The following is a 275534-nucleotide window of genomic DNA, read 5'->3' as shown; positions in this document are numbered from 1 at the left end:
TGCGTTGTAAACCCCCCTGTGGCCTTTGGATGAAGGGCGGTATACAAATTTAGCAAAATAAAAGCAAACGAAGAAGCATTTCCTAAGAGCTTGTAGACTGAATTACCGTAAATGACAGTTGGACAGCGTTGGAAAAACAAGCTTGCATTTACTCACCATTGCCGTGATATATGTGTCAACGCTGCTTTTTTATAATAATTTTCATTAATTTTCAATTTCAATCCAATAATAGCCTCATTATAACAGTACCAAATTAGAATACAATTGTTGTTGTTGTTTAGTCGTTTAGTCGTGTCCGACTCTTTGTGACCCCATGGACCAGAGCACGCCAGGCACTTCTGTCCTCCACTGCCTCCCGCAGTTTGGTCAAACTCATGCTGGTAGCTTCAAGAACGCTATCCAACCATCTCGTCCTCTGTCGTCCCCTTCTCCTTGTGCCCTCCATCTTTCCCAACATCAGGGTCTTTTCCAGGGAGTCTTCTCTTCTCATGAGGTGGCCAAAGTATTGGAGCCTCAGCTTCAGGATCTGTCCTTCCAATGAGCACTCAGGGCTGATTTCCTTAAGAATGAATCGGTTTGATCTTCTTGCAGTCCATGGGACTCTCAAGAGTCTCCTCCACCACCATAATTCAAAAGCATCAATTCTTCGGCGATCAGCCTTCTTTATGGTCCAGCTCTCACTTCCATACATCAATTACTAACACAATTACTACAATACAATTACTAACACCAATTGTTCAAAATCAAATTCTGTATATAATTTAGGTGGCCTCCCGCATGCTAGAATTGATGGTTTGATTATTTTCTTTATTTCTGCGTTCCAAACTCTTACTAATTTCAATTGCATTCCAGTCAAAATAATAATTCCTTATACAACAACTGCAATATTAATAACTTCTATTCGTGTTGACACATTAAATGATTTATAGAATACAAGTGAGGCAGTCAAACTATATCCTTGCTCTTCCTGTGTGTGGCAATTATTCTGACCATGGTGTTCCTGTCCTTGTAAAATGTTACGTCTATCTTTCCCCCGTTGTTGCTGTTCATCATGCCTTGAGTGACATGTCAGTGCTGCTTTGTGAATGGTTGCTGTCCTTATTTCAGATGCAGGGTTGTGTGTTGAGTGTTTTTTTGTCTCCCTCTAACCTCACTGCTTTCTTTTTTTATTTTTCTCTCTATATATACCCTGAAGATAATTTTTACTAGCTTGCGATAAGGCCTAGTTGCTTGCATTTTTCCTGCCGGTCAAGGAAGAGGGGAAACCCCATTTTCTGGAGCCCTATGCAACCACAAGCTTCCTGCCTTTCGTTGACCTATTTCTTTTTAAGCCTCCTGTTTGAGGAGGATACTGTTCTGCCTCTGTTCTGTGTTTCCATGGTAGCTGCTGAGAAAGAGGCTTTCCTCCCTCTATTCAGCGCAGAAACCAACAGGCGCCTCCAGTCCATCTCTGGCAAATTCAGGTTGCACGATTATAGTTGATGGGGAGGTCTAACACAAGAAACACGCTTCCTCAAAAGACTGGAGGGAGAAATGGACTGGAAAGTATGTGATAACACTGGTTTGGTGGGACATCACCTAATTTCACACACACACAAATAAAAATGAATGCTCCTTAAATAGCCAACTTCCATCTTACCAGCCTGCAAACCAATCAGGATGAAGCGCCCCAAATATTTTTCTGACCTTATTTTCCATACATTTCAGATGTAACGGTAAGTTGCACAAAGGTCTGCGGAAGGACTTGCTGGGAGGCATCCCACCACAAACCAAAATGGAAAAAGGTGTCTTTGGAAAGTCAGCTGTTCTAGTTGGTAGACTCGTTTGTGAGTAGGAGTGCAGGGTTGGCCCTAAGTTCAAATTTCACCTCAGCCATGAACTCAAATCTCATTTCCCAAATCTCATTTCCAGAATTCCAGTATTAAAATAAGCACACATTCCTACATTTGCAAAGGATTTTATTGATATCTCTGGACTTCCCTTCTCTTTCCTGTCCTTTACAAAAAAAAATCCCGCATTCTGATTGCTTCAATCCAAGGAATATACGCAGATGTCCTAGTAAAGACAGTAGGCTTGTTCTGCACCTGGCACCCAACTGGCCCGAAGCTCACGACCCCATGGACTTCCCATGTCTCTCTCCCAGTTTGGCAAAGCAGTGGGCCACCCGAGTCTCCCTGAAAATAAAATATCATCCAAGAGTTGAAACATGTTCTTATGCCGGTGAGGGTTCAGTAGTAGACTTGAGTGTCGATTTAGATGGGATGCTAAATATCCAGGAGTAAAATCTTCCAGTTTTTCAAGGTTATTAGCAATGTTATTAGCATTTCAAGATCACAGTGTTGGCTGCATGAGGTTAACTCTTCCTCTGTGCTATCCTCCCAGTTAAAAACATCCACCCGAAATGTATTTGCCCCACATGACAAAACATAAAGGTATCCATTTGATACCTGTATGTATTGACCAACGCAACAAATAGCAATAGGAGGTACAGGAGGAGAGTTAGGCCACAGTGTCCCAGTGCCATAGTTCTGAAACACTCCCCAGCCCCTAGTATTCACCCTCTAAGAAACTATTGGAGATCCTATTCACAGATCTCCTTTGTCATACATACCTGGCTTGATCTTGAAACAGTCGTATTCTAAGTAGTGACATAATAGGGTTGCCATACTTCCAAAATGAAAATCTGGACACAACAGTACAGTGGTTCCTCAGGTTACACACGCTTCAGGTTACAGGCACTTCAGGTTACAGACTCCGCTAACCCAGAAATATTACCTCAGGTTAAGAACTTTGCTTCAGGATGAGAACAGAAATCGTGCAGCAGCGGCGCGGCAGCATCGGGAGGCCCCATTGGCTAAAGTGGTACCTCAGGTTAAGAACAGTTTCATGTTAAGAACGGACCTCTGGAATGAATTAAGTTCTTAACCCGAGGTACCACTGTAGTGGCATTATAAGCTCTTAAATTTTTGGCTATTGAAGTTGCAAATTTTTCAAATTGACAGTGACAGGGAGATTTGTCTACTGATAGCACCTAAAAACAGATTTGTGTGGAAAGGCTCTGCATGAATAGCCCATTTCTGTACCTGGCAGGCAGCTGAAGACCTTGCTGTATCTTTCAGTCCAGCACAGAGCATTGATGTTTGGATTTTGCTTCCCCAGAACTTCTTGAGGTGGCATGTGTTGAAATCTATGACTGGCAACTTGGCCTGATTCAAAACCTCGGAGAGAGAGAAGTTTTCATCTTGTCCACCTTCAGTGCATAAAACAGAAGAAGAGTAAGAACCAGAACATTTTTGGAACCTTGAAGATTAGCATTTTGTGACTTTGCATTACACTGGAAATGGTAAATACTTCAAATTTTCCATCTTCTACAAGTCCTTAAATTCTAAAGAAAATGATCATGTCAGGCCTCAAACCTGTCTCAGAATAACGACACTTGTGTTAGAAGGCCTGGTTTTTAGTCCTAAGCATGTGTGGCTGATTTGGACTTCTTGGTTGTCAAGGAAATGCACTCTGCACATGTTTAGAAACTCTTTAACATATTCCAAGACTCAACTCAGCTACCAAAAACGGATTCCAGGGCCAAATTCTTCTAACTTTGCACAAATTAAGGCTGCAAAGCTATAGACACTTATTGAAAACAATGTAATTTTTATTGGTGGCACACGACACTCTGAAATACCTCTCGTGCCCCCCCAGCCAGTCACCCAGCAGGAATGTCCCGGACGGAGAAAACTGCCTCTTTTTGGCAGGCAGGCATAATGGATAAACCTGTTGGCGGTAATCTCTTCCACTGGCTTGACCAAAGCAATGTCATACTCCAGCTCATTTAGCTGAGGGTACTGAAAACGTTCGTGCCGATAAATTCGCTTCACCCGGTAGCTTCTTTCTGTGGATTCCGGGTAGTTAAGGTGATGCTTGCCGAGAAGAATTCGCCAGTTGGTGACATCTTCTTCCTGTCCCCTGAAAATTATGCACCGTAGGGTTGGGTGTGTTGTCTCACATGCCCCCCACCCCGATCTGCTTTTACCTGCCTTCATACATAATAATAATAATAATAATAATAATAATAATAATAATATATTATTTGTACCCCGCCCATCTGGCTGGGTTTCCCCAGCCACTCTGGGCAACTTCCACAGAGACCAAAAATACACTAAAATGTCACACATTAAAAACTTCCCTTAAGATGTCTTCTGAATGTCAGGTAGTTGTTTATCGCTTTGACATCTGATGGGAGGGCGTTCCATAGGGCGGGTGCCACTACCGAGAAGGCCCTCTGCCTGGTTCCCTGTAGCTTTGCTTCTCGCAATGAGGGAACCGCCAGAAGGCCCTCGGCGCTGGACCTCAGCGTCCGGGCAGAACAATGGGGGTGGAGACACTCCTTCAGGTATACTGGGCCGAGGGCCAGAATTAAGTCTAATTCTCCACCCAGACTAGTATCGCTACCATCAATGAGCAAAACCGCATGGGCACTCAGAAGAAATTGTTCCCACAAGAAGCTCCAAGTATAGTTAATAAAACCATTCTGTTTTCCACATGTAGAAAAAATTATATATGAACAATTATACTGGCCAATGCAGGTTCCCAACCCTTTTGCCACATGTGGAGGTGGACATTATACTTAAGGGATAAACAACAGGCAGGAGGAAAGCTGTTTAAGTCTTTCCTCTGCCCACAGCTTCCCACTCCTTCATCTCCTCTCCTCCAATGGCTTTCCCACAAGACAGGCTCAATGACCAGAAAGAAGCTTAGCCAGACAGAAAATAGGGGGAGAAAAAGTGATGGAGAAGAGAAAAGTTAGTGTCATTATATAGTTTAGCCAGCAGGTGGCACTGTACTTAATTGTCTTTGGGTGGGGTTAGGGGTTTCCTGTTGGTGTTCTTTACTTGTTTAAGAAAGTCAATAACGTTCTTCCTGACTGGTGAGTCCTCTAAGCATTGCATGATAGTAGGTATGCCCCACCTGCTTTATCGATGCCAAAAGGCATACCATTTTGCATGAGCCACCCGCATTGTTTTGATCTGCCTCCACAAATTCACACCCAGTAGATAACTTACTTCTGAAAGCAGTGGGCAGCAGTGAGAACCCAGTTTTTGTGAATGAGGGTGCCACCACAGACATGGACGAATTTATCGCTTGGTTTAGAACGGACCTGGGAAGGAAAATGGAGGGAGAAAATGCAGAGCTGAATCACAGGAAGGGATTGGAAGTAGGGCAAAAGTGACCTCTGCAACAGCGGTTCCCAAACTTTCCCTTCCACAGACCACTGGAAAACTGCTGGGGATATTGGGGAAACCCTTAATAATTTTTAGAAGCAATTGTAAATGGTCACAGGCCAGAGTTTGAGAAGCACAATATATCACATGTGAAATTGATTTTTAAAACAAGGCATTCTTTTTTCCTACTGGGTACATAAAGCAAGTTGGATATGTGAAGTCGTCCTGCATGGCAGTCTAGCCATGGAGCCAGGCCTTTTTTCAGGATACTCCATTCCATTGCCCCTTCTTTCCTTTCCAACTTCAACATTCAACCAAAATGTTGAGATAGCTGAGCATGCTCAATTTGCATTGGGCTGTTTTGGGTTCTCACCCCTAACCCCACCTTAGTTTTTGTTTTTTAAAAACACTTTTCTTTTCTTTTGCAAACTTTGGCATTCCCCTGCTGATAGGTCCCTGTGGTGCAAAGATGATGCAGTTTTCCCTACATGACAACTGGCACTTGGAGAATTTGGAGCACTCTTAGTACATAGGGCAAGTGTGACCTGCAACAAAATATTGCAGTGTGAAGTACAATTTGCTGTGGTGGAGATTAAAGAAGGAAGAAACAGACACAGTGGTACCTCAGGTTACATACGCTTCAGGTTACATACGCTTCAGGTTACAGACTCCGCTAACCCAGAAATAGTACCTCTGGTTAAGAACTTTGCTTCAGGATGAGAACAGAAATCGTGCTCTGGTGGCGCAGCAGCAGCAGGAGGCCCCATTAGCCAAAGTGGTGCTTCAGGTTAAGAATAGTTTCAGGTTAAGAACAGACCTCCGGAACGAATTAAGTACTTAACCTGAGGTACCACTGTACATTAGTACCTTGGAAATCAAACAGCTTAGTTCCCAAACGTTTTGTCTCCCAAACGTCGCAAACCCGGAAGTGACTGTTCCGGTTTGCGAACTGTTTTTGGAAGCCAAACATCTGACGGGGCTTCCGCAGCTTCATTGGCTGCAGGAGTTTTCTGCAGCCAAGCAGAAGCTGCACTTTGGTTTTTGAATTTGGAAGTCGAATGGACTTCCGGAACTAATTCCATTTGACTTCCAAGGTACAACTGGACTGCACAAAGAAACCAGTAATTCATGACCACGCCACCCTGGGAGCAAAACAATGGGCAGCTAGCCACTCATCTCCCAGCCATGTTGAACAGGGAAGTAATAAAATTAGCTGAACCTAGAAACAGGAAAGTGTCAAACAAATTTAGAAAGGGCCTTTGCTGATTTGAACTTAGTTTCTGGTTGGAACTACTTTTGGTTGGACCTAGCTTCTGAACAGACAGGTTGGAGATCTCTCTTGGAGACTCCAAGCCCTCCTCCAAATTTTGTACATGCCCAAGGTTTGAGAATCACTTAAACATTTCGTACCTGTAAGGAGACTTGCCACGGCCAAGAATGAGGCCTCGCTTCATTGCCGGCAATAATCTTAGCAAATATGTTTGGTTGGAAATACGCAACACCGCAGTTTTTAGGCCAGTCTGAAATGCGAAAGAAAAATAATGGGGTCATACAGAAAAGCAAGGGGGATATTTAAACCAGTGATAGATTTATGATAGATAGATGATAGATAGAGATAGATAGATGATAGATTGATAGATGATAGATATTCATGGTTCCCAACTGCATAGAGAAGAGTCCTTTGTGTGCACAGAGGGGTCTTTTCAGTACAGTACAATGAATGGGTGTGTGTGCAGGGATAATAATATTTGTATACCACTCATATTTCCCCAACCACTCTGGGCGGCTCCCGACAGAATATTAAAAACATAATAAAACAAGTCTGATCATGGTCCTTTCCACATGCATTAAATGGTGTGAAAAGTGCTGCAAGTCCTTTTGAGATCACCCCTCCATGTATCTAATAAATGTAGTGCCCCAATCTGCCCCTCCATACATTTAGCAGAAGCGTGAGAGAGGCTTCTACATAAGCCACATGTGCCAAGACCCTCCAAGTGTCCCTATTTTCCAGGGACAGTCACAGTTTTGCATAAGCCATCACAGTTTCTGATTTGGTCCCAGAATGTCCCGCTTTTCCTTAGGACATCCCTATTTTCATCAGAGAAATGTCGGAGGGTGTGTGTCAACCCACGGTATTTGCAAACCTCTTTTGATCCACCTCCAAAAATTCACGCCCAGGGGTGGGTCTGAAGTTGCTTGTTCACATATTGCACTAAAGTAATGACCACAATGTTTTATTGCCCATGAAATAAAGGACTTGCGATACACCTTTTCTCATTTATGATAACAAAGCAATATGCCAATATGCACACGACACATAACAAATCCAATAAAAACCACCACCAAAAAATCATCGCAAAAAAAATATTTGTGAATGATTTGTTTCTGAAAGGGATGAAATCTTTTGTCATGCTCAGTTTGGGGTTACCCGTTGCTGAAGCAGCATTTGATGGTGGTGAGAATTGTTAGCAGACCCCTATTCCCCTCACAGTTAACTGTTTTCAAAGTGCCCTGGGAATACAGATTGATTGTTAAACCATTCCTTATGCATATCCCAACCTTGTTCTGTGTCTATCTGCGGAAAGAAATTGAGTATGTGTTGGAGGTGTGAAATCTCCCATCTTTTCCCGTTGAATTCCATGCATGTCTACTTCAAAGTAAGCCCTGGTAAGTATTATAGGATAGCATCCTTTACCTTAATGTCACCAAAAGCTCCTCTTGCTTCATTGCTCTGTTCTGCGAAAGCTTTCTGTTAAAGGTACAAGAGCAAGACTAGGAACAAAACATGGCAATCTTGTTCATAATTTGCACAATGGTAAGAATAAACTGAACTATATGATGCAACGTTCTGACTCCGTATAAGCAAGTTTCCTGTGCTCCTAACCGCCACTAAGAAATGACAATCCCATCTTACCTAAATCCAGGCGTCTGGGAAGAAATACCGCCTGTGTCAAAGACACCTTGGCCAAGGAAAGTACAGAAAGCCAAGCAAAGAATCTGTCCAAAATCATTGCCAAAAGAAAAGAAAAAAAGACTTGATCCAGGAATTGTGCAAAGGAAAGGGAAACTGAGTTTGCATGTGATATCGTGAACAGGATGGCTGGGTCCAGCGTGAGAGAAGAGGGGACTGCTGCTCGTTGTTGCTGTCACTGTTAATGCACTCAGACAAAGCACAGAGGATCAAAACAATGAGGTCTAGATGCTTCTGCATGGACGCGACACTCCTTTCTATGGCTGGCCGCAAGAGAGCTGTTCTCATCAGCAATTTTACACCAAAAGGCCCAAACATGTCAGGTAGCAGCTGCTGCAAGATATGAAGTATGCACAGAAGGATTGCCAACTGACCAGGAAAAGAAATTAGTCAAGTGTTGACTGTAACTCCCACAAGTGGAGGTGAACGCAGAGATAATGTTGCTACTTTCTTTATTGGCTCGGCTCTTGCGCTTTTAAGAGCGGATTAATCTGCCCTCCTTAGCAGGAGGAAGCCGTTCACTGACTCCAGATAATGCTCATCTTCCTGCAGTGAAAAGCTCCAGCTTGCTACTACCTGGGCATTGGGTTGCAGTTAAAGGCAGAAGAGCCAAAGCTGAGTTTAAAGTTGGCAACCCTAAGTGTATGCAGTCAGTCATACGCAGAGGAGAAAATGATAGGATTTCTTGCAGGGATTTTGGAATTAGAGGGGGAGGATGATCAAGAAAATGCCATTGATGCTTTCCCTGTTAAGAGAGGGGACAAGCTTTTTTCATACATTAAAATGGGTGTGCTGAGGGAGGAGGGGGATCACGCCCACTAGTTCTGCCCCTAATCTCCATACCTTTATCTGAATGTCAGAACATGCCTCTGTATATGCAATTACATGTGCATAGGCTCTGCATCAGCATCCATGCCTGCAGTCAGGAACCCTGCAAAATTCAACACCCTAATTGCAGGGGGCGGATCTAAACACAGGAAAAACACACGCTATAAATAAGTCAGAAATTAGATTGTTTTAACAAAAGGAAAAAATTCCTATGGGAAATGTTGTTTTAAACCATTCCTGCTCTCTGGCGCCATCTGGTGTTGAATGTTTAAAGTGCATTCAATCTGTCGTTTCTTTACTAATGTAGCTGAGAGCCTGTGTGCATACAACTTATGTGCGTATTCAGGATCTGTTCCCCCTCTCATGGGATTGGGATGAGGACAGCTGGGTACAATTCCATGCCCCTTTGCACCATGGGCATAACCAGAATTTATGTTGGGGGGGCAGGCTTCATGTTAGGTATATTTCAAAAAGTAAAAACCAGGGCACCCTGAAAGTTGCTGAGCTGTTTTTAGACAAACACCAAAAAGACACAGAACCTCCATTTGTTATTTCTTATTCATTTAGGGGGCAACTACCCCCATGCCCCTCCTTGGCTATGTCCATGCTTTGCACACATTGATTCTCCTGCACACTGTTCTTGAAGGAATAAAAAGGGACTGTGTCTAATTTCCTACACCCACATTCAGTGAATATGGGAGGCAGGAGCACAGTCTCCAAACTGTTCAGTTGACGGTGCTTAAAGGCTTTCTTCAAACCTTTCTGCTGAATGTGGGAAGGTCAGGAGTAGCAAAGAGGGGCTGGGTCAGTCAGGGCAGAGCTGCTGTACTCAGACTGGGGAAAGCTCTTTGTGTAACTCAAAAGCTTGCACACTGCATTTTCAACAATGCTTGGCTCAAGGTGTATTCTTTTTTACTCACCGTTTGACTCTTGCTCCAGTGAAGCAAAACAACTACAGTGGTACCTTGGTTTAAGAACAGCTCAGTTTATGAACAAACATGGATTAAGAACGCTCCAAACCCGGAAGTAGGTGTTTTGCTTTGTGAACTTTGCCTTGGAAGCAGAACATGTTCCGCTTCCTGTTGAGTGTGTTCCATTTGTAAACTGAGTCCCCCGTTGCTATGGGAAAGCACGCTTTGGTTTAAGGATAGACTTCTGGAACAGATTAAGTTCGTAAACCAAGGTACCACTGTATTTGGAACTATGGAACATTATAGGTCACTTGCTAGAAATTCATGGCTGTTCACCAGGTGAACACTAGGTGGCATGAAGAAGCTTCTTCATATTTCTATGAAGGCGGTAAAGCCAATTTAACGCACTGGCAGCTCTTGACCCAGATTCGTTAAATTACACTGCCTCTAACTGCATCAAGTGTTCGTGTGTAGAGGGAAGGAGGAGGGCTGGTTGCTGGGTGGGGAAGAGCCAGCCTGATTATGCAGCTGAAGAGGCTGCCGTGAAATTGTTGGCAAGCTACACAAAGGGTAGCTTCATTTTCTTATTGCCTATGATTTGCACAGGGACAGTTTTTCCTCATTTCTGTCTCGAAATGCTACAGTTATTTCAAACATTGTTGAAGGCGGAGCATGCTCTGTGATTTATTAGGAGTCCGATAAGCAGACAGGTGACATCTGCTTACCTCACATATTAGACATGGGATTAATGCATCTAAGACTCAGAAGCTGCAGCTCAGGATTCTGCAATCTCCATCCATCGTTTTTCTGCGTGTGAGTTTTGAAAGGTTGGGAAATAATGACAAAGTGCAGCATATAGTCGTCTTCTAATGGGTTGAGCCGGGCCTACGATGGGACATGGTATCTTAAGGGTGACACAACACCCCATCAGTAAAAATGGGTGGAGATACAGTGGTACCTCGGGTTAAGAACTTAATTTGTTCTGGAGGTCCGTTCTTAACCTGAAACTGTTCTTAACCTGAGGCACCACTTTAGCTAATGGGGCCTCCTGCTGCTGCCCCGCCGCCGTTGTGCGATTTCCGTTCTCATTCTGAAGCAAAGTTCTTAACCCAAGGTACTATTTCTGGGTTAGCGGAGTCTGTAACCTGAAGCGTCTGTAACCTGAGGTACCACTGTATGCGGTGGGATCAAGTTATTCAGCAGTGCTCTGATGTGGTGAAGGCCTCACATCTCTATGTATATAAAAGCCAGTTCCTAATATTTTCGGGTGACTAAGAAAGAGAATCCTGGGTCAGGATTCACACAGATGAACATTCCCGAAAAGTTTCTATAGTTCAAAGTAAATGGGCTGGATGGGAAGACTCTGCCACACACACTCACAAACTCACATGCCTAGAAGGAAAACTAAAGCTTTGTTCTCAGGTACAGCATTGCAGTCAGAGCACAATCTTCCACAACAACCATGAGGCTCAGAATCAACTCTCAGGGGCCTCGCTGAGGATGTCTGCAAAGTGTCAGCATGCGCAAGTTCCAAATCCCTATAATATGCCCAGCTCCTTTGTACACACCCGTCACAATATTGAAAGCGATCAAACTTGTACAGTGGTACCTCGGGTTACATACGCTTCAGGTTACAGACTCCACTAACCCAGAAATAGTACCTCAGGTTAAGAACTTTGCCTCAGGATGAGAACAGAAATCGTGCTCCGGCGGGGCAGCAGCAGCAGGAGGCCCCATTAGCTAAAGTGCTGCTTCAGGTTAAGAACAGTTTCAGGTTAAGAACGGACCTCCGGAACAAATTAAGTACTTAACCCGAGGTACCACTGTATCCACTGCGGGAGGCAGTGGAAGACAGAAGTGCCTGGCGTGCTCTGGTCCATGGGGTCATGAAGAGTCGGACACGACTAAACAACTAAACAACAACAACCACTGTATCCTGCCTTTTCCTCCGAGGTCAGGTTATGTGAGGGAGTTATCCTAATTTTACCCTAAAACAAGCCTGTGAGATAGGTTTGGCAGAGAGAGAATGTCAAGCCTAATAGAGCAACTCAGTGACTTTCAAAAAAAGTGAGCAGGGAGTTGAATGTTTTCTCCACAGCACAAATATGATACTTTAACAACTGCATCACATTAGCAGTGGCAGTGGCAGCTGATGGGATTTATGCTTTAGATCCCCAGATAGGACTTCCCGCCAATGCGGCAGCTCCTCCGCACGGACCTGGCTGTGCCTCTGCATAGGCCCACCATGACAGGCGATGCAGAAGGAAACCCGCTATAGTGCCAGAGGATCAGTATCAGCTGATCCACATGGCTTCTGAGATCTGCCCTACTGGGCAGGTGACAAGATTATGGGTGTTATGATCATATGATGCCTGGGCTAAAGCCCTTAATGGCTTAGGATCATGGAAGGCAAGCTGTCTCCATATCGACCTGCTTGCACAGAAAGATACTTGGGGGTGGGGGGTGGACACCACTTTCACAGGTGGCTGCTAGAGAGAGTGGTGCCCCCAAAAGACCTGTGGAATACTCTCCCATGAGGGGTAGCCCCAGAGCTTATGTTATTGTCCTTTCAGTTGCACCTTTAAATAATTGGCTGGTCTGCCCTAGCTCACTACGAAGGTCTATGGCATAGCTAGGCTAGCATGTGAATCATAAACCGAGAAACCAGAACGCAGAAAGAATAATTACAAAAAAGTAACAGCAGGATAGCAAAGCAACTTCCCATCCAAGTAGAATCGGAGGATTCTGGGAAAAGGTGGATCTACTCATCGAGAACTACTTGTTTATCATATAATTTCACACATCAGCGGAGACTGAAAAAGACAATATTAATCCAGCAAGCATCCCAATTCAGAACATTTTTTCTAAAAGGCCATCCTTAGGCTTCAGATATGCATAAACAAAGCCATGTTTTTATGGGACGGGGCTTTAAAAAGTATCTGCTATTTTCAACATTTAGGTAGCCATGGCTCAGTGAGCCTGTGAAAACTTCAGGCTCGGGTACGCCCTCCTTCTGGGAGGGTCATGAAGAGATGGAAAGATTCCAATTTAACCATAGTTTAGGGTTATGTCTGAACCCTAAATTGTGATTAATCTTAACTTTGGCCAGCTTTATAAACTACAGTTTGGTGTTAGTGCTTTGTAGTAAACCATGGTTATGACTAAACCACAGTTTGTCTAGGTTCAGACATAACTTTATGTTGCGGTTAGTCAAAAATGGAGGTAACGTTCTCCCCACCCCCATTCTTCCCCACTGCCATACTTAGGCCGGGACGTGTGTTATGGAAGCATGCATGTCTGAGGCTCACCCTCATAAACCATGGTTTAGCGTTATGTACAAATGCAGCCAGCACATAGATGAGTGTCTGGGTGGGTTTTTTGACTTCCTAAATCCCCCCTTGAAAATCCTTTATGCTTTAATGCTTTTCAAAAAGCAGCAGGAACACCCCTGGAGAAAATCTGCTGTACACGCAAGAGCAACACAATTAATAACCAAATGACCTGCAATATGCAAAATAAGGAAACATCTGTTTTATTTACTTTTCCCAATTAGCAGACACTGAGCTCATTGCCTTGCTGGCTTTCCTCATCAACTGCCACCTGTTTCAGTCTGGTGGACATCAGCTCAAGAGGACAATTACATTTAATGCCAGGAAAACAAAAGTAGCCATGTTGCATAATGATAGGTTAACCTGAGATTAAAATTCATAGCAAACCAGCCATTTGTGACTCTTCTCTGGTAACACTGGTACAGTTGTGCCTTGGTAACAGTGTAAGCACCGACTCCCTCGTGTATTTAGGATGCAATTCCTCATGGCTGAAGAAACTGGATGTGATGTTCTGCAAAGAGCTGTGCCAACTGCACAATGATCTGCAATGCATCCGGTCTAGAGGAAAGACTAATTGCACTGAAGTCACAGGTTTTATTGTACACAGCATTGTAATTCAATAAGCTATCTAGTAACAAGGAGTGTACTCAATTATGTGCTTTCATAAATTACTACATGCCATCTGTGTAAAAAGTATAAAATGGAATTCTAGTATTTAAAACTACCTGCACAATGTTGCAGTAAGACAAATGCAGGGACCAAAGTTTAACACTAATTCAGTATTTTCTCTCTATACATGGTTTTTAAAAGGTTCTTACAATTCATACATGTACAGGGAAATACAATGATGTGCTTCAAGCCGTCGTTCGGAAAAACATAGTATTTGCTTGAAGTATTATTCAGAGCTAGATCACCTGGATAAAGCAATACCATATATAAAATGCAGGTATTTGGGCTTTCTTCTTTTAATACATCTACACATTACTCAAAATAAGGTGGTACAATTCTGGACCACTTCAAGCTGAGGGTAGAGGAAGAGAATAATATATTTTAACAATTTATATAATTTTGTAGCACTTTAGGCTACAGGTTGAGGAATAATAGTATTTTATTTGTTTATTTCACTTAAAGCATATTTAAACTATGCAGCAAGGAAGGGGTCAGGAAGACATGAGTCCATAGCTCCAAGACAACTGATTAAACTGAGTGCCCTCCCCCTAAAAACAATACACACATCCTCAAAAACACTCTTTAAGTGTAGCAAACTAGCACAACGGGGAGGAAGATTTAACACAGTTCTCTCTCATGTGCTAGTTCAATGCATGTTGTTAGGGTTTATTCATGTGGGAGAGCATTCAAAAACAAGAGCCCAACCCCACCTGTAATCTGAAACGAAACAGTCCAAAATTCTACTACTTCATTCTGAGTAACATGTAGATCAGGGATATATGTACTAAAAACTGTCCCTGGAGCCTCTGCCTTGCAGAGTTCTATTTTAGACCAGCTCACAGTTTCCAGTTTGATTCCAAAGGGACTCCATATTGTGTACCCGTGTTTATTTGCAACTATTAAAAAAAAATGGTCTTGCAGTCTGCTAGGAAAGTTTATTCCACTGCTGTGCTGGAACGGGCACAGCAGCCTGGATTTCTTAGGCAATGCATCATTGTTCTGAAAGAGGTTTTCTTTTCCTGTTTAGCTGGCAGCTCCTCAGTACTTTTCCTAGAGATCTCTTCCGGTTCAGTCTGAAACTGTTCTATCTGAATTTCAAGGTGCTTCTGGATGGCCAAGCCAAGGACCTCGGGGTCTACAGCTGCACCGTAAACTTCCCATGTCATGCCTTCATCGTCCCACCTCACCTCCCGGACCGGAGACTTCTCCCCCTCTGCCTCGGGCTCCAGATTAACCTCTGGGAACACATGAGGGTGGCCTTCTGCTGCGACCGAGGGGCTCGTTGCTGCAGATTTACATTCCTTCGTTGGGATGGTTTGTACCTCTGCATCTCTGCACTCGAGAAGGGGCTGCAATCCCCGGGTGAGGTCATTCATGGAGGTCATCGTCCCTGTGTCCTTGGTCTTCAGGACAGCGTTGACGCCGTCCTGGCGGCTATTCAACACCACGTACGTCGTCTTCATTTCCTCTTGGGCCCTGCTCGGTTGCACGCAAGGCTGCATGTGCATCATGTGCTCCCCACGCACACTGCAGCAGCGCAGGATGCGCTTTGCATCCAGGCCCGACTCACTCACGGACGACACGAGCTTCGGAAGTGTTGCCGTTTCAGTAGCGGGCAAGGACTGGCAATACCCGGGGGTCACTTGTCCTTTCCCCGATTCACTAACTGAGCAGACCAACCTTGGGATGAACTGAACGGAAGGGATGGGCAAGGAATGGCAATAGGCTGGGACGGTCCCCTCCATCTTCATCGAAGACTCCGGCCTCATGCCATAAGGAAGAGCAGTACTATTATGGATGGCCACCATGCCAGGTGGGTACATGCCAGCTGCAAAGTTGCTATACACAATTCCACCCTGGGCGTACATAGCCCTGTTTGAGAAGTGGTCACCAGGCATATGCGGCCCAAGAACAGCTGAGTGATACGCTCCAGGGTCCGCAAAAACGTTCACGTTTTGCGATACAGCACCATTGTCAAAGACGCTAGTGGGCACATCTTGGTCTCTAGGCAAACTTGGGGCCCGGCTCATGTGACTTTGAAAACTGGGGGCATTTTCACATGTGTCTGATCCATATCTCGGCCTTGGGAATGCTACGCTGCCTGCCGCAGCCCCGTAACTGCTGCTGGAGCGCATAGCAGAGTATGTGGCACTTGTCTCCATGTGGGGAGTGGAGCTCTGCTGCTTACAGCTGCACGTTAGGTCAGAAAGGCTTCTCTGGACAGCAGCTCCCAGTGCTTCCATCATGCTCACCTGCTGCAGATTTGCATCACAGGTTGCGGACACACCCTCAGCGGTACTGCTCTTGGTGTGTGTCCTAGGGCCAACCCCTCCTGCAGAAGCTTGGGGTTGCTCAACACCCAGGAAGTGGTTTGTGCTTTTGGTGGTGCTCTGCACGCTGTCGCTTGGAGACAGGCTGCTCACAGTTCGGAGAGTGGATGCAATTTCCGAGCGGGTTGAAGACCATGCAGAGCTAGGTGTGCTTCCCAGGTCGTTCTCCCTCGCCTGGGCTTGGCAGGCAGAGCTGCTGAGGCTCTTTCGCAGCTCCTGCCTGCTGTTGTGTCCCTCCTCAGAACCTACTCGCCCAACGCCGGCCAAATTTGTGGAGCTCTTTGAGAGAGGGTGATAGTTCAGGTTCAGAGTGCTGTGGCAAACAGAGTTCAAGGTTTCCTGATGGGGGTGGAGTTGGTGGCTGTTTGTTTCCATGGCACAGGAGAGTTCTAGGGCAAGAAAGGGAAAAAAGAGACAATTAAAAGCAGCTCACATGTTAAAACAGCTTTGCGCAGGTTCTAAAATAAAGTCATACCCAAGGCCGTGCATATACTCACATCCCCCGTCCAAATAGTCCTGGGAACTGTAGTTCATTGAGGATGATATGAGAGGGGCAAACCACTGTTCCTAGGATTTTGTGGGAGGTGTGGAAAATGTAATGTATAGTGCATATGCAACCATATATGTATAGTGTATATGCAACCATATATGTATAGTGTATTTAAATGTATAGTGTATATGCAACCATACTACAGCTCACATATGTCGTAATCCCTGCTACTTATTTGGCATTTTAACAAGTCAAAAGCTTCTATTCTGCAAGAGACTTTTCTTTTTAGATGCTAGGAAAAACCCACCTGTTTTTTCAGGTTTTTAATTATATTTTAATGTTCAGCTGTTTTTAATTTTGTTGTTTATTTTCAGCTGCTTTTTTGATGGTTACAAATTAGTCTGAAAGCCACCCTGACAGCTTTCTAAGTCAAAAGGTAGGATATAATCCCTTAAATTTATTAAGGTGGAACTTTCCTGCCATGGAGGCAACATGATAGGAGAATATTCATTTAGGAGTAAGATTAAACGTGTGTGTGTGTGTGTGTGTGTGTGTGCACCTGTGTGGCGACTACATTTAGTTCCACGGCTGACAGGTTCACAACCAATCGCAGTGTTATGAAACCAGTTTCCAAGCAAAAAATTATAATATAAACATTGAATTCACTCTTAATATGGTACTTATGTTTGGAAATCTGCAACAAATCTGTATTTGGGCACAGCAAACAGGAAGACATGCAATTTGAAGTGGACATGTTATGACTTATGAGTACCAAAACATTAGACAAGCAGAAGAAGGATTAGGATAGAAATGGAATTAACATCCACTATTTTTGGCTTAGCTTCAGAAGCGGATCTGAAATGCGTTTGCTAATTGCACTGAACTGCTTTGCTTGAAACCAACAAATGCATGTGTGCGTGTGTGTCTCCTCTATGAGTTATGATTAAAGCAGTGACCTATTTAATGTACTAGTAAATATAGAATCTGAATTATTATTAGATTTTCTGTTTTGATTGCTGATGTTGATCTGGTGGCAAATTACTGAAATCCCTGGACAATCTTGTAAAAAAAATTGTTGTTGTTTTTTAAAGGAACTCTGAATAACCTGCAGGGTCTGAATAGCAATTTGGAAAATGGAAAGTAGGCAGATGAAATACATAAGGATTTAATTAAATTATGGAGAATTGGGAGGAGATTTTTTAGAGCACGTGTTGCTGTCGACAAAGAGCTTAGGAAAGCCTAGCAATGCACCAGTGCTAATCTTTTATTCAAGAGTAAGCACTGGCAAAGTTCATCTTTAAAGTATTAAACTAAAAGTTGTATTTGACTGACACTTCAGATAAAGAGCCAAGTTTTCCATCTTGACAAAAAAGATTAAACACACTGGAACAAAAACAATATCCAGACAGCAGAAACCAACAAAAACCCCATTTTTATTTTTAAGAAATAAATTTGCGTATACTTTATAAAGTGTATAGCAGGGATTGGAACCTGCTGGTCTGGCTTCCAGGTGTTCAACTCCAACTCCAGTATCAACTTCATTCCAGCATGGCCAATAGAGAGGGATGGGGAGAACTGTAGACCAGCAACACCTGACAGGCCACCATCTATTCTTCGCCCCTGTTGTATAAAGGCTTAGGAAATTTCATAGATAGGCTAAAGTGTTGGGTGGTGATGCCAGAAGGGGTAATAGACACCCATCTTCTCCTTGCCTTCTCTTCCTCCCAACCTGCCTTCCTTGCTTCAGCTTCTCCTCTACTCAGCATGCCCCTCCATGCTTAATAATAATAATAATAATAATAATATGCTGCCAATCTGGCTGGCATAATAATATGCTACTAATCTGCCCCAGCCACTCTGCGCGGCTTCCAACACATACAAAAACAAACATTCAAAACTTCCCATACAGGGCTGCCTTCAGATGCCTTCTAAAAGTTGTATAGTTATTTATCTCCTTGACATCTGGTGGGACAGCATTCCACAGGGAGGGCGCCGCTGCCGAGAAGGCCCTTGTTATGTACTGAAGTTCTCATCCTGGGCCAGCAGGGGGATACTGTAGATAGTTTTCACTCAGGTCCACATATGCAAATAAGGCCCTCTTCCCTGGTTCCCTATCCTATTCACTAGGACAGTTCATCCATCCTGATGCATTTCACACCCAGCTTAGAAGCTGGCTTTGGTAGAGGCGGCTTTGGGCTTGCCCACATCTGAGTGTTAATCCACTTTCCCTGCATTCAAACAAGACCTGAATACGCCACACCTGTACATATTTGAATTCATATGTGATTTTTTAAAAAATGAACAGCCTGTTTTATTTTTGAAACAGAATGTATGTACAACAATAAATACAAACAACAACAACACATGGCTAATCTTTTGAGGTTCAGCCTGTAAAAACAGCAGATTGATCAAACTGCAAAGTCGTTGCTTTTTGAATATGTGCAAAGTAAGGCCAACAGGCTACAGATGATGGAGAGCTGTTTGCACAAAGGGAGAGTTAGTTTGTTCTCTATGTTCCCTAGTCTTACCTCCCAAGCAGATAGACTGGCCTTTGTGCAGAATCTCCATGGCCATCCCTATAGGATAGTACTTCCCTCTGTATATTGCATGGCACCACAGAAGTAAAATAGACAAGAGGTCAGATGCTGGTGCAGATATTTAGGACAGAGCTTGGCAGGTCTCAAGAGTTCCCCCTCGTCCCAAGTTCAAGTAACTTATTGCAAGTGTTGTTGCTTTATTCTGGAAAGGTAGAAGGGTTTACTATTCCCACCCCACAAATGGCTTCTCTAAAGTTATTTTTCTCTAAGCACGAGTTTCTTTTAGTCTTGGGAGCCCCACTGGCAGGGACTGGCAGGAGGACACTGACACGTGTGCCATGGGGGGAAAGGGGGACGGAGTCTGACTCACTAGAGGGAGGCAATGGTTTGTGGGGAGTCTATACCAGCCAAGAGGCAAGAATCAGAAGCATGGGACATGTCAGGACTGGAGGAAGAAGAGACAGGCACACAAGTGAAGGGCTGGGTGCTTCCTCACCCTCTCCTGAACCACTGCCTCCCAGAGCCAGGAGAGAACTGAAGGGGGAAGAGCAGAGGCAGCTTCCATGTAGGTTTAGTCTCCAGCTACATGCGTGCAGCCCATTGGGGGAAGGTATATAAACCAGAGGAGGGGGAGTGGTCCCCAGTTCATAGCTGTCAACTTATGAAGATTTGAAAATAGGGGACCAGCAGCCTCGAAAATAAGGGATCAGCAGCCAAAATAAGGGATTTTAGTCAACCAGCTGAAATACAAAGTTAAAAGGGACCAGATAATTTGGGAGAGCAGCGCTGGTTTTTAGCCCTTCGTTTCCAGAGGTTGCTGCTCAAGACACCAGCTGATGAAACACTGCAATTAAATAACTACCAGCAGCAACCACTTTTCACACAAAACGAAGTCCAAGCTACAAAGACACTGCTGCAGTTCTGTATCTTTTCTCTCGTGCTCCATCTGCAGCTCTCAGTTCCATGAGGCGGGGCGGGAGGAAGGGGGGGGGAAATAGCGCCCGAAGTAAACCCGCGAATCAGACCATCTATGCTAGTCTACCACTACAAATCTATGGGAGAAGCGCTTGCGGTCCTTCCCTTGTAGCCCTTGGAACACCTGCCTGCGCCTCCGCCTCCTCCTCTCTCTGAACTGCTTTCTCTATGGTTGCCCTTGCTCTCCTCTCAAGGATCCTCAGCAATTCATAGGCCGCACAAGGCCACCCATCTCATCCAGGTCCTTCGGCGGCACAGCCGCAGTACGGCCTAGCAGGAGCAGCGGCGATGGGCAGAGGGGAGGCCCCAGGCAGAGACACTCAGTTGGGCAGCCACGAGGAGGATGGCGGCGGAAGGGCCCGAGGCTCCCGCCAGTCCCAGTGGGGAGGGGCTCCCGGGGGCCGAGGCTGGTGAGAGGAGGGGGGCAGGCCAGGCAGCCAAGCAACACAGTTGGAGCCTCCCTCCTCCGTGGCCAGCAGGGAGGGAGGGAGAGGAGCTGCTTCCTTTGAAACCCGGGAAATGTAAGGAACATCATCAATAAGAGACATCAGCGGGACATGGCACTGGGATAAGGGAGTTTCCTGCCAAATAAGGGACGGTTGACAGTTATGCCCCAGTTGCTGCAACTGCTCCATAGAGCATGGACCTGGGAATAGCTGCCTAGCCATTAAGCTACATACCCTCCAACATTCATCGGATGAGAATGTCTTTTGGCGCCACATTTGTGTGAGAGCACAGCACCACTGCAAGCACTGGCTCATCCTCCTCTCCAAGCTTGGTGGTGGCAGCGCCGGAGGGGGGAAATGGGACATTACGGGATCAAATCAGAAGCTGGGATGGCTTCTGTAATTCCGGGATGTCCCAGGAAAATTGGGATTGAGATTGAGACTGGTGTGTGTAGATATCCAAAGCTGCAGAAGCGACTGCAAGTGTTATCTTTGACAATAAATTGTTAACTATCTGCTATGTGCATTGCTTTTGCTGAGAAGCACCACTGACACCCACAAGCAGAAACACTTGAGCTCTGAAATCTGGTTTCCCATCAAACTCTATGCCAAAGCTTCTGGGCTCCATCCAACAAAATGATCCCATTAGCTCGAGTTCTCCTGTGGGGTTTGGGAGTGAGCATCACCTAGCCGCCCCATGCAACTGGTAGAAGATTGTGGCTTTAAATGCTGGAAAGCCCTCCAAATTTCAACCAATTGGAAATAAAATTTCCCCATTCCATATGAACCGAAAAAGTGTGGGAAACTCAGGTAAACAAAATGGTGGGCAAAGCCTGCTAGAAGTCAAGAAACCAATACAGTGGTACCTTGGGTTACATACGCTTCAGGTTACATACGCTTCAGGTTACAGACTCCGCTAACCCAGAAATAGTCCTTCAGGTTAAGAACTTTGCTTCAGGATGAGAACAGAAATTGTGCTCCGGCAGCACGGCGGCATCAGGAGGCCCCATTAGCTAAAGTGGTGCTTCAGGTTAAAAACAGTTTCAGGTTAAGAACGGACCTCCGGAACGAATTAAGTACTTTAAAGCCCTAAACGGTCTCAGTCCAGTATATCTGAAGGAGCGTCTCCACCCCCATCGTTTTACCCGGACACTGAGGTCCAGCACCGAGGGCCTTCTGGCGGTTCCCTCACTGCCAAGTTACAGGGAACCAGGCAGAGGGCCTTCTCGGTAGTGACGCCCTCCCTGTGGAACGCCCTCCCACCAGATGTCAAAGAGAACAACAACTACCAGACTTTTAGAAGACATCTGAAGGCAGCCCTGTTTAGGGAAGCTTTTAATGTTTGATGTATTACAGTATTTTAATATTTTTTTGGAAGCCGCCCAGAGTGGCTGGGTAAGCCCAGCCAGATGGGCGGGGTATAAATAATAAATTATTATTATTATTATTATTATTATTATTATTATTATTATTATCATCATCATCATCATCATCATCATCATCATCATTTAACCTGAGGTACCACTGTAGTACCATTTTCAGCATCCACAGAGGATTCACAGGAACCTATTTGCCTGCCACATCTAAGGAGACTACTGAGACCTCCTTCCAGAAACCATTACTGACTTTATAACAGCAGCGTCCATGAGACAGAAGCCTGTGCAGAAATAATAGAGGGCAAGGAGCTCTACTTTTAACACCAAGGCAACCACATGCCTTGTTTTACACCAAGAAGGGCAGTGTGATTTTAATTTACTTATAAGATTGACTCTCGTAGAAGGCTGCTGTATCTAGGTTCTTATCTGTTCGTAAGCTCATTACGGACACCCTGATTACAACCAGCAACTTCTGGGAAGCATTGCTTGTGAAGAAAGAAGTGTGCAAAAGAATCCACAATTTGTGAACTGCACCAAAATCTCTCGATTATGCAAAACATCAGTTTCACCACTACTTAAATAATACATGGCGGTAGCAAACCATCTCTTCCAACACAAGTATCGGGGGGGGGGGGCGGACAAATATTTCTTGTGCTCTGGACCTGAAAATAAGAAAAGTCCGCTCGACATGTATGGAGTTCTAAAAACTTTCTAGAAACTACAAAGGGGGTGGGGAGGGAGAGAAGAGCCATGAAGTCCATTGGGTGGTGATTCTGTTCAGTTTCTGTAGGTCACAAATTGTACATGCAGGGAATAGGGGTAAGTCACACCCCAGTGCTGTCAAAAGCCAATTACCTACCAGGCTAGGCCTTGTAATTTAATAACTTGTCCAGACTTCTATGCAGCATATTTACAGTCTGGACAAACTACTGAGAAGGGATAAACCATCAACAATATCATTTCAAGCCCTCAGTTTAAAAATTATGAAACATGCCTCCTTCCCCACAAAAATCTGAATAATAAAACAGGAATTTAGTCTATTTTAAAACTGATCAGTACTTCACTACAGGTAACTTGCACCTTGTGGGCATTTAGCTTGTGCACATTCAGCTTTTTGCACTTGGCAAAAGAAATTGGAAAGGGGGAAGGTACCTGGAGGAAAAAACTTTGGCAATCCAATATAATAATAATAATAATAATAATAATAATAATAATAATAATAATAATAATAATAATAATTTATTATTTATACCCCGCCCATCTGGCTGAGTTTCCCCAGCCACTCTGGGTGGCTCCCAATCAAGTGCTAAAAACAATAAAGCATTAAATATGAAATACTTCCCTAGACAGGGCTGCCTTCAGATGTCTTTTAAAAATAGAATAGCTGCTTACTTCCTTGACATCTGATGGGAGGGCGTTCCACAAGGCGGGCCCCACTACTGAGAAGGCCCTCTGCTTGTTTCCCTGTAACCTCACTTCTCGCAATGAGGGAACTGTGAGAAGGCCCTCGGCGCTGGGTCTCAGTGTCCGGGCTGCCATTGAACCCAATGCACTTTGTACACAATTTTGGCTCCAGGTGCCATCTCCGGAAGGTAACCCCAGTATAAGTTGGAGAGCCACCTGTGTACGACTTTGAAGGCTCCTTAATCTAATTGTGATTCTGTTTACTTAATCACAACAAGGGAATAAGATTTCCCACCCATCCACCCCAAGGTTTAATTTGTGTTTGCTAAGCATTCTCAATATCTTTCATGGAATGTTATGCATATACAGCACATTAAGACAAGGCTGCAGGGTGGGGAGGGGTGATCTCTGACTAAAATCAAAGATAAATTCCCCTCCTGCTCCTGCCACAAGCTAATACAATAATTTCATCCTTCCGTGTTCATAATGAGATTTGGGCGACACGACACGCACAAAAAACTATTTGAGTTTTTGTTTTGTTTCATCAGCCATTGCCAGCTGCATATCAGCATTTGGGAATCAGCCATCTTTTCTCCTTCCCTGCTCCTGATGTGTCAGGTGGGGTGGCTAATCCTGAGGATTTCGTACACGTAACCGAAAGGATTACGCAAGTGTTTTGTTTTTCTGACAGGTAATATAGTTTCTCTAATTTAAAAACAAAAAACAAAAATGACCTGCAATTTTGTCTCCAAATGCAGCTGCCTTTAAAATGTCCTTCCTTCCAGATGGTAAATTGCTACTAATCAAATCACTGCGCTAGGTTTTATTTAATGCTCAGACTGACCTTCCTCTTACTTCTAGCTGCGCTTGAAATAATCTTGTTCGAGCAAATAAACCAAAGGCAATGTGTGTTTAAATGTAGGTCAGCAAGAATATTTGCCCGTATTCTATTTCAGAGCTTGCAGACTTGTTTTTTTAAAACAGAAAAACAAGCTTTAAACTGGAGGTTCCCAAATTGTGGTCCACAAGCTCCATTCAGGTGGGCTGCTGAAAGGCTGGAGAGCAGCTGAGAACATTTGCACTTGGTTAATTTTTCCCCATGGACAGATATTGAGGCCGTTTTGGGCAGGGCTGGGGTATCGGACAGGTCATCAAGGGCCCAGACTTGGTCCCGTAATTGTCATAACACAGCACACTGATTCTGCCCCCCCCCAAAAAAAAACGCCAGTTAAAGGTGACTGATGAACCTGACCCGACTTTCACCTCAAAAAACCCAGCCACATCCATCACACTAGACAGGTATAAAGGCTGTAATTCAGAACTTTCCAAATGGTGTGTCGTGACACGTTAGTGTTTCAACTGCAATGTGTAGGTGTGTCGCACGAACGCTCCCTGTGCTCCCCCCGAGGCTGGAAAGGGAGCGGGCAGCCCCCCCCAGTTTGCTAGTAAAACTGAATTACTGTGTCGCGAAATGATGCATGTCTAAAAAGTGTGTCCTCAACATAAAAAATTTGAAAAGCTCTGCTATAATTGTTAAAATATGGGTTATGTGTTCGATTTCTTAAACAAAACTGTTAACCAAGACCTCTAGTAACTACTCCATGAAAAATGGGAAGAGAGACTTTGGCCTAAAGTTTTTGTTACACCTGGGCATCTCTGTTAGAATCCTTACCAATTTGATTTAACACATGCTTTCTTCTTGTCCCTGCATATCATACTCTGTGAGAGACTGTAAACTGGGTATAACATGCATATAAGAGTTTCCTTCGGTAGAGCATGAGATTTAATCTCAGGGTCAGTGGCGTAGTGTGGGTTGTCAGCACCCGGGGCAAGGCAAGTAATTTGCACCCCCTAACCCGTGGATTTGCACCCCCTAACCCGTGGATTTGCACCCCCTAACCCGTGGATTTGCGCCCCCTAACCCGTGGATTTGCACCCCCTAACCCTAACCCCCAGATGTTGCGCCCGGTGCGGCCGGCCCCCCCTGCACCCCCCACGCTACGCCACTGCTCAGGGTTGTGGGTTCGAGCCCCACGTTGGGCAAAAGATTGCCTGCATTCTCTTCCAACGCTACAATTCTGTAAACATAATGTGACTGTTTTATATCACACCACATGCAGCTGTTAAAATACATGAATTAGCTAATCTTGCCATATTATGCAAAGCGAGAAGGAAGTTTTGGACAAAGTTGATTATGCAATGAGGGTCATTGTAAATAAACATAACAAAACAAAACATGAAAGGGTTTCAACCATTATGGTTTGAACTAGAATTCCAACAGTTTCCCAAATCATGGGCATGACTAATGGAGATTCCCCTCCTTTTAAATATATGTCGTATTACTTAAATCCTCTGAAGAGCTCTTTATTTTATTTATTATTTACTGAATTTATATACCATTCTATACCCAGAGGTCTCAGGGCAGTTCACAGAACAAAATCAAAATATAAAACCACAATATAGATGATCAAAATAAACAACAACAACCCAATAACACTCCCCCCCACCAAAAAAAATCCCCAAATCAAACATATTTTATTTTATTTATTAAATTTATATACCGCTCTTTCTGCTCACAAACCGAGGAATGGAGCATTCAGAATGAGAATGCAGGCCATTTTTTCTAGCCTAAACAAGCATTATTGTGGGAATACAGGATGAACAGCCGGGGTGGAGGGTGCAAAGTCCCATTTAAAAACACAAATCTACCATGCTTGGCAAATTCTACTTTTAGAGGAGTTATTGGTGCATGTTAGAGGATATCTACACTTTGCTGACTGGGAAGGCTGTGGGAAAGTTGTTAATTAAAGAACAGACAGCGAGCAGACGCTTACAAATGTCAAACCTCAGTTTCCATTTATCAGAAGCTTTGGGGATTCTGAATAACCTAATAAAAATACTGTATTCACTCAAGTCTAATGTGCCATCAAATTTAATGTGCACCTCAATTTTCAGAACCTTGAAACCAAAGGAAGCATTTGCTGGCAGATGTAAATGTGCCATTGAATCTAATGCGGTAAATGGCTCCTCAATCTGTGATAGCCCTCTTTTATGTTCGGACACTTCGTTGCATAAATTTAGCACCTGTACTAAAAAAGAAAAAGGAAAAAGCTGTTTACTTGTGGTGAGATTCTGCAATATTTTGAAGATGTGTATTATGAGTCAATTATTGGTTTATTTTTTTCGAAAGACAAAATGTCTTGTTTTGATTTTATGTAACCCACTCTGGGATACTTTTTGGATGAAGAATGAGGTACAAATGCTATAAATAAATAAAATAAGACTAAAGCTACCCTAGTAATTACTAGGCTGTAATGGTTCTAGGGGTTGCTCGTGCGTAAGCCGGTGCAAACACCTGGCTGGGTTGCCTGAGTGAACCTTTTCTGTCCGGACAGCCACTCACCCGTGGCTGTCTCAATCGCTGGCAGAATCCGTAAGTGGGCGTTTCTTAAACTTCTTCCAGCAAAGAAGCTCTTTGACGCCTAGTCTCCTCCTACTCTCTCTGCGCGAAAGCCTTCTGCGCAAGGAGGGCGTAGGCAGCGGAGGACCCCTACTCTCCCCGCTGGTCCCCGGCAAGGAGTCATGGGACCGCCTCGCTGCTTCCCCCATCTGCCCCCCTTCTCCACTGGTGCTACGCTAATTCTCTTCCCCAGACGATGGGCTGCCTCTCCCAATCCTGGGACGCTCTCTGGAATCCCTCTGGATTTTGCTCTCTCTCTCCGGCACTGATGGCAGTTCCCTGACATCGGCCAATAAGTTTTCTTGGAGGTTCTTTCGAAACTTTACCTGGGCATCTTGATGAATAATCTGGAAGTTTGGATCAAGTTTAATATACTGTAATTTCAGAAGTACAGATAAATTTAGGATGTGGGGAAAGGTTGACTGACATTATATTCTCAGTTGCCATATGATTAAATATTCTGAGAGCAAAGGGAGCTTTTTATACAGCACTTGCTGAGCTTGAGGCAACTTCTGATAGGATTAATCTTCACAGATTATGCTGAAAGCTTTGGAACACAAATATTGACAGGTGGTTATTTATTCTTTTGGAAGCCATGAGAGTGAGAAAGAAACAAAAGTTAACTGAGTTAATCCCCTCTTCAAGGTGTTGATGCCAGGGTTTTGCTTATTTTTAGATCTATATCTAAAGGGTGCTTTTCCTTTTTTTAAAGAATGCAATCCTATACAAGCCTGCGTCCAATTGCCATTTGCTCTGGTTGCAATGTGCTCCCACTGCTGGTTTTTGGATCTGTGTACACACATTACCCAGAATGCAGAGTTAGCCTGTGGTTTCTCATGAAATACTGCCGTTTGATGCATTTTCCCGAAGCCAGCTTTGATCCAATTTGAGAACTGCAGCAAAAAACTAACTAGGCAATTCACACTAGGGAGGCAGTGTGAGATGAGGGCTGCATGGGCTCCATCTCACCAGATTGGCCGCTACCGATTCATGTTTCTTTCAAGAAGGGTCATAACTGCAGATGACTGGTACTAAATGGCTGCAATTAAAGGAGGGGGGAGGGGCTTCATGCTGAAGCACCTGCAATGCTTGCATAGGGTTGTGTGTATGGTCTAATTGTGTGAGCCTACAGTCTCCAACGTGGCATCCACAGGTCCCATACTGCCCTCAAACATACACCTTGGTGCCCACCAAGGCCCCTGCCCAATTTTTTTATTTTTCATGGGGGCTTTTTGGGTGGCGGGGGGGGGGTGTCATTGTTGGGTGTTGCCTGGTTTTTTTTTAATGTTTCATTTGTTCTGAGATACGCGTGTTTTGCTTGGTTTCTCTTTTTTTATGACTGAGCTTCACTAGCTTTTCTTCTGTGAAATGGGTATATTCTGGTGTCCACATCAGTTTCTTAGATTTGTGTATGTGTCCCCTGGGCCCCCAAAAGTTAGGGACCCTGGGGTAAGCAGTATAAACATCCAACCAGGATACTCATGCAATAATCATTGCCTGTGGAGCATAATGTGCTTTGGACACCCTAACGCAACTTCAATGACAATTGTAACAGTCAACACAAGCTAGGGGACAAACTGCTTCTGTGGATGATGCTCCATCCAACTGTGGTCTTACATTTCCCTCCAAGTCAAACAAATTTGGGCATATTGTTCCCCTTAGCCCTGATGTTTTCAAATCCCCACCCCACCCTTGTCACCCCATTGTGAAATATTAGACTGCAGATATTTCAGTGCCCCTCCCTTCTGCTTACGCTACTCTGTAAAACACATTGTAGACTGCTGAAGGAAGTAAACAATTGGTGATGCCAGGTGAGGGGGAAGTCTGCTAACAAGAAGCCCTTTGAATGGGGTATATATCTATATAAACCCTGCTCCTTGCCACCCTAAGGAAGTCCACTGCACAAGAGAGAAATGACATTTAAGGGCTATAACTGACTGCTGATGCTGCCTCAGTAGAAAGGGAAAAGCCAACTGACAGAACCAACTTCTAGCGTCAGAGCAAAACAAAAAACAAAACACTGCCAACTTTCACTAGCCCTGTAAGAGTGGGACACAGCAGCGGACCACAGGCATGGGATCTTAAGAGATATTTCAAGCAGCCTATACCTCCAGAAAGTCAGTTGCACCGATATAGAATGTTAAGCGTCATGACCCAACAGCAATAATGAAAAAGACTCTGCTATCCATTGTTTGTAATCATGCAGGGAGGTAGAAGCGAAGCTGTGGGCCCTGGCTTGCTGTAGACAGCTAAGAATTAAATCAAAGTGCCAGCTATGCAGGGAGAACTGAGTAGCATTGGTTGGATAGAGGTGGTGGCTGTGGTAGTGAGAAATGTCATTTCCCCCACATCTATTCACCTAGCACTACTACTGCTTGTGAACATTAAAATTGCCGATTGAAAAAGAGTTTAGGTAGGAAGGGAAACTGTAGATAAAGAAGAGCTTTGGTGTTGCTTAGCACTGAGATCAATAAAGTCTGAATGTGCACGCACTTGGGTTGTTGTTGTTTCAAAAAAGAGAGACCTGCTAGTGTGCCGATGAAGAGGAACACCTGCAGCCACATGAAAGACCTCTTCATCAAACTGTAATCTTTTTGTGAAGTTGTCTAGTTAATCCCTTGTGCAATTAGAAAAGTGGAACAGGAGCAGGCTGAGTGTAAATTAAATTGACACCAGCTGCTGTCCAAGGAATATGAAGTGGTGTTCCATAGCTACAATGAAAAGGGGCTGTGACTACAACTGTACAAAAGGTCTCTTCTCACATTCTTAAATTGGATTAACAACTGTGCCAGTACTGGTGAAGTAGAATTAAGTTATATGATATATCTGATTTTTTACTACTTGTGTTAAATCTATACTTTTGTACGACAAGGCTAAAGCTGCAGCCTAAACCCTGGCCAGAGAGCAGGGAGGGCACCACTGCATCCATAGCCCTGCCAATCATGCTGGTTGGGGTGGAGGGTGCCAGTGGGTGGGGTGGAGCATGGAGTTGGTGCAATGACCAGACTCAGATCAGGCCCAATGACATCTCACAATGCCAGTGGGGCCAGCTCAGGATCCAGCACACTCTGGGCTGCTGCAACCCCCTCCTGCACCTGTTTGGGGGTTTTCTATGGGCTGCTGCCAGTAGTGGTCCCACTGGGAACTCCAGGCCAGCAGAGTGACACTGGCGTCACTTTGCAGGTAGAAACTCTGAGGACACCTCTGCCCAATCCACACACACACCCCAACCTGCACAAAGGGGTTTTGGCATGCACTGCCCAGCCATTTTGCTCTGCTAACATGAATTGGCAAGAATAGGTACCATCTATTAAGGAGGAGGGAACTGACAGAGACTTAATGGAAAGGCTAATAAATCTACACTGGAGACTTAAAACTGGTTTATCATTAACCCTTCTTCAAACGAACCTGTGGAAATTGTACTTCTAAGGGATATCTGTCAGAATTCAACAACAATTCTTAGGATTCTTTGAGGGGAGGGGGCAGCATGTGTTCAACTTATATAAAACCAATCCAATTTTATTGTGTAGCCTTTGTTCTCAAAATAATAAGTGAGACAGGACCTCCAACTGGAGAACTGGTTCAACCTCAGCCTTCTTTCAAATTTCAGTGGCACCCTGTGTGAGGATAAAATTCGATGCCCTCCCCGCCTATTGCCTTATGCTCGGCACATGCACAACATCCTGGTTGCAGTGCCCCCTTCAGCTCAGTGCCCAGTGCCCAGTGTGAGGGAACCATTCATGATGTTCTATATCCGCCCCTGCTTCCTGACTTTTCCTAAACTCTTCCCCATTTTCCCATCATTTATACCAAATAAATAAAGTTTAACAGATGCCCTTGTCTGAAATGCATGTGATAACTGAGTTTAAGCTCTGTGGATCACTGGTTTCAATATCCATGTGACATGCCGGTGTTGGCATTGCTTAAGGAAGCTGGTTTAGAGCAAAGGTGGGCGACCTTTTTCAGACTGTGGGCTGCGTTTCCTTGTGGGCTTCTTTTCTGGGCACCACATGCCAATGGTGGGTGTGGCAGCCAGAGGCAAATGTGGATGGAACAGTGGAGGCAACTGTTACTTTTACTTCCATAACAGGCCACTAACCAGCTATGCAGGCACCAGTAGTTTCTACACACTTAAACTCTCCATCTTCCACTTGGGCAAAAGCACTTGAGGGGTGTGTGCAGCAGGGCTTGTGAAACTTGAATTATGAAACCTGATTAAGTATTCAAGTACAAATCTCTTATACTTGAATGCAGATGATATTGTCCAGTGCTTAGAATGAAAAGGAGGAATGGTGAAAGTAACCCAGTGGGGAACCCCCAAGGGAAGAAGGCTTGGGGATTGGTGGTGGGGCAACAATGAGAGGTCAGAGGGAGAAGAGAGAGAAGACTGGGAGGAGGAGGTATCAGAAGTTGAAGGGGTAACCTGGCTTAGTGAGCTGGGAGAGTCTGTGGCAGAGAGAAGTCCAGAATCAGGGGCAGAAGCTGAAGCAGGAGCGTGGAATGAGGGAGGCCAAGATGCAGACACGAGTCAGGCTGGTGAAGAGTCACAGGTGTTCCTTTTTGGACAAGGTTAACTAGAACTATAACATTCTCCTGTTTAAAACTAACTTTTCAAGCACCGGTACTGTCAGATGAAGTGTGACTTTTTAGCAAAAGGGGTTTGACACTTGATTTACACATGCAACAGAATCACGTGGTGAATGGACTGTGCTATTCAAAGTGCAGGTAGCAATTGCATATTTAAGTGCTTCCCCACAAAAAACGAACCACCAACATCCAACATTCTGAACATAGAAAACTAGCATATCGTGGAGCATAGTTCTAGGCTGGCCTTCTCCCTGGTGCCCTAGCTTTCTATATACAGATATTCCCACCATAATAGTATAGTTAGGTGGGTGGAAACTATGTGACCTGGGACTCTGCTACATTAGTCAACCAACAACGTTTTGAATGTGTTATAAACATGCAACACCAGATGGCGGTGGAGAGCAAAAAAAAATTCGATGTGATTTTTACATAGCGTTTTTTTATTTTGTTATAACAATTTAATTTCTGAATTTTTAATAGTGTCCCCCCCCGCCCCCAGTGTGTAGATTCATCCCTGATCCTGCTGCATGCACAGATCAGCTTTTAGCTGGTATCCAGACACACCGATTCTACTTAAACAATAGCTGTGCCCATATTAATTCCCACTAGTCCAGCACAGCAGTTGATGGGACCAATGTCAATGTGGAAAACCCCACACAATTTGCAAACATTACTTCACTGTATTTCTGGATTACCACTAATTTACTGAACCAGTGAAGTTAGAAACTCTTGTATGGGCATGGCTACAGTATGAAATTAGTAAGTTAAATGCTGTACTTATTAAACTTGGCAGGTAGGGCATTTAGGGCTTTGTAGTATGTTGTGTGGCATATGTCTTCCCACACACCTGATCCCTGCAGTCCACATAGTTTAGAAACAATGTCCACACAGGTGACTGCAGGACCCTCATAGGCTCCACAGCCTAGCTTCATAGTGTTAGCATTGGGAAATCTTTTAAATTCCTTCTCCTGCACTGCTAGGAAGGATGTGCACTAAAGCACTGCATTGCTTAGCCTTACTTTTAGACTTGGTGCAGGTGTGCACTTGAGTACCATATGCGTGATGACTGGAAGTTGGATGTGTGCACTGACTACGCTACCAAGTGTTATCTGAGACGATACGAAGGCTCAGTCTGCCGTGTTAGTGGCCTATTGACAGATCCAAGCCAATGAGTATAGCTGTCAAGAGTTGAGCGTGTATGTACTACCCCTTACTAAGGTGAGTCCAATACATTTTGGCACCTGAGGCAAACCACAAAATGGTGCTTTCCCCCTGCCAGGGAAGAAGGAGTAAACGAAAAAGGGGAAGAATAAAGATCTACATCGGGAACAAGAGGGTGAGTGAAGAAACAAGGGGAAGGGGAATCACGTCAGCCTTACCCAATGGTTGAAGTGGGAATCAAAGGCCATTGTGGTGGGAAAGGGGCCTGCTCTGAATCATGCCAGGCGGATGCAGAGCCCAGAAGACCCCAAAGGGCAGCCTTCCACCATTTCTTCTCTAGGGGTGGGAGACCAGCAGAGCCTCCTATTTGCCAAGAAACTGCTATAGAGGTGGCATGGGGGGGGAGGGCTGCCAAAGATGTGACAGATCCAACCTCCAAGGAGCACACCAAAGCTATTGCAGTGGTGGCAGCAGCAGGCAATTCATTTATTGGAGGCTGGATCTGCTGGCCCTCTGGATCTCTGGCCTGAGGGGGCTGCCTCACCTTGACTCATGCGTGAGCTGGCCCTGTCTCTTAACCACCATTATGGAGAAGATAGAGATATACCATTGTTAAAATTAAAAGCAAGCCTCTTGTTTAAATTGACATTAGGTACAGCATCTTAAAAAGAAGAGACATCACCTTGCCGACAAAGGTCAGTATAGTTAAAGCTATGGTTTTCCCAGTAGTGATGTATGGAAGTGAGAGGTGGACCATAAAGAAGGCTGATCGCCAAAGAATTGATGCTTTTGAATTATGGTGCTGGAGGAGACTCTTGAGAGTCCCATGGACTGCAAGAAGATCAAACCTATCCATTCTTAAGGAAATCAGCCCTGAGTGCTCACTGGAAGGACAGATCCTGAAGCTGAGGCTCCAATACTTTGGCTACCTCATGAGAAGAGAAGACTCCCTGGAAAAGACCCTGATGTTGGGAAAGATTGAGAGGACAAGGGAAAGGGGACGACAGAGGACGAGATGGTTGGACAGTGTTCTTGAAGCTACCAACATGAGTTTGACCAAACTGCGGGAGGCAGTGGAAGACAGGAGTGCCTGGCGTGCTCTGGTCCATGGGGTCACGAAGAGTTGGACATTACTAAACAACAACAACATCTATCTATCTATCTATCTATCTATCTATCTATCTATCTATCATCTATCATCTATCTATCTATCTATCTATCTATCTATCATCTATCTCTATCTATCTATATCTATCTATCATCTATCTATCTATCTCTATCATCTATCTATCTATCTATCTATCATCTATCTATCTATCTATCTATCTATCTATCTATCTATCTATCATCTATCTCTATCTATCTATATCTATCTATCTATCTATCTATCTATCTCTATCATCTATCTATCTATCTATCTATCTATCTATCTATCATCTATCTATCTATCTATATCTATCTATCTATCTATCTATCTATCTATCTATCTATCTATCTATCTATCTATCTTATATTAGCCAGAATGATATTCCAGCAAAGTTATAATGGAAGCATTGGAAAATAAAAAAGTTACTTCTTCCAAGCTGCTGTCAGATTAATCTAGAAACCACATAACCACCACAATCCTCACTAGGATGCAAAAAAGGAAGCCTCCTGTACCTTTAATAGTTGTATAGAGAGGAGAAATTTTGGTAGCACAGCTCTTCTCACCTCTGAGCATTAAGCTGCATCTGCTGGAATTCTGCTATTAAAGGTGGCATGGAGAGTCCTGTCTTTCTTTGCATCTGGCCTCTCTAATCCCCAGTGGAATACTAATTGCCACCATCTTCTTAAAAATAATATATATTTCCTGGAAATAAGAAAAATGTGTAGAATATATGTATTAAAAGTAGCATTTTTAAAAAATATGAAAAAATGATAATTGTGGTGGGGGGAGCATGATATTGCTTCAATCTTGACTTATTACAGGATTTTGAATACTGGCAACTAATGTTGCAGTTCTGGATGCAATAATTTATAAGTATGTTCCATCAGTGCAAGCTGAGTAAATATGCATATAATTTTGTTGTAATGGTAGCCTTCTTTCCACTTTTATGTATGGCTTTCACTTCCAAGATGCCTCCTTAACTATCTGTTAAAGTACAGTTTGGGTGTCTTTATTATGGACTCAGTTATACAGCTGCAAATATAACGTTTTAAGTGTGTTTTAAGTGCATTATACAAATGTGACACTAGATGGAGCTGATAAGCTAATGGCAGATTCCATATATACTTTACGTTTTTTTAAAAAGGCATTTTCACAGCGTTTTAAAAAATATCTGTGTAGATTCAGATCCTATTTGTGCCTATTAGGCACAAAACAGCTGTAAGATTTGACTTAAAAATTCATTGGTTACTAATGCAGGTATCTTTTGGAAAGTTGTCCTGTATGTTTTCCTAACGCACAAGCCTGTTGCATTCAGCAATGACTCTTTCCTATAATTTAACATTTCAAAGGTGCAATTTTCCTAAAGAAAACGTGTTTGACTTTTCTCCTGCAGTTCTCTAGTTCAGTGAGCACAACACAAACTGCCAAATCTTGCAGTATTGCACCTTTTGGAGCAACGAGTGTGTGGGCATGCAGTGTATTCAAGAGCAAGCTGCATGTAGGGTTGCCAACATTTTTACCAGCTCTGTGCTTGCAGCCAGATTAAACAGATATGCTCTCTCCCACCATATGTTTTCTATGCTGGGAAAGCTCTGCTTGCTAAATCTCTGCAAACCACACTGCCCTTAAAAGCAGAGGAGCCAATGCTGGGACCCAGAGGGTTCTCCTCCTGCTCCCAGATAACCAGTTCACACCCCCAACCCCCATTGTTGGACCCATGTATTTAAAAGGAAAAGCATTTCACACATATTCACGCATCATGCATGCTGCTCTTTCTGAGCCCTCCCAATATTGTTTTTTTCCTGGTTCCAGCAATTAAGCAAAAGCTAGTTAAAGAAACACACAGGGCAGTAACTGAATGCACACCTCCTGCCAGTGCACAATCAATACATTTTCCCAGCTATAGTATCTGCCGTCATAGTCTACATTTACCCACCAGCAAAAAAACTTTGTCTCATTTAAAGTCAACAATACAAAGATCTCAGAAATCCATCTCCAGATTGCCGTTTTTAAAAAGCACCAAAACTTTAGTGAATTCCATCTAAGGAAGAAACAATGTGGAAGTGTCAATTTTTATTCCAGAAGGGGGCGTAACAAAATGTACAGCACTAATATTTGCACAGTGCATAGGTGCCAAGTCCCTGAGGCCGCGGGTGCCCGAGCACCCACAAATTTCTCCAAGGGGCCGGGCACCCACAAATTCCAGTGCCAGGGCCATGCATGCTGCACAGCACCCACAGCCCCGGGCACCCATGATCGTGGGGCCATGTTGGCACTCCTAGCACAGCATATCTCTTGATTATAATTCTGGGGCAATTCAAAGGTTATTGGTTGCGACCTCATAGCAAAAAAGGGGAGTGCTTGTTCCCTCCCATTTCACACAGACCACACTCAACAGCAATAATTCAACATCCTATGCCCTTTTAAAATGTGCTTTTTGTGGTGGGGGCCTAGTGGGTTGTTATTTTTATTTTTATCATGTATTTTGTGGTTTTATATCTTGATCTTATTCTATGAACCACCCTGAGACCCTGGGGTACAGAGTGGTATATAAAGTCAATCAATAATAATAATAATAATAATAATAAATAGAACAGGTAGAGCATATAACCTCCAGCGCCCCAGCTGAGCATCCCTAAAACATTAAAGAATGGAAACAAAATCACTATACAACACAAGCACAGCAGAGACTTGACTCGGGCCACATGGCCCAGCCCCAGAAGGGTGTTAACTCAGTCCCACAACCTGTGTTTTCTGGAACCCTCAAAAGTAGACGTGGGTGCCCCTGAGCATGTGCAAATTACATCCCCCCCCCCCCGCCACAGTGGCCTAAGCTGGGACGAAGATGAGGACAAGAGGCGGACAACCTGAAACGCACAAATCAAACTTTGGAAATCCTCCACGGGACGAAAGGGATAGTTAAGCAAAAGCTGGCACACATCTGGCAAGGGGGGGGGGGTCGAGAAAAGACACTTGTGAATCCGCGTTGAATCTGGCGAGTTTCCTTACTGGCGTCTTAAGGGGCTCTTTTTTCCCGCCACCGCTGGGAAAAGGAAGCCCATCATGGCTAACGCAGTCGCTGCTAGGTTTCCCTGGGAAAACCTCGACAGCCCCTTTTCAAGCGCACGCTTTGTGTGATTCGTAAAAAAAGAAGAGAGGTTTCTCCGACGAGGTTTCTCCCTCTTTGATAGAGGGCAGAGGGAAACAAGCGCCGGCCTCCGCAGACCTTACCTTTCCCTCCAAGTCACGGAGGTTTCACATCCAGGCCGCAGACGCCTCCAGCTCTTGGGGGATTCCCACGAAGGATGAGGATGCTTGATAGGCGAAGAGAGAGAGGACCGGAATGGCGCGCGATCTCTTGCTCGAAGTCTCCCTTTGGGAACGGCCACCAGGGGATGAGGCTGAGGGAAGGCGGCAAAACAGCCCTCGAAGCGAGAAGGGAAGAGGGCGCGCGGGAGGGGGGGGGAATAAAATAATAATAATAAATAGCCCGAGGTGTTGTGTGTGTTTTCCCCCCTCTTCACATCTCCAGGTGAGCCACTTTGGGAGTGCCTGCCACCCCAAAGGCTGTGAGGAAACAAAATGGAGACTGGCAGCAGAGGGACTAGAGATAATCCGGTTGCCTCATCTGATTACTGGGCCTGTGCAAGCCGAGGGGAGGAGAGAGGGAGGAAGGCAGGGAGGAAGAAAAGGGTCAGGGAAAGGATAAAGGGGCACATATTTGTATGTATATATGCATATATATAAAAGAAGAAATTGGGTGTGTTTGTGTGTACGGAGGAAGCGGCACAGACAGGGCCGGCTCTACCGTTAAGCAGAGGGAAAGGGCCACCTCAGGGAGCTGATTTGGGGCCTCACCCAAGGACAAGGACCTGCTTCATTCTTTTATGTATTATCACCTTTTACCGCCACCGAAGGGGAAGCCTCGTGCAGGAAAAATGTTCGATGCCGGCTCTGGGGATAATGAGAAGTGTTCCTTGAGAGACAGCCTGGTCCATATTCTCAGGAGGTCGCTGTGTTTTGCAGGAGAGCTCTTCCTTCACGTCCCTAAAATACGGAAGCCCGCTCCGTGGCAGGGCTTTCAGTTGCTCACAGAGTGGCAGCATCTCTGTCAAAAGACGATGGGCACCCACAATCTGTATTTTCTGGAAGCAGTCAAATACATTTTTTTGTTTTGACTAGCTTTTCCAGCCGGGTGGAAAGGTCTCTGCCATATGCAGTGCTTTTTCTGGGGGGATGCAGGGGTACACATACCCCTAAACATTTTGTGAATCTGACCTCAGTGAGGGGCAGTATTTCAATATGAATAGGAAAATGAGAGTACCCCTAAACATTTTTTAAGGAAAAAAGCACTAGCTTTAGGTTTAAAAACAGCACAAAATGAGCAGCTGTCTTTAGCTGGTTTTTTGCACCCTTTTAAAAACTATTATTAGCCTTAGATATATTTGTAAATTGACTTGAGGTGCATGTAAAAGGCAATTCAAAATAATAATAATCATCGGGTCAGTTCAGAGTATATTCGGGTAGCTGGCTGCAAAGGACGTTGGCATTCCTGTCCATTTCATATTTGTGCAGAAGAGGCAGTTTGAAGCGCTGAGAGAAAAAGCAGGCTTCTCCTGAAGTTCCCTCTCCCATGCAATGCTGAAAGTTACACCTTCTTGTCCTCCTCCTTGTCTTGTCAGCCTCAGGGGATAGGTGGGAGGAAAGAAAATATTACAGTAGAGCAGAACTGAATTTTAAGGTGGAGGTAATTTATTTTATTGCATCGTACTCTTCTGCACACAGAGCAGCTAACGTTTGTAAAACCACGTTAAAAGCAAATTTTCCCACACCACAGTTCACCATAAAATATGACAACTGCATGTCATGGGGACACTCCTGCCATGCTCCAAAGGAAAGCACAAAAGCCTCAGTTAAGATAAAGTGAAGGACAGTTGGATCTGTAATATCATATTCTCTTAATCTGAATCCTTCTCTTCATTCCCAGCCATAGGTGCTGTTGGAGTGAGGCATTTGTTAGTCTAAAACGCATGCCATAAAAGCAGGACTCTGTTATTTAGTTAAGACTATGGTGAAAATTCCCTAAAAATAAGGAACTGGGAGGAAAGAATATATAAATGAATAAATAGGCATTTTTAACTGGAAAAACCAGAATAATCAGGAATGGTAAAATGAATGAAAAGAGTTCACATGGTTATAGGGACGAAGGAGTCCAGTGAGAAATATTTTAAAAACATGATTAAATTTTGGATTAGCTGCAGCCTTAATAGATGTGAGAGCATACCCACAGTTAGTTTCCCTAATCTAGTCATGCCATCCTTGTATGGTAGGTGGCTTTTCACTTTATCCCTCATTATTGGAGTAGCTTTGGGAGCTGCTGTTTCACTAGGGAGCACTGCCACGCTGCTCCTGTAACCTAGGAAATGACTTTAGAGCTGAGCTACCTGATCCGCAGATTCACATGATGCATCTTGATGCTGGACAGTAAGTACCACTTCTGAATGTGAATGGGGGATGAAATGTTTGAAAGTTCGTTTGTGCAATGTACAGATACATGCAAAACCAGCACGATGTGGAAAAGGCTAGCCTGCATCCTCTTTCTGAACATGCTGGTTTTGAGTGTGCACATTAGACAGAAGCATTTTGACATGAGGCTTCAACCCCCCCACCCCCCGATAAAAAATTCCCCTCCAGTCTGAATAGTACATTCCAGGAATAATTTCACCATGTGATTCTTCTGCATGTGCAGATTGTTTTATTGTGATGGTTTAGTTCTTGGCCTCACTTTGAAAAGGGACTACTTTCACCCCATTGATTGCCACCTGATCTTTGAATTTAATGGCCTTTGTACTCCAGCATCTTCCCCTTGCATGCACTCTGGGTAAGCAGAAAACTTACCACCCAGTTGTCTCTTGCGAAGGTCACAGCAGTCATGGCCCTGCTTGTGTGCTGGCTCATGATGGCCCCAGGCTCTGTGATCTGAAGAGCATGGGAAAGCTTCTACCATTCACATTAGAGCCCAAACCCATTTAAGCTGGTAGAATTGCACTTGCACCACTTAACGTTCGCCTTGAGGCAGGCTTGGTGTGTTTTTAAAAAGTCTGATTTATAAAGTGAAAATAATGTAGGCTTCCAGAAAAGAAAAAAAAGAGATGCCATTTTGTGGGCAACATTGCTTGTTTGCTTGAATTCCACCTGCCACGATTAATTTTAATCAAGTCCTGGAGGGAGGCATATTGAAAGTGTTTTAATGTTATTGTCAAAAGGCTATGTTGCTAATTTTAACTTTATACAGTTTGGAACATCTAGGTCCATTAATGTTGCCTTGAGAACATCAGCCACACTGAACCACCACCACCCTATAGCCACCATCCAAATGGGGACCCTGCTGGTTCTCATGCTAAATTTTGCACTGATAAGTCTGGGCTCTAATTGCAAGTGGTTAGGGCTGCCATACATCCTGGACATAGCCATGATTTGACCATTGCAAACTGTCCGGATGAAAATTGCTGAAATGTCTGGGAAAATCTGGACGTATGACAGCCCATGTCAGGAGTGTAGATTTTGGTGAATTTCCTTTAAAATACCTGAAAAGCTTCATGAGCCATAGCCCAGCGGGTCTGCATTGCATTCAGGAGGTCCCATATTCAATTCCCAGCATCTCCAGGTTAGAATCGTAGAATGGTAGAGTTGGAAGGGATCCCGAGGGTCATCAATAGGAGTATAGCATCTAGATCAAGGGAAGTAATAGTGCCACTGTATTCTGCTCTGGTCAGACCTCACCTGGAGTACTGTGTCCAGTTCTGGGCACCACAGTTCAAGAAGGACACTGACAAACTGGAACGTGTCCAGAGGAGGGCAACCAAAATGGTCAAAGGCCTGGAAACGATGCCTTATGAGGAACGGCTAAGAGAGCTGGGCATGTTTAGCCTGGAGAAGAGGAGGTTAAGGGGTGATATGATAGCCATGTTCAAATATATAAAAGGATGTCACATAGAGGAGGGAGAAAGGTTGTTTTCTGCTGCTCCAGAGAAGCGGACACGGAGCAATGGATCCAAACTACAAGAAAGAAGATTCCACCTAAACGTTAGGAAGAACTTCCTGAGAGTAAGAGCTGTTCGACAATGGAATTTGCTGCCAAGGAGTGTGGTGGAGTCTCCTTCTTTGGAGGTCTTTAAGCAGAGGCTTGACAGCCATATGTCAGGAGTGCTCTGATGGTGTTTCCTGCTTGGCAGGGGGTTGGACTCGATGGCCCTTGTGGTCTCTTCCAACTCTATGATTCTATGATTCTATGATCTAGTCCAACCCCCTGCAATGCAGGAATCTCAATTAAAGCTTCCATGATCTATGACCATCACAACCTCTGCTTAAAAACCTGCAAGGAAGGAGTGTCCATCACCTTCTGAGGGAGTCCGTTCAACTGTCAAACAGCTCTTACTCTTAGGCTGTAAAATACTCCTGCCCCCAAACCCTCGAGAGCCACAGCCAGGCGGTGGAGGTAATACTGAGCTACATGAAATATTGGTCTCATTCTGTACAAGGCAGGTGTAGTTGAATAGAAATCCTGTGCTACTTGGTGCCTTAAGGTTGCCAGGTCACACCAGGGAAGAGCAGACAGAATTACTGGGGGTGGGGAGAGGAGACGCATAAAAACTGTAGCTGCCCCATCTTCTGATTCAGTAAGAGGCTGAAAGGTACAGGGGGGGTTGGAGGTTGCAATTTGGCAATCGTAAATCCGTATGCTGCATCTGTGTTAGTGCTCCTGCACAAAAACCAGGCTGCTATCTGGACACACCCTAATGCACAAAGGGTCACACACGCCGCAGCAAATCAGATTCGAATGTTATTCCATGTAACCGAGTCATTCTCTTCCACGGTCAAGTCTGCCACGTGTAAAATGGGACTACTCATTCAATAACTCCTAGAGACACTGTGAGGATGAAGCTGGTGACTTTTTTAAAATAAAAGCACATTGTGCTAAATAATAATAACAAAACAAATACAGTAGTTGTAAAAAAACCAAAAAACATTGTCTTAAATGATTAGCACAGCACTGCCACCCTGTGGATATGCAGAGCACAATCCAGCCAGACTTAGTCACAAAAAAAGGCTCGCAAGGGGGAGGGGGGAAGCAATAGGGTTTCATTGTGAATCAGGACCAAACTATGCATTAAAAGTGCAATTGCAATTACATATCTTTTTTTTAAAAAAACCCACAACCTAGCATATTGGGGAGCGCAGTGCATAGGGAGGAGCAGGGAATTAACACACACACACACGTTATGGCCCCCTGGAAACTGCTATTTCCTCCAGAAGGGAGGAAAAATAATCAGCGCAAATAGCAAGGCAAACAGTAGCTTCTGGAGAGGAATTTCCACTGGGACCATGGCACAGAGGAACAGGTTAATTTCAGCTTTACTCCTGATACGATATTGATGTAGATCTGTGTACATGCCTGTTTTTCATAGGAACCAATTTAAGTTCAGCATTTATTTGCCTTATTATACCTTTATATTTAATCATAATAAATAAATAGGTACCATAATACTCACCTTCAATTTTTGCAGAATCTTACCACAAGTAAATTGCCTTTTTTTCTCTAGTACAGGTGCAAAATTTGTGCAACGAAGTGCCTGAAGCAACATTTGAGGGCTATTGTAGATCCTTACATTTCAGGAATTGTAATTTTGGAATCGATTTATTTAACTGAAACCTTAAGTCCCATTGATTTCAATGGGATGTGTTCATACATTATATTTTCTTGATGAGCAATTACGATTAGTTCTTTTAAAAAATATATTCACTTAATGTGTGTCTTTATTTATTTACAGTATTTAAAAGTCCTGCCTGTCTTTGAAGAGCGGAGGAATGAACATGTCACCCCTCTTAGTCCCACAACAACCCTGGAAGGTGGGTCAGTCAAGAGAGAATGGCTGACATCAATATTTTCCAGTGAGTTTTGTGGCTTTGTTGTTGTTTAGTCGTGTCCGACTCTTCGTGACCCCATGGACCAGAGCACGCCAGGCACTCCTGTCTTCCACTGCCTCCCGCAGTTTGGTCAGACTCATGTTTGTAGCTTCGAGAACACTGTCCAACCATCTCGTCCTCTGTCGTCCCCTTCTCCTTGTGCCCTCCATCTTTCCCAACATCAGGGTCTTTTCCAGGGAGTCTTCTCTTCTCATGAGGTAGCCAAAGTATTGGAGTCTCAGCTTCAGGATCTGTCCTTCCAGTGAGCACTCAGGGCTGATTTCCTTAAGATTTCCTTTGTGGCTTATTGGAGATTTATTCAATATACATTACTTCAATTAACCACACCTCTCTATGCAGCAGGGGTGAGAAACCTCAGGCCCCAGGAGCTGAATATGCCCTTCTGTGCCTTTCCTATCTGTGGCCTGGGGAGAGGAGCAATGGCCTGGAGAAACTTCCAAGGGTCAGACAGAGACGAAATTGTCAGTTTGCATTTCTTAGTACAGAAAGTATTGATCTGGTGTGTAGAGGTCTTTCCTGTTCTGCTTAGTTCAAGAGGGTTCTGGAAGGTTTCTTTCTATGTGAAAGAAGCAAGCAGAAGGCTCTTGTTTGGGTTATTCCTTCTGGGAAGCTAAGTACAGCTGGTTTAAACTGGTTCTGTTATACTTTGTGTCAAGGTCATGCTGACTATAATAGTCAGGCCAGGAGGAGCCTGGGTTTCGCACTTTCTCTTTCTAACTCTTTGTTCTGGTGTGGTGTTCTGTTCTGTATGCTATACTACTGTATAATGTTAAGGTTTAGTCTTATTATAAGTTTTTGTTAAGTTTAAGATAAGTCTGATGCAACTGGATTTCTTATGGACAGTAGCAATCCTGAATGTATTTGGATTTGTGACCGTTATGCTCATTTGCCTTCAGTGGCAGTAAAGCTCTGCCAGATGAAATACAATTGCCTCTGGTCTATCTTTTGGGAATCCTGCAATGTGTTTAAGCTTTCCTCTGCACAACAGAAATGACCTCTCAGGGTAAAGCATCTTCAATGAGGCACAGGTTGGTGCTAAATATTTAGAAGCATAACCTGCCTGTATCCCCAATAATACCAGTTCCAGGATGGTATTATGCCACAACCGCCAATGTGCCGCATCTTGACCATACATTTGCTGGTCAGTCATTTAGAGGTAACAATGTTTCATGGATAGGGTAGCATTACAATGTGATCTGGGACTGCAAGCTGACCCCGGCCTGTGATAATCTGCAGGGTTGCCTCTGTAGCAGATTGAAGCGCAGTTAACTGCATTTATGCAAGCAAATCTTGCTTTAATCTATCAGTTTTATATAACCTCCCCTTACAATCATAACAGAGATTAATACATGATTATTATTTTTTAAAACATGTCTCTGTTCTCCTTTTGTAAGCAACGTCCCTCAGCTGAGAACTGAAATTCTTTGGCATGGGTGGAAGAAGAATAAAAATGAAAGTTATTGTGTTAAGGAGTGGACATCTCATCTTATCTCTGATGAAAAGGAAACTGGACACATGTGGACTAAAATTCAATTGGGGCATTATAAACCGTCATGACCTAGATTCCACCTACTAAAGGAACTCAGAATTTGTCTATTATTTGACAACTTTAGGTTTATTTGTATTTATTTTTAAAGGTATTTCTGGAAACAAGGCAATTTCCTTAATAAATACCTTATTATTGTTTAAGATAGATGATTTATGTCAGTGGCCCTTTGTGGTTTACTGTGACTGCACTCTCCTCTCACCATGCAACCTGACGAGGACATTTTCCACGTCCGTACAGCACCAAGCACTCTCCAGCTGGCCAGTGGTCAGGATTGACATGGCACTGAAGAGCCAGTTTGGTGTGGTGGTTAGAGGGTTGTACTAGGGCCAGGGAGACCAGAGTTCAAATCCCTGTTCAGCCACAAAGCTCACTGGATGACTTTGGGCCAGTCTTTCTCTTCTGTTCTCTCCCTGTCACTCTCCCTACACCTACCTCACCTTGAGCTCCTGGAATAAAAAGGTGGACCATAAATGCAATAATAAATTATAGTAATAATTTATTATCACCTTATAGTAAAGGTGACACCTGGCCATTAGGTCCAGTGGTGACCGACTCTGGGGTTGCGGCGCTCATCTTGCTTTATTGGCCAAGGGAGCCGGCGTACAGCTTCCGGGTCATGTGGCCAGCATGACTAAGCTGCTTCTGGCAAACCAGAGCAGTGCACGGAAATGCCGTTTACGTTCCTTGCACTTTGACGTGCTTTTGAACTGCTAGGTTGGCAGGAGCAGGGACCGAGCAACGGGAGCTCACCCCGTCGCGGGGATTCGAACCCCCGACCTTCTGATCAGCAAGTCCTAGGCTCTGTGGTTTAACCCACAGCGCCACCCGCATCCCTTATAGTCTAGCAACATTTAAAAGATAAACTCCCCACCACCAACTCTCTCTCTCTCTCTCTGTTTCCCTTGCTGCCTCCTTCCTTTTTAACCAGGGAGTCTCTGTTCTTGCTCCCATCACAGATTCTCCAAGCTCACAGCACTTTTGGAAGAACAGGAACATATATGCAAGCAGAGGAGGCAACTGAGGCAACCATCAAGGGAATAGGCAGGGAAAGGTCCCAGAAGAAAATCAGGCACAAACTTGAGCCTGGAAGAAGCTCACAAAATAATTGTTCGGCCCAGTGTTTCAAGAATGCCTTTTCTTAAATAATTGTTTTATTGACAGTAGCAATATCCTGATGCAGATTCCTAGCTGGCTATTTGTTAGGCTCTGGCATAGGAAAAACTGCCTGCTCCGTATTTGTTTGTTTGCTTGTTTTAACCCTCATTTTTGGGTGGGTGCAATATTTCAGAACGACACGAGGTGGTGCTGTTGGTACGTCTTCTGTACAAATGTCACTGTAAGGAGATGACTGTCAAGCTTTAAAACTTTACGAGGCTCTCCCAACGCTGGATGCCTGATGTAAAAGACTCAGAGGAATTGCTCTTCCGTGGCCCTAGTCAGCAAGCCTTTTTAATAGAGGGCCGCTTTGAGAAGGGAGTGGGGGCAGCGGCAGGCCAAGGCGACAACTTTTGCCCAACTCCTTTTGGAGCAGGTGCTTCTCATTGGCCACACATCTCTTTTGCCTCAAAGTTTGGCAGTGGAGAACACAGTTTGGCCCAAGCGCCACCAGCTGCCAATTTATAGGGTTAACAGCAGCAGGAGCCAGCCATGGAAGCCAAGCCATGCTCAGCTCCACACTTGGCCTCCACTATCTCTTGATTGTTTGAAACATTTGGGGGGGCTGCCCCCCCAAAAAAATATTGGAGGGGAGCAACGTAGCCCCTGGTGTGGTGTATATGACCTGCACCTGCTGCCCTTAGGAAAGCCCAGCTGGGTCAAGCCAAAGGCCCATCTAGTCCAGTATCCTGTTCTTGTAGTAACTAACAAGAAGGCTTCAGACAGGACTTGATTGCAACAGTGCTCTCTCTCCAGTTTCAGTTCCCAGGAACTGGCATTCAAAGGCACACTGTCTCCAACAGTGGAGGTAGAACATAGCCTCTATGGTGCAGTGGAAGATGCTGTCCTTTCATCAGCGGATGCGATTGGCTTCTGCATGTAGAAGGTGGTGGAGTCAGATCAGAAGGTTGGCGGTTTGAATCCCTGCGACGGAGTGAGCTCCCATTCCTCTGTCCCAGCTCCTGCCAACCTAGCAGTTTGAAAGCACATCAGTGCAAGTAGATAAATAAGAACCGCTGCAGTGGGGAGGTAAACAGTGTTTGCGTGCGCTCTGGTTTCCGTCACGGTGTCCTGTTGCACCAGAAGTGGTTTAGTCATGCTGGCCACATGACACGGAATCTGTCTGCGGACAAACACCGGCTCCCTCAGTCTGAAAGCAAGATGAGTGCCGCAACCCCTAGTCGTCTTTGACTGGACTTAACTGTCCACGGGTCCTTTACTATGGAGAAAGGGCATGGGAGGAAATCCTGCTTCCATTCTGCTTAGCCTTTAATTGGATCAAGGTTACGTCAAACTATCAAAGAAATCTCTTATTTTTCCACTTACTTGAGAAAAACCAAACAGCATATCCCAAAAAGGCCTCGGGGGCTTTGTTTCAAAATACAAGGCAAGGCAAGTTATGCTTCTGGCAGTTGGCCCCTCCATGCCAATGTTTTTTGTCAGGATGCTTTGAGGACGCCAACCCTGCGCTTTCCAGGAAGGAAGGGGTGGCTGCTGGCAGAGCACCACTTACATTGTCGCTCTCTTGGATTCCTTAGACTTGCCAGGTCTCAGCAGCCTTTGAAATCTCAAGGAGCAACTTGGTGACCAGGAGGAGGAGCTGTTTATTTATTCAACATCCACAGGGAGACTAGGAGGAGAAGTAAGGAGCTGTGCAGTGCAGCCAGTCCTTGCTGCCTCCCTCCTAATCTCAGGTGATCCAGATCCATGTGGGAAAAAGTTATCAGCTGGCACCTGAGGCTGTCAGGGAAGGAGAGACGTTGAGGGTTTGCTTGGGCTTTTATTTATTTTTTTATTTGCTGCTACTGCCGGCCCCAGCCCAGATGCAACTGCCCCAGAGAAGAGGGAGAAAAGAACAGCTGCTAGGATCAAAGGACTCCGAGAGTTGAAACCTCCGTTGGGTAGATGGGAATGATGAAGCTCTAGGCTGCACAGCTGGAACATCCGTGAGAGAGAAAGTATCGCTTCTGTATTCCTAGGACCCATGTCTGGTAAGTAGCAGCACGTGGAGCTGTGGTGCGCAACTGGGGCAATTTTGCGATTGGAGAAGGGGGTGAAGGAAGAGGAGACTGCAGTGCAACTTTCATAGAATTGTGGAGCTGTAAGGGACCCCAAGGTTCCTTTATTTGGAGTCATGAAGCTCCTGTCTTTGAAAGTGTCACTGGCTTGGGCAATGCTGTTGAAAGAGGTGTTGCAGGGGGAGCAGGTGAGATCTGTACTTGCCTGTGCTTGGGAAATGCCTGGAATTTCAGCCAAGACAACCTCTTTGGAGGTGCCGATGTCTCCCTGGTGGAATGCCAGCAGCCAGGTTTAATTTCCCTGTGCAACGATTAAGCTGCCGATCCGCTATAATATGGTCTGATATTGTTTCATTAAAGCAGGCACTTCTTGGTTGTCAGATGCTTTGAGAGCTCTTTGGCAGAAAACCATTGCAATAACGAATACTAAAAGTTGCACACCGTGCACTTTTCATCTTGTGGCCAGGCGCAACTTGCAAGGGAGGTGAGGGTTCCTATATCACAGAGAGGTATGCAGAAGCAGGAAACTGATCAGAAGTAGCTCCCCCCCCCCAAAAAAAAACATGACAAGCTGAACCTGCTGAAATTCCTGCTTCTCTACACCTACTGGAGATAGAGGCAATGGACCACTGGGCTTTGTGCTTTGGAATTTTGTAACCCAGCTGTTACAGCCACAGTATTTCAGAGCAGCCTTGACAGATACATTCCAAACCCTCCCTCTTCACCTGCCTAGGGTCTGGAGCATCCTATTTCAAGAAACCTTAGATTAGAACAGGGTTAGCTTTGTAGACATTTGTTGGACTCCAGTCCCCATCCGCCTCAGTCATTGTGGCCAATGGGCAGGGGTGATAGGAACTGTGGTGTAATGCCTTCTGGAAAGCCACAGGTCACCTACCCTTGGGTTAGAAGGAGAGAATCCCAGAACCTTTGCTGTCATTTTTGTCTAAGAGGATGTTGCATCTGTATTTGAATTCTTGCATTGCTTTTACGTACACTGTCCTGGGAACATGCCTGAAGGGTGGACTAAAACACCCCTTTGATAACGTAGAACAAATAAAGCCTGTGCAGCTGCTGTAGTTTTCAATGCTACCTGTTTCTCCCCCTTGCATCATGGGCTGCCAGTGCTTTTTTTTTCCTAGAAGAAAAGGTGCCAGAACTCACCTCAAATAGACCTTTAAACTACTAGTATAGGTGACTCCCCATTTACATGGGGGTTCCGTTCTGGGCCCCTGGGTGCATACACGAAATAACTTATAATGGGGAGCCCCCTGGAGAGTCCTAGTGGCTCACAAGGAGACCCCCTCCCCTGAGCCCAAAGAGGAGGAGAGGAGGGTCTCCTTGCCAGCCAGAGGCTTGTTGAGGCTAGAGATGCTTTTCTTGGGGATGGGGAAGTGGGAAGAAAATCGTTTTTGGGTGGGGGAACTCTGCAGGATCCCACCCTTCATTCTGTAGGGAACCCATGTTTCACTCATTTCAATGCTAAGACAATGATTTGTTTGTTAAGTTAAAGATATGCTTTAAAATGTCCTTGTCTTCTAACCCGTTAGCAACGGCTTCAAAGCAGCCGGCCATACCGTTAGGCAGAGTGAGATGGTTGCTCAGGCAGCTGATTTCAGGTGTCATGACGAGGCAGCAAATTGTCAATGAGCTTGAGAATATGCAGACTTCAGCTTACAGGAGTTTGGGATGAGAGGCCAAAGCAGATAAATGAATACACAATAGATATAAAATTGTGGTGTGGATCATCCCAAAGTCCATGGAAAGGGTATTGCCGCAGGGCAAGAAACTGTGTGAACAAAATGGACCCTTTTAAATTAAAACAACAACAACACATATTACCTAACTATTGCCTGGAACGGAGCAGAAACAGAAATACAGTATGTGTGCAAATTCATCCATAAAACTGCTAGCACCTTTGCAAAGCTAAGCAGGGTCTGGTATGGCTGCAGATTGGATGAGGGACCGTGTGTTGAAATTCCTGCATTGCAGGGGGTTGGATGACCCTCGGGGTCCCTTCCAACTCTACAATTCTATGAAGTAACACACTACACGCTAACAGTACAACCCTATATATGTCAACACAGACGTAGCCAACATCATGTTCAAGGGGATTTATTACCAGGAAAGCGGGCATAGGGTTTCAGCCTAAATCAAGTGTGAAGGACCACTAGGGACCACCCCTCTATACCTTACATTTCCTACCTACTCGGATTCAAAATCAGCTCTGGCTTCCACTGGATTGCTGGCAGAGACTCCGGTAGAGTAAGATGCAGCTGCACAAATTGGCATTAAAATGTCTTGCATCCATTGATAAAACGATCTTTTGATGAAGGGAAAAGAGGTGGCAACAGAGGGGCAAGTTGGAGCTCCTATCAAGCCAGAGATGGATGGAGAGGACTCCTGGAGGAGGAACCTGGATGCCTAGTGACATCAAGCCTTTGTGTGAAGGAAAGAGGCATCCTGAGCCCATGAAGGGGGTAAGGACAAGCAGGGAAGCAGATCTCAACCCCTTTACCTAAATGTTTGCTTACCTGCAAGCATGGGACGGTCCAGGAAGGGAACATCAAGAGGCTTTCCACCTTCTTCATGCCTCCCTGAGAAAACGGCTGAGTCAGAGCTGCTAGAAAAGGGATGGCCGTGCCTGAACAAGTGAAGAAAGGACTGCACTTACTATTTGCAGGAGAGCTTTTGAGTGGGTTCCCTGGCATGGACTGGGGTATTTAAAGTGTGCTTCAACACCTAATGCCCGATAAAAGCTGTTGAGTTGAGCATTCCCAATTATTGTGTCCATTTGTATAGAGGAAGAGGAGAGCAGCGGGAACGGAAGAAGTCCCTTTGACATGCCCTGCCGCTGGATGCCCAACATTAACCATTAAGACTTTTCGAACAACTAGCATCCTGGATCATGAAGCGAGATGTTACGAACAGCTATTAAGTGATCATATTTTATTTAAGCGAATTGCTTGCTGGTGCTTAATGATGTTTTCTCAATATCTGGAAGACAGCCCATTGTTCTTAATAACTCATTAAGGTTGAAAACTGCTATCCGCCAGGAAACATCTCCCATGCATGGTGGCATTGAAGCTAGAATTCAGCAGGATGTGAAAGGATAAAGTGGCAGTTTGGAGTTGAAAAGTGGTTTTTGACAGAATGGTTGTGCAGGTGAGCATTGCTTGAGGCATGAGCCTTGGTCAGGGATTCAGCCTTCCTCTGAGATTTAGGAGGAACACATTCTTCCCATGGACAGCATAAGACAGTTGTAGTCAGATTTGCCTATGCTCCCCCATCTATGAAGACTTCTGATTGGTTGCTTGCCTTGTGACAGGTACAAAGCTACTTCCCCTCTCTTGGCTGGAACAATGCTGGAGGAGAAATTGGCACCAAATAAAGCACATTTTTTAAAATCCAAACATTTAAACAGGACATGCCAGGGGCCTGAAAACCCAGATATGATTTGAAACCAGATATGAGTGTTATTAGAAGAGTGGAAGCGTTGGCTTTGATTGTTCGGTCAATCAGTATGCACACTTCTGACTTTTGTAGTTGGTTTGGGAGGATTTGTGATCTGTGGTTTAGTGGAGCAGGAAGGGCAGGTGCAGAATTATTATTATTATTATCGCAGATGATACCATTGCAAGACTGGTAATTGCCAGTGCTGTGACTTTGGGGCAGGGGAAAGGAATGGAAAGGCAGGCCTGGCCTGGTTTGGCACACGGTCCCTTTGTTAGGCAGGCTTAGACCAGTGGTTCTCAAAAAGTGTGGCAGGAGAGAATGGCAAGTGTGGCAAGAAGATTCCAGGACAATCAATATTATATTTTAGGAAAGAGTCATGTTCTTATGTAGCTGCATTGTTTCATACTTTCCAAATGTCCCGTGATCATATTATAAAGCAGTTGTGTGCTATGTTATAAATAACGGGTAGGCAAACTAAGGCCTGGGGCCCGGATCCAGCCCAATCGCCTTCTAAATCCAGCCTGCGGACGGTCCAGGAATCAGCGTGTTTTTACATGTAGATTGTGTCCTTTTATTTAAAATGCATCTCTGGGTTATTTATGGGGCATAGGAATTGGTTCATTATTATCTTTTTCAAAATATTGCCCGACCCCCCCACCAGTTCTGAGGGACAGTGGACTGGCCCCCTGCTGAAAAAGTTTGCTGACCCTTGTTATAAATCAAGCACTTCTATGAATTGCTTCTTTTCGTTCTGCAATGTATTTCTATTCAATAAAAAGTTTGGTGTGGCGCAAGCAAATCTTTATTCTGAAAGCGTAGCCCAGAGAAAAACGATCAGCTTAGACGGTGAGCGGGCCAAGCTCAGCCAGTGAAATTGATGGTTGATTTGGACTGTGACCCCCGACCAAAGTCCAACATACTAAACACTATATCCCAGCTCATGCATATTTTTACTCTCCTTTGGGGTATAGCAATGGACTCTCACAGGGTCATGAGAAGCTATACCAAGTCTGTTATGTACTGAGTTGAATAGGATCCAAAATGCAGCAGTCTGATTGGTCCTAGAACAATAGGATCCAAAATGCAGCAGTCTGATTGGTCCTAGAACAATAGGATTCAGAATGCAGCAGTCTGATTGGTCCTAGAACAATGCAGCAGTATGATTGGTCCGCAGGAGCCACCCAATCCAGCTCCAGGTGGAAGTGAATCCACAACCTGATTGACCTACAGGAGAATCCTGGAATTAGCCAATCATGTGCAGCTCATTGTGTAAATAATGTATATAAAGCAGATATTGTGGGGGAACTTCCATTCCTCCTCACCACTATGAGCTGAATAAAGAGCATGAAATCCACTCTTGACTCCGAGTATATTTCATAGTCCATTGGTTCATTGAGCTCAGAACTGTCCATACTGCCTGGCAGAGGCTCTCCAGGGTTTTAGACAGGGCATGTTTCCAGCCCCCTTGAATATTCCAGGGATTGAACCTAGGACCTTCTCCGTGCAAAGCAGATGAGCTATGATGCCCTCCAGGTGTTGTTGGACTGCAACTCCCATCATCCCTGACGATTGGTGGTGCTTGCTGGGGCAGATGGGAAATGTAGTCCCACAAACATCCGGAAACTGATGTTCTGCTGAAGGCTGCTGCTGCCTGTCTCCTCCTCCATGCCCAGTGCGCATATTTGCAAATAAACGGATGTTGCCAAATACTGCAGAATTCCCATCCAGAAGGAAAACGCAGGGAAATTTTGGAACAAGAAGGAGACAAATTGAAATTGCAGAGCTTTGAGAAATTAAAAGATAAAGTGCGAGACTGGCTTCACTATTATCAAATAAGGGAGGCTTATAATTTGGACAAAAAAATTGGCTTCCAGGTGGAAAAATCAAAATTGGAAACAGAACTGTTAGATCCCAAAACAAAGATACTTTCAAGAATGTATAACTTGCTGTTGAAATGGAATACTCAGGATGAAACGGTTAAATCTGCTATGATTAAATGGGCACAAGATGTTGGACATAACATTATGTTTGCTGACTGGGAACAGTTGTGGACCACAGGTATGAAATTTACGGCATGTAATGCCTTAAGAGAGAATATTATGAAAATGATATACAGGTGGTACATGACACCAGTCAAGCTTGCAAAAATCTATCATTTGCCCGATAATAAATGTTGGAAATGTAAAGAAAATGAAGGTATATTCTTTCACCTTTGGTGGACGTGCCCAAAGATTAAGGCTTTCTGGGAGATGATCTATAATGAAATGAAAAAGGTATTTAAATATACCTTCCTGAAGAAACCAGAGGCCTTCCTCCTGGGCATAGTCGGCCAATTGGTGCCAAAGAAGGATAGAACTTTCTTTATGTATGCTACAACAGCAGCAAAAATACTCATTGCAAAGTATTGGAAGACACAAGATCTACCCACCCTGGAAGAGTGGCAGATGAAGGTGATGGACTATATGGAACTGGTGGAAATGACTGGCAGAATCCGAGACCAGGGAGAAGAGTTGGTGGAAGAAGACTGGAAGAAATTTAAAGACTATTTGCAGAAACATTGTAAAATTAATGAATGTTAAAATGATGTTTGATTGAAATTAAGTGGCCTTAGCAACAAGGTTAATAAGAATATGTAAAAATGGATTGATAACGGATGAAAATATAAAGTTATAATATGTTAAGATATAGAGTTAAGATAAATGAAAGAGGGTAAGGATTTGCTGAACTAACCATGTGAACGGGAATACAAAAAAGGGAGGTGTGAGGAGGTCAGGGAAATAAGCAAACGAAATTTAAGATATGAAAGAATTGACTTGTTTTTAATTATTTTCTGTTTACTTTTTATGTATTTTGTAACTTTTTTCTTTGTATTTTTTGTATTTTTTCTTGTTGTTTTTTTTTGCTTTTTTAAATTCTGTAATTCTCTTCTTTTTGTAAAACTTCAATAAATATCTTTTTTTTTAAAAAAAGGAAAATGCAGCAATGCTCTTGGAACGTCACTTTGCTTGGGGAAATATGCAGTGAATAACAAAACAATGCCCTGTTTCTCAACAACATGCGTGTTTTAAAAAGAAGTCATGCCCATTTCCCCCTTTGCACAGAAGTTCCCACATTATTTTTTAGTGCTAGCTGCCTTCCTGATTTATTTCCTGATTTGTATTGCCTCATTCTTGGATCAGATAGGGCAAACTTGCTCTTAAAAACCAGTGAGCCAAATGCTGCTTCCATTGCCAGTGGCGTAAATCCTAAGCACTTCTGCTTGGACTCTGCAAATTTACTCCGGAATTGCGGCACCGTGAATGAAAGTGCAGCTTGGCCTTGAGCCACATGGGTGGGTCAGATATGTTTAAGGATATGATTAAGCTGTGGGCAAAGAATTGGTCACGTCACACTTGCGTAAATGTCAAGTTCTGCACCTCTTCAAGCGCACACAGTGCAGGCTGTATTATGCTGCACTGTCACAGATATTGTAGCTAATGGTACAGGCAGAGGGATTATTCCACTGATCATTCTGTCTACCAGACACCTTATTACTGCTGTGTGGACTCTGATTTATGTTTGGGCCCTCGCCTCCACCTGGAAAAGAAGACACAGTACACATTTGCACGTGGCACAAAGTGTATGCAAATCTTACGTGAATTTGTGTCTTCATTTGCAAGTGGCTAAAAAAATATTATGCAAAACTTGAAATTTAGCCATTGAGAGGCCTAAACATTATCTTATTATTGTACAGTGGTACCTCGGGTTAAGTACTTAATTCATTCTAGAGGTCCGTACTTAACCTGAAACTGTTCTTAACCTGAAGCACCACTTTAGCTAATGGGGCCTCCTGCTGCTGCCACGCCGCCGGAGCACGATTTCTGTTCTCATCCTGAAGCAAAGTTCTTAACCTGAAGCACTATTTCTGGGTTAGCGGAGTCTGTAACCTGAAGCGTATGTAACCTGAAGCGTATGTAACCCGAGGTACCACTGGACATTAATCTATGCTCCCTGCTGGCATCTCTGGGTGGAAGTATACATGACAAAGTTCTCTTATGCTCTTCCTTGATCACCAAGATCTTCAGATGGGGCATTTCTGGTGGCTCCCCATGGCCCTGAGGTTCAGCTGGCTTTTGTGAGGGACTGAGCCTTTAGTGTGGCAGGCTGTGCCTTATGGGAACGCTCTGCAAGTAGATGTCCATCATTAAACCACCTAGACGTTTGTACTATGCGTGGAAGGTGAACTGATTCTGCTACTGCACTGTTGCAGCTGGGGTTGGGGCCTTGCATACAAGAGAACGACCCAATTCCTGTGACTCTACTGCCATGCACCAGCCTGCTGCTCATTCACATTAAACCATAATTTGGTACTCTCACTGCACAAGAAACATGAACCAACTTTAATTATGCAGCCTGAATCTCCTGGCTTGTGAATGAGTCCCACCTGAAAATAGTGACAGTCTGGAAGTTCCATGTTCTAAATGTAAGCTTCCATTGTAAAATGAACATCTGAAATCTTTTGCTCACTGAAGTGTTGGTGTGTGTGTGTTTTTTGCTCAATCAGAACAAGTAGCTGCTGTTGCTGGAGGTGTGGTCGGAGGCATTCTTCTATTGCTCCTTCTTGGGATAGCAGTATACCTCTTTTGGAAGAATGTGTACTTCAAGGCTTCTTATGAAGAACTTACTAATCCCGCTTCCCCAGTCCAGGCACCAGTTCGTCTGCAGGAGCCAAGTGTTGCAAGGTAAATAGTGTATTTTATTTTACAGTGGAACCTCTGGTTACGAACTTAATTTGTTCTGGAGGTCCATTCTTAAGCTGAAACCATTCTTATCCTGAGGCGCGCCTCTGGCGTGTGATTTCCGTTTGCATCCTGGGGCAAAGTTTGCAACCAGGAGCAGCTACTTCAGGTTAGCAGAGCTCATAACCTGAAGTGTTCGTAACCAGAAGCGTTCATAACCAGAGGTACCGCTGTACTTTATTTTTACGTCTACTGTCGGTTATCAGATTCTAAACCATGGGGCAGAACATGCAACAAGAGACCCAGATTGTCAGTGGCGAACCCATTCCAGTGATCCACTGTTTATAGATCCCATGAACCAATGATCTTTGCCACTGGTTGTGTAGAACCAAATGGTGAAAATGTGTACCTTTTGATGTGCTTTATTTATTGTTTATGACTTTTGTTAAGTTGGTAATTATGTAAATCTTGTCATTCTGTAAGCCCCCTTGAACATTGTTTTCACTATGGAAAATGGTGATGATGATGATGAAAATGTTCCGGAAGGCCTGCAAACGCCATCTTGGCTGTCAAGATAACCCCGAAACTACCATAATTGATATCAAAGCAAGTGAATAAATATATGTAAGCTCATTCTTACATATATTTGAAAGAATATTTGAAATATTTGAAAGAATGAGCTTAGATATATTTATTTATTCACTTGCTTTGATATGTGCTTTGGCTTGCTTTGATGCCCTGCTTATCTGTGGATTTGGGAAGCTTGGTGATTGGACTAGGGACAGGAGCTAGTCGTGAGATTTGGATACATGCCACCTATGCCCTCATCAGCAGGTGAACTGATAGGAGGTTCTGGCCAAATTGACATAGGCTGTTTTTGTGCAAGGTAATGATGCATAGATGCTTTCTTGGGCAAGTCATTACAACCTCTTGCTACTTTGGTGTCTATCCTGAGTCTGTGCTATAAGTGCACTCCTTCTTCTAATAAAGCACTGGAATTGAAAACTCTGACATTTTATTTTATTTTATTTATTTATTTTATATACCACCCTACCCACAGGTCTCAGGGCAGTTCACAGAATAAATCAAAATGTAAAACCACAAAATGCATAATCAAAATAAGAGTAACAACCACCCAATAACACACACACACACCCATCATTCCACTGCTCTTGGCATGACAATCCTGCTTTCAATAAAACAGCAACATACACTTTTTAATGTGCTAAATTGCATCTCAAGTGTTTCACATTTGCCCATATAAGATGACAGAATTTATTAACTGACTAATTCTTCTACTTGGGGTGGGGGGAAATACTACACTGACAGAACACGTGGATGTGTTTCCTATTATTGCTAGTAGAAAAACAAACTAATACAAGAAACATCTTTTTTTAAAATGTGAACACAAAATTAACAGGAAACTAACCAAAATATGTTTTATATAGAATTAAGACTAGAAGAGAAATAGGGATATGTAAAGACATATTTTGTTTGAAACTAAACTGCCACGAGAGTTTATGAGGTGTCTCAAATGTAACTAAATGCTGTTATTAGTTGCTCATAAAGGCTGCTATGAGTTGACATCCTGTAGCCTTATGAGGCTTTGCCCTCGGGTGGGAAAAATATTGCTCCCGGGAAAGGGAGATGGGAGTCAACAGACACTCAAGGAATAGTTTCAGAGAAAAAGCTTTATTTCTACCATCCATGAACTGGTAGAAGGAGCAAGTGTGATAGTTCACAAAAGCATGCACGGGTTCACAGTCATGTGCACAGAGTTTATATACCTTTCCAGTTCCCTCCCCTTTTCTCCTCCTTCTTGAAGAGTCCTGCCCATGAGTTCCTCTGAGCATGAACAGAAAGCTGTCTTGGGAAAGGGGGGGTGAGAAGCCGAGGGGGTTCAGAGTGTTCAGATATGTTTCAATCTCTTGTTCTGGCATAGGTCCCGGAAAGAAAGTTGCAAGTCAAATGTACTGTTTGGCAAGGTCAACTATAGCCTGAGAAGCGACCTTTGCTACAGCAGAGCGAAATGTTTCTGATGCTTAGCTAATGCCTTTTAGCTGCTGAGAAAAATGATTTTGAAAAGCTTTGAGAAGCTTTGAGCCTGCTTTGGGGGGGGGGGTGACTTCGGGCCTAGGTGGGGCACCTGTCCTCACCTCCTACAATCCTTTATGACATCCTTCTTTGGTATCCCTGCACCTCACTCACACAGGACCTCCTTTGGGCCTATGGATCAGGACATTAGTCCCACCTCTGTTCCAGCATCACTCGGGTAACAATAAGTGGATTGTTGCAGTATGGTATGCCTCCATCCATTCCCCCCTCCCCTCAGTTTTCCATTCTTCCTTCCAACAGTCGGTTAGCATCTTGTCCGAAGCATGCTCAGTCTTCATCAGGCTCAGTCTTCTTGGGGTGGGGTGGGGTCTTCCCCCCCCTTTGGTCCCCCCCCGAATAAAACCACTTTTGATACTTCTGTACACATCAGACTTTCTCCAAGTATTCTCTTTTTTATGGGGGTGCTGTTTTTGCTGCACAAGAACTAACACTTGAAGATCTAAGATGATAGATAGATAGATAGATAGATAGATAGATAGATAGATGATAGATAGACAGACAGAGTTCAAATTCTAAATGAAAGGTATTGTTTATGTGTGGAAATACCTGGTTGTCTCCCACTCCCTTTAAAAATTATTCTGATTTAGGGTAGAAGAGTTGCACTTATTGTCTTAACTGTTTTTCTTTTTAATAATAAAAAAATAGTTCCTCAAAACCAAGGAACTATTTTTGTATTTTAAAAAAAAAATAATTTGTTTACCATATTCTTTGCATTTCCACTAGATGCGTGCATGTGTATAAATGATAATGCAGCCGTAGAAAATGTCTAGAAAACAATGGTCACGTTCCATCTGAAACCAAGATCGTCTACTGATTTCAGCGGAGGAATTTAAGCGCACGTTTAAATCGAACAATGGGTTTATTTTACACCTTTTTTGCTAGCTTGATATGACTGACTCTGGTAGTTGTCTTTTCTACAGGACGAAAAGCGTCCCCTTCATCGTCCCACCAAAATTTCACAGGCAAGCTTGGATTGATATGATAAATGGAGAACAAATTCAGGAGGATAGTGACCTCTATGTCACCCCTGACTCTGGGCCTCGATCTTCTTTCCATTCCTTAGGTAGGTTGATACTATTTGAATGAGTAAACTGGAATACAGAGTGTTAGAAATCTGGAAGCAGAATTGGAATTTGTCTGAACTACAGATGGGGTCTGTTGTGGGACCAGTGCAGGTTGTGGAGGCTGTATACTGTTGGTGGAAGGAATAATGCATAAAAGGCATCATGTTTCCCCCCAGATGAACCTAGTGTTGTTACAGTTTGAATCTAAACCGTTGTGCCAAAAGGTCAACACATAGTCTTACTCGTGTAATAATAATAATAATAATAATAATAATAATAATAATAATAATAATAACAACAACATAAAAATACATTCACTGTAGTTTCACAGTTTGCAGAGGTATGCAGGTTCGTACAGGAACATTCCATTTTGTAGATCTGATATTCTTAACTCAAAGGATCTGGGTTGTTTCTTCCTCTCTGTGAAGCTGGCGCATACCTTGTCGGAGCCATCAACCCAGAGCTGTACAGATTTCCCGAAGACAAGAGCGAAACAGACTTCCCAGAGGGTAACATTGGTCGGCTTTGGTTCTCAGTGGAATACGAACAAGAATCGGAAAGGCTCCTCGTCTCCCTGATCAAAGCCCGGAAGTTGCAGTCTCCTTCCAGCTCCTGCAACCCCTTGGTGAAAATCTACCTGCTGCCTGACGAGAGGCGCTATCTGCAGTCTAAGACCAAGCGCAAAAATCTCAACCCCCAGTTTGATGAGAATTTTGTTTTCCAAGTAAGCTTTCATGTCAGTGGAATATTACATTGATGCCGGCCCGGCCCTCCGTGAGGCAAAGTGTGGCAACTGCCTCAGGTGGCAAATTCTGAGGGGCAGAGCATGGCTAGAACTGTGTGTCATGTGGTCTGTCCTATAACCCCCAAGCTAGCTTTCTGTCCTACAGTGTGGTGGAGGACTCTGTTCCTTCAACCAGTGCTGAAGTAAAATGCAGCTACCAGTCTTGTCAGATTTTGTGCACAGAATGGGGAATGCACCATCTTGTCCTTTGCCTCAGGCAGCAAAATAGCCTGCGCTGCTCCTGTTTTGATGTGATGTTGTAGATTCTTGCCTCCCATACTCCTGATAACTGAGATCCAAACTATACATTACACACACGCTTCTCTCGAAGTGGTCAACTGGGAGATTATTTACTGGGGGAAATGAGACAGTTTAACCTCATTTGCAATGTTCTGTTTGCTACTATCCAGATTTCCAGTAGCGCCTTATACCAAAGGACACTGAAGTTTTGTGTCTACCATGTTGACAAACAGAAGAAACACATTCTCTTAGGCCAAGTAATATTCCCTTTGAAAAATGAATCCTTTACTGGTGATAGCAAAGTCATCGTCTGGAGAGATCTGGAAGCCGATACCCTTGAGGTAGGTGATTCATTAAAGCTTAAATCATTATCCTACCTTGAGTGTAGATAGGGGTGTTCTAGAAAACTCAGCACACACTAAAGTGTCAGATGGGATGAGCTAAGAAAATGTAAAAACACAGGGCAATCCTACACATATGTACTTCCCATTGAATTCAGTGGTACTTTCTCCCATGTAAGGAAGATTGCCACCTTGTGATTCTTGTATAGCCTGATTTGTGTATCTTAAGGGTACAGTTCAAAATGCAGATATTGCAATTGTCATTTGGCATGATCTGGCCAAGAAAGGATAAGCATTTTATGGTCCCACCCAAGGTTCAGTTCCATCGAAGTCAACAGGATGGAACTGTTTCCTGGCTCACCCCTAGATAACCAGCCCTCACCTGAATTCACATGGTAACTAAGCCCTTTCTGTGCTGCAAATTTAATCTGTCAGAATTAAAGTGAGAGCAGCCCCCTCCCCATAAATGAAAGCAGTAACCTGAGAATAAGCTTTCAGGAAGCCAGAGATCCTGGTAGAAATATTTTTTCTTGTGCTTTTGAGGTAGAACAGCTCTATTATGAGTGGAGAGATTGTTCCTTAATAAATTTGAAATGGCAGTAGAGAGTGGGAGAAAAGGCTAGAATAAATGCACATTGTACAGTTTTGGAGCAGAGGGAAATAAAAACACACCCTCTAAGGGAAAGAGATCTGCACAGATTTCCTTCCTGGATTGGGAGCTGTGTGCACAGTTTTCTGGAGCAATATTCAGATGCCCATCCAAAGCTGATACAGATCTGGTGCGAATCCATTTGCACTAACTACCTGATGTTATGAGTCCTCAGGGGCTGTAGGGGCTAGAACCCCAGACTTTTCTTTAAAAGCTCCAGATCAGGTGTGGGCAACTTTTGGCTCTCCAGATGTTGCTCAACTCCAATTCCCATTAGTCTTAGCAAGCATGGCCCGTGGCTAGGGGTGGTTGAAATAGTTCAGCAACATCTGGAAGGCCAAAGGTTCCCCACACACCTGTTCCAGATCAACTAGTATCCTTAATGCCCTTTCCTACTGGGAGCGCATCAGACTTTTCCTTTCCGCACGTGATCAGTCTATGCATGAACCTGCCCCTTAACAGGGAAAGCAAGGTGAGGAAAGGAACCAAACTCCTCATGCCAATGACAAGTATACATATTCCTTCTGCATTTGTAAATGGGCAGGCATGGATGGCAAACCTCTTTGCCTTTTCCTAAGTTATCTCTAATATCTATTGGGCACTGTTGCACATCACTGCTCACATCCACAACATACATTTAAAGTGCATGGCTTCCCTCAAAGAATCCTGGGAACTGTAGTGTGTTAAGGGTTCTGGGAATTGAATCCTGTGAGCAGTAAGCTACAGTTCACAAAGACAATACCATATTTTTCGCCCTATAAGATGCACCGATCCCTCTTGCTCTCCTGGCTTCAGCGATAGCTGCTCAGCCTGCATTCGCTCCATAAGACACACACACATTTCCTCTTACTTTTTAGGAGGGGAAAAGTGTGTCTTATAGAGCGGAAAATACGGTATATGGTGTCAATATCCATGGTGTGGGAGAATAACCCTGCTCTTAAACTTAGTGGAGTAAGGAAAAGATTTGCTTCTTAATACTAAATTCTTGATAAAGTGCAGTTTTTACAATGCAGCTGACCAATATTCTTCTCCACCCCAAAGCTGCCTTCTGAACATGGCGACCTCCAGTTTTCTCTCAGCTACAACGACTATCTGGGCCGTCTCACGGTGGTAGTCCTGAGAGCTAAGGGCTTGAAGCTCCAGAATGAAAGACATGCTGTCGGTAAGAAACACAAAGCTTAATTGGGTTTTGTAGGAAATTAACCCTATTTACAGCACATTACTTGGGTCTCCAGCTGTTTTTGGACTACAATTCCCATCATCCCTGACCACTGGCCCTGCTGGCTACGGGTGATGGGAGTTGTAGTCCAAAAACGCCTGGAGACCCAAGTTTTGGAAACCCAAGACTGAATATTTCTGATATCAAAACAGTCCACTGTCAGGGACTGTGCAGAGGAGGAATGGTGGAGACCGCCTCCCCAGCCTGACCCTTCCAGAGAAGAAGAAGACAGTTCAGAATTACAACAGGGGTTTGAGGGAGGTCAAGCTCAGAGGCAGATGAGGGGAAAAGCTGGGAAATAATGGGAGAGGAGGAACAAGAAGCACCAGCTGACAGACACAGTGTCTTTAGAAAGCATTCCAGACCTGCCCCCTCTCCCAGAACCCAGCAAGCACTGAAAGCAGGAGAGCAAAGAGCTCAAAGGCAGAGGGCACTTTTCAGCACTTTTCAGTGATGACGCATGGAGAGAGGGAAGGGGTGGAGACTCATTTGGGGCAACGCCATTGTTCCACGAGGCTGCATTTCCAAGCTTCTCTCTGTGAATATTGAATAAAAATAAGTTGGTAAGAACTTTTCCTTGTCTCATCCGTTCCTGGCAACCTGCTGTGGGGGTTGGCTCCTCTGCCGCCTGACATCCACTTAGATAACAGAGGCTGCATTCCAAACTGTAGTTCTTTGAGGTGCAACACTTGGAGAAGGGGGTGTGGGTTGTGGATTTGTGTTCCTCTGAATACTTCCAACCTATATCGAGTGGTTTATAGCCTCATCCCCTCATTCCAGGTGTATTTGTCAAAGTGTCACTAATGAAGCATAATCAATTCATCAAAAGCAAAAAGACCACGGTTGTTCCTGCATCCTCGGATCCATTGTACAATGAGACTTTCAGCTTCAAGGTGGACCAGCAGGAGCTGGATACAGCAAGCCTGAGCCTGTCTGTGCTCCAGGATTCAGAGGGAGAAGGTAAGGAGCTGTTTTCCACTACTGCCATCTGGTTAACTGCATACTATTCTTGCATAGCATCTGATGACTTTTCTCCTTTCTCCTTCCTGTTTTAGAAACTTCGCTGGGCCGTGTGGTTGTTGGGCCTTTCATGTACACCAGGGGCAAGGAACTGGAGCACTGGAATGAAATGATCAGTAAGCCCAAGGAGTTGGTGAAGAGGTGGCATGCTCTGTCTCTTAGCACCTGAAAGGTGGTGAGCACTCTTGCAAGGGATACCTGTAGCAAAGAGCTTTCTGCTGTGCTGTCTCCAGAACAGGTTCTTCAGATGTATCCTCAGCTTATGCCCATCACAGATGTTGGGTGACGTAGTGATCAAGACAGTTGACAAGGATGCTAAAAGCGCCAGATTTCAAGGCAGCGTGGCACCTCAGATCTGCTCGTTTGCAAAGTGGAATTTGATCCTTAAAATTAGGCGAGCCCCCAAATTAGCGTGAGAGTGTTGGCCACATATACCATAGACCACTGAAATTTCATAGAATTGCAGAGTTGGAAACGACCCAAGGGTCATGTAGTCCAACCCCCTGCACTGCAGGAATCTCAACTAGATTCTACATGACAGATGACTATCCAGCCTCTGCTTAAAAACCTCCAAGGAAGGAGAATCCACCACCTCTTGTGGAAGTCTATGCCACTGTTAAACAGCTGTTACTGTCCGAAAGCTCTTCCTGATGCTTAGTCAGAATCTCCTTCCTTGTAAATTGAATCCATTGGTTCAGATCCAAGCCTCTGGAGCAGGAGAAAACAAGCTGCATCCTATGTGACAGCCCTTTAAATGTTTGAAGATGGCTATCCTATCTCCTCTCAGGCTCCCCTTTACCAAGCTAAACATACCCAATTCCCTCATCCGTTCCTCATAAGGCTTGGTTTCCAGACCCTTTATCATCTTGGTCCCCCTCCTCTGTACACACATTCCAGCTTCTCAATATCCTTCTTAAATTGTGGTGTCCAGAAATGGACACAGTACTCCAGATCTGACCAAGACAGAATAGGGCAAGAACATAAGATTCTACTGGCTTGATCCCTGTATTTTAAACCCTTCGTTAGGAAGCACTGTGCCATTAAGAGTTTCCTTAGCAATATCAATTAATCAAATGTATTAGGAGGTAAGTGCATTAAGGATATAATTGAGCACAGAAGGCATGTTATGAAAGCTAGTTGGAGGCACCACATCTGCAGCGTTCTGGCTTTGGAATCTCTGGCCTCATTTATTAGAGCCATTTCCATTATCTCACTGGTCTGAGGCAGGTGGACAAAGCTTCTGCACTGTTCCGTCTCTCTGAGAAGATGGATTCTGCTTCAGGTTGGCTAAAGGATTGTTTCATCAGTCACAAGCAGAATGATCATGGATTATACTAGTGCAGGCTTGCTAAATCACCAGGCTGTGTGCATGTGTTGTGCTAATGCAAAATAGTGAAAAGGAAAAAAAAGGGAAGCATTATCCAAAGTTCCTGTTTGAGTCTAGTCTTTCTGTTTAGGTCAGAAAAAAAAAATTCAAGCTGTGACCATTTGTTATGTTCTCCTAAAGTCGTGCGCAAGCCACTTTTTAAAAAATCAGAAAAGGTAATTTAATTTCAGTAACTCACTCGAGAGTTCAGCTCGTGATATTTTCTAATCATTAAATTATTCTTCAGTGAAGGAAAAAAAGAAAATGAGGAAATGAAACAGGCTTCCCTTTGAAGCAGGATGCAGTGTTAATTAATGTGAAGCATGAAAGCACCAGACTTCAATCTTGGTTTCCATTGTAATTCTGAGTTGTATCTGCCAAAGTCATACTTGGGATGTGTGCACATTGCAGCCAGACAATTTATTTTTTCACTTTGTTTTGAAGCTGGTTTTGGGGGGGAAACACATCACACACATATATATTGTTGATTAAAACAGTGAACTAACAAAAACAATTAAAGAGGAGAGAAAATGAATAATAAAACTTTTTTTTTCTAATTACAGACTCCATATGGGAATGTGACCTCCACTGTTGGCAGCAAAATGCCTCAGAATACCAGTTCCTGGGAATCAAAGGTGGAAAGTGGGGAGTTGTGCTCAGGTCCTACTTTTGGGCATCTGGGTTGGCTGTTGTGAGAACAGAATGCTGGACTAGATGGGTCATTTGCCTGATTCAACAGAGCTCTTACATTCTTACAAAGGAAGTGAAAATCAAGTTTATTTATGTGCTGTTCTTACCGTCAGAGCAAGCTGAGAGCAGTTACTTGGTTTTTGCTTGAAATGAAGCACCGGTCATGTCTTGGGGTCAGTTATGCTTTGGTTATTAGTCTGTAATGTCTTGCATTATGTTAAAACAAGTGCTGTGAAGCCTTAGAAACAATGCATTTCCCTTGTCCCTTTCCTGTGTCTGTTATTATATATAAAAATACATTTTATGTGATTAAAAACAATTTGAACCAGTGTGTTATTCTGGTAACTGTAGTCTGCTTCTCGTAAGATGCTAGGCTCTGTTTAGTGAGTTGGTGTCAGTTTAGGGTTGCTTCCTGCTGGTTCCTTATCATAGGACTGAGTTTGCCCTTAAGCATTGGCCTGTTGCAACACAATTAATTGTGAGACCCACACCCACCCCTTTGAGCGTTTTGAAAGCTGCCTCATGATGGATAGGAAAAATCCAATCAGAGACGTTTAAAGGAAAGTCCTTGTATATTCAGGGAAGCCACTCAGATGGCAAAAATTGCACGCCAAGTGGTTAACGGCAGCCAAGTAATTGCTTCTGATTGTGGTGATAAAGCTTCTCAGAATCTCGCTCTGCATTTTTCCTCAAGTTACAACACACACTCAAGGGAGTCATGAGACAGAGCCATTCAGTGTGTGAGAAAAGGTCTCTAGCTTAGCCCATGCTGACTTCTTGTTGCTTCAGTTGTGGGCATTTGTTCTCATGTGACTGAAATGTCGGTGGGCCATTACAAACCATCCAAAGTTCACAACAACTAGAGGTTCAAGGATACACTGGGGGGAGGAAATGATTGTTAAAGCAATTTAAGGCTCACTGGGTAGAGGAAGTTACAGATAGGTAGCCGTGTTGGTCTGCCATAGTCAAAACAAAAATTTTTTTTCCCTTCCAGTAGCACCTTAAAGACCAACTAAGTTAGTTCTTGGTATGAGCTTTCGTGTGCATGCACACTTCTTCAGATACACAATGACTGTTAAATGATTGTTAAAGCAATTTAAGGCTGTAGTTTAGACATTGATCCCCCTGCCCCACAAAGAACAAGCCTAATAAATGGATCTGCTTTTGTGGCGGTGGTTAGATTTCTATTAAATGAAATATAATTTAAATTGTTTTCTTTCTTTCTCTGAATGTTACTATAGAAACAAGTGTTTGCTTTGGAACACGTCTGCAATTCTGTAGTGACATTTAACTTCAATCCAGGAAATGAGAGATTTCTGGTATGAATGCGTGTTAGTCAACAGTTTTATTTGATTTGTTAAAAAATAGCTGAAGTCACAATCTGCAAGTCCATGAAAGGCTCTTCAGAGGAATAAAGAAAGATCAGACTCTGAAGTGCACATCTACTTTCAAAAGTGAATTTTATTATAAATATCACTGTGCAGTGGTAAAAAATGGTAAGAAAATTGGGGTTCATATGGAAGGGTGGAGTAGGGAAAAGTAGTTTCTTAGGTAAGACATTTAAAATGTTGACTGGATGTTTTCAAAATACCCCAATAATTAATCTTGCTTCTAGAAGAAAAATAATGGCAAGAGCAATATTAGTCACAAAAGCTAGTTTCATAATAATTACCAGAAGGATCTTGCACAGAAATAATTGCTGCTCATAAATAATACAAAGGGTATCTATAAAAATACAAAGCCTGGGATATTTTATAAATCATTAAAAATAAATATTTCATTTCAGTATATATATTCAGAGATCAAGATGAAAATCCAGCAAATTGAAAGTCTTCTCCAAAGGGTAGCTATTTTCATCCAGTACAAAATGGCTCCTGATTTCCAAAATATAGGATGCTTGTGTGTCTGTGAGCAGCGAATGACACAGATCTGCTACTATCATGCCATATGTGGTCTCTAAAGAAGGCACTGCAAGAAACAATGAATGGTTCAAACATTATTATCACATGACACCTTTCCAGTTTACACTGAAGATAAGCTATTCAACCTGGACAAGCCTCCTCATACAAGAACAGGAAAAATAGGCCCTAACAGGGCTCCCCAATAATCTTTCCTTTAGAACAATATGAAGCATTTTGTGACTTTCCGTAAAGCAGGGTAATCCATTCACAACTATCTAAAATTTAAAAATATATGTGTTCAAAAAGAGTGACATTGGATTCTTGGTCAATACTGAGGAAACCCCATGACTGTACGAGGGGGCACAGTGGATGCCTGCAGAATACTCACAGAAGCACCACCCCTCTCTCCTGTGGTTCTCTAAAGTAGAAGGGCTGATACACTGTTCAATGGCATTCAGAAGATGCAAAACTGTAGTTAATAATTCACTTAGCGAAGTAATCTACAGCCTGGTTAACACATAACATCAAACCATTGCTTGGACTATGGTTTGGTGCTCGTAAGTGCTTTACTCCTTCCTCATTTGTGACCACACCTCAAGGCCAAAGCTGGTTTGTGTGCTTTTGTTATAAAAGCAAGCCAAAGTAAAACAAGATAGCAGGGGTGCAAAGGGGCAAAAGGCAAATGTTGTTTTATACCATTTTTTTCTCATGCTAGAGCCAATATCTGCCTACCAAGATATTGTGAAAAGCAAAGGAAAGAGGCCTGAGACAGGGATAAGCACAAGATAAGGGCTCTAAGATTGTCAGGCTGCAATATATTTAGAAAACGGAGTAACATTCCCATTGACCCAGTTTACCCTCCCAGACCACATAACCCTCAACTTACCTACCCATGAAACCTGTGTTTGCATGTTGCAACAAGCCAGGCTGGTTTGTTTCCCCCCACACATGGCAGAGCCAGGAGCAGCAAACTACGGTTTAATGGAGCGTGCAAACCAGGCCTCTGCCCCCAGGGTGGAAAAAGTTCCCAGAACAGTTGGTATGTCTCTGTCGGAAAAACACCTGAATAAACCTCTCCCAGTTTAAGTTTAATGAGGATTTTTTTTAAAGGACTGGCATTAGGGAGAACTCCCACTTCACATAAGTAGAAGTTGAATAGCTGCAAACATTTGACCACTAAGTTTTGTCTGCTTTTTTTATTCAGTTACACAAATACAGTGGTACCTCAGGTTAAGTACTTAATTCGTTCCGGAGGTCCGTTCTTAACCTGAAACTATTCTTAACCTGAAGCACCACTTTAGCTAATGGGGCCTCCTGCTGCCGCCGTAGCACGATTTCTGTTCTCATCCTGAAGCAAAGTTCTGAACCCGAGGTACTATTTCTGGGTTAGGGGAGTCTGTAATCTGAAGCGTATGTAACCTGAAGCATATGTAATCCAAGGTACCACTGTAATTCATAGTGCATTACCTATAGCCTTGTTCAGCCACTCTGCTGGAATATTGAGGAACATTTTCTCCATTAGTTCTGACGCCACTTGAACGGACACATCACATTTCCCATCCTCTATAGTCATTAGTGCAGGTCTAAAGGAGGAAACAGGAAAAGTGCTGTCAGTACTAAGTCAAGTCAAGTCAATGTTTATTACAGCAAACAGTCAGCATATTAAACCAGATTTTCTGCATAATTCTCTACCTAAACAATAAGAAATATCAATATGGGGTTTAACAATCAATATACTTAAAATATGTGTCCTGTCAGTGCTTGTGTTTAATGGCTTAATTTTTCATTAAACCTGAGGATAAGATAATTAAGAGTATTATCACATTCAGTCGCATACTGTTATCCATGACAAGTTCTTTTTTCTTGCATTATCTTGATTTAACGACTCGGTAAGGTACCTTGATTGAACAAGCAGGCAAAATTTGCTTCTACACAATATGCTAGTGTATTGTTTCAGTAGCCTTTCCTTGTATTTTTAAGTGGTAATATATTTATAAGACACTTTAGAAGCTGAATACTTACAGCCAGAGTGACTGCAACACTATTCGGATATTCCAGACATGAGCAAGAGGGGAAACTATGATTAAGTGAAGAATTTCTAATTCCTTCTAGAACTCATGTACTTGAATATCAGGGATTTGGGCATTTTAAATAATAAAATATGTATTAAGAAGAACAGTGTTTAATTTCTAAAAAGAAAAGCCTCTGTTCAAAAGGTTGCCACGAAATTATATGCTCATATTTTCAAGCCCCTGTAATTCCAGATGAACAAGCATCCGTAGGCACAAGCACAACTGCATTGTTGCTTAGAGAGAAGATCTCTATATTGGAAGGATCTTTGGGGAAATGCAATCAAGACCTTTGTTCTTTTGACTCAGCCTCTTGTATAGGGAGGGGAGTACATATATCTGGTTATTCTGAGGTATTATAATAAGTTAACCACAATAAAATACAGTTTGGGGAGCTTATTGATTGCAACTCCCTTGCTCTAGAGCAGGCTTCCTCAACCTCGGCCTTCCAGATGTTTTGAGACTACAATTCCCATCATCCCTGACCACTGGTCCTGCTATCTAGGGATCATGGGAGTTGTAGGCCAAAAACATCTGGAGGGCCGAGGTTGAGGAAGCCTGCTCTTGAGAATCCCCCAACCATACAGTTGAGTGCTTATTGGGGGCTGCAGGGGGGAGAAGTTATGGTGCAGTTATACTGTTAGTTTTTAAGCTGTATTTAAATGAAACAAGTTTAACCGTAGTGCAGTTAAAATCTTGAAACAGGACAGGCCTCTGAAACATGCTATGAATCTTGTTCTCTATCCTATAACTGAAAACTGAAATGATGATCTTGGAGACCCATCCAGTGTCAAAGAGGGCTGTGCCTAAAGACAACATCTTATAATTTCCCAAAGAAAATAGTACCACTCATTTATTTTAGTAATAAATGGCATGAAGCTCTATACTTATGAACACCTCCACTTGTTGTTCAAATACACAAAAGTAGAGCCCGGGGGGGGGGGGGGGAGAAGTAGAGCAATAAGACTAAGCTTTTTAAAATAAATAAAAAATAAATACATGTTTGCAGCTGACCCTTCAAACAGGTCATGTGATTCAGAATAAATTCAAGGGGGGAAAGTATACTCAAGCATATCTAACTTTTGGCTTCTTGAGTCAAGGACGTTCTCGGCTTTGAAGTTCCAAACACTTGACTAATGGTGGTGCTTAATCAGTTCGCTCTCTGTATGCAAGCAATTAAGGTGAACCAAATCGGTTGGCAGCTGAGCAGCTATTTCAGTCCCCCACTAATACTTTTAATCAACTACAAATAAATTGCAATTTCAAAGAGAAGCAGGTTGAGATGCTTAATTTCGAAATATACTAAATAATTAACACAGGACACTGGCTTCTAACTACAGCATTATCAGTTCCTGATAAGGTCACTGGGAAAGATTTCACCAAACGTCATGCTCTTATAAAGTCAAAACTACTACAGGAAATTAAAGGCTTGTAGATGTAACTATTGGGACGCAGGTGGCGCTGTGGATTAAACCACAGAGCCTAGGACTTGCCGATCGGAAGGTCGGCGGTTCAAATCCCGGCAACGGGGTGAGCTCCTGTTGCTCGGTCCCTGCTCCTGCCAACCTAGCAGTTCGAAAGCACGTCGAAGTGCAAGTAGATAATAGGTATCGCTCTGGCGGAAAGGTAAACGGAGTTTCCATGCGCTGCTCTGGTTCGCCAGAAGCGGCTTAGTCATGCTGGCCACATGACCCGGAAGCTGTACGCCGGCTCCCTCGGCCAATAAAGCGAGATGAGCACCGCAACCCCAGAATCGGTCAGGGGTCCCTTTACCTTTAGATGTAACTATTATTTGGTTTTACTACAACAATCAGATTTTAACTTTTATAGTATTTCAAATTCCATTTTTGGGAGGAGGGAGGCGGAAGGCAGGATGTAAATTCACATACCCACACCTGAAATAGAAACTTGACATTAATATACATACAGGGAGAGAAAGAGAGATGCAAAGCACACTTTCACATTCTGAACTGCCCGCCATGCCATTATTTTCAATCCTTGCTGCAGAGTTAAAAATAAGCTGTAGAAACCCAAGGAGCAATTAAGGGGACCAGGAAAGAGAAATGTCATGTTAATTTAATTGTTGCATGCAGTTCCTTAAACCAGACAAGAATCCATAATCATAAATGCAAATCTGATCCAGTATTTGCCTTTCAACAAATCTAACAGGCAAAAGAAATATCGGTAGGTGATAAATTCATTTAAGAAACCCTTTCAAATAGGATTTTCACAATAGGCTTTCTATACTTCTCTTGCAGACAAGTACAAAATTATGTTGTACAAAATTCAGTGTATAAGACTATGGGCAAACCTGCCATTTGCCTCTCTCTACAGTAAATTGTCTCCATGTGAAGGCTAACTGCAGAGTTGCTACAAAGCCCTTAACATTTCTGAAAGAGACCACCTCAAATATCAGCTATTGCTATACACAATAAAGTCAGATGCACCTGTGAGTTTTGTGGGGCGGGGGTTTCCCACCTGCATAAACTATCCACTACTGCCACCTAGTGTTTGTTGTGAGGTTTCTCTTCCAACAGAAGTTGCTGAATTATTTCAGCAAGGTAATTGGCTTCTTAAAACATGATGCTGTTTCTAGATTTTAATGAATTGCTGCTCCAACAGTTTTCCAGGGGTTTCTGTGTTACATTGGTACCCATAAACCTTTTGGACTTCAGCCTCAAGCTCTGTCAGCAACTTTTATTACCATGGGAATCACCAAAACAGATAGATAAAAATAGAGATTTCTATCCAATGAAATCATCCTGTTTCTATATCCTGTTTCTGCCTGTGCAATGGAACTTCCCAACTCCTCCCCCTGCATGTACACCAAAGCTGTTCTTGGGGGTTCCCTTTGGAAGAGAGGAGTGGAAGGGGAAGTTCTGTTGCACAAGCTGAAGTCCTTGTGTGACTGGGATGGACTTTGGCTGATACAACCCAAAGATCACACTTTGTAATGAAGTAATAGTAATTTATACAAATATATGCATTAACACTTAGTTCTGTAACACTGACCAAACACAGTTTCTGTTAGACTGAGGTGTTTGTATCCTGTTGCACCACAACATTGTTTGCTTGGTATATGGAAGGACATAAAAACTAAACTAATACTTTAAATGGGAACTTGATGGTCTTTCGGGTTTATACACCATAAACGCGTTCAATATTTAAATGGTGTAAACAATGCTTATATTAAAAGGTTGCATTTATAACCTGGCCTGCTAATCTCGTAATTCCTAGAAAGGAGTGTGAGACACTTGGCTCCTCCGCAAGGTGCCCATTGCTATGGGCTGCAACAGGATAGGGATGCCAAGGCACACAGCTGTACATTTGCCCTTCCGTAGGATTTGTCTTCATCTACCAGAAGAATCTACTTACCCTTCAACCCTCTGTGAAAAACCCACACAAAGTATTATCAGTTTTTCTACTACCCATTCATACCAAAGCAGTAAGAGTAGGGTGACAGAAAACCACAAGCCCAGTGAATGTAATTGACTCAATCTGACCCTGGGAGCATTTCACCAGACTGGATTGATTCCCTTTAAAACAATGTTATGGAGAGAATGTAGAAGTATAAATAAAATGTATCCCCTTTCACAATAATACACCTGCGGGCCAGATTAATATATTAACATGGCAGCTACCGTCAACTGATTCTCATTCACTCACTCACACATTCATTCATTCATTCATTCATTCATTTATACATTCATTATACACACACTTTTTTACCTGTAGAATATCTTCACTTTATTAGAGGGTAAGCAGCCAACACACTGTTTGTAGATCTTGTTATCATCTATCTGTAGTTCAAGTCTACATTTTGCACAGCCCGCATAGGTGATCTGAGTAAGAGAAGCAAATATCTGCTGCAGTGATGTTTTATAATCAAAGACAAGTTGTCCATGTGGAGAAGAGGCAACAGCAAACTTCAACTCTGAGATGCAGGCTTTCACTTGGATCATTCCTATGGAAACATAAAGGAGTTGTCTAGTTTCTTCTGCCGCCAAGAAAACAGGTAAATCATTATTGCCAACTGAATAATGGTAGCTACTTGCACTATCATGTAAACTAATTTTAATCTTATTCTAATCTTAATCTTAGTCTACAGTAATCCCCAGTGAGTTCAATTGGATTGTCTTTAAGGTATGTTAGATTGCAGCCTAAACAGCTCTTCTTCACTGAACCAAATTAGATCAACAAGGACATAGGGAGTGACACATGGACCTCTCTTCTCCTAATGGTCCATATACTTCTTGAAAGAGCATTAAACATATTTCCCTTTGGGTTGGCATTCAATCACCAGGATTGCACAGATGTGGGACAACTCTAATTTAATTAGATACTTGGTATTGTGTGCTCCTTGTTTTATTTTTAATTGCTGCGATTTGCCCCCTCAAAGCCCTTCAGTACAATTTAATAAAGGAGCAAGAGAATCCCACTCGTTTAAAAAGAGGGAGGAAAAAAGAATGAAAATCTCACCAGAACATTTCTCCTCCAAAAGTGCAGCAAGAGTAGTTATACCCATCAGTGATCTGACATCCTTCTGAAACTTCTCTTTGAACTCAATAGCTCTTCTATCATCATCGAAGAGGCACTCCAAAGATGTCCATGGTGTTGTATGCAATTCAAGTTCACCAGAGATAGGACTGTGTTTTACAAATAGGTATTTGAATTCCCATATGTGGTCTAAGAAGAAAATAATAACTCCACTTAGAATTTTAGATTCTAATTCCTTGTTAATAGCCACAGAAAACTTTGGATGGAATAGTGCACTTTCAGAGATGATGAAAAAGAGGAATACCTTCAATGCTGTATGCAAAAAATAAATACACAGCATTTCGAGTGTTTACAAACCAGATAAATTTGCCTAGTTTACACAAACATCTTGCTTGGGAGATGCTATGAGTGGTGGAGGAAGTCACATCAGGACCAACCCATCCTACTCACCAAATGCATCTGTCCCATGTATGAATGTAAAGCAGGGGTGGAGAACCTGGGGCCCTCCAGATGCTGCTAGACCCCAACTTTCATCAGTCCCAGCCAGCACGGCCAATGACAGGGATGCTAGGAGCTGTAGTCAAGCAACATCTGCAGGGCCACAGGTTCCTCAGCCAATGAAAGTTTGCACAGGGCCAATGCCTTTAGAATCCAAATCACATAGACCAGGGGTCAGCAAACTTTTTCAGCAGGGGGCCGGAATATATTTGGAAAAAAACAATAATGAACGAATTCCTATTCCCCAAAAATAACCCAGAGATACAATTTAAATAGCACACATTCTACTCATGTAAAAACACCAGGCAGGCCCCACAAATAACCCAGAGATGCATTTTAAATAAAAGGACACATTCTACTCATGTAAAAACATGCTGATTCCCAGACCGTCCGCGGGCTGGATTTAGAAGGTGATTGGGCCGGTTCCGGGCCTTAGTTTGCCTACCCATGACCATAGCTTTCCCCTTTTCTTGAGAGGAATCCTATTTGGAATAAGGGAATTTCTCTTAAAAAAAGGAAAAAGTTGACAGCTATGCCAATGACATAGACACATATCATATGGTCAATTCCCACACAGGTCATGTATTGCATGGTTTGGGCTTGCTCCTATTGGATGAATATTTCATTACAATCAAGCTGAGAGAAGGCAACCGCTAAAGGTCTCCTAGTGTACTCATAGCTGGGAAGAGATTTCAATTTCCTGGCTTACAGATCATGACCAAAACTGCTGCCCAACATCTCTTTACAATCCTTGCAACAAAAGATAGTGGTATTTCAATTTCAATACGTATGAACACTTCTTTATATGCAGAATAAATGTTATTATATCTTCTGAGGAACGTGCTCAAGATTACACTCTCACATAATTAATGTATTTATAATGAAATAATGGCTTGTAAATATTTTGATTTCCAACAGAAATGACCTCTGTATGCTGATCTATTTTCCTATGCTCAGTAGTACTATGAATGACCACCACATGCTGCTCTATGGTGAGTCAATCATAATGCTCAGTGGTCATGACCTACAGCCCTGGTTGGCATGAAGTGAACTCCTGATCCTGGTAGTCTTGATAGGAACATTTAGGATTTTTCAACAGAGATAGATATTTGGACAGTTAAGAACACAAGTCTTATCTTACCTTCCAGATATAGTCCTTTAATGATTAAACACAAATTGTTTGAAATTTCAAATTACTCACAAAACTAACTGTAGACTAAATTGCAAGGTAGAATGACAAAGAAGGGCACAATGCTAGATTTCTTTGCCTTAATTTAACAAAGCAGAGCTTGAAATAAATGCTATAAAAAGCAGTGAGCTACCTGCAGTTGTTTAAAGAGCAGAAATCTTAATATTTTTGCACAGGGACACACAGGAGAACACACAAGATGACCCTGCAATATACATGGAAATATATCACATAACGATAGGCAGTTTGCTAGTTCTAACATAAATCAAGACTACTGTGTGAATTTGTGTTGCTTAACACAAAAGCCTTTAACTAGTTAGTAACTATCTGGAAACAAACTGAAGCAGTTGCAAAAATGATTGCTATTGCTATGTCAGAAGTAAGAAATCAGCCATATATTTGACAAGCATTTGTATTATACAGTATGAGATAGCCATTTCAAACAAAAAGGAGATTAGGGTCAAATGATAACATACTGTTTGCTCCCTTCTGTTGCCCTATGTCAATGGATTACACAAAGAATTCCACAAATATTGCATTAAAACAAGTAGTGACTTTTTACCTCTTTTCCTTTGAAGCTGAGGACAGTGAGCCGATAGAGCACCCCATAACACCAAGACATAATGCTGGTCCTTGATTTGTTCCACTGTTAAAATAATTTTTCTTTTTGTTTCTCCTTTGTAACTGTATGTAGATTCTAAAGATAAAATATTGCAAACGCAAACGTGATTTATATAGAAGTTGAAGGGGGAGTAGTTGAGGGTACTGATGTTAGGTAAAGCAGAATTTTGACACATAAAATTATATGCAAGAGGGGAAAACTAACAATTCAGCTAAACATGCATCAGGTGGAACCTGGTTAACTACACCATATTAAACAATCATATTTTCAGAAACTATTATGAACCACAATTAGGAAATGGTACAAGTTAATGGATGATCAACATTTCCTGAAAATCTTTTCCCAAACATTGAGTGACCTGGCCCCATCAAATATATTGTATTTATATGCTGTTTTAGACTACAACACAATGAACTACTTTTGGTTTGACCTTCCCCCTTTGAACAGCAGATCTCCATGCCAGATCACAATGTACTTTGAAAGTCCCCTTGGTTTTGAAAAGGGGTTACTATGTGGAACATGAAGGGATGTTTTAAAAAAATAAGTCTTTGGGCACATGGAATAAGCCATATAGTACTCTGCATCCTGGACATAAAAGCTTCCTTTCAAACAGGATGAAAATTCATTAACAAGCAGCAACTCTTTTATGTATGATGCTACATATATAAATGCAATCAATCCATGAATCAATCAATAACCTGTTTCCAAAATGAACAAAATTGAAAACAGGTATTACAGTGAATACTTTGAGTTAACCCTTAATCAGTTTCAGAAGGCATTTCTTTCAGAATGTCAGAAATATCTGTGCATTCTGAGGATCTCACTTTTGGAACAAGGAAGGTGCTACATAGATTAAAAAGATGAACTGGTGAAAGGAACATGCCATTATTTTTGCTCTCTGAGAATGCCAAGTAATAGCTCTCCCATCATACACTCATTTTAGGAAATCTAGACCTATCGTCAATTCTTATCTATGTTATTAATCATTAATACTGAAGAATCTGGGACAGAGCACACGGCTCTGTCGTTAGCCATGTGAGCCACCTCACCGAAATCACTGGCTTAGCTTCACTAGTAAGGTATGTTGTTAAATCAGATGAGCCCTCAATACCTAGCAAATGGAAACATTATTTATAAGAAGCGAAACTTCAGGTAGCCTCATAAATCAAACAATGACCATTTTCTTATCTAGTATTCTTATCTAGTATTTCAGGTACCATGCTCCACCCTTCTCCTTGAGAGGGTTCTGCAAAGTCTTTTTAAGTATTTAGTGAGGACAGAAAGATGTCACAGAAGAAATAGTTGTATTAACACTCTTAGTGGCTGTTTTTGCTCAGACAGGTAAGTCAGAGGGAGGTATCTTTTCAAGGTCTACTCTTAGGTTTTTAAAATCTGTAGCCAGGGAACTATCATGTCCACCTTATTCTTTTCAATCTCAAGATACAGCCCCAGTGAAATATAGGATTAAAAAGTCAACTGACCTGATAGCACAGTGATGTTGATAATTTTCACTATTGCGTGCACCAATCTATCTGGTTTGAGTTGATCTAGTTGAATATGTTGTATATTGTTCAAAGTCTGGGTCTGCCTTTGGGGGAGAGCTTGAAGATAGGCTTGCTTGGAAGACACATATGCCAGCAAATCCTGGAGAATATTAACATCCACTATATGCGAGACTAGAAAAGAACACATATAAAATTTTAAAAATACCTCTAATTTTTGGGCAGGGGGGCTGTATGTTTCACCTATGGTAATCCCAGATCAAAATATCACTCGCAAGCATATCTAGCAATGTTCTTAACTTAATTCAGAAATAATAATTTAAAAATTATGTACTACTTAATGCCAAAATAAGTGTCTAAGGAGTTAGAAATAAATTTTAAAGATATATATTCAATGCAAATACAATATCAGAAGTGATAGTTAACTAAGTTTTACTCAGGGTAAGCCCATTGAAATTAATGGACCTTAGTCATGTTCGTGAATTTCAGCGGCTCTACTGAGTAAAACTTAGTTTAATACCACTCAGAAGGCACTCATAAAGGCACAATTTGTACATCAGGGTAAAACATAGTTTTGCTCCTCTCCACTAACCAGTGGGAGCAACAATCCATGTTGTTGTATCCAAGCTTATACCATAGCTTGTTTCATCCAAACAAACCTTGATTAGTAAACCAAACACAAACCTTGATAACACCATAGTTTGTTTGCTGTGGAACAAATCATGATTCTCCAGGGATCATGGTTTGCTGCTACTGCTGGCTAGAGGGAAGGAATGAAAGAGCCTTCTGCATATCTGCCATGTGGTTTACCATGATGTGTGAATGCTGCCACTGTGATTCATGTGTTTAAAAAAGGCATCATTTATCTGATGAGTATGGTGTGTTTATTCAGGATTTTTTAAAAATCACATTGGCCCTGTTCAATTTCTTTCCACGAGAGCATCCTCAGCTCTTCTTATCAGCAGACAGAAATTGATGCTCAATCACATCACCTGCACCCATGCCTTCCCTGAACCTAATGTCTGACCCTAGATTGAAATTCAGGTAGATATTGGGATACAGAAGTATTATTGGGGACAGCAGGATAGGGAAGAAAGTAAGTGGACAAGCATATAACATGCGCATTTCATGTAGAAAAATGTTTGATTGGGCCATAGGTATGCCACACATATTCTAGTGCTCCTCGTGCACTCAATATTTGGATTAAATTTGTCTGAAGGGTATGAACTTTAGTAAAAGAAGTGATATTGTCAGGGAACTGCCATCAGAAGAGGGGCGGGAAACAGAGGGGCAGTTGTGTTACAGGGAGCCTCCGAAAATCTTGCGAAGCAGTTCCTCTTCCGGTGATGAGGAAAGCCCCACCTCCAGTAGGGAAGAGGTGAAAGGACCAGAGGATGCTATTGGGAGCCTCAGTACCGCTCCTGGCCAAGCCGGCCAGGAAGGAAGCATGCCCCTTCCGTTGCCCACCCTGCACAGAAGTCTAAAGTGCAAAGAAGGAAGGAAATGGCTGGGCGTAATGAGACTTTTATGTTGGGGGAGGTCCAGGACACAAGCACTCCCGGATTCTGCTAGCGACTGAGGTAGACATGAACTTGTGGCTCTGCACTGTAAATAGTTTGCACCAAAATAAAATAAAACCTGTAAAAGACAGGCCTGAGTCCTGCCTGGTTACTCACGAGCAACCACCACTGCCATCTGACAGATATTATGCAACCATTCCAAGAAAGTTTGGGAAACACTAGATTTAAATTATTAAGGAAATCATGAATTGGGACAAGAGTTCACTGTATGCAAAGTATTAAAGCTCACATTTGTTCTGATTAATAGTCGAGCAGCTTCCAAGATTCAATAACCGACTAGTGAACGTTGACTGCAGCAATATTTCCCCATTCCAGTGATTCTCATTTATAATCACATCTGCAATGAAGAGAAGAAACCTCAGTCCAGGTCACCGGGGGGCGGACAACGATGACACAGATATATCCCACTTCAAATCTACAAACTGGACTAGCCCCTGTTCAAAAACTGAAAGCCACCACCAAGTTGTTCAAGCTTTGCATGACTTTTTATATATTTAGTCTGTCTGAAGTGGGCAAAGATATGGTAATATTAAAAGTCCAGCTTTGAATCCAAATTTTGGCTTCAAAACACATTGTGGAGAACCCTTCACCACTGCCAGTTTCTGTTAGGGCGACAGTAAATACAGTTCTGATGGCGAAAAAGAATGATTTTTCAAAGTTGAGTCTTCGGAGATAGCATAAGAATTTTGCCAAGCCTCCAATCCATGTTTTTATGAATTGAGCCACCAACTGTTTTCTTTCTCCTCCATCATTGTGGCAAACACTGATCAGCACTTGACCTCCCAACAAAAATCAGAAACTCACTTCAAACCCTGACTTTGGAGGGCAAACACTAAATGCTTTTCAATTCCAGTGCAACAGCAAATCATGCTTATCGTTAAGCTGCAAACTGACAGTGATGCCACATGCAAGGGAAGGAGAAGTGAGTGCAAAGGTTGTTTCTGATCATCCAAACTGAGCAGATGCATGTTGAGAAAAGAAAAATCCCTTATTTAATTGTGCTCCAATTCAGTTGCTGCCTTGAATTGAGGCAGTATTAAAAACAAATGTGGGGAACGGAGGGAAATAGATTATGCATTGTCATGATATTGTTTGATAGAGGTTTCTTGGATGTTCCTAATAGCTAGGAAGCATTAATTGTAGGGTGGGGCTGGAGAGCAACTCCTCTACCACATCTCTATAGCTGTAGTGTGTTTTTTATAAATGTGCTTACAATAGGGAATGTGTTTCAGGAGACACTTAACATTGTACCCGAGACTCAGCAGAAAGGTATATACCATCAACCAGTTCACTATCTAAAATACTTCCTATGGAAAATGTCAAAAATGAACTGATAAGTGCCATTTTAACCCTCACCTGTGAATAGCACGATATCGCCAGGAAACATTGTAAGTGACCAAAATGCTGCTGCTCTCCACAATGCAATCTTTCGTTGTACTTCAGACTGATCAAAAACTACGACTGTGGCTAGGGGGACTCTTGAGGACAGTTTAGATCCTGGCTTTGTTTGTATTTCTTTAATATGGCAAGGATGTAGAACTGTGACTAAGACGGTGTACTTCTGACCTTTGGATAAACAGTCTTTAAGCAGGGATGGGTGTTTCAAAACTTTCTTAAACCCCGAAATTCTCAGTTGCTCTATTTGTGGAACTGCACAAACTGAAGAACAAATCAATTTGACTTTCTTTGATTGCTGTTGGTCTCCAAGTGTAATGTAAGTTGCCGGTGAAATATCTTCAGATGTTTGAGATCTTTTAGAAGAGTGGCTGACTTGAGAACACAATATTCCTTTCTTCCATGGTTCAATATAATGTACCTCTTTCTTAGGTTTATCATCAGATGAACACAAATGGTCTGTAGGCATATCAGCATTTTCTTGAAAGCTATTTTCTCTCAAATACGAGTTGCTTTTCACGGTACTATCAAAGTCAAACAATTCAAGAGAGCTATCTGTATCAGTGATATTTGCACACAAACCACCATTTTCATTTAACTGAATATGCAGTTCTGTGGATGCTTCATCTTCCCTACAAAGTCCATCCAATTCTGTTCCACTCGCCTTTGTAGATTTGCTTTGTGTTTCATTTTGTCCTACAGCATGCCCTCCTGAAAGCAGAGCAACTTGGCTTGAAGTCAGAATACTAAGGAATTCAGTGTCTGTTGAAACTGGAAGATTTGAATACACATCTAGTGGCTTTCCAGTCTTTGATTCTTTCTTTACTAGTGGGAAACATCCCTCCAAGTATTGATTCAAGAGCTGGTAATGAGCACACTGAACATCTGATGGTTTATCATCCTGTCCTATAGACTCCAGACCTCTGCTAAACTTTTCGGTACAAGAAGCCAAGGGAGGAATAGTATGGTGGTTATGCATCTTACTGGTACCTTCTTCAGCATCTTCAGATTGCTTGCTTGGTTCACCTGTTTTTATATCAGTGAGAGGCTGCTGATATGGAAGGTGCTTAGCTTCATTGCTGAGTAATTTTACTTTTCCAGCACCAGCTCTACAGTCTGTCAAAATAACATCAGTCAACCCATATTCTTTACCACCATCTGGGGGGAAGTGATCTTTGGACTGAGCAGTCAATTCTGTATCATCCGGTGTCCGATGATCTACATGTTCAAGACACATACATTTTCTAGTACAAAGTTTAAAAGTGTCCTTAGGAAATGAAAAGTAAAGTTTCTGCCATTTTTCAGCAGTAGAGGCTGAAAACCTCTCTTCTTTAGAAGTCTTTAATGAGGCTGGGAGGCTAGGTGCACCAAAGAAAATATGAATTTGAGGTGCTGCAGACATGCTGTTTGTTCCGGTTTTTGATTATGAAGAAAATTTTAACGTAATAGTTCATTTAACACACAGTGCTTAAAATGTGACTTATAATCACTCTTCATTTTTCAAACAATTCATTAAAGGGTAGCAATATTAATATTTCATACAAATTACCCAAATAAAAAATTCCATCCTACTGATTTTGGAAGGTGGTTAAGTATCTCTAATAAAACATTACAAACTGAGATGTATCCTACAACTGAATGACTTAATAATGGTACAGTTTGTGTTTTAAAGAGCCCAGAACACTATGGTGTCCAACAGCCATTTCTATCCATGTGACTTTTATGGGATGTTCCTTATTACTTTTTGGTCCCTAGCGAAGAGTCACAGTGAACCTGGGAAACATGCTTCACCAGCATCAGACTTCTTAAGGGATACGGTACTATTGTCTCTAAAACTGAGCTGTGTTTGTTAACTTTTAGTTAAATATCCAGGTTTATTAAAAGGCATGAAGACAAGGAGATGACAACATCACCAATGAAATTTTTCAGTCATGTTTCTATGCTGAAATATTATGATTTTCATATTATTCAAATCTGGATGTTCACTGCTACTTGGCACTTTGGACATCAGCTTCTGCTCACATCTGGCATTTTTCTGAAGTGATGGCAAAACACGCACAATCATGAACGCTTCCACTTGAAATCAGGAGCCCAAGATCTCTGATACGTATTCCAGATTTTTGATCTTCTGTAAAATATTTTTAAAAAACAAGCACAACGCTCAATAAAATTCTTAAGCATTTATTACTTAACACATAAAACAATTATTTATATTCTATTTTACTTCTTAAAGAGGAACCCAGAGCAGGTTACAATAAGAAACATTTCCCTCTCATTTAATCCATATTCTTAGTTGCCCATCAGAGGTCACCAAATCCTTAGAAAACTATGAGTAGACTCTACATTGTAGCATGACTATGTGAGGCATACAATCATAAACATAAACACACACACACACACACACTTTATAATCAATCCAGTTCTGGAGCAATATTAAACCTACCCTAACATATTTATTTACTCTCTGCCCTAGTATAGACAAGTGTTTTATTTCAAGTGGAATCTAAAACTGAGATTCCTTTTTTTATGAAATAAATTTTTTATTAGATTTCAACTACATTCCAATAATAGCCTCACTATAACAATACCAATTTATAACCCAGCATCAAAGCCAAAAATCAGGAGCTCACTCTAATTACCAAAGCAGTTCAGTTTAGGAAGAATCAGAACAAAGGGACACACCAAAAGTGAAAGAGGACTGTGAGATGCAGTGGGCAGGATCAATTGGGTATGGGTGCTTTAGACACACATTATTTATTGTGGCTTCATGGATCTTGTGGATGAGCAACTGTCCACATTACACTTTAAAACAGTTCCAAGTTCAACAGCACAGTGAAGAACATGGGTTGATGACATCCAGCTGAAACAAAAAGAATAACCCAGTATTTATAGGTAATTTATAAAGAGAAAATAATGGCAGGGATGAAGTAGACAGAAGGTAAAAAAAGAGAAATTGAGAACACTATTCAGTGTTGCCTAATCCAAGGCTAAGGTTTTCAAATAACATCTGTAGGATTTAAATGGGTCTGGTAAAAGAAAAAGATCAGCCAAGGTCATCATGAACCACAAACTCTGAGAAAGATGCAATACTGCTGGAAACAGCAGTGCCAAAGCAGAGATTAAAGGTTATGCAGTGTTTGACAAAAGGCATGATGAAACTTTAGGCACTGACCTACTATCAACAGGATGGAGTTTGCTAACTCTGAGTTGTAGAGTTCAAAAGTGACAGAGGAATGACAAGAGTAAATAATTTGTTTAGGTCAACCCCACAGAGCATAGGTTTAAGACCACTTGCCCCATTTGTTCATTAGTATACAGTGGTACCTTGCAAGACGAATGCCTCGTAAGATGAAAAACTCGCAAGACGAAAGAGTTTTTCGTTTTTTGAGTTGCTTCGCAAGACGAATTTCCCTATGGGCTTGCTTCGCAAGACGAAAACGTCTTGCAAGTTTGTTTCCTTTTTCTTAAAACCATTAATACCCAGGGAATCCGTGCTTCGCAAGATGAAAAATTCGCAAGACGAAAAAACTCGCAGAACGTATTTATTTCGTCTTGTGAGGTACCACTGTATTACATTTAACTTACTTCTGTTATAATTTTATCCAGCCCTTCTTCCCATAGGGCAGAGTACACATAGTAAAAAAAAAAATCAATCCATTTAAACATTTAAAACCAATAGCCATATAGAAGTAATATCAGTACAAGAGTTCAAATATACAATGAATTACGGTTGGAAGGGATCCCAAGTGTCTATCTATCCAAATGCCTGCAATGCAGGAATTGCAACTACATCATACATGACAGATAGCCATCCAACCTCTGCTTTGTCTTACCCATAAAGAGAAAGTAAAATACACAAGTGGAAACTGCAACAAAATGTTGCAGTGTGTAGTACTAATATTCAGGGTTCTAGTCATCCAACAATGTCTCCTTTTGGGATTCTCCATTCAATTCCTCATCCAACTTTACAATTCTATGATTCTATGATCTCCTCTTGCTTTTGGCCTCCCAGACAACATACATGTAGCCTCCTATGGCTGCTGGGTGGCAGAGGGGGGTTGTTCCTAAAGCTTTCCCCTATAACTTTTACAAACCTAGGGGTTCCTCTAAACATGTTGATACCTTTTTCTTTCTCAGTGGCACCATTTAGATTACACAGCCATCATAACTCAGCACCTGAGAATACTATTAGTACTTCAATAGCACTTCAATTCTTTGCTCATTCCTCCTAACTTAAAGAACTTCCTGAAAGTAGGAAACAAAATACTACAAACAATTTGAGATAGAGCCTCTAGAGCATTAACAACTCTGGAGAAGCTGTATTGTGCTTGATTCTGGGAGAAATGCATTTCCCCCAAATAGTAGGGTTATGGTTATTTTGAGGCACTACTTAAATCATAGTAACAAAAACAGGAGGAGCTGTACTACACACAGAGAGATATAAACTAAGCTACTTTCTGTAAACAGCAGGGAATGTTTCCCACTAAATTAGGTTCCTGCAAAGGTCAATTCAGAAATAGAAGATCACCTAAGTAAAGAAAGCACTCCATGCTTGACCTGACAAAATCATCATAATCTCAGATTTCATTAAAACACACTGGTTTAATTTAATCTCTGATTTAATTTTTAAAAAACAAACCCTTTCAATGGAGGAACAGGAAAGGGGGAGAAAGAAGAACGCTGGTTTCACTCAGCATTCCTAGAGGTTGATACCACAGATGGGAACAAACTTCTTCAGTGGCAGCACTCCAAATCACTGCTGACAGATGTTCATTCAGACTGCAATCTCTGAGTGTCAATGCCAAGATTGTGGGGCTCTCTCTCACATTAGCTACCTGGGCTGAGGTTCATGCAATTCTTGCTATGTAGGAGTAGGCTACAAAAAATTCACCCACTCCCAAGCCATGTCTACTTTCAATGAGATTTTGTATAATCAGAGGGGAACTTTACATTATTTATAGCTTTGCATCTTCTACACAAAGACTGTAGCTAAATCTATACAATAATAAAAAGAAAAACTGTTGCTTTGGAATTAAATGCTTACAATCTGGGGATACAATCTTGCATCTAACGCTATGCTTTCAAACTACGTGACCGCAGCAGAACTAAGTGTGTACAGTGGTACCTGGGTTCTCAAACTTAATCTATTCTGGGAGTCCGTTCAACTCCTGAAATCATTCGAAAACCAAGGCGCGGCTTCCGATTGGCTGCAGGAGTTTCTTGCACTCAAGCAGAAGCCACGTTGGACATTTGGCTTCCAAAAATCATTTGCAAACTGGAATACTTACTTCCGGGTTTGCGGCATTCAGGAGCCGATTTGTTCAACAACTAAGCCATTCAAGAACCAAGGTACCACTGTATACCTGAATCCAAATAACTGGATTCATCCAAGAGACTGTTGATCCATCTGAGCATCTTGCCCCAAAGATGATAAATTTGACACTGCACTATAATTGCCTAGATGAGAAAGAACAACAGTTGGTTTTTAATCAGACCTGCAAGTACTCACTCGTTCAGGTTAGCAAGAACAGTTGAATTTAGAAGTAACATTAAACCACAAGACGTAAGAATAAACCATGGTTAATTTAAAACAGGAAGCAATGCTTGAACTTGTGGCCATGCAGGAGGAAGAAAGAGAAGGGAGGTGCGTATGAGCTTGAGGCTCACAGAGGCTCATTCCCATAATGCTAAGGAATGCTTTGTGTTTCATCTCATGGAGGCCTATGAGGCATTCATTGACCCTTGTTATAAAATCAGAAAGGACAAGTGTCAAGCAGGCACATCATGGCACAGACCCAATCAAGCACCTTGCCCACACCCTCAGCTGAAATCAACCGATATCCATCTAATCACCTGCAACAAGCAGAACTTAAGCTGCCTTTTGGTATAAACCCCAATATATAGCCAAGCCAGTAACAATGCAAGTTACTTTATCTGAAAAATGCGTTTTTAAGACAGGAATATTTATGCAGCAATCCTAAAATTATTTGCTCAAATGCTTGTAAAGCCTTAAACACATTTCACCTTTCATTTGCTTTTAATATCTAATACACAGAAGAATATGGGATAACAATTTTAAAATTATGGAAGAAGAGAATGCTACAGTAAGGCTGCTAATAAATGTCAATTGCCCTGCTTTTCTCTAGTGACATATGGCAATCAGTTTTTTATATTACATTTAGATGCTGTACTAAAGTAAAAAAGAGAGATAAAACCTGCAACTGACATATACTGGTTAGAACTAAAAGGCACATTTCCATTACCTTTGTTAATTATTACACCATTTCTTAATCTGTTCCATTATAAGTGGCCAATAGAACATTAGCTTTTTATCTCTGAGGTGGTCAGAGTCTTACTGATGGGTCAATGATCTCTTAAAATGTGACTAACTGCATCAGCAAGTTTGAGCTTTGCTACGAGCTGCAACTGATTGTTGTAACGGCTCTTACTACACAATTAGAAGCCATGAAAGGAAAAAACGGCTTGCACAAGCAACATAATAAGATAGAAAGTCTTTTGACACAAAACACTGCTATACCATCTCTCTCTCTCTCTCTCTCTCTCTCTCTCTCTCTCTCTCTCTCTCACACACACACACACACACACACACACACACGAGAATCTGTGGGGGGTTCTATTTTGTCTAGCAAATTATCTTTCATCACTTCAAAGACCAAATTAGAGAACAATGTTATAGTTACTTCTTAGCAAAACAATTAACAGCCTAATTCTATGCAGAGTTAGGCACACCTAAACTTAGGGAGGCCTAACTGGCTGTTAGAGGTTACTTATATAACGCTTACTGTTGTACACAGAAGAACAGCTAGAATGAAAATGTAGTATGTGCACAACTCACACGTTTAAAATCACAATTTGAGGACAAGAGAAACACTTGGGATTTCAAGCTGAAAACTACTCAAGGCGTTATTTAAATTTGCATTCGGGGGGGGGAGCAAGTGGGGTGGAAAGAGGACACGTGATTCAGTCTCCAAAATGATTGATTTCTCCTAACCTGTTTCTACTCCCAGCCAAACAACTGTCCCACCACATGTGCCAGTAAGTGCCAATATCCTGGCAGTCCCTCCAGCACATGAGGAAGGAGCTCAATGACATATGAGCCATCCAATTTGGTGTCAGGTACCATTAACATGCTAATACCTCCCTCACATTTGCCAACATAGATTGATGTTTGTCTTGTACCACAAGGTCATCCAATCCTGCTCTTCAAGGGTCAACTGCAATTCTGTTTCCACCATATAGTTATGCCATATATATACACTTTTATTCCTGGGCATCAATCATGGGTGTGATTAGGTGCCTTGCAAGTAGTAGCGAAGATATGGACAACCTGGGCTTTCCAATATAAAGGCAGAAATTGAAAACCTTGGGCATTCCAGTTCATGGCTGAAAATTATTGCAGGTGTTCTGAGATCAGGGGATACCAACCTTTTCAGCCACTGACATTTTTGGACCCATTGGCACATTTGCAAACTGGAGAAACTGTCATGGGCATCACAAACACACCATAACCTGTCCCTCACTCCCCTCGCCTGAAATAAGACTTCACAACCCAAATTTATAATTACCCCTTTGAAATCATATGTTATTACAACAGTTTCTGCTTTAGTTTCCTGCAAAGGTATATTAGTGACTCACAGGAAACTGGTCAGGAAGAAACAGTTTTGCATTTCCAAGAATTCAGTGATGTGGAACACTTGATCTAAAATGTGAATAGACATCTTTGGTACAATCAGAAATATTTACAGTTATACAATGTCAAGTGCTCTTGGTTAAAGTGTAATGCATAGTCAACTTACGCAATGGAAGTGCTTTCTACTCAAGATAGATTTGGGACAGAGTTGTGCCCAGATGTGTTCTGGGAACAAACAATGGATAAGGATTACAGCATTTTGAATGTCAAGCCGATTGCTGTACTTGGGGTCATGAAATATTTTGCTCTAACAAAAAATTATTTTCTAATTTTAAGAGATGTTACATCTTTTTATTTCCTATGCAGCATGTGTGAACACATCACATAAACATCCATATCTGTATGTACTGCTAAGCTTATGTGCACAGGCTCCTCCCTTGGGAAGCATTTACTGCTTAGTGGCACCAGTTTTTTTATGGGGCCAGCTACATACAAATAAATTGCTTGTAGAGCAAAATACACTGGCTCCAACACCACTATCTAGAGAACAGAGTGGACCCCAAGAATACAGTATGAGGCTAAATGTTCCCTGAGGCAAGTACAGTGGTATCTCGGGTTAAGAACTTAATTCGTTCCGAAGGTCCGTTCTTAACCTGAAACTGTTCTTAACCTGAGGTACCACTTTGACTAATGGGGACTCCCGCTGCCGCCGCAGCACCGCCGTGCAATTTATGTTCTCATCCTGAAGCAAAGTTCTTAACCTGAGGTACTATTTCTGGGTTAGCAGAGTCTGTAACCTGAAGTGTCTGTAACCTGAAGCATCTGTATCCCGAGGTACCACTGTACTTTCTTGACAGATTTTGTAACACTAATCTGCATTTACTTGCTTAGCTTTTCTTTTTGCTGAATTCCAAATGTGGGTGGAAAGTCTCACTAGCTATTGACCTCTGAGATCTTCTTCAAATGAACAGGTGTTTTGTTTCAGTCTTTCTGTAACAACTTACTTATGAAAAAATCCATGCATAATGTAATTGAGCTTCCCCTAGAATGGTAGCTTAAAGTATTCACTCACATTTAAATGTGAGGCAAATCTATGGAATACAAGGAATAAAGTTGGAATTGTCTGCATTAATAGTTCTGAACAATATTTTAAAAGTTAGCTTGATATGTAACTAATTTTCCACAATTTTAATTGACAATAAGCTTCATTGAACAGGATGGCTCACTTTAAAGTGAATACAGGCAACTCCCAATTTACATAGGGTTTACTTTCCAGGACACCATACATTTAAGTGAAATCACATATATTTGAAACACCATTGAAAAAGCCTGCAAACAACCCGTTCTGCCCCCACCCGTTTTTGTGATGTTTTTGGGACACTTCTGGGTTCAACGCGATGTGCATATGAGGAGTTGCACACATATTGAGCATGCTTAAAGGTGAAGTTGTCTGCATGTAGGGACAGCATATTTATTTACTTGATTATAGCCTGATTTACAACTTCATAGAAGAACTCAAAAGTAAATCTATAACCAAAATTACCATAAAATTAATATTTTTATACTGTTTTGAAAATATTTACTAACCCCTCCCCCCAAACCCCGATGTTAGTTTTCCTAAAACGATTCCGATTGAACCAACTGAGTCTTGTGAGCCAGATTCACAACTGAAGTGTCACAAGAGGTTCTGAGGCTCACAGCTAGTCATCAGCTTGACTTCTGATACTGATGGCATAAGGAGTAACACCTCACCAAAAGGTGTGAAGCAGGCATTCCCATTTATATTTCAATCTCTATATCTAATTCTAGCCAAGGTTTTGATTGCTTCCAGACAACCTGTTTATTGAGGGTTCATTTTGATGTTTGCCAGGTTAGACAATGCTGTGCCAAGCAATCACTATTCTACACTTTCCTGTACATTTTCCTGTCATCTTCCTTATTGCCGCTGATATTCTTGGAAGTAGGTTTGCTGCACAAGTCCTCTAAATCAGCTTTAACTGTGAAACCTGAATTTGCCAGCATGTGATTTAATCCTACCCACAAACTTGTGCCAGTCTTGAAGCATCCCCCCCCCACTCACCTCACAGAAAGTTGAATACAATTCAGTAGTCACTGCAGCTTAACTCAGATCAATTCACAGGATCATTCTGTTAAACCTTTTTCAAAACGGCATTTTCACTGTAAACAAAAAATAAAGAACTCGGTTATCTACTTGCTTGTTATCAGCATGTGAATGTTAGCAGTTTTCACAAAATGTTCTCTGTTTATATAAACAGTTCTGCTAATTGTTCATTTTAAATAGGAAAGAAACCAGTCTGCCACTACTGACTTTGGGCTGTTTCTAGCTCAAATGCCATGTATCTATAAGACATTTGGAATAAGCAAGATGTTGATTTCTAGAGCTGTTTAACTTTAAGGAAAAAAGAATACATTATGTAGCCCTTCTCAGAGACATTTTTTACCATTCAAGTATTTCATGCTTTGGGTGACCCCTCATCTATGACACAACTGTAAAAATTAGCAATGTTATTTTCCAAGATGTAAAAGACCAGAACTACTTTTTAAAAAAGAGTCAGCTATCATAACGCTTTAAATTCTTCATTGGGTGGGCAGGTGGATGGGACAAATGCATACTTAAGGCTGGCAGATTGAATATTCAGTGTAGGGTGGGGGAACCAGCATATCCATGTGCATGTCAGTACCTGGCAGCCCTGCTGACCTTGAGGCCTGTGAGTTTCCTCAGGCCTGGGAAGGGGAGCAAAACACCAGCTGGGGATGAAATATTTTAAGTTACTCTTAAAATATTTCTCATACCCTTGTTGTATGAGAGACAAAGAGGAAGAGAGTGGGTTGCCATGAGTGGTACCTCGGGTTAAGAACCTAATTCGTTCTGGAGGTCCGTTCTTAACCTGAAACTGTTCTTAACCGGAGGTACCACTTTAGCTAATGGGGCCTCCTGCTGCTGCTGCGTGATTTCTGTTCTCATCCTGAAGCAAAGTTCTTAACCTGACGTACTTTTTCTGGGTTAGCGGAGTCTATAACCTGAAGCGCCTGTAACCTGAAGCATCTGTAACCCGAGGTACCACTGCATGGGTTGGGAACTATTGCTAATACCGTTGGTTGTTTAATCAGTTTAAATGTTTTGCTTGTTTTTACGTACATATTTGGTTAAACTTAAAATGTTACTTTTTGTTGCTGTAGTTTTGCTTTAACTTATGACAGCATTATTGGTCCTGTTTATAACATTTTGTAATTTTTCTATATTGTTTTTCACCATTTATTTTTATTACTTTGTTTCCCACAGTGGGATTGAAAACATACAACTAAGAGTAGGCTATAAATACTGGAAATAAAAAATATAAATAACTAAATAACCGACACACCATCAGCAAACCTAGTAATAAGAGAACTAAGCAGATGGATCTTCTACAGAGGCAGCATTACAGAAGAAAGAAAATGAATTCTAGGGGCTTATGGAGCTTAGCAGCTACTCACACAACAACCAGCTGTACCAATAAGCAAGTAAACAACTTGCTTCTTTATCTTGGTTAATAGAAAAACCCTGTCTCAGCTGCAGTTATCAAGTGCAATATTGTGCTGGTAAATTGTGCTCCAAAATTATCAACTCCCAATTTTTTTGCAGAGAATAGTCAGTAGTTTTAACTGGAATTCAGCAAGCATCACAAGTAAATAGTGCCTTTTAATATTTGCTTGAAGATACCAAATGACTCTGTACACACTCCAAAAATATATACTTCAATTACATTTTTATAGACATGTTCCAAAGGCCAGAACTAAGATCTAGTCAGTGCAGATTGTGTTAAGAAAAGCAGAAGCAGATCCCTGGTTTTCATTAAGGATTGCTGCCATCTGAGGGCTGTTGCCTGCCTGCATACCATGTCCTTGAACTAGGGAGTCCTGTTGCAGTGACATCAGCACATAGTTAAAGTTAACTATGATTGCCCTTCTAATCATGGCTTCTGGTGGGTTCACAAACTATGCTTAAAACAAACCATGGGGGGCAGGGGGCAATGTCCCTTTGCAAACCATGTCCCATTATGTCTGCAACAGGTTGAGATGGTAGAAAAAGCAGCAGTTTAGTTATTCAGTTTTGTTGTTATAGCAGCTCTCGCCTTTAAAACCCCTGTGATCCTTTAGGTGAAAAGATACATTTTACAAAGTTTTTCTTGCTTGGGATTTGCAAGATGACTCATGGTGGAAGATGTGGTTTACTCATGCTTCAGTCAAATTGGCTTCTCTCATAAACACAGACTTGATTTGAAGATGCTTCCTCTGCAGAATCAACATGCCTTTAAGAACTCCCCACTGAACTATGGAAAATCGCTCTTACAGTGGAGAATATATAACGGTCAAGAAAGCTATGGTCAAGAAATAAAACCATAGTGAGAGAAGACTTTGTCAGAACCAGGCAATAGGAAGCTCCCTTTCATCTGGAAAATGTATGCAACACTCTTAAATCCACACATAACCAGAAAGTTGTAATGCCAAAAACTCCAGTTAGCATAACACAAAAAGAAAAATGTGTGTACTCCAATAACTCAGTCCAAAACACTCTTGAAGACAAATACTAGAAGGGCAAAGAAGCTACTTGCTTATATAACTGGCTCGGCCACATTATGGTTTGCATCAACCTATAGCAAGTAACATTATTTCAAAGGAGATTATTATGCATTGCACAAAAATATGGCTATTCATGCATTTTTTTAAAAAAAATCATTGTGCTTGTATTGTTGTATAGTGCCTGAATATTTTACATGAATTGGTGGAATGTAAATGTGGTTATAAAAGGAAAGTAAAATGTACCTTTTGTCACATAAGTTACTGACACATAAAACTGCACCCCAATATTTGTCAGTGGGAACTGCCAACATAATGTAACCTACATAACAAAATGGAGAACAGCAAACAACAAACTATAAAAACTCCAGCCATTAAATCACCCTGAACACATCATCCCACTCCTCTTTCTACATACCAAGAGACAACTATATTTACTTTTGAAATACAAGGCAATAGTCTAAGGATGCTATAGCCAACATGTTTTTATTAATATTGCTTCAAAAGTATTTCCCATTGCTAAAAAGGTTATTTGTTTTTCATAAAACTGGTTAGAACAATCTCCCTACAATCATAAACTAATTTAAATGCACACTGTTCTTTCCACTTCATATGTATTCCCAGCCCTGTAACCTTAGTTGATGTTGCAATACCCAGGCACCTGATAAAGAACTTTAAGGGAAAATATTTATGTAAAAGGCCATAGCAAGCAAGAAGCAGTAAGGGAGTACAGAGTGCATGAAACCAGTTTATGCTGGCCAACAGATCATATAAGCAACACAAGTTTAATGCAAGGGCAGTGTTTCAAACTGCCAGGTACAACATGTTGAGATTGATATTATGAGCTAAAATATAGGCCTGTAAAAGTCAGGGCTAAAGTATTTTATAATGGTCTAATGTTTACACATTACCCAATTGACAGAGCTTTATTATAAATATAGTAAGAAAAACTAGTGCAGTGCTGATGGAGTTAGATTTGGAGAGCTAAATTTAAATTCCACGGGTCAATTCTCTGGTTATGGCCAAGTTATTATTTCTCAAACTCTGGGACATGTGTGTAAAATGTAGGTCTTTCAGAACCAGGGTTATATGGTCCTGGCGACTGCTCCAGTCACCAGTTTAGATGCTGCATTCTGGATTAGTTATAGTTTCAGAGTCACCTTCAAAGATAGCCCCACGTATAGCATGTCACAGTAGTCCAAGTGGGTGATAACCTTACATACACAGGGCTGTGTGCACAGTACAGCCTGTCATTCATAGAATTGATGTAAATAAGACATCATTCTTATCTCCAATGTGGGCTACATTCTGCAGAACTGATATGGTGTCTCCCACATGAAACAATAATATTCAATTATATGGCAAACTCAAGAAATGTGGTTAATTCGTTACCCAGTGAACAAAATTCACACATTCCTGCTTTTCCCAGGAAATGTGCTACGAATGGATGAAACACTCCTGGCAGCTTTCTTGTTGACATGTCTGAATAGGGCACTACTTCTGGATTTCGCTGGTGGAAAGCAAATTACCTGATTGAAGAGGTACTTATTTCCCTTGGAACATTCCTTGTGCTGTTATTCAGTCTAACAGCCGGCTGGTAGGCTTCATCCTGTCCACTAGTAGGTGCCCCAGTCTGAAAACTGAAGCTCTTCCTATATTTGAACCACACATGAGACAGGAGGATTCCAGCTTGCTGTTTCACGGCTAGATCCCTTCCTTTCAAGTCTTGGCAAGCAAACTCTAGCTAAGTCAGCAGTTGGAACGTCCAGGAGGCTGGCGAAAATTATTTACTGTCATTGCCCTCCCCAGCATCTCTCTTTTTTTCTGCTGTTTGTCTTCTCTGGAAGAGAAACGAGAAAGCCAGCTGTAAATTATCTAACCTAGTGAGACAATCTTTCTATACAGTATTTAAGCCAGGCTGCTAAGTCTCCTTGACAGACAAAAAGAGCAGCACCAGCAGCTGGAACTTTATTGTATATTAACTTTCTTTTTGTTTTTTTCTATGCTTGCTGAATTATTGATTTCATTTTCTTTGAATTTATTCTGTAAACTGCTTTCTCCACTGACCTCAACCTCTGTGTTTTGTATTTAATAGTAAGTGGATTTTTCTTGTAAGCTGCTTTGGGCAAACTCAATGTAGAAAGGCAACATATAAATAATGTATTAATTTATTATCCATCAAAAGACCTATTGGTTCTAAGTAAGCATGCCAGTCAGCTGTTTACTTGTAAAAATAATAATCTGCTACTCTCTTTGTGTGCACCATAAGCAAACAACACACCATAAGCCATCTGCCAAGGTATGGAGGAGGAAAAATAACCATTTCTTAGACTAGAAGCAGCTCCAAGAGAACACACATAGTCTTAAAGGTGCACCATCACCAATTTTGGTCATTTGCACCACAGAAAAACAGTGATTCTAGGCTATTTTCCTAAGGGAAGAATTTTTCCAGGATTGTTCCAGGCCTTCTCAGTAGTCATCTGAAGACAGGCCTGTTCTGACGTTTTAATGTATTTTTTATCTCCTGTTGGAAGCCGCCCAGAGTGGCTGGGGAAATGGGCGGGGTTTAAGTAATAAATCATTATTTATTTATTATTATTATTATTACTGTCGAGCGCACACTGTGATATGTCCTCTCGTAGGATGTCAAAAAAATAAAGAACTCTGACTTTTAGAAGACATCTGAAGGCAGTCTTGCATAGGGAAGTTTTAAATGCTTGATGTTTTAAGTTAATAAGTTTCAGCAAAACTGAGTAAGAAGTACTCTGGATCAAAAAGTAAAGGGTCACTTGCAGGGGTTCTTTTGAGCAGGAACTCTGGGGAACGGAGTCCCTTTACTTATTTAAAATTAATTATTATTTGTCCGGGGGGCTGGAACGGATATACATGTACCCAATGCCCGTGCCAAAAATCCACCTGTATCCGTAATCAATAAAACTGTGGTCATTTCTAATCCAGATCGTGGTCTGTTTGAGTTGACTAATAACATCTTACATTTTGCCACTGCCTCGCACTGCGACTGGGCTCGCAGTAAACAAAGCAAACTTCCTGGCGAGTTTCCCCCTACTTCCTTCCCCCCGATAAAAATTAAGAAAGCAGCACTGGTCACTCAGGGATGCGGTGTGCGAAGTGTGAGGCAAGACATTTCCAGGAGAGCCTGAGGGAAGCCACCGCCGAGCAGCGCAATACGGGGGAAGGTCTAAGCCCGGGAGGAGAGGAATGCAAGGCGGCCCTCGGTGCCTGTCAGAAGGACCGAGAGGCCAGCGAGGCCTTCCTTTATTTACTAAAGCGGGGAGCCTCACGGCAGCTACCCTCCCGCGCCCACCGGCTTCGCCCGGAAACAGCCGACTTACCTCCCCCGCCCCCGAACATACACCCCAACGGTTAAAATGCAACCCCCGCTGCGCGCGCTTTGCTGAAAAGGAGGCGGGACAAACCGGAATGCCTCACCCAATCAAAAAGCGCTCTCTTACCTCAGACGCGCTTTCCCTCCACCGCCGCACCGCGCAGGCGCGCTTCCAAAAGAAAGCGCCGCCCGAGAACACGGGCTCCTCCCACAGCCGCCGAAGGAGGTGGCAGTTAGTGGCATGGGTGCGCCTGCGCAATGGGAGGAGGTATTACCACGACCCCTTCCCTTCCCCACCCTTTGGGCCCGCCCCCTGTTTGCCTCCCGCGGAGGGGTCCATTTAAAGGCAGCGGCGGGGGCCCGCTTGCCCTTGTTGTCGAGCCATTGGGCAGCAGCTTCCCTCCTCCTCCTCCCTTTGCTCCTCCCACCCCTTTTTCCCCGCCCTGCCGCGTCGACGCCCTTCAGTTTTCCCCCCTCTCAGAGCGGCGAGCGCCAGCCCAGCGTCTCCCTTGCCCTTTTGCCGCCGCTGAGGTAAACCGCCGGCCGCCCCCCCTCCGCCCCACGAGCCCCTTTTCGCCGCCGCTACCATGTACCGCTGCCTCGGGGAGCTCCTGGCGCCCGTCCGCGCCGCGGGCTCGCCGGCGCTGTCCGGCGCGGAGCCGTGCGCGGCTGCCCTGCTGGCGGGGAGCGGTCCGGGGAGGAGGAGGGCGACGACGACGAGTCGGGACGACGGCGGGCGCCGCCAATACAGCCAAGCGGTGTCGGCGTCGGAGGACGACCCCAACTTCTTCAAGATGGTGGAGGGCTTCTTCGACCGGGGCGCCGGCATCGTGGAGGACAAGCTGGTGGAAGGGCTGCGCACCCGCGAGAGCCCCGAGGAGAAGCGGCACCGCGTCCGCGGCATCCTGCGCATCATCAAGCCCTGCAACCACGTGCTCAGCGTCTCCTTCCCCATCAAGCGGGAAAACGGCGAGTGGGAGGTGGTCGAGGGCTACCGGGCGCAGCACAGCCAGCACCGCACCCCCTGCAAGGGAGGTGAGCCTCGCCTTCCCGAATACCCACCTCCTCCGCTTATTTCCGTGCGCGGCGTAATGTTTTCTCAAAACTTGGGTTCTTGTAGGACTACAGCTCCCATCGTCCCTGACCACTGGTCCTGCTAGCTCTAGGGATGATGGGAGTTGTAGTCCGACAAGAGCCGAGAACCTAAGTTTGAGAAACGCCAGCAGTGTGTTGTAATATGGCCTGGGGGACCAGAGTTCGAATGAGCCACGAACCTCGCTGGGTGGCCTTGAGTTTAACTGCTTCTTTGGGGATCACTGCTAGCCGAGTAGAATTGTCTTCCATAAACACGGTTTTTACAGCGAGTCCTACCTCACAGGGTTGTTGGAAGGAGAGGAACCATGCACACCGCATTGAGCTCCTTGGAAGAAGTGGTGGTGTACTGTATAAATAATAAAAACCACCTCGCCAAGCTGCTTGGTTTTCTTCCTCCCGAGTTGATTGATGCGCCTCCCTCTCTGAATGGCTCTACCTGAGCCCCAATGCAGAAAAAAGGCCATCTCAAAGCCTGTTCATTAAAACCAAAGAAAACAAGAGGGGGTGGGGAACCCTGAGTCATAATGAATGGGAAACAGCATAGTCCCAGCCAAGATAACTAGCGCTGTATTCTGTGTCCCAGCCAAAATAACTGTGTATCCATTGTGGCTTGGAAAGTGCTCAGTGTTTGAAGTGGCGCATGATTCTTAGCTTTTTTTTTTTTTTTTGCAGCAGTGGACCACTGAAGGGGGTAGCCCAGAGATGAGTTTTCCTCATCAGTAACTTTAGCAAAGTAAATGCCTTCCTACCATCTTCCCCATCAACATAGTCTGGAGTTACCATATGCATTGGGTGTGTGTACACCATGTACTTTGCTACTGAAGTAAACAGGTCTGCTGAGTGGGTTGGCTGTAATGTAGTCATTGCCCCCTTGAGAGCTTTCCCTTCTAATATGACTATTGTGGTTTCAACAGCTTAAAAAAAGATTAGTTTTGTGCCTGTTTACTTAGGAGTAAGTCCCATGTAACCCAAAAGAACTTTGGAGTAAACCTGCATATAAGATGAGGCTTCTTGGATTAGGTCACTTGCACATACGTGCTCAGCACTTAATTTATCACAATCAATTATTGTACCTGGGATGACTCCATTAGAAAGTATAGTTGTTAACAGGTAGTATCATAGTACTGAATTTGTATGTAACCTACCTTCCTGTGGTGTATGTGATCGGGGATTCCACTTACTTTTAGCTTTGTAACAGTATGTTAAAGTAGTTTGGGATGAGAGAGACTGACCCATGATCACCTGGTGAGGTGTGTGTGTTTTTGTGTCTCAGATTCTCTCATTCTAAATATGTGATGTCTTCTTTGCATCTGCCAAGAAATGTCTTGCAGAAGTCATCAGAAGCTGAAAGTGAAAGTGGGAGCACTCTCTTAACTGGTGAAGTTGGCACAGAACAAAGATGTGAAAAGCTCGCCTGCTAAATTTCTGCCGACCAGGCAGTTTTACACATGCAAAGAATAAAATACATGGCAACTAACTGTTTTGTGCAGGCAAATGTGTGGCTAGCCTAGCTGCCATGTTGGCATCACTGGCATCATGAAGGGAATCTGCATCACAAGCAGAAGGTCCGAGGTTCAATCCCAGGCATTTCAAAATAGGGTTGGGAGAAACTTCTACCTAAAATCTTGGAGGGCCACTACCTCTATAAGGCAGCTTCCTATGTTCCTATTTTCCACAGTGCCTTGGATCTTGCACTGTTTGGGGGTATTGTGGAAGAGAAATGGCGCCCACCACAAAAAAATAGTTAAGAATATTCGGAGAAACCTCTGCAGTGGGCTCTTTCTAAGCAGTGAAGGGAGGAAATATAAAAAAAAATCCCTTTAAAAGCTGAGAAATTCAGCTTTGCTGTAATAGTACATACCAAGAGTACATACCTTCTCCAGTTTTGAAACACTCATTGTTCTAGGCTCATTTTGCTACAATTTCATTACCCTGAGCAGTTTCTGAATTCTGGGTGCAGTACTACACCTAAGATTTCAGATTAAAAGTAGGAGGAAAGGAGGACCTTTTTCTGCCTCTCCACTTCCAACTACTCTCTGAAGACTGGAGAAGAGACCCTCTTAAGAATATTAGGGAGGTTGGCAGGAGAAGGACTAGACGAGGGGTCAGCAAGGTTACCTCGCCTGAACCGGTACACTCCAGCCAAGATCCCTCCATGGGCCGGATCGTGTGAGCGCCTGTGCCCATGATATCCTGTGTCTGCGCAAATGTATTTTCCAGCATCTGCGTCTGCGCAGACGCAATTTTCGGCATGTGCACATGCGCAGATGAAATTTTCGGTGCAGCAGAAGCATGTTCCTGCCCCATGCTGTGCTGGTTTAGCGCTGCATGCGGGGACTTGCTGAGCGGGCGGCTCAGTTTGGGGGTGGCTTGTGGGCCAGTTAAACAACCCCCGTGGGCCACTTGTGGCCCATGGGCCTTAGGTTGCCAACACCTGGATTAGACTATGTGAAAAATGAACATAATATTTTAGCTGCAGTTCATTCATTTTCAGCTTTGTATTCTTGTTATAAAAAAAGCACGCCTAGACATTCCGTTGTTGCGCCCATAACCTAGGTTTAAGGTGCCATTTAGCTCCTAGTTTTCATATCTCAGTTTCTAACACTGGTCTTCTTTCCTAAACTTCTTACAAAAATTGTTTTCTAGTTTGCTAACTACATAAAGTGTAGAATTCTTATGTGCTTTTCCATAATTGTTTCCATACCACCTATATAATTTAAGTAATTACTATTTAAAAATTGCTCCTTTGGGAGTAGTCATATGCTGTATAGTAGGCAGTCTCTCCTGCACAAGAACTCGTCTATGATTTACATACTCCAGCACCATATCTATATCCATGACGCTGGGAGTAAATGTGCCTTGAGGGTATGTAAGATGGAAGTAATTGTTTGTGCCTTGGGAGGTAACACTTAATTTCTTTGGGAATGGAGGAGGAAATACTGTTTCCAAAGGCAAACTGTTGAGTAATCCTGTAGGGATTATTCAGTATTAGGTGCCTCACTCCACACATGAGAACATACGCTCATAGAAGACAGAGGAGTAGAGCTTTGGCATTTATCATTAAGTTAAATAAGTGCCTTTTCATTTTTTTGTCTGCTTGCTTGTGTGATCAGGGTAGAACTATAATGCAATCATATACATGTTTACTCAGAAGTAAGACTTTCAGTATGGCTTATTCCTGTGACATCTCATATGTCCCATGCAGATTAGCTAAGGAAGCAAGGATCAGAAAGGGGACAATTTGCATCCTTCTGAGGCTTTGTGGAGAGATTTAAACGTGTCTGCCCACTACTGAAACTGCTTTAACAAAAAAATAGATATTTGGGCTGCTGTAGCTAGAAAAACATAATGGGGGGGCAGATTAGACCATAATGCATGTGGCGGTCAGTTGCCTAATGGCAAATCCTGCAAAAACTTAAGAACTCTAAAAACATCCTTTTCTATGGTATTCTGTGCTCCTGATGAGGTTACATTGGCACAAAGGTTGTTAAGGTGCATTTTGGCAATCAGAGAATTTAATCTCTTGTTCCGAAAGAAAATCATTTCAACATTCTTCCTCATCTCAGCCCTATGACAACTGAACTTCCTCCAAATTCTTGCAGCAGCTCACCACAGACTTCTTTCCTGTTGAGTTTTATAAAAAGATCCTTTGTGGAGTGGAGGAACTTAGTGTACAAAGTTTCAAAGAAGCTGGTTATTTATTGGGATTGTCCTCCTTGAAGCTCCTGTGATTTTTGCTTAATCTACAGTGGCTGTATCAGCCTCAGATGCAAGTACAAGAGCTGTTTGGTATGCCAAAATCATGCTCTAAGTTTGGTAATGCAGAACAGTATGTATGTTTATTCTTCAGACAGTGGAGTTTACAAAAGAAATTGAAACATCCAGATAAATGCTCAGTAAATCTGAATAACAAATGGAAAGGAAATCCTATAATACAGTATATAAATACTAACAGAACCTTATCTAACGTAAAATCTTTTCCAAAATTGGTTAACATCACATGATTGTATGAATAATAGTGAGTAAAATAACTACTCCTTTGGAAGGGAACTGATTTATTCTTTAGTGACCAGATATTATGGTGAAGATAACCTCAGAGATGCACAAAGCAACTGCCGTATTCTGCTTGCAGCTCCTACGTCTTGCTGACATAGTAGTTTTGCAATATTAACTTTTATCAGTGTTTTATTGAGTAGCACCTAGTTACCAGTAGAGCATACAGTATTGCACGAGAAGCTCGGTTAGGTTGGATTGGCTTATGTGTAAATGCAACTGAGATCCCCAAATCCCCATTCTACACTTTAGTGACCTGCTCCATACTCAAGTTTCCCCAGAGTTGGGAAGTCATAATTCCTATGATTTTCATGCATTAGTTCAATATTTTCTATGTAGAGAAAACAGTATTAGCGGTAGAAAGTCAGCTGAGAAGTAGTGATGTTGTATATATGTACCTTTGTAGTGACTGCTGGAGGTGGTAACCCTCCCCTGGGTAAGTTTAACAGTCATGCCCCTAGCTCTTTCCCTTTCCCTCCAACTCTTTGTCTGCTTCATTTGTTATTTATTTGCAATTATTAAAAACTTAGTAAGTTTAAATTTAAAAAGTATATCGAAGGAGTGGGATAGTGATCTATGTAGTGAGTATGACAAAAAACACAGATCCAGTTGTAGTTTGTGCCACCCATACAGCTGCCTCTTGAGATGCATAGTTTTCCCGAGTTACTAAACTAAGCTCCAGATATCCATAATGTGCCCTAGAATGGGAAGTATCTAATACTTTTGATAGGCTTGCTATGAAAGCTTGTTGCTGCTGGTTGACTCCTTGAAAAATAAAAACTTGCATCCGAGAGGAGACCTCTTTTGTAATAGGATCCAGACAGTTCCTTTAGGGGCTTCCAAAGGTTTGTCTGCATTCAGGGAGATTTGGGACAGCTGTGAATATCTGACCCTTTCCCCACATCAGTGCTACTTTTTAAGAAAAAATAATAGAGTGGGGTTTACTAGTAGAAAAACCCATGCCCAAATAAATCCTCACTCTGTTCAGCTAGGGATGGTGTTCACATCCTGCCTGGACACCTTACTGCAGAAGTCTGACCGTTATATCCTAGTACTTGGAAAAACTAGAAGCAAAGCTTTTTATGACTTCACTGCTGTGTACTGACAGATGTTCATATACTGATTCTTGATACAGCATTGATAATTTAAGGAAAATTTACTTAGAAACACCAGTATTGGGGCCTACTTATGATTTTAAAAAATAAATACGCTCGATCCTTTGGGGTAGATAGGATAAAGTAAATGTTTGAGCTTCAAGTAGATGCTTGGATACTAAACAAAATTTGGCTTTGGCTGTTTGCTGTCAGCATAGCTGAAAGAAATCATTAATCTAGGACGGAACAACTACTAAGCTGAAAGATAAGACCTGCTGTTTACCAGGATCAGTGTTAAATACTCAGAAGATTAAAGTCAAAAGGTCAAAAGTGGTGGATTTTTTTAAAGGTTTGCATACATTGAAATGTTAATCAGTCAAAGGATTTTGAATTATTTTTATTCTTTACTAAGGTTATGATGTCAGATGTTCGGTGAAATTTAGAGTGCTTCACTTGTTAATTTTTCTAAAAACAAAGGTTTTTTCAGCTGCTTGAGGCCCTGTAATTGGAGATTCAAGGCCACTGAATTTGGAACATTCTGCATGCAAAGCATGTGATCTACCATAGAACTGTGGCTCTTTTAAGGAGCTCATACTGAGTATTTATGTAGTGCTTCTAGGGAAGCAGTTTTCAAGCTCTCTTTTGTTGTTGACAGCTTGGTAGTCTTGGTGGACCACTTTATAAACATTTTTCTTTCATACCAACATCATTACAACCAGTGCTGTAGTATGAAAATTACAGTGCGGGACTTGGACTAAGCTGCTGAGAAGGTCCCCTTCTGGTAATCTTTTTTTTTTCCCCCAGAAAGTAGTAAACTGCATCAAAGGAAAATCATAAGCTCTAGGGGAGGGGTAAGCAACCTAAGGCCCGTGGGCTGGATGTGGCCCAATTGCCTTCTAGGTCTGGCCCACGGACAGTTCGGGAATCAGCGTGTTTTTACATGAGTAGAATGTGTGCTTTTATTTAAAATGCATCTCTGGGTTATTTGTGGGGCATAGGAATTCGTTCATTTTTTTTTCTTTTCCAACCACATGGTCTGAGAGATGGTGGACTGGTCCATGGCTGAAAAAGGTTGCTGACCCCTGCTCTAGGGGCTATAGTGCCTTGTTTGCTTATTGGATAAATTTGTCCCTAGTCTAAAAGCACTTACCCCCATCTGGGGGGGGGGGGGGAGGGAATCGTACAGAAGCAGCCTTTCCATCACTCACCAGAATCGTGCTCACACACGGATGATTGATAGACCACAATTTGAGAACCTTTCTTCTATGGTGATCAACGTACTTTAACACATTATCTTAATAATCTAAACAACTCTGTAAGGTAGATAGCATTGCCATATCAGAGCTGGCATACTGAGATATAGTAATGCACCTAGTGATTTTGTGGTTTGAAGCAACATGGTGTTCTGGCTACCCCCCCCCCCCCAAACTCTCACATATAACACACCCTGCTCTACCATACTTGTGGTGGGAAGCAGATAGAAACTGCTGGGTTCTTTTTTATATAAGTGACTAATAAAAGAAATCCTGTTTGATGTAACACATGGCACATAATGTAATTCATTAATACAAATAAGATAATTTATATAAAAAGTCGTCATTTATATAAAGAAATGCAAAATTTTCCCAAGATCTCACTTTGCCTGTTTGACTGCGTGCTTCGAGGCGGTGCTTAACGGGAAACTACAGCTGTTCTTGTTAATCATATAGACAGCTGCCTAGAGAACTAAATGTATCCACTACAGGAAGTAGGAGTTAGCAATGTGCAACAAACTTCTGACTCTGTCTGTACGTCTCATAAAAAGCTTGTTAGACCAACAGATTCAGGACCTGAAAGTAAACTCTTGATCCTATAGTGATGAACAAATCTGTGCTGATTCTTTTGTCAGCAAGAGTAGATGATTGACTTCAGATCCTGTTCAAACAGGGGATCTTAAATCCTGTCAGCCTTGCATATTGGTATGTAATATATTTAAAGTCGTAGCAGTTTTAACCAATACTAGATTAATAACTGCAAGTGTCTCTGCTGGAGCACAACATAAAAATTAAACTGCAAATGGTTACTTGTTTCTAACTACATAATTTTATATCACTTGCTGCCTTTTGAATTACTGCTGATAATTAAATCTCAAATGCTGTTTGTTTACTCAGTGAACCATATATTCTTTATAGTGTGCATAAAACAAAACAAATTTGGAAATACTGATATAAAGGTAGTTTGTCCTCCCATGAACCTGCTGAACAATTAAATCCTATAGATTTCTAGTATGGACCCCAGCATTCTGAACTTTTTGCCTTCTCATCCATTCTTAAATTGAGTTTGGCCTCAATAAAGTGATGCCTGTGTATGTTGGCAGTCATGTACTCTTCAGATTGCACTATACAGTTTTTTAAAAATGTATATAATAGGGAAACAGACAATTTCAGATTGGCAGACTCCAGTGTGATTCTTTAATTCATTGATGACACGACTTGTCCTTATGTGCTGTGGGGTATTTGCCTACCTGTTGCCTAATAAGATGTTGGCTGTCCCTTCCCTAAGGCTGTGTAGAGGCTGCTGCAATGGGCAATAGTGATCTGACACTCCATTAGCTTCATACGATTAGTTTCATATGGTTATGAGTGGTCGTAGTACTTACAGAACATGAGTCATAAATCCGTGATAGAGTACATGGGACTTTCTGTATGAAAAAAACAAGTTCAAGAAAGATTCATCTTTGAGACCTTGAAGAGCTGTTGCCAGTTAGAGTAGATGGTGCTGTGCTAGATGGTGCATTAGTCTGGCTTTGTATGGTGGCAACTTCATTTGCTCATGTCATAAACATAAACAGAAGGGCCCTGCTGGATCAGGTTGAAAGCCCAACTAGTCCAACATCTAGTTCTCACTAACCAGATGCCTATGGAAATCCCACAAGCAGAAACAAATTGGCCAACTTGTTTTGTCCTGTGTTCATACTTAGAAGGTTCTTATTGTCAATGCAACCATCTTCACTTTTCCTTTCAATTAAGATTTTATTACTAAAAAAATACCTAATGTGTGTATATCTAGCAATGTCTAAATAGTATTAAATCCAGATCACTCAAGTGTGGCTTGGTGTTGTATAGGGAAACCAAATACAGTGGTACCTCAGGTTAAGTACTTAATTCGTTCCGGAGGTCCGTACTTAACGTGAAACTGTTCTTAACCTGAAGCACCACTTTAGCTAATGGGGCCTCCTGCTGCCACCATTATGTCCCCATCATTGCTATTTATTGTCACTTAAACTTGGTTACCTTTTAAATGATCCCTCTTTCTCTACTTTCTTATGTCTGTGATGCGTGTAGCAATATATGTTACTTTAAAAAAAATCTTTTTCTTTTGAGAGTAGCTAACCTAGTTTGGGTGTGTTGATATGGAGACAGCCATAGGGGAAAAATATGTGAAATACATATTTTAAAACTCTATAGTTTATTCTTCCTTTCATAAGCAGAAGTCACAGGATTGCTCTCAAGTTTGCTGATGATTCCAGAGTAACTTTCACTACTGTTCCATTGCAAAGGAGGTGAATCAGTTGTTAATAAATCACAATGTCTTTCTAAGATAACTTGCATTTTTGGGTGTGCCAGGGAAGGAAAATCCCTGAACAAGTAAGATTCTTTGCTGGTTCAAGTGGAAAGTATTTTGCATAGCTATGAGTCATTTAAGTCTTTTACAGAAAAGCATCTTGTCTCCTCGTCTTTGAGTTTTAGGAGTTATAACAGTATTGTGCACAACCAAATAAGAAATGTTAACTTTGCTGTGTAACTTCCATGTAGGGGCCTTGCCCCTGCCCTTCAGCACTTTTCCAATGGAGCTCATTGTTTAGCTTCATAAAACAGTGGGTAATTTTCATAGCTTACTTGGTTAAAAACAAAGTATCAGTGAGCTATCAGTAACAAGATCCTCCTGCCTTATTTCTTTTTAGTCTTCTGGTGTTCCGTCAAACAGATAATGCCAAGATACAACATTTTAACCTTTTTGGTATGCTGATGCAACAGATTGGGCTGTTTAAAATTACATGTCATGTTGATAAACCTAGATGCATTGCCAAACACACACAATATAGTTATTTTCCTTCTTTGCTGATCGGGAACAAAGACAGTGATTTGACTGAGAGGTTATTTGAACCACTGTCTCACCTAGTCGCAGCTTGACTTATAGGTGATAATTTTGCAGGTACTTTGAGATGGTATTGCAGAGCTAAGCTGCTCATTGGAGCACATGTTCTTTGTGGTCCATTATGGTCTCTTGTCAAACTACTGTGCAGTTTTCTGTAGTACTTCAAATGGGAGTTGGGAAAAGCCATAGCAAGCTCCTAGCAGTTGGTACCGCTACAATCTATGAGGGTGGCAGTTTGCTGTGGAATCTTATTCAGTAGCTGAGTTGAATGGGTCAGTGATGATGATGATGATGATGATGATGATGATGATAATTTATATACCACTCTATGCCCACAGGCCTCAGGGTGATTCACAAAATAAAATTGCAATATAAAAATGTAGACTACATAATCATAATAAAAACAGAAACCAAATAATGCCCCCCCCCCATTTTTTAAGGGCATTGGATGACAATCAACCAAAGGCCTGGTTAAAGAGGAATGTTTTTGCCTGGCACCTAAAAGTGTGTAATGTAGGCACCACGCGAACCTCCCTGGGGAGATCATTCCACTGCAAACAAAGGCCCGTTCTCATGTTGCCACCCTCCACACCTCTCAAGGAGGAGGCACACGAAGAAGGGCTTCAGAACATTATCTCAGGGTCCAGGTAGGTTCATATGGAAAGAGGTGGTCCTTGAGGTATTGCAGTTATGAGCAACTAGCTTCCTTGCACAGAATACCTGAAGCAGTTTTCTAGGCTCTTTTAAGTACAGTAAAGTCTATACTTGCTGATATTTAAACATCCACAGCACTTTAAACATAAAGATATGGCTACTTAACTCCTACATATCAATGCACCACCATTTCATGAATGTATCATTTATCGTCCATTTCCCTTTTTGCTATATGCACTACAGCTGCATCATATTCAATAATATTTTATTTGTTTTACTTAGAGATGGAATTGATTGCACAGAAGCTGCTTGCGCTCTGGACTAGTCAAATTCACTTGGGAATATGACTACAATAGCTAAAAATGGTCTTTACCTTCATGCACTACATCTGTAACCTACTATTTCTGAATTAGCTCCAGTTCCATAGTAGGGTGTAACAAACGTAGCTGCCAGAGAGACATTACATACAGTCTTATTCTATTGAAGATTAGTTGTCTTCCGTATTCTGTAGTGCACCTAATTGCAGATGGTCCAAAGCTGAATGGATTTTGTCTCAAATTGCAGTTTATGAAACTCCTTCATTTATTGAAGTTTGGTCATTTAAATAAATGAGATAGTTCATGTAAGTACTGTATATTTATTTGAGAATTAATTTTAATAGGCTCTAGCAGTGCTGAAGAATCCCTGATATTAAGTTGTCTAAATACCAAAGAAATTGAAGGATCCCCTCCCCCAGGTCTTTAAAGGATTATCAACTAAACATTTGATTCTAGCACCAAGCAGCTGGAAATATTCCAGCCTTAATTGTGATTCAGGAGAGCTACATATACAAGGGGCTTGCACTAGTTCAGCAGGTTTAGAAAAGTTTTTTTATGTGGGTTTGGGGGTGGGTGAATGTTCTACCTCTTGGAAACTGTCTTTTGAGCTCACATACTACTCCCATAGTTCTTTGGGTCCTAGTCTTTGGTTCCAGTCAAACTGGAAAGAATAATAAGTTGACTGAAAACTAAGACTGAAATTAATACTCAAATTAATATGTATATCCTTATCTAGGGTGCCCAGGTATTGAATGATTCTAATGCATATACAGTGTAGTTTGGGTTCTCAAGTATTGAATTGCTGCTTTTGCTTTCTAAGGGTATTGGTGGCATTTTCAGTACAAAACAGTACAGTATCTCACTGTTAAAAAAAAACAACCTGCCTTGTGGATCCAACTTGGTAAATTTCTAACTGCTGGAATGAACTTGTCGTGACAGTTACTGAACTTGCTACCTTGCTCAGGGGATTGGGCAACCCTAAGCGTGCTAGCAGACAGCAGGCATGCCTCCGATTAATGTGCTTCCGAAAGACTGGAATGATGAAATGTTGACTCCAGCTAGAACAAACACTGCAATACTGTATGCCCTTGTACATTCCAGGCATGTTATCATTAAAAAGTAGTTCATCTCTTTCCTCCATATGCAGTTACTAGCTTGGCTTCAGAAATGAAGGTGAATGTAAACTGAAACATTTCTTCTCCAGCAAATGATACCAGAGTTGTCAAGGGAATACCCATATTCAGAATGCAGCAACTACGCAGAACAGTGTGGATGGCTCTTGTTTCATTGTACTGTCTCAACTATCAATGGTCCTGCACTTATATTTTCTTAATGGCAACAACATCACAACTTATGGTTCAAGTAGTTCCTTGAGAAAGGCAGCATGTCCTGTCTTAACACTAATTTTTCATGTATTATAGTTAAACAATTAGTTTACTTTCTAGATGCAGAATTGAAAGAGGAATCATTTGAGCTGATTTTGTGTTTCTTAAATACAAATGGAGTTTCTAGAAGCCACTTTTGTACAGCATTGAAACCTCATTTAGCTGACCTTTCTTTGTAGGCTTTCCCTAGAAATATATATATTGGCTAAAGTGACACCTTCCAATTGTTTGTTTCTCCCAGAGCAAGTGTATATCAAGAGGAAGTAATTCGTAGGTCATTGCTCAGCCCCTTTCACAAAAGGCAAAGGATAATAAATTTTGTTTAGATTTTAGATTTTGTTAAGTCACTGTAATATCAAAATGAAGGGGGAGAATTCTTTTTCTTTAAAGTGGAAATTATTCATATTGTGGCTTCAGGTATTCCAAGCAACCAAAACTAGCCTCTTGAGGAACAGCTTCCTGCATATGGTAGTAATTTCCAAACCACACACTAACAACCAAATGTGAAGACAGCATTTTGCTCCAGTGCATAAGGGCTAGAATTGGAGTGTACCAGTTCTTTGCCTGTAACACTGCAAAACAATGCCAGAATTGCAGGGGTGTTAACCAATAATAATAATTTTATTCCTTACATGCTGCCCATCTGACTGGGTTGCTCAGCCACTCTGGGCAGCATCTAGCAAAATACTCTAAACAGTCAAACATTAAAAACTTCCTTAGAGTGGGTAGCACAAACATTCAGGACAGATTGTGTCAGTGAGCTTCTTGGCATATTTATTAATTGCTACTAATCAAGGAAGGGTATTCAGTTTTAGTCCTTGAATCCACACACAGCTTTATTGTGGTCCATAGACCCAAAGTACGCAGTATTTTAGTTCTTGGATACCTTTGCTGCATACAAATTTGGGATGTTTTTTGTCTGTCTCCAAAGAACTGAAAAATTGCTTGTGTGGGACTTTTTCACAGTGATTCTTTTGCAATGCTTCTTGTGCAAATGGCACTTAATTCTTAGCCCTTGAGGCTTGTTTCTACTTGACTATGAAAATTTAAGTTGGCTTATTGTTTTCCTTGCAGGTATTCGGTACAGTACAGAAGTGAGTGTCGATGAAGTGAAAGCTTTGGCTTCTCTAATGACATACAAATGTGCCGTAGTGGGTAAGTGATGTTTGTAAAGGTCCATGTACGTTCAGTCATTGCCAATGCTATTTAAGAATCTTGAGGCCATGTCAAACTTAAATCTCAAGCATTACATTAGAATATGAGATGGGCTACTTACGTATTTATTATATATTAAATATTTAATTCCAACTGTTCTTCATTTGATGTTTCAGTGAAGCAGTTATCTGCTTAAAATGAGAAGAAATTTAGGTTTAGCATTGAATTAGCATAGCCTTTATTTAAGCACTTGCCTGTTAGCCATGGGCAACAAAGAGTTGCATGCAGCTAGGGAAATTGGCTTGTGGAGAGAATATGGATCACTTCAACCCTCTTCTATGCCCAGCATGGAAACCAAGCTGACTGCCAGAGAAGAAAAGCCACCTTCACACCCAACCTAGAAATATAACTGCTGCAGAAATGACAGAACTCATCCCTTCTCTGCCATATCCCAGCAGTCTAGTAAACATTCTTTGCCAGTTAGTAACTTTTGTGAACTTTCTAACAGGGCAAAATTAGTGGGATGTGTTGGGAGTAGAGAGGGTTTATATGGGGAATAACCATATTTACTGATTAACAGGATTTGGGAACACACCAAATCAACCTACAATTTATATGGTGCCAAAGCTGCCTGTTAAGCCCCACTAATTCATAAGTCAGACTTAATTCATTGTTTTAAAACACACACATAGGCTAGTTTGGGTGTTCTCTTCTTAAGGAGGGATTAGGATTATATCTCAGGGTCCTATAGTCTTTCCCCTGCTTTCTTTCCCAGCTTCGAAATGTGGGAATTTGGGCTCGGCAAAATTCTTCACTTTCTATTATTTATCTCCATATATTTGTGATTCAGTGCCAGTAACAATCTGCATTGCTTTTAAAGGCTTTTTATGTTGCTGTACGCCACTGTGACGTTTTGCAAGAGGGCGGTATATATATTATTTTGTTAATAAATAAAAATAGAAAATGCCAAATACTCATCACCAGTAGTGGCAGGTTCTGTTTTCCCCATCATTTACCCCTACTCTTATTTTGCAAGTTTTGTATTCTTGTTTAACTTAAGCACAAACATTTGTTTTCAGACGTGCCGTTTGGTGGTGCAAAGGCTGGTGTAAAGATCAATCCTAGAAATTATACAGTAAGTTCCAATCTGACAGAAATCTTTTAACCAGCATGCTTAGGTTGGGTAAGTTTGAGAAATAACTCTGCTATAGTAGGGGTGGAAATCTTGTATTCTCTAGCATGTTGAGGAATGAAACATAGGCAATGTATTCGCAATTTAAGGTTTTAAAACAAGTAAGGTGTTTCAGAATCTCCTGTGTAAAAGGTTACATTGCTTAAATTTATTTACAGGGGTCCACAGATTTTGGCTGACCTTGTTAGCTAACCAAACATTTAAATTCACCAAGACACTGCTCTCCCCCCCCCCCCCCCCGGAAGAGCTGGATGTTTTCACTGTTCCTCAAACTCATTGCAAGGTTGGGGTCAATCCCATGTCTCCTTCCTGCTGTTCCAAGTTTAGATCCAGAGATTGGATTAAGAGGTTACTCCCATAGTTGCACTGCATTTACAAGGTGCTTGGAATGTTTCAAGCACAATGTAACTGGGGGGATGTGTCCCCTACACCAAGCAGAGTTGTTGTAGTATGACTAAGAGCACATAAGCAATGGAAACACAAGTATTGTTGAATGTTTTTCTTGGTAAAATCTTTAACATATGACATTAATGGTTGATGTCTTGCGACCTGGACCGTAACTGCTTTTTTGTTATAGGATAATGAATTGGAAAAAATCACAAGACGGTTTACCATAGAACTCGCAAAGAAGGGCTTTATTGGTACGTTATGCAGCAACTGCTGTAACAATTGCTATGAGAAAGATGGCTCAGCAGCATTTTCTGCCTTTATCTCTCCAGAAAGGTTTTAGTAGTTGCTTAGCATGCTTTGAGTAACTCATGCACCACAGTGTAACTGTTGCATTTATCACCTCTAGGTACATGCAGAAATGCCAAAGTGCTTTGTATCTTTCCTCCAACAAATCTATCAAGTTAGACTGTGTCTGGGCTGCACCACTTCTGATTGCAGATTCTTGTGACTGAATGCCGAGAAGAGTTTTAGCTTCTCTTTGACCTGCTGGTTCCCAAAGCGCAAAGAGTTATTGTTTATGGAGGTGTACCCAGTCATGCCAATTCCCCCATATTGTTTGAAGTGGTACAGCCCAGACACAGGGTTACTTCCCCAGTGAGAATTGAGTGACTTGCCAGATAACACCTTCCATCCAGTCACTGAGTAGAGCTCTCATATTTATAATACAGTGGAGTTTTATTTAGTAACCTGTCCAATATTGGGGCTCTCCTTTATCATGTGGGATGGAGGAAAGGGCATGCTGGAAAAAGGGAGGATGGGAATCTTTCGTTCCATTAACTTACTTTCAGATTTAACCCATTATCTGTTCCTTTTGAAACTCCCCTTGCCTCTTTTTTCTCTAAGCTTAAGCCACATGGTCTTTACTTAAAACAGGGATTGCCAATATCTGAATCCAAGAGGTTGACTTTATACTTTAGCCCAAGGTCCATAGTATATTGCACTGACATATACACATCTTCTGACCCACTCATAGGCGGTCAGACCGTACCATAAGAGCAACATAACTTTTCTAGTAAGGGCTTTGCCGTGTGATATTTGGTTAAAAATTTACCAAACCTTGATTAAATTTTAGTAGTGCCAGTTGGGGACCATGCAAAACTGCTTTATGGCTCAGATCTAGTTGCTGTTGGTCATCCCTACTTGAAAAGAAAGATGTTGGCATACTCCAGAGTATTTAGTTGCTTTTGTATATTTTTCAAATATAACAAGACCTTGTTGATGTGGTTGTGGCCAGGGTTGCACATGTTTGCATGTAGATGTAGCATAGACTTGTTCAGCAGCTGTCACTTATTTTTGCTTTCTTTCCTAATAATTCTGAACACTATTTGCTTTGTGCAGAGTTAATGCTTTCATTCTATGGCCCCAGAATTGCACCTGAGTAGCTAACAGCTGTGCAAACGTAGCAAAATAGCTCTTCTTAACCTGGTCAGTTTGCTATTCAGAGCAATTTTGTTACTGTTAGCTTTTTCACGCTGGTCGAAGTTGTGCCAGTTTTAAAGGAAGTTGAGGAAGGAAATTGAAGCTCCACCTTGTAGCAACCAAAAAACAAGGCTTTGTCATAGCTTTCCAAAATAACCCGATGGTTTCAGAAATGACTATCTTATACTGTGTTTTCCAGCCTTTACTAATGTCCCTTATAAGTTTCCCTAGAGTGTGAATTGTTCTGTTTCCATTTTTTTGATGTGAATTCCCCCCCATCCATAAAATTTTGAATGGCTTCTCATAACCAGACATAACTCTGTAAAAAGGGGCTTGTCCCTACATGAGAAATACTGCAAAGAACTGAACTGCTTCTGGTCTAACAGGAAAATACTTCTGGAAATGAATTATTGTTATCTTTGCCTTGTTTTCCTGCTTAAAGATATTTCTTCAAAAAAACACTGTACAGTGGTACCTCGGGATGCGAATGGGATCCGTTCCTGAGCTCCGTTTGCATCCCGAATGGAACGCAAGACGCGACAGCACGTCTGCGCCAGTCACATTTCTCTGCGCATGCGCGTGACATTATTTTGAGCGCATGCGCGAGTGGCGAAACCTGGAAGTAACATGCTCTGTTACTTCTGGGTTGCCGTGGAGCGCAACTCGAACGCGCTCAACCCGAAGCACATTCAGTTCGAGGTTTGACTGTACAGGGATTCTAGGCTGCCAGTAATCCTAAATGCACTTTCACGCCAAAACCATGGAGAAAATTAGAGGAAAGCATTAAATACCTTTTCCCAGAGTAAACCGAGTAACACAAACTTGGTCCTGAGTCATATTAACGTGAGACACAAACATCTCAGTAATATGGAGCATGTGAAAAGCCAGGAATGGTTCCACTTAACCTCACATGTGGCTCTAGTATACAGTGCTGCTGCATTGGTGTATAGATGATGATAATTAATCATCTGATCCAGAAGTCTTCCAAGCAGCCTCCAAAATGTGGGTGCATCATAAGAAATATTGATTCATTGTTTATAAAGCACAAACCAGTACTGTACTGTACTGTATTGTAGTTCACAAAACGGTGTAAGAGTTGCTATGATATTGATCACTTAAGGTTGGCTGTAAATTGATACAATTGAGACTGGTGTTGATGGTTTTAATCTTGCCTGCAGGGCCTGGTGTTGATGTGCCTGCTCCTGACATGAGCACAGGTGAGAGGGAGATGTCCTGGATTGCAGACACCTATGCCAATACCATAGGACACTATGTAAGTTCTGAGTGAAGGCACACGCTTTAATCTAGGCAGAATTAGTCAACCCATTTTGCCAATTGTGCAACATTTACCATTTCTATAATCTTAAGCACTATGACTAACAGATATGTGATACTTTGCATATGCAATACAATGCAGAAGGCTTGTATCACGTTTTAACAAGCCGGCACCACAGTCATTTGTATTGCTACTTGAGTCTTATTCCTGATAGAATTTTGGCGTTAGTTTTGAATGTACAAAACTAGTAAAAGCTGCTATAGCAGTTGCTTGATGCTTTTATATATTGCAGAGTAAAACAATTGTAATTACTTCTGTTTCAGTACATCTTGGGGCTGTTGTTTAATTCTAAATTGGTGCTGTTTAAAAAATTTGGGTAGCTTCACACATTGATGAAGTTAGTGTGGCTACATTCTATGAGCCATAATGTTCCCATAATATACAGCCATACTTGAGTTTTTCTATTGCATGTACACATGAGAAGCTAAGGCCTGTTGCAGCTCCCAGGTACTTTTACATATGATAGTACAACCTGTTCCCCCAATCTTAATTCTTGCATTATAGAGTCGTATACCTAATGTTACTCTAATGCAGTGCCTTCCAGATGTTGTTGAACTATAACACTCATAATCTCTGGTGAAATTATGTCCCATGCTAGTGGGACTGATGGGAGTTCTGAGCCTAACATCTGAAGGGCACCCAGTTGTCTACCTCTGCAGTAATGTATAAACCAAGGAAAAATCATGCTAAGAAAAGGCTGGGTCAAATTCTGTTCTGTTGTATACTAGTTCTGTGTGTTCAGGGAGTCTCTTGAATATTGCTATTCAGGCCTATTCATAAAATGAGATTCAGGCCTCTGAGCTACTCATTCCTGCAACCACCAACTGGAACCAGTCAGAAAATAGTAGCTGGGAGTCACACAGGGATCTTGATTATTGGGATGAAATCATTGCAGTGATGGGGAAGGCCTATTCCTGAGATTTTGTCCAGCTGCTGCAAGTTGGAGTAGTACTGGCCAGTGGTCAAATTCACTCTAAAGCTGTCTATACAGTGGTACCCCGAGTTATAAACGCTTCAGGTTACAAACTCTGCTAAGAGTTACCTTGAGTTCGGAACTTTGCCCCAGAATCAGAACGGAAATTGTGTGCCAGCGGCGCAGTGGCAGCAAGAGGCCCCATTAGTGAAAGCACGCCTCTAATTAAGAACAGTTTCAGGTTAAGAACGGACCTCTGGGATGAATTAAGTTCATAACTAGAGGTACCGCTGTATATTTTTATTCATTGTAGTATAACTGGAGGTGGACCCTTAGTCTCTCAATAGAAAAATAATTGTGGTGGTTATACGTCCTGCAAGGCTGGCTTTGTTTTGCCTCTTTCCATTTAACACTTGCTCATCTCTGAATAACAGGGCGCGAGAATACAGAAGTATGCCTCCTGGTAAAGCAGTTTGAATTCCCTGTCAGAATTTATACCACAACAGGAAAAGTGTTTCTTTTTCAGGATACAACAGGCTGGCCTTTGAGAGTTCTTAATTATTCATGCATGAGAAAGCTTTTGAATTATTCCACAGCTCCTTTGGCTAGATTGCTGTGAGTTAACATTTTGCTTGTTCAAGGTGGCTATGGAAACAAGTTTCTGGAGCAGCTTCTTCATTCAGCCTGTTACATTCAATTTATACTTTGTTTGCAAGTTGAGTGGCAAAACAATAAAGATACTAATAAACTCAAAGTAGAAAGCAATGAGAAGTGTTAAGACTTAAAATCTTTCTTGGCCCACAAGCATGTTGCTGTGATTAAATTCTACTGTAGCAAACTCTTTAGTATTCAGGGCAGTAGACCAGTGTCCCTGTACAGTTTTTGTTTTCCTCTTTTATCTTGTGATTCAAGGCACTACTTCTAAGAGATTTTTCGTCCCTGGGAATGTTTGCATGTTAGTTCTGGGCATCGGATGCCTAAAAACAGGCAAAACATAAGTATTGGGGTAACTTAGTTAATAATTCTCTGCAAACCTGCAGGTTTTAAGTGTCAGTTGAAAATCTCTAGCTCAGTAATTGTTTCATGCAATGTGTTGCCCTAGGAATTAGTTTGAGACTTGGTGTTTCAAGGTTAGTCAAATTGAATTGTAAACCCAGTTCATTTTCAGTTCAAGTATTGCCTAACTTTTTGAAGCAACAGTGTGGCATGCCTCACGTGCATTTAAAGTGAAAAAGCTTAGTTCTGTAGTCTTGTATGAACTTCTGCTTTCAAAAGTGCATAGATAGGCATGCATGAAAGTGTTTTGTGGGGTCCAAAAGCTTGCAATAAGTAGGAGTTGGCAGAGTCGTTCGTTGTATATTCAAGAAGAGTTTTGTCACATGCTACCGATAGAAAACTAGTTAAAGCAATCTTGGGTAACAGTTTGCAGTTTAATTTCCCATTCCCAAAAACATGAGTGACATCTTAGCTGTAAGTCAATCTAGTTGGCTTTCTATAAAACATTCTGATGGTGATCCTCAAATGTCCTTTCCCAGTTCAGCACAGACACCTGAATCTTGACAAGCTAGAAATGGCCAAGCTGCTCTGCAGCACCCATTGATTCTGTTGTAGGTGCAACAGCTCCCAACCAAAGTGTTGGGTGCCAACCTGCCTGTGGAGCCACAGCTGCTTCCAGACCAGTTGAGTCATGCAGTATCTTGTCCCTGTTCATGCCCTGCACTCTAGGTGTGCCAAGCACAACACTCCACACTGTTGTGTGATATAGCAGGTTTATGGACTAGGTCCTGTGGTTGTGGGATTGTAATCCCAGATGCACTTGCTATGAGAAAAAACACTAATGCTCACTTGTGAATGAAGCAATTCTTATATGAGTCATCAGCAAAAGAAAATAGTTTTATGCTATGAGTCAGATGTTGTTCTAAGGCGTAGCAAGAAGAAGAATGCTTCTGAGAGTTTTAAGGGGCTCCTGCAAAAAGTAGATTTAGAAATGAAGAGGCAGTTGAAAAATGGAAGGAAATGGAAGTTTGTTGATAAGGAAGTTCAAATTGTCCAGAACGTTGGTAAGATGGGGAATAAGCTTTCCATCTGTCGCTTGTGGGAGGTGTTCCCTCCAGTGGCAGCCCTGTGTTATGGAAGCACACAGTGAACTTGACACCAGACTGCCAGTTTTTTGTGGTGGTCTTCATGTTTAACTCACCCTTTGTGTAATGAATACACATGTGCTAAACTACAAATTAACCAGCCAGCCCCTCTCTGCTTTGTTTTCATTGAGGGAGCAGTGAAACATGCTTCAGCTGTTTTAAAAGAATCTGAAAAAAAGAGGATGAAACAAAAAAAGTGCAGAAAGAAGTATATAATTAGAAGAGTAACCCTGCTATGCATAGGCTCAGATATCTGCCTGGGCTTTTAACAAATTAAAGGATTATGCTAATAGTTTTCAAATAATTGTATTTTATGTTCCCGTTGCCAGATTATTTTAAAGGTGATTAAACAGCTTTGGCTGATTTAGTTGTAAACTGCCCATAGAAGGTTCAGATCCTCTTATGTGCTATTACAAAGTCGACAAAGTCTACCCAAAGTGGATAATATTTTAAGCATAGTTTAATTGGGATTTCTTATAAGCTTGTTTTAATATAGCAGGGTAGCAAAGCTAGACTAACATGCTTTTTAAGATACATTGAATCAATAAGTGAACTATGAGGAAGCTGTTCCGTTACCTAAAGGGTGCAAATGACATTTATGAACCATTAAAAACTTGGGTGTACCCATTCACAGAAATCACTGGTGTGTGTCCTTACTTGTCAAAACCCTGCTGTGAACCAAATCCACCCCTTGAGCAAATGCACACTGATGTAAACTCTAATTAAAAAGCTGTTTAAAAATATGTCAAGGTGATCTTAAGTAATCTGGTATCTCTTCTTTCTGGCACTTACATTAATATTTCTGCTAAATTTATTACATGGCACTTTGCTGGGCAGTAAGCAGATCCTCAAGGCATCCTATGTCATGCAAATGCCTTTAAATTGGTGAAAGTACAGTATTGTGATAAACTGATTTGTTTGCAGGAGCAACAACTAGATATGTTGACTTCAGTGAAGCTAAAACTCATTAGACATCATTAACATAAAAATTCAGATGTTTTGACAGATGTTTTCCATGGGAATGAGCCTAACTAAACTTTTTTATTACTTTTTAGGACATTAATGCCCATGCTTGTGTCACGGGAAAGCCAATAAGCCAAGGTGGTATACATGGTCGTATCTCTGCCACAGGCCGTGGAGTCTTCCATGGAATTGAGAACTTCATTAATGAAGCATCCTATATGAGTCTGTTGGGAATGACTCCAGGATTTGGGGATAAGACGTTTGCTATCCAGGTAATTTTGTCTAGAATAGTAACCACACTGGAGAGAAAAGCTTTAACTGATAATATGCATCTCATGGGATATTGCTAGCACTTTAAAAAACAGACGTGGCACACAGTATGACATTCAGATTCTGCCAAACCAGACACTGTAATTGACATTGGTAAAGAGGTCTCCCTCCTTTTCTTTTTTCCTTTTGTATTGTGTCAGATACTAAGCCTGCAGGAACTGTCTTCATAAAAAATCTTTGTGTAATGCTTAGAAAAAATTGTGTGCATTATATATCAGTCATGTTGGGAGCAGTATCTTCTGTAGATAGGCCCTTTTTTGTAAAGCAACCTCCAATGTATGGTGGTTTCATGAACATGCAGTAGCTGCTGTACTGCATTCTAGGTCTTGTGCCACCTGCGTAGTCTGAAAGTAGACAACTTTTTATTCATTTATTAAAAGCATTTATAGCCTACCCTTCATCTCAGTGGATTCCAGGGTTCAGGACAAGCTAGTTTCCATAAAATTTCATGAACAGCCAAGCATAATAATAAGAGCAACTAAAACCGTGGTGCTGGGTAAATGCCACAAATAGTACTTTTCTTTCTAATATGATTGTATCAGTCAGAGTTTTGAATTTTACAGTTACCTAGAGTTCAGAAACTTGTATTTGTATTGCTTGCTAGAATCCTTTATTTAGAGCTACGTAGAAAGTTGCCCTTACTAAATATGGGGTTGTACTAATGAGTTACTGTATTTTTGCCAATTAATAAGCGAGAGGGGAATTCTGACCTGTGAAAACAAAGGGATGCCCACACTGCCGCTCTGGAATGCTTGTGTTGGTAGAGCTGAAATGGGGTGTGTCTGTGCCCAAATAAACAGGGAAATAATAAGGGGGGAAATGGAGACAGGCAAGCTTTGTCCTTGAATAAAGCCGGAAGTAGGTTGCATCCTTTTCCCTCTGAAGTAACTGATTTAAAAATTAGCTGAAATAGGCTGTACAGACTGCTAAACTGTCAGGGCTGGAGTCTGGCGTAGGTCAGCAACAAAACAATAAATCAACTGAACCCAGTGAAATTATTCAAGGAAACCAACCACAGCTCTGGCCTACTTGTCTCTGAAACATTTTCTAGGAGGTCTTGCACCGATGAAGTAATTGCAAGGACTGAAGGTCCCCACCTTCCCAGTGCCCACTAGGGCTCCTCCTCTCCAGGGTCTTTCCTACGCAGTCTCAGGCTGCATCTGCACACAATCACCCTCTGCTCTGTTTGTCTCATTTCTCTGTGAGTTATAAAGACCACATGGGAGTGAAGCTGGTTGGAGCAAGAGCGGAATACTCACTGGCTTCTGCCTTGGAGTCTGAAATGTGCCCTGCAGCAGCCTCTTCCTGTTAACTAGACCCTGTCACCTCTTCTGCTTCTGACACCGCCTCCCAGTCTGCTCCTTCTCCCTCTGACCACTCATCGTTGTTCCACTAGGCTCTGATCCTTCTTCCTTGGGGGATTCCTTAGGGGTTCCCCATTTGGTGCCTCCCACCACTCCTCTGCATCCAGCCAAGGCATGGCATATGCTAGTGCGAATTTACTTGCATCCCAAGTAGTCATTCTAGTGCAAACATCTAGGATTGGGTTCCAAAACCATATGAATTTTCCTCTAGGAGGATCCAAACCTCCTTTTCTCCAGCTTAAAGAGTTCAGCATCAGCATTCCAAACTACTGGGAAGAGGAAGAAATATTCTTGAAACTGAGTACCGTATGTTTCGCCCCATAGGACGCACCGCCCTATAGGACGCACCTAGTTTTTTTTTTGGGGGGGGGGGATAAAGAAAAAAATTATTTCCCCCCCCCCAGGCACGGGGCTGGCGCGGGGGAAGCCCGAGCTTCCCCCGACCCCAGCCCCCAGAAGAGCCTGCTATCCGCAATCTTAGGGAGCCGCGCCGGTCTCCCCAGACTTGCGGACAGCTGTGCGAAGCCCGGGCGCACTGAGGCTTCCTAATGCAGGCAGCTCTGCGCGACCCTCCGGAGCCCGGTGCGGCTTCGCGCCGGGCTCCGGAGGGTTGCGCAGAGCTTCCTGAAGCCTGGAGAGCGAGAGCCTCTCGCTCTCCAGGCTTCAGCGAAACCTGTATTCGCCCCATAGGACGCACCCACATTTCCCCTTCATTTTTGGAGGGGAAAAAGTGCGTCCTATAGGGCGAAAAATACGGTATCTTGCAGTGTAACCTTTATGAAAACTAAACGCATTGCTTTAATGGGTGATGGTGAAATCTTTCATGAACTTTCAGCTAATTTCTTACATCCCCAGTAACAAACACGGTATCCCCTGAAATGTGAATCCCGTACCTGACCATAAGACGCACCTGCTGCCGCCTCTCCTTTGCCCTCTACCATGACTCCACTTGCAGCAACCTACCTCCTCTTCCTTCGCCCCGCTTCTTGGCCTCCCTCCTCTTTCTCCCCTCTGTCGGCAGCTGCCTCTTCTCGCCATCCTCCAGCCAACATCCCCAGAGCCATCAGGGGAAAAGGGAGGCCGTTGGCAAAGCCTCTCTCAAAGAGAGCAGCCCAGGAGCGCGAGGCCTTCCTGGGGCTTCAGGGGAAAGGGAAGGCGGGGCAACGGCACACATCACACTCAGGTGATTTGGCTCCAGGGACCACACATTCGCTCCATAAGGCGCACAGACACTTCCCCTTTTTAGGAGGAAAAAAGTGCATCTTATGAAGTGAAAAATACGGTAGGTTGTGATTTAACCAGCAAAGGTTTTGATATCTCCCGTTTATTTGTACAGTGATCTTGAGCCTAAATATACTTCTCCTCTTAACAGGGATTTGGCAATGTAGGATTGCATTCTATGAGGTATCTTCATCGTTACGGTGCAAAATGTGTTGCCATTGGAGAAAAAGATGGCGCAATCTGGAATCCTGATGGACTTGACCCAAAGGAGTTGGAAGATTACAAATTGGTATGAAAAAACTGGTTATTGATTTCATTGCAAATTTGTATAGCAAAATTAAACAACATATTGGCAATGGAGAAGGTACATTGAGTATTTTGATCAATAAAACAGAAAAAAGTGTTCCATAAATGTGTGTTAGGACTACTCGATATACAGAATTTAACCATAGATTTGTATTTGGAAAGTATATCTGCTGACTTTACCATTAAGGGAATTTCCTTAGAGATCCATATAGCATCGATCCGACTGCTCGACTGATGTACTTCTGACTGGAAAGTATATTCTTTGTCTAGTGGGTGTTTAAACCTCCAGGCATCAATTAAATTTAAATTTTCAAACATTGCAAAGAAGGTTTGTGGTAATTTCCCTTCTTTTGACTCTGATTTCCTTATTGTTCTGTCCATCTCTAAAGAAAATACTCCATTCATATCTCCTAACATAATATTTTGGTCCATGTACTTCATTAGCCTGTTTTTTAAATCTTTAAAAAAATCAGCCTTCTTTTCCTTCAGGGCATATATTCCTGCAATTACAACCTCCCCCCTCCCCCCCGTATTGTCATTTGTGTCGCAATCACTCTTCCCAATTCATCTTTAAATAACAATTGTGGTTCAAATTTGGGCCTAATATACAAAGCTACTCCTCGTTGCTTGGTGCTGTCTGATGATACAAATTCCAAACAAAGTCCTTTGTTTATTAATAATCTAGGACTTTTAGCAATATGTGTTTCTTGTAAACAAATTATATCTAAATTTTGTTTCTTTAAAATATGTGCTATTTTAATTCCTTTTACTTTTCCATTCAATCCATTTACATTCCAGCTTAATATTTTCATATCTGCCATATTGGTTGGGTTTCAAAGTCTTGTCTTGTCTTTTTTACTTTTCTTTTTCTTCCTATTTTTATCTTCTTCCTCCTCCTGACTGTCTACACTATCCTCTGATTGTTCTGGGTCCTGTCCTCCTACTGCACCTTCCAGAGCGGGGTCTGTACCTCCAAAATCTTTATGATACTTCCTACAGAATTTCTCTACCTCCTTTTCATCTCTGATTCTATGTTTATAAGTTAAAGAGTTACCTTCTGGGTACTCCCAGCGGTACCTGATATCATTTCTTCTGAGAGTACCTGCAAGGTCTTTAAATGGGGCCCTTTTTTTAAGGAGGCGGGGAAGGATTTCTTTATATAAAATAGTTTCTCCTCCCAAATTTTGAATTTGTTGTTATTATGAGTCTGCCATATTTTGTCTTCTATCCATCCCGAATTTAGGTGTATCAGGCAGTCTCCAGGCCATTTTTGGCCCTTGCTTGTTTGGATCTAATTCTATACCTAATTCTATGGAATTAGATATAGAAGCAGATTGGATTATTGAAACTTCTGTTCTATTTGAATTCACTGGAATGAGCCATTGACTTCCCTTTTGTATCCAAACAGCAACATGGATCGATTCTCACCTACCCAAAGGCACAGCCCCTGGACTGCCACATTCTTGAAGCAGACTGTGACATCCTCATCCCAGCTGCCAGTGAAAAACAGTTAACAAAGGCCAATGCCCACAAGGTCAAAGCAAAAGTAAGAGGAGCCTGCAGAATAAATGCTTGATAATGGATCCAGAAGTTGTGATCTTCTTGCTATGGAAAAATTGTGTTATTTTTGATCAAAAGTTTTTCTATATTCAGCTGTAATATTTTATTTTATTTTCCAGATAATTGCTGAAGGTGCTAACGGACCCACAACTCCTGAGGCAGATAAAATCTTCCTGGAAAGGAATATCATGGTTATTCCGGTAAGGTACATAATTCCTCCATGCCAAAATTAGCATTCATTTTTTTTAAAAAAACATACCTGTTTTACATGCCAAATATCTTCTGGGAATATAAAACTTGCCAGTAAAAAAATGTGCTATCATTTTGGAGCGCATTGAAATTTTTAGCAAAATTCCCAATGATTTTAATGGAGCTGGATTTGTACCCTATGAATTTCCATTTTCTCTATAGCAAGGGTGGTACAGGGGAATACATCACAACTTGATGCATAACTTTGTAAATTGATAGTTAAAAAAGAAAACCACAGAGTTATAAAATTACTCAAGGACTCAAGTTGAAAATGAATTTTGGGCAAGGGATCCATCCTTGTTGAAGATTAATTGTATCCCATACAAATAAGCCTACTCTGATCAGATTTATCTTTCCTTTCACTTCTGTATTTCCAAGCTGTTACTCATAACAGAATGGGGTGTTTGCAGGCTTTTTCAGTGGTGTTTCAAATATACACGATTTCACTTAAACGCGTGATGCCTTCGAATGTAACCCCAGTGTAGGGAGGGGGGTGCCTGTACTGTCATTTAGCCTAGTTGGAATGTAAAGGGAAAGAAGTGCAGGCTTTTAGTACAACACCCCATTTCTCATCACTCACAGCCACATTCTCACAAGCCCCTAGTCCGCATCCAAAGGAATGGGGTGCTTCTATGCTGCTGCTCCTCCTCACTGTGGCTTGACTTGGAGCAGTGAGAGAGTACTCCTTGGACAGTGCCAGCCAACCTTAAAGTCCCACAGGCAGATGATATATATGCTAGCCCTCTATTCCCTCCCACAACACTATCAAACCTATAGTTACGTAAATCCAACTAACAATAACACCCACAACGTAACTGGCTGTGTTTAACTATGTGAATTCTTTATACATCATATAAACATATCTCTTTTCACATTATCAAATTAATTAGAAGCCATTAAAACCAACATTTTGAACAGAAAATACAAATAGATCAGTTCTTATATATGTAATGTCCAAATAGAAGCTTTTTTGTGTTCCACGTACATCTTTACGAATACAAGTGTCGGACGCAACAACTTTAAGAAGCAGTACTTGTAGAAAATGAACTTGTTGTTTGTAATGTTCCACATATGTCTTTGCAAAGTGTAGTTGTATGCAGTTGCTGTATGCAGGTATCAGACGAAAGATACGAAAGATCTTAATATATGCCTTTGCAAAATATAGTTGCTGTATGCAGGTATCAGATGAAAAAACTTAAGACAAGGATTCCCAGAATAATACTTTGTTTTGCCCTGCCGGGCTTCATCAGCCATGCATACTCTAAATAATTGCTTCTACTTAATTTGATAATGTGAAAAGAGGTATGTTTATATGATGCATAAAGAATTCATATAGTTAAACCCTCCCACAACCCGGCAAGAATGCTGGCCTTTGCTGGCCTTTGCCTAGGTAGCAAAGGCATAGCTCCTGATTGACTCCCCTTAAGTCACTGCATTCCAGTTGTTAAGACAACTAACAACTTGGCTTGCTTTATCACCTTGGGGTTTCCATCTGCTGTTGGTATCTTTTTGGCTTCCAGTACATCAAACATTGCACAGCTGCAGGAGGTAATACCCGAACAATCGTCTTGATTTTAGGAGTAGGGGGGGAATCCCCATGAAGGGTAGTACAGGTGGCAATGTCATGGAAGGGAAAGCTCACATCTGAAATACATTATGAGAGAGTCCAGCAATGGGGTGCAAGAAACCACCTTGGGGATTTGGGGGGGCACTTAACCACCCTCTGGCACTGCCTGTGCCTGTAGCACGTTAGCAGCCAGTGCAAAGATGTTATACTCTCCAAGGTCTGCTTCTGACTGCTGCCTCCTCAGCTCCCTCTGCTTCAACCCCCCAACCCAATTTAAATGCAGTCAAGATGAGGTGGAAGAAGCTGCAAAGGTGACACCCAGCAACTGAACCCAATTTGAAGTGTGTTATTATTGAAGGCCAGAAATTCTGCTTTTAGAACTGGGGACCGGGTATTGTATGGCATAGAAACAGCGAACTTGAAGAGGGGTATCAGGAAAGCAAAAGCGGAGTACAGAGGAAAAATTGAGGACCATCTGAGAAATCATGATACTAGACAAATGTGGCAGGGAGTCCAACATCTGACTGGTTATAAATCAAGGAATTCATCAATGGTAGAGAGTACTGCTTCCTTGCTGGGAGAGTTGAATACCTTCTTTGCCCAATTTGAGGTGACACCAACAGTGACTCCAACAGGGATGCCAGAGCTATTGGCGTCACTACCTACAGGAAATGCTGCCAGGGTGGAAGAGGGAGAAGTGAGGCGAATATTAAAGGAGGTAAACACGAGGAAGGCTATGGGCCCAGATGGGGTGGCTGGCAGGGTGCTAAGAGATTGTTCGGACCAACTGGCAGGAATCTTTACGAAGGTTTTTAACCAGTCTCTGGCCCAAGCCACTGTTCCACCCTGTCTGAATACCACTACCATTATACCCATGCCAAAAACATCAAAGATAGACAGTCTGAATGATTTTTGCCCTGTGGCGCTGACATCCATTATAATGAAATGTTTCGAAAAACTGGTGAGGAAGCGCATCTTATCTTGTCTGCCAGTGGGACTTGACCCTTACCAGTTTGCGTACAAGGCAAAGAGATCCACAGAGGATGCTGTGGCAATGGCTTTACATGCTGTCCTGACTCATTTGGAGAAGCAAGGGAACTATGCGAGACTGTTATTTGTAGACTTTAGTTCTGCATTTAATACTATTCTTCCGCATAGATTGGTGCCCAAATTATTAGACCTGGGACTTCCACCATGTTTATGAAGGTGGATATTAGACTTTCTATCAAACCGTTCCCAAAGGGTCAGGTTGGGTTCCCACGTCTCTGCGGATCTCATCACGAATACGGGGACGCCACAGGGGTGTGTGTTGAGCCCACTTTTATACACGCTCTATACAGCTGACTGTGCCCCCAAATACCCCAGAAATAAGATCATTAAGTTCGCAGGTGATACAACGGTGGTTGGTTTAATTACGGCTGGAGAGGGGGAAACGGCCTATAGGAAGGAAGTTGAGCAGTTGGGGGAGTGGTGCAGGAAAAACAACTTACTGCTTAACTTAAAGAAAACAAAAGAGATCATTGTGGATTTTAGGAAATGTAAATTGAATATTCAGCCACTTATTATTGAGGGGAAGTGCGTGGAACAGGTCTCAGTGTTTCGTTTTCTGGGAATGGAGTTGAGAAACGACCTAACCTGGGGAGAGAACAGCAAAGACCTGGTGAAGAGAGCACAGCAGAGGTTATATTTTCTGAGAATCCTCCGGAAAAACAATCTCTCAAAGGACCTGTTGATGGCATTCTACCATTGCACTGTGGAGAGCGTACTAACTTATGGTCTGTGCGTGTGGTTTGGGAGCTGCACGGCCAGGGAAAAAACAATGCTATCCAGGGTTGTAAAGACTGCAAAGAGAATTATTGGGTGCACTCTTCCCACCTTAGATCAAATCTATGCTGCCAGGTGCCATAAGAAAGCGGCAGAGATAGCACATGATAGTACGCACCCTGGAAATGATCTCTTTCAGCTTCTGCCTTCTGGAAGAAGGTATAGGGTTATAAAGGCCAGGAGTAGCCGCCTGAAAAACAGTTTCTACGCTAATGCAATTCTGGTTCTAAACGCAGCATAAGGGGTCTCTGTAGTATAGTGTATTTTAAAATGGGGTTTTAGAGTTTTTAGGGGTTTTTGAATGTTTTATGTAGTTTTTATGTAGTTTTAAGTAGTTTTTATGTAGTTTTATGTAGTTTCGTGGTAGTTTTATGTAGTTTTTATGTAGTTTTATGTAGTTTTTTGAATTTCATTGTTCCGCAAGGGACAATGACAATAAAGATATCGTATCGTATCGTATCGTATGCTCAATGAGTGTTGGTATCTGTAATAGCAGCTAAACTGGATTTTTCAACCAGCTTTATTTTTCATTTTACAAAGTGGTACTAGAGTTCGTGATATTAACAATTTCTGTCTGTTGCAAAGCGTACCTTTCCAAATTACCATCTTTTGCAGTTTTGAAGTATACTTTACATTGCCTACAATGCATTTTCTTACCAAAACCCCCCAAAACCTTTCAATCTTGTCCTATTCAGGATCTCTATTTAAATGCTGGTGGTGTAACTGTGTCTTACTTTGAGTGGCTGAAGAACCTGAACCACGTCAGCTATGGTCGCTTGACTTTTAAATATGAAAGGGACTCAAACTACCACTTGCTAAGTAAGTATAACAAGTACTGCACACTTTATGCAGATTCAGTAATAAATTGTATCATCCCAACTACTAATAACAAACTCACTTTCTTTAGAAGATTTCATGTTTTGTGAATTAGTTTATGATATATTCTGACAGAACCTTTTAGTAGAACTTGTTTTTGTATGGCATTACATAGAATAATACTGCCAAAAAAACCCTATGTAAATGCAAATTAATAATACTGGAGAATTAGATTTTCTGTTCTATAGTGAAAGTTTATAGATAAGTTACTGGCAATACTGAAAAGCAAATTTCAGCTTAAAAGTGGAAGTAGATACATTTTGCATTAATCTAGAAGTCTTGTCACCTGGCTGGCTGTCTGTCTTTGAATCGCTGCAGAGTTCTGTCTTCCTGCAGCAGAATTGCTTCAGTTGAAATATAGGAAACTTAGAAGTAGCAAAGCAAGTGCTTCTGAGAGAGGCTGCTGAAACTTGCCTTCTGAGTCAGCTGGGGCTGCACACTCATTGAATACAGCAGGATTTACTTCTGACTAAGCAGGCATAGGATTGGATTGTAACTGTCTGGACTGAAACTTGCTTCATTTAAGAACCATGCATAAGAAAGCAGCATGACTTATTTATTTCTCCCTCCTTCAGTGTCTGTCCAGGAAAGCTTGGAAAGAAAGTTTGGGAAACATGGTGGAAGTATTCCAGTTGTGCCTACTGCAGAATTCCAGGATAGAATATCTGTAAGTAGCTGCTGCAAGATTTTGCTCATTGCATATCTGATAAATGTCTATTGCAAAAAAAGAGAAACCAATCTGTGGGTGCAAGTTGTATAATTGTCAGACTAGAGTAAAAATACCTTACTACTTATAGTATGAAGGACATAATATGTGTTTTGTTTAGCTTCTTTCAGTGGGTTATAGTTCCAGAGGTTGCTGAATTTTGGAGGGGAAATGCAGTTTTTTTTATACCTACCCACAATCTTTGTTAGTCCATGGCAGCTCACGTTGACCATGTCGTGCTGTAACAAGCCCCAGCTGGGTACTAGAGGTGGCAGCTGGCAGACTCCCTAGATTGAAACAACTTAAAAGTCAGACCACATCAGTATGGCTGCTGTTGGTAGGTTACCAGTAGGTTGACACTAAAAGGGGTCTCTACTTTGCGGGGGGGGGGGGGTTCACACAAGTGTAAGGCACTACCTCTTGATGCTTTCCTTTTGGTACCAGCCCAGATGAATGTATTCCGACTAGTGAGGAGGAAAGGAAGGAAGTTATTGAACACAGTATGGGGGGGGGGAGCACTGCACTTTCTAGGTGAGAGACAGAGTGGGGGCCCTGAACGTTTGACAAAGTGCCGACACAGGGATGCAGCAAGATGCTCTTGTGCTTATCGACTCTGTGTACTTTGTTAGGCTTGAATTTATACCATGGTACTACGTGCCTTGGCAAAGTTTCCATTGGGGAACAGAAAAGAGTGTGAGTGCCCCATTCCAGTGATCACATGCAATGGGACAGTTGGCAAAAGTGTACGGGGGTCACTGTGGGAGATGAGACTATGGATACCTGCGCCCCATGCCCCATAGCAAACTTCTTCCCTGTCCACAGGTTCCTGGTAGTTGTTTCACTGTGCCTTCTGACTTTGTAGTGCTGTTAATTAATGCTAGTGACTTGTCCATGATTTTTTTGTGGATGAATGGGCCGACCTGGGATGTATTGTGGAGACCTGGGAGCGTGGGGTGGGCAGAGTAGATCTGACTCCGATTTGTCCTCCTGGATACTCTGCAGCATCCACATAGACTGGGGAATTGTCTTACTCACCACGAAGGTGCGTTGCCTTTTGATGGTCTTGGAAGGCCTTCAGCTGGGACATAGAGACTGGCTGGGAATTTGCAGCTTGCCATAATTGTTGTCTAACTTTGAATATTTACTGACACAGTACTCTGAAGTGTACTGAATTACACGCATGTTATATACATCCAGGATAATCTATTGCTTGGCTTCCTAGATAGAAATTCCAGGGGGAATAGCCTTGTTAGTATGTCAGCTGAAGATAAACAGTTAAATTAAACGCATTTAGGTTGGTTTGGCTTTGGCTAGTTTCCTTTTCTATCCAGCAGTTAAAGGGGTATACAAAGAGTGGCATAATATATCAATCCCTTAAGCACTAATATTAAAAAAGTACAAAATGGGGTCTGGCTGGTTTCAGACTGACTACTCATTGCAATTCTTTTCAATATAGGGTGCATCTGAAAAAGACATTGTCCATTCTGGTTTGGCCTACACCATGGAGCGTTCTGCTAGGGTATGTATTATGTAACGGTGGAAGCTTTAAACTTGTGTTGACACGTTATCTCCAGAGGTAAATTGCAGAGGCACATAATAGGGTGAAATGGTTCCTCCTCGCTCCAGTTTCTGGATTGCATTAATCAGCATTGGGTAACCTACACAGAACATTAAATGAACTCTATTATTTTTCTAACTTGCTGATTAGCAAAAAAAATATTCTACCTATAAATACAGCAACAAGTAGTGGAGACTGTTCTGCCTGGTGAAGTGCCTGGTTTAGGCTGCCCTGTTCCCTGTTGTAAGCTCAATAGTAAGCCCTTTTGAGCAGAGTGTGTACATGCATATGATTGCACTGTCTGTCTCAGCTAAACCAGAGTGAATACACTGAGGCAGCTCCTCGTTTCTGCCATCTGTCTGGAATGGCAGCTGACTTAAAATGTTTACTCTGTCATCAGTTCTGTGGTGTGTTTCTCAGCCTCTTCCAGGATCAGAGTAGCTGATTGTCAATGCCCCAACATTTAGGAAGAATGGGTAGGTCCCTGTGCTTAATAAATTGTAGAAGTATTCAGTTACCACTTTATTGGCTACCTTGTGCCATTTAGAAAATGAATATGAAGCTCGAGCTAATTAAGGAGCATTATATTCCTTATTCAATGATTTCTCCAAGTCAGATCAATATTAGCATTGTATGTGTATTCAATAAGAGCTCAGTAAATATTTTGTACTCACATTGTAACAATTTTTGTATTCTCTAGCAAATCATGCGTACGGCTATGAAGTACAATCTAGGTCTAGACTTGAGAACAGCTGCCTACGTCAATGCAATTGAGAAAGTCTTCAAGGTGTACAATGAAGCTGGCGTGACCTTCACATAAACGGATAGTCGTCTGCCAAGGTCTGGCACCCTGTTGCATACCCTCTTCAGAAAGCGTATTTCAAGTTTACATATAACCACAGAAACCCCTCTTTTCTCACTTAACTATAGCGGATATGATTCTCTGTTGGCTTCAGTTTGAGTTAGTCTTTCATCATTAAAAAAAATAAATAAATCTGGGGGTTAGTGCTTCATGCCGAAAGATATCTAAAGATAACCAGTTCATATGCACTTGTTTTGGGGGAAGGGGGAGGTTCTAAGTATTCTTTGCCATGAAACTTTAAAAAAGGTACCTTTTTATTGTATGAACCTGTGGTCTAGCCACAATAAGCAACCTAGCAAAGCTTCAGATCACACGAGTGTGTGCTATTGGAGCAAATAGCCAACTATTCATGCACTTTGGTTTTCAAACAATAACTCTCCCAGCTTTGGCACTTTGAATAAAGGCCTTGGATGATCAATGCAGTGGCATTATCAGTGACAGAACGGGCCTCCTGCAGGGAATATCTTTGATAGGATTCTCATTTTTACACTTAGCAGCATCATATACCTGGTTCCCCTTAGGCAATGTGTGTTTCTTTTTATAATCTGTGCTCCTGTTACAGGGATGCCTTTAAATCATGTACTCATCCTCTACTCAAGCACTGCAAGGTGCACGTAAAAAGATGGGTTCCGGGAGCTAGTATTTTTATAAGCTGAAGCAGTATCATTGTTGTACAGGCACCCAGCGAAATTATCTCTTGTGTTTAATCTTATCACAGCATATTCATTAAACTTGTTTTTTAAAAGAATTGACATGTACTTGAGCATAATCTTAGGTAGTCCAAAGAACTTGTGTAGCCTCTTACTCAGTTGTGTTTTATTGTCTGAGAGCTTTTAGCGTTAGCTATTGCCTCAATGAACAATTAAATGATTGGCAACAAGGAGGCAAGCTGCTACTACAAACTTTGTGTAGTGTCCTAACATGCTGACTTTGTTCTCTCTATTTTTTTGGCGGTTTGCATATTCTGAACATAAATAGTTTAATACAGAGAGGGCCTTGAAGCCAGGACTCGATCACAGTTTTGAGGATTCTTGATAGGTATTTTGTCCAGAGGAGTCCTATAAAAGTGCCAGCTGTATTTATGTAATGAATATGAATGTTTTTTTTAAAAAAAAACCCAAACCCAAGCCTTCCCAGAACTCATGCTTTTTTCTAGCGACTTTGTAACTCATGACATAACATGGTAACAAAAGCAATTATTAAAAGTTGACCTTTCCAAACATATGCTGGTTTGTGTTTTTCATAGCTTTTCACAACATCATGAGAGCTGAAACGTTCAGTGTAAATAAAATGAAGCTGGATTTGGAATTAGACAGAGAACTTTTCATGCATCTTTCATAGTACTGGTAATCAAATTTGTACAATGTGTAAACGTTCCTTGGTTTGAATTGGGATGCTACAAAGGAGTTACTGGTGCATTTTATTCCTGACGGCTGTTCAACGTATGCAAACTATTTTTGGTGTTATAGATATCAAGTGTTGAGCAGACGTGTGTGAACAGTCCCTTGAGTTTTCTGAACTGTCCCTTTCCTTAAACTTTGCATTTCGTCCTGAACCCTTTCCCCCCTTAATGTTTCAGTTCTTACACCCTTTCCACTTCAAACTGCTACATTTCTTGCCAGTGACCAACAGTTCCCTAGTTCGTCCAGCCAAAACTCTTACAGCTGTGTGGCATAATCATGCTAATACATAGTTTCCCTCAAAACTTTGAAGTTTTTCTAAATAGTTTTAATGAAATGGAGTTTCATCTGAGCTTTGCACACAGGATCTTCACAGTGGGGTGGGGAGGGTCCCCCACTCACATAGAATGTTGTGTGGGACCTGAGGAGTATTTAGTTAGATGATGCATAGTTAAAGCCACATATTACATTTTATGTGTGTGCCTACATGCTTATGTGTGCACTCGAGTCTCGCATAAAATGTATATGCCCACTTAACACGCCCTAGCACCTTCTGCGAAACCAACCTCATGAACACTTCTCAATACAGTCATATTGAACCACGATGTAAAAAAAATGCACCTTGTTAAAGATTAATTTAATGAAATGTATAGGGATTTATAGCTTCACTTTTAATGAAGGTGTAAAGAATATATGCCAAACACCTGAATAATTTCGGTCCATTAAATATACAATAAGAGAAAACAGTATAATAGGTTTAAGTTGAAACGTTCTTCTCTTCTTCACTTTGTCCAAAGGCTTTGCCCCAGGCAGTTACCTGGCTTGTTAGGCTTTGTGCAGCCTTTTCTCCAGTATCCTGTGCAGCCTTGCAGGTGTCATCTACCACTTCAAAACAAAAAGGGAAACAATTTAAGGAGGTGAGAGACAATGGCTGACTACATATGTGCTTTGCTTTTTCCATAAGATGTAGGACTGTGTTGGAAGTGCAAGTGTGCATGTGGGAAGGAAAGTCTACATGCTGTTTAAGGAACCCGTTCACCAGATGAAGAAGCTGGCTTGCAGCAGTTCAGATCTAGTTCACTATTGTCTGCTCTTGACTGACAATGGCTCTGCAGGGTCTCCACCAATGGGATTTCCGATTATGTTGGTACATGAACCTTTTTTTAAGCTAGATTTGCCAAGGGTTACACTTGACATCTGCATGCAAAGTGTGTGCTTTTCTGACTGAGCTTGGAAAGGAGCTACAGAATGCTTATTGTGTAGGCTGCTAACTTGAACACTAGCCACCTGGGTAGGCTCAAGGTAATATTTAGCACAGTGGAAAAGAGCTAAATTGGATTTTTGAGTTTTCTGTCTCCTGATACATAGAGTTGTCATATTTGAAGAGGTAAAAATCTGGACACAAAAAGTTGTAGAGCGTTTTTTAGGGCAATCGCCCGATAGCCCCTCTGCCACCCAGGTCGCCCGAGTCTGAACAGAGCAGTCCGCACACACAAAACCCCCCCAAACCCAGGACATTTGTTTAAAAATGTAAAATTTCCCCCAGATGGGTATGTAGGACCCCTGAAGGACATGTCAAGAAATTCCTGGATGTATGGCAACCCTATAATACCAGTTACTTGAACACAGATGTACTATTTGGAACAGAAAAACTGTTCCCCACTTAAGTCTGTACTGGAGGGGTGGGGGAAATCTGAATTTAGAAGGTATACACCAAGTTTTTTCTACATTTATAAGCCATTCAGATACCACAAATTTTGAGAATTGCCCAGGTTATTAGAAGGATGCCTCCTTACCTTTCTGACCAGCTTCTGTAGCCTGGTCCAGTGCTTTCTGCACAGCCTGACCTGCTGAATTAACTACAAGTAAAAAATAAGAATAAATCACAGAAATAGAAAATTTACAATTCTCTGAATTGTACCGAGCACGTGAATGGTGTATCTTATATATTAATACCAAACTCATAGTTGGTTCTTACATAGCCAAAAAGCATTACCCCATCACACAATGGAGGTATCAGCAAGCCTTTATGGACTCCCAAGGTTTGCAGAAGGTTAAAAAAAAAATAGGAAAAACCTAGAAGAGTGGAGGAGGACCCCAGTAAAAACTGAGCATGCTTAATGGGTCAACATGCTGGCTTTGCTGTCGGAGGACGGAAATAGAAATCCAGAGGGAAAGACTATATAGAACAGAATCATGGAAGACACACTGGCTGGCTAAAATCCGTAACGGGAGCAGTTCACAATGCAACATTTTGTTGTTGATCCCACATGTTGTCTTAAATCATTTTCAGGAAGAGAAACATAGCTTATTACACAAGGTCTGCTGAGAGATTTATTTGCTTTTGGTTCTTCTGTATCTCATCTGGCAGTGGCTATTTCATCAGTCTATTAGAACTGTTCCTATGAGCTGATGTCTGAGATCATTAACATTTTAAGATGCATTTCAGTTTTGCATTTCTGTGATAGTGAATACACACTGTTCAGGGAACTTGCATAAATCCTCCATGTTGCCCCAGGTCAGAAGATTTGCCAACTTTTCTCACCAGATCATGGGCCTTTTACTGCTTTTTGACCAAAGCAGAAAAATCTCAGCTGAAGCATTTCCTGGCAGGTTGGGAAAACTCTGTTTATGGAATTTCTGTTGGCCACAGCAGTCCAGCTCAAGAAAAGAAAAGAAGCGAATCCAGCATTTCAGAGAGAAAAAGCAATTTACGGTCTCCATCCAAACTAAAAAGACTGCCAGTTTTTCAAGCAAGCCATTGCAATAGCTTGAACAGAAGCTGGATTTCTAGACAATAGCTGGTGATATTTCGCCACATACTGCAGAAAGTGTTGCCTATTGGTTTTTTGCCGGCCAGGCTGTTTTCGGGTCAGTTGGCAAACCCTGTTGTTTATATAATGAGTTTTATTTTGGAATCCTAAGATGACATTTTGTGCCTTGATTACAAGCCCTGGTATAAACACTTGCATGGAAAACCTGAACAATTATGAAACAGAGGGGTCTTTGTTTGGCTTTCTAGCCCCATGCCCTTCCATAACTTTTATTTAAAGGTCAGGATAATTACTGTAGGCGGTACATTTCTTGACAGAAAAATCAAACCTTTTTTGTATCTATAAATAATAAATCCAATTTGAGGTACTTTGAATTATATTCACACATTTTTGTTAAAGCTCTGCAATGCCAGAAAACATTTTTCCTCCATTGTTTCCATTTTCAATTGTAAAATAAATATGGGTAATCATGGGCGTAGGCAGGGAGGGGCACCTTCCTCCCTTAAATCAATAGAAATCAATAAAAATACATATCTAACTGAGGTTCTGCCCCCCCCAAATCCTGGCTAAACTCATGTGGGCATTGCAGTATGGTACACCCCCCATCCCCCCTTGTAGGGACAATACAGACGTTAACTTTGTGGGGAGGGGTATTTTCTCAGAAAGGCAAGATCCAAAGTACCTTCTCATGAAATCCAAGTTATTCATGCTTGGTTTTTACCCCACCGTATTCCAAAGAGGCTTACTAAGGCAGAAGAAGAAAGCTGAACATATATGGTAACAAAAATAAAAATAGATTCCAGAGAGCTTTGCTAACATACCAAGAAAAAAATGACCCAATCTGCTCTTGTGCAATTAATACCCTTGCAGCCTTTTTTCCTATTACACTGGAGCATGATCAGCAGGTAAAATCATTGAAAGTTGTCTTACATGAGATCTGACTACTTTTTCATCAAACCTAGTGCATTTCTGGACTCCTGTGACTCAAGGGTTTCAGGCAGAGGTTGTTCACCTCAAAGCTATTAACAGCATAGAGAATAAATTGATAGTAGTAATACCTGCACATCAAGTTGCTGTTAAGACAACAACCCACCCCAAGTCTGATGTTGGCGCTACTTAAGGGTAGATCTTTCTGTGACTGAAAAAGTAGAATATAGACTGGTGGTTTTACAAGAACAAAGACATAACCTCAGTGTCTTTACCTGCAACCTGGGAAGCCATCCCGGTCAGTGTTTTTCCTTCCTCTTCAAGATTCAGCTTAAACATTTTTGCTTTTGTGTGGATGAGATCTCCTGCTCCCTGATTTGTAGATTCCCCAATCAGTTGACGGATGGTCACTTTCTCAAATGCAGTCCAGCCCTGTTTTGTTGCTTCCCAAAGAGTTGGCTCTTATAGACAGGCAAACTCCTCCCAGCTAGGATCCAGAAAAACCCACAGAGCTCTGTTAGTCACCAAACTCCTGACTTCAAAGGAAGTGGAGGGATGTTTGGAATTACTGTATTCTTCCTCGCAAGGGAGAGGGTGGGGTTTGGCACTTTTAAAATCTTTTTTAACCAAAGTAGTTTTCCACAGCTGCAAAACAAGAGTGGTTGTGGACTGGGCTGGCCAGCCTGCTGTTATGAAATGTTTCCATAATGATGGCTTTCGGAAGAGCCGGAGGTTTTATAAGGCCAAATAACGGTAAATTTCAATGTATGGGAAAGGAGAAATGACACCAGTCCAAAGATACTAATTACTGTGTTTGAAAGCACATAAACTTCAAATCAAAAACCTGTGACCAAACTGGATGCAGCTGTGCAGGAGATTAATTCAGCCTTCTGTTTTTTGGGGGGTTTTGTGGCACACCTGGGAGTGCAAAAATGGCACCAGGCAAGCCTCTGATCTGTAACCGAAAAACCATGTTCAGTTTGGTGGATCACAAATTGTGCCGACCTGCTTGAATTTTGCCTTTCTGGAAAATGCTCTCAGTTGGGTTTGTCGGATGGAAGGACTCCTCCAGGGAAGAAAAGAGATCACTCTGTGTTAGACAATATGTTGCTTGCGGAAGGTTCTCCGCTGAGTTCAGTTAAAAGGACCAGGTAACAGCAGATGTGCACAAGCTCTTGGTGGGGAGTCACTGCCAGTCGGAGTAGACAAGACTGGCTAAATGGACCAATAGTCTGACTCTGGTGTTCACATAAGGCAGCTTCCTATGTTCCTGTGCTGAGGCTCATTGTATGGCAGATGGATTCTGCCTTTGCAAATGAGTGGCAATCCACCCATGTGACAATGCTATGTGATGAACTTCTCGCCTCCATTCTAGTCAAGGGTACCACATGTGTGATGGGAGAGTTGGGACTGTGACAGGTGATACCTGTTGGAAGATGGTGCTGAAAAAAAGATGATGAGCATTACGTATAAGAGGGTGGGCAATGACTCATTGCTGTTATGCCAGTGTTCCAGAGTTCTTGAACTAAAATCCAACCTTTGATTGCGTTAAGTCTCACAGTTCACAAACTGGCCCATGGGGGTAGCCAGTTGAAGTCTCTGGACTTTTCCATCTCTAACTCTTGGTTGTTTCTGATAGCAACAGCCAGCTGGCAGAAACAGTTACCAGGATATCTCACCCTTTTCCTGCTCCAGACACAAAAGTGCAGGCATAGGATGGAAAGTGCTCCATAGTCAGTGAATCACTTCCTGCCTGCCTGCCAATTCTCAATTTCTGGTGCATTGGTTTTTTAGTGCCAGGGCTTAAGCCAAACAAATGGTTTTTAGCATAGAAGCCTTATTTCTGAATCTTGTTCTCAGGTGCTCAGAGGGCAGAATTAGAGAGCTAATCGGTGAGAAATGAAAGGAAGCAGATTTCAGGTAAACGTTAAGCTTCCTAAAGGTAAAAACTATTCAGCAGTTTAATGTTCAATCCAGAGTAGTATCCATTTATTTTTCCTTCTGCTGATGTTTTCCCATTGTTCAATCCGGGCATCTTGGGCTCATACCTTTTTCTTTCTATCCAACAAGGCAAAAAAAGGTTATCCAATTATATTATACCAAATCTGTTATTTTGGTTGGTGGGCTGCACATCAATCAAAGATTGATTATTCCAGTAGTACCATCATCTCCCCCCCCCCCCCCGTTTTCAGATATAGAAGAACCCAATTGTTAAGGGGTTGTTTGGGTGGGGACATTGGCTGAGGGGTGGGGGAACAATAGCCAATACATGTGGTAAAATGTATCTTATGTTTCACACTGGAAAGCTATTTTTGTCTCCTGAACACCTTACATTCTATGCATATGCATTCCTCCAGCGAGTCTTGGATTTGAGAAAGGGGAACAGACTAGAAATCTCAATAACGTTAAAAAATACCTATGAGAAGGTAGGCATTTTGCTCTCAGAACCCAAAGTTCCCTTGCTCTTTATTGATGCTTGATTTCTATGTTGCTTTCTATGGTGTCCAAGGTACACTTTTAGGCAATGTTAGGTATGCGTACCAGCCAGACAGACAACATGCCATATCGCTAAAACAACAGCTTATGCTTTTTTAAGAGTCCTTGAGGTAGGTTGACGGGCAAGACAGCCTCTTAACCTTTTCCAGTTTTTCTAGTTTTATGTGTACTGCCAGATGGCAATCGGATGCCCTGAGAGTGACAAAATGCACATTTCATACCTAAAGACAAAAATGGGGAGGAGAAGAGAAGAAAAAACCCCCATACTTCCACAGTTTCAAAATTCAGCATTCATTAACAGTGCACTCCTAATACAGAAATAATATACCGTATTTTTTGCTCCATAGGACGCACCGGACCATAGGGCGCACCTAGTTTTTAGGGGGGGGGATGAAGGAAAAAAAATTATCCCCCCCAGCCCCAAAGAGCAAAGAAGCCAGGACAGCAAGCGGGATGGATCCTGCTCGCTGTCTTGGCTTCGTTTTAAGCCGCGGGGCTGGGGCGGGGGAAGCCCGAGCTTTCCCCGACCCCAGCCTCCAGAACAGGTCCAGGAGCGGCGGCAAGGTTGCATGCAACCTTGCCGCCACTCCCGGAGCATGCGGGGCTGGGGGCACACTCCTAAGGCTTGCGGATAGCTGCCTGAAGCCCGGGGAGCGCAGTGGGAGTTGGCGCTGCACTCCCCAGGCTTCAGGCTGCTATCCGCAAGCCTTCGGAGTGCGGGGGCAACTCCTGCTGCACTCCGAAGGCTTGCGGGTAGCTGCCTGAAGCCTGGAGAGCGAGAGGGGTTGGTGCGCACCGACCCCCTCGCTCTCCAGGCTTCAGCGAAAGCAACACGAAGCCTACGGCTTTGGAGGCTTCCCGTTGCTATCGCTGAAGCCAAGGAGCCTGCATTCGCTCCATAGGACGCACACACATTTCCCCTTCATTTTTGGAGGGGAAAAAGTGCATCCTATAGAGCAAAAAATACGGTACTCAGAAATAAGACCTAATGAGGCTTTTTTCCCCAGCCAAAGCTCACTGGAACTCAGTTCCAGCACCTCTCAGGTGGGCGCCATTGCCATTAAAAGGGAGGTGCTCATGGTGAGTTTTCTAGAAAAATAGCCCTACTCACTCCCCAAAAGAGCAATTCTCCCAGTCTCTTAAGGTGGCAGTTGGCAAGCATCAGTAATTATTTCTACAGTTTCGGGTGAAGAGAAGAGTTTTCTTTCGTGTTTACAATGCATATTGGACAGCATATCTGCTCAACTTGGTATGGGATGCGGCGATAAGGGCCTTTTAAGTGTTAAAAAGAAGGGAGAATTTTGACAAGTGTCATTTCTCTCAGTGCTTGCCGCTGTATGGGATGAAGCATCACAGAACAGCTAATGCAGTGGTACCTCAGGTTAAGTACTTAATTCGTTCTGGAGGTCCGTACTTAACCTGAAATGTTCTTAACCTGAAGCACCACTTTAGCTAATGGGGCCTCCTGCTGCCGCCGCACCACCGGAGCACGATTTTTGTTCTCATCCTGAAGCAAAGTTCTTAACCTGAAGTACTATTTCTGGGTTAGCGGTGTCTGTAACCTGAATCGTATGTAACCTGAGGTACCACTGTACAGCAGAATGTTGTGTGGGTGGTCCAAAATAAGCCCACCACTCATGCACTATTATTATGTCAATGACATGTTGTGTCGTGCACTATTATTGAAACAATGACATTCCCCTGCCCCCCCAAAACCCTAAAAGCATGCTGAAGTAGGCACCTAGCTGCTGTCTTCTGCGGTGATGCTGGGACCCAGTCCGACCATTAGGCAAAATGAGTGCTCCCACACATGATTCTGGGTGTCATGAGAGGGCAAACAATAGTTATTTGATTTTTCACCACTCTCTTTTTACTGTCAGGGAAGCGAGAGCTACTTGCTTGGTTTTCGGGCTCAGCTAGCTGCCCAAATATCTTGCCTTGGTTCAGATACAGTAGTACCTCGGTTTAAGAACAGTCTTGTTTACGAACGATTTGGTTTACGAACTTTACCTCAGTCTACAAACGGAAACCGAAGGGTGGAAGGGCACTGACGACGGGAGGCCTCATTAGGGAAAGTGCGCCTCAGTTTAAGAATGGACTTCCGGAACAGATTAAGTTAATAAACTGAGGTAACACTGTACTTTGCACCTTGATTTGGGAATAGGAATGGAGGGATCTGTCCATTTTAGTTCTCTCAGTTTCTCTTTTTTCTCATCTTAAATTCAGTTTTCCACATTTCTGCACCGATTTACGGATTTTGAAAAATGGAAATTCACCAGTGTTTTACTACAGATTTATCCTAATGCATGTTTATATGCAGTTTTGACTAATGTACACATTTTCTGAAGGAGCTTTCCCTACTACAACGCATGATTTTCAGTAATACACATATTAATTTTTATTCACTCCCCGCCCCCAATATATACATTTTTGTAAGCATTGCTTGGGTGGAGAACTGCACTGCGAAATTGAGTTGCGTTGATTTTGAAGGCTAGTTGTGTTTTGGTTCTTGTATTGTATTGGGAAGCACGGATTAGGTATGTTTGCCTTTCTATTCAAACGGAATTGAACTCTCCCTGCTTCCCTATTTAGGAAGGGAGGAACTGCCATTCACTGCTCTACCTAGCAGAATGCCTTGGGCTGACTCTGTGCACTTAGAAAATGAATTCTACTGTGGTCAGTTGTCTTGTTCCTACATGTGCCTTAATCTCTAACATCAGCATGCACTGCTTCACAAACTGTGGAAAGAAAACACGGCAAACCCTGAGAATTATATTCTTAGGCTTCTACTCCACACTGTGGCTGGAAAGAGAAACTGCAGTAACACTGACATGTTATGCGAAAATGTGCATCAGTGTTGCTTAACCTGAGGCTGTTTGTGGAATCTGCAGGGCATCATCACACACACGATGATCTGGTCAAAGAGTGAGAAATTGACATGGGTGAACTTCTCAGTGGCTTCGTATACCACACAGAGGGGGGAAATTGGGTCTGTTACAAGCGGGGCTATTTGTCCTGGGCATTACAAAATAATAACCTGTCTAAAAGTATCTCAAAATTTTGCATCACAATAAATGATGCAAATTTACCATTTTGGGTGTGTGCTGTGGCTCTCTGGCCTTCCCTTGTCACAGCTTAGTCTTTTAACCTCTAACCCAAAACTCGCCTCTGAAAAGCATTGATCTCTCCATCACTCACACCAGTCCTCCAGTCCCTGCACTGGGTCCCCATCACATCATGCATCCATCTCAAACTCCATCCTTGGCTTTAAGGCCCTGCCCAGGTTGTCCCACTCTTTGCTATTTGTACGCCAGCATACCCACCTCCAGTGGGGCAAATATCAGATTGGGGAGTCCTTAGATGGACAAAACGTTGCAAAGGGAAAATGTTGATGCTCCATCTCCCTTTCTCTGATCAGAATGGTGACTCCCCAGGGCTGCTTTGAAGGTGTTTTTGATTGATTGATTGATTGATTGATTGATTGAAAGAAAAACACATACACCAAAAGACTGGCAGATCTAAGGGCCTAACTTTGGCATACATGAACTGGCAGGACAACGGGGAGGTGGAAGAGGATCCCGGAGAGGGGTGTAGCCGGAACTGTGACACACTGGGGCAAGCTGAGGATGGGAAAGGAGAGGTTCATGTAGGAAGTACTCACAGAGTGATGGAGGATGATGGGAGGATGGGAGTCAGTGCACAGGAACCAGAGCAGCAGGACCTATCACCAGAGCCAGAGAGGCCCCTGTCTCCATGAACACAGTGGGCTCTGGGGCATAGGGAGCAGTGGGAGGGGTGCTCCAAGAGGCTGAGGCAGGCAAGGGCCCCAAACCCAGCTTCCTCACTGGCCAGGTGAGGCTCACTAGCTCTCGGTGTGTGATTCCTCAGCTGGAGTAGGCTTGGAACAGGTGAGGGTCATATGCCTCGTCAAGCCCAGATGCTGCAATCAGCATGCAAAAGGAGAAGCAGAGCTGAGGGGCTGTGTTTGCTCAACTGCCCATGTTGATAGACCTCAGCTTGGATGCTCCAGGATTTTTGCGGGACTGTGCTTCGGACACGTGGCTTGACCCTGGACTGACTTGCTGCCAGGTAGGCCAGGGGTTCAGGACGGAAGGGATGCTTTGCATACAGAAGGGCCCAAGCGCAACCCCTTGCTTCTTTAGGTAACTGCTCAGGGACTAGGTGATAGGTAAGATCTTTGCTGGAGACCCTCGAGCTGCTGACAGTAAAAGTAAATGATTCTGGGCAAAATTGCTCAGTATAATTCAGCTAGCTAGATCCATAAGAAGCTATATCTTGATAGTGGATCTCCTGCGCCTTGCCGAATTTATTTTATTTATTAAATTTATATACTGCCCTATACCCAGAGGTCTCACACCCTGAATTGAATGGCTGGTGTGGTTTAAATAAAACCAGGGACTTCCTTGCTCCATGCCACATGATGCCCAATCTCAAAGTGCTCCTACAGTGAAAGGAGGTAGACATGGAGGGTTGGGTGGCTTGGACAACCACTTATTCACCTGTGATTTTTATCCTTGCAAGTTACTGTCAACTCCCATGGGGGGAAATGCAGCATAGAGCTCAGTCACATGTAAGCACCCAAAAGAATTGAGATTGTCATGCATATTTATTATTATTATTATTATTAACATTCAAGTCAAGAAAAGGAAAGACATGAAAGGTAAAACAACAAATAATACTTCTGTGTTAACAATTATGCTTTATGGGTATTGCTATGACCGGTTGGTTGGTTGGTTGTGTTTGCTTGGAAGAGAGCGAACAACACAGTGTTCCATTGCTATCCTGCACCCTCCTCAATAAACTTTACAGTTTTGCAAAAGTTGCCATTGACTGCCTTAAGAGCCATTCTTATGACTGCCTTAACATTGCATCACTGCAGAGTTTTCAATACAGTTACAGACTACTCTGCTAAAGAAAGCAGCCTGTTTCAACTAAAAATAGTGCAGCCTGGAAGTGCACAGTACAATTGTCGAGATCTCAAAAACTGATCCCAGATGGCAATGGGTTTTTCTGCGCATTCGTGATGATGCGTATCAGAAATGATGGTAGTTCCTCCAATTGTGTGATCCTGCATGGAGAACTCACAATGCAGTGTTGCACTGTCAGGCTGCACACCTCTAACTCCGTGGTGGAGCAAACTAACACAGCATTAGAAACCATTCCACCTATTGTGTTTTAAACTATATATAGATGAAGCCCATTTCTCAGATAAAGACCAAGAAAGGAGTTGATCTATTTCAAGATACATCCACCAGAAAACCTTCACAGGTTTAATGGTAAAAGACATTATGTGCAGAAGTGCACACAAGGTGCAGGTTGGCTATGCACAGTGCAGTTGTTCAGATCTCAGGAAGACAAGCAAAGTTGCGCATTGATTGTTATTTGTTCAGTAACGATGGCAAATTGTAGTTTATTTGTGGTCCTATAGGGTGGAGGGCTAACAGTGCAGTTTTGCACAGTATTGCCAACCCACATTTTCTTGCAATGGGAAACATTCCAAGAAATGCACTACATGGCAGGCTCCTGGAGCCTAACAATTTTTTGGACAGGGAAAGTCAATATGAATAACTTTGAAAAATAAAACCCTTCTCTCCTGGGTCAACAACTAGTGTTGCCAGAGGGGCCACTTTAACAAGAGAGTAGAAGCACGGGACAAAGCTTCACACCTTATCTACTGAAATGGCTTCCTGCCAAAATCCCTCTGTCACTGATGCTGCTCATTTCCATTCCTCTTTCGCCTCTAGGATTGGAAATTAGGAGGATCATAAACATACTGCTTAATTTGGCCCAGGGGCAGCCAGTTGACAGCTATTTTTTGAGACAAAAGACAAAAGGTGAGTTAATTCCATCCTTGGTATGACTCCTGATATACTGGTGGTAGTATGATGTCTTGTCTTTACAAGAATGAGGCGTGAGACTGGCAGGGGATATAAAAATCTTATCTCGGGGGCAGCCCTCTTTTTTCATGCCATATGACAATCACAGGTGCCGAAATGCCTCGGACTAGGTAGTTAGACAATTCAGTTGTCCAAATCTGGCACGTTTTTCCTTCTGAAGGAAGGTGGCGATATGACCCTTTTCTTTCTTTTCTTTGGACTGCAAATCTACAAATCAGAAAAGGAGGGGTGGAGAGAATATATTTCATGCTTTCCGTAAGGATAAGGATTATGACAGAATGGAAGAGGGAAGTGTGAATCTGAGGATGCCAAACGTTCTTTGGTCTGATTTCAATATCACGATGGCCATCATTTCTTGAGTCCAATTTTTTTCTCGAGGTCGGTCACACCATCTTGAGCTGCCTTGTACACTTGGTCCACAGCTGTAAAAAGGGAAGGAAGGATGTTACTAATCTGGGTTTCCCAAGCACTTGGTTCCTAATGTGTAGCTTCCATGTGCTGCCCAGTCTGAACAACCACTGCCTGCAAAAGCAGAATAGCCCACTTAATATTCATTGACTCCTCATGTCCCAGCTTCCCCTTTCCCTAGCCAGTCAGAGATTAGGGATGGGATCTTGCTTTGAGGTCAGTTGTGATGTTGCTGCATTTTCCCTGCACTTGGCAGAATTCCAGTGTGCGCGCCTTCCTCACTGGGGTGACACTGGCAAAGACTGAGTCAGCTGCCGTGTTCACAGAGCTATAATTTTCAGAGTTCCCCTGGGAAAAGACATTATGTTTACAAAGCAGATGCTTGGCTACCACTGACCTTATGCAACCTACCAAGGGTTGTATACACATATCATAAATGGAACAGGCACAGATCATTCTGAATTGACAATCTGCTTTTAAGCTAGCTGCAATTTCGAGTCCTACCTTTCTGACCCGCCTGGGTAGCTTGGTCCACAACTTGCTGCGTGGCCTGTCCCACCTTGTTTACTGCAAGAAAGAGAAAAAAGAGATTTATTTAATTTTTTAAAAATGAGTTGTGCAAAGGGAAGGAACCAAGAAAATCAAAGGGCAATATTCATTTTATTTTTATTTATATCATAGGTTTCCTTCAGGATGTATTCTTCTCCTGGAGCAGTTTATAATAAAACCTGTGCAAACTGTAGGGGTAGAAAATCTGTAAATTTGGGTTCTTTTAGTTGCTATTTTTTCCCATCTTAAGTTCATTTGTAAAAATGTGTAGAAATTTTGAGATCATTTTGCAAATTATTATTATTTTTTAAAAGTCCTCATGAAAATTCATCATTTTAGTGTGTTTTCGCCTAATGTACACATTCTTCGTATGCAATTTTGCTTAATATGCATATTTTCATAGGCAGTCCCCCTTATATAACATTTTTGTGCATTATTTTCACCAATGCATACATTTTTTTGGTACACTTTACAATAGCATAGGCATTTTTGTACATATTGCTTGATCGGAGAACTGTGTTGCAAAATTTGAAGAAGTGCAAATTTTGAAGGATGGCTGCATTTTGGTTCTTGTATTGTTTCAGGAAGTGCAAATCAGTTTGGCTCACCTTTTAATGTGATCTGAATCACATTTCTCCCCCGCCCCTAGCAAAGTGTAACCCCCACCAAGCTGAAAACATCAGCAATACTTGAGGATCATCTGGTATCCATGGTGTGTTTTTGCAGACCCATGCATGCATGCAGAAGCCCCAGAAGGGTTTTAATGAATCCCTGGCACATTTTCCGTTTGTAGTTGATGGGTTGTGAGATCCTCTTGGTGGGGCCACAAGCTGTGTGGTCCTGCATCATGAGGTTAGAATCATGGTTCAGATTGATAACTTTATCAGACACGCATCAGCAGAGAATAACAAGATGTTCTTTGAGTGCACACTGAGTACATAGATATCATAGGAAAAACAAGATCTTCCTTATCACAGCACCTGGGTGAATGGCTGTGACCTAGCAGATCAGTGGCATCTGAGGACATGAATGTACATGTTTTTCAGAACTGAGTTGTTTTTAGGAGGGGAGAAAGCAATGACATCACAAGTAATGGGATGAGCAGGAAAGGCTATTTAACTTCGGTACAGAAAAGAAATCTCACCATTCCTCTGAGCTGGCTAGCTCACACCACTCCCTTAATTGATGTTGGGAAAGATTGAGAGCACAAGGAGAAGGGGACGACAGAGGACGAGATGGTTGGACAGTGTTCTCAAAGCTACTAACATAAGTTTGACCAAACTGCATGAGGCAGTGGAAGACAGGAGTGCCTGGCGTGCTCTGGTCAATGGGGTCATGAAAAGTCAGACACGACTAAACAACAACAACAAACACTGATGCTTCTGATGCTTGCTGTTAAGTTGTGGGCGAACATATCAGACGACACAGTGATTCTTCAAACAGCTCTTCTTTATTCTGAGGCCAGAACTGAACTGAGCTGAAGGGCTCAGTCAGCCTGCTTATATAGAGCTCCAGTACCTTGTTACTGTAACAACTTTCTAAAACTATCCAATCACTGAACGTCACTTTCGATCCTTCATTTGCATAACTATCTACAGTATCCCCCTGCTCGCCCAGGGTGAGAACTTCAGTACATAACACTTGCATTGCTATTCCATCTCTCAGCCTGACCTATCTCACAGAGTAGCATAAGAGCCAACTCCTAGGGGCTGAGGTCCCTTCGGGGGCCTCCATAAAATATTTGAGGGCCTCCCCCCCAAAAAAATTGATGGGCATTGCCATTCAAATGGTGTGCGTGTGCCACTTCATGTGATCATTTATGTGGGGTGGGGCTCACTCCCCCCCCAATTTATTCAACTTCGCACCCCTGCAGCGTAGTCATGAGGATAAAATCGAGAGTGGGGCACATTGTTCTGAGCTCTCCAGAGGAAAGGCAGTATACAATGCAATAAACGTAATAAAAGTAAGCTGCATCCACTTTAGTGCTCAGGACTATTAAGCAGACCATATAATGTCAATCAAGAAATGCCATTGTTAGATCCTGTTGCTGAAGGGCTAACCTGTTCTTTGGTGAAGCTCTTCCTGGACTATTCCACTTCAGACTGCACATGGGTGGTTGTTTTTTTTAAATGAAATTCAGCCTCCTTCAAGCATTTCAAAACAACACCTTGTTGTAGAAGACTAAGGCTGCATTCAACAGCACAACCTTCATCTGCCTCAACTGCAACAAAGCATGTCTCTCCTGTATCAGTCTCTACAGCCACAGCAGACACTGTAACCTTCCTTGTTTGACATCACCCCCAAAGACGCACTCCTCCATTGTCTCCCAAGACAGACGGATACCAACAATCCTAATTATAATGCTAGCACTTCTACCCCAGATTTTAATGTTTCTTTTATACTGCCTCACCTGTTGCATTATGGAACTGTGGCTTGTTGCTCAATATACCACCATGTCGTGCTAAATTTGATATGGCAGAAAAAACTGTATGCTTGAATACTGCCTGAAATTTCTTCACCTGAGATTACAACACAGAAGTCCCGCAATTTGCTGAGTTAACTGGTTGTAAAATTGATCCCCCACCCCGCCCGGAGCCAAATAACCTGGAAATGTACACTAAACTTCTGCTAGATTCCGCTGCTTTTCCAGAAGTGGCTTTTACATTGTGGGAAAGATTGCATAAAGTGTGGAAATTATCAGATAAGGAAACTTTGTGAAAATAGAATAAAATGCTGTGTGGATGCAGCCTAACTTGCTATGCCACAGAGTTGTAGAATCATAGAGTTGGAAGAGTTAGTTCCTAGAGTCATAGAATCATAGAGTCAAGAAGCAGAGACCAGGAAGGAAGGAGACCAGCTTGATGCTACTGAGAATGTATAAACCAGCCCTGAGAACAAAACTCCTTTTCATTGGGCATCTGAAGTGAAACCAAGATAGATAGATAGATAGATAGATAGATAGATAGATAGATAGATAGATAGATGAGTGAGTTTCTTACCAGCATCTTGCACGGCCCCATCAGCTTGTTGAGCGAAGCCCTTAAAACATGGCTGCTTTCCAGACATGGTTGTTTTCAACAGCTTCCGTCCTTAACCAAATTTAAAACATCGGCCTTCTAAACATTCTGCGGCAGTGTCTCCAGCCTATGCTGGTTTTATATACAAACCAAGACACCCCCCGCCTTGATGCTCACTGGGCAAATATTTTCAATAGGTGGAGCATTCAGGTGGCTTAGCATTTTAAGCCCAGATAAACGAAACTGAAGGCACGTGTCAAAATGCCAAATTCTTCGCCTTTCCCAGGTGGGAGGTGTGTCTCAGCAAGCATTTTCTTTCTGCATCAGTGGGAATAGTGCTTATCCCTTCTGAATAGAATCTCAGTGGAAAATAACTGAGCAAATGGTGGGCACGTCAGCACGGAGCAACACAGAGGCAGTTGTGTGAGAGAGGCACCAATGTCCGTTTGTATCTGGGCCTGTGTATCCGCAATACTGAGGTAATCAATGTGGTGCCCCCCTTCCAATGTTGTTGAACCACAACTCCCCTTAACCCCCAACTATTTGTCATGTTGGATAGAGTACACCACATTATACACTAAAGTATACCACATTGGCTACTCCTGCCTTTGCAGAAGTGTCCTCAAAGGTTGCATTCTGATTTTTTGCTCTGGCATATGGATTTCATTTCTATTGCACTAAACATTTATTTACAAAGTACCATCCTTCGAAAAAGGGTATAGGAAACCAAGGCCCTTCCTCCTTGTCCTAGGCCTCCAAGAACACAACATACTGGTGCTCAGATGTCTCTGTGCAGGCCCCTTATCCTCCTTTGTGCACCATTCATGGGATAGATGCAGTATCTTAAATGGCATAGGTTTGGTTAATTCATTTAAGTCTTAACAGTCATTTGCATGCACACCCTCTTTAGGCAATTTGTGCATATTACTTACTCGCTTCCAAACTTGTTCCTTTTTATTGATTTATTTAACAGAATTGGTACACCATGAAATGCAAGAAACTACTAAAAACCACTAAGCCATCTTTCCCCGTTCTGGTATGGTGGTGAGCCGAGCTTTATTTAGTGGTTCTTCTAATCCAGTCATGCAGCCAGCAGAGTTTGTGTCAATACTTACCTGAGCTTCCATTCGCGGGATCACCGGTATTGACTCTAGCAATCGTATTGCCGAACTAGTGTGTTTTAGTAAATGAGGCGTGTTTTGCTCACCATTTAATGCAGCGCTGGACAGGCCATTAATGTCTCTCATCTCTTGACTCGGAATTTTAAAAAGCAGAGAGAGCAAACAGCCACCTGAAGCCAGCAAACAAATATGAAGTACAGTCCAGATGTGTCAGGTGGCGAGGAAAGGAAAGAACCCGACAGGCAATGCATGGAGTTCTGAGAACAGAAGACAACAGAAACAGCTTGCTGCTGGCTTAATAAAACACATAGATGGGGCGTTAAGGCACCATTGAGGCAGCTGTCTTTTGTGTTGACCTTGAGCTGAGAGGTTCCTTGGAAGCTAAAACAAGGCCTGGATTTGGGACATTCGCCCACTTTGGAACTTGGGGAGACGTGAGGTGATGAAGCAGTTATACAGTAAGGAGGAGCCATGTCTTAGCAGCTGAGCACATATTTTGCATGGAAGAAACACCGGGTTCAAACACTGGCATGTCAAGGTAGAGTTGGCAGTGACTCCTATCTGTCTATAGAGTTGATACTGAGCTAGACTGACCAGTGGTCTGACTTAGGTCACATCTGCCCCATTTATTTAAAGCAATGCTACAACATTTTAACAGTCATGGTTTCCCACAAAGACTCCTGGGAACTGTCGTTTGTTAAGAGTGCTGAGAGTTTTTAGGAGACTCCATTCCCCTTCCAGAGCTACAGTTTCCAGAGTGGTTTAACCATCAAGTCCTCTTCCCGGGGAATAGTAGATATGTGAGGGGAATAGTAAAGGAAAAGGGACCCCTGACCATTAGGCCCAGTCATGACCGACTCTGGAGTTGTGGCGCTCATCTCGCTTTATTGGCTGAGGGAGCTGGCGTACAGCTTCTGGGTCATGTGGCCAGCAGGACTAAGCCGCTTCTGGCGAACCAGAGCAGGGAATGGAAACACCGTTTACCTTCCCGCCAGAGCGGTTCCTATTTATTTACTTGCACTTTGACGTGCTTTCGAACTGCTAGGTTGGCAGGAGCAGGGACCGAGCAACGGGAGCTCACCCCGTTGCGGGGATTCGAACCGCTGACCTTCTGATCAGCAAGCCCTAGGTTCAGTGGTTTAACCCACAGCGCCACCTGCATCCCATGAGGGGAATAGGAGTGTCCTAACAGCTTTCAACTGTTCAGTTCCCAGGATTCCTTGGAGGAAGCCATCATGTGGTATAATTGTGCATGCACATCACACATACAAAGAATTCTGGGAACCATAGTTTGTTAAGGGTGCTGGGAATGGTTGTCCTGTTAGAGACAAACTATAATTCCCAAGATTCTTGTGTTTTGAATTTGTAGTGTGTACACACTCTTAGTATACGGCAGCTTCCTACGTTTTGGATCTGTGTTGAAAAACAGGCAGTTGAGCACCATACCATGTGTCAGTGGGGTTTTGTTGTCCTGGCAAAGATGGTGGGACAGTACACAGAGACCCTGAAATCTGTGAATTGAGTCAAGGAAATGCTTGAGGAACCCCAATTTATGTTGCCACACCCAGAGGCTTTTCTTTTGCAAGAAACACCACTAGGCACACACATCTGGCTTGTTTTTAAGTTGCAAATGAGAGGAAATATATGACTCACGCTGCTTGTTCTGGATTGTCTGTTTTGTTTTAATCCTTGGCTCCACCCAAGAGCTACTGAGCAAATCACATCAAATCAACTGTGAGTGGTCCCTGTTAAGAGATGAACACTGCCCTGGCTCTGCTCTTGCTGATTTTGCAAAGGGAAGAAACATTTCGCAGATGCCTCTGCCAGGAACATGGCGACTTGTGCTTATCTCAGGGATGCAAGGAAAAGACGATGGATCCAAATGACAGCTTTGCATCCTCTTTGAAGTTTAGCTTCTATATTCTACCTGCACAGATAGCTTCCTGGATGCCACTGGAAATCCCTTCCCTGCCAGTCTGAGGATTGCAAAATATATGAAAGAGGCCCTCCCCCCTTCCTCAGCTGTATCACAAGCAAGGCCAGCCAGTGTTTGTGTGTGCAGGAGGGCCATTTGGCCTGCACCTAAAGTTCAAAGGGGGCCTCGAATTCAGACAGTTGTTAGTTGCTTGGCAAGCTCAGCATTATTATTATATTTATATGCACCAGACCACAATCTGATACACTTGTCTTACAGCTGCAAATTTAAGCAAATCTGAGATGCGCTTTGGAGGAAGGCATACTGATATAGATTTTGTCATATTCAAGAGTTTAAGGCGTTCATAGATATTAATGAAAAGGGATCAGCTCTGGCGGCACAAGATTAGACTCTTCAATCAGCTGATAATATAAACCAACCACTCACTCATTTCCCCCCATCTCTCTAATTTTTTAATGCTGGTGTGGTATGCCTCTTATTAACTATTATAACCAACAAGACTCACAGTCAGAATGATGAATAAACTGAGAAGGCGCAAACAAAGACTTAGTTGAAACAAGTTGTTTTATTTTGTCTCTCTTTTTTTCTTTAAAAAAAAGTCCACCATTTTTAGGGATCTCAAGTGCTGATGCTAATGGGCAGAAGACATTAACCAGCAATTCCAACCACGACTGTGCTATATCACGGCTACCAAACCACACGCTCAGAAGGCTTTGAAGATGGGGAAGGAAGGAAGCCACAAAGGAGATGGGGGGGGGGACGGGGACAGACAGAGCTCTGCTGCACACAGTTTCCCTAAAACAGATGGTCAAGAGTCTGCTAGACATCTATGATATGTCGGTATGAGGCAAGTGAAAGACTGTAGTGCTGAATGAAGTTAGCCTAGGGGATGAGTGATTTCCCTGCTCTGGTGGCAGCTAACATTTCTGCATTTACTCCTGGGATTCCCACTTTTCACACTAGGAGGGTTAATTTCCTTCATTTTCGCCCTGGGAAGAAGAGAAACAAGAAAACAGGTTAATTTGCCCCCCACCAAAATCCAAGTCGACTCCGAAGCCAGAGGGGAAAGCAAGATCTCTAGACACATGCAGAAAGTTTTGAAAAGGAGCAGTAAACATGCCTCTGAATGAGCTGTCATCAAATGCAATGAGTAAGTAGACCGTAGGAGGGGTTCCCCACTCTGCCAGGCAACATACATGTTGAAATTTATGATCAGGCATGTAAGTGGTTATTTTAGTGGCACCAAAGGAATCAACAAACAATAAAGTGTGCTGAGTAGACACCCTCCTCAGCAAAGCTGCCAATGTCAGAAAAGAGATATTTCACCCTTTGCGTCAATGAGAAAGAATATATTTGTTATGCAGAAAAATGAAAATTTGGAATGACCCTGAGAAATTTGGAGGTGCATGTGTGTGTGTGTGTGTGTGTGTGTGTATTTATATGTTACCGTGTGTGCCTGAAATTTGCTGAATGCGGACATCCTAGATACATTTCCTCTAGGGTAGCTTGGCTCTTCCATTGAGCAATTGCCTCAGACAACAGATGCTGTTCCTCCTGAACTCCTAGGCAATCCGCCTTGTATGAGGACAGGGCTGGGTGCATCACACAGCTTGTCCTGTACCCCTTACACTAGCTTGCTGCCCCCAGGTGTGCTAGAGCAGGGGTTGGGAACCTAAGGCCCTTGGGCCACAAGTGGCCCATGGGGGTCATTTAACCAGTCCCCGAACCGAGCCACCTGCTTAGCAAGTCCCAGTGCGCTGCGCTAAACCGACGCAGCGCAGCACAGCGCAGGGACTTGCTTCCGCGGTGCCAGAAATTTCGTCTGTGCAGATGCACGCCCGATCCGGCCCACAGAGTGATCTCCGCTGCAGTGAACCAGCCCAGGCGAGGTAAACTTTGCCAACCCCTGTGCTAGATCATTCTATCCTACAGAGGTGGATTTAGGGCAGTGCGAGCAGAATGGCTGCACAGCTGAGGAGGTCACCTTCTCAAAGTCTGTCAGAGCCTCACACTTCCTTCCCAAAGCCTGGCTTAAGCCAGAGCCAACACAGCTGGGGGAGGAAGTCAAATGTTGGCCTTGCACAGGGTGGCGTATTACCAACCATGGTTTCCATTGCCAGTATTGAAGGATGCTTCAAATGCCATTTCTGTCAGGTTTTTGTAAATGGAGCGGGTGGGGTCGGGGGAAGGGCATGTTGTCCTTTGCCTCAGGCAGCGGAATGTCTTAGGCCTGCCCTGATGTTGACTCACGGGATGCGTCAGTCGGGAGTCGGGGCCAACAGTGGGTGGGTCAGAGTAAGCCTGTTCCACAGCGTCGTATAACTTTCTTTCTCTGGAAATCGGCCGTTGAATTTGGAGGCTCCTGCTTAGGCAGAATGTGTATCTAAATGAATGATCAGTGAAGAATCACAGAGCCATTCAGCAACCATTCAGAGGATACAATTCCCTTGTAAACAATTCAAGTTGCAAATTAACTCTGTTTGAGGGTTCTGTACATGTAGACTGGTTCTGCACCGCCAACAGCAGCTAGTCCCTGCTCTGCAGCAGCTGGTTGTCTCATGCTCTGAACTATAGCAGTGAGTGGAGGGCAGCTGCTGGAATCTCCTCTGATGATTGGCTTGCAGACAAGGTACCTACCCACATTCCTGGTTTATTTCTCTTCTTTCCTTTTTGTATTTATGGGATTCTCCACTGTCAAATGGGGTTGGGGTGTCAAATGGAAATCACCTTCATCTTTCTCTCCAACCTGGAAGGACACCATGGCACCATCGGCGGGGTCCCCAGCTGAGGACTAACATGAGGACTTGGTGTGCTATCACCAAGAAAGCTCTTGGGAAGAAGGACACAGACCCACCCAAAAAGCCACCTTAATTGGTGGCACATGAGAAATGCGGTGGCACTACCTGATCAAGAAATGGTGTGGCAAAACAATGGGGACAAGGTGCAGTAAGCACCCCAGATACCTGAGTTCATTTGTTTTATTCAGTCCTGGAAGGGGGAAAGCTGGCAGTTCAGATATTGTTGGACTCCAACTCCCATCGTCTCTGGCCCTCAGCCATGATGACTGGGATGGATGGGAAATGGAGTCCCACAAATCCAAAGGGCACCACACTAACTGCTCCTGAGATATACCATTCCCCAAAGTGTGCTGAAGGTACCTTCTGAGCTTTGCATCAGCTAAAGTTCTTGGCTTGTACTAAGGATCCTATGAGCTAGCTATTTTCCCTCCGGCTAACTCTCTAGGTTGTGTTGTCCTGGAACTTAGGTTCACCAGAATGTGGCACAGTTAATTTTATAGGCTATAATGAACCTGAATTATAAATTTTCCTTCCGTGCAAAGTATTTCTTCAAACACCCTTTTTGGTTAAAGTGATAGCTTTGGTATATTCATATAGGTTTGGAATGGAGTTAGGAATTATAGCTGGAGTTTCTTACCTGCTCATGGATAAATGATTGATATTGTGTGTGATTGTTGTTCGAAAAAGAGTTGCACTTGAAACTTAATTTTTAAAAATGGTTTAAAAAAATGAAATTGTGAAAAAAGTCGATATATGCTAAGATTTAATATATGCACAAACAAATACGCCCAGTGCAATATCAAGGGGTCACTTGGTCCAGAAAAATGCTCCATCAAAGTCGGCTCTTAAGCTATAAACTACTTATTCTAGAATCATCCCAGTAAGTAGTTTGAGGTTAGTAAGCAAAGACTGGAAACAGATAGTCGTTCTTTTTTGACCCCACCCCGAGCTGCAGGCAGTTTGCGCTACGTACACTGTTCTACTCTTAAATTTGATAGAAAAGTTATCTAGGGTTTTGCATCATTTGAGAAATCTGTAAAACCCATTTGCCGAGATGCAGCACTGGGGCTGCATACACACCATACATTTAAAGCACGTGAGTTTCCCGCAAAGGATCCTGGGAACTGTAGTTTGATAAGAATGCTGGGAATGGTTGCAGTGGGAGGAGTAAACTACAGTTCCCAGGATTTGGGGGGGGGGTATGTTTTCAAAGTATGATGTGTACACAGCCTGGGACAAAGTAAATGTGCATGTATGCAATGGGGAGAAAATCTGACCCACTTCCAACTATTGGGCAGGGTATTATTTTTATTTTATTTTATTTTGATGACGACTGTCTGCTTCCAGCCAGACAGGCCAGGAATGGGCTTGTAGCTGGAAAGACAAACAAAAGGGGAGTATTTTTGGCATTATGATCAGCAGAGAAAAGATCTGAAATCACCTGTATGCAGAAAAGAAATGGAAACCAGCTCAGCACAGAGAAAGTAAGGAAAGAGCAATAGATGGCGAGAAAAAACCCAGACCAGCCAAGGATTCTGGGGTTAGCTGGGCTGTGGCCGAGCTTTACCTCTGCACTGATTTCTGTGGCTTCCACTGGGGCGTCATCTTCAGCAGTGGCAGCAGGCGGCTCTTCAAATTCCACTGGGTGCTCTAAGTCCTCCTGTGGGACGTAAACCACAAGGCAGAGCATTAGGAGGGCACAAGCAGACCCTCCAACATTTCTCCGGTGAATATAGGGACATAATAATCCATAATAATGATAATTTATACCCCATCCATCTGACTGGGTTGCCCCAGCCACTCTGGGCGGCAGCTTCCAACATATATAAAAACATAATAAAACATTAAACATTAAAAAAACCTTCCCTATACAGGGCTGCCTTCAGATGTCTTCTAAAGGTTGTATAGTTACTTATTTCATTGGCTTGGTGGGTCGCATAACTCTATAAAGGTAAAGGGACCCCTGACCATTAGGTCCAGTCGTGGCCAACTCTGGGGTTGCAGCGCTCATCTTGCTTTATTGGCCGAGGGAGCCGGCATACAGCTTCCGGGTCATGTGGCCAGCATGATTAAGCCGCTTCTGGTGAACCAGAGCAGCGCACGGAAACGCCGTTTACCTTCCCGCCGGAGCGGTACCTATTTATCTACTTGAACTTTGACGTGCTTTCAAACTGCTAGGTTGGCAGGAGCAGAGACCAAGCAACAGGAGCTCACCCCATCGCGGGGATTCGAACTGCAGACCTTCCTAGGCTCTGTGGTTTAACCCACAGGCCACCAGCGTCCCCTACATAACTCTATACCCTCCAACATTTATCTGGTGAAGATAAGGACATCCTAAGGAAAAGCAGAACTTTCCAGGATCAAATCAGAAACCGGAACGGCTTCTGTAAACCCGAGACCATCCCTGGAAAGTAGGAACATACTGTAGGAGCATATTGAGGAACTATTGCAGAGTTGTTGTTTTTTTTTATCATCAGGGAAAAAAGGCTGAAGTGAGACTTCTCTGGATCCAGATCTCAAAAGATCTCTGTCCACTTGGCCTCACTGCCTCTCCTTAGCAGGGTTATTGCTGAATCCCTTTCAAGGTTATGCAACGTTCTTGCGACAAAAATGAAATCTGGCAGCTTTCCAACCAGCTTCCACCAGCTTGCTGTGCAGACATCAGCCAGGCAAACTGTGTTTACCTCCCCACAGTGTCACCTGCTGATTTCTGAATGCCAAGCTGTTCAATGTTCAAGAGCAAGCCAGTCCATTATGGCGGTGGGGGGGGGGGAGAGCAGGGGGGAGCTGGCAACCTCAAAGGAAAATCAGGCTGGCAATGGAAGACATTGAACCAGCTCCCCATGACCAGACCCCCGGGCAGCAGCAGACCTGGCTGGCTGGGCTCACATACCCATTTCCTCTTCCCGGTTGGATGCATATTCATTGTTTTACCTCAGGCGAAGGGGCACTTTGGTGTCTGGCAAGAACAGATGCTCTGTTCAGCTTTGTCAGAGAGATGACATAATAACTACAGGGGTCTGGACTGTTCTAGAAGGTTTCTGGTGGCGCTCGAGTGGAGTGTTAGGGGCAGGGGAACGGATACAGTGGTACCTCAGGTTACATACGCTTCAGGTTACACACTCTGCTAACTCAGAAATAGTGCTTCAGGTTAAGAACTTTGCTTCAGGATGAGAACAGAAATCGGGCTCCGGCGGCGTGGCGGCAGTAGGAGGCCCCATTAGCTAAAGTGGTGCTTCAGGTTAAGAACAGTTTCAGGTTAAGAACGGACCTCTGGAATGAATTAAGTACTTAACCCGAGGTACCACTGTATTTGCTAAACAGAAACTTTACCATCACGGCTGCTAGAGCCTATGTTACAATGCTAGATTAGTTCCATCTAGTTCTCACAGCCCCTATAAATAATGGTCGCTGTCCCCATGGTGTTTTCCCCTTCCTCAAGCCAGTAGGTCAGTATATTTATTGTTCTGAGAGTAGGTCATCGCCAGTCGCTGAGCCACGAGGGGGAAGTTTGGCTATTGTGCCTGCTTCCTCCTTCCTCCCCTGCCGCTCCTTCCTAGCACTTCCTCCTCGTCCTGTTCTGTTGCAGCTCCTATATCTCTATATCTCTATATATACATAGGTAGATCTGAGACACAGGCAGACTAACACACCACAGGGAGGGTCAATGGAACCACTCGCAATTGCACTGACATTCCTCTTTGGCTCCTGAGACGTGCCACATATTCTGGTCAATTCTATGGCCTTTTAAATGTGTGTGGGGTGTTTATTATTATTATTATTATTATTATTATTATTATTATTATTATTTATTATCAGCATTTTGTTCCTTTATGTTGTAACCCGCCCCCCGCCCCCGTGATGTTTGGTTGAAGGGCAGTATATTGATTGATTGCTCAAATAATATGAAGCCTATGAATCAGGGATGGGGAATTTGTGGCCCTCAAAATCTCGCTGGGCTACAATTCCCATCAACCTTGTCCACTGGTCCTGCTGGCTGGGGCTCATGGCAACTGGAGTTCCATCTGGAGGGCCACAGCTTTCCCATTCCTGCAATGAGGACTAGAACTTTAGTTTTCAAAATTAAAACTGGAGTTTATCGAGAAGCCGAGTCCCAGTATCCCATTCTGTGCTTTTTCTGGCGGTTGCCTACAATTGTGTAATGCATACATAATTTCCCTCTAACTGGACCTTGTATGTTTACTGTTGAATTCTTGAAATGTATGGTTTGTGGTGGGTTTGTGGTGGTGATAATATGTATTCAAGTAAAGAACTAGATAGATAGATAGATAGATAGATAGATAGATAGATAGAACCCGAAATATTCAGGTTCAGAAATGAAACATGCACACTGATAAATTGCCTCATTTGGAATTTCAAATTTGAATCTGAACACAAATTTGAAGGCTGGTGAGAACTAGACTGAGGACACTGAGGCTGAGGATCAGTAAGAAATGTCACCCGCTGTCAGGGCTAAACTGGGTTCGTTGGACAACTGTGCGTATTTTAAGCATTCATTCCTCTGTAAAGCCAAGGGGGTTTGAAACACATTCGAAAAGAAGGAGCAAGTGCGGGTGGAAGAAGAGGAGCAAAACCCATCCTCTGTCTCCTTAATGTGCTTTTAAGCTGTTTCCCCCAGCCCAGATAGTACAAGTGAGCTGGGAAGAGAGGGAATTGCTTAAATCTATGGAGCACAACAAGCTAAGGAAAGGTTTTACGCTCTTCTCTTACATGCTCCTTTTGGGGAAATCTCTCTCTCTCTCTCTCTCTCTCTCTCTCTCTCTCTCTCTCTCTCTCACACACACACACACACACACACACACACACACACAAACACACAACCCCTGCTTTATACGGGAACAGGGCAAGTGTGTGTTTAAGATGTCCTGTTGCTGGGTGAAACCCATAATGCAATGACACAGAGCCTCCTCTGTAGTGGCCCCTCTTTTATGGAACCCCCTTCCTTTGGATGTGCGGCTGACAAGATTGCCATCAGTCTTTTGAACCTCCCTCCTCCATCCAGGCCTTTGATTCAATAAGGCCAGTGAAATTAGCCGATGTCCATCTACGGTTCTTGATTTTTTCAAATACGTTTTACACAAGTTGGGGCATTTTGTTGCTTCAGTTCATCAACCTTTGGTATGGTAAACCACCCTTGGGAACAGGGTTCATGGAGAACAGCTTAAAAATCAAATTAACATATAACTAATTAATCAGATGCCTGCCATTGCCCAGCATGCTCAGCTCGTATCTAATGAGGAGTGACGTGCTTGAGAATCTTCTTCTGTTTGTTTCTCAGGCCGCATTCCGCACACCATGATTTTACTTCTCTGACTCACCAATCTATTTTTAACCAGGCAGGAACAAGCCTCTTGAGATTTTCTCTTTCTCTGAACTGGAACAGTAGCGTCCGACACATTTCCAGGATGAAGGAGTGTCAGCTTGCATAATATATATTTAATTTAATTCCTCTCTCTCCTCTCTTCTCTTATAACTTCACAAATTTTCCCCGGTTAGAAGCACAAACTCCGAACATGACAGGGCAGCGCTTACGGTTGTATCAAACAGGATCCTTTCCATCATTCCTTTATCTTCACATGCCCTCCCAATATTTCGCACTGGCTGGCTGCAGACTGTCACTATTTTGTGAGAGGGATTCAGGCACATACCAAAAGCTTAGGTCTGTAGAAGTGTGGCTGCCGAAAGTGGATTTGCTGCATCCTGTGTGGGCATGCTTTTCATGTTGTCCTCATCCAAGTGGCAGCCAGCACTTCAGCTGTATCTCAAAAATGAAATACAAAAATTGGCCACATCCACAGGTAAAAAGGATACCTGGATGCATGCCCACAATGGACCTCAGTTTTCTGAGACTTGGCGAGGCCACATGTGTAATTTTTAAATATTAGCCCACAGTTTTGTGCAAGTCTGGTTTGGTGGAAAATTTGTGTCTCAAAAATTGGCCACACACAGAGGTAAACTACCACCTGAGCTCATGCCCACAGTGGAACTTCCAGAAGTGGCAGAGGATGGGGGCAGCCACAATACACACACATTTTTAATCCACTGAAGAGTGGCATTTCTGAAGATGGTGAGAATATGTTCCTTTGCCTCTGATGTTGCTATCTTTACACAGACAATAAGATAAGATAGTTGTCTTTGCTCTATGTCTGCCACTGCCAGCACCATGTGACTTTTAAATGCGATCCATAGCTTTCTATGCTCTGCGAGGAAAAACTCCAGCCAGTTTTGTTTCAGGGCTATGTCAGAGAGAATCTACTGAATCAATTGTTCTTAAATTGTATTTTAGGATATATATGTGTTATCGCCGTGTGTGTTGTGATTTTATCCCTTATTTTTTGACGTGTTCTGGTCTTTGGCTTGAGCCTTAATAAAACTGTAATGGAACTGAGGCGATGCAGTAAAACAAGGCCAAGCATCTGCTGTCTGCCTAATTGGTCCAGCGTCCGCGGCTCACTTACAAATTGAGCAAGCATTGGCTGGTGAACGCGTGGTCGGTGCCTGCATTGCAGCAAGCAAGCTTTGTGCTGCATCATCTGAATGGAAAAGTTGGTCCCCGTTCCGAGATGAGAACGGTTAAACAGAGGTTGTTTGGCACTGAAATTCACACATGCCATTGCAGGAAAGAAAGGCTTTGTGTTTTCCCTGAAGCACAAACATCTTCTCTGTTTGTCAAGATGCTAGGCAGAAAATGAAGACTCTGTAAGAGGAGTGTGTAAGAACTCTGGGCAATGATGGTGCTATCCTGCCCCCCCCCCCAAGAAGATGCATATAGCCATCCTGGAACTGAGAATTCCTTGAGAGGAAGAATGTGCTTTAAAGCTATAGTGTACACAGCCCAAGGACATTTCCCAGAGTTTTAACTATCTATACCGACCTTCCTCAATCTGGTTTTTGACTACAACTCCCATCAGCTCCACCGAGACTGACCAGTGGTCAGGGACAATGGTAGATGTTGTGTGAAGTATCTGGAGTTCACCAGGTTTATTTGTCAGATGACTGGAGGATGAGAGGCGAGGTTGTCAGGGGTGAAGAGTTATTAATCCATCCGGCCTGCTTACTTTCCCCTACAAATACCCCACCATGGGCTTTACCTGGCAAGCCCAGTATGGGGAACATGTGTTTGTGATGCTTAAGTTCTGGCCTACCTTTTGTACAACCCCAGTGGTGGTGACAATGGTCTCTGCTCCTTCTACGGTCTGCTTTGCCACAGTGTTGACACTGGCCACTACAGATTCCCCCACCAGGTTGGCTTGTTCTTTGGTCTTCTCAGCAACTAAACATAAAATAGAAATAGGCAGATCTGATGAGCTACAGTGCAAACCATTCTCTCTCTTTTTTTGGGGGGGGGGGAGACCTCATTATAAACTTTTGGTAAAAGTCTTGCCACTTCTACTGAAGCAAAAGTAAGTGGCTTGTTTTTTTTAAATAAATATTTATTAGATTTTCCAATTTTATATAAACACAAAAAGAAAAAGAAAAAGAAAAATATTAAAAACAAGTCAATTTCCATAACAATTTTTCAATAACATGTTTCTTTGACTTCCTCATACCTCCCCTTCTTGTTTTCTAGTTCAACTTGCTGATCCAGCAAATCCTAATCTCTTAACATTCCTTTTAAAATAACACCTTATTTTCCACTCAACTTTTTTAAATTTAGTGACTTAAACAATTTTAATCCCTATTATCTTTATCATAACAGCTAGAGACCACAAAAATTCAATCCAACATCTTTTCAGAGTTCATTAATTTTGTAGTATTTCTGTAAATAGTCCTTAAATTTCTTCCAAAAGTAAGTGGCTTGTTGATATGGTTGTTCGTGCTGCCTTTTTTCAAAATTGCAGCTTGCTCCAAAAGTGGCAATGTTTTCTGTCAGCTCTCACAGAATCTCATAGAATCATAGAGTTGGAAGGGACCCTGAGGATCATCTCGTCCAACCCCCTGCAATGCAGGAATATGCAGCTGTCCCTTATGGGGATTGAACCTGCAACCTTGCCCTTGGCAGCACCACGCTCTAACCAATTGAACCATTCTGTTGGGAACAAGTGTAGTCAAAGAATGTAAGTGTAGTCACAGGTATAAGACAAAAACGCCACTCACTGAAGTGAACCGTAGGCATAAAATGGAAGCTGCTAATTCAATACATAACGTGGAAATTTGCAATGATCTTACCTGAAGTGACACTCTGCACTACGCCCTCTTTGGTTTTGGTCCCTGTAAAATGGAGGAAAAGGTATTTTCAGGCTTGTTTTCATTGATCCTTGTGTTTTTCTTTTTGTAAAAAAAACAAAGGAGGGGAGCGCCTTCAATTGACATTCACGGTAGCATGACAGTATGTACAGCAAAAGCATACTTAGGCAAAGTGCAGATGAGTCATTCATCCCCACACAAAAGGATCAGAGATTCCTGAATCCAAGACAATAAGGCACTTCAGATAAGTGGCGTGGTTAGAGCCCGTAAAAATGTACAACACAAAAGCCTTTTAGAGGGCATCTTTTTCCCCGTGTGGGGAGGTGGGAATACAGAGGAGAAAGGGGTTTTTTTGGGGGGGGTGTTCTAGACAGTTGCTATTTTGCAGGGAGGATTCAATCGCATACCAGAAAATTGCAGTTGCACAATTAAAATGGATTTGGCCCACTTGCACAACAAACCCACCTCTTCCCCTAAGCTAGACATTTTGTTCTTTGGACTTGACTTCGGGTAGTTTTGCATAAGAGGTTGGTACCTCCTAAATCAGCTAAGGCTGCATCCACACTAGGGAAAGTGGAGAAGCTTGGTTCAGTTTGCATTTTGAGGCAAACTTACTTTGCACCTTCTGAAATAATACAAGAACTGAAACACAGCCATCCATCAAAATGCACAGTTATTCTGAATTTTGCAGTGCACATAAGCCAAATAATGTTGACATACATGCACATGCTGAGGTAAAAGCATCCATTAAAATGCATCTATATTAGTGAAGATAAGATACAAAAACACACTAATTTAGGGAAAATTGCTTTGTTAAAATGTGTGTATTAGGCAAAACAGCATATTAGGGGAAATTCACATTCAAATACTGGTGAATTTTCGTAAGGGCTTTTTGAAAAAAATCACAGAAATGTGGAGAACTGAACTTAAAAATGGAAAAATGTGAAAAAGGGAGAAACTGAAATGGACAGATTCACCCACCTCTAGTTCACACTAGGGGATTCAATCAATCAATCTTGATTATGATTACGATCACAGATCATTTGCTATCAAAGAATTCTGCATATCATGTTGCATATCAGCATGTATTGTAACAAACTAGGTCTGACGTAGCATGAACAAGGTTGTTTGTTTTTTTTAGCAAACAAACAACTACTGGGAGTGTGCCTCAAACAGCTTATTTGAAACTGATCCTCAAATCTTTGTTGTTGTTTTATAATTATGTTTTAAGATTTTCAAGTGACCTGTTTTGCCAGAATCCCAAATATCCCAGGATTTGATAGGTAGAGGCCAGTAAAACTTGAAAACAGGTATTTGTGTGAGAGGGTTGCTGTGTGTCTGTGTGGCGTGGACTTTCAAGTTTATCCACCTATTAAATAAAATGAGTCTTTGGACTGTATGAAAGTGGTATAGTGTTAGTTTTTAAAATAATAATAATAATGGAGGGGAATACTATCCACAGAGTGGTATGAAATCTTCCACCACAGATTTGCTTGGTTGTGTTAACACAAGCATAGTGCGATTTCCTCCCACCGCAACCACACATTTAAATGCAAAGGTAGCCCTTCAAACATTGGTCAGCTATAGCCGAGCTCAAACTTAAGGTATACTGTTGTTGTTTTTCAAAAAGAGGTAGTGCTGGGGATTTGAATTTGCTGCCAGTTGACAGCAAAGCCAAAAATCATCTGGCCAGGCAATTTTTTTTCTCCTTGCGCCCAGTACGGGTATGTGTCTTTGCGCATGCGTGCCAGAAGTGAGGTGAGGAACGGAGGAAGCCCACAGTGCCTGCCCAGCCGTCGATGCCTCTGGACAGCTGTTGCACGCTCATGCCAGCCTCCCTGAGTGGCTTTGGGAGGCTCAGATCTGAGGAGGGTGGCATGGAGAAGGGCACAATAGCCACGTACCTCTTGATCCCAGCCTCGCCACCTTGTGCGGCCAGGGTCAAAGGGCATGTGGCTGTTGCGTCCTTCTCAGGCCGCCCTCCCTGAGGTACTTTGCAAAACTGAGATCTAATCAGATCCCAGCTTCGCAAAGCAGCGAAAGGCTGGTTCAGGGAGGGCGGCGGGAGCAGTGGCACACCCCCCCACCCGAAAAATGCGCCCAGGGCAATTGCCCCAGCAGCCCTCCCCACACTGTGCCCCTGAGTTGACAACAAAGCTGCACCCGTGGTTTCTCCTCCACCTTTCAACCTAATTCTGGGATTGTTAATTTAATGAAGGGCAGGCTAGAAATGGAAATGACAAATAAATAAAGTGGGAAGGGGTGGTGCGTGGATAAAGCTAGCTCAGCCCTCAAGGAGAAGCAGATCACTCACCCCACCCCCTGTGCTTTTTTTTTTTGTAAGCCTGGAAGGGAAACTAAGCCTGTAGGAATAAAAAAAGGAGCATAACAAGCCCTAGCCTGACTGGTGAGTTGACTGAAAACGGCATTGTGAATATGTGTGCATCATTTGATTCTCTTTGAAGGTTTTAAAGAGCATCGAAAGGTTAGCACAGCCACACACGAATGCCGCAGCCTCGATCCACTGCCATCCGTAGGAATTTAAACCCTTGATGAATGCCACGGCCAAACGAGCGCTGTGTGTAGCCTTTTAAAGGGTCCAGCAGGGCTGGTCCACCCGTGAGGCAAGGTCAGGCAACCGTAGGGGCCATGGATCTGGCCTCCAAGCAATGCGTTGCCCCATGTGTCTTGCATTTTGAAACAATGCACCAGAGCCAGAGTAAATGGTATTGTGTACATGGCCTTACTGGCACCATCATCTTCAGATGGGGACTAGCAGCAGTGATTAAGGAGTCTCACACAGTTACCGAGTTGAAAGTCCCTGCCAAAGCCAGGAGAAGGCAGCTCTGGTGTTGCTATTCTGAGCTTGTCTGGTCTGCTCTGTGTTCTTTAAGGACCACACCCAGTGAGTCAGGCTTCACGCTCGCCTTATGCATGGCATGAAACCCGACCTGCCAGCGCAAAGCTTTGCCAGCAAAGTACAGCTGTTGCCAACCAAAGACAAAATGGGTGTTTTTCCAGCAGCTTAAACTTTTGCCTGCAGCTTGGGTGTATAAGGTTACAAAGTCAACCCATTCCCCGCCACAGCTGGCTGTCGGAAAGCATGCACTCTCTTCTTTCTTTTTTTCATAAATGAACTTGGGGGGGGGGATGCAAAACATCACATGCGCAGAGTGGAGCCATTTTTGTGTGTGCTAGGTCTGAAAACCTTAGGCAGCTGACAGCCATTTTGATTTCCCATAATGCTGCTGGTATAGCGCTGATCTGGGGCATTGTGGGAAATTTTCATAGTAGGCCCAAGCCACCTGGTGCCCATTGCAGCTTACATAAATGGATAAGCGCACAGGATCTCAGTGATACAGGAAGGCTCCCCCACAGAATGGTACTTGGCAGAAATCAGACTCAAATCTGGAGCCAGCCCTCAAAGAGATCCTCAGAATGGGTTGACACAAGGGCCTATTGATGAAGGAGAATGAAGGCTGTTCCCACATAACTTTACCCTGTGGTAGCATTTCTGCTCTCATCTTCACTGTATTATTTCTCAGTCTGGAATTTCTTAGTCCTTCCTAGCTCTCTTTTTCCAGAGATTCGGGCTGTATGCCCTGCCTTCTCTTCAAATTTGCCCCAGGCTAGATATTCAGCTCCCAGCACTCCCCATTGTGCAATCTGTCCATAAAATTTTGCTCTTCCATCTTCATATTTTTGTTATGATGAGTTTTGGTCTCTGTGAGTCCCTTGCTCTGCAATGGAGATGTCCTAAAATATAGCATGGGTGGAGAAGGGGCAGGATAACGGGGTCTCAAGAGCCTTAATGGTCCACAGGAGAGGCATCTCTTAATCCATGCTTTAAACTCCCCGTTTCTGCTCACCAGCTAGGAACATCATTTGACTGACTGGTCTCTGGTGGTTAAGGAACAGAGCATGTCAACACAAGTACATGATGCCACTGAGGGGAGATATCCTGGCTACATTATCTGAATTGCTCCTATTGGATAGTATAATCATAAAGTTGTAGAGTTGGAAGGGACCATGAGAGTCATCTAGTCCAACCCCATGCAATGCAGGAATCTTTTGCCCAATGTAGGGCTCAAACCCATGACCCTGAGATTAAGAGCCTCACATACTCTCCAATATTTCCCTGGTGAAAATAGGGACATACTCTTCCTCCTCCTCTTCCTCCTCTTTTATTTGTTTTTGTTTGTTTGTTTGTTTAACATTAAACAATCCCTATACAGGGCCGCCTTCAGATGGCTCAAGGGTCAGATAACTCCATGCCCTCCAACATTTCTCCAATGAAGATAGACGCCCTACCATACCCTCCAACATTTTGAAAATAGGGACATCCTAAGGAGAAGCGGGGCATTCCGGGATCAGAAACTGGAATGGCTTCTGTAAATCCAGGACTGTCCCTGGAAAATAGGGACACTCTGAGGAGGCTCTGGTCTCAGGCTCTAACAACTTGCAGAGGCTATCAGGTGAGCCACTTACCACTTGGCAGAACGAAAAAGGCCAAGGCCTCGTAAACAGCACCACAACTCAAGCTGCAGTGCAGTCAGATTTGTGTTAACCATGTGAAGCAAAAACAACTTTGCGTGTGTGCCCTAGGGGCGGAGTATGCAAGTTAGGCAGAGAGATGCTGTGTCCTCCTGCAGCGGCAGCAGCAGCCTTTGCAAGACCAGCCGCTGCTCTTCTCCATCTCTGCAGTGACTCATCAGTATTGCTACTTGTGCATAGTCAATAGGGATCTTGAGGGATATGCCAGAAATCCCTTTCAGTGCAGCAAAAAACTGGCTGCTAATAAACGGCATGATTTGATGCCAAGGCCAAGAATATCTCCAGGCAAGGGACTGGTTTGCTGAGATCCCGAGGGAAAGAGGGACTTTCCCCTCAGATTGGGTCAAAGAGCTTCTCCAGGTTAGGCTGCAAACCCCACTCCCAGTTTGCAATTCTTCTGTGTCTCAATGGAAGTATGTTGTGCTAAAATTTTCATAGATGTGGCAACTTCCAAGGTCAGACTTAGCTAGCTGACATTAAATCAGAAAGAAGCAGTATATTTTAAAAGCACTAGCTTTGCAGCTGTTAAAACATGCAGTTAAATGTTATCTGCACAGATTAAAGTCACCTTTTTTAAAAATGCAAAAGTATTTGCACCCTTTGGCTACTACATGAGCCCGTATTTTTGGTTCACAGGAGCCACTGGTACAATGTCTCCCATTTACTTTAATGTTTGATGTTTTATTATGTTTTTGTATTTGCAGCCACGCCATGCTCATAACAGCAAATGAGGGGAGCCAGGCAGAAGAAGCCAGAGATTCTTTATTTCCTTCTTTAGTGGGAGATTTAAAAGTCTGTGGCCAGAATCCCTGAACTGTCCACCTCCATTGTCGGAGGCAGGTTGCTCTCAAATGCCAGATGCTGGGAATCACAAGTGAGGAGAGGGCTCTTGTGCGCAGGTCTTGCTTGCTGGCTTCCCACAGGCCTCCGGGGGGCCACTGTGAGAACAGGATGCTGGACTAGATGGGCCGTTGGCCTGATCCAGCCAGCTCTTCTTATGTTCTTAACCCTACAGCCAGTGATATATAGCCTGACACACAGCAGGAGGCTTGTACTGTTTTCCTTAAAAGATGCCTCAATGCAGGGCTTTGTCATGGTCATTAAAAAAAAAACAAATACTAAACATTGGATAGGCAGATGAATCCTTGTCATGTTGGGAAGTCAGCTAGATCCAGAAGCATCTAGAGTTCCTTCGTGCACCTTCGAAAGTTGTGCAGAAGCAAGAAATTTGTTAGGTCACACAAGGCTGAGGAGAGCTGCCCCTGTTAAAAATCCCCTTGTATAAAATTGTGAAATATACAGGAAACTTTTTTGCCAGCGTCTGAAGGCAGCCCTGTATTAGGAAGTTTTTAAAATGTTTGGCGTTTTATTATGTTTTTATATGTGTTGGAAGCCGCCCAGAGTGGCTGGATGGGTGGGTTATAAATAATAAAAATATTATTGTAGGTTTGAGAAAAGGCCATGCTTTGGGGTTACCCTTCCCAGACACATAGCTAACAAGAAAGGTGATGCAGACAACAGTGTGGTGACAACTGCAGTTCTGAAAGGATAGCCGCTATTGCAGAATTGGAATCTTAACACATGCGTCTAGGCCGGCCCTACCATTACACAGAGTGAGTCAGCTGCCTCTGGCAGCAGATTACGGGTGTCATGAAAGGGCAACACATTGTTAAGCGATTCTGTTCATTGCTATTGTACTTTTCCTCCCAGGGGGAGGTGCTTGTGGGGTTTTCTGCCTCAGGTGCCAAAATAACTTGGCTGGTTTTGAAGAATACTATGCATCTTGATGGGGTGTGTGGGTGTGGGTCTGTGGGTGTGGTGTGGGTTTGCTGCTCCATCTTAGGATGCAAAATGTCCTGGGCCAGCCCTTATTTAAACCAAGCCACAGTAAGGATGCACCACCACTGATCAAGTGTGATGCTTTTGCTCAGAAGGATGCAATTACCACGGCTGAGCAGGGAGGATATAGAGTGCCTGTAATCAGAAAAGGCAGCCTACTGTGCCCAAGAGGGCTGGAAAATACTTGATAATCTACCGCTGACAATCTTGTTTTAAGCTTCCTGATGCAGCTTCAACATCTCTCACAGCTCTTCGGTCTTTCTCCTCCAATAGCCCCTCTCTGGCACTTTTTAGTACTGAAAAGCTTCAGTTACGAATTACTGTTCTTTGTATTTAAAACGGACCATTTCCACCCGCAACAATGCATCACTCAGGAGCAGCTTTCAGAACTGGTGGCAGAGCTCTATCTCTAAAGGCCACGTCAGATCATTGCAGATCTGAAGGGCAGAGATGGCAAACTTCAGAAGCAAAGCTGTGAATGCAAGCCTTTTCGGTCCTCGTGAAATTTTCAGCCTGAATCTGCAGAGCTGAACGGAGAGGATTCTCCTGGGCACTGGTTTTCAGCTGTTGTTTCTTGACCTACAATGTGACCATCTCCCTCCCATTTCACATGACTGTAACGAAGCAAATGTGTTTGCCAAGGTGATGAATGGGCACTTCCGCTCTAAGAGGATGAAGAGGGGAGACAAGAGAGGGGTCCAAAACAGAGAAAGGAAGATGCCTGGGTGTCCAGAGAGGGGAGCTGAACCATAATATCTAGACTGTCAGCTTTCATTTAAACCAGCATTTGTACATCCTGAGAAAGAAAGCAAAATGCACACACACTATTCCTCTTGTTTTGTGTGTGAGAAACTAGCTTGCTCCCTCTTTTGGTGTTCAAAATTTTCCCTCCCCCGCTGGAAAAAACTCCCGTGGACACCCAAGGAAGAAGAATGGAGGTGCCTCAAATATAAAAAAGTGGATCTTGGGAGCATGTGACTGAAGTGATTGAGGACTACAGTACTAGAGTAAAATCACCAGCAGCACTGAGAATTTGAGAGGAGCCTTTCATGTCATTTTTCAAAGTGTTCTATGAAGTCTTTAAGGAGGATGTTGCAGCCGTAACATTTTGCTTTTGAGCTGGGTGAACTTATTTTCTATTTTGCTTTGAAATGGAAGGAGCCAGCTCTGATAAGTTACTGACTGCCTTTCCAACTCTGGCCATTGGAGATCCTGGCAAATCTGCTACTAACAGGATTACGAGTGGTTGCAGCTGAGTTTCAGAACACTGGTTTGTCGCAGTTTCTATGAGCTTTCAGACATGCGCATGGCTTTTGGAGGGTTAATGCTTCTATTATAGAGAATAGCAGCTTGTACCCTTCTGGGTGCAACAGTCTCCCTGTGGAATGGGAAACATCGAAGGAACTTACAGTGCAAACTCATGCATGTCTAGTCAGAAGTCGATTCTGTTGAGGTCAACGTAGCTTACTCCCACAGTGATGAGGTTGCAGCCTTAAAAAAAAAAGGCTACAAAAAAGGAAAACAAATCCCTCATCTAGTCTCAGACCATGGCCATGTTCATAAACACTTCTCCACTGTGTGCCTGGCTTCAAGGGCAACTTGGCTATCTTCCTTGCAGGGCAAATTGAAGCCAAATTCCATTGAGTTTCTAGAAAGAACAAGAACTTCTGCCGCCCTTAATTGATAACACAAGCTACTACTTTGTTGTCAGCCAATTAAATGCATCAGAGCAGCTCCTTTTGTTGGGAAAATGATACACAACTAAATGCAAAAACCAAGGCAAGGCTGAAAAGCACTTAAAAATATATATATACAAAGCACCCACCACCCACCGTGGCAGCTACTTGACCCTTGCAAATCTTCCTAATTGCAAATTCAAGTGTATCCCTATCATATTTTATGACTTCCTTGATACTGTATGTGGGCTGGAACTGGTCTGTGACTAAAATAATAAATTCATTCATTCATACCCCTTGCAAATCTTTGGGAAGACCGGTGCATCACGAAAGGGATGACCTATAATGACTTAAATGCTGAATCATAAATGATCTACCTCAGGTTTGCCACCCGTTTTCCTACCTCTGCTCCTAGAGCAGAGGAGTAGCAGGTGAAGCTTTCTCCTGGAGCGGAGCTTTGCTTGCCTTCCCCTCCATCCTTTGCAGAGGTACCCAGAAATAAGTCCTGCTCCCTGGATGTATTCCAAAGGAAGTGCATACAGAGAACCACAGCCTATACATCAGTGCATTTCAAACCGTTGCTAAAAGCACAAGTCTAGGGGAGCTTGGCATCCCTCTCACCATGCCATGTGCTTTGTATTTCCAAAACTAGTTCATCAAGGGACATGTTATGGGACACCTTCACTTTACCCTCTTTGAAAATATGACTACCTGCCTCTGGGGTATGGAAAAGGTAGCATCATTCCCCAAGGTCACCCAGCAAAGGTGGATTTCTCCCCCCCTCCCCCATTGCATTGCAGCAACAGTCACTCCTAATAGGAAGAGATCTCTTAGTAATAGGAAGAGACTCTTACCTACATACATCACCCCTTCTTTGGTCTTCTCTGCAGCTTCGGTCACTCCCTGCTTGGTCTTTTCTGCGGCCGCCACCACACCCTCTTTCGCAATGGAAAACCCTTTCTTAAAGACATCCATGCCGGGCTGCTCTTGCGGTACCTGCCGAGAGGTTTCCCCGTAGAAAAGCTTTGGGAGATGGAGTGGTTCTCTGCCAGTTCTCTGCAGTGCCACTCTCCTGCTCACTTTCTCTAGCTAGAGCCTCCTCCTGCTCTTATCCCTCTGCTAGACGAAAAGCAGTGCCTGGTGGACTGTATCGTCCTTGCCAGCTCTTATTGATGAGGTACGTTGCAGCGTAGCCAATGCCTGCGAAGTGGCTGGTGCTGAAATATTAATGATATGGATTTGCCTGGTAAGGTTTTAGAGTGGTGTTGGGGGTGGGGGGAAAGAAGGATGCCGAGGTAAGTGAGAGACTTTTTGGAAAGCATCCAGATCATCGCCTTTAAAGATCTGCTGCAGTGCTCACTCAAGGACACTCTGTAGATGCTTTTCAGCTGAAGAGGGGGGCTTGCTTATTTATTTATTTATTTATTTATTTATTTCTGCAGCCATGCTCCCGGGAACTAGACTTTTTTTTTAAAAAGCAAAGATCTCGAGGGGCTTAGCATGTGTAGCAAATAGGAGATGCAGAGAGTGCCTGGATTCGCAGCAAGCAAGCAATCTGTCTCATCTTTCAATCAGAGTTGCATCTGAGCCAGGAGTGACCAGGGCTTTTAGCTGCAGAATCTTATCATAGTGCCCAAAGCTTGGGAAGGCTCTACTGAAAGGCTCATAGCCTGCTATCAGCCCATCACACACTTCGGATTAGGGGCGAATGAGGATTTCCAGATCACAGAGCAAGGGGTCCAAGCAGGGCTGACCCACTTCTCAATTCAGAAACTGAATGCTGCTCTTAGCACCTGACAGGTCCCCTTGCCTCTCTAGCCTCTTCCCTCCATGCTGGCCCCACATCCTTGGCTTTTGTGCATTGGACAGATAAGTCTGGAGTCGTAGGAGGGGGCATTTTCATGCATTTGCTGAATGCACATAGAATCTTCTCAACAATCAGGAACTCTCGTTGCAGGGAGATTTACAAGTGCATTCAGCCCAACATGCAGAATAGTCTCCCTTTGGATCTTCGCCCCAATATGTGATGGTCTGGGGCTGCAGCTAGCATGGATAAGGGCAAGGGAAGCAGGACACCACTCAGCTGATTGTGTTTGTGCGCCCCATTTGTGCAAAATTAGCACACTTGAATCAACATAATGGGCATCAGGGATGAAGACAACGGGGATGGGAACAAGCAGACAAGATCTTCAGCTGGGCTCTTTTGGGGGAGGAAGGGAGGGATATTGATTGAAATAAATAACTAAACAGCAGTTGCATGCATGTGTTGGCTAATGAGGTCAGCTTTAGATGGGGGAAATTTGTATTCCTTCTAGATCAGGCTTCCTCAGACTCGGCCTTCCAGATGTTTTTGGCTTACAACTCCCATGATCCCTAGCTAGCAGGACCAGTGGTCAGGGATGATGGGAATTGTAGTCTCAAAACATCTGGAGTGCTGAGTTTGAGGAAGCCTGTTCTAGATCCAAGCCCTTAGACCCGACAAAACTGTGGATAGCTCTGGTGTTTCAGTGACGTATTGATATGGGAGCCAAAATGGTCCAAGAGGAAGCTAAAATGGTTGGAGGAGAAAACTCATCCAGACTCCTCCTCTAGCCCAGAGCGCTCTCTCTCTCTCTCTCTCTCTCTCTCTCTCTCTCTCTGTGTGTGTGTGTGTGTGTGAGAGAGAGAGAGAGAGAGAGAGAGAGAGAGAGAGAGACCTGGTTCATGCACAATGTTGAACCATTGTTGTTGTTTAGTCGTTTAGTCGTGTCCGACTCTTCATGACCCCATGGACCAGAGCACGCTAGGCACTCTTGTCTTCTACTGCCTCCCACAGTTTGGTCAAACTCATGCTGGTAGCTTCGAGAACACTGTCCAACCATCTCGTCCTCTGCCGTCCCCTTCTCCTTGTGCCCTCCATCTTTCCCAACATCAGGGTCTTTTCCAGGGAGTCTTCTCTTCTCATGAGGTGGCCAAAGTATTGGAGCCTCAGCTTCAGGATCTGTCCTTCCAGTGAGCACTCAGGGCTGATTTCCTTCAGAACAGATAAGTTTGATCTTCTTGCAGTCCATGGGACTCTCAAGAGTCTCCTCCAGCACCATAATTCAAAAGCATCAATTCTTCGGCGATCAGCCTTCTTTATGGTCCAGCTCTCACTTCCATACATCACTACTGGGAAAACCATAGCTTTAACTATATGGACCTTTGTTGGCAAGGTGATGAACCGTAGTTTGCAATAAACTATGGTTTAATGCGCACAAGTGCTTTGATGCTACCCAGCTGGTGGCCACCCTTTAGCAGTGGTACTGCTGTCAATCACTCGCTGTAGTTGCTGCTGTTGGTGCACGCTCTGAGTGAGGAAGCAAGCAACAAGAGGAACAGAAACCTGAGCACATCTGGTTGTATCTCCAGAAGATGATCCAACTGGGAGAGGGAGAGCCAAGCAAGTAGGCAGCAGCATCTGTGTGAAGGAGGAGAAGGCCCCACTGTGAGTATCTTGATCAAGGGCCCACTCCCAAGGCAAATCTAAAAAAAGGTAGCATAAGCACCGATAACTGGGAAACACTGGCCTGCGAGTGCTCCAGCTGGAAAGCAGCCTTGACCAAAGGTGTCATGAGTTTTGAAGAAGCATGAACTCAGGACGAAAGGGAGAAACATGCTAAGAGGAAGGCATGCTTGGCAAACCTTCACCGTGATCAACTCCTGCCCGGAAACCTATGTCCCCACTGTGGAAGGATGTGTGGATCCAGAATTGGCCCCTATAGTCACGTACAGACTCACTGTTAAGACCAAGTTCATGGAAGACAATCTTACTCGGATACGAGTGATCGCCAATGAAGAAGAAGACAAGGACCCACTGGAACATGGAACCAGCGCTGCTTGAAAAACACTTCAAGTTTCAATTCAGGTGAAATTCACTCTGTGTGCAGAATAACTCTGAGAAGCTTTATTTGGGGCCACCTTGAAATTCCTCAAACATTCTGTCTGAAAAGGAACACCCTTCCTCAAGCAATTGCCAGAATCCCAGTGGTGCAGACCACAAATGCCTGCCCTCTGCCTCCCTTTTGAAAAAGTGACTGGGTACAGGAGCTGCCGTACAGCACTGGGTACAGAAGCTGCCATTTAAATTTCCCATAATGCTCCAGAGTGATGCTTCATAGGAATCATTGTGGGAAATTTAAAGGGTGGCTCCTGGACCCAGTTTTTGGCCTACCACAAGGTAAGCCAGAGGAGACCCACTGTCACTGAAGCTGGGGTGCTTCTCAAGCTCTCTGTTCATTAGGGCTTCTGCGTGAAATAAAATTGAACAACAGGAGGTATAGCAATAACTACCATACTTTTCGGTGTATAAGACTAGGTTTTTTTCTTTTAAAAATATGCTAAAAAGTGGGGGTTGTCTTATACATGGATAGTGCATAGGGGGGACGTTTGATTGGTTGCCGTCGTGGCTGTCAGTGGCTATTGGGCATGTTATTGGTTGCTGCGTCAATGGCTGGTATTGATTGGCTGACACTGCGGCAATTGGGCGGGCGATTGGGTACAGATGAGAGGCGGATTTTTGGACGTTTGTGGGTGAGCGATTTTCGGCAATCCACCCTAAAAAAAGCTCAAAAACTCTGGCAATCCTCCCCTAAAAAAGCTCAAAAACTCTGTGCCATCTCCCACCATTTTCTTGAGACGGAAAAGTACGGTAATCTCTTTTTTATTATTAGGCTTCCTTAGGTGCAGAATAAATAATTGGGTCCTTGAAAATGTGGCTTCTCAGAACTGGACAAAACTGGAAGTGTTAGCAGAGAGGCCTGCTAAGGAATAGAGAATATGCCGCAGTATCATGAAGAATAATGACCCATAAATCACTTGCGCAATAAACACATAATAGGAGTTTGACTTCCTGGATAGCTATGAATTCAATCTTTTGCTGCATCTCAACAGGAGTCTAAATGAAAAATGACCCACACAGAGAGACGACTCTCATGCCTATGCTGTGTGAGCGATATTCCCCTCTATCATATGAACAGGTTGAACAGGGTAATATATTAATGGACAATGGCGTCTTTTACAGTGATGGAACTCTCTCCTTCTCTAGTGACCTTAAGGAATTTTAAAGCAGAAGTCCTGGAAGGAGAACTGTGGTGAGAGGCCCACTTCTAAAGGTCTGTCAGAAAGGCTGTGGCTCATTGGAAGAGCTTCTGTTTTGCAGGTTCAATCTTCACCGTCTCCAGTCAGGACTGGGTATATCCCTTGGCTGAAACCCTGGGCTAGATGGACCCATGATTTCATAGAATCATAGAATTGTAGAGTTGGAAGTGACCTTGAGGACCATCTAGTCCAACCCCTTGCAATGCAGGAAGATGCAGCTGTCCCATATTGGGATTGAACCTACAACCTTGGCATTATCAACCAAATGAGCTGGATGGAGAGCCCTACAGAAGCTTCTTTTGTTCCTAAAGGAATCTTTTTGCAGAACTTAGGCCAGTTCGTTAACTCAACGGAACATAAGCTGAATTGACTTTGTCTGGATCCAAACCAAGTTTGTGGACACATTATTCCAACAGGTCAAATTCTGTGGTTTCCAACTACAAGATATAATTTGGAAGTTTGGTCCTGAATACGCATATACATTTTTGCATTTGAAAATCCCTCCTCTTTCAAAACACTAAGGAGGAAATGAGCTGAACATTATATTCTGGACACCAGGCAAAGAGTCCTCTGTGATAAGCACGGAGAGAGATGAATAAATAAAATATTGATCCAAGTTGAGATTAGAGCTGCAGTCCACTAATCGACATATTGCTACTGACACAATTAGTTTAAAAGGGTTTTCCTTTCCTTAATAGTCTTTTCTCCTTTTGACCTTCACTGGCTCAATATAAAAAGTCAGGAGCTAATAACCAAGAGCAAAATATGAGTGTATCAGCAAAGTAAAGATTTCAGAAAACATTTCTGAAAGCCACCCCTGAATTCTCATTCTCAATGTTACAGCCAAAGCAGAGACTCACAGGGGAGTCTGTAGGAACCCAACTTCTGCCATGTTGGGTTTGCCCATTATGCAGCGACTTCCATAAATAGAGGCTGTGGAGGCAAGGCAGATTACCTGGTTTCTCCTTGTGTTGGTGCTGCTGGAAGAAGGGACAAAATACCAGATGGGTCACGTGAATCAGCCCAAAGATCTTACATGCAAGATCCATGTGCTTGGGGGGATCTTGGAGCACATGTTGACATCAAATGTTAGACATGTTGATTCAGAAAAACGAATGGACTTGCATGAGTTGGACATCTGAGTTGACACAGGTTAAATGACTTCTATGACATTTGCTGCCTGAGTACAATCGGCTTTGCGCATGGAGGTTTAATAATAATGTTTAGCATTTGCGAGTGGGAACTGCAATGAAATGTTGCAGTGTGGAGTGCTTCTCTCCAGCGTTCTAGCAACTCCATTCCATTTTCCTCATCACTTGTCCCAGACTGCCTCCAACAGTGGAGTTAGGACAAAGCCATCATGGCTAGTAGCCCTTGATAGACTCCATGAATCTGTCTCATCCTCTTTTAAAGCCATCCAAGTTGGGTGGCATCTCTCCCTCTTTGGGGAGTGGATTCAGTCATTTAACCATGCACTGTGTGAAGAGCTTCCTTTCTCCTGTCTGAAATCTTCCAACTTCCAGCTTTGTTGGGTGGCCACAATTTCTAGTATTATAAGAGGACAGAAAAACTTCTCTCAATCCACTTACTCTACACCAGGACTTTGCTTCTCATTTCCACCTCTGTCTGCTGTTCATGTGGACCAAGCATAGGAGCCAACTCCTAGGGGCTGAGGAGTCTTCACCCACCCCAATAAAATATTTGTGGGGGCTGCCACCTCCATGTTGATGGGCATTGCCACTCAAATGGTGTGTGCGCACCACATCATGTGATCAGTTATGTGGGGTAGGGCTTACCTGCCCCCCCCATATTTTATTCAAGTTGGAAACCCTAGGACCAAGCCTGAGATTATATGGCGATTCTGTAGACAGAAGTTGGGATTTTCTGCATGCAATGTATTGGTGTACCAATCAGCTATGTATCTAGTCCAGGTCATAAAAGGTAAAGGGACCCCTGACCATTAAGTCCAGTCATGGACGACTCTGGGGTTGTGGCGCTCATCTCGCTTTAGTGGCCGAGGGAGCCGGCGTTTGTCCGCAGACAGCTCATGTGGCCAGCATGACTAAGCCGCTTCTGGCGAACCAGAGCAGCACATTGAAATGTCGTTTACTTTCCCGCTGGAGTGGTACCTATTTATCTACTTGCACTTTGATGTGCTTACGAACTGCTAGGTTGGCAGGAGCAGGGACTGAACAACAGGAGCTCATTCCATCGCAGGGATTCGAACCGCCGACCTTCTGGTCGGCAAGCCCTAGGCTCTGTGGTTTAGACCACAGCGCCACCCGCGTCCCTTCACCAAAGGTGGAGACTTGTGGTCCTCCAGATGATTATTAGTCTTCAACTCCAGTCCTTCATTGGTCATGCTGGCTGGCGCTGACCATCTGCCCTGGACCATCCTTGGTCTGAAATGGATCCAGATCTGCAGACAACAAAATGGCATTCCTCACAGACATCTTCCCTTCTTTGCCTGATTTCCTGGAAGCTTTGCAGAGAATTTTTATCCATGCGCTGATGGCTGCCACTGGGACTCCACACTCAGAGGCTCATGCACATGCACAATTGATTTTTGGAGATGGGTGAAGGAGGATTCTTGCTAATGCAACTTCCATTGGATTTGCGATAAAGGCTAATTACAGGTCTTCATGCTTGCATATTCCTATCATTTGCTTGGTACATAAGAGAGCCAAGAGTTTTTAAAGAGAACTGACCTGCTGCACTTAGCACAGTTGTTGAGTTGAAGTCCTGGCCATCTAAATCAGTGGTAATGAAACAATGCTACTTAAGGAGGGGAAAGCAAACATGTCCTGCTCTGAAGAATATTAAAATTCTGCACCTAGGCAATCCAAATTCTGCCCCAAGAAAAGCTGGATTCTGTGAACAGTATGAAATATGCCTATTGAGCACATCTGCATAGTTCTCTTTCTTTGGATAAGTTGTTTTTTTGCTGTTTGCTTTGTGAGGCATCATGGCTGCTGGGAAATGTTATATGCCTCCGGCTTCTGAGATTTCTCAACACACTTTCAAGCTCATTTCCACATTAAAAGGACTAGAAACTTAAATTAATATTAAGCAATGGATGCCCAGATTCTTAGAAAGCTGAATTCTGAAGCCAGTCCTGCATTCTTAAAAAGTCTAGATTGCACTTTATGGGGCATAGAAGCTGGAAAGTTAAAATAGTAATACCTATTGTTTATACAGGAATTTCCCTAAGTGCTAGGGATCGTCACATAGACTTCCTGAACTATCTTTACAACAATTTTGTAAATTGTTGTAGCAGGTGTGGGGTCAGAGCTGAGAAAACGTCCTGTTTAAGGGTACCCAGACATGCCATATCCTGAGGTGAAATTTGGACCAATGACTTTAAAGCTTGTTCTTTCAGACTACATGCAGCAGAGCCTCTCCTCCCCCCAAGAGGGGAGGTGTTGTGGGCGGGATGCGATTTCTGCGTCATGCAGGGGGCGTTATGCCCCCTGCCCCGCTCACCTGGCTGGCGCATCCACGCCCACAGGTAAGCGCCCAACCGGCGGCTTGGAGGGGGCATGGATTGCAGTTTAAGCTACTGCTGCGCCAGCCCTTCTGCCTCATTTTCCACCTTCCCATCGCGGTTAGGCATTGGAATGTGTTCTTGGTGTGTGGAAGGGCTAGGTGTGGCCATCGCCTACCCCTTCAATTTTGGGTATTCCGTTAAAGGAATCCGGCAGTCGTGGATCCTGTCCGATGCCTGTGTGGCGGGGGGCCATGGCACGACCCTCGGTGACATCAGGGGAGAGCTTATAGTTGGATTAGCATCAACAGGCTCCACCTTCTGGTGAATAAACCCCCTTTGGGCTCACCCCCTCTCTGAGTGGGTGGAGTCAATCCGTCGTGGTCCAATGCCTAAGCCAATACCTTTTCATCACTTGCTGTAATCAATAAAGTTGTGGCCTTTTCTTGCCCATTAACCTTATATTCTGTGTCTGTATGTCTTCATTCCACAAAGCGGGGATCGGGTCCTCGAACCACAAGTGGTGTGCTGTTGAGCAAGATCTCAGCCAGCAATCTTTCCCAGCCCTGCTACCTGAGACGATTTGAGTTCAAATTATCTACAGCATACATTTAAAGTACATTACCAGACCCTCCAAGTGTCCCTATTTTCCAGGGACGTCCCTGATTTAGAGAAGCCACCCCGGTTTCTGATTTGATTCTGGAATGTCCCGCTTTCCTTAAGATGTCCCCGTTTTCATTGGAGAAATGTTGGAGGGTATGGAGTTATCCGACCCCTGAGCCGTCTGAAGATAATTGTGTATAAAGAAGTTTATTTAATGCTTAATGTTTTATTAAGTTTTTATATATGTTGGAAGCTGCCCCAAGTGACTGGGGCAACCCAGTAAGATGTGTGGGCTATAAATAGTAAAATTATCATTATGGAATGGGATGAACCTATTTTCATCAGAGAAATATTGGAGGGTATGCCCTCCTTCAAAGAGTCCAATGAACTGTAGTTTGTTAAGGGTGCTGGGAATTGGGGGGGGGGCGCCTCTGTGAGGGGAATTCCCTCAGGATTCTTTGAAGGAAGTCAGGTGATTTAAATATGCTTAGATGTGAGTGAGTGAGAAGGAAGGAAGGAAGGAAGGAAGGAGAGAGAGAGAGAGAGAGAGAGAGAGAGAGAGAGAGAGAGAGAGAGGCAGGCAGGCAGGCAGGCAGGTGGAATGAGTTCACACTTTCTAAGTCGGGTGTGTAGGTGGTAAATCCACACAACATTCCTATATATTCACCGAGAACAGCCGAATCCTTGTTCCAGTTCTGTGAGCATAAAACTCTTTTAAATTAGTCAAACTATATGCAGAGAAATGGTGACCCTGAGGAATTGCCATAAAAAATACATCCTAAAAAGATTCTGGCTGGTAGGGCTTTTTTTGGTGTTTTTACATTTTTTTCTCACTGACCTTATTATCAACAGCGATGTAATAACATCCTTTGTATATAAAGAACTTCCCATGCTTTAGCTTGTTATAATCCTTACATCATCAGCCCTGCATGGCAAATCGGTATCATTCCCCACACCCATTTCACAGACAGAGGAGACTGAGGCTGAGAGAAAGACTTTCCTAAGGTTATTGAAATGATGTTCAAAATTGTATTTTTTATGTTGTTGTAACCTGCCCTGCGATCTTCTGGTGGGAAACTCTATAAACAAAAAGCAAGCAAAATTTAAATTGGGGGGGGGGGGTTACTAGCCACGATGCCATACCTCCACTATCAAAGGCAGTACGCCTCTGCAGTGGCATAGCAAGGTCAGGTGGTACCCGGTGCAGAAAAATTCTTGTCAACCCCCCCCCACCAGATTGAAATTATTAAAATAAGGAAAAATAAGATACTTACAGTTGCAAGTGTTATTTTATGGTTTATTTACTTGTGAGCACAAGCACTTTAAACCTTTTTTTCACGATGGGAATTTCTTATTTTAAAAACACGTATTTTTGAAATTTTGTCACCCTCCTCAGTGATGACACCCTGGGCGTCCCACACATCCCTTCCTACGTCACTGTCTGGTTGGCCACTGTGAAAACAGGATGCTGGACTAGATGGTTGAATCCTAGGTTGGAGAGCAATGAACCAGGGATGGTAGTGTCTGAGAGAGAGTTGTGACTGGGCTGGAAGCTGGAGACACAGACAGCCTTGACTTTGTCTGTGGACTGAATCCCAAAGCTATGGCTTTGGTGGCGGTGAGGTCTTTGCTGGAAACCTAATGCGGAAGCAAGATCTGTTGGAGTCTTAATGCTGGGAGCTCATCCATCCTGCACTCAGGTTGAATATATGTGCAAATAAAACCATACACCCAAAAGACAACATAGGCTCCATGGACCTTCATTCCAAGGAACTGAACCCTGGAGTGGGGTTGGAGTTGCCCTGTTCCTGGTATCCACTCCCTCTCCCAGACAGGTCTCCAGAAATCCTGGAAGAAGGAGGATGCATTTCAGTTTCTAAGTGTGTTAAAAAATGCGGGCTCAGGGTGGCCACTAAGACATGACATAATGCACACAGTGTGTCATTTCCCAAAGAACAGCTGATCAGGTTAGTGTTGAACAGTTGTCACGGAAGGAAACACTATTTAGGAAGCTAGATAAGAGCCTTAAAGTCTCTCTCTACAGACAGAAGAGCAACAGAAAACTCCTGACTCTAACCAGATACAACTAAGTCCAGCGCTACCTAGTGGCCAAACTATGTAATGGCATCTACACTAGGATGGTGGCAATTTAAAAAATAATTTTTATTTATTTTTATTGAACAGAAGGAACTGAGGCAGACTTAGGGTGGTAAATGAGATGAAGCAAAAGATCAAGCATGAGAAAGCAGCAGCATCCGTACAGAGAACTGTATAATAGTTGACAACGCAATGCAAATTGAGGGATGTAAAGTACAGCTTGCAATAAACAGAAGATGGTGGATTATTCCTGGAGAGATTCATTTGTCCCAAATGTCTTGTGAAACTGGGGGGGTGGCAATTTTATCCTAACAACTTCAAATCCCCAATCTTTCTAGCTTCTATATCAGTGTGAGCCTTTAGAGTAAATGAACAGTGCAGCAGGTGGAAGAGAGTTTTGTCAATGTGATAGTATGGATGGGCAGCTCAGGGAATGATCTTTCCTGTGAGAATGGCATGTTTTAAATGTGCAAGAGTTTTCATCTTTGAAATACTGAAGGTTGTAAGATGGTCCTGCGATCAGCGCCAGATGTAGGGCAGTGTGGGTGGTTCCCCCATACAGGGCCCCTAGTTGAAGGAGCACAAATTATTAGTAAAAATAATAAAACCTACATTTATATGGGTACTTGCTCAAAGTTAGGGGGCGGATGCCAAATTTTGTCCTCTCTCAGGGCGCCATATTGGTCTGTATTTGGCATCAAAATCTTGAAGCATTCAAGCCATAATGAGGCCACCATCTTGCTAAAGCTAAGCAGGTGTGGGTCTGGTCAGCCACCCTGGATGGGAGACAGCCTGAGAACTACATGTAGGTTGCCTTGGGTGGCATGATGAAAGAAATTTAGGATATACAGTGGTACCTCAGGTTACATACGCTTCAGGTTACAGACTCCGCTAACCCAGAAATAATACCTCGGGTTAAGAACTTTGCTTCAGGATGAGAACAGAAATCGTGCTCCGGCGGCGCGGCGGCAGCGGGCGGCCCCATTAGCTAAAGTGGTGCTTCAGGTTAAGAACAGTTTCAGGTTAAGAACGGACCTCCAGAACGAATTAAGTACTTAACCCGAGGTACCACTGTATAAGGTAAGGAGATATAGAAATAAATTGTGGTATTTGCTGTAACCAGCTTGTACTAGTCTTTAAACAAGGCTGTGGGTCCCCACTGGAGTTCAGAAAAGGAGCAGAGACTATGGAAATGGCCACAGAATTCAGTTTTCTGAAAATGTCAGCCTTCGCGTCTAAAAAAAAAAAAGCAAATTACTAGACCTCGTGACTACAAAGATATAGCCAAAAATATGTAAGCAATAGCAGCTGGATGATTTTGACTATTTGCTGTGGGATTTCAATGCCCTGCATAGCTCCTTGCTCCTTCCCATGAATAGCAAAAACAGAAAGCATTATGCAAAACAGTATTATGTACACAGGCTTCAGGATCTTGGACCCAGTTTTCTTGGTGCAGAATTTGGAGATCCTGGGCACAGGATGTTAATATGGTTGAGTGCAAAGTAAATGTAGCCCTGCTTTTATGTCACAGCAATTTCCAGCCTGTTCTGTGGCTGCATCGGGCTGCTTAGTGTGTGGCATGCAGCTTGGGAAACTGCTCCATCACTAAATATTTTCTTTTCCTTGCCTCCTCACGAAAGCTAACATCCTTTTCCTGCTCCCCAGCAAGAAGGCAGCTGATAAAAGACCAGTTCTTGTCTGTTGATAATTTCAGAAGCTAGTAAGGAAAACACACCGAAGTCCCCGTCCCCCCGCCCTTGAATCAACCACGACCACCCCCTGCCTCTCTCCTACACACAAACTCACACACCACCTCCCCGACTGAGGTCTTCGGGGGCCCCCCACAGGAACCCACATTGTCTGATGACCTTTAACATTTCCACTGTAGCTGGGAGGGCCGATAGCGTTGCTTCCGTTCTTTGTTACGTGCCATTCCTTTTTCCAAGCTTGAGCTTAAGGAATGGTGCAAAGGGGATTGCAGGAGCAATTTGATTTGAAGTGCAGGGAAGTGTAAGAGCACCAAGGAAGGAGCCCACGATGATAGCTAAGGTCTTCTTCCTCTGTGGCACCCTAGTGCTGGCGGAGTCAGACCTGCATTCAAGATACCCTGGGCATCCAGATCACAAGCAGTGGCCCCAGGACCGCAAGATGCTAACAGACCCACAGCCATCTTCTTGGCCAGAGGACTATTGGGGGAAGGAGCACATCAGAGAAGAAGTCCTCCACCCGGCTGCCACCATTGTGACTGATGATGTGAAGGATTATGATGATGCCAGAGAACATCAACCTCATCATGAGTAAGTATTGGCCAAAAAAACACACATTCTATGACATCTATGTTGCACCCTATTTATGAGTAGACACATATAAGGTTGCCCTGAATATGTCAGCTTCACTCAGAATAAGTCACATTCACCAGGGTAAGCGTGTATAGGATTGTATTCATAAGGAAATAATTCTGGAATTAGAAGGATAGTTGGAGATTCTAGATATGCATTCTAGGAAGGGGTGAAGTTTATTATAGAATGTCACTGGACCACACAGCCATAGATATGGAAGCATCCCATATTTTTAATTATTATTTTCATCTTGTAAGCCTATTAGCAACCGAAAGCAAACAAATGGGTATTAATGGTAGCAAGGGAACGAGATGGTTTGTTTCTGTTCAATGCTTAGACCTAACTTGTGCAAGCACATTAAGTTTTACAGCCATTCACCTACAGTTTAAACAAACAAACCCACACAAAACTGATGACTCGAAGAGCTAGCCATGGCTATTATTTGTAATATTTAGTGAAACTGGAAATGTATTTGTTATAGTGATTTATATTTCACCTTTTACTCGAGGTGGCTCACCATTTGAAAACAGAAGCAATCAAATTCGGAATAAAGCAAACAAGAAATTATTAAACAGTGTCAGTGTAAAACAGGGCAGAAGAGTTAAATGTGCTGTAGAACTTGGAGCGTTGTTCAGCTAGAATCAATTACTGATATGTCTTTCATGTTGACTTATTCATCAAAATCAATGGGGTGTGCCGTGTAATCCTATACATGTCTGCTCAGAAGTAAGCCCCTTGGAGTTCAACGGGATTTACTTCCAGACAGGGTTGGTCCACCCATAAAGTGAAATCCCATGGGGCTGCACCCCTATAAGTGCCCTGCCACTGACACAGAAGGAGAAGCAGCTGCGGCAGCAGCTCCTGGCAAGGTCTTATGAAATCTCAGGGCTCCCCAGTACATTTCAGAGATGTCCAGGGCATGTAAAGAGGTCCTTAGCTGATGAGATATAAAAACCAATGTAGAAAGCTTAATGAATTTTTCATTACAATACCTCTTAGTGCAGAGCTGTGCCTGCAGCAGAAGCAGCCGCAGCAACAACAACCAACTCTTTCTATTTACAACTCTGTGCTGCTAATGTTTGGTTCCTTTGCTTTGAAAGTCTCAGTTACCATAGGTAAGCACCCACCTTAGCTGAGAAATGTGGAAAGGGGTGTGCGTTTGTGTCTCTTACCATCTTAGCTTACTGGATCTCCAAAAAACGTGATCTCCATATTGTGTTCATTGTGCTCCATTGTGCTCTCTTCCTTCTGAGGTATGTTCAACATGGTGCCCCTTCTGTGTTTGCCGAGGGTTTAAGGGTCCCCAGAACATGGGGTCATGGGAGAGGGTAGAAAATGGGACTCTTAATCTCAGGGTTGTGGGTTCCAGTCCCATGTTGGGTGAAAGATGCAGGAGGTGGGACTAGAGATGACTCTTGTGGTCCCGCCTGTTGAGATGTACGGCAGCCCCATATGAAGCACTCGGGAGTCAAGCTGCATTTTAAGCAGGGCTTTATTCCAGTTGCAGTCTTGCATCATCATAAAGCAGTCTTCTTACATCCAGGAATCGGCATACACAGGTGGGATTACATACAGGGGAGAAGTCAACCATACCTTTTTATACTAGCTGGCTATAAACCAGTTAGGCAACACCCCGTGTCTCATGAGGCTGACCCATCACACGATACTGAGTCAGCATTTCCACTTAGCACAGGGTGTTAACTCCTTGATATTCACAACACTCCAACTACGATTCTACGAAGAGGCACAATACAGCCACTGGTGTGCAGAGAATAAGCGTGCCAAGTTCTGAAGGAGAAATTTAGCGCGTGTGCACACAATCCACACATAGGCTGTGTCCGCACATCATATTAAGCCATAAACTATCGCTTAGCGTGCATGAGTGAAGCGCACCTACTTCGTTCCTCCCCGCTCATTCTGAAAGGAAACAAACCAAGATTTCTGGCTTGGCAGAGATTGTGGTTTGCTTTGGGTCATCTCATCCCCTCGATGAAATGCTAGGGTGTTGGGAATAAAAGCCACAGAGTTTGTAGTTGTTTACCTGAACAGGGCTGGGTCTATAGACAGGCAACCTGTTTTTCCTCCTGTTGGTTCCTTCTTTGATAGCTACTTGTTGGCATGTACAGTGGTACCTCGGGTTAAGTACTTAATTCGTTCCGGAGGTCCGTTCTTAACCTGAAACTGTTCTTAACCTGAAGCACCACTTTAGCTAATGGGACCTCCTGCCGCTGCCGCGCCACCGGAGCACAATTTCTGTTCTCATCCTGAAGCAAAGTTCTTAACCTGAAGCAACATTTCTGGGTTAACGGAGTCTGTAACCTGAAGCATATGTAACCTGAAGCGTATGTAACCCGAGGTACCACTGTACATTACTTCTTTTCAGGCTAATACTTCCTCCTCCTTCTCTAGTCAGTCTTTCTTAGCTTGTCCTTGTGTTCCCTTAACCTCATGACTCCATAGTGGGCACACATGAGCTTGTGCCCAGGATGACGTTTGCAGGAGTTAATAAAAGTTAACTTCCTTTTATTCGTTCAGGCAGCAGTCTTACCAGACTACTTTCTGCACACAGCTGCAGTATGTTTACCAAACTCCAAAGAATGATACACACAAGTTTTTTCAAGTTGGTTGGCCAGGGGTGCCTCGGGACTTAAAAGAAATCCAATTGGAAATCCATAACAATATAAAGCTACCTATTGGTCCATCCCACTGAGCACGGTCTACTCCAAATGGCAGAATAGATCTAAGCCTCCAAGGCACCAGGTAGATATTTCTGGTCCTACTACCTGATATATTTTTACCAGAGAAGCTGAGGGATGAAATGCAGAAGTCTGTGTGCAAAGCATGTACTCTATTGCTGACCAAAGCCCCTTCCTCAAGAACTGCAGCACCAACCTGACTTTCATTTCCTCTGATGATGTAATGTATGTTACATGCTGCGGTTGTGTTGGTGCTGCAAGCCAGAATTATTTTGATGACATTTTGCTTGTTCATGCATGTGATGAGTTGTGAATCATATTGGCTGCTGATCTTTGTTTATCTTCACGGCATGATGAACAGGGCAGTTAGCTGCATTGACATCTAAGTTACCCTGACAGAGCATTTGAGACACTCCCTTCTTAATGCGCCTGGAGTGGCTGACACCTGAGGACTGCAGGGCAGATTCCTTGTGGGGAGATCAGAATCAGTTAACCTCAACTGTAAGGACTCAGCTTCTTCCTTCAACCCATCCACAACTACAACACAGAAGCCACTCTTTAAAGAGATGCCAGCACCCAGTGTCACGAAACTAGCGCAGACTCAACCCTGAAGGTGCAATTGTTTGTTGAGGCCAAATACTTGGTGACGTGTGACACATGGTTTGAGCTGTTTCTAATTGTTTTATGACAAGTTTCCTTGCACATGCCGGTGCACACACACTCCCTAATCAGAAATGCCCAGGGCATTCTTGGGTTGAAGACTGAAATCGAGAAGGCAGCCAAAGGGGGAAATGTCATAGTAATGAGTGATTTATGTAACCCTCACAGAAACTGGCTACATGCCTGTTCTGGTTACCTCTGGTAACATTTATATGCACTCCTAAATACTGTGCCCTGGAACAATTGGTCATGGAACCAATCAGAAGGGAGGCAGCCCTGGGCTAGATAACCCTCATTGTCTCTTCCAGCTCTACAGTTCTATGAGTCTAACACTGGACTTAATCTTACCTGGTGGGACATGTAAGCATTGTTGAACTGGTTGGAAACAGTGAAAAGAGACCAAATTTCTAGACCTTACTCACAAACTAAAAATGAACAAATCACTGGGTCCAAGTGGTGTCTACCCAAGAGTTCTTAAAAAACTCAAAAGCGAAATTCTCAACCTTCCAAGCAAACCACACGACTTCTCCCTAAAATTGGCTTCTGCACCTGATGACTAGAAAGTGGACATCAGTTTTTGAAAAGGGATTTGAGAGGGGATCTGGAAAACTACAGACTGGATAGCTTAACGTCTGCTCTGAGAAAACTGGCTGTAAACACTGGACTCCAACTCCCATGAGCCACCATGGACCAAGGTCAAGGATGATGGGAGCTGTCCCGAACCTCTGGCCTGACCTGACGGCAAGTCAGTATGTCAAGTCCCCAGTCCAGAGTCAATCGACGTGTCCAAAGGAAGCACAGTCCCACAGAGATCCTGGAGCAGTTGAACAGATGCAGAACCTCAGCTCTGTTGCCCTTTTATACTTTGAATGCTGATTGCAGCATCTGGGCTTGACTAGGCATGTGGCCCTCACCTGCTCCAAGCCTACTCCAGCTAAGGAATCACAACCCAGAGCTAGCACGCCCCACCTGGCCAGCTAGGGAGCTGGGCTGTGGGCCCTGGCCTGCCTCAGTCCCCTAGAATGCTGCTGCTCCCTATGCCTCAGAGTCCACTGTGTTAATGGAGACAGGCCCCTCTGGCTCTGGTGATGGGTCCTGCTGCTCTGGTTCCTGTGCACTGACCCCCATCCCCTGTCATCATCTGTCACCCTGTGAGTACTTCCTACATGAACCTCTCCTTCCCCATGAACAGCTTACCCCAGCGTGTCCCAGTCCTGACTACACAACTTGCTGGCATCCTCTTCCTCCTCTCTGTTCATGGCGGGAACTATCATCTAGCAATATCTGGAGGGCAACAGTTTCCAGTTCAGTAGGAAAGAGAGGGCTCTTGCGCCACTCTAAAAACTGGGACCACCAGACAGTGGTGTCTTTGAGGGCGATAGAGAATGGCCATCCTTCACCTCTATGGGGAGAAATTAAGTGCTGCTCTAGGAAATAGCACTGAATTGTGGGGGGAAACATGCCCTGTGTTCTGTAATGAACTTGCTTCTGTGATTACCATCTTTTCTGTTCTGAGATTGATTTTGTATTTCCCTGCCCCTCCTTGCTGTTCCAATTTAGTTCTACTAATTGGAATTCATTGCTTTGATAATTTGTCACAGAAGTGGGAGGCGGTATATAAATTCTCTAAATAAATAAAAGGTACGCACGCGTTCCCTCACGTACACGTCTCCGTGTGGCTTTTGCACATTTTCTAAGTTGAAAGGGCTTTCCATGTTGGAAATGCGCCGTGTCTGAAAAGGCCTCAAGTGTAGGCGTGAGAGGAAACCATTTCATTTGCCAGATGGAGACATCCGTCGGCTATATATAAATCTATCCCGGCCTTTGGATGTTTTCCCACACAAGGTCATCTACAATGTTATACTGTCGGCTCATGTCTCACAACAGGTGGTTGGTTCAATGTATGTCTGGAGGAGGAGAATCTGCTATTTCAATACATTTTCCGGTATTTTGCGATGGCTTTGTCTAGTTACAAAGAAGATATGGAAAGGAAGTTTGGTGATGTGACCGGATACAAGTTCTAAGATCAGGAAATTTTGGAACTCCCCCCCCCCCTTTTCCTCTAAATCAGAAATGGCTGTGCAGGCCCCAAACGAGTGTCTAGACACAGTGGTGGGCTGGATGGGAACTAATAAACTGAGCCTGGATCCTGGTGAGGTGGCATCTCCGTGGGTGAGAGGGTCGCAGGTCTGGGAGGTCATGAAATTGCCTCTCTTGAATGGGGCCACACTCTTCCTGAAGGAACTGGTGCGGAGTCTGGGGGTGTTCCTAGATGCAGCACTATCACAGTGTGGCCAATGGTCAGGAATGATGGGAGCTGCAGTTCAACAGCATCTGAGAGGCCACCAGTTCCCCATCTCTGGAGGTTGGCTCTTCCTCAAAAGAGCAAAATGCTAGAATTGTGTCTTACGATGGTGCATTCTGATGAATTCTGGTGTCATTCATTATTTGTATCTTGGGTCTTATCCAGATGATACATTTTTTCAGTTGTGGAAGCTGCATACTTCCTGAAAGACAATGCATTTTGTCACTGGACCGTTGTGGTTTCCGGAATGAGCAATCCTGACATACTTTCACTCTGTTACCTTATTTGGCCCGACTCTTGTCATCAATAGAAACAGGGACTAGCAGGCAGAGGCTGGAACTGGGCAGTGAAAATCGGTGTATTAACCTGAGAATCACATCTAGAAGAAATTTTGCCTGTTCCTTAGAGCCACACAAGGGGCTGTGCTGGGGGTGATAGCATTCTGAGAAATGGTGTGGTGTAAAGAGAAAACCATCTCTAAGCTTTTGTTCACAGTCTTCCCAGGTGTTTCAACAATGTGGAATAATGGGTTGTAATATGTGCGCTCGAAGGCTTTGGATAGCTGACAATTACTTGTTGGCATCCATCTGTCTTAGGAGACAATGGAGCGCGCCTCTGAAGGTGATTTCAAGTAGCACCAAAGTGACCTCTCCGGGGTGCAAACTTGGGCAGTGTGGATGGAGGTCCTGGGCTGCCCAGATGACAAGACTTCACTCTTGGCCTTTGTGGTGTGGTCCAAGGAAAAGCAGAGCAATACGTTTGGCACCAGCTTGGCTGCAGGAGTTGCTGGAAAGAGATGTACCAGGCACCATCCAACCGTTTTAGGGAATCCACTCTGAATTTGTGCGGGGTTTGGTTTACTCCTCAGCCTTTTCTTCTCCCAAAGATGTCCTCCAAGCCAGAGGAGGTTTAGGATCAGTTTTCCTTCTCCTAGACAGGCTACCTTCCCAGGTTGATGAGCCCTGATGATTATGAGGTACCAGCATATCTCACCTGCTTGGGGGAGGGGAGATAAACAGCTGGGGAGTTGGCGCTGAGTCTGAATTTTTATAGCTGATGACATACTTGATGCCACTTTATAAACTAGCATTGGCAGGTTGGTAGCCTGTCCCCTACTGCAGCTGTGACAGGCCAGGGAGAACATGAACAAATGTGTTTTCATTTTCTCTCTTCTCTCCCCCAGTTCAGTAAAATTCCTTGGGGGGGGAATATTACAATGCTATAGGGGTTTTGAGGGACACAGGTGGCGCTGTGGTCTAAACCACAGAGCCTAGGGCTTGCCGATTGGAAGGTCGGTGGTTCAAATCCCTGCAACGTGGTGAGCTCCCATTAATCGGTCACAGCTCCTGCCCACCTAGCAGTTCGAAAGCACACCAAAAAGTGCAAGTAGATAAATAGGTACTGCTCCGGTGGGAAGGTAAATGGCGTTTCAATGTGCTGCTCTGGTTTGCCAGAAGTGGCTTAGTCATGCTGGCCACATGACCCGGAAGCTGTCTGCAGACAAACGTCAGCTCCCTCGGCCTATAGAGCGAGATGAGTGCCACAACCCCAGAGTTGTCTGTGACTGGACTTAACTGTCAGGGGTCCTGTACCTTTTTATAGGGGTTTTGACAGTGGGTTTTTCAGTTTTATGTTTGTTGGCCTACACATCCTTGGGCTCGATTTGAATATTGAAAATTGCATAACTGCAGAGCTAGGCTAGGAATGGCTACAGGTCTCCAATGAAGTTACCTCATAGGAAACGGACCTTGGTGTGACCATGGCCTGGTGCTTGTCACTGAGGAGGGAAGTAAGAAGCCATGAAGCAAGATTTATTTCAGGTGCGGCGTTGTTATCACACACTTGCACACAGGCTTCCCTGCTTTCGATAGGCTGGCCAGATCTTTAATATAAGCAGCTTCTCATTTCCGACTGTCGCGTTTGGGTGATAAATGGGGGTTGCAGGAACTCCCCTAAGTGCTGGAAGCAGATAAAAGCAGTGCGGAAAACCCCCACTGCTCTCCTTTTAGGGAAGCCAGAACAATGCTCAGGCTTAATTGCTTGTTTGCTTTGCTTGGTTGTACCGGAAAACATTTGTAGTTCTAATCAGGCCCTTTTCAAACCATCAAGTTTGCACCAAAAGTGCTAAAAAAAACCCAAACCAAACAAACCCCACCCCTGTCTCAGGTAGAAGAAAAAAAAAATCACAGACACTGTGATCTATGTAATCTATCTGTCTGTCGTTTGTTTTGGTTTGTTTGTTTGTTTTTTAAAAAAATATATTGCAACACTTAGAGGAAGAAAACCCGTCTGGCACTGAGTCCCTTGAACTTCAGCAGGGAATGACGACAAGTCAGAATAAGGCCCAGTGCTGTGATGGGGTGAGGAGGGGGGGGGGAATTCAGGCAAGGCTTTTTTCAGCGGGAACTCACCAGAACTCAGTTCCTGCACCTCTCAGGTGGGCTTCACCATTACAGTGGTACCTCGGGTTAAGTACTTAATTCGTTCCGGAGGTCCGTACTTAACCTGAAACTGTTCTTAACCTGAAGCACCACTTTAGCTAATGGGGCCTCCTGCTGCCGCCGCGCCGCCACTGCACGATTTCTGTTCTCATCCTGAAGCACAGTTCTTAACCTGAAGCACTATTTCTGGGTTAGCGGAGTCTGTAACCTGAAGCGTATGTAACCCGAGGTACCACTGTATAAGAGAACAAGGGCAGTGTTCATGGTGAGTTCTGGCACCTCTTTCTAGAAAAATAGCAATGGGTTCAGGGAATGGTGGGCCACTTGAAATAGCTCTGTGGGCCTGATCCAGTTTATAGGCCGTGGGGTTCCTTGCTCCTGGAGTAGGCGGAAATCATCTCCACCTGGAGACAGACGAGGGAGAACTTGACAAGAAAAGCCAAACTGCTGCCATTCCATGGGGTATCGGCAGGTATAACATTGCATGAAACAGGGGTAGCCACACTAAAAGCCCAGCTCTGAGTTGCTGTGGAAATTTGGGGGACACTGAGGAGAAATTCTCTTGTAGAACATATGTAAGGGTTAAGGTGGCCTCTCAAGCAACCTGGTCCTTATATGTTTGTTCTGAAACATTGAACTTGGCTTGGTAACAGATTGTCTACAGGATCTGCCAAAGTGTTATATGCTGGTAGCAGTTTTTCTCCAGAAGTAGCCCCTGTGTTTTGGACGAAAACATATTTAAACAACTGAAGACCACCTTCTTCTTCTTCTTCTTCTTCTTCTTCTTCTTCTTCTTCTTCTTCTTCTTCCTCTTCCTCTTCCTCTTCCTCTTCTTCGTCTTCACAACTGCCTTCCAAAGCTAAGATTATTTGGCCCTTTGAGATTTATGTTGATTTGGCAAAGGGGCATCATTGATTGGTGTGATTCCTGAAGGGATGGTTTCAGCCAAGTCATAGAAGGAACAAGCTCTGATGACAGTGGTTTAGAAGGAAACATGGAGTTGTTCAATTATTCTAGACAATGGCTTTGGACTTCCCTGCACAGGGTAGCTAATGTAAGGGAAATCTGAAATCTAAGCTGCAGTTACTACAGCGGACGATCCCTTTGCGTAAAGACAAAACCAAAATGCAAACCACTTTCTGAATTGGCTGTACCTCTTCTGTTGCGGTGGCAATAATGTGAATTAAGTAGGAACAAAAGATGCTTTCAGAAGAGAGAAAACATTTTATCATTGCATTAATCTAGTGCAGGGAAAGTCTTGGAAACATCTCAGAGGATCAAAAATCCATTTTCAGCCTGCCATCTTGTGACCTCAGCTTCCCGTAATGCTTCTGAATTGGCGCCTTTGGACTTTGGTCTAATGAGAACGTTTCCCATTAGGAGACGGTGTCATAAAATGGGTGATCTCATCCAACTACACTTTCGTAGTAGAGTCCTGTATCTCACATGCATTTAAAGCCATAGAAAACCTCAAACTCAAGAACTTGAGAGAGCATCTTCTCCCCTATCTACCTCCCCATCTCCCTAGATCAGCAAAGGAAGACGTCATAATGGTCCACGTGTTGGATGAGATATGAGGTGTGAGTCCCTGGGAAAGGGCCTTTGCCGTGGTGGCTCCATGTCTATGAAACTCTCCTGGCCCAATTCATTCTTTTAGACAAAAGGAAAATATGTACCTCTTCCACCAAGCCTGTGGAAGTGGAGCCAGGACGGTTTTTTAAAATATATGGTTTTCCATGTATACATCCTCTAACAATATTTCTGTAACAATTTTCCATATCCGCCCCCCCCCCCCGGATTTCCCTCATATTCCCATTTTGTTTTATTTCCATATTACTCACCCTGTGTGTTGTTTCCCAAAATTTCCCCAATACATATAATCTTACTTTTGCTTATATACAATTGTGTTTGTTTATTCAAACCTAGAGGGTTTGGATCAATGTTATGAGTTTCCCCTTGATGTACTGTTGTTTTATAAGGTCTTTAAAATCAATTTGGTATAGTTTTCATTAAGTTTGTACTTCTTTTGCTTCTGTATACTGCCCTATGACTGTAGGATAAATCAGGACTCATATAAATCTGTGAACAAAAGGAGGTTTGCCTGACACCTTCATTATACACTTTCAGGTGCCAAGCTGAAATATTTCTCTTCAATCAGGCTTTGGGCTGACAAACATCCTATGTCCTTTTATGTTTGGGGAGGGGCATTGTTTTGCTTTGCTATTATTCTTGTTTTCATCATGTGCTTTGCGTTTTTACCTTGTGTTTTTATAATGTGAACCGCCCTGAGATCTACTGATGAAGGGCGCTGCACACATTTAATAACTAATAGTAAAATAATGAATAAAATAATGCAGGTGCCAGGCAAACCTTTCTGGGGAGCACATTCCACAACCAAAGTGCCACCACAAAGAAGACCCTTTCCTGTGTCACCACCGACCTCACTCGTGTGTGTGTGTGTGTGTGTAATTTATTAAATTTATTAAATTTTCTGTTTTACAGTTTAAAATACTCATTTTACATCCTTAAGATATCAATGACTTCCCTTCTCTTTCCGTGGTTCATTTTACATATCATAAATCCCTGCATATTTTATCAAAACTATACCATTCAGTATTCCATTATTGCATCCATCAAAACTTATTTATACTGTTGAACTTATCTTAATGCCGCCAGCGTTTTCAGCTGTGCACAATTATTTCCCATATATTCAATAAACATTTTCCAATTTTCTCTAAACATACATTCTTCTTGTTCTCTTACTCTATGTGTTAAGTCTGCAAGTTGAGCATATTCTGTCAACTTAAGTTGCCATTCTTCTTTGGTTGGGACCTCACTCGTTTTCCATTTTGGGGCTAACAAAACACAGGCCGCAGTTGTAGCATACATAAACAACCTTTTCTGACACCTGGGAATTTCAGTCTGAATTATCCCCAAAAGAAAGGACTCTGGTTTTTTTTGGGAAAGTACTTTTAAATGTGCTTAACTTTTGGCTGGATTGCGACCCTTGTTTTCAGGGCTAGCTTTCCTTGGTTTCCTGCCTCAGTGTACTGGTTGCTAAGTTCCCGCTCCTGCAAGAAGTGACCTCAGCCTCCTTTCTCCTGCTTTACGCACTTTCCCATTGTTTCTGCCACTCTGCCTTAAAGCAAAAACTTTCCCATGTATGGTGATTATCAGAGATCAGTTCCCACTGGAAGATATAAAACTGCAGCTAAGTCCAGCCATTATTTCGTAGGTGTGAGCTCTCTCCACGCCGAGACAAAAAGCCGCCCAGTTTCAATGCAAATCTGACTACAGCAGCTGAGTGGAAAGGTCTCCTGACCTTTCTGAATTGCCTGCTTGGCGCTGGTGGCATTGTGTGGAAACGTTACGTTTTGTGTTGTTGTCTGCTGGCCTGCCTACTTCTTGGGGGAGAGAGGGATATTTATATCAGCACAATGTCGTTTCTCAAGAGAGCTCATTCGCAACCTGTGTGCCAGCACAGTTCTATGTGCAACAGGATGGGAGGCCCCTCAGCAAACAGCATTTTGCAACATTGCAAAGGCAAAGGGCAGCCTTTTCCATGTTTGTAAAAACGCCAAAGCATAGTGTCTGCCAACTGTTAGTTTCAAGAAGGTGAGCTTTGGGACCAGGTCACAGCACAGTCTTCACCAACTCCAGGTGTTGTTGAACTACAACTCCCATCATCCCTGACCATTAAACCATGCTGGCTGGGGCTGATGGGAGTTGGAGTCCAGAACATCTGAAGGGCACCAGATTTTGAAAGGCTGACCTGTGGATAAAAGAGGAGAGGAGGAGTTTCAATTTGATATCCCGCTTTATCACTACCCTAAGGAGTCTCAAAACGTCTAACAATCTCCTTTCCCTTCCTCCCCCACAACAAACACTCTGTGAAGTGAGTGGGGCTGAGAGACTTCAGAGAAGTGTGACTAGCCCAAAGTCGCCCAGCAGCTGCATGTGGAGGAGAGGGGAAGTGAACCCGGTTCCCCAGATTACGAGACTACCGCTCTTAACCACTACACCACACTGGCGCGGGGTAACCAGAAGCAAACCAGGACAGGGGTTTTGTGACTTTAACAGTGCCTTTGAAGAGAGGATTTTTTGCCACGACACACGGGAGACAGAAATCAAAGGAGGAAGCATTTGGTTAGCAGGATGATGCACTGATTGGAAAAGCTCCCCCTGTGAAATTCTGCCTGCTGTGCACTTATGAAAGGCACACAGAGGAGGGAATGTGGACCACTGGTACCAAATTGTAGGAGAAACCGACCTATTAGAAAAGATAACAGACACATTTAAACTAGCAAGGGGACAAGCAAAGGAGGATGCCTTCAGCCCGGTGTGGCTCGCCTTTATTACGAATACAGCACAACAACACAATGACCTACTCCCCCACCCCAGCATATGACTCAATATGGTTAATCTGACTCAACAATCTCCCCTCGCGCCACATTCAAGCAAACCACACTGCAACCAACCAGAGGCATCCAACCAAGCCAAATGGACCCTCCAATCTCTCACAATGCCAACATATATATATATATATATATATATATATATATATATGATGACCAACCTTGTGATGCTGACACACAAACCCTGCACAAGCACTACGCAATAGAATGGAAGATCAATATCCCCTATCATTCTCCCCCCTCCTCTTCCCCCACCCCCAGTTATATGACAACAGTGTCTCATACCAAATGTAAACAAATTGTGAACGAGACTCTCTGAATCGAAAGTGAAGATGCTATATGTACAGTGGTACCTCTGGTTGCGAATGGGATCTGTTCCGGAGGCCTGTTCACAACCTGAAAAGAACGCAACCCGCGTCTGCGGGTCACGATTTGCCGCTTCTGCGCATGTGCGTGACGTCATTTTGCGCGTCTGTGGCGAAACCCGGAAGTAACCCTTTTCGGTACTTCCGGGTCGCCGTGGGACACAACCTGAAAACACACAACCTGAAGCAAACGTAACATGAGGCATGACTGTACTTTCCTTTGTTTGTTGCACAATACAATCTTTAATAAAAACTGTTATGTTTGCCTGATATAGAGACCAATGGTAGCTGTTCTCACAATTCCTGCCTGCACTTCCCTCTTCTCCCCTAGGAACTGGTGCTCGTCTCCGCAGTCCCGCCTGGTCACGTATATTGCTGTTTGCAAGACAGAGAAATACGTAATTAAGTCTCAGCAACCATGTCCAAATGGGACCCCAGATTGCCAGAAGATCATGTAAGGATGACAGCCTCTTTAATGGGGTTTCGTGATAACTTTAAGGCCTTGCCTGCACTATGAATATCCTGGAATTGGGAGACCCCTGTTCCCCTCACATTGCTATAGTGCCCAGGTTATTTGTTTCTAGAGATGACTAGAGGGCAGAGAAAGTGCAGGTTGCAAGCTGGATGTGATTCTTAGCCCAAGTCACTTGCGCTTCCCCTATATGTGCAGAGGCTGCTAGGATGCTCCTAGAAAAATATCCCACCACTCCTATGAGTCAGGTGAGGTGGAGGAGGGGAGGCCAAGAGGCAGTGATGAGTCACGGGTGTCTCCCCCTCCTGTTGTGACAAGCTCCCCTCCTCCCATCTCCAAGAACCAGAAGAGGGCTGAAATGGGCAGAGCAGCAACAGATTGCATTCAGGCGCAGTCTCCAATTGCTTTGGGAAAGCCCTGGAGAGGAGGGGACTTAGATGGCTATGGAGAGGCAGGGCGTTTCAGTCTCAGCAACTGTTTACATGGAAGAAGACTGACAGGGACTGAATCGCAGTGATCATTAGGCCTGACCCTCAGCTAAGTCAGTAGTGATCGTGTATTTGCTAATAAAGCGTTAAATTCTGAATTGCGGGTGATTTACCAACTGGTACGCTCTGTGACAGTTGGCATATTTCTCTATTAAAAAGCCAGGGTATCAGTATACCCAATTTCATCACCTGAAATTTTGTTTGCCTGCTATCTCTCAAGTGTTTGCTTTCCTACCTCTAGGTACAGAGCGGCTTTGAAGCCCGTTTACCAGGTTAAACAAAAAGTCAAGAACATTTTGCATTGGAAGTGCTGCCCGGGCTACTTTGGCAAGAACTGTGAACATCACGGTAAGCAAGGCCCTAAGGTGAATAAATGTTAAGGCTGGACACAGCTGTAGGGATATCTCATAAAATATACCGGGGCACTTTAGAGGATGCATCTAGTTTGTGCTGGGCATGCACTAGGCTTGTTCAGTTGACCTGGGATGCGGGTGGCACTGTGGTCTAAACCGCTGAGCCTCTTGGGCTTGCCGATCAGAAGGTCAGCGGTTCAAATCCCTGCAACAGGCTGAGCTCCCGTTGCTCTGTCCCAGCTACTGCCAACCTAGCAATTCAAAAGCACACTAGTCCATGTAGACAATTAGGTACCACTGTGGCGGGAAGGTAAATGGTGTTTCCATGTGCTCTGGCTTCCATCACGGTGTTCCGTTGCGCCAGAAGCGGTTTAGTCATGCTGGCCACATGACCCGGAAAAGCTGTCTGTGGACAAACGCTGGTTCCCTCGGCCCGAAAGTGAAATGAGCGCCACAACCCCACAGTCACCTTTGACTGGACTTAGGTAAAGGACCCCTGGACGGTTTTTACCTTTTTTATCCCAAGGCCCCTTGGGTCACCCCCCTTGCAATGTGTCACTGCAGCGCAGTCTGCTCCTTGCTACACTGCAAAGGTAACAGCAGTGAGTCTTGTTCAGATGGGAGAAGGAAAGGGATGGGCAGAGAATCATAAAATTGGAAGGGACCCCAAGGGTCATCTAGTCCAACCCCCTGCAATGCAGGAATCTCAACTAGATCATCCATGACAGGTGGCCACCCAACCTCTGTTTAAAGACCTCTGAGGAAGGAGAGTCTACTACTTCCCAAAGGAGTCTGTTCCACTGTCAAACAGCTGTTACCACCAGAAAGTTCTTCCTAATGTTTAGTCACAATCTCCTTTCTTGTAACTCGAAGCCATTGGTTCGAGTCCTACCCTCCAGAGCAGGAGTAAACAAGCTTGCTCCATGTTCCGTGTGGCAGCCCTTTAGATATTTGAAGATGGCTATCATATCTCCTCTCAATCTCCTCTTTACCAGGCTAGTATTACCCATTTTGGTTTTTCCCATTTCTCATTTCTCAAATTCAGTTTTGGTGGTGGTGGTGGTGTCAAGAAAAATCATAAAAATTGTCAGCATTTAGTGCAAATTTCTCCTAATAAACACATTTTATGCAGTGTTGACAAATATACATGTTTTCAAGCAGTTACCCCTAATATACCGGTAATGTGTATTTTTATGTGATTTCCCCACATAATATGTGCATTTTCATACACACTTTTCCTGGATACACATGTTTTTGCATTTTTGTCTTCTTCTGGTAGAGTAGGGGGGTGAGACTGGCAGAGGTTGGAGAAGTTGGCAAAGTTCCTATTTTATTTTTATTTTATTTTATTTATTTTATTGCATTGACCTTAGCCTATGTGCTTTGGTCTCATTCTGCCCCAACTGCTGCAATATGGGGATAATATTGGCCTACCTTGCAAGGCTGTCGTAAGGATTCTCAGAATGATTGTGAAGTGCTCTGAATACTCATAAAGTACTATACCGATGGTAATTATGTTTATTTATATATTAGGTGCTATAATTCTAATTCACCAGCATGTCTGGAAGCAAGAGAAAAAAAATTTTTTCCTTCCAGTAGCGCCTTAAAGACCAACTAAGTTAGTTCTTGGTATGAGCTTTCGTGTGCATGCACACTTCTTCAGATACACAGTATACACAGTGTGTATCTGAAGAAGTGTGCATGCACACGAAAGCTCATACCAAGAACTAACTTAGTTGGTCTTTAAGGTGCTACTGGAAGGAAAAATTTTGTTTTGTTTTGACTATGGCAGACCAACACGGCTACCTATCTGTAACTGGAAGCAAGAGATTAGTGTGAGGGATGCTTTATGAATCCAGACTCTACCTAAATGAAAATAATATCTTCCTCACAGTGCTGAACTGCAAAAAGAGAATCACTGACTTGGCAAACTTAATTTGCAGATCCTAATTTTCTTCCGGTGTCCACCAATCAGCCGGAAATCTGGGAGGAAGAGCAAGAAGAGTTCTCCAGCCAGAGTACGTTTTAATTCAATATATTGTTTCACCATTAGAATAATGCATCGCTTAAACCATTTATCCGTCTGCATGACATTTCTTCATAGGATAGAATATTTTTGCAATGTATGGTGTTGGTCTATTCAAGTAAAGCACAGCTGCCTGAATATTATTATTATTATTATTATTATTATTATTATTATTATTATTAATACAGTGCAATCATGTGCATCATACTTAGAAGTTAACTTCACTGAGTTCAGTGAGACTTACTCCCAGGTAAGTAAGCATAGGGTTGCAGCCTAACAGAGCTTTGTAAATGGATGAGGGCCCAATTAATGGCCCAAATCTCCCTTAAGTTGCAGTCATACATCCTGTTACTTTAGGTTCAGGTTACGTTCTTTCAGGATACGAACCACGGCGACCCGGAAGTAACGAAATGGGTTACTTCTGGGTTTCACCGCTTGCGCATGCGCAGACGCTCAAAATGACGTCACGTGCATGCACAGAAGTGGCGAATCGCAATCCGCGCGCACACAGGCACGGGTTGCATTCTGCTCAGGTTGCGAACGCGACTCCGGAATGGATCCCGTTCGCAACCAGAGGTACCATTGTACTTGAACAACGGGTGTTGTAATGGTTCTCCCTGACATCTCTCCTGGGTCTATAGGGCTGGGGGGGGGCAGAGTGGAGCAGGTAGCTGTTAGCTGTGTGCAAGGGTGCTCTGCAGTGTTTTCTAAGGTTTTCCTCCAAGTAATACTATCTTTCCAGGCTGAGGTACATTGTAAATGGTTTCATTTGTTCCTGCCCTTTGTTGTTGGGATCAGGAGATATCGCAGAAGCCCAAGAAAGCCACGAAGCCCTGCTGGAAGATCTGCAGAACGATATTCACCAGGCCACGAGCAACTTGGGAGTCTTACAGAAGGTGCTTCATTATAACGGCAGCAGCACAAGGCGAGCCGCGAGCCACAACCAATCAGGTGAGAGCACAGCCACAAAAGGGTGGGCAGAGTTGGGTGCACAAGTCATTGACAGGCAGGACTCTTGACAAACTGGAGTGTGACTAAATGAGGGCACGTTGGGGATCTGGAAGCCAAGCCCTATGCAGAATGGTTGGAAGTGTTGTGTGTTTAGCTTGGAGAAGTTTAAGAGGTATTTGCAAGTTTTGACTTACCACTTGAACTCATAGTCCTGGCTCCAGCCCAGAACCAGATAACGGGTGTGTTTACTTGTACGTAAAGAAGGATACTTTAAGTAAGGTAAAGGTAAAGGTACCCCTGCCCGTACGGGCCAGTCTTGCCAGACTCTAGGGTTGTGCGCTCATCTCACTCTATAGGCCGGAGCCAGCGCTGTCCGCAGACACTTCCAGGTCACGTGGCCAGCGTGACAAGCTGCATCTGGCGAGCCAGCGCAGCACATGGAACGCCGTTTACCTTCCCGCTGGTAAGCGGTCCCTATTTATCTACTTGCACCCGGGGGTGCTTTCGAACTGCTAGGTTGGCAGGCGCTGGGACCGAACGACGGGAGCGCACCCCGCCGCGGGGATTCGAACCGCCGACCATACGATCGGCAAGTCCTAGGCACTGAGGTTTTACCCACAGCGCCACCCGCGTCCCCATACTTTAGGTAGAGCAGCCTAAATGTACGAACTCAGCAACTGGAAAAAGAGCAGGATATAGTCAAGATGTTCTTACAAGGCAAAGGAGCTGCAACAATAAATCTGGTCTGAGAGCAAGCGCCAAGGTTCAGGAGTCTTGAGAATAGCAGCAAGGGTTCAAAGACTGCACGGGAGCTGTGAAGTGGTTCCAGCAAGTTTTGCACCTTGCCACATAGTCTCTTCCTCCCCTTCTGAATCCTTGTCCTCAAGTGCCTTCCACTGTGGTGCTCAGAGGGAACCATGACACAAAATTACTGGCCGTAAAAATCTGCTTCAAAATCTCCTTCCCCAGCATCAAGCTCACTGAGCTTGGATCAGCCTGTTTTTCATGGGTTACTGTGATGATAAAATGGGTGTGTGGATGTGTCAAGCACTTAAATCACTCTCAGCTCACTGAAGGAAGGGTGGCAATTAATTGTATTACATAATAATCTGTGTGCTGCTTGCTCTGCCCTTAGTATATTTGCTGGGGGAGTGCTTGAGCTGGCCTGAGCGTTCAGGATTGGATGAGCTATGATTCCATCATCGGCATCTAATGATTATTATTAATTGTATTTATTAGTCAGGTTTTTCACAAAAAAGCGGCCCAAGGTGACGTACAAAATAGCATAAGCGTTAAAACCAATTATAAGAAACCAGAACAGAATAAAAACCTAGAATCACATATGTCCCATCTAAGTAAGAGGCCACAGATATCTAAAACCCTCCAACTTAGGGGCTGAGGGCCTGGTTTAAAAGAAATGTTTTGCCTGGTGGCTGAAACTAAAGATGGCACCCTGTGTGCTTCCCTTGGGAGAGCATTCCACAAGCAAGGAGCCACCACTGAAAAGGCCTGTTCTTGTGCCTCCTCCCTCAGAAGGGGCATGGGCAGAAGGGTCTCAGATGATGACCACAGAATCTGGTGTGGTTCATGTAGGGAGAGGTGGCCCTTGAGCTATTGGGGTTCCTGAGTGGCATACGGTTTTACAGGTCCAAACCAGCACTTTTGAGTTGGCTTGGGCTAATTGGTACCCAATGCAGTTGTGCCACAATAAAGTGTTATCTTCTTGCACTGTCTTGCTCCAGCCAGCAGTGCGGCCATTGAATTCTGCACCAGCTGCAGTTTCCAAATTGACGTCAAAGGCAGCCGCACAATTCCAAAGGAATAACTGCCCATGTTACCTTATATTGTTTTTATTTGTATTTCAGAAGTACAGGAGCAATTCCTCCAGCAAACACTCTTTCCCCATGTGCAGAGTTTCTTGAAGGAGCATTTCGACCCAGTCTGGGCAAGCTTCAATAAAAGTCTACAGGATCTTTCTGCTGCCGTGAAAAATCTCTCAAAGAACGTCGAGGCCAATCGGAAAAGTATAGAGAGGTTCCAAGAAAGCACCGTGCCCAAGAAAGATTTTCAAGAGTTGGGAACGAAGTTTGAATCCAAGGTTCAAGCCAACATTTTGAGAGTGGACCATGTGAAGAGAGAAATAGAGAGTCATTTACACTCGCAGCAGGCAGCCTTACACTACAATCTCACCATGATCAAAGCAGACACTGATCTGAAGCTCAAGAGACACCAAAAGACCCAACACTTCTATTTGTCAGCCTTAAACAGCAGCCTGACAGACATGAGACAGCAGCAAAACAAGCTTGAAGATGAGCTCAAGACTCTGAATAGAAATTTAGCAGTATACCCAATACAATTTGGCAGCCAAAATGAAGCATTTATTGAGAGGGACATTCAGATCCTCAATGAGACCCTGGCAGCACATGCTCAGCAGCTGACCAAAATTTTTGATGAGTCTGATGAGGACTACACAGAACTAACCGATTCCATTGCGAGCTTGAAAGCCACCTTGAAGCACGACCTGGAGGAGTTCAGAGTTGATTTAATAGAGAAGAGTCTTATAATAGAGGAATACAGGGATGATCTGGAAAGGAAGATTCTTGTTCTCAACAGCACTCTGTCCAATATTGAAGACAGCCACTGGGATTTAGAGATGTCTCTGAAAGCATGTCATTGCGAAACACCATCTTCACACGTTGTTACAGAAGATCTAGTGAACATCACTCAGGTCAACAGAGAAGAAATAAAGCAACTTGAGGCACGCTTAAAGGATCTTAATGCAGCTTTCCCTATTATACATCAGGTTCTAGAAAGCCAACAGAAGCAGAGTCAAAAGCTGGAAGGTGGCATGTCCCTCCTCAATTCTCATGCAGAAAAGCTGTCTGACAATATTGGCATCCTGGAAAAAAATGATGAGAAGATGCACGGGCATATCAAATATCTCAACAGCTCTTTTAACTCTTTGTTGTTTGATGCAATGAGACATGAGCTAGCACTAAAGGCCTTGCTTGGAGAAGAAAACATGGAGATCTTGTTGGAAGAGGACTCAAGTCCTGTAGAATTATCCATAGAGCAGCTTCAAAAGACTATCAGGCTAATCTCTGATGAACTCAAGGAGCAAAATTATACACTGGAATATCTTATGAAGACAATTCACTCTTTGGAGATGATGGACCATGGAGACAACCCCAATGTCCATATATCTCTTAAGCATCCTATGTTGGAAAGGAAAACAGAGGACACAGTGCAGGAGGTTACCACCCAACGCAGTGGAGTGGAACACATGGAGCCAAACCATGAAGCTGCCATGGAGGATGCTCTGGATAACCCAGCATATCACGATATCATGACTCTGAAGAAAGAGATTGGGCACCTCAGCAGGGAGATGCATAAATATAAGTTGCAGAGGGATCGTGCCAATTTCTGCTGTAATTACACCATAGCCAGCCTAGTGGAACCACTCAGTGGCTCAGTGGAGAATTTGAGGGAAGACCTTGTGTCAGCCCAACAAATCCTTGAAGAACACCTGCAGATCTTTCAAAAGCTGTTTGGAAGCAACAAGGAATTAGCCGCTGCAAATGTAAGCTTGGATGTCACAAAGATTCAGTCGCTGGTGGGCAGGAGGATGAGGAAGCAGCTTCAAGAGGGGCAAAAAATGAGAGACAAGAAAGAAGCCAGCAGTCGTAGAGAAGGTACCTTAAACGGAAGAAACAAGATACATGCAGAGATCCTGGAGACAGGTACATTTCTTCCATCAACCCCCTATAATAACCTCATCATGATTTATCCACCTGAGGCTCTCTAGATGTTTTGGACATCAGGCCCAGCCAGCTTGGGGAAGTTTATTATATTTCAAATATTTCTTAACTACCCTCCATCAAAATGTTCCAGGGTGATGCAAAAGAAGTGTAAATATTTAATTGACAGTGGTACCTAGGTTGTCGAACGGCTTGGCTCCCAAACAAATTGGCTCCCAAACGCTGCAAACCCGGAAGGAAGTGTTCTGGTTTGGGAACATTTTTTGGAAGCCGAACTTCCAATTGAGTGCAGGAAGCTCCTGCAGCCAATCGGAAGCTGCATCTTGGTTTTCGAATGGTTCTGGGAGTCAGACTCCTGGAATGGATTAAGTTCAACAACCAAGGTCCCACTGTACTTATAAAAGTATTTCTATACTGCCCTCTCGCAAAACATCAGGGTGGTGCACAAAGGAAGTCTCCCAAGAGATGCCTGCCGAATCTCTGCTGGAAGGGTGTTCTACAGCATGGGAAGGCCTGGTTAGAAAAGAACTACTGTATTTTTCGCTCTATAGGACGCACTTTTCCACCTTCAAAAATGAAGGGGAAATGTGTGTGCGTCCTATGGAGCGAAGAAGCCATAGCCCCGCGACCCTCTCCCGGCTGACGCGCGGCTAAGGCAGGAGCCTCTTTAGCTGTGCGCCACCTCTGCAGCCAGGAGAGCGCGCGCGGGGCTAAAGAAGCCATAGCCCCGTGACCCTCTCCCAGCTGGAGAGGTGACGCGCGACTATGGCAGCAGCCTCTCTGCTGCGTGCCTTTCTGCTGCTCCTCGACCTGCTCTTTGGGGCTGGTGGTGGGCTTCCCCCCGCCAGCCCCAAAGAGCAGGTTGAAAGGAACCTGAAGCCTGGAGAGCGAGAGGGGTCGGTGCGCACCGACCCCTCTCGCTCTCCAGGCTTCCAAGGTAGCCACCTGAAGGCGACTGAACGCACCTTAAACGGCACCTTGTTTTAGAGGGGGAAAACAAGAGGGGGGAAATTCTCCCCCTCTCTGCGCAGCGCCTCCGGCTGCTTCGCTGAAGGGGCGCTGGGCAGAGAGGGGGAGAATTATTTTTTCTTGTTCTCCCCCCTCTAAAACAAGGTGTGTCCTATTGTCCGGTGCGTCCTATAGAGCGAAAAATACGGTAGTTCACACCCATGAACAGCTGTTGCCAGTCAGAGTAGGTAGTTGTGGGCTTGGCCATGGGCAGGGAGCCCTGGGACCCTCCATGTGCTGCTGGACCCCAGCTCCCATCAGCCCCAGCCAGCATGGCCAATGGTCAGGAATGATGAGAGTTGGAGTCTAGCAACATACAATGGGCCAAAGATTCCCCCATCCATGGCAGACAAATAACCTGACCTAGCATAAGGCAACTTCTTAAATTTCAATTGCATTAAAGCATATGATATTGTTGTTGATTATGATGATAATACCCCACCCATCTGGCTGAGCGGCCCCAGCCACTTTGGGCAGCTTCATGTCCACAAGAACTTCTAGATCTATTTCATATTTCTTCTCCACTCGTATTCTGAACTATTGATCAGGAAGCTTCTGGGCTCCATCAAGCCAGTCCTGTCAATAAGTACAGAAGAGAACATTTAGTCTGCTACGCTCTGAATTTTGACGGAACACGTCCTAACAAAGGCACAAGAGCCATTATGATGCCAGCACTTTCTGAAGCTTAGCATCAAATGAGCGTTTTCAATTTAAACCAGAGTTTGCTTGGAGTGTGGAAAGTAGGTAATCCATTGCACAGAAAGAAAATAAGTATTTAAAAGTTGTTGAAATTCCCTCTTCTATAGGAGTGCCACTTTTGCCATGCCATATGCTGGCAAAACTCTGCAACAAAATTCAATGGGATTTATAAATGGCTGACAGGGGTGGGTTTGCATGGAACAAAAGGGCACATTATTATTGTCAGTAAGTTTCACAAATGGGGGCAAGGATAATACTGAGTATTTTAAAGTCTTATCCTAGCCAAACGAACCTTAGTTTCCACTTGAATTGTTTTGAACTACTGTATTTCCTGAAAGGGCGGCACGGGTGCCGTAAGACGGCCAATTATGTAAAACGGTGAAGAAAATAACTCAGGGAGTTTGTGCTAAAGAGGTACAGAACTCAACAGTGGTTTCTTGAATTAGTTTGCTCGTTGAATTACAGTGTAGCTCCATCTCCTGGCAGAATGGTGCTTTTGTTTTGTTTTCTCTGAGCTGTAGTCTAGAAAGGTGTGTTTCAACATTTTGACAACTGGGAAAACCCATACAAAATTCCAGAGCCAACCTGCAGATTTGGTAAGATGGTCTCGCCACCCCACTGCCCCCCAAAACCCCCTCCCTTCTCTTCACCTAGTGGCAGCTATAACAAATGCACACGAAGAGCCCCCCCTCCCCAAACCATTATCCTGTTATAGTTGCCAACAGTGTGCCATGGAATATGTAGTTTTTCACGTTACAGAAGCCCTTAGAGCAACTACCGCTCCCGTAAGCCCAAACACCTAGTCACGGAGGGAAAGAAAAATACCTCCTCTCTTGCCTCCCCAAACATTCCCCTCTTGCCTCATCCGAGTACCTGGCAAAAGGGGGAATGTGGGGCAGAGGTGGCTTTGTAATGTGAGGTGGCAGTGGCAAATCCAGGAATTCTCCAGTTGTACTCAATATCCAAGCAGGGAAGAGTTTGGGGAAATGGAAGACTTACCTCGTTTTTGAGATGGAAACTCACTTCCAACGCCCGGCCTGGGAGACACTTGAAAGCATCTTGCCTGGTAAACTGGAAATGTTCTGGGGCACTGTGTGCACTGTATGTAAACTCTCCCTCTCCCCCATCTAGGTACATATGTGGCCTTTTATGTGAAGTATTCGGAAGCCAGAGGAGAGCTGAGCCTCAACGGAACATATCTCAATTACGGAGGGGGTTATTTCCCTGAACACGGCTACTTCAAGTCTCCTCATACTGGGGTTTACCTTGTTGCCATCAGCGTGGAGCTTGCACCAGGACCTGCCTTGGGGCAACTGGTCTTCAGCAACCGGCAAAGAATGACGCTCATCGACACCAAAAAGAGAAAGGCAAGTGGAGGCTCTCTGGCTACTTTTGCCCTTGTGGAGCTCAAGAAGGGTGAGCTCATGTGGTTTGAACTGGTGCAGGGCACTGGAGTGAAGCAGAACCCAGCTGGATTAAGCATGGCTGGATTTCTGATATTCAAAACTTGAAAAATAAAAGGTCCCAAAGTCATAAATGATACTTTGCTATAAACACACGGCTAACCTGTACTAGCCCAAAGACGGCGAGTTTTGCTGTGTGCACTTTTAAATGTAGTCCCAGCCCTTGATTCGCCTCAGTGCTGCTTCCTAAAAATAGTTCAGTCATTGCTTAGCGGTGTCACAAATGAGGAAGAAATGGAGTTTGTATGTTGCAAAGGCTTTGTGAAAGACATTAGAGCAAGGATGGGTCACTTGTGGCCTTCAGCTGCTGCTGGATTCCCAACTCTTCTTGGCCCTAGCCATGATCAGTCAGGGATTATGGGAAATATCAGGAAGCCCCAGGTTTTTCCCGCTCCATCCCTTTGATACTTTATCATGCATTTGATTCTATTCTTCCTCAGACTAAAAATGCTCCCCTTGTCTTATTTATAAGAACATTCATTCTTCACCGGATATAAGTTTCCAGTGGAAAACCATTCATTTCAAGATTTATTTTTTTATATAAAAAAAATCCAGGACAGGCCCTCCTACATAAAAAAAAACTGGCATGGTGCCATTCTCTGTCATGCTAGCGATATCAGAAAACACACAGGAGGGACTTTCAGATGAACAAAATGAAGCATTTCTATTCCTAAAGCGTTATGAAATTCTGGTGTCTATACTTACGAGAACTGTATCACTTTGCGTACATTCTCAATAAATACTCTTTGTTTTGTACACTTGGCTGTAGTTTTGCTTTGCACATTTTAATAGTTCAAGTGTAGGAATCATAAAACTTCCACTGATAAGCATTTAACCCAGTTTCAAGTAGATGTGCAAATACTGGACATCAAATGATTATTTCAAGGCCAAATTATTGTGAATAAAACTCCTCATAGGCATGATTCCAGCTAAGTGCCAGAACTGCAGAAAGATAAATGTGAATATACATTATCTGTATGTACTTTGATGAAACTAAACTATGTGTGTGGTTTGTTTTATAAATGCTACAGAAAAAGGTTCAGCAGACAGGGGAATCCTAAGGTTTATGCGCGTATGTTATGTACAACTTGAGGTAAGCGGTCTCACATGCTACAGGGGAGATGGAAGAACAAAACAGAGGAAGGGGTAACATTTTTAACAGCAGCCTGATGCTGTGTATGAAGTATAATTATGCACTGAAATTCAACAATTTTTTCTTGTAGAATGGTGGAGGGAAACTTTTCACAGGGTATTTTGGACTCTGGTTTGACCACATGGGAGTGCACATTGTTGCAATTATGAATGGCCTGTTTTACTTTAAAAATACACAGAACTAGTCAATGATCAATGCCTGGGGCTCCACTTTTTGTGCATCTGAAAAGTTACCAGGAAAGACTGAAGTAAGGAAGCAATTGGAGCATTATTTTGTATAGCTGTACCTTGGATCCCAAACGCCACAAACGCGGAATTGAGTGTTCTGGTTTGCGAATGTTCTTTGGAGCCTGAACATCTGGTGGAGCTTCCACAGCTTCCGATTGGCTACAGGAGCTTCCTGCAGCCAATCAGAAGCCGTGCTTTGAACATTTTGAAAGTTGAATGGACTCTGTTTGACTTCCAAGGTACGACTGTACTTCAGTACAAATTACTTGTGAGACATGATCTTCAGCACTGATTTTAAAGGCAAGGCATACAACCATGTGTGTGGATGTTTGATCACCAATATGCAACGGTTAACAAACAAATATATTACTAGTGTTTACTAAAATAAGGTTATTTACTTAAAAATGATACATTGACATAAATTTGTGTACAGAACAAAGCAATTCATGGTAAACTTAAGGCACCTTTTAAATCAGATGCTGTACAAAAAGACACTTAGCCTGTTACAATTAAAAAACATTCTAAACTTGTGGTATATATATAACAAAATGAGTATAATCATACTGCTTCTTTCACCCTCTCCTTTTTATTTACATCTTCTATAGGTTAGCTACATTATTCTTTCTGTATACAATATAGTACATTTTTATATTGGGCATGGGTAAGTCAGAGCACAAAACATGAATACAGTATGTGGGCATCTATATTGCATTCAGGGGTACTATACAACAAGGCAATTGTTCAATGAGATGATCATTTGAAGTATCGTTAATTCCACATTTGATACAAGAAATAAGTCTTTCATTTTGGGCACAATCCACCAGAAATTTTAACACCAGTTTAGAATGAGTGGGAGTTGTGAAAGAACACTCCTGTTTACACAACAATCTCCCTTTTATTTGTCTGGTGACCTGTCCCGTCTTTTTCTACAAACTTCTGCAATCCACCAAAATTGGTTTTGGAGACATGAATGACTAGGCCAACAATAGCTACCATCACAAGACGAGGCAAAAGGTACATAATTACTTTTCTAAAAGACCAGCCAAATTTGAGTCCTCTCACATTGAAACTGGGCAGAAGACTCAGTATTTAAATTAGTGTGCTGCGTGAAAATAATAAATTTTGTTCTAGTATTTCAGATCACACCTTGACGTCAGACAGCATTACTGCAGAGAAGGCAACCTACAAATTTGTAGTGTGTCAGCTTACTCTATTTAAACAGAGAAGTTGTAGCGCTCACAAATGGGGGAAACGGAAAAGTCTGTTTCCCATGCACTGGAAAGGTACAGATGCAATGACAGTAGTGTCATGAGGCCAATGACAAATAATGTTTAGAGCTGAGCAGAGTATCAGGGAAAAGCATTTATCAAAATAGACATGGGAAACCGATGCTGTTAGTGACACAAACAGGCGTTATGGGTTCATAAAGAAGCTGATTCTTGCAATATGAAGTTGTTACATCAAGCAAAAGGTGACAGCAGCCGCTCAAGAAATGTATTTATGGAGGTAGGCATTTTTATGGCATAAGAAGCAAATAGGTTTGGGTTTTTTATGGCACTAGTTAGAACTTAGTGAAATGATGGCTTTTTGCTATTTTTAAAAAGAAGTGTGATACTCAAAATATATACCAATAGTCTTGGCTGATTGTTATTAGATAATTAGTAAGTTCTCTCAGATGACAATGGTTAATGGGAGAAAAATATTTTGCAGAGCTGAAAACGCCACCCAATCTAATTACAATATTGGCTTTCAGGAATATTTTAGAAAACAAGTAAACGGAATTCCAAGGGGAGATTTCCATTCATTCTCGTTCCTCTAGTATTCCTTACTGCAAAATACATTCAGCATTTGGGTTAATTTCTTAACACTAACCAACCTCCCTCACAGGCTTAAATGGAGCTGCCCCTGCTGCTTTCAAATTCCCAAGGGTGGCACAGCTACCTTAAAAAAAAGGGAGAGTTGAAAAGTATGCTTCATAATTAACAAAGGAGCAATCAAACCATTATACTTTTCATTAATCTAATATCATGATACTCTCAAAACTTCAAGGTACACATTCATTTGCAAGTGGGAAATTATTTCAAAAGCATACTTTCAAGGCACAAATGCGCTGTTGATGAACTAGTGTGTATAGTACACAATGGAAGACATAAGCAAGCATGTGTTTTTAAAGAACTGACACACACACATACTAAACGTAGTCTAATAAAAGATAACATTAGCATGAAAAAGTCTGAAATGAGTCTGTTGGCGTTATGATAAGGTAAGGCAATAATGTTGAAAAACATACCAATTCTCTTGACAATGGTATAATTCAATTTTGCCACGTTTAAGGTCACTTCTCACTCTTTGGCTGTGATGTCATGGCCACTTGAAAATGCCTCTGTGAGTGGCCACATCCTTCATGTTGTATTGGCTCACCAGGTGAATCAGATATATGTCATGTGTCTGCACGCTGCCACCAGGAATATTTGGTGGTAGCCTGGAGATAAAACCACACTGCAGAAGCTCATATGTGAGGCTGTTTGGCCACCAAGTAGTAAGAAGGATTCTACCACACATCAAGTATGGCCATATAGCAAATTGCTACTTGCATCTACTCCCAATTGAAAATTAATTTACAATCATGAATTAGTCAAACATTTTTACAACTGCTTAATTAGTATGAGTGCAACAAATGACTTCCAAGCACAGCTTTGGTCAGATCAATAAAGTGATCTACAGAGGTGTTAAAGATGCCCTTAAAAAACAAACCCCAATATAGGTGGGACATTCATACAGCTGGTAGAAGGGATCCAAGGAAACATGGACACAGAATGATTAGTACCATGAAGAAGACAGAGTACAATTTCTCCCCTTGCTCTTATGTAAAATTGCCAAGGGGTGGAGAGGGCAAGAGATCAAAAATAAAATTTACTTGAGATTTTGAATCTTACTTCCACGTGATGAAATCAAGAAATTTTTTTTAGCAAAGGTCACAGTTGAGCTACCTAAAGGAACAAAACTTTTCATAAGCATTATGTTAATGGTACTAAATTTTGGAAGGAAATTATTTCAAAACTTGTTTAACAATCTCAAGTCTTTTTGAGGCAAATTTCATTTCTACTAATTGCATAGCTGGAAGGAATGTGGCACTTCCAATTAGAAAGTGAAATGCCAGACATCTGTTGCTTCTACTACAAAATGCAGTGTGTTCAGAAATAATGGGCTATTCCCTTTGCTCTAGCTAAAATGTCTCCTAAGAAAGTATCAGGGACATGAAATAGCCCATAGACTCTAGGAATAATGGACTAAATCCAAACCATGTTAGTTAAACTTAGGTTCCACTGAATTCAATGTGAAAAGTTAGTCATTACTAGGTTAGTTCTCATTGGGAGAAAATGTGGCTTAAGTGCAAATAACTTAATTTGGATGTAACCCAGTGGCTCTGAGATAGTATTGGCATTTGCTTTATTTTAGATTCTCAAGTCAATATTAAAATTAAATGTCAGCATATAATGCACCACTGAAAAAGCTACCCAACTTACATGGCACTTAAAACAAGAAAACAAATATTCCATTCTGGATGATGGAAAATATACACCTCACCAACTATTCTGACAAAACTCATAAACATATATTTGTTAACATTGTATTTTAATATAGCCTACATCAGTTTTCAATCTGCACTCCCAGGAATCCTGGGGTTCCTCAAGGATTACGTCAGAGGTGCCTCAAGATGATCAGTAAAAGCAGACAGGCTTCCCGAGACCACTTGTCTACCACTACTGATCTTCCTCTGCTATTCAGAGCCATAGTGGACAGCTGAAAGTGTCCTAGAGTATATACTCGGCTTACGAGAATGTAATATTGAGGCCAAACAGGTCCAGCAAGTGGACTGAGTGTACCTACAAACAATTCTTGAATCTTCAAAATACTCTCTGACAAACAGCAATCCATGCAGAAGTTCTTAAACACGTCAGTTAACGGTGGAAAGCGTTCCCTGAAAGCAGTAGTCTAGTGTAATAATTTGATTTATGGCAAATATTTACCAGCTACCTGTGCAAAACAAAACAAAAAGACATTTTAGAACGTCAGCCCGATTGCTTTCCTGGTACTGGACGGAAAAGAAATGACACACCTTTGCTCAAGATCCGTGGCACAATATTGTCTGTGACTTGCTGCATTCAAAATAAATTAATTCATAGCTTATGTATCCCATGAACTGTTCAGCTGATACTAATACTTTAAAGGCATCACTGAAAAAGCAATGATTTAAGGAAATGTTAAATAAGATTTGTACATCTATAAATTAAAAAAAAATACTGCAATCCTTTGCCTGACCATTTACTGTTTGCAACCTATAGAACAAAATTTTAACACATCCTCACATTTATTTGAATTCACTCTAATATTGCATTAAGGGTCTTAATGAATGCCTCTAAAAGGGAAATTTTTATATCTTTGTAATATCCATGCACATACTTTGACAGACTATCCAACATTTCTGCAAGTCACATTCACCTTGAATATGATTATTAAGTTTCATTATTTTCAGATGTGAGTATGTTATGTTTACACATATACAAAAGAGCAGGTATGTAGCAAGTAAAAGTACACTGAACACTATATAAATAACTTCCCTTTTTTAAAGCTAGCTAAGATACAGTTTACAGTACAAGATTACAGGCACTTAAATTATCGGAGACGTTTAACTGTTCCATGTTGTGTGCTCAGTCTTTGGGGAATTCATAGCACTGGGAGTATGAATTGTATTCTGGTCTCTTCTTCACATCACACTTGACGGTGACTTACTGCATAGGTTTATAGTAGCCGTTTTGGTTTTTGGTCATGAAACGTATATAATTTTTCCATGCAGCACAGAGGAAGGCAGAAATTGATTTTCTTTGAAATCCAAATAGGTTCCATATGCTGAGCCAAGGCATTGCAAAAGAAAATAGTAGTTCTGCATGAAATTAAATGGCTTCTTAGGTACTCCAAATGGCATCAGAAAAATCCTGGCACGCCCACACAAAACCATAAAAGGCATAAGGAATTTTCAAATTATTTAGTACCCCAGACTGCAAGCTAATCCACCAAGACTTGATAAGGTATCAACAGGTAGGCAAAAAGCTTATTCCCCCCCCCCCCCGCTGTTTAATTCATTTAACTTACGGCTTTCACAGAAAGCACTATCATCTGAATATGAAATTCAGAACTCAATGAGTTTTAGGGGAGTTTGAAAGTGTGAAGAAAATCTCAACGCAGCTCCAAACAAAAACAAAAAAAGTAAAATGAGGCTATCCACATGTATACCATATAGTGTACGTGGATACCATTTTCTACAAAGTACTGAAAGATTTAATATTAGCAGCCTGTAAAAGTGGTGAGGAAGGGGGCTGAAAATCAGACCCAGCCCCATCCCACCAGACCCTATACTTGCTTGAGTGAAGAGGCATAGCAGTCCAATGGCATTTCTTGGTCAAATCTTAACATCTTGAGATTCTACCATCTTGCCAAGTGTCTTCTTAATCCTCAAAGCTGTAAGTCTAGAGGCAGGATTGTGGGCCCAGCATTCACACATTAATTTCAATATTGCTCTTAAACACTGAAAATAGAAAAAGGAATTCTTGGATGAACAATTATGTATTTAACAGGATTTGTACACTGCTATACTAACAACTGTTGGCTCGTTTTTCTAAACCACTTATAGGCTTTTATAATTAAATCAAAGCTTTTAAGCGGTTTACAAAAATGAACCAACAAGCGAACTGCAATAGAAATAAAGTCAAATGTTAAAAACAATGACTTTAAAAATGCAAAAGATAACTAAAACCATCAATTTAAAAAAGATACATAATCAAATACGGTTATGTTTTTAAAAACATGTCAAATTTACATTTCTGGGAAGGGTTGCCGAAACAAAAAAGTTTTCTGCAGGCACCAAAAACAATGTAGTGAAGATGTCTGCCTAATATCAAATACAAGTGAAATACTGTTGCTGTTTGGAGTTAATTATTGTTAATGTGCACAGCAGATAAGTAAACCTTTTCTAATATGAGAAGAATAAAATATTGGTAGTGTTCATGCATCATGATAAATAATAGTAAAAGGTTTTACTGGTAAAGGTGTGAAGATGGGGAGTGGGGGAGAGGAAAGAATTCCAATCAGCAAACAATGAAAACTTCTAAGTTAATGTTTCCCTTCAAATCTAAAATTTATTTCCGTAAGTGGGGCAAAAAGAATTGTCAACTAGATTCTCCTTCTTTCAGCATGCTTACCTCATCACTATTCCATCTATTAGATACTATAGGGCGCAGGTGCTTAACACATATGACCTCTCTCATGTCCTCATACGAAGGATCATTCGGCACCATATCATAATAGGGTAGTTGGTACTCTTCAACAATACCTGCAAATAAATGATATAAATTTAAGTATGCAATTCAAAATTATCCCATGTGCTGCAGACAAGACTAATATACCAAACCTGCTTCTGATTTTAGGCCATTACAAGACTTAAGAGAGGCTCTTATTTTTGCATTTCGAAAGGAAATATTCCACCCTACTTGCAAGCAGTTCAGGTGGGGGGCATACACAGAGGCTGAGACACCTACACATTCAAGGGAATAGGGAACAGCAAAGAAAGGAGAAACATTCATGCTTTCGGGTTGCTTTGTCACAAAACCATATTGCCTTCCCCATTACCCATGCTACACTCCAAGCCCCACGCAAGTTGGGTTGGTAGAAAAAGGGAACGATGGGAGTAGCAGCACTTAATGCACAGAGCGACACTAACTTTATAAATAATCAGAGTCACCGATTTCAATTTCTGGAGGCCATGTTGCTGGCAAGAGAGATTGTGTGTGCAGCACATACACTTAGCAGTCAGGGAATTGCCGGGGGGGGGGGGGGAGTGCTAGGGGATTCATGGAGAAAAGGAAGAGTTGGGGTTAGAGGCTTTAAGACAGCTCCAGAGCTGCTATTCACTCAAAGAGGCACAGGGATTTCTTACAGCCCTTTACAAGTCTCCCTCCGATCTCAGAGACATAAAAGGGAAGCACAAAGAGACCTGGAAAAGGCTTGGTGAATCTTCTCTTGCTTCCCCTCTTAAGTCCCTGCGATTTAAGTGTAAGGGATTTTGACACCTATTAAATTTGGCCCATGATGCAGATCCTGATACAGATTTGGCCCATGAAGCAAAAAAAAAGGTTCCCCACTCCTGACTTAGGACATACGCATTATCATATTTGAAGACTAGATGTAGGCTTTACCTCCTGTGACACAACGCCGAGCCATTTCCCAAATGATCAAGCCAAAACTGTAGATGTCAGCCATAATGTATGGCTGGAAATGATTTTTATTCAGACTTTCATCTAGGACTTCTGGAGCCATGTAACGCTTTGTTCCCACTCTGGTATTCAAAGGGACATCAACTTCATTTGTATCACTGAAATTAACATAAAATGTTGTATGGTTGAAATAATGTAAAACTAGCATGCAACAAGAAGCAGTAGCTACAATAATGAAGCTTTTTCCTTCAGTTGTTAAACTAGTGGGGTTTTTTTAACAGTGTAACACAGCCTTGATACTAAGCCCCTAGAAAATATCAGCTTGCAAAAATGTTGGTTTTATGAGCAATAAGCAGACTAATAAAAAAAAAAGGGTGCCGGCTAGAAGCACTGCCCACTGCAAAAGACTGGTCCATGAGACCCACAGGCACGCCTAGCAAAGGAAGCAGGTGGCAGTTGCAGAAAAGCTGATTTGGCTGGCGGAGTGCTTTGCTTCTACTTTGCCAGCCAGTTTGGCTTCCATAGTGTCCACAGAGGAAGGGATGCCACGTACTCTGCAGGCAGCATAGAAGCTGACTGGGCTGGTGAGAAGAGTGCTGTGTTGCTGCTTCAACAGCCCCAAACCTGGGTGGAATTCCATGCACTCACTTCCTGGCTGCCAATGGCTACCAGATAGATGACTGACACACAGAACAGATGCTTTTTGGTGGTGGCCCCGCAGCTGCGGAACTCAATACAGTGGTACCTCTACTTACGTTCACCTCCAGCTACGTATCCTTCGGGATACATACGTGGCAAACCCGGAAGTATTTTTCTGGGTTTCGCTGCGCGCGCATGCACAGAAGTGCTAAACCACGCCGCGCGCATGCGCAGAAGCAGCACCTCTGATTGTGAATTCCTCGGGATCTGACCAGAGCTCTGGAAGGGATCCCGTTCGCAACCAGAGGTACCACTGTACTACGTGATAGCAGCAAATCCCATCCATCAATACTTTCAAATGGGCCTTTAAGACCCACCTCTTTGCCATGGTCTTTAGTGGCTAATTGTAAGATGAGCCATAGAAATGGTGATATGGTCTTTTTTTGGTACGCTTGTGTTACACTGGGATATTTGTTATTTTTGTGATGGCTCTGAATAGAATTACTAGGAAGATGTTTTAAATCATTTATTGCATTATATTTTATTGGTTATTTTTGGATGTGTACTTTGCAAGCTGTCTTGTTCAGAAAATATCTTAAGTAGTGGGTTAAAAATCTGCTAAATAAAGACTAGCATAACCAACCTGCCTGCTAATGTGAAGATCACAGGAGTAAGGAGTCTTTTAAACAGCCTGCATGGAGAATTTTTATGAAGTAAACTATTTGTAGATGAATGCATATTGGATGCAATTTATAGCTGTCAGTTCAATTTGTTTCAAACTGAGCATTAAAGGGAGTGAAGTGTCTGAAACTGCCACGGAAGAATAGAACGCTGAACAGTAACAACATTTGTCTCCCTCTTCTTTGAAAGCAGGGTAATTTATTTTTGTGTGCGTGACATTCCGAGGTCTCTAGTCCAAGAACATTTTGTGGCTATACCTTGTCTCAATTATTCTTTCCCAAGTCCACTTTTGCAAAGAAAATATTTATTCTTTCGGGAACATTCCTGTTATGCACAAAGATTCTGCAGTTGTGAACCAGCCAAATGAATCCATCACACTTTTCAGATTTGTGCACAGATACCTCCATGAGTTTACAAAGGATAGGATCGGATTACCTACCTGTTGAATTTGACAGCTAGGCCCAAATCAGCAATACAGCAAGTCCCATTTCTCTTTATCAAGATATTTTTACTTTTCAGGTCTCTGTGTGCAATAGCAGGCTTGCCTTGCGTTCCATATATCTCTGTGTGCAAATGGCACAGGCCACAAGCAGCAGAGTAAGCCAGTTTGAGCAGAGATCTGTTGTCCAGAGTGGTACACTTCAGGAAGTCATACAATGACCCATTTTCATGATAATCAGTAATCAAGTAGAGTTGGGTCCAGGAGCCTGTGCCTTTAATATCTGCTGCTATAAAACCTGTGGAAGTTAGAAACATAATTAGTGCTGAAAGTTCCCACAAATAGTGAAATTAACACTGTGCCAGGGATGGATATTGAGTAGACGTTTCTGTGACATGGAGTGGGGCTTTTTCCACCATTCCAACCCATTTAAACATCTAACTCCCTGGCAACAAATCACAAGCCTAAAAGACGTGGTCTTTTAGGAAGAGAATTAAACATATCAATCTGCCAGGTTTTGTTTTTATTACAGTCTGACTTTGAAGAGGCAATTTCATAATCTGCTGTTGATTTGTTTTTATTGTTTGATAATGCTTTTAGCATTTGTTCTGTTGCTTTATGTTTTCAATTACTAGGGCTCCAGCTTAGTCAGGAAAGTAGGGTATACGTGTGAAAAATAAATAAATTACACATACTACAAATCTCAGATTCCTAACTTAGCAGTACTTCTGCTGAGGATAGATGGAGTTTTGCCCTGGAAGTGACTGGAAAATACTACAGAGTTCAGTTTTCTGCCTTTAGAAACATAAAAAACAACCCTGAAAACACCCATCGTCATCCCTTTCAATTAACAGGATTTCTACTTTGCAGATGAACTACATTAATAGATTTTAGCAGGTTTTGTCTTTCTTCTCAGAATGACACTACATCTTGATCCAAAAACAGTTTTCAATACTTACCGAGTATATTTTCATGGCGCATGAGAACTGTCTGGTAAATCTCAGTTTCTCGAAACCAGCTGGCTTCTTCAGTGGTGAAAAACACTTTCACTGCCACTTTTTCACCCCGCCATTTACCCATCCAGACTTCACCATATCGCCCTTTTCCAACTTGCCGCACCATCTGAATTTGTTTGGCTATTGTCCGCTGGACCTGAAGAAGAAATCTGAAATCACTGAGTGATTCTATGGATGCTGACCAAGTGCTTAGAAGCTCTTATTCTGACATTGCTTTTTCACAGAAAATAGTGGATACTCAAACAATTCATTAAAAAGGAGCTGTTTAAAAATCTGCCACTAATTTAACAAGCTAAATCATAACCAGATCAAGAAATGAATTCTTTCTTATTGTTGCTTATGGAACCAATCCACATATTTGAAATATTTGGTCTTGGGTCAACACAACATGAAATGAATTTCACTGGAACTGTGGCAAGACTCGGTGTGCAGAAAAACCCAGTTCTGACATAAACACGTCTTCAACAATCTAATGTTTATCTTTTAACCTAAGAACAAACTGTGTGAGGTTTTTTTGTTTGGGTTTTTTTTTTTACCCCATAAAGAACTGGTTTACCCACTTGACCAGAACCTGTATTCTAATAACTTGGCTCCAGGAACCTAGCTTAGGATGAGTGAGGGACAGGAGACATTCACACTCACCTCGTTTCCATCTATAATTGTTCTAGTCAGTGTCATATGTGCTTCCCACACCCTGAGTATGGTACTTTGCCCTACTTATTTAAGGACCATTGCTGAGGCAGTCCCCAAGACTACCCATCTGACTGTGACAAACTTCTTTCACCGATTCCCCATAATCAGGGGCTGAAATCTCTGCCCTCCGGGAGCTGACTGGACAAGCTATTTCCACCTCTGCTCCCCTTTTCCCCAAACCGGGGAAAAAATAAAGCCCTTTTCTGTATAAAGATGTCAGCTGCTCCTTCCTGAAACCTGAAAGGAGGCGTTGACCTCCCATGATGTTTTGCACATGCTTGTAGTTTAGGACCTACCCGAATTTTCCAAATGTACAGGAAAAACTAGCAGAAACTATTATTTAACTTTATAAACCTATCTCTCTTGAATACTTTCTCTGCGTATCCCAAATGGTTTGACGATGTATTTTGACTGGTGAATCAGTTTCCCAGAAACCTTCCCCATTTGTCTCTACTACACTGTGGGATTAAGCAGAAAGCAGGACAGACTAGCTGAAGACTTGCCCAGCAGGGACTGAGGAGATAGTGCAAGCTCCTTTCTCCCACCCAGGGAGTCCATCTTCCACCTAATGTGGCTTCAGCCTAGGGGACTGAAAGATCTGGGGACAGGGTCCACCTCTCCCTTATAGGTTCTTCAGATTTCTTTCTAAACAAAAAATCGTGTATTTAAATTTCCACACACACCCCTCAAATAAAACTGCCTTCCCAATAAGTTGTGTGTTGTTGTTTTTTTAAAAAACTAGCATGCTAGGAGACTAGTAGTGCCAGGCAAGCACGGAGGAGGGAAAGTACCGTCCTCTGAAGACAGCATAGAAATTCAGTAGGCCCAGAGAAGAAAGACTGGGCAATCTATCCCACCTTGCCAGCCTCCTCGCTCAACTTCAAAAAACTCCAGGCAAGTTGTTAACTACATGACTGCTGTAAAATAAAGAACTCTCAGCTGAAGAAGCACAGGTAAACCACAGGCTTACCAACAGAGGAAGTCCTGAACCACTGCCAGAGCTCTGCGATTGGTCAATAAGATCCTTAAGTGACTCGCCAGACGGAATAAAGGCTTCACCCTGCTCCAGGTCACGATTATAACATCCTCTCTTTGCTACCCACTTGCAATAATGCCTGAGGGGAAAAAACACATCTTGATATAACATGGTGTTATTTTAAGTAACTATGCATACAGTACCATAATTCCAAAAATATTGCGCACTGGTGGGTTTTTTTAATCAATTTTTGCATCAGTGAGCAAATGTTGTCTATATAGTTTCATTTCTTGGTTTTCAATTTTGCCTGACAAATGCAAACTGCACACGGAAGTGAATACCTGAACTGAGGGGCCAATGTCATTTGAATTTGTGGTCTCCTTTATTATTATTGGCTCTGGATATTAAATCCACATATCAAATCGTTGGATCTCCCAGTTTAGTTCTCTGCATGCTAAGCAGAGTGGGAAGAAGAGCACAAGTTCAAGGTCCCCTTCTGATTTTACTGTGTACAGAGTTAAACTCAGATCAAACTGAACAATTCATAGCTAAATTAGGACGGTGGCACCCTAATCCTGAATGTGTGCGACAATGAATAAGCTTGTGGTGCCACTGTAGCCTTTCTGCAATGCTGGCACTGAGGCAACGTTTCATGACTGGTGGGTGGGTGGGTTGCATAGCTGCTGCTATAATCCATTCTAAGCTCTCAAGTGCTGATGCAGCAAGTGACTGAGCCAGATTGCAACTTTGCTTTAAAAAACAAAACCAAGATGAGTTACAAATGGCAAGTTTCAGAGGTAAGACACTAAATATGATACAAAAATAGTATCATGCTAAGAGTTGCCTAATTATAGGGTTTAAAAATGCCAATGTCACATACTGCTCAGATTGCTCTATTTACTCTGTATTAGGCCAATAGTGCAATCCTCTATGTCTACTAAAAAGTAAGTCCCAATGGGGCTTTATCTCAATTAAGCGTGTATAGGATTGTAGTCTAAGGATCAGTTCACAGAGTCCTCTGGTGCATGCATAGGAAGAAGCACAATACCGAGTCTCCTCTGCTTTCCCCATTGTCCCTCCTTGCATATGGAACATCAGAGCATAGAATCAAAGAATCATAGAACTGTAGAGTTGGAAGAGACACCAAGGATCATCTAGTCCAACCCCCTGGTATGTATGTATGTATGTATGTACGTATGTATGTATGTATGTATGTATGTATGTATGTGATATGGTATGTATGCAAACACAACCATAAATAGACTCTGACTGCCATAGAAAAGGGTATACCCCAGATCACATGCAGTGCTGTAAATCAGTCTTCCCCATCTTGGTGACATCCAGATGTTTCGAATCATTAACTATGTTAGCAAGGGCTGATGGGAGCTGTAGTCCAAAAATACCTAGAGGGTGCTAGATGCAGGGTGGGGACAAGGCCATATGCTTGAAACACACTCCTATATTCCAGTATATGTAGAGTGTACACAAGAGTGAGCTGTCTGTGTCAAGTTTCACGTCAGATTGGTTTCCATACATATGACTGTTTTCACAGTGATGCAAATCAAACTGTGTTTGATTCTAAAATACCCACAGACATTCTTAGTGATCTGACTAGTTAGCAACAAATCTGCAATACGCTATGCATGAAAAATAGGATATCACCCAACAAGATTTTTACCTGTAGCAGAAACAGCTAAATAAGATGATCATAACTATTATACAGACTGCCATAGAAATAAATGCAGCCATCCAACGTATGCTGCCATCAAAGATGCCACCTAAATAAAGGAACAAACTATTAATATAATTAAAATGAAAGGTAAATTTATCTCTGGGAAATATGAGACAAACTTAGGGAATATTGGAAAGCTATCCATCCCCACACTGCCCGTTGCAACTCTTACATAGCTACATATACAGCAATTGTGTGGAAGGCCTCCTTTTAACCAGCAGGCATGCGGGATCCCCAAGGATAGGGCTCCTGTACTCGTGTGCTAGAAACATGAGTCGGATTTTGTTAATTCTGTGAACATCAAGTCATACGAAGTGATTTTCTGGTTCTATATTACAAACCCCCCATTTTTATTTTAAGAATTCACTCATTCTTTTTAATCGAATGCAGTAAGACTTTGGTGCGTGATTTACAGGACATTTTCCACTACCACTCCTCTGACAATCCAGCTTGGTTTAGCTTCCACTGATGAAACACAATAACTATTGAAAAACAAGTTAGAGAAGCAGGGGTGGGGGGGAGTTAAGGTACAGGTTATGCTTCCTACTTTCTTATTACTGCACCAGGAAATAAATACACGCTTTTCGGGGGTGTGAATTAAAGCAAAGTTGAGACTGGTGAAAAATCAGGAAAGTGGTGGGGAGACTGCTGAAGGCAGCAACGCTGATGACTGTGATGATAATGATCACGATAATTAACATTAGCACTTTCAAGTGGTCAAAGCACTTCCCATGCATTATCTAAAATCCTTACAACAAACTTGTAAGTCAAGTTAGTACTATTAATTTCCATGTTGCAGATGGGAGGGAAGATACCAAGAGTGAGTTGCTTGCCTAAGGCCACCTAGTGAGTTCATGACAGAGCTGAAATTTGAACCAGGGACTTCCTCATTCACAAATGAGCCCAAACAATGCTGATAGCTTGGGGGCAGGTCCTCATGCAGATCCATAAAAATGCTTTCCAAACAGCAAGCAGCATCCTAAATTTTTAATGATCCTCTGGAGCCCCCTGAGAGGGCTGGATAGTTTTTTTGGTAGCCTAATGAGAATAGCAGTAGTGATCTCTTGACTGGCAACATGTCACTGTTTGCCTGTCAAGATGCTATAATCACTTTAAGGTCTCCAAGCTCCTCAATCTTGGTTGGGGTGATGAGCAAATATGATAGTCAATGCAAAGTATCAGCATGGGCAGAACAGCAAACACAGCTAATTTGGTTCTATCGCATCCAAAGGAAGAAAGGGCAACTTGGTCTGTACTGAGATCCTCATATGAAATGACTTGTATATTTAGTTGTAATAAATATAGTACATAAAATGACAGAGGGCTGATTCTAGAAGGTGGTGCAGTGTGACTAATGTTTGACTCTGGCATTTATGCTATGGGGTTCCAAAGGGTTCCTTTCTGCCACCCCCTTTAACATCTACATCTACATCAGGAGTGGGAGGGAGAATTTACCCCAAGGGTAGCATTCTCTCATAACCAGTCTTCTGTCTGCCTGAGGCTATGCAGCTGGTAGTTGGGGAGAGGGATTTATTGGCTGTGACACCCTGTCTTTGGAATTCACCCAGTATCTATTCCAACATCTTTTTGGTGCCAAGCAAAGATAGTTCTATTTCCCCAGACTTTTTAATATCCCATCGTGTTTATGCTGAAATAAACCAACTTTTTGATGCTGTATGCTGCTTTGGGTTTAGCTGCTGCAGTCAAGGGGACTAGTGGGAAGGGTTTGTGACAGAAATCCTAGCGCCCATGCAAAAACCTGGTTCACATCCCTAAGGATCCTGCCTGTGGAATATTTATTCATTTTCTTCCATTTATGGTCCACATTTTTTTCTGCTGCAGAACCCAAGGTTGTGTGACATGCATGTATTTCCCAGGTGGACACTCATCCAGGCACTAACCAGATCCAGCCTGATCATCTTCAGCAGGTGGTGGTCTCACATACCTTCAAACCATACTCTGGAAATACTAGAAAGCACCATACCTGGACTTATAGGAGGAGGTAATGTGGGCTGCAAATCTCGATTGCAGAAATCTGTCCGACAGCATTCAATTGTCCGTCGTGGTTGTGCTTTTGGAGAGTCCTATAGAGAAAAAGAAATGATGCATATTTTGTCACAAGCATTCTCTGAACAACCCTCTATAGCTACATAAGTTACAACAAAGGGAAAGATTAAAGTTATGTAGATTTTTGCTAAGTAGATTAGATCAGAAAAAAACTGACGAGTGGGATCTGCAGCAAAATGTTCTACCACGGAGTGCTTAGGTTTCCAGAAAGCCATGCCTTTTCCTAGGATATTGCATTCTATTCTTATCCCCCTCTACCCATTTTCTGTCCTGCCCCTTCAAAACACACACACACACACACACACACACACACACACACACACACAGCAGAGTGTTACCCACTTAGTGCCCCACCTATTTTTTGTGCTTCTACAAACAATTCAGGTTCATACAATCCTGTCAGGACCTTCTTCTTATGTCTGGCATTTTGGTATGCCACTCTGAATCAGTCTCCCGTGCACATTATGGGGACAATAATATTGAGCTTTACAGCTTTGCTGTAAGGGTTTTAAAACAAACTATTAATGTTAGAAATGATTAAATTGGCAAAGAAATAATCACCCAATTTTAGGCTTTTGGAGCAAATTACTTGCATGAACAGCAAATATTGGAATTAAGTGTGGGGAGCTGCCTGGGTTCACATGCAACAGAAGACAGTTGGAATACCTTGCACTGGAAGTCTGAGCCTTCATACTTCATGCAGCCTGAAGCAAGTGTAATTTCGCCATTTTCTTCTTCTTCGATTATGGCAAAGCAATGTCCATTAGTTCTGGAACAGATGAATTGACTTCAATTCTCCGTGTACTGTTCTGCATTCAACCAACCTATTTATATCTATTAGATTATTGTCTTGTATTCTTCCTTCCAGTATAATGGACACATGCACTCATAGGAAACAAGGGACTTCAGAACAGATAAAACAGGGTTGGATTTACTTGATGGTGTGGAAAAGTCATGGTAGGTACTCCAGGGAGGTACTCCAGGGAGATGAACTATTCCTGAAGACTACATTCCAAGATTAATGCTAATTATGAAAAAACCTTTAAGACTCCTCCTATACATTAGTCATGCCTATCATGTGACACTGAAAATATTGTACATACCCATGGAAAATCAATCCTCTATTGCCTGCAAAAATCAGCACTTAAACCAATTCTTATTCAAGGCCTAGTAATTAAGCAAACACCAATTCAATATTTTCAAAATCTGGAAGCTTCTCTGACTGCATCTCATAATTTGAACTGTTTTTAAGAGAAGCCAACTGAAATATGGCTCTTCAATTACTCTCAAGCACAAAATTAAATAATGAAGTCTAGATTAATCTCCCTCAACATATGTGCCAAGATCCAAGTCTGTTTCACCAAATAGACATCATTAAAAATTGGTGCTATAGAACTTTTCCTTTTTTCTTTCTTTTTCTTTTTTCATTCTCATCCTATCCACACATAAACAGGTATCATTGATTTCAATAGATTTTGTTTCCCACTAGCTGTACTTGAGATTTCAGCCTTTGAATGCCTGGAGATTCAAGCAGAATGCCTGGAGATTCAAGGCAGCTAAAGGTAAAATGACCCCTTCGGATCAATAATAAAAAAGTAAGAAATCTTTCAATTCAGTATTAATAACATTTAATAGGACATTTATGACCAATCAAAACATATGCCTTCAAAATTATTTGATGGGTTTTCCATCTTAAAAATTGTATCTACTAGATTTATCAACTACATGAATGTAATACTTGGATATAGAAACTATATAATAAACAAACACTAGAGGGCAATAAAAAGCAACAATTCTAATGTGATCAACGATTTGACCAAATCAGATCCCCTTATGCTATGCAAGAAGAACAGGTTGTTTAGCTGTACCTGTAGTTCTCTGAGTTGTTATTTGTGCAGACACACATGTGCAGACATGTAAGCTAGTCTAGAGATTTGGCAAGTGCCCTGCCCCCACCTTCCATGCTCACGCATTCAGGGACATAGCTCCTGCATTCTTGCTCAGTTCAAAAACCACAGCCCTATGGGAAGACTATGCAGGAGATAACAACCATACTTACATCTACTGTGGGGAAAGGGAGTGGGTTGTGTGTCTGCACAGATGACTATTGGAAAGTCTCAGGTTACAAGTAAGCAACCCGTTCTTCGTGGTCTCTGTGCTATTGCACACATACGGGTAGTAAAACGAGCTAGCTTACTAGAGGCAGGAAAGATATGATGAGGTCAAGGACACAAGTGCAGCCCTTCCAAAAGACATTGCTCAGTTCCATTTGCCTTGCAATCAAGCAGATTACAGATGAAAGCCAAACGTTGTAGCCAAGTAGCAGCATGGTGGAGGTCCAGCAGTGGACCTTGGAGGAATACCATGGAAGTCACTACAGCTCTGGCTTTACTTTATAGTAGGGAACTTTGGAGGTCTGTAGGCATAGGCACAGGTGAACTATTGAAGATACTAGTGGGTGAAACTAGTGGGTGAACTATTGAAGATACTAGTGGGTCTGGCACCCTCATAACAAATAAACAGATCCAGACTACTCAAAAAGCTTTTGGTTCTGGAAAAATAAACATTCAAAACTCTGAAGCTAGGTTACGAAAGACAATGGCCTCATTGTGGTGGAATGAAGAGGCAACCTTGGGAAAGAACAAATATCTGGTTTCAGTACGACTCTGATCTGGTGTATGGGAGTCAAATATGGGAGCTCAACACTTGGAGCACGCTTATAACTCACACTCATCATCACACTCCTCACCAATGTAATTGCCACTAAAAAGGTACCTTGGAAGACAGTAGGTTTCCTGAATGAAATTTTCTGCAGGTACAGAAACCATGTTTATGTCTCCTCAGAGGCCACAGAGAAGGTATAGCCAAATTCTAAGAAATATATTAAAAGCTTTTAAGCAATCCTCAATTCAGAAAGTCATTTCACCTGACCATAATAGTAGAGTGGTACCTCTAGATGCGAACGGGATCCGTTCCAGAGCCCCGTTCGCATCTAGAAGCAAACGTAACCAGCGACGACACATCTGCGCATGCGCGCACTGCTTATCGCCGCTTCTGCGCATGACGTCATTTTGAGCGTCTACACATGCGCTAGCGGTGAAACCCGGAAGTAACATGCTCCGTTACTTCCGGGTTGCCGCGGAGCGCAACTTGAACGAGCTCATCCCGAAGCACATTCAACCAGAGGTATGACTGTATATGAACTGAAAAAGGGTGGAACAAGGGAACTGAGAAAAAAGAACAGACCATGAAAATATTTGAAACCTTTAACCTTACTATAACTTGTACATATTCCTAATTACCTAATAAGAAAACAGTCTGAATTCTGCCCACAACACTTACTTGCATGTATTGTTAATGGCATTTTCTGGACAGTGCCCTGAGCAGTAGCACTGCAAAAAGGGCAACGTGTCCTCTGGAGCTAGGGTGACTCCATCTTCTTGCTTTTTCTGATCAGGATCAGTCTTCATCCCTGTCCCATGGAGCATGCTGTCTAGATTCTGCCCTGTATAATGTAGATACAAACATAATGGTTTGTTTTGGAAGGCAGGCTTTCACTGAAGGTTTAGAACTCTCGGCTGCAGTAGCCTCTGTATAGTCCTTCTGTTTTGGCCCCAAAGCAAACCTGGAATGCTCATTTGCATACTTAAAACCTAACTTGGAAACTTATTTACCTGTAAGAGAACCACCACAGATTTCTTTTTAATTTTTTTAAAAATCTGACTTTCAAATTAACAAGCATAAATTAACATAAATTAACGTACCGTATTTTTCGCTCGATAACACGCACCTGACCATAACACGCACATAGTTTTTAGAGGAGGAAAACAAGAAAAAAAAATTCTGAATGAAACAGTGGATGTATCATTTTTGTGCTTCATGCTGCGGCCACAGACATGTGATTTGACGGTGAGTTTGGGGTAGCCCAATGCAAAGATCCCGAGGATCCATGTGGATCCATGCTTTGTAACCACGTTTTTGCACCATTGCAGCCCCAGGCAACAGTGGGTGCGTGATTTTTTTGGTGCAGGCTGTAGCCATGGACATGCTATGTGATCTGAGGGTGAATTTGGGGTGACCCAATGCAAAGATCCTGAGGATCCATCTGGATCCATGCTTTGTAACCACGTTTTTGCACCATTGCAGCCCCAGGCAACAGTGGGTGCGTGATTTGGGGGGGGGGCAGGCTGTAGCCATGGACATGCTATGTGATCTGATGGTGAATTTGGGGTGACCCAATGCAAAGATCCTGAGGATCCATGTGGATCCGTGCTTTGTAAGCATGTTTTTGCAGCATTGCAGCCCTGTTTTTGCATCAGATCATTGCTATGTGATCTGATGGTGAATTTGGGGTGACTCAATGCAAAGATCCTGAGGATCCATGTGGATCCGTGATTGGAACCACGTTTTAAGTAGGGAGGGAAGGAAAAACATAGAAGCGACAAGGAGAGGGGTGTGCAGAGAAGCAGCTGGCTAAGAATGCAGGAGAGGGGTTTTACCGGAGGGAGGAAAGGAAGGCAAAAGTCCCCCCCCCAAGCCAACCAGCTCTCTCTCTCCCCCCCCCCAACCTGCATGTTGCCTTCGAGTCCCAGACGCACGGAGAGGAATCTGTTTTCCACTCTGCTTGCCTGGAGGGGAGGGGTTTTCTCTGCTCTTTGTTCCGTCTGAGCAAACACAGTAAGGAAACAGAAGCGGGTGGGCAGTAAGACCCTGAGGCAGAATGCAGGAAAGCCGCAGCTTCCTCTTTCCTCCCTTCTCCGGACGATTTGATATTTGCCTGCTTTTTGCCTTCACTCACGCTTCTCAGCTCCAGGGACCACACATTCGCTCTATAACACGCACAGACATTTCCCCTTACTTTTTAGGAGAAAAAATCTGCGTGTAATAGAGGGAAAAATACGGTAGGTAATTGAAATATCAATGTTAACATTCTGATATTGCAGGCAGCTGAGCATAATACAATAATTATGTTTTAATATCATAAATGTTGGTTAGTTCTGTCCTGATAATTATATGAAATTTAATGGAAGTGAATTCCAAATGCATTTCTCTTTTTTTTTTTTGACATTATCTCAAAAAGGAAGGTGTTTAAAATTTTCATTTGGTTGTTGAGTTTTTATTCCTACTAAATTTGTACAAACTTCTACTTTGATAGGGATAGCAGGGGTGAGGAACCTGTGGCATTCCAGGTGTTACTGGACTACAATTCCCATCATCCCTGGAAATTGGCAGCACTGGCTGAGGCTGATGAGAGTTGTAGTCCAAACATCTGGGGGGCACCAGGTTGGGGAAGGCCACATTTCTCAGATTGTGGGTAAACTGAGTTTCCCCTAACACTTAAACATTCATAAAATTGGAATATTATTTCAATTACTATCCATAATGGGCACAGAATCTAAGTTAGCCTTCATCAACATGGTGCCCTTCCAAGGACTGAGCATGCTCAACAGAATCCAGGAGCCAAATAACGGGGTGGAAGGCGGAGAAGAAAAATGGAAAATGAGAGTAGTGAACTCAGTGCCTGAACCCCTTGAAGCTTACTAATATCCTGAGAAGGTCATAGCTGACTGACAGGCAGACTAGCACCCTGAACAGGAACACTGCGGGGTGGCTGGGTGTGATTTTCTTGCAGGTACTTATTCCAATTTAATATCAGGATCTCAACTACGTTTGACCTTTTAGAGAGACTGGAAATAATAATATAATTCTATACAGCAAGTTTTTATACACGTTTGAGTGGGACGCGGGTGGCGCTGTGGGTTACACCACAGAGCCTAGGACTTGCCGATTAGAAGGTTGGTGGTTTGAATCCCCACGACGGGGTGAGCTCCCGTTGCTCGGTCCCTGCTCCTGCCAACCTAGCAGTTTGAAAGCACGTCAAAGTGCAAGTAGATAAATAGGTACCGCTCCGGCAGAAAGGTAAATGGCGTTTCCGTGCCCTGCTCTGGCTCGCCAGAAGCGACTTAGTCATGCTGGCCACATGACCTGGAAGCTGTACGCCGGCTCCCTCGGCCAATGAAGCGAGATAAGCACCGCAACCACAGAGTCAGCCACGACTGGACCTAATGGTCAGGGGTCCCTTTACTTTACTTTACATTTATACAGGCAATGAATATCACAACAGCCAAACACCTGCTGTCCTTCCAATTACTGTATTTTTTGCCCTATAGGACGCACTTTTTCCCCTCCAAAAATGAAGGGGAAATGTGTGTGCGTCCTATGGGGTGAATGCAGGCTTTCGCTGAAGCCTGGAGAGCGAGGGTCCTGCCCGGCTCCCGATGGCCGCGCAGAGCTGCCTCCAGTCCCGGGCTCAGCGCACTTCTCCCCATCGCCAGCCCCACAAGCTCGGGGGAAAGAGGGGAGGCGGAGCACGCCTTCCCGCTGTTCCCCGACCTGGTTCTTCCAGCCCCGCACGGGGGGGAGGGGAATAAAATTTTTTTTCTTTATTCCCCCCCCCCCAAAAAACTAGGTGCGTCCTACGGGCTGGTGAGTCCTATGGGGCGCAAAATATGGTATCTTAATTTCCTGTTGAGGCTTCCCAGGTTTATAGCAATAGCAATGTGATAATACAGTAATATCAAATAAAAACAGCACTAAAGCAAAATCTGCAGTCTTAACAGTTATACAGTGGAACCTTGACTTACGTACGATTCCAGTTACGACCTTCAGTAGGTGCTTCAACTTATGAACTTTCCTCTAGATACGAACAGAGGCCTTGCCAGCAGCCCAGAGCTCACCTGGCTGGCTGCGGAGAAGTGCTGGAGCCTCCACCGCCAGGGAGAGGGTCCCCATCCCACCCCCAAGCTGTGGAAGAGGTGCCACCTGCAAGAGGCACAGCAGGGCGCACTGCAGCCCCAAACCCTGAGGAAGTCCAGAGAATAACCTGGCCTGGCAAGAAAAAAAGGTGACCCCGGCCAAAGTGAATCAGCTCTTTACTGACCCTTGCCCCACCCCCAGCTTGTAGCCAGGTAAGCCCACCCACCTTCAGTGCAGGTAAGAAATAAAATTGTTAATTTTTTCATGTACAATACTGTCTTATTTCACAGTACAGTACATTGATTATTGCCTTCATTTTATGGCTCTATGGTCTTGTTAGACAGCAAAATCCATGTTAAAGTGCTGTTTAAGGGGTGTTTTTCATCATCTAAACGGATCAATTCACTTTTCCATTACTTTCTAGGGGAAAGCATGCCTCTACTTATGTACATTTCTAGTTATGACCAGACCTCCGGAAAGGATTATGGTTGTAAGTAGAGGTCCCACTGTAAATAATAGAGGCAATTAGCCAACATAATACATAATTTTCAGGAATTCTTCAAAATGATTTATAAACAAAAGGCTACGTAAACTTGTTCCATGAAAGAGCAGCAAGTCTATCCTATATCTGAGAGAAGTACCGAAGCTAAACAGTCTGATGAACTGTCACCATCCAGCTCCCAGTAGTGGCCCTTACCTCCCCAGGGGTTTCTGTGGGACCATCTTATCCTGAGGTGAGCAGAGAAGCAGTTACTGCTTCTTCTAAACAAACAGTAGCATTTCCATATTATTGTAACTTTTTAAAATGATGCCTGTTGTGATATTCTTTTGTGAACCACTTAATGAGGTCAAACTGAGCAGCAGTATTTAAATACTTTAAATAAATAAAACAGGCAGGTATCTTTGGATATCTCTAACATCTTTGCTTTCTTGCTTAAATGAACCTTCGTCTATGCCTATAAATTTCAGGTGATTGACTTTTTCCATGACTCAGCTCACAGTTTACATAGTCTTCCGGGTGATTCAGAGAGGCCTATACCTGAATAATGACTTTGCAATTAGTCTCAAGTAATTAGTCTCATAAAAACAGCCATATCTACCCCGATTCCCTCCTTGTCAAAAGGAGGCTAGCAGACTCTTCTGACTAGCAGCGTGTGCATTCACTAGGTAATCTTCCCTGTGTGAGGAAAGAACTTGATAGCTTAGATTCCTTAAGTGCACTGTGTCCTTTTTCTTTTAGGGTCTTTCGTCTAAAAATATTATAGCCGCCACATTAACTCAGAAATATCTGAAGCTTTCACTGAATAAGACTGTCCATAGAGATGGAAATTAGTCAACAGATGTAAATGCTGCACCATTTAAAATAGAAAGGAATTTTATCATTGAGTTTAGTATAAAATGCATAAATAATAACAAATTATTATTATTATTATTATTATTATTATTATTATTATTATTTATATGCCACCCATCTAATTGGGTTGCTCCAGCCTGGGAGGCTTCCAACAAATTAAAACATCAAACAGAACCTGGAATATTTTTTTATAGCAAAATATTGACATGTCAATGAAAGTCAATTAAGAAGCATGTACCAAATCAAAACATTTTCCAGCTTTCAGTACTAAGGTCTATTATAGTTAACTGCCCCCCCCCCAAAGTACTGGTTTTGAAATAGAAGACTAACCAAGAAAGCCTGCTTCTTGGTAACCAGCTCTTATATATTAACAATAAAGTGGGATCATAGTACTAAAAGGTAGGCAGCATGTCCTGTTAACAACAGATAGAATGTTTCATAGACTCTCTATGAAAGTTATGTTAGAAATCTCCCTTTCTGTAAAAATGTAACTGATGTTTTTTGTTTCAAAGCAGAGGGTTTGAGAGTTGCTGAAAAAGATGGAAACCATTTTCAGGTGTGCACAAAAAAGTATTCCATTTCAACAGCTTTCATGTTGTTTCTACGTTTCAAAAACTACAGCAGCTTATCTGCATCTATTTCAGACTGCAGTTAAAACATAAAATGTTGGCTATGCACATGAAAATTCCATACATCAAAAAACTTTCTTTTTCAAACGTTTTACAAGTATGACTTTACCTTGAACTTGAGAAATGATGACTGCATAGAACCCCAGCAATCTGATGTAAACTTTCAGACAAATCATTGTTCGAATATAAATCCTTCCTGTGCACTGTCAACTTTGGCAAATTGCCCTGCTGCTTGACAAGTTCTAAGCTGGACTGTTTAGCAAAATCTGCTAGAAGACTTGGTGGCCAGTTGAAGCAATGGTTTAATTATTCCAATTTGTTTTCTGGAAAAAAGAAACGAAACAAAATTGCATTTTTGAACAGATGAATAAAATTATGCAAATTCCCCAAACCCTGAAAATGGGAGGGGGGTATCAAATGGGCAAGATACAGTAAAAGCTTGAAGTGATAAAACATGTACAAGTATATTTAAAAGACTAAAATATGACCTATTTGTATTTTAATCCATTGGATAACTATACAACATTTTAAAATTAATAGTTGAACAACTAGCTGATTGATAACACCTATGTAGCTAAAAATGTGAAATTGCTGTAGAACTTAGAATTTTAAAAGAATGATAATTCTATTCTAACACACCAGTGCACAAACATCTACTAGAAAAAAAGGTTTTTCTTTAAATACAAAGCTGTCTAGAAAACACTTTTCCAATGTTTGCTCAACTGCATAAAAAGGAAGGCAGTAGAAATTTGCTCTACCATTTTGAAGTACACTTCAGAAACAAAGTGGGCAAACATGGATATATTAAAATGTAGCAGCTTTTAGTAATCTCACAGTGATGTTTTTGAAATGATTAATAGGACCTAACTAGGTCTCAGAGGAATAAACAGCAATTTGGACACCTAGGTAGTTAATATAGACAATACAGATTCTGTGTTAAGATGAACAGAACACTGATTTTGCCTTTCTTTGGCCTCTTGTTTGAGTGGGCTTGACCTCCTGACCCCTGTCAGCCTGGCGCTATTCTTGAATGAAAAAACTTGTATTTGTTCAAGGATGTGCTGCAATTACTGTTAGTGGCTGCTTCTACCATAAATAACTCAATCTGTCTGTTGGCAGGACCCAAGAACTTTTCATTTTAATTACTGCTTCATAGGCATTTAACATGGAGGCAAATTACTGGCAGAGCATAGAGGTGTCTGTCACTTTCAATTTGCGCATGCAGGGGGCATGCAGCCTTCGACCTGTGGCCTACTTTTCACACATCTGTGACTTCTTAGTAATGAAGAAACAAAGCAGCTTCCTCACTACAAGAAACAGAACCATTGCAATGGAATAGCCTATCTGTGGATACAGCAATTGATGTATATTCAACATTGGGCTATGCCCAGAGTGTAATAGTTGTCCAGAATATCTCCACCTAAAGCTTCTTTTAAAAGTCTCAATGAATATTTTAGCCTTTAGGTCTCGGATAGTGTTGCTGTTTCAAAAAGTCTTCAGCTTTTATTGTATTGATTTTACATTTGCTTTATGTCATTTCAGACTGTACACAGCCCTCAATATTGTCACAGAATCACTTAATTGATTCTCAATTAGAAAACCTTTTTAAAAAGTGACCTACAGTTTTTATATCCCTGAATCACGTTTCCATGACTGGCAGATTGTCTCCTTTCAGTTCCAGAATAATTTTCCCCAGTCAAAATTGTTGTGCATGCGTAATGGTCATGAATGCACAATGACCTCAGATAACAATTAAAAAGTTAATAAGTTGGGCTGTACGCCCCGCCATAAGTTTTGAATCATCCCAAAATAAGCATTTAAATTTCTTTTATAAGATGGTATTTGCATCCAGCCCAACACTTTCCTTCAGTGCAAGTCAGTGTCAAAATATAGCATTCACATGCCAAATATAGTCCAAGAACGTAGGAATGACTAAGAAACTGTGTGTGTGACCCCAAAATATTTTTGGGCACCATAAATCATATACCCACAGATCCAGGACAGTGTCCTCAACAAGGTGGCATTGAATCACATCCAGCCCAAGGCTTTCCTTGGGTGCAAGACACTGTAAGATGTGTGAACTCACACAAATCAGCACAAAAGACTGTCAAATATGGGGTCCCCACACCAGTAATAGTCAACATTACTGGACTTTCTCCTGGATTGTGTGAGCATTTGACTTCTGATGGCCCAAAAACAACAGGGTTAAAAGGACCCAAGTATCCAAAATTAAGCTGATTATATATAAGGGATGAGGAGATTATCTAGGAGAACCTAAGACAATGTCTTAGGTGTAAGAACCTAAGACATTGACCATGCCTTTAAGATTATTTTATTTTATTTTTTACTTTCTTTCCCCCCTTGAAGAATCAGAGATTGCAGGCAGGCAGGCAGAGCTGCAAATCCTGCTTTCATGACCCATATCCGGAGCCAGGTTGCAATTTTCCCTGGGGATCAACTGGCTGATGATCTGGTGTTTTTTCACCTTACCACATAACTTGTGGCACAGCTAACTTGCATAAACCACTAGGATTTAGTTACACTAAGCTTATGCTTCTAGAGTGGCAGACCTTGGTCATTTATACTTCCTGTATGTAGCATACTAACTTATTTGATTTTTACCTTACCCTATCAACAAGGGCTAACACATACTCCTAAAATAAACCCTTGCTTATCCTGGCCATTTAAAGCTTTTCTCTAATACATTCTGAAAGATGCTCAGACATTTGAGTTCTCTGAGAGCCAGAGGAAAAAGCATTTCAGAGTTGTTTCACTGCCATGTAATCATTGTAATAAAAATGAAAATGAAGTAATTAAAAGTGCAAAAAATGAGGCTATGTTCAACAAAGAAATGCTTTGATTAGGAGGGTTTCTGGGTGCAATTTAAAGAGCAAAATGAGCTGGCTTAATGTTTTAGGATCAGCTATGTAAGATTTACATGCACTTGTTTGATATTAATAAAATGCATTACAAACAATTTGCCTGTAACAGAGGACTGTGTATTTCAGAATATTTTAAAAGATTTTAAATTGCCATGTTTGTTCATAACTGGAGTGGCCAATGTGATACTCCACGTGACACGCAATATCCCTGGCTCACTACCCACTTTGTGATGAGGGTGGTTACCACACCACCACCCCTCCGAAAGTACTAGAACCTAAGAATAAAATTAGAAGAGTGATGCTCTTTTTCACTTCCTCTTTCAGCTCTATATGATTTTCAATTATCAAATCAGAATTTGAGTAACTGGAAAGTGGAGTAGCTGAATGAGGAGGGGAAAATGAAGTAGAAATGAGTAATAATAATAATAATAATAACAATAACAATAATAATAATAATAATAATAATAATAATAATAATAATTTATTCCCCAGCCACTCTGGGCAGCTTCCAACCGAATATTAAAAACAATACAGTATCAAACATTAAAAACTTCCCTAAACAGGGCCGCTTTCAGTTGTCTTTTAAAAGTAAAATAGTTGCTTATTGCCTTGACATCTGCTGGAAGGGCGTTCCACAGGGCAGGTGCCACTGTGGGGAAATTACTGTGCTACAAGCGTCAGGAGAGAGGGAAAAGGAAGAAAATCAAGAAAGAGAAAAAGAATGTGAGTGTAAGTGCGCATGCCAGATTCATTAGAATAGTCTGAATGCTACATACTTTTTTCATGGTTTCTTTCCCCACTCATCAATTTTGACAAAGGATCCACTGAAAACCATCATCAATTTGTGACAGCTGCATATTCCTGCATTGCAGGGGGTTAGACTAGATGATCCTAAGGGTCCCTTTCCAACTCTAAAATTCTGTGATCTATTCATATGTCACTTCTGTGTCTACAGACGTGTTCTGTGATTTGTTGGTAGGTTTACTGTCATCCAATGTATAAGTTGCTTAGATTGGGGGCTGCCATACCAGCACCGACAAAGGCGTTCCTTGGCATCCCCAAGGCAACCTGTCATCACTCAGCTGTTGTTGCCCACCTGCCACATGGAGTTAACACAGCTGGCACTCCTTTTGTCTCAAAGAGGATTTTTTTCCTTAGTGAGGAGGGTGGGTAGGAGGCAAGAACAAAGAAGATAGTGCTGTTCACTAAACATGGCTGCCTGGCAGCCATGCAGAGCTGGAGAGGAACTTTCTTTGCCCTGTGAAGGAGCTTTTCTCAGTGAAGTACAGTGGACGCTTGGGTTGCGAACGTGATCTGTGCAGGTCACGATCCAGCGCTTCTGCGCAAAGCGCGATTTTGTGCTTCTGCACATGCGCCGAAACCCGGAAGTAACCCGTTCCGGTACTTCCGGGTTTGGCATAGTGCGCAACCCGAAAATGCGCAGCCAGAAGCGTCTGTAACACAAGGTATGACTGTAGTCAGGGAAAAGGTGGCAGAGATAACTTCCATTCACTCAGCGCTGTTGCCCACTGACAGATAACTTCTGAACTAGAATCTGCAAAAGCCCCTCACTTCATAAAATGCAATAGTGGTACCTTGGGTTACAGACGCTTCAGGTTACAGACTCCACTAACCCAGAAATAGTACCTCGGGTTAAGAACTTTGCTTCAGGGTGAGAACAGAAATCGTGTGGCGGTGGCGCAGCAGCAGCAGCAGGAGGTCTCATTTGTTAAAGTGGTACCTTATGTTAAGAACAGTTTCAGGTTAAGAACGGACCTCCAGAACGAATTAAGTTCTTAACCCGAGGTACCACTGTACATACTAAAAACTGAACACGTAAATAAAACCACCAAAATAATCTGCTACAGGTTCATATTTATTTATGATCCTTATACCTCACCTATGGAATTTAAACAGCCCTCCATTTAAAGTATGGTGAATTGCCAACTGCCATTAATAAATGTTAGTATTATGTTGCAGAATGAGTTCTCCAGGTGCCCACTTTATTGCCCCTTGTGTAGAGAAATCATAGCGTTCAAAAAAGGATATTAATTTGCTATACAATTGGTATTTCTTTTAAGAATTCATCCTCGCTTTTACTACCTAGTATTAGCATACTGAAAAGATAATAAGCCAAGAAGAAATGCTTGCTATCATTCTTCAGCAAGACATGCAAGCTGATAACTTTAGATTACAACATTCATTCCTTCAGGAATAGGTAAGCCACTTAAGTAGAACTCCAGCTGGATGGTATGCCTCATTTCTAACTGTATAGTGTGTGCAGATGAAGGTTTTGAAAGGTTGAGTATGAATAAATTAAATAAAACACAGCCAGAAGTTAAATATAAATGCAATTAACAGAAATGGGCATTTTGCTGGTCAGTGATTTGTGTGATCAGATATTTTAACCATGTGAATCTAACAAAATCCTGTTCAAAGTCGGCATCTTCTCTTAAAATAAGCTTTTTTTAATATTTATAGTTTTATGTCAAAATCTTTTCAAGCTGAATTTGAGGTTTCAATTGCAGCCATACATTAAATAAAGCCAAAGCTAGGGTTTTAGTCTATGAGAACTGAAAAGCAGATTTCAGAAACTCCTTTCTCTCATCCCCCTCTTCTTAATTCTGTCTACGTAGTAAGGTTCCTTTCTTTGGTCATCTGCCAGTTCCATAAAATAACTTGGAGTAAAGCGCTCCCCTTTTCTTGGGCCCCTCCCCTTAAGCAGCCCTAGGCGCCCTGTCTCATATGCTTTTCAAGGCGTGCTAGACTACACAGCAGACTTTCTGGCTCCACTTCCATTGTTTGCATGGCTGCATTGCTCCTTATCCACAGACTGGATTAGCATAAGAATACTGTCTTCTCCTTCAGTAGGCAATCTCCCCCTCCTGCCATCCCCTACAGACAAAACAGTGAAGGACTTTATTTAAGGATAAAATGTTAAAAGCCGTTGTTTTGCAGTTCAGTGTCGCTATATAAAATATTAAGTAATTCAGAAGAATGAGGCACACAAATTCTTGCATACCCACAGTGCAAGAAAACTTGGTGTTACAACTTTCAGCCTTCTTGGTATGCCAGCGACATTCCAGACAATTAAACAAAGAACTATCAGAATATTTAAGGGAAACAAATATTTTGAATTAGATAGGGCTGGGTTTTGGAGGGGGTGTTTGGGATGAAGAGGAGAGAAATCAATTGATTGTCAACACATTTTTAAGGGTGCAAGATATTAAAAACACAGGGCATGACCCCATGTGCTCTGCGGATTTTAATCTGTGGAACTGGCTTCTAAGAATTTGAATGGGGTAGACGTGACATATCTGCTGGGGGGGGGAACCCCAGCTATAGTTATGGGAAAGTGTTTGAAGAGTGAAAGTGTAGAATGATAAGTTAGACCATACAATTTGTTAAATCATGTCATCTCAGGACTTATGCAGATGAACTTTGGGTCAGGAGATTTGCCCAACTCGTTAGTATCATTCATCAACATTTGTGAATCTAACACTAAGAATGTAGAGGGGCAACACCAACACTTCAGATTCAATGCTCCTGGTTGCTTCACAATAGTTAAGTAATCAGAATCGGACTGTAGAACTTCCTCCCTTCCTCTCTGCCATTAGAGGGGGGGTGGGGGAGTCCAAGGAAGTGGGAGAAGCAATACTTGGAGCTCACTCTATTATTCTTGCATTACTAACTGCTAAGCTAAGAGTAGTATTACACAGAGCCCTAGCATTTATCAACACCAGGCTGTAACACACTTTTGTTTATAATTATGATCTAATTCACAGCAACTCATTCTCATTTATGCACAAGGTAATTAACACACTCATTTTATAGAGTGAGAACTGAGGAACTGATGATTCTAAATTGTACAGGATGGTCAAAACACAACACAATTGTGAAGAGCTCCAAAAGGATTTCTAAAAGTTGTGTGAATGGGCTGTAAAATGTCAAAAAGCAATTCAATGTAAACAAGTATAAAAATGATGCGGGGGAGACGACTTAATTTCGCACAGGATGCATGGTCTTGATGTCTGAACCGGTGGTAACAGACGACAGCAAAACCTTGGAGTTCAGAGAGAATAGCTTGATGAAGATGCCAACCCAGTGTGTGTGGTAGCTGCAGAAAAGGCAGATTCCATGCTAGGGAACTTTCGGAAAGGAATTTAAAATGAAACTGATGATATAATGCAATTATACAAATCTATGATGCGGCTACACTTTGAATACTAAGTACTGTTCCGGTCATCTCACTTCAAAAAGGACAGTGTAGAGCTGGAAAAGGCTCCAAAAAGAGCAACAAAAATGATCGATGGGATAGAATAGCTGCCCATGAGGAAAGGTTTTAACAGTTTGGGATTTTCATAAAAGATCAATAAGAGGAGACATGATAGAGTTGTACAAAATTATGCATTGTGTAGAGAATGTGGATAGAGACAGGTTTGTCTCTGTCTTTCAACTAGGGGACATTCAATGAAGCTGAATGTTGAAAGACTCAGGACAGACAAAAGGAAGTACTTCTGGACACAGTGCACAGTTAAACGATGAAATCTGCTCCCATGGGAGGCAGGGATGGCCACCAACTTCAATGGCTTTAAAATAGGATTAGACAAATTCATGAAGATACCGTATTTTTCGCTCTATAGGACGCACTTTTTCCCCTCCAAAAATGAAGGGGAAATGTGTGTGCGTCCTATAGGGCGAATGCAGGCTTTCACTGAAGCCTGCAGAGTGAGAGGGGAGAGTCCCAGCGCCAGCCCCACAAGGTCGGGGGACAGAGGGAGGCGGAACGCCGCCATCCCGCTGTCTCCCGAAGTGGTTTGGAGGCTGACGGCGGGGAGACCCCGCCGCCAGCCCCGCAAGCTCCGGGGACAGTGGGGAGGCGCAGCACGTCTCCCCGCTGTCCCCGGACCTGGTCTGAAGGCAGGCGGCAGGGAGAAGAGCGCTTCTCCCCGCTGCCTGCCCCGCAAGCTCCGGGGACAGCGGGGAGGCACAGCGCGTCTCCCCGCTGCCCCCGGACCTGGTCTGAGGGCGGGCGGCAGGGAGAAGAGCGCTTCTCCCCGCTGCCTGCCCCGCAAGCTCCGGGGACAGCGGGGAGGCGCAGCGCGTCTCCCCGCTGTCCCCGGACCTGGTCTGAGGGCGGGCGGCAGGGAGAAGAGCGCTTCTCCCCGCTGCCTGCCCCGCAAGCTCCGGGGACAGCGGGGAGGCGCAGCGCGTCTCCCCGCTGTCCCCGGACCTGGTCTGAAGGCGGGCTGCGGAGAGAAGAGCGCTTCTCCCCACTGCCAGCACCACAAGCGCCTGGGGGGGAAATAAATTTTTTTCCCTTTATTTCCCCCCCAAAAAACTTGATGCGTCCTATGGGCCGGTGCGTCCTATGGGGCGAAAAATACGGTATGGCTATCAATGGCTACTAACCATGGTAGCTATGTTCTACCTCCACTTTGGGGTTTCTCAATATCAGTTGCTGGAAACCACAGGCTCTTCTTATATTTTTATGTTGCACATTTATTAAATGTCCTTATGTTTGGAGGTGCTATTTGCACTGCATATTCTGTTTCCAAAGGAGCAGCTTTCCCCCCGATTGGTGAAAAGAGGGTAGTATCTCCATTTGTCTGGTCAGGAAAGAGTACCCACAGCCAGAGTGAGCAAACTACAATGGTACCTCCAGTTATGAACTTAATCTGTTCCAGAGATTCATTCATAACCGGAAACCGTTCATAACATGAGGTGTGCTTTTGCTAATCGCGCTTCCTGCTGCTGCTACCGTCACACCGCTGGAGCGCGACTTCCGCTCGCATCCCAGGGCAAAGTTCGCAACAAGGGGCATCTACTTCCGAGTTAGCGGAGCGCAAAACCTGAAGCATTCTTAAGGGGGACGGTACGTAACATGAGGTACCACTGTGCTGTGGAAGAACAGAGTCACACAAGAGTGTGAGTTAGCAACAGTGGCATTCATGGATCTTTCCCTGCTGAAGAATGGAGTACAGTGAGGCATGGGCATAGCTGGGGGGTGGCACCAGCAGATGTCTTTTGGGGGATATTTCTACCAGTGATTTCCTCTCAAAAAGCTCAACAACTTTGGCTGATCCCCTTAAAAGATGCTTTGCCTGCCCCCCTAACGAGAAACCTAGCTACACCCATGCAATGAGGGCAAAAGGATTGACAGAAACTGCTTATTCAGTGAGTTAAGGACTACTGGAATGAAACTAATGGTCAAAGCAGATGCAACCTTTTAATGTGAGGTGAAAAATACTTTAAGACACATTCCAGAATGTGTGTTCAAACCATTCCCACTAAACGCAAATTGTTCTCTCTCTCCACTCTAACCGAAGTAGATGGAGGGGAACTCTGAACTGGCCCTTTCAGATGCACAGTTATCTTAGGATCACCATTTAAACTGAAAAGATCTAAAGTCAATCCAACAATTCCCAACATCAGGTTTGTGCGCTGTTTTACTGCTGGAGTGCTTCATTATGAGAAGTCTGAAGGAAACAACACACAGGAAAAGCCAGGATCAGAAACCATGGATTGATTCTAACTTGTTCCAATAAACTAAACTCTAGAGTAACTGTAGTGACAACCATGGTTATTTTAACCTGAAAGCAGATTCTTCCAAACTCATTTTCATGCCTGAACTACAAAAGAGAGGGCAAACCCAAGGCTCATGTCCAGATTCATTTATATAATACTGAAACTATGGTTTAAGCATGATGTTCAAACTCGGCCAATGAAACCTACAGTGGTACCTCTAGTTGCAGACTTAATCCGTTTTGGGGTGCCGTTTGCACCCCAAAAAGTCCACAACTATAGAGCCTCTTCCGCGCATGTGTGAGGTGCGATCAATCGCTTCTGCACATAGTGTGCAGGTTGCTTCTGTGCATACGTGGGCGGCGAACCCGGAAGTAAATACTTCTGGGTTTGCCACGTTCGTAAGCTGAAAGTCCATAAGAAGAGCAGAACACAACACGAGGTATGACTGTATTTTGCACTGATTGAAATGCAATGAGTGCATTGTGAGCAACTGTCCTTAGGAACTATGGTCAAAGGAGTTTCAATAACAGAAATACCAGAGTTTTCAGTGTTGCCCACAAAGGGTATCAGAAAACTATTAAGCTGAGCAGAACAGTTGGCTGATAGTAGAGGAAGCTGTGGAGCAACATTTAATTCAAGTTTGTAAGGACTCCTGTTTTGTCTCTCTTATCAAGTAAGTGGTTGATTTCAAGTTAGAGCAAGATAAACAGGCAACTATGTATTTTTAGGTATCATAAATGTGTTATGACTAAACAACTATGGACACATTCTTTCACAAAAATGTATTCCCTGAAGCTCAAAACAAGGTAGTTCTAAAAACAGTTTCAAAACAGACTCTAAAACCAATCTTAAAATTTCAGTAGATGAACAAAACAGAGTACAAAGATAATGTTCACACTTCAATAGCAACAGACTGGTATTTTCCCTTAGTTTTTTAAAGTGTTAAAATAAGGTTGTTTCATGGTACCCCCCAATTCATGAAAATCAATGCTAAGCAGTGTTGATATCGGGGGGGGGGGGACTTTTTATGAGGAATCCCAAATAATGTGCTTGGGAAGGAAAGCAAGTGCTTCATTTCTGTGGAAGATGAGTGAAAATTTTAAAGGGACACATATTTTAAGGAAATGTTGCTTGGGATCATTATATATTTTGCCATGTACACAATATTTACCTAAATTCCCCTATGATGCATTTTTATGAATCTTTTGTTATGTTTCTCCACAATTTCAGCATTTACAACATAAAAACACAATTTAAAACTGAATGTGAAATAAAACTAGATACTGGATCAAGAACTTCTCACAAAAGTAAGTACAATGAAAGCTATCTGAACAGAAACAAAATCATAATTTTAATTATTGAATTATCTCATTTTAATAGCAGGTGAAAATTACAATAATACCAAGCTAAATGTTTTACTAGAATGGGTTTATTCTACTTGACACTCACCATTATGTCCCAAATTTCAATATCATAGATTATTTTTTTCATATCTTTCCTTTAAGTTGCCCTGAATTTTTCCTGCTATTTGTTCCCTTGGACTTTGGTTACTATTACTTCATCAGTATCTTCAGCAAACTCCCTCTTGTGCCTTATCCAATGAGAGCATTCTGAAGGGGATAAATGCATCCAAGCCTATCTTTCAAACTAGAGAGTAAACAGGACCTTTCTCTTAAAAAATACTCAGAAGTATAACTTTGCCAATAAGATTTCATCACCATTCATTTAAAACAGTTGTTCTCAGAGGGTGTGGTGCACCACACAAGTGTGGCAGGAGAGGCTGGAAAATGTGCTGCAAAGATTCAAGGACAATCAAAGAAACATTTTAGTGTAGTATAATGTAAAAATATTTTTCTATTTTCAAAATATGAATAACTAGCTTTTCAAAATGAGACTAGGAGCATCAAGTGATACTGCAAGCTCACACTTCTCATTGAGTTTGTATACACACTTAACATACATGTGTAAGAGGCTCATTTAGAATTATATTTTGGAAATGAGTCATGTTCTTATGCAGCTGCATTGTTTCACACTTTCTGGATGTCCCATGATCATGTTATGAAGTAGTTGTTTTCTATATGATAAATCAAGCACTGCTAGTAGTTGATTCTTCTTGTTTTGCAATGTACTTCTTATCAATAAAATAATGTGGTGTGGTGTGGTCCAGAGAAAAAAGTTTGAGAACCACTGCTTTAAACAATGACATCTATCTGGGCCAGTTTCTGCTGAGACTCATTATTATGTGTCCAACCATGAACAAACTCCTGCATGTAATGATAGATCAGATATTGGACCAATTTTACCCCATAAACGGAACAGCAATCAAAAACATCTGAACTGAGGTAGACTATTTTTAAATATCGTATGCTAAACCAGGCTTTCTTCACCTCGGCCCTCCAGATGTTTTGAGACTACAATTCTCATCATCCCTGACTACTGGTCCTGCTAGCTAGGGATCATGGGAGTTGTAGGCCAGAAACATCTGGAGGGCCGAGGCTGAGGAAGCCTGTGCTAAACTATTATTTTTCTGCCAAGGGTTAAGGCACCATCCTTTTTGATCTTCTCAGCCACTCTGACCAGTAGGATTGGTTGATAGTTTGCCTAGAAGTTTACAAAGTGTCTGAAAAGGGATTTAATCAGCCTCTCCAACAAGGAGAGCCAACAGGCATTTTATATGAGATTTTCAAATATGAAATACAATGGACGCTGATTGTCAATTATGTTTCAAGTGCCTGTAATGAAACTCATGCCCTCCTGCTACAGTGAGGACTAAAAAACCAGCACAGCAAGGAAGGCTGGTTCGTGTTTTTTGTTTTGTTTTGTTTATTTGCAGCTTTGAATCTGACCAGGAGATATATTATAGACCCCCCTCCCCCAGAATTTTGCTAGCCACCTTGAACTTTTAAGATAGGCAGGATATTGGTGCCTATTGGTGCCTTTAAATAAAAGTTAACATTTCTAATCCAACAGCCCATAAGAATGTTATATTTGAATTGAGCCCATTTTTGAGTGGATGTTTGTTACCTTTTGCTGATGAGTGGGATGAAATGGTGCTGTAGAGTTGATATCCTGCAAACTTGTTTCATCTGTATTTCCACTTCATCAATTCCAAAATAAAATTGTAACAATGCATATTTCTTTAAAGCTGTAAGACAGGAAAAGAGTTGGAATTTAATTTCAAACAAGCTTTTTAAGAACTAAAAAGATGTGTATGTGTTTCATCCTACCAGCTATAGAGTATTTGTGCGCATAAATGTTAGTCTGCAAATAACACAAACTAACACTACACAGCCTCTCTGTACTGTGTAGCAAAGTACTTTGAAGGGGCTTTCAAAAGCAGTCTGTGATAACACCATGAATCCCACTAGGCATGCCTGAGTTGTTGGATATGCCTAAAGTAGTTATTTGGATGCTCGCCATCATCTGTAATGATGCACAACAACACAATTCTTCAAAGTGTTACATACATACAGGCTCAATTTTCATATTCAATTAACTGTATATAATTCAGGATGACAACCAACAGACTTCTATAGTCTTGGCATAGTCAAAAACAAAAACAATTGAAGTGGGGATATAAAACTCGGTGTAGTAACTATGTTAACTTAGGGAAGGACTGGAAGAATCTTAACCATCTGGTTGCTGAGGCTTCTAAAAACGCTATCACTCAGGAATTTAAATATTCTCTCAGTTTCCTATGTGATCTAGTGCCTTAAAGAACCTGTAATAGTTCCTAGCTTGGCCCTCAGTTTTAAATAAATTGTTGCCATAAATAAGATCTATTTTGACAATTCACTCCCCAAAATTGCATTCCCATCTCTTTTTAAAAAAAATAAAAAAGCAGTTCTATGGGGAAAGGCAAGTGATTAAAACGGTCAAAGCTGGCTTTAAGTTAAGAGGAGAAATCTTGCATTGTGAATACATATTTTGGAAGGTGGAGTAGTATGCTGGCTCCTGGACTCTGTATAGCAGCTATATGGCTGATAGGGTGTGGGAGAAGTGGAAGAGGTTGAGAAGTAGGTTTGTATAACTACAGCAAGCCACTCCTGAAAAGTAGGATAATTATGCTGGGCTGAATCTTTAGAGGAACACAATTCTCTGCACAGACTCTACCTACTGTAAACTTCCTCCCCACCCCAGCAAGATGGATAGGTTTGTCGGAAATACAGAAGGGTAAAATGGAAGGGCACTGCTCTGTTTTCTCAGCCCTTATTGTGTGGTTCAGATCTTTAAGAGTGTCCATGTACATGCTTCAATATTTTTGTGAAACTGTATGTAAATCTTATGACAGATTTCCATTTGGAATGGCTAGTATTCACAAGGTTGAGACCATGGCAAAATCACAAACATGTTCAGCACCAGGAATAAATTTGAGGACTAACCATTCATTAAGATCTACAGGTCAGTATAAAAACAGCTTCCTTGTGCCTCCTGCAGAAATATGTGTGTGTGTGTGTGTGTGTGTGTGTGTGCGCGTGCGCGCACGCACACACACACACGAACATAACACTGATGAAGGGAGAAGCAGCTGAGAAAAATGTCTACACAAAGGCTCTGTAGCTTGTTATGTGCCTACTTCAAAAACACTAAAGATGTCCACCCCACCTTCTGTTATGCCATCAAGTGAAAGAGCTGAAAAGTTACGAGCTATTTTGACACCAATTGATGGTTGCTCTTCACCTCCAGTGGGAATGCAACATGACCTGCAGCATACTCCTACCAGCTGCCAGAAAGGCTCCATGACTAAGCAATAAATTATGCTACTTCAATACTATTAAAAAACACTACAAACATAAAAATGATGCTGTTGCACATGCATGTTGATATGTAGCTGGGCAAAAATAAGGGTTCTAAATCCTAAATCAGGAGTGGGACATATGGAGAACCACAGGTGCCCCATTAGTGCTTTAAGATTTTGAAGTCGATTTTTGTCCAACTACATTGTGTCAGCATGCAGAGTTCAAAATCTTGAAGGCCTGGGTACCTGTGGTCCTTCAGAGGCTGTTGGTCACCATCTCTTCTCAGCCCCCACTAATGTGGTCAATGGTCAGGTTGCTACGATTCTATTACGAAAACTGTAGTCCAAAAGCAATTGATGGGTCACAGGTTCCCCAGTCCTGTGCTAAAGAAAGACTTCCACATTGTCCATAATGTTCTGGTTAAGCTGAACACAGCAAGCTAATGAGCCTGACTCAAGCTAATTCCAAAGGTTAACACGTGCAGTTCTGCCTTTGGCGTGAGCAGACAATCAAGCACTCAGCCCTCAAAAAATTAAGTTTCAGGATTGCTACCTCAAAGCTTCATAATAACCTTTGTCATTACAAGAAGGTCATAATGCTTCTGCCTCCATGCACATTTGTAAGTATTCCTATCATTGGTTTAACAGGCCTTGGGAATCAATAATAAATTTGTGTAAAATGGAGCAACCCGAAACTAACTCAAATATCAGATAACACCAGTTCTTAAAGACTGCAGTCTTTGCTGAATAGACAGGCTGACATTAAACCTCATTATCAAACACTTTTTATATTTGGAAAATTCTTGTTTTTTCCACAACTATAGAATATAATTGTAAAGCCAAAATATAAAGTGTTTTTCCTAGGCATTTGCTGAAATCTCATTAATCTTGTTAATGTCTATTGGAACACATATAAACCACTGAAAATAGGAGCATGGTTCTGGCTGTACTGACACCAACAGAATATCTGCTATATCATTTTTCTGACAAACCTACATGTCCTATTTGAGACCTTATTAAATTTCCCACAGCCACAATGTGTGTGAAAATAACATCCACAAACAAGCCCAAGGTTTAGCACAGATGGAATCCTGAGACGTTTTGTGGAAAACTGTGGGGCCAGTCAAAGCCCCACCCCACCCCAATACCATCAAAGAGACTTCAGAAGTGATTCAATCAATCAAACTCCCTCTCCTGTTGCCACACCTTATAGCTAAAATCACTGACATGACTACCTTCTGCAAGAAGAAAATGCAGGCTTGTGGGCAGTGCTGCTTCAGAAATGCGGACCCATAGGCTTTCATGGTTTTGACCAAACTGCAGGAGGCAGTGGAAGACAGGAGTGCCTGGCATGCTCTGGTTCATGGGGTTACGAAGAGTCGGACACGACTAAATGACTAAACAACAACAACAAGGCTTTCATGGAAGAGCGGCACAAACTTCAATGAGCTGTAAGGAAGTTCGATGAACTTCACAACAGAACTGATGTAAAGCAGCCTGTGTTAGTTCAGAGGGCATATAACACACAGTAAAGTGAAGTTTCTTCCACTTGAGAAGTAATAGCAAACAAGATGGAGGAGCGCTCCAACAGTACCATGCCGCTCAATTTGTTAATAAGCAAGTTCAGTTCATCTATTATTTCCTCCAAAATACAAAAAAGATTACCAATCCAAAATATTAAGAATTCCTCCCCATGTTTTAAAAATCTGCTTAAGACCTATTTCCATGATTGCATGATTTAGGCATGCAGAAAGAATCAAACCTCAATTCTACCTCTCCTGTATTAAGGGTAAACAAGGGAGAAAAATGCTTGCCTAGGAATTTCAATGCCTTAAGGCTGATCTTAGGAAGAGAAGCAACTACTTGTGTTGGCTTCATATAAGAAGCAGGTGTTATTGTAGTACTGCCAGGGGGGGAAATAGGGGAAGAAAGTTTTTCAAATGTGAATCAGTTGTGGGATAAAAACTAGAGGCTAGATACTGCAACTGAACTGAACTGAACTGAACTGGCCACAATTATTCTCTTTCCCCAAATTATGGCAAGACATCTTGATCCCCACCATTTTTCCTGTGGTTATGTCTATGGATTACATATTCTGAGGGATGTTTCAGAAGCTGTTTACTAACTATACATGCCAATTTCATTACTTCTGTAATTTTTCCAAACACAGAAACTAAATACTTTACTATAGTTTGTGTACATCCCATCATAGGGCTACAGTGGTACCTCAGGTTAAAGATGCTTCAGGTTACAGACTCCGCTAACCCAGAAATAGTACCTCGGGTTAAGAACTTTGCTTCAGGTTGAGAACAGAAATCGCACAATGGTGGCGCGGCGGCAGCAGGAGGTCCCATTAACGAAAGTGGTGCTTCAGGTTAAGAACAGTTTCAGGTTAAGAACGGACCTCCGGAACAGATTAAGTTCTTAACCCGAGGTACCACTGTACTTCACAAAAATACTGTAGCCAACGACTTTTAAAAGACTATAGAATTTTTGCATGACCACAAGCAGTTACAGCAGTCTGTGACAATACTTTGCTAAAAACTACGAGAGCCTTTTTTCCAACTCGCAACTTGAGAAAGAAATGGTCAGAGAAATCTCAGAAACAGGCATATTTCAATCTGGCTGAGACTTTTACACAGTGCTTCCCGTGTATATCCACACTTGAAGTATAATAAAAGCAGACTTTTCAATCACTACATCTTTAACTAGCAATAAACTGATCAAAGGTATCATTCTTTTTTTCACAGTTCTGTTGCATGCATACAACTAAACTAACTGCACGAGTTAAAAATAGAAAGTCCATATTTTGCATGTCTGCAAACTAACATCACATCTTTGTGGAACTCAATGTACTAAATAGCCATGTAAAACATTATTTATTTATGTTAAAGGCAGGTATTACTAGCTATAAGAATGATCGACCTAGTATAAACACAAAAAGTTGAGAAAAAATATTAGCGATGTTCCATTAAAGTTAGACATATTTCTTACAAACGTATTCATGTAAGGCAACCTTTGATTTTTAAGTAGCTAACTGCATGGATAAAATTGTGCATTTGCTTATGTAGTCCCAAGATTAAAGGCAAGTAGTGCATCACACAAATAGTTTGAACTGGATTCCTCCGCCCCTCCCAACTAAACTGATTGAACCACCATCTGTGTGTTTCCAAATTCCAGGTGAATGGCAGACATCTTTCAATCACCAGCTCCTATAAACTTAGATTGATGTGCCTTCCCCACCCTTGCTTTCATAATCTGCCCCATATATATTAATCCTCATATGGTCACATCAATCTCATAAATGTGTCTGAAAAGGGAGAAGTCAAAGATATGGCAGTTATTGGCATAATGGGAAACTTTAGCCTCTTGAGAAACAAAAATCATGATTTGCCATTGCTCTTATTTTGCTTTACATCATAAGCTGTGCTCAAGACCAACTCTTTTCCTACCAATGTCCCTGATCAGCTTTGGGAAACCAGAAATATTGTAATAAACGTAACCATCTTATCACCATGCCTGCCTCTCTGAATCAACCCCCCAAAATGTATGACCCTTGCTGATTAAGCTGTCGTCTCTCTCCTCCCACCCCACCCTCCTGCAGCCTCCTTTCCACCATTAAGAGGTATGTTCTTACAGGACGTGGCCAGGACAGGAGCATACTGTCCTGACTGCAATGAAAAATATTGAGGGAGAGAAGGAAGAGGTACAAGCCTTTCCTGCTTCATTTGATTACAACTGAGCTGAAGAGCTTTTTGAGCATAAAGAGAAAATACACGTCAATGTGTAACTATTACTAGTGGTTCATTTCTTTATGTAAGAGTGCATGCAGCCTTGTGAGAGAAAGTCAACAAGCAATTTCCTCCATTCCTTCTATAACGGAACACAGAATTAAGAATAAAGTACCACCTCATGCACACAGTTATCAACTAGTTAGGTTAGTTTTTGTTCACCCTGAAAAAAAAGTGAAGGGACCAAAACTTTCTTACACGTATAAAAGTAACATTTGGCGAAGTAATAACTAAAAACACGACAACTGTGATTATATGATCAGCATAGTAGATGATATGGCAGCTGCACTTAAAAATTCCTAGAGAAAAGAAAAATTGTTTTCCCTTTCCAGGCCCCCTTTAAAGAAAATCTCTTTTGGTCTTTCCCCTGAGTGGGGGCAGGGCTAAAGACGACTGGCAACTGTGTATTCTAGCCAGCATGTCTCCAGCCTTCAAGTGTAGTGGTAGGCTCTGGAATGAAGAATGAGTAACTTGATCTTTTCCCTTCCCTTCTGCTTCACAGCAACATTTAGAAAGTAATTTAACCTCTTAAAATGGCATCTCAGCACTGGTTCATAGAGTTATTCTGCTGAAAGCGGGAAATATTAGGAGTTTTAAGCTTTTTTTCTTTTCTTTTCTTAAAGAAGAATTTTAGAAACATTTTTTGAAGCATATCTATTGATGTATGTCTGTTTTCAGGAATTGAGGCATCTTGGTTTCACAATAAACTTCTAGCACAATGCTAAAAATGTTTACTCAGAAATGTTATTGATTTCAGTGGAACTTGTTTACGATTAAAGTCTGTGATCCACAGCACTTGATAGTGTAGCTCATATCTTGAATTATCTGCAGTGCTCTCTACATGTGTTACTTTTTTGCTTAAGCTGAATAATTGTCATTAAAGTCACTTATATTCTGAAGATTTTCTCTGCTCTGCTTTCTAGGGAGGCTGCTGTCTTCTTTGATGCAATGGATATTCTACCAATTACAGGGGAATAACCAAGATGCAAACAGTAAAATGGATTTGCTATTGGTTATACTGTGTATATATAAATGGCACGCACCCAATACAAATAAGCAAACTGTGCAAATGATTCCTGGACATGACTGCAATTACATAACAATTTCAATACCGCTCTTTACAGTCCATTAGTACATTAACCATTATAAGAGCCACAGCAAACTCCATTTAAGTTCTGTACAGATACTTGGTTCAGATATTATATGGTTTGGTTATTGGGATGTACCTCAGGTTTGTGTACTTTTATTCTCTCCCATCCAGGTTCAGGGTAACTACAGTGTGCTGTTAAATCTGATCAGTTTGCCTGCAAACCAGCATTACAAGCAAACAATGGTTCAAACAATGGTTTCTCATTTTGGTTTGAAAGTAAACAATGGCTCACAGTGACCATAGCTTGCCTCATTCAGACATAAAGGTAAATTATAGTTACCATGAACACAGAACTGAAAGGGGGAACTGGGAGTGCAAAAGGGGAGAAGAGAGCATCTTATTGTATGGTATGGTCAATGTGTCTCAAACAAACGTGAAGTGGAGAGTCACTTATGTTTGTTATACACCAGCTGGGTTCACATGTAACACTAAACTATGGTTCAGTGCTGTATATGTTAGCTGGAATTAACCCAAGCAAAGCTTACTCCTCCCATACAACAGGGAGCTTTTTGTCAGTGTTTACTTCCAGTTTCTCCTAATCTTGCCTTATCATGAACTAGAGAATCACAGAATCATAGAGTTGGGAGGGAGGGGAAACAAATCAGTTTCATAGCCCATGGTTTGAAGTCGGTTTGATTTGAAACCAATTATTTCGTGATAAATTATGATCCCTAATTTGCTTACAATAACAAGTTGAGTGGGGCAAACATAATAGTTAATACTGGCTAAGTCCTTCTCATTCCTGAACTTCAAGTTAAACCAAACCATAGTTTAGCATTATGTGCTAGTGAAGCAAATGTAAAGCACAGACAAATACAAAATTCATTTCAGTAACATAGAGCTGTATCTTACATGTACATTTTATTGTTCATCCACGACTTCCTAAGTCCAGGAAGGCTGATTCACACTGTGACAGGCATGGGTGGGAAAACCTTACTCTGGCAATGTTCTGATGAGCCAGCATTTCTCTATAGGACAATAAGCTTTAAGGATAGGGGTACAGAAATACTTATTACCCCCCCAGTAAATCTCCTACTGTTGAACACTAAATTAATATGGAAGATATGTTAAACTGAAAAAATGTAGCATCAGAAGACTAATGTCAAAATTATTTGGCATCCTAATCAGCTTTTGATTTTCACCAAAGAATGAAGCAATACAAAGCCCTAGCTATAGTCTCAGCTCACATTACCACTATGAAAAAGCAACAGTACAGCATCCTTTATGCACTTTCATAATGTCTCTGCTTTATTAGGCAAAATAGTCTCCATGCACTCATTCTGGCATCTTTGAAAATAAATTAAGAGAAAACAGATGCATTGGCAGAGATGCATGGAAAGCACTCAAACTTCAACCATGTCAGGGATCTATTGTGCTATAAATATAACAACATGCAACCTAAGGAGGCTTCTCTACTGATACACTTGTCTTTTCCATAGCAGCAGTAAGCAAATATGGATTAAACGCTTCATGAAAAAATGAGAATGCCCTTTGTTACTTCTGTAACACGGTCAATGACAACAGGTTTAGCTGACAGAACCACAGCTATATAAAACAACACAATAGTAACCAGTACAGTAATAAAAATCTATTAAGCAAGCAGTAAGCTTCTCTAGTATAGCAACTAATAAAAGAGGGTATAATCGATCCCAAGCTAAGCTCCTTTAGTTATTCTGATTCTAACATGATTTAAGCTTCAGTGCTACAGTCCCTTATCTGGGAGTGCTTTGGGAGGCAGAGGTGGCCTCTGTTGCATGGATTTGTTACCAGCTTAAGTGAAATTTGGAGGGTCGCAATGAGAGAGGGGGCGCTCTCAGTGGTCACAACCATCCATAGGAACTATCTACGCCAGGATGCTTGCCTAAGGCATACATTACAATCCTTTTAACCAATGTGGACTTGCAACTGAGCACAGTACATGTGCATAGGATTGCATTGTTTAAACAGCTAAACTTGGTTTGATTGCACTCAAAGAAGGTTCATGCAGAGCAGCCCAATTCACATTACCAAGTGTAAAGAGTAGTTTAAACACTATGGACTGTATCCAATGCTACTACTCCATTTGTGCAATGTAACTTTCCCCTCCTCTCCCCTGCACTTCAAAATTTGCTCCAGACCATTGTAGTACCTCTGATATAGATTTGAGGGTTGCATGGGCAGAGAGGAAGCGAAGACCTTGTTGTGTGACTGGAGGTTGTTCATGCAGCATTGAATACATTCCTTAATTGGGAAACATTTTCTTTAAAAAGTGTGTTTTACTGCCTTTCCTTTCCTTTATATCTTTATCTGATCTGAGAAGGAAGTGAGGGTAGTTACCTCAGCTTGAACAACAAATGAATCATGACCGAGCTGTATCTTGGGGTAGAGGAGATAATATGCACCTGCAAATGTCCTCCTTTTCTCCTATGACAGCCATACTTGGAATCCTTTGGAAGACTGATTAAAACTACTATATAGGATAAAATGATCTAGAAGAATCTATCACTAACACTACTAAAATGAATCAATTTAAACCTAGGTCAAACAAACGTTTATTTCTTTATTACATTTATATCCCACTTTTCATCCAAGGAAGTCAAGATGTCATACAAAGTTTTCCCCCTCCTCATTTTATCCTCACAACAACCCTGCAGGGTAGGTTAGACTGAGAGACTGTGATTGGTCCAAGGTCACTCCATGAGCTTCATGACTGAGTGGAATTTCAAGCCATGGTCTCCCAGGTTATAGTCCAACACACTACTACTAGATCACACTGGCTCCCATGAGATATTTCAGGTATCTCGTCTATAAACATGCCGATTGATTTTATAACCATGAATGAGGTCCATCGTATCATGAGCAGATACCCACTCACACAACAGGCCTTCATCTTTTCTTCCCCACAACTTCAAAATCTGCTCTTGAGTCTTGGGGGATCGTCTGGAGCAGATTTTGGGTGTGTGCAGGGAGCTGGATGAGAAAGAAGAGAAACCAGAAATCCAGTTGCACAAGTGCATTTCCATTGCCAAGTGGCTGGACATCATTCAGTATCACTCCATTGAAGCCCTTCTCACTCTCTCACAACAGACAGAGGTAGAGATGGGATGTTTGTGCAGATTTTATTTCCCCTAATGTCCGAACACACTGCCAGCACACATATGTGAGCTTGGGCATGTGCAGGAGGAAGGTAAACAGAGTTCAGGTGGGCCCTCTCAGAATTCTTGATGAGCATGTGCTGCATATCACACTCACTTATTTACCACTCTATAAAACCATAGGTATCTGACAGCACACTTTAGAAGTAGACCATGCGCACTTACAGGAGCAAGGGCACTCAGGGTCCTTTACTTGAAGTCTCAGTCCCCAGAATTTTTCTAGAGCAATAGCTGGTAGTGAGCACCCACCCCTGCCTGGATGGGAAGTAGGTGCTCATGTCCGGGTTTCAATCTAAAACTCAATTGGCTGGTAAAAAATTGGAGTATAATCACTACCCAGCAGTGTTAGAAACTGGGGTAGAAAAGCTAGGAGCCTGTGGGCACCAAAACAGAATGTCTAGTTGCCATGGGGGGGGGGGTCAGCAACACTTTTTATTTATTATTTTGATAAGCACAAACTAATACACAATTCACATAAATGACACATTGTTAACATCGCATTTTAGTAGAAATTATGTTTACAGTTTTCAAAACACTCTACTCTTTATTGTTAAACTCCTTAACATATTGTCTATCCTTTACATATACTTCGAGGCTTCAAAGCACATGCATTTCAGTAAACCTTGAGTGTCAGCCAGGCACAAAAAAATGGTACCCAGCCTTTTTGAGGTGCTCACAAATAAAGAATCTTTAGGCATGAATCTTTAGGCCTGGCACCCTGCTAATTTCGAACACTGCCACCCACATAGACACAGTAGATGACCCAATGTAACAGGATGGCAATGATACAATGATACAACGGCTTTCTGTAAAGCTGATTCCTCTCATCCCTTTTTGCTCACTCATGTATAACATTTCAGCAATGTATTTTTAGATTATTTCTTTCACAGTTGTACCTCTCCGCAGGCCTCATGTGCAACATAGGCAAACCTACTATCTGTTGGAATTCCTGCTCCATGATTGCAGTCATGGGATTGTTGTCTTTCACATGACGGTGTATGTTTTAACTCCACAGTGTGGGAAGTGACGGAGACAGGATGTTTGTGTTACTGTGTTCCGTGAAGTGGGACTATTGTCCTTTGTTCTTTCTTTTTGCTGTCTGATGCTAGAGAGGGAGCCATGTTGATTAGCCAAAATACTGAGTTGCTGAGTTCTGTTACGCAAACTGCGAACACTCTGCAGATCCCTAAGTGTGCCGATGTCTGTTGGCATCGGTCGCTGTGATGTTCGGGCAGAAGAAAGCTTTTGACGCTTCCAAACAATCGACCAGGAGGGAGAGAACATGCCAATCGGGCATGTGTCTCTACCAAGGTCCTACTCGAGTGTAGGACGAGCTCCTGACACCATCTACTGAGCCAGTATTTCCTTGATAAAAGTTATTTTACAGTGCAATCCTATGCCTAACTCAGAAGCAAAATCCATTGAACTGAATACTGAACAGTGCTTATTCCCAGTTGTTAAGTGGTTATAGGACTCTAACCTTAATGTGGGGAAAAATCATGTTAGTGTTAAATTCCCCCCTCCCATGCCATTCTTATACACTGCAAATACCAAGTAGATTTTAGCCTTCACAAATAAACACACACACACACACACACACACACACACACGAGCATTTCAGGAAGCACATTTGGATTTTAGAACAGAAGATAGACTGCAAGTCAAATCATATGAACAATGAAGTTTTCTAGTATATCAGGACATTTGGTTAGATGTCAAATTCTCAAGCGAAGGCAAAGCACTATAGCAAAATAATTTTAATCTACAGTCTGACATGCTAGAAACATCTCTCATAACAACCCAATTGATGGGCCACTGGCCTGGGTCACAGCAATGGCTGGAACTTGCTTTTTTTTAAAAAAAAAATCAGTATAACATATTGATCAACTAAAAGGATGCCCCTAATCAAACTGGACAGCAGGAATTTTTTTTAATTTCCAATGCTTATAAAAACCTCAGGTGCCAACCAACTTATTCAGAGGCATTCTCCCTTCTCTCAACCACAGGAGGAATGCCTTTACCAAGATTATGCCTACAAGGACAAATGTGTGCATCTCTAAAAATTAAGTAAACATGTTGAATCGGCCAATAAATGTGGAAAATTGTTAGCCTGGCAAATGAAAAAAAGGCAAAAACTTAACACCATTACCAACTTGGAAGTGGAAGGAAAGAATATTCAGAATCCAGTGGAAATTAGAAAATGCTTCCAGAGGTACTTTAAACAGCTATATACACAAGGGCCACAGAAAGAGTTTGATATAGACCAATTTTTAAAAACAAATGGACTACAAAAAAATCTCTCAAGAAAATAAGTTAATGTTGAACTATAAAATAACAGAACAGGAGGTGGAAGGTGCCATCCAGAATATGCAGTTGGGCAAATCTCCAGGGCCGGATGGCTTAACCTCAAAATATTATAGATCCTTGAAAGATTGGATAATTCAACCACTAAAGGAGGTTTGTAATGAAATTTTGGAGGGGGAAAAAGCACCAGAGTCGTGGAAGGAAGCCTATATTACACTTATACTGAAAAATGAGTCTGAAAAGACACAACTTAAGAACTACCGCCCCATATCCCTGCTTAATGTGGATTACAAAATTTTTGCAGATCTTTTGGCTAAAAGGTTAAAAAAAGTATTAGTGGAGGAGATACATAAAGACCAAGCTGGCTTTCTCCCGGGTAGACACTTGTCTGACAACACGAGGAATATAATTAACATTTTGGAGAAGTTGCAAGTGAACATTAATACTAAAGCAGTCTTAATTTTTGTAGATGCGGAGAAAGCCTTTGATAATATTTCCTGGAGTTTCATGAAGAAAAATCTTCAGGGGATGGGGGTTGGTCAAGGGTTTGACCAATTTACAATTTACAATTTACAAGTGCAATTTACTCAGAACAAAAGGCTAAACTAATAGTTAATAATGTGGTGACAGAGGAATTTAAGATAGAGAAAGGGACACGACAAGGCTGCCCAATTTCCCCATTGCTTTTTATTTCGGTCCTGGAGGTTCTGCTAAATATGATCAGAAGGGACCGTCTGATTAAAGGTATACAGGTCAGACCCAAACAGTACAAACTGAAAGCTTTTGCAGATGATTTAGTATTGACGTTACAGGAGCCAGAATCTAGTACTAAAAGAGTATTAGAACTGATTCAAGAATCTGGTCATGTGGCAGGATTTAAGTTGAACAAGTTAAAAACTAAAGTTCTTGAGAAAAACTTAACACCAATTGAGAAAGAGAGGTTTCAGAAGGAGACAGGTTTAACATTGGTTAAGAAAGTAAAATACCTGGGGGTTAATATGACTGCTAAGAACTTAAACCTATTTAAAGACAATTATGAGAAATGTTGGTCAGAAGTGAAAAAGGATCTAGAAACATGGTCAAACTTGAAGCTTTCCTCGTTAGGTCGAATTGCTGTTATAAAGATGAATGTATTGCCAAGAATGTTATTTTTGTTTCAATCATTGCAAATTTTGGAGAAAATGGACTGTTTCAAGAAGTGGCAGAGAGATATTTCTAGATTTGTCTGGCAGGGCAAGAAGCCCAGAATAAAATTTAAAATATTAACTGATGTAAAGGAAAGAGGTGGATTTGCCCTGCCAGACCTTAAACTTTATTATGAATCAGCAGCATTCTGCTGGTTTAAAGAATGGCTGCTTCTTGAGAACACATACATTTTGGATTTAGAAGGTTTTAATAATGTTTTTGGGTGGCATGCATATTTGTGGTATGACAAGGTCAAAGCACACAAAGCATTTAAAAACCATATTGCCAGGAAAGCATTGTTTAATGTCTGAATAAGATATAAGGACTTACTTGAAAATAAAACCCCAAGGTGGTTGTCACCGATGGAAGCAAAGGCTCAGAAAAAGCTCAATATGGAGGCTAAATGGCCGAAATATTGGGAAATTTTGGAACAAGAAGGAGACAAATTGAAATTGCAGAGTTTTGAGAAATTAAAAGATAAAGTGCGAGACTGGCTTCACTATTATCAAATAAGGGAGGCTTATAATTTGGACAAAAAAATTGGCTTCCAGGTGGAAAAATCAAAATTGGAAACAGAACTGTTAGATTCCAAAACAAAGACACTTTCAAGAATGTATAACTTGCTGTTGAAATGGAATACTCAGGATGAAACGGTTAAATCTGCTATGATTAAATGGGCACAAGATGTTGGACATAACATTATGTTTGTTGACTGGGAACAGTTGTGGACCACAGGTATGAAATTTATGGCATGTAATGCCTTAAGAGAGAATATTATGAAAATGATATACAGGTGGTACATGACACCAGTCAAGCTTGCAAAAATCTATGATTTGCCCGATAATAAATGTTGGAAATGTAAAGAAAATGAAGGTACATTCTTTCACCTTTGGTGGACGTGCCCAAAGATTAAGGCTTTCTGGGAGATGATCTATAATGAAATGAAAAAGGTATTTAAATATACCTTCCTGAAGAAACCAGAGGGCTTCCTCCTGGGCATAGTCGGCCAATTGGTGCCAAAGAAGGATAGAACCTTCTTTATGTACGCTACAACAGCAGCAAGAATACTTATTGCAAAGTATTGGAAGACACAAGATTTACCCACCCTGGAAGAGTGGCAGATGAAGGTGATGGACTATATGGAACTGGCGGAAATGACTGGCAGAATCCGAGACCAGGGAGAAGAGTCGGTGGAAGAAGATTGGAAGAAATTCAAAGACTATTTGCAGAAACATTGTAAAATTAATGAATGTTAAAATGATGTTGGATTGAAATTGAGTGGCCTTAGCAACAAGATCAATAAGAATATGTAAAAATGGATTGATAACGGATGAAAATATATAGTTATAATATGTTGAGATATAGTTAAGATAAATGAAAGAGGGTAAGGATTTGCTGAACTAACCATGTGAATGGGAATACAAAAAAGGGAGGTGTGAGGAGGTCAGGGAAATAAGCAAACGAAATTTAAGATATGAAAAAATTGATTTGTTTTTAATTTTTTCTATTTTTTCTGTATTTTGCATTTTTTTCTATGTTTTTTTATTTTTTGTATTTTTCTCTTTCTTTCTTTTCTTTTTATTCTGTAATTTTCTTCTTTTGTAAAATTTCAATAAATATCTTTTTAAAAAAATAAAAATAAAAATTAAGTAAACATGTTTCATGCTTTAGAAATAATGTTTTTCCCATGCACAAATTTAACTGATTCATCAGTTATTTAATTCAAAACTGATATGAGTAATCCATTAGTGGTTGAGGGCTGTAATCCTAAAAATATTTGAAATTTTGAAATATTTGGAATGCCAGTACAGAAGTGTCCAGGCAAAAATGATTTTTCTTTCTCTGCTCTAATCTGTGGTCACTGCACTGCCAATGAGCGCCAGTCCCAGACTAAGGTAGTATAGCCATAGCTGCTGCTTAAACACCCAGCAGCTTCAGTGCACAACTGCCTTACAGAATCATATTCATAATACGTGATTCAGGCCAGCTATGGTACAGCTTTCCAGCTGCAACTCAGGAAGGAGCAAAAGGTATAACCTATTGCCCCCTCCCAATCAGCTGCCCCTGTTCTTTTTCCTTGAATTGTGGGGGCAGGGGGTGAGCAGAAAACAAAGCGATCCCTTTTTCTTTTGCTTGTCTGCTTCTGTCTCTACCTACTTTGCTCCTGAGCCACAGAGACAGACAGGTACATGCAAGTGAGTGGGTGAGGAAGCAAAACCTGTCTCTCAGCTCTCACTTTCTCCTTTATTTCTTTGCTTCCTGCTTCTTTAATAGCACCCTGATTGTCAACTTCTAGCTCACTTTACTCAACTTAAACTTAAGTCACTTGGGAGTAGGGGTGATGTGGCACATTTGTTTCTGTTTGTTAAACAAACCTTAATCAAAAGTATTCAATGTTCATTTTACATGCTGCATAAATACTAAATATTTTACAAAAAACCAAAAGCATTTAATTTATCTGAGTGGGGGCAGGGATCAATAAAGCACACTTGGGTAGCAATTTGTTTGGAATTTGTTTTTATTAGGATATGTTAGCTAAAGTTTAAGAAAAAATAAGGTACTGAAATTGTATGTAGGCCTGTGTGCAAGTGCTTCCTAGGGACAATCATCTGGAAAAAGTTAATTACAACATTACAACTAACAGCTATTTGATTCATTATGTTAATGATTAATTTTATGGGGAAAATGTATTTTTAGGAATGGAAAATATTGCACAAAAAAATATAACAGTGGAATTTTTTCCACTTGAAGTCACTGTGGGTGGGAGGAAAATAGGGCTAGGAATAAGATTTTTTAAAAGAGAATTTTATTATTTTCATTAAACATTACAAACAGCACACAGACTCATTTCAGTTACAAACCTGCACAAAGCAAAGTAACCTCGGCCCAGTATACCTGAAGGAGTGTCTCCACCCCATCATTCAGGTCCTCCTCCAAGGGTTTTCTGGCAGTTACCTCACTGCGAGAAGTGAAGCTAGATAGAGGGAACCAGGTAGGACCTTCTCAGCAGTGGCATCCTCCCTGTAGAACTCCCACCCATCAGATGTTAAGGAAATGAACAACTACCTGACTTTTAGAAAACATCTGAAGGCAGCCCTGTATCAGGAGGTTTTTAATGTTTGAGGTTTTACTATGCTTTTATATGTACTGTAAGCCACCCAGAGTGGCTGGGGAAACCCAGCCAGATGGGTGAGGTATAAATATTATTTTTATTAATTAATTAATTAATTAATTAATTAATTAATTCGATTTCTTCTTCTACTACTACTACTACTACTACTACTACTACTGAAGCAAGAAAAGTATCAGTAAATGTAATATTACTCATGCATTTGGAGATTCATCCAGATCCGGCCCAATCACCTTCTAAATCTGGCCCACGCATGGTCCAGGAATCAGCGTGTTTTTACATGAGCAGAATGTGTCCTTTTATTTAAAATGCATCTCTGGATTATTTGTGGGGCATAGGAATTCGTTCTTTTCTTTTTCTTTTTTCAAAATATAGTCTGCCGTCCACCCTCCAAGGTCTGAGGGACAGTGGACCGGCCCCCTGCTGAAAAAGTTTGCTGACCCCTGCTATAAAGCATAGAGGATCCCCTATCTTGTAGATTTGTCCCCTTCCATAGGGATTTGCTGCAAATGAACATGCCTGAGGCAGCTAGAACCATGTAAACAATGTACCCTACAGCAGCACAATGACAGAATCCTTCTTAATGACTTGTTCTCCATATAGTACATCACTAATTCTATAGACTCCCCTAGATTCCCAGGCCTGAAATTGCTGATATTTAAAGCAAAGTGATCCAATATTGAGGTAAGCGGTGGCACACCCGGGGCACAAACCAAACTCCACTCCCTCCATGTCAAAAGGGTTGCTTTCAAGAAGAGGTTACAAATTTTCCTCAGTGCTGCCCTGGACAGTCCCAGAAAGAGATGGAGGGGAAGAGCTCAATCTGTACCCAGGGTGTCTTCCAGGAGCCCCTAATAAGGGGAATTAGTTGCTTAACCTGAAAGGCAACGTAAGATAACTTTGAATGGAACACATGGTCTAGTCCTCCCCACCTCAATGTACTCTCGGAAGACTAGAGAAGAGACCCTCCTAAGAATATTAGGGGGCTGGGCAGGGGAAGGACTAGACCAAGTGAAAAATGAATCTTTTAGCTGCAGTTCATTCATTTTCAGCTTTGTATTCTTGTTATAAAAAAGCACGCCTAGACATTCCGTTGTTGCGCCCATAACATAGGCTTAAGGTACCATTTAGCTCCTAGCTTTCATATCTCAGTTTCTAACACTGGGCAGTCAGTGCATTTGGAAGCTGCATCCCTGTGGGCATTTAGGTAGCTACCCTCAGGGGGCTGGGTTTGATGAGGGAAAGATCAGGCTACATGGTTAAGAGACAGGAAGTGTTGGGGATAGTAGATATACATTTATTGGGAGCTGGGTTTCTTGTACAGTGGTACCTCTAGTTACGGACGCTTCTGGTTACGAACGCTTCAGGTTACTAGCTCCGCTAACCCGGAAGTAGCTGTCCCAGGATGCGAACCGAAATCGTGCACCAGAGGCACGCATGCAGCAGGAAACCCTATTAGCAAAAGCGCGCCTCAGGATAAGAAGGGTTTCAGCTTAAGAACAGACCTCCAGAACTAATTTTGTAACCAGAGGTACCACTATACAGTGGGACCTTGGGTTACAGACGCTTCAGGTTACAGACACTTCAGGTTACAGACTCCACTAACCCAGAAATAGTACCTCGGGTTAAGAACTTTACTTCAGGATGAGAACAGAAATCGTGCGGCAGTGGCACGAGGCCCCATTAGCTAAAGTGGTACCTCAGGTTGAGAACAGTTTCAGCTTAAGAACGGACCTCCAGAATGAATTAAGTTCTTAACCTGAGGTACCACTGTACTGAGTATCACAGAAGCTTTGGAATGAGAACAGGAAAGGACGCTTTTATAGATACACTGTGACTGCCAGGGCTCATAATGGTAGGGTTGGCTGCATTGCAAAAAGTGAAAGAAACAATGGGGACAGTTAAATGGAGATTTATAGTTTGATTGTAAACCTTCAAAATAGGATGGAATATAAATGTAAAGAAATAGAAGGTGCAATGTGCCACATCTTAGAATTTAAGACAGACAGATATCCACAGCTGCCAAGCAGATGTTTAATTCCACATTTTGATTCCCTTTCTTCTAGTTTATTTTTATTGGACAATCTCAGACTTCAAAGCTGACATCTGTTGTTTGACTTTCCACAATTTAATTTACACTCTCTCTTCTAATTCCTTATGCCAGAAAATTTTTCAGCATAATAGTTTCACATTAAAAAAAGGTGTGACCCGGAAAAGCAGTATTAAGAGTGTGGAAGTCAAGAAGTAACCTGATTAATACTGCTTTAAAATTCATTAACAGAGCATTACAAAACCCACACTGAGATCCATAGTTTCTGCAAAATACAGGCTTAACATATCCACCCCAGTTTACAAAATGTAAATTAGGGGTTTATTTGGAGTAATAAGGCTATGCATAGTATCAAACAGTTTGTATCTGACAGCAAACTGTATTTTAATAAGTAAAATATCAAATTTTAATGCATCTAAAGAAAATAAAAAGCTATATTGGAACAATTTATCTCTATATTGCTATTCATTAAAAAAATCAGAATAGTTTACAACAGTCACCCATAAAACCATACAATAAAAACTATGCAAAATTTTAAAATCAGAAATCAGCTAACTATTATGAAAAGATGCAGAACTCTCTAACACAGGTGCCAGGAGCCCTGAAACTAAGGATGGAAACAGCGTAATACAATGCCTTGGATAACCATCCAATTGAGTCAGTCCAGGAGGATATCATGGTGAACAGTATCAAAAGCCACTATCAAAAGCCACTGAGAGACTGAGCAGAAATAACAGGGTCACACTCCTTCCCATGTTTCTCTCATGATAAAAGTCACCCATCAGAGTGACCAAGTCTGATTCAGTTCCAAGGCCAGGTCTGAACCAGCTTGACATTATAGTAAGCTTAGCAACAATACCATTGCTTTCAGCAGCTACTTGTCCATATTATTTTTGGTTACTGTCTAGGTTTCTAAGGCAAAGTTGTTGCTTCAATGCAAGCCACCTTGTAGAAAGAGCTTTACCTCTGGCAAACATAAAATTTGTATGAGGCAGTCCACTTCATTCTAGGATTCATCTGAATCCAATGCACATCCCTAACATTTACAGTGCAATCCTATACATTTGCACTCAGAAGTAAGTTCTATCGAGTTCAATTCACTTTATTCCCAACTGAATAAGAGATTACAGGTTTATACGGTCAGTCAAAGGCCCTGGATACAGACTTCCCATTTTTTGAAGAAGTGCTGTTCTATTAACTACCAACCCTTGCTTCTGAATAGTTCTTAGCATGCTGTCTTCAAGTAAGTGCTCTTGCTTATTGTCCTTATTAATAAAGTCAAATAAAACCATTAGCAACTGTGAAGGCTTTCTGTCTTTAAACACGTACAATTCTGTAGTGCAAAGGGCATGCGGGCTGCATAGTGCTTAGTATAGCTAGGCCACTTCATTACATTGCAAAAAACTAACACAGAAAACATTTTGTTTTAGCAGCCAAATGGTATGCGTGCTTGTTCAAGAAACAGATGGATTAACATGGAAAATGTGATTCACAATCTGTTTTTTCAGTGATTAAAATCAATCTAGTCTCAAAAATCTCTGTTAGACTGACACTTTTTGCAGAAAGCATTTCATAGTTCTATTCAGTCAATTATAGTTTGGCTGAAAGATTCAGCTGGCACGTTGTGAGAGAGATTACAAATCACAGTCTAGACTTCAGAGGAGATGTGCTGCTGCTTTTATTATATGCCACATTAATGATCAAATGCATATTGCTTTAAGTTATGCAATACTGGAGCACTTCTGGGGATTCTTACATTTCTACTTGAAGCTCAATACACTTTGCTCTGAATTAAACATATCTACTACCAGGTCCATTAGGAGAAGTGTGCAGTCATACAACTATCTGTGGTTGAGGAAACAAAGTTTTTCACATTTAATAAATCCTTTTTAAAACAGCAGCTTCTTAATACTGTATTGTGGGAACAGTTGTGGAACTGATCACTTGCTGGTAATGTAGTAGTATGTAAATGAGCCTTATTTTTGGAGCAAAGATTCTAGAGCAGTGCAACACATTGCTGTATGCAGCAGAATATTTTCCTATTTCTGGAACACAAGTATAATCCTAGAATATCACAATACACACTATCATGACCATGCAAAAACAACAAACCAACCTAGGCTTGCCCAGCTGCAAATAAGAATTGTCTCTAAGCAACTAGATAGGGAATCTTTACAAAGACTGCTTCTTTTAATTTTTATTTTAGGCCAGATACAGATATATGTAGGCAGGTGGGTTTGTAATTGCTTTGTGAGCTAGTGACTTCAGTAGGCTTGTTAGGTTAAACAGATGTGACTCACACAAGACTCAAGAATAATCAAGCCAGATACAGTATCTACATTTTGCACCTACAAAACTATTTTTTTAATCAAGAATTCAACCTTGCCTTTGATCTGTTTGCCACTCACTATTAATACTTCAGTTTGCTTTCTTAGTGATTACTAATTTTCAAACTGGTTTGTGCTCACCCTGGTTTCCTAGGTTTTAGATAATCTAATTTCAGTGCTGTGAACAACAGTAAATGTGAAGTTCAAACAAGTATGCATTCCCAGATATGTATCCCAGAATCCCTAGTGCACACTGCAGACATCACTTTGGAATTTTTCCAGGCCATCTGTTTATAACGCAACAACTGTTCAGTTGTTGCTCATGTGTTGCAAGGAAGCCAAATGTTTTCCCTCAGGGAAGTGCTTGTATCTCAGGTATAATGCAATTACTATATACTGTGGCTGGTAAAAATGTGATTCTTTAGCAATCTCGCAGCACCCTTCCAATGAGCAGTTCTGTCTGGAACATACTGTCTAAGTGTCCAGGGCATCTACCTGACAGCCAGGTCTTGTTTGCAGCTGGAACTCACCGGAACTCAGTTCTGGCACCTCTCAGGTGGGTGCCATTGCCATTATAAGAGAACAAGGGAGGCATTCATGGTGAGTTCTGGAACCTCTTTTCTAGAAAATAGCACTACTGACAGCATCCATGGCATACAGGTGGTAAATAACTTCCTCCCCCTCATACTTGGCGTGTAGGTGACAACACACTACAACAGTCTACTTCAGGCATGTCCAAAGTCCGTTTCGGGGGCCTAATACCTCCACAACTTCAATCCTAAAAAGCTCAACAACTTGGGTCAGCCCTTGTGGCCCTTCACTTCATCAAATCTGGCCCCCTTTGAAAAAAGTTTGGACACCTCTGGTCTACTTGCAAAAGAAAAGAGGAAAAACAAAACAAAACACAGGAGTTGAAAATGAGCTATCACAAGGAGATATCACATATGAAGATATGTCCAATGCCAGTTCTCTACACTGTTGTTGTTTAGTCGTTTAGTCGTGTCCGACTCTTCGTGACCCCATGGACCAGAGCACGCCAGGCACTCCTGTCTTCCACTGCCTCCTGCAGTTTGGTCAGACTCATGTTTGTGGCTTCGAGAACACTGTCCAACCATCTCGTCCTCTGTCGTCCCCTTCTCCTTGTGCCCACCATCTTTCCCAGCATCAGGGTCTTTTCCAGGGAGTCTTCTCTTCTCATGAGGTGGCCAAAGTATTGGAGCCTCAGCTTCACGATCTGTCCTTCCAGTGAGCACTCAGGGCTGATTTCCTTAAGAATGGCTACGTTTGATCTTCTTGCAGTCCATGGGACTCTCAAGAGTCTCCTCCAGCACCATAATTCAAAAGCATCAATTCTTCTGCGAGTTCTCTACACTACCTGAGAGCAAATATTCACACTTAGTGCAGGGGCAAACCATACCAATACCTCGGTGAGCCACTTGTTATTTTAACTCATTGTTTTCTTTTTAGCCTATTCTATTAGTCCCTTTTTGCTCTGTTCTACCACTTCTTTGAATACTTCTCCAATAGCTTTCCCTCATTTTCTTTCCACATACCATTCATGCTTTCTTCTCTCTGTGTAGTATAGTGCATCTGTCATCCCTACCAACACAGCTTTTTTTCTCAATTATCCATTCTTTTTGTTCCTGCAACCCATAGAGCAGATGAGGGCAAACTTTTCAGGATTAAGAGGCACAATCAACAGGGGGAAATGGTTGGGAGCCAAAATTTGATGGTCGGTGGAGACACCTATTTTCTGCCATCCATATCATGGTGGTACAATCTCTCAAACCAAATGGGCCACAATAATACCTCAACACAGAGCCCAGGAACCACACGTTGAATTAAATATCCATATCGTAAATTAAAGTGTTCACCATATAGTTAATAATATTTAATATACACAATGCTTGTTCACAGACACCTACCGACCCCATCAATTGGTGCATCCCAAAGCTCACATTTCTCTGCACTATGGTATATTGTAGGCTACTAACAGAAGCAGAGACTAGGAGGAGGGGAAGAGGTGATATTCTTCTTCGAAGCTACAAACATGAAGAGTACAGAATCCAATATATGCACATACACAAAAACCAGGAACACCAAGTCCCTCTGCCAAACCTTTCCCATTTGGGTGGGATCGCAAGGCAACAACAAAGGGAAATGAAAGAGGTGGACTAGCCCAGCTTGCAGTGTGGCTCTGAACCATGAGCAAGGCAACGAAAAAAGGAGCGCCTTAGCTTGCTTGCAAAAGCCCTCTCCCAAATTGTGCAGCTACTTAGCCCAGGGCTTTTCAGAAAGCAGTATGAGAGAAGCACAATACTGATGGGTAGGGGAGCATGCACATGCCTAACTCCCTATGCACATCACACTCACCTCAACGAATGTGAGTAATGAAATGCAGTGATGAGGAATGTGGGATTTTAGTGGCATCTTGGGACACCCATCGGTACTGCACAGAAGGCCTCTGAGGGTCATATGTACCTCATAGGTTGCTCACATGTGGCATAACGGTAATGTTTCAAGACTGCCAGTTATGACTGGACTATCTGTGCTTTCTCTCATGGCTTTAAACAGCAAAGATAAGTACCTAGATTGTATGGGGGGGTTGCCCACATGGAGTATCCCCAAGAGAAATTTACTTACCTGAGGACCCTTGCTACCTGCCTAAGGTAAGAAAAAGTGGCAGGTTGTAATAGATTTTAATGGATCAACTTTCATTACCTTCAAATTTAAGAACATCAGTGGGCAAATATTTATATAGCGGTACCTCGGGTTACAGACGCTTCAGGTTACAAACTCCACTAACCCAGAAATAGTACCTCAGGTTAAGAACTTTGCTTCAGGATGAGAACAGAAATCATGCTTCAGCGGCACGGCGGCAGGCCCCATTAGCTAAAGTGGTACCTCAGGTTAAGAACAGTTTCAGCTTAAGAACGGACTTCCAAACTGAATTAAGTTCTTAACCCGAGGTACCACTGTATACACTGCTAATTAAGATACATATTACACGAGAGAAGTAACAGCACAATCCTACATATGTCTATGTGAAAATTAGGTCCTCAAAGTTCAATGACAGTTATTATCTCTGATGTGTGTTAGCTAGACATATTTACTAGGGAGTAAGCTCTATTAAACACACTGGGACTTTCTTCTGAGTAAATATGTGTAGGAATGAACTATAAACAACATTTCTTACCCATGAAGTAAAAGTAAAGGTAAAGGTACCCCTGCCCGTACGGGCCAGTCTTGACAGACTCTAGGGTTGCGCGCCCATCTCGCTTAAGAGGCCGGGGGCCAGCGCTGTCCACAGACACTTCCGGGTCATGTGGCCAGCGTGACAAGCTGCATCTGGCGAGCCAGCGCAGCACACGGAACGCCGTTTACCTTCCCACTAGTAAGCGGTCCCTATTTATCTACTTGCACCCGAGGGTGCTTTCGAACTGCTAGGTTGGCAGGCGCTGGGACCGAGCGACGGGAGCGCACCCCGCCGCGGGGATTCGAACTGCCGACCTTTCGATCGGCAAGTCCTAGGCGCTGAGGCTTTTACCCACAGCGCCACCTGCGTCCCTTACCATGAAGTACAGTATTCCAAATAGCCCAACTGAAATCATGGAACTTTAAAAAAACAAAAAACACCAAGTTTAAGTGAATTTGTTTAGAATATAGTTACATTGCTGGAACATAAAAGTTACATTGCAGCAGGCAACTTGTTCCAAAGCTTACGAAGTTTTGCCAATTATATATCGAATACATCTTTCTTCTACTTAAAACCCATTGACCTGCAAACTAAATAGTCTTGAGGATGGCCTTCAAAAACATACCCCCCCCCCATAATCTTCTTTTTGTTATGATGAAAATACCTTTAATCTCTCTCTCACACACTTTCAGCCTAACTTTTATCCTGCTTCAGAGGGAGCTTTATCAGAAGGAGTTGCAACTTCAGAACGCACAATTTAAGCCCAAAACAATGCTAGTCAGAACATTCCATCAGAAAACATGTTTAGCCTTTAAGATCTCATTCCATTGCTTCTTCAGAACTTTCAATAGCTATACCTTTAAAAACTTTGTGCACTTGAAAGTTATTGTCAAGAAGCTAACATTCTGCAGTAAGAAAGCTTCATTTTATACAGTATATTTTTAATGTAAGAACACTAGTTTTGTGATCATAAGATGACAGAAAGACTGAAACTAAGGACCTGCAGCAAAATGTTTCAGCATAGAGGTACTCCTGTTAAGGATTTGAGCTGAACAACAATTCTCCCAGAATGCTCCATTTCATTTCTTCTTCACCACCCCTGTTAGCCAGCACTGAATATCCACTGACCATGCTCAGTCCTCATTGGGCTATTTCGGGGGTTTCTTCCCAGGCCCATTTGAGCTAATGGAATAATGCCTCACCAAACCTTGGCTCCTCTCCACCCCTTGAAGCCTGCTCATACCTTCCTCTTGTAAACAGATGGGTGCTGTTTGGCCTACCTAAAGGATCCACACTTAAGAGAACTGAGTTTATTATTAGAATTTGGGATTCACAGTGGTTCTCAGGAACTGATTCACAAAACTGCTGTTCAAAAATTAATGATATGTATTGGCCATCTGAACAACATGCCTTCACATACAAGAAACAACATGTATCAAAACCAAGCCCTAGGCAAAGGCAACTACAGTAAGTGCATTTTTACATATCAGATCAATACAAAGACTCTCATGCTTCTTAAAACGAAGGAAAAGATACACAGATGTGATGTAGTATTTACACAGTTCAAATAATTGAACGTAGTTGCTATATGCATGAAAGGTAGAACAATAACCCTCATCACCTTATTTAATTTCAAGGAGCCAAGCTGCAGTCTTTAAACTATTAGGCATATATAACCCTAATTCATTTACTTGGAGGCAAACTACATTCAAATTAACTGGGCACATCCAAGTCTAGTGTGAAGGAGCGTAATTGGTATGAATGCTTCTCATAGATATGTGCATTACAGTCTAAATATGAATAAATCATAAAATGTATTGATCTAGCATTCAAACAACTGAATCCACTGTGTGGATTTAGTTTGGGTTTTTTTGCACCAATTTGTTTTGAGCTTGGAGGAGTATATTTCAAGAACTGCAGGACCCAAACTTAATAAATGCAATTGTCTTCTCTGTTAACTTCACATTGATTTCTAAATCCTATATAACAGAGAACTAGGATCAGGACTTCTGGTGTGGTGCCAGTTCAAGGCATCTGCAAGTCAAGTCATGTATTTGGAATAGAAAATACACCTGTTAAACTCTCATAAACATAACTAACTGGAGAGTTCTAATTCACATGAATTGTTATGACAAAAATGTAAAAAGAAAATGCTACAGTGAATTTAACACAATGGTGGCCAACCAACAAACAAGTTCACTTGGTGGACTTTCCACCTCTTGTCTAAAGAGTGAGTGCTAGGCAGGGAGGCAGAAGTGACAGAAATGCCAAAACTGGGCAAAAGGAGCCAAGTACATCTTAACATCCCACTTCCTGAACCACTTTTGGAGCCCATGTTGCAGATTGGCTATCCAATGATTTAGAACATACTTGTGAAACATTTAGCTACAATAGCTGTCTATTATAAACTATTTTCTTTCCTTGTATCACACAACTTTCATTTTATAGAACTGTATTGGAAGACAGGAGTGCCTGGCGTGCTCTGGTCCATGGGGTCACGAAGAGTTGGGCACGACTAAACAACAACATTACCAACCCATTTCTTTTACTTTTTTTTACCTTTTACAGAACCAATGAATACATCATCTTACTGGATTTATCAAACCAGATGTATCAATTTTCACCATACAAAGAAACAAACAAAAAACAGCTAGTCACAAATGAATGTCTTGCCTCATTAAAGCTAATTTATTCCTGGATATGCGACTGAACAAAACAGGTGCTCCAACCACCACATTCAAACACCAAAACCTAAAACGTCCAGAGACACTGAGGTTGCAATCCTGCAAGTAAGCCCCATTGAATTCAAAAGGAGTTGTGAGTAGACATAGCCACGACTGCACTGCTGCACTCATTTTAGTAGGAGATTTATACTTTACATTTTATAAAATTTCATTTTTCAAAAACTGGCAGTCCACTGCTTGGAACCAAGGGCCACTTATCTTATTTCCAACCAAGTCAAATGTGCCAAGAAGTAACTGCAACTGCTACTGGGTTGCCTAGTCACTGTAATATTGAATACACTGCAGAAAAGTAGCACACACCGCACTACTGGAGCTTGATTAACACTTCTAATTATGGCGGCTATCAACTCCTTTAATATTTATTGCTTATTTTGGTGGCTGCAGTGGAAAGGATATTAAGTAATTCTGTTAATTAAAAAGCAACACTACAAATGAAGGGCCTCTCCCCTACATAAGTAGCACCACTCACTCCAGGAAGACAACCAAGCGCAAAAACTTACACCAGGATTGGAAACGGAAAGGTGAGAAAGGGCAACTTAAAAGTGCCAAAAGGCTCCTAAGCAAACGACCAATCCCAGGACCGTCAAAAAAGAAAAAAAGACCCCATTCTCCAAATGGTAGCAGGCAAAGAAGAGGAGCAGCAATGGAAACGACCTATTGTTAACTGGCCATTTCCACGGCTAGCAAACAGCTCAGGCCGAGTTATTTAATTAGTTAAACCTGGGACTTATTTTTTTTAAAAGTTATGTAGTGAGACACAGCAGGCCGCTTTTGGGGGGGGGGGGTTGGAATTAGAGGCGTCGATTCTCCGTCGACACCAAGAACTCCGGGACCGGCCCACTTCGCTTCTCTTCAGCAGCCCGATCCTATACTTAATCCGGAGTGAACCCCACGGAGCTGAACGGGGCTCACTCCCGAAGGAGCGTGCGCACCACCCGCTTTAAGAAAGCCTTTCTCAAGTTTTAACCTTTTATTGTGCGAGTGGCTGGGGCTACCCAGTCAGATGGGTGGGGGTACAAATAAAAATGTATTATTATTAAATTCAAGACGGGGAGGGCAGCCTTTCGGTCAGGGCCACCGGCCAGGCCTCCTCTGCACCGGTTGCGAGGGGGAAGCAAACGCACTCACGTCCACACGTCTCCCCTTTCAGACGAGGAGGCGGGAGGGCGAAACCCGAGGGAGGCCTGCCTGCGGACTCCACACCTTCCCCCGCCGCCATTTAGTCGCCTCCCTCATCTCTCTCCCCTCCTTCCCCGCCGCCACACACCGCGCCCCACTCACCCGCGTCGGGGGCCCGTCATCCTCCTGGCCAAGGGGTTTCCTTTCTGGCCCCCACCGGAGCGGTCCGAGCTTGAGAGGCGGGTCAAGAGGGTCGTCGTTTGGGGAGGGGAGAAGGCGCCCTCCGCCTCCTCACCGCCGCTTCGGCCTTGCGACGCGGCTCTGGGCTAGACGGCAGGAGGCGGGGAGCCGAGAGGCTGGCTGGGCTGCCCCACAACACACAGGCGCGCAGGCCTCTCTCTCTCTCTCTCGCCTCCCGCTCACTCGACGCCCGGGCTCGCCGTTCCCCTCAGATCCGCGCGCGTGCGCATGAGAGTGCCCTAGGCGCGCGCGAGCGACAGATATATATATAATTGGGCAGAGGGGTGAGAGAAGACGACGAAGGGGCTTCTCGGGAGCGAGCGAACGCCCGGATTATTCCAATCACGGCCGCTGCCTCTGAAAGCAGCTCTAGCAGCAGCAGCAGCAGCCGCCACGGAACGGGAGGCGGGGAGAAGAGAAGAGAGGCGGCAGGGCGTCCAATAGGAGGCCGAGGAGGGGGCGCGCGCTCCCTCGCTCGCGCGCAGGAGAATAAAAAAAGGAGGGGGGGAGAGGAGACGGACGCCGCCGCGCGCTCTTTCTCCTCGCTGGCAGGCACCGTCGAGGTGTCTGTCTGTCTCTCTCTGGCTCCCGTTCTCTCCTCGCGTTTCCTCGACGGAAACCCGCCGAATAAGACCGGCCTTAGTTCGACGCCGCCTGCCGCCGTGTTGCTCCTTCTTTTCCTTGCCTAGTACGGGCAGCAACCTGGGCTCGCTCGGCGGCGCTCGGCACCTCCCCGCCCCTCACCCCGAAGGAGCGGCCGAACGCGCGGCGGAGATTGCCGAAGGGCCCGAGGCGCTGTGGAGAAGCGGGGGGCGGGGGGAACATTCCTCCGCCATCTCCCTTCCCTGGAAAGCCTCGACGGGGGTGGGGACGTGTTTCCTGACTGCACCAAATCTCCTCACCTACCTGATACGTGGAGAGGGAGTGTCGGATTTACGTATAATCAAAACAAGCTATAGTTTAGGACCCCAATCTCTTGGCCCCCCCCAAAAAAATAAAAACAAACAAACCTGGGTGTACATTTCCAAAATATAAGATAAAAAAACAAATAAAATAAAACCTACATACAGCAACAGTGTTTTGTGTTGTGTAGCCTCCTATGATGTAAGTAATGGGCACCACTTGCTCCCTAAAATATCACTGGTTTGCTCATTTCTATATACAGAATAGGGTGCCTTCTCATGGACTGGTTGCATGGCAACATGTGCAAAAGCTTTAGATACCTATTAGGTCCATAAATTACCATATAGCATACAT

At 42.6% G+C, this 275534-nt stretch overlaps 9 protein-coding genes and 2 long non-coding RNA genes across 31 annotated transcripts; 4 read left to right on the top strand and 7 right to left on the bottom strand.

Moving 5' to 3' along the window:
- Positions 1-1986: 1986 nt before the first annotated feature.
- Positions 1987-8373, bottom strand: LOC310762989 (chymotrypsin-like elastase family member 1). Its single transcript, XM_083614912.1, has 6 exons — positions 8134-8373; positions 6630-6739; positions 5061-5155; positions 3683-3963; positions 3084-3250; positions 1987-2174 (listed from the first exon to the last, which is right to left on the bottom strand). The coding sequence occupies exons 1-6, from the start codon at positions 8228-8230 to the stop codon at positions 1998-2000; spliced, it is 927 nt and encodes a 308-aa protein (XP_083471038.1). The 5' UTR covers positions 8231-8373; the 3' UTR covers positions 1987-1997.
- A 5465-nt stretch (positions 8374-13838) lies between these two features.
- On the bottom strand, positions 13839-37397 carry GPRIN2 (G protein regulated inducer of neurite outgrowth 2). Of its 2 annotated transcripts, none has more exons than XM_083614756.1 (2): positions 37072-37397; positions 13839-16646 (listed from the first exon to the last, which is right to left on the bottom strand). In XM_083614756.1, the coding sequence occupies exon 2, from the start codon at positions 16630-16632 to the stop codon at positions 14863-14865; it is 1770 nt and encodes a 589-aa protein (XP_083470882.1). In that variant the 5' UTR covers positions 16633-16646; positions 37072-37397; the 3' UTR covers positions 13839-14862. The 2 variants fall into 2 exon arrangements, with proteins under 2 accessions (XP_083470882.1, XP_083470883.1); XM_083614757.1 differs by lacking the exon at positions 37072-37397 and adding an exon at positions 27373-27492.
- Positions 37398-47164: 9767 nt separating this feature from the next.
- On the top strand, positions 47165-65537 carry LOC310763635 (synaptotagmin-15-like). Of its 3 annotated transcripts, XM_083616104.1 has the most exons (11): positions 47169-47523; positions 49883-50027; positions 50350-50485; positions 55547-55724; positions 58757-58899; positions 59329-59624; positions 60095-60265; positions 61956-62076; positions 62914-63093; positions 63189-63328; positions 65083-65537. In XM_083616104.1, the coding sequence occupies exons 2-10, from the start codon at positions 49938-49940 to the stop codon at positions 63320-63322; spliced, it is 1449 nt and encodes a 482-aa protein (XP_083472230.1). In that variant the 5' UTR covers positions 47169-47523; positions 49883-49937; the 3' UTR covers positions 63323-63328; positions 65083-65537. The 3 variants fall into 3 exon arrangements, with proteins under 3 accessions (XP_083472231.1, XP_083472232.1, XP_083472230.1); XM_083616105.1 differs by lacking the exons at positions 49883-50027; positions 50350-50485 and having other exon boundaries at positions 47165-47523; XM_083616106.1 differs by lacking the exons at positions 49883-50027; positions 50350-50485; positions 55547-55724 and having other exon boundaries at positions 47166-47523.
- A 1115-nt stretch (positions 65538-66652) lies between these two features.
- On the bottom strand, positions 66653-96954 carry SHLD2 (shieldin complex subunit 2). 16 transcript variants are annotated; one of them, XM_083614651.1, is made up of 13 exons: positions 95686-96140; positions 94221-94531; positions 92938-93013; positions 90194-90291; positions 82406-82590; positions 80424-82195; positions 79297-79404; positions 77467-77661; positions 75926-76060; positions 73659-73865; positions 72909-73143; positions 68578-68693; positions 66653-67177 (listed from the first exon to the last, which is right to left on the bottom strand). In XM_083614651.1, exons 6-13 carry the CDS (start codon positions 81862-81864, stop codon positions 67005-67007), a joined length of 2610 nt encoding a protein of 869 aa, XP_083470777.1. In that variant the 5' UTR covers positions 81865-82195; positions 82406-82590; positions 90194-90291; positions 92938-93013; positions 94221-94531; positions 95686-96140; the 3' UTR covers positions 66653-67004. The 16 variants fall into 16 exon arrangements, 15 of the variants coding, with proteins under 15 accessions (XP_083470777.1, XP_083470782.1, XP_083470774.1 ...); XM_083614656.1 differs by lacking the exon at positions 95686-96140 and adding an exon at positions 96165-96298 and having other exon boundaries at positions 80424-82590; XM_083614648.1 differs by lacking the exon at positions 95686-96140 and adding an exon at positions 96165-96298 and having other exon boundaries at positions 80424-82590; positions 94483-94531.
- Positions 96625-131986, top strand: GLUD1 (glutamate dehydrogenase 1; the record flags this gene model as incomplete). The annotated part of the gene is made up of 13 exons (XM_083614770.1): positions 96625-97072; positions 109847-109927; positions 111007-111062; positions 111697-111760; positions 114167-114261; positions 118434-118613; positions 121408-121545; positions 122971-123108; positions 123242-123322; positions 127458-127581; positions 128214-128305; positions 129801-129863; positions 130603-131986. 13 exons carry the CDS (start codon positions 96625-96627, stop codon positions 130720-130722), a joined length of 1680 nt encoding a protein of 559 aa, XP_083470896.1. The 3' UTR covers positions 130723-131986.
- Positions 131987-132814: 828 nt separating this feature from the next.
- Positions 132815-136417, bottom strand: LOC310762988 (uncharacterized protein). Its single transcript, XM_083614911.1, has 3 exons — positions 136141-136417; positions 133961-134023; positions 132815-133049 (listed from the first exon to the last, which is right to left on the bottom strand). The coding sequence occupies exons 1-3, from the start codon at positions 136202-136204 to the stop codon at positions 132922-132924; spliced, it is 255 nt and encodes an 84-aa protein (XP_083471037.1). The 5' UTR covers positions 136205-136417; the 3' UTR covers positions 132815-132921.
- Positions 136418-142969: 6552 nt separating this feature from the next.
- Positions 142970-148449, bottom strand: LOC310763000. Its single transcript, XR_014548347.1, has 3 exons — positions 148236-148449; positions 145192-145254; positions 142970-144701 (listed from the first exon to the last, which is right to left on the bottom strand). It is a non-coding gene; the product is annotated as an uncharacterized lncRNA (long non-coding RNA).
- Positions 148061-149665, top strand: LOC310763054. Of its 2 annotated transcripts, none has more exons than XR_014548435.1 (3): positions 148061-148111; positions 148540-148732; positions 149528-149665. It is a non-coding gene; the product is annotated as an uncharacterized lncRNA (long non-coding RNA). The 2 variants fall into 2 exon arrangements; XR_014548436.1 differs by having other exon boundaries at positions 149525-149665.
- A 2191-nt stretch (positions 149666-151856) lies between these two features.
- On the bottom strand, positions 151857-171597 carry SNCG (synuclein gamma). Its single transcript, XM_083614890.1, has 5 exons — positions 171240-171597; positions 162299-162340; positions 161275-161402; positions 155676-155768; positions 151857-152299 (listed from the first exon to the last, which is right to left on the bottom strand). The coding sequence occupies exons 1-5, from the start codon at positions 171358-171360 to the stop codon at positions 152279-152281; spliced, it is 405 nt and encodes a 134-aa protein (XP_083471016.1). The 5' UTR covers positions 171361-171597; the 3' UTR covers positions 151857-152278.
- An 11796-nt stretch (positions 171598-183393) lies between these two features.
- MMRN2 (multimerin 2) lies at positions 183394-208882 on the top strand. 2 transcript variants are annotated; one of them, XM_083614642.1, is made up of 7 exons: positions 183394-183984; positions 197240-197362; positions 198110-198216; positions 200165-200239; positions 201046-201198; positions 203064-204938; positions 207795-208882. In XM_083614642.1, exons 1-7 carry the CDS (start codon positions 183725-183727, stop codon positions 208172-208174), a joined length of 2973 nt encoding a protein of 990 aa, XP_083470768.1. In that variant the 5' UTR covers positions 183394-183724; the 3' UTR covers positions 208175-208882. The 2 variants fall into 2 exon arrangements, 1 of the variants encoding a protein (XP_083470768.1); XR_014548295.1 differs by having other exon boundaries at positions 183488-183984; positions 203064-205489; positions 206117-208882.
- Positions 208883-209881: 999 nt separating this feature from the next.
- BMPR1A (bone morphogenetic protein receptor type 1A) lies at positions 209882-275019 on the bottom strand. The gene is made up of 13 exons (XM_083614782.1): positions 274200-275019; positions 246194-246314; positions 233869-234082; positions 228363-228525; positions 225687-225789; positions 224938-225037; positions 222900-222999; positions 221216-221360; positions 219496-219688; positions 218537-218834; positions 216760-216935; positions 215767-215897; positions 209882-215093 (listed from the first exon to the last, which is right to left on the bottom strand). The coding sequence occupies exons 3-13, from the start codon at positions 233933-233935 to the stop codon at positions 214968-214970; spliced, it is 1602 nt and encodes a 533-aa protein (XP_083470908.1). The 5' UTR covers positions 233936-234082; positions 246194-246314; positions 274200-275019; the 3' UTR covers positions 209882-214967.
- Positions 275020-275534: the final 515 nt, after the last annotated feature.

The sequence above is a fragment of the Podarcis filfolensis genome, assembly GCF_964270895.1.
Source record: "Podarcis filfolensis genome assembly, chromosome: 5".
NCBI lineage: Eukaryota > Metazoa > Chordata > Lepidosauria > Squamata > Lacertidae > Podarcis > Podarcis filfolensis.
Note: the sequence above shows the minus strand (reverse complement) of the source record. Positions and strands in the feature narration are given on the sequence as shown.

What these genes read in the sequence shown, in the direction of transcription:
- LOC310762989 (XM_083614912.1), bottom strand. Translation starts at nt 8,230, where the DNA reads ATGATTTTGGACAGATTCTTTGCTTGGCTTTCTGTACTTTCCTTGGCC. An exon ending in CGTGGCAAGTCTCCTTACAG is followed by an intron (nt 5,156 to 6,629) that starts GTACGAAATGTT and finishes TTTCCTTCCCAG; the next exon opens with GTCCGTTCTAAACCAAGCGA. An exon ending in GGTCTTCAGCTGCCTGCCAG is followed by an intron (nt 2,175 to 3,083) that starts GTACAGAAATGG and finishes TTTTATTTTCAG; the next exon opens with GGAGACTCGGGTGGCCCACT.
- GPRIN2 (XM_083614756.1), bottom strand. Translation starts at nt 16,632, where the DNA reads ATGGAAACAAACAGCCACCAACTCCACCCCCATCAGGAAACCTTGAAC.
- LOC310763635 (XM_083616104.1), top strand. Translation starts at nt 49,938, where the DNA reads ATGGAGAGGACTCCTGGAGGAGGAACCTGGATGCCTAGTGACATCAAG. An exon ending in ATGTTACGAACAGCTATTAA is followed by an intron (nt 50,486 to 55,546) that starts GTGATCATATTT and finishes TTGCTCAATCAG; the next exon opens with AACAAGTAGCTGCTGTTGCT. An exon ending in ATCTTCTTTCCATTCCTTAG is followed by an intron (nt 58,900 to 59,328) that starts GTAGGTTGATAC and finishes CTCTCTGTGAAG; the next exon opens with CTGGCGCATACCTTGTCGGA.
- SHLD2 (XM_083614650.1), bottom strand. Translation starts at nt 81,864, where the DNA reads ATGTCTGCAGCACCTCAAATTCATATTTTCTTTGGTGCACCTAGCCTC. An exon ending in CGATATCGTGCTATTCACAG is followed by an intron (nt 79,405 to 80,423) that starts GTGAGGGTTAAA and finishes TCTTCATTGCAG; the next exon opens with ATGTGATTATAAATGAGAAT. An exon ending in TCAGCTTCAAAGGAAAAGAG is followed by an intron (nt 73,866 to 75,925) that starts GTAAAAAGTCAC and finishes TTTTCTTCTTAG; the next exon opens with ACCACATATGGGAATTCAAA.
- LOC310762988 (XM_083614911.1), bottom strand. Translation starts at nt 136,204, where the DNA reads ATGTTTAAGCTGAATCTTGAAGAGGAAGGAAAAACACTGACCGGGATG. An exon ending in GATGGCTTCCCAGGTTGCAG is followed by an intron (nt 134,024 to 136,140) that starts GTAAAGACACTG and finishes TTTTACTTGTAG; the next exon opens with TTAATTCAGCAGGTCAGGCT. An exon ending in TACAGAAGCTGGTCAGAAAG is followed by an intron (nt 133,050 to 133,960) that starts GTAAGGAGGCAT and finishes TTTGTTTTGAAG; the next exon opens with TGGTAGATGACACCTGCAAG.
- SNCG (XM_083614890.1), bottom strand. Translation starts at nt 171,360, where the DNA reads ATGGATGTCTTTAAGAAAGGGTTTTCCATTGCGAAAGAGGGTGTGGTG. An exon ending in AGTGCAGAGTGTCACTTCAG is followed by an intron (nt 161,403 to 162,298) that starts GTAAGATCATTG and finishes TTTTATGTTTAG; the next exon opens with TTGCTGAGAAGACCAAAGAA. An exon ending in CCACTGGGGTTGTACAAAAG is followed by an intron (nt 155,769 to 161,274) that starts GTAGGCCAGAAC and finishes TACGTCCCACAG; the next exon opens with GAGGACTTAGAGCACCCAGT.
- MMRN2 (XM_083614642.1), top strand. Translation starts at nt 183,725, where the DNA reads ATGATAGCTAAGGTCTTCTTCCTCTGTGGCACCCTAGTGCTGGCGGAG. An exon ending in CAAGAACTGTGAACATCACG is followed by an intron (nt 198,217 to 200,164) that starts GTAAGCAAGGCC and finishes CTTAATTTGCAG; the next exon opens with ATCCTAATTTTCTTCCGGTG. An exon ending in CGCGAGCCACAACCAATCAG is followed by an intron (nt 201,199 to 203,063) that starts GTGAGAGCACAG and finishes TTTGTATTTCAG; the next exon opens with AAGTACAGGAGCAATTCCTC.
- BMPR1A (XM_083614782.1), bottom strand. Translation starts at nt 233,935, where the DNA reads ATGATTTGTCTGAAAGTTTACATCAGATTGCTGGGGTTCTATGCAGTC. An exon ending in GCTCAGACTTCCAGTGCAAG is followed by an intron (nt 225,038 to 225,686) that starts GTATTCCAACTG and finishes TTTTCTCTATAG; the next exon opens with GACTCTCCAAAAGCACAACC. An exon ending in GTTCAGGACTTCCTCTGTTG is followed by an intron (nt 219,689 to 221,215) that starts GTAAGCCTGTGG and finishes TTTCTTCTTCAG; the next exon opens with GTCCAGCGGACAATAGCCAA.